The sequence below is a fragment of the Bufo gargarizans genome, chromosome 11 (assembly GCF_014858855.1).
Source record: "Bufo gargarizans isolate SCDJY-AF-19 chromosome 11, ASM1485885v1, whole genome shotgun sequence".
Classification (NCBI taxonomy): Eukaryota; Metazoa; Chordata; class Amphibia; order Anura; family Bufonidae; genus Bufo; species Bufo gargarizans.
In genome coordinates, this window is record NC_058090.1 from 51,318,915 (window position 1) to 51,607,272 (window position 288,358).

Sequence of the window (288,358 nt, forward strand, 5' to 3'; positions counted from 1 at the left end):
ACACTGTAATATGTAATGTGGGGGCACAGTGTAATATGTCATATGGGGGCACAGTGTAATATGTGATGTGGGGCACAGTGTAATATGTCATGTAATGTGAGGGCACAGTGTAATATGTACTGTGGGGGCACAGTGTAATATGTACTGTGGGGGCACAGTGTAATATGGGGGCACAGTGTAATATGTCATGTAATGTGGGGCACAGTGTAATATGTCATGTAATGTGAGGGCACAGTGTAATATGTACTGTGGGGGCACAGTGTAATATGTCATGTAATGTGGGGGCACAGTGTAATATGTCATGTAATGTGGGGGGCACAGTATAATATGTCATGTAATGTGGGGGGCACAGTATAATATGTAGTGTGGGGGGCACACTGTAATATGTGATGTGGGGGCACAGTGTAATATGTGATGTGGGGCACAGTGTAATATGTCATGTAATGTGAGGGCACAGTGTAATATGTCATGTGGGGGCACAGTGTAATATGTCATGTAATGTGGGGCACAGTGTAATATGTCATGTAATGAGGGGGCACAGTGTAATATGTAATGTGGGGGCACAGTGTAATATGTCATGTAATGTGAGGGCACAGTGTAATATGTACTGTGGGGGCACAGTGTAATATGTACTGTGGGGCACAGTGTAATATGTACTGTGGGGCACAGTGTAATATGTCATATGGGGGCACAGTGTAATATGTCATGTAATGTGGGGCACACTGTAATATGTCATGTGATGTGAGGGCACAGTGTAATATGTCATGTAATGTGGGGCACAGTGTAATATGTCATGTAATGTGGGGGGCACAGTATAATATGTCGTGGGGGCACAGTGTAATATGTCATGTGGGGGCACAGTGTAATATGTCATGTGGGGGCACAGTGTAATATGTCATGTGGGGGCACAGTGTAATATGTCATGTGGGGGCACACTGTAATGAGTCATGTAATGTGGGGGCACAGTGTAATACGTAATGTGGGGGCACAGTGTAATATGTCATATGGGGGCACAGTGTAATATGTGATGTGGGGCACAGTGTAATATGTCATGTAATGTGAGGGCACAGTGTAATATGTACTGTGGGGGCACAGTGTAATATGTACTGTGGGGGCACAGTGTAATATGTACTGTGGGGGCACAGTGTAATATGTACTGTGGGGGCACAGTGTAATATGTACTGTGGGGGCACAGTGTAATATGTACTGTGGGGGCACAGTGTAATATGGGGGCACAGTGTAATATGTCATGTAATGTGGGGCACAGTGTAATATGTCATGTAATGTGAGGGCACGGTGTAATATGTCATGTAATGTGGGGGCACAGTATAATATGTCATGTAATGTGGGGGGCACAGTATAATATGTAGTGTGGGGGGCACACTGTAATATGTGATGTGGGGGCACAGTGTAATATGTGATGTGGGGCACAGTGTAATATGTCATGTAATGTGAGGGCACAGTGTAATATGTAATGTGGGGGCACAGTGTAATATGTCATGTAATGTGGGGCACAGTGTAATATGTCATGTAATGAGGGGGCACAGTGTAATATGTAATGTGGGGGCACAGTGTAATATGTCATGTAATGTGAGGGCACAGTGTAATATGTACTGTGGGGGCACAGTGTAATATGTACTGTGGGGCACAGTGTAATATGTCATATGGGGGCACAGTGTAATATGTCATGTAATGTGGGGCACACTGTAATATGTCATGTGATGTGGGGGGCACAGTATAATATGTCGTGGGGGCACAGTGTAATATGTCATGTGGGGGCACAGTGTAGTATGTCATGTGGGGGCACAGTGTAATATGTCATGTGGGGGCACAGTGTAGTATGTCATGTGGGGGCACAGTGTAATATGTCATGTGGGGGCACAGTGTAATATGTCATGTGGGGGCACACTGTAATGAGTCATGTGGGGGGCACAGGGTGATATATGAGGTAATGTGGGGAGACGTATTTGGGGGGGCCCTCGAGACTGTGCACACACAATGGAGTGAGTGCGGAGCAGGACGTCAGATATTGGGGTCGGGGGCGGCTGCTCCAGGAGGTGGCCGGGGCTGACGTCGTCTTGTGCCCGCTCACGGTGTACGTTTTTCGGCCTCCGTGTGAGCTCCCGAGGACGGGCAGGGGGAGGAAGCGGAGGACGATCAGCTGAGGAGGGAGGAGCTCGCATCGGCCCCGCAACTTGTGTCTAAACAGCTCCGTGTTTCCCTAGCTGCCATGTCTGCGTGACGAGCCCCGGATCACAGGGCGAGCCCGGGAGCTGCCGCCATGAGAAGAGACGGGGGATGCGGCATGAGGTCGGCGGTGGGCTTCCTCTCCCGCAGAGGCCTGCACGGGGACCCGCTGCTGAAGGAGGACTTCCAGCGGAGGAGGCTGCAGGCCTGCAGGAACCTCTACAAGAAGGACCTGCTCGGACACTTCGGTTGTGTCAATGCTATCGAGTTCTCCAACAGCGGGGGGCACATGCTGGTGTCAGGTAAGTGCCCCCAGGACCTGCCGGGCCGCACCCCGATATCTGCGCCTCCCCTCCTCTGTACACTTGTATGGCCTAGAAGGCTGCTACCTGTGGCTCCCCAGGTGGTGTGAAACTACAACTCCCAGCATCCTCAGCAGCTGCACAGCCACAGGTTACCAATCATTGGCCTAGACCAGATAGATGTATGTGTGACATGAGGGTCCTCCTGTCATCTCTGCTGCCTGTTATTGGGGGTGAAGGTCCTCCTGTCACCACTGCAGATGGTTATTGGGGATGAGGGTCCTCCTGTCACCTCTGTGCTGGTTATTGGGGATGAGGGTCCTCCTGTCACCACTGCAGATGGTTATTGAGGGTGAGGGTCCTCCTGTCATCACTGCAGATGGTTATTGGGGGTGAAGGTCCTCCTGTCATCACTGCGGATGGTTATTGGGGGTGAGGGTCCTCCTGTCATCACTGCGGATGGTTATTGGGGGTGAAGGTCCTCCTGTCATCACTGCGGATGGTTATTGGGGGTGAGGGTCCTCCTGTCATCACTGCGGATGGTTATTGGGGGTGAAGGTCCTCCTGTCATCACTGCGGATGGTTATTGGGGGTGAGGGTCCTCCTGTCACCACTGCCGATGGTTATTGGGGGTGAAGGTTCGTCTGTCACCGCCGCTGATGGTTATTGGGGGTGAAGGTCCTCCTGTCACCACTGCCGATGGTTATTGGGGGTGCGGGTCCTCCTGTCACCACTGCCGATGGTTATTGGGGGTGCGGGTCCTCCTGTCACCACTGCCGATGGTTATTGGGGGTGAGGGTCCTCCTGTCACCACTGCAGATGGTTATTGGGGATGAGGGTCCTCCTGTCACCTCTGTGCTGGTTATTGGGGATGAGGGTCCTCCTGTCACCACTGCTGATGGTTATTGAGGGTGAGGGTCCTCCTGTCATCACTGCGGATGGTTATTGGGGGTGAGGGTCCTCCTGTCATCACTGCGGATGGTTATTGGGGGTGAGGGTCCTCCTGTCATCACTGCGGATGGTTATTGGGGGTGAGGGTCCTCCTGTCACCACTGCGGATGGTTATTGGGGGTGAGGGTCCTCCTGTCATCACTGCGGATGGTTATTGGGGGTGAGGGTCCTCCTGTCATCACTGCGGATGGTTATTGGGGGTGAGGGTCCTCCTGTCACCTCTGCGGATGGTTATTGGGGGTGAAGGTCCTCCTGTCACCGCTGCGGATGGTTATTGAGGGTCCTCCTGTCACCACTGCCGATGGTTATTGGGGGTGAGGGTCCTCCTGTCACCACTGCCGATGGATATTGGGGGTGAGGGTCCTCCTGTCACTACTGCAGATGGTTATTGGGGGTGAAGGTCCTCCTGTCACCGCTGCCGATGGTTATTGGGGGTGAGGGTCCTGCTGTCACCACTGCGGATGGTTATTGGAGGTGAGGGTCCTCCTGTCACCGCTGCTGATGGTTATTGAGGGTCCTCCTGTCACCACTGCCGATGGTTATTGGGGGTGAGGGTCCTCCTGTCACTACTGCAGATGGTTATTGGGGGTGAGGGTCCTCCTGTCACCGCTGCCGATGGTTATTGGGGGTGAGGGTCCTGCTGTCACCACTGCGGATGGTTATTGGGGGTGAGGGTCCTGCTGTCACCACTGCGGATGGTTATTGGAGGTGAGGGTCCTCCTGTCACCGCTGCTGATGGTTATTAAGGGTCCTCCTGTCACCACTGCGGATGGTTATTGGGGGTGAGGGTCCTCCTGTCACCACTGCGGATGGTTATTGGGGGTGAGGGTCCTCCTGTCACCACTGCGGATGGTTATTGGGGGTGAGGGTCCTCCTGTCACCACTGCGATGGTTATTGAGGGTGAGGGTCCTCCTGTCATCACTGCGGATGGTTATTGAGGGTGAGGGTCCTCCTGTCACCACTGCGGATGGTTATTGGGGGTGAGGGTCCTCCTGTCACCACTGCGGATGGTTATTGGGGGTGAGGGTCCTCCTGTCACCACTGCGGATGGTTATTTGAGGTGAGGGTCCTCCTGTCACTTCTGCTGATGGTTATTGAGGGTCCTCCTGTCACCACTGCGGATGGTTATTGGGGGTGAGGGTCCTCCTGTCACCACTGCGGATGGTTATTGGGGGTGAGGGTCCTCCTGTCACCACTGCGGATGGTTATTTGAGGTGAGGGTCCTCCTGTCACTTCTGCTGATGGTTATTGAGGGTCCTCCTGTCACCACTGCCGATGGTTATTGAAGGTGTGGGTCCTCCTGTCACCACTGCCGATGGTTATTGGGGGTGAGGGTCCTCCTGCCACCACTGCCGATGGTTATTGGGGGTGAGGGTCCTCCTGCCACCACTGCCGATGGTTATTGGGGGTGAGGGTCCTCCTGCCACCACTGCCGGTGGTTATTGGGGGTGAGGGTCCTCCTGCCACCACTGCCGGTGGTTATTGGGGGTGAGGGTCCTCCTGCCACCACTGCCGGTGGTTATTGGGGGTGAGGGTCCTCCTGCCACCACTGCCGGTGGTTATTGGGGGTGAGGGTCCTCCTGCCACCACTGCCGGTGGTTATTGAGGGTCCTCCTGTCACCACTGCCGATGGTTATTGGGGGTGAGGGTCCTCCTGTCACCACTGCCGATGGTTATTGGGGGTGAGGGTCCTCCTGTCACCACTGCCGATGGTTATTGGGGGTGAGGGTCCTCCTGTCACCACTGCCGATGGTTATTGGGGGTGAGGGTCCTCCTGTCACCACTGCCGATGGTTATTGGGGGTGAGGGTCCTCCTGTCATCTCTGCTGCCTGTTATTGGGGGTGAAGGTCCTCCTGTCACCACTGCAGATGGTTATTGGGGATGAGGGTCCTCCTGTCACCACTGCAGATGGTTATTGGAGGTGAGGGTCCTCCTGTCACCACTGCAGATGGTTATTGGAGGTGAGGGTCCTCCTGTCACCGCTGCTGATGGTTATTGAGGGTCCTCCTGTCACCACTGCCGATGGTTATTGGGGGTGAGGGTCCTCCTGTCACTACTGCAGATGGTTATTGGGGGTGAGGGTCCTCCTGTCACCGCTGCCGATGGTTATTGGGGGTGAGGGTCCTGCTGTCACCACTGCGGATGGTTATTGGGGGTGAGGGTCCTGCTGTCACCACTGCGGATGGTTATTGGAGGTGAGGGTCCTCCTGTCACCGCTGCTGATGGTTATTAAGGGTCCTCCTGTCACCACTGCGGATGGTTATTGGGGGTGAGGGTCCTCCTGTCACCACTGCGGATGGTTATTGGGGGTGAGGGTCCTCCTGTCACCACTGCGGATGGTTATTGGGGGTGAGGGTCCTCCTGTCACCACTGCGATGGTTATTGAGGGTGAGGGTCCTCCTGTCATCACTGCGGATGGTTATTGAGGGTGAGGGTCCTCCTGTCACCACTGCGGATGGTTATTGGGGGTGAGGGTCCTCCTGTCACCACTGCGGATGGTTATTGGGGGTGAGGGTCCTCCTGTCACCACTGCGGATGGTTATTTGAGGTGAGGGTCCTCCTGTCACTTCTGCTGATGGTTATTGAGGGTCCTCCTGTCACCACTGCGGATGGTTATTGGGGGTGAGGGTCCTCCTGTCACCACTGCGGATGGTTATTGGGGGTGAGGGTCCTCCTGTCACCACTGCGGATGGTTATTTGAGGTGAGGGTCCTCCTGTCACTTCTGCTGATGGTTATTGAGGGTCCTCCTGTCACCACTGCCGATGGTTATTGAAGGTGTGGGTCCTCCTGTCACCACTGCCGATGGTTATTGGGGGTGAGGGTCCTCCTGCCACCACTGCCGATGGTTATTGGGGGTGAGGGTCCTCCTGCCACCACTGCCGATGGTTATTGGGGGTGAGGGTCCTCCTGCCACCACTGCCGGTGGTTATTGGGGGTGAGGGTCCTCCTGCCACCACTGCCGGTGGTTATTGGGGGTGAGGGTCCTCCTGCCACCACTGCCGGTGGTTATTGGGGGTGAGGGTCCTCCTGCCACCACTGCCGGTGGTTATTGGGGGTGAGGGTCCTCCTGCCACCACTGCCGGTGGTTATTGAGGGTCCTCCTGTCACCACTGCCGATGGTTATTGGGGGTGAGGGTCCTCCTGTCACCACTGCCGATGGTTATTGGGGGTGAGGGTCCTCCTGTCACCACTGCCGATGGTTATTGGGGGTGAGGGTCCTCCTGTCACCACTGCCGATGGTTATTGGGGGTGAGGGTCCTCCTGTCACCACTGCCGATGGTTATTGGGGGTGAGGGTCCTCCTGTCACCACTGCCGATGGTTATTGGGGGTGAGGGTCCCAAGTGTAATTGGTCAAACCTGCCGTATCTTCCATGGAAAAAATAAATAAAAAGTATTTAATTCTGCTTGTGATGATAATTAGTGGCTGCTGAAAAGTGATCTGTACAGACCAGGAAGTGGCGCCTATTAGTGGCCAGCATGAAACTGCAGATTATTATTATTATTATTATTATTATTTTTTTTACTATACATTTTGACATGGAAAGCAAAAAAAATAACCTTGCCAAAAATTCTTTAATAACATGTTTAACATAAAACATAATTTATACAATAGATCTTTTTCTGATGACACATTCCCTTTAACCTGTCAGGAGATATGTACATGTGGAGTGCCCCTTTAACAATAGTGATTGGCACAGGACCAGTTACTCAGGCAGGGCAGGCATGATGTGTGCACCAGATCGTACGTGTTATGTGTAAACAGGAGCGTTCTGATCCCAGCAGGATAACCACGTCTGAGATTACTGATTCTTCCGAGAGGAAAATAGTTCTTCGGAAACCAAAGCCATAACTTGAGACTGTTAACGGGTTTTTCCTGGATATATGTTAAAAATATATAGCAAGTATCTATATATCTTCTTCTGCTCCTCAGTTACAGAATGTGTTGTGGTGTATTCAGAAATCTCTCTGCACCCCCTGCTTGTTCAGTGTCTAGAATATGACGGTGGACCATTTTTTGGGCTGTTGTCCTTATAACGACTAGCCCATGCACATGCTCACTTGGCTCGGTCGAGCATGCGTGTTCACAGTAGAGACAGGGGTCTGTCACTGCCTAACACCTGTGGCGCTACTATCCTCCCAGAGAACAGAAGGATCGGGCATGTTGAAATGCAATATGTCCTACCTGCTGCTGAGCAGACCCGGGAGGCCCTCCTCTACACAGATATTTATTAGGTTCACTTTGCAGTTGTCTGATCTTGTATTTCCCCGTGGCAGACGTATATTATCTGCAGAGTATTCCTTTATAATACTGCATTTTAACCGCTTCATTACCGGAGTGTTTACCCCCCCCCCCCCCCTCCTTACCAGACCAATTTTTTCATTACAGGGAGTGCAGAATTATTAGGCAAGTTGTATTTTTGAGTATTAATTTTATTATTGAACAACAACCATGTTCTCAATGAACCCAAAAAACTCATTAATATCAAAGCTGAATATTTTTGGAAGTAGTTTTTAGTTTGTTTTTACTTTTAGCTATTTTAGGGGGATATCTGTGTGTGCAGGTGACTATTACTGTGCATAATTATTAGGCAACTTAACAAAAAACAAATATATACCCATTTCAATTATTTATTTTTACCAGGGAAACCAATATAACATCTCAACATTCACAAATATACATTTCTGACATTCAAAAACAAAACAAAAACAAATCAGTGACCAATATAGCCACCTTTCTTTGCAAGGACACTCAAAAGCCTGCCATCCATGGATTCTGTCAGTGTTTTGATCTGTTCACCATCAACATTGCGTGCAGCAGCAACCACAGCCTCCCAGACACTGTTCAGAGAGGTGTACTGTTTTCCCTCCTTGTAAATCTCACATTTGATGATGGACCACAGGTTCTCAATGGGGTTCAGATCAGGTGAACAAGGAGGCCATGTCATTAGATTTTATTATTTTCTACCCTTTCTTGCCAGCCACGCTGTGGAGTACTTGGACGCGTGTGATGGAGCATTGTCCTGCATGAAAATCATGTTTTTCTTGAAGGATGCAGACTTCTTCCTGTACCACTGCTTGAAGAAGGTGTCTTCCAGAAACTGGCAGTAGGACTGGGAGTTGAGCTTGACTCCATCCTCAACCCGAAAAGGCCCCACAAGCTCATCTTTGATGATACCAGCCCAAACCAGTACTCCACCTCCACCTTGCTGGCGTCTGAGTCGGACTGGAGCTCTCTGCCCTTTACCAATCCAGCCACGGGCCCATCCATCTGGCCCATCAAGACTCACTCTCATTTCATCAGTCCATAAAACCTTAGAAAAATCAGTCTTGAGATATTTCTTGGCCCAGTCTTGACGTTTCAGCTTGTGTGTCTTGTTCAGAGGTGGTCGTCTTTCAGCCTTTCTTACCTTGGCCATGTCTCTGAGTATTGCACACCTTGTGCTTTTGGGCACTCCAGTGATGTTGCAGCTCTGAAATATGGCCAAACTGGTGGCAAGTGGCATCTTGGCAGCTGCACGCTTGACTTTTCTCAGTTCATGGGCAGTTATTTTGCGCCTTGGTTTTTCCACACGCTTCTTGCGACCCTGTTGACTATTTTGAATGAAACGCTTGATTGTTCGATGATCACGCTTCAGAAGCTTTGCAATTTTAAGAGTGCTGCATCCCTCTGCAAGATATCTCACTATTTTTGACTTTTCTGAGCCTGTCAAGTCCTTCTTTTGACCCATTTTGCCAAAGGAAAGGAAGTTGCCTAATAATTATGCACACCTGATATAGGGTGTTGATGTCATTAGACCACACCCCTTCTCATTACAGAGATGCACATCACCTAATATGCTTAATTGGTAGTAGGCTTTCGAGCCTATACAGCTTGGAGTAAGACAACATGCATAAAGAGGATGATGTGGTCAAAATACTCATTTGCCTAATAATTCTGCACGTAGTGTATAGCAATGCAAATAACTGATAATTTCTGAGCCAGTCTATAAGTATTTGATATTATTCTTCAAGTATATTATATTAGATATTAGATCTTCTTTTTTTTTTTTTTTTTTTGTGCCACTAGATGACAGATATAATATTTTAAAAAATATTGAAGGAAAATCTGGAAATTATGAAAAAATATATATATATTTTTATCTTTTCTTATATATTTTTTTTCTTCAAAACCTTATTCACAACGTCAGTGATTCATGGACAGCACACGCACCCATTCATTTTAATGTCTGTATTCACACATCCGTGTTTTCGCAGGGTCTGTGGTTTTATGCCCTATTTTGTTTCTCACACTGATTAGTCTATGGTCCGTCAAAAACACGGACGCCATTCGTGTTTCACGGACCATTAAAGGGGTTGTCTCACTTCAGTACCGTAAGTGGCATTTATCATGTAGAGATAGTTATACAAGCCATTTACTAATGTATTGTTATCCATATTGCTTCCTTTGCTGGCTGGATTCATTTGTCCATCACATTATACACTGCTCGTATCCAGGGGTTATGACCACCCTGCAATCCATCAGTGGTGGTCGTGTTTGCACACTATAGGAAAAAGCACTAGCCTATGCACACTCCTACGGTCCCAGCCACCAGAGAGGATGACACTTTTTCCTATATTGTGCAAGCACGACCACCACTGCTGGATTGCAGGGTGGTCTGTAACCATGGAAATGAGCAGTGTATAATGTGATAGGAAAATGAAAACAGCCAGCAAAGGAAGCAATATGGACAATCACAATAGATTAGTAAGGCCTCATGCACACGACCGTTGTTGTGTTCCGTTCCGCAAAATGGGGTTCCGTTGTTCTGTGATTTGTTTCTGTGGGTCTTCCTATATTTTTGGAGGACCACCAGACATAAAGGAAAGTAAAAAAAAGTCTGTCAAGTTTGCCATGCAAATGATAGGAAAAAACGGATACGCGGATGACAATCTTGTGTGCCTCCGTGTTTTTTAGCAGTCCCATTGACTGGGTCCACAAACCGTTTTCCGCGAAAAAAATAGGACAGGTTAAATTTTTTTGACGGACTGGAATCACGGATCACGAACCTATTGAAAGTCAATGGGTCCGCAGAAAATCACGAAAAACGGAACAACGGACACGGAATAAAACAACGGTCGTGTGCATGAGGCCTAAGTGGCTTGTTTTAACTTTCTCTACATGATAAATGCAACTTACTGAAGTGAGACGACCCCTTTAAGAGAAGGTGTTCTGAAAATTAATTTTCAGCTGTGCATTGTCCGTGGAACACGCATGACACATGGACCAAACACGAAATCTTCACTGATGAATCACTGATCATCTTATCACAGATTTCATCACTGACACGTGAATGAGGCCTGACTGTTACAAAAGATTTAAACATAAAACATTTCTATAACCATTACCGTATGTTTGTACTGTGAAAGCGGATGCTATATGTGCAAAGGACTAGAGCACATTTAGAATTTTGGTGGCCTATTTTTTTTTTTTATTTTTTTTTTGCTGGTTCTATGGCACCGTAATGCCAGTGCAGATGTTGTACAGCACCAAAACATTAGAAACCCCTTCAAAGTGACTTTTTCTTTCTTATGTTGACCCCTTAAGATATTCATCTTAGAAAAATGTTGACATTTTCATAAAAAAAAAAAGTGTATACATTTCTATATTTTAGACGCACAAAATCTGCGTCTAAACTATATTACTTATGAAAGAAAATGGGTGTAAAAAAGTGTGTGTGTGTGTGTGTACGTAGTCTGGTATATTATTACTAAAAATAATAAATATAGCTATAACTATTATATTTTTTTACTTTTTCTGTATTTTTTTCTGTGGAAAAAATAGAATTAACCCCTTCCTGCCACAGTCAAGGCAGAAAGGGGTTAATTCTCAGACAGCGGGATCACAGCTCACTGTACAGCCAGCAGGGGTCGCTCTGACATAGCTGAAAGCACCCCTGCTGGCTTTATATACTTTTCTTCACATAGATTCCTTGTGACTACTTTTGGCTGGTCTCCGGGCTCTTCACTGTGACCGCAGCTGCCTAATAGTGCACTCACAGTGATCTGCAGCGCCACAGGGCACTGGCAGATTGTAATGTAACCTGACGCTTTTATACGTCAGGTTACAGTTATCTGCCTAACGCCAGAACGTATAAAGGAGTGCTGCAGTAGGCAAGTGGTTAAGAAAAGGGCCTGTTAAAGGGGTTGTCCAAGGTTGTTTTCAGAGATAAAAAATATTAGGAGCTTGTCAAAATGATAAGCTAACTTATCCCAACACCCTCCGATCCAGCACTGCTGCTCCTTCCTCTTCCCTGGGCTGCAGCCAGTGACTGGCCTCAGTGGTGGAGGGCACAAGATGGCTGAGCCCAATAATTGGCTGCTGTGGTGTCCAGGACTCTACTGCTGCAGCCAAAACAATAAGTAACAGGAAAGAGCTGACTCTTAGCTTAGCGGAGCAGGCACAGGCAGGAGCCCGCTCCGCCAATCATGGCATGTGCTATGCCAGGATTTAGGAGCAGCAATACGCGCTGCAGCCCCATTGATAAAACTTTCAACTCCTGAGCAGTCAGAGGTGTACAGAGAAGTAGATTTTAAAGGGATTCTGTCACCAGCTTTCACCCCTTTAAGATAAAAATATGCTTATGTTCAGGGTGCCTTCACAATTCCTAATGTGGTCTTATAAATGTAATCTGTAGGCTCATTTTGCTAAAAAAGCGCTTTTACTAACCTGTCAATCAAAAAAATAAGGTGCCAAAGGGGATGTAAATGGATCCAAGCTGCCGGCCGCACCCGCCGCCGTTCGTGCCCAGCGCCGCCTCATCCTCTTTTGTGACGCCTCCCGCTCTCCCTCCCTCCCTCCCCCCTCCTCCTGCTGTAACATCGCTGTGACGCCTCCCCCCTCCTCCTGCTGTAACATTGCTGTGACTCCTCCCCCTCCTCCTGCTGTAACATTGCTGTGACTCCTCCCCCTCCTCCTGCTGTAACATCACTGTGACGCCTCCCCCTCCTCCTGCTGTAACATCACTGTGACGCCTCCCCCTCCTCCTGCTGTAACATCGCTGTGACGCCTCCCCCCTCCTCCTGCTGTAACATCACTGTGACGCCTCCCCCTCCTCCTGCTGTAACATCACTGTGACGCCTCCCCCTCCTCCTGCTGTAACATCACTGTGACGCCTCCCCCTCCTCCTGCTGTAACATCACTGTGACGCCTCCCCCTCCTCCTGCTGTAACATCACTGTGACGCCTCCCGCTCTCCCTCCCTCCTCCTGCTGTAACATCACTGTGACGCCTCCCGCTCTCCCTCCCTCCCTCCTTCTCCTGCTGTAACATTGCGATGTTACAGCAGGAGGAGGGAGCGAGAGCGGGAGGCGTCACAGCGATGTTACAGCAGGGGGAGGGAGGGAGAGCGGGAGGCGTCACAGCGATGTTACAGCAGGGGGAGGGAGGGAGAGCGGGAGGCGTCACAGCGATGTTACAGCAGGAGGAGGGGGGAGGCGTCACAGTGATGTTACAGCAGGAGGAGGGGGGAGGCGTCACAGCGATGTTACAGCAGGAGGAGGGGGAGGCGTTACAGTGATGTTACAGCAGGAGGAGGGGGAGGCGTCACAGTGATGTTACAGCAGGAGGAGGGGGGAGGCGTCACAGCGATGTTACAGCAGGGGGAGGGAGGGAGAGCGGGAGGTGTCACAGCGATGTTACAGCAGGGGGAGGGAGGGAGAGCGGGAGGCGTCACAGCGATGTTACAGCAGGAGGAGGGGGGAGGCGTCACAGTGATGTTACAGCAGGAGGAGGGGGGAGGCGTCACAGCGATGTTACAGCAGGAGGAGGGGGAGGCGTCACAGTGATGTTACAGCAGGAGGAGGGGGAGGCGTCACAGTGATGTTACAGCAGGAGGAGGGGGGAGGCGTCACAGCGATGTTACAGCAGGGGGAGGGAGGGAGAGCGGGAGGTGTCACAGCGATGTTACAGCAGGGGGAGGGAGGGAGAGCGGGAGGCGTCACAGCGATGTTACAGCAGGAGGAGGGGGGAGGCGTCACAGCGATGTTACAGCAGGGGGAGGGAGGGAGAGCGGGAGGTGTCACAGCGATGTTACAGCAGGGGGAGGGAGGGAGAGCGGGAGGCGTCACAGCGATGTTACAGCAGGAGGAGGGGGGAGGGAGGGAGAGCGGGAGGCGTCACAGCGATGTTACAGCAGGAGGAGGGGGGAGGCGTCACAGCGATGTTACAGCAGGAGGAGAGGGAGGGAGAGCGGAAGGCGTCACAGAAGATTATGAGGCGGTGCTGGGTACGAACGGCGGCGGGTGCGGCCGGCAGCTTGGATCCATTTACATCCCCTTGGGCACCTTATTTTTTTGATTGACAGGTTAGTAATAGCGTTTTTTTTTAGCAAAATGAGCCTACAGATTACATTTATAAGACCACATTAGGAATCGTGAAGGCACCCTGAACATAAGCATATTTTTATCTTAAAGGGGTGAAACCTGGTGACAGAATCCCTTCAAGCGCAGAGTAAAATGTGCACTTTAGAGAGGGAAAAGTGTAAGAAAAATAAATAAATAAACTACTGGTATATTAATTTATAAGAAAGAAGGAGGCTTTACTTTCTATCGAGAAGGATATGGTGCTCTTATCGTGACAGTGCTCCTAGTCACTTAAATGTATATATTTTAAAAGTAGATAGGCACTCAGTCATCTGTGGTCACCATAAAAAAAACTAACGTTTATTCGCATAATTCAATCCCAAACGGAGACAAACTAATATATACAGAATAAATCCTATACAACTCTTAAAAACAAAGCAATCCTATGGGCAAAGAAAATTTTTGTAAGTGCAAAATCAATTAATTGACGTCAATAAAAATGCATCCCCCCTACCTGTGCGCTCACGGGGGTATAATAATACTACCAACTGAATAAAGAAGGTCCACCAATGGTATGTCCACAAATATTAAGAGTAAACATTTTTGACTTTTGTGTCCAAGTATTATGTATTTCAGCCCGCCGTGTCCAAAACAACAGAGTCTCAGAAAGTTTGTAACAAGCATATACAATGCAGTATTGGTTGTATGATTAAGTGCAGTCTACTTACTGTCCCATCTGGAACACTGTCCCGTTATTATACAGGTTGCTTTCCATCAATTGTCCTCCCACTGCAAATGTGAACTTGGTATAGAGTATTCACTTACCCGTGGGTTATTATGGAGTTCAGTGCACCAACCGAGAAATACATCGGAACATGTGGGACGCCGAGTTTGGAGCAGAGGCAGCGCTACATACACCACTGTGGGAACTAAGCGGAGGTAAGAGATACTCAGTGGGACGTGGGACGCCACCAGGAGCGCTGAACTCCGTAAAAACCCACATGTAAGTGAATACTCTATACCAAGTTCACGTTTGCAGTGGGAGGACAATTGATGGGAAGCAACCTGTATAATAACGGGGCAGTGTTCCAGATGGGACACTAAGTAGACTGCACTGAATCATACAACCAATACTGCATAGTATATGCCCGTTCAAACTTTCGGAGACTCTGTTTTTTGGATACGGCGGGCTGAAATACATAATACTTGGACACAAAAGGCAAAAAATGTTTACTCTTAATATTTGTGGACATACCATTAGTGTCCACAATTAGGCATTTTTATTGACGTCAATTAATTGATTTTGTACTTACTAAATTTTTCTTTGCCCATAGGACTGTTTGGTTTTTAAGATTTTTATAGGATTTATTCTGTATATATTAGTTTGTCTCTGTTTGGGATGGAATTATGCGAATAAACGTTTGTGTTTTATGGTGACCACAGATGATTGAGTGTATCTACTTTTAAAATATATTACAAAAAGTGTTATTAGGACATTAGGGACAGGTTGACAAAAATGTATACAAAAGTTTAGTTACTCTTTAAATATTTGGGTTTCACGCAAAAACAATAGTATTTTTTTATGTTGCCATATTCGTTTTTCCAATAACGTAGCCGTATATGGGCGTCTTGTGGGGCGAGATGTCGTTTTCATTGGTATCATTGTGGTTTACATGGGACTTATTGATTAGCATTTATGATATTTTTTTGGTAGGAGATAGCAAAAAAAAAAAATATAATAATTCCATTATTTTATGTTCACGGGACAGTTTAAATATCATTAAAACAGTGTATCGCTCCCGATGGATAGGATTACACCTATAAAGAAACATGGGGAAAATGTAGTAATCCCCAAGCTCCAGGATTCAGGCTTCAAAAATACACAAAAATAGGCCTTTTTGACATTTAGCATTTTTAATCCACTTATTACAGTGGGAAAGTGGTCATGGTTAGGGCTCATATACACGACCGTATCCAATCCGCATTTTTTGCAGATCGGATATGAACCTATTAATTTCAGAGGCGCCACAAAAGATGTGGACAGTGATGTCCACATCCAAATATCTGTTCTGCGGCCCTGCATAGATAGAACATGTCCTATTCTTGTCTTTTTTGCAGACAAGCATAGGGCATTCGTACATTAGTTTGAAAAAATAAATGGTGGAATGCACATGGCCAGGATCAATGATTTGCTGATATGGTCCTATGCATGAGCCCTTAGCCTGTCGAGCCTATTTGAGCCAGATTTATCAACTGTGACTCCAAAATAAAATAAGTAGCAAAAGTTTTCACCATCTTACTCCAGTAAAGGGGGTAGCATAAAAATTCCCTTATCTTCTCCATTCGGACCAGACCACCATGACGACTTCTTTCAGCCATGTCTAATCTCTTCAGAGTTTGTTACACAGACATTTTAGATTCCTACTTTTCCATAATCCTTACCAACACTTCATTCTGTCACCCCAGTACTGTGCCTGCTGTGCTCCCCAATACTATACTGCAAAAGATCTTAACATACACTCCCCCACCTCTGGCAGTAGTATCATTCAAGAATTATTACATCATAGTGCGTCGCAAGTAGTGCCGTTTACAGTAATAGTGTCCCTCAAAAACATAGTGTACCCCAAAAATAATTGGGTTAAACAATGCCAGGGTGCTCCCACAGTAATAGTACTTCCAAAAGTCCTACCAATAGTAATAATTGTCACCCAGGGTGACCTTAGTTGTATTAATGTCCCTACAGTAAACTACCCCCATTGTGCCCTAGAAGTGATAATGCCACCATAGTGCCCATACTAGTAATCATGTTCCCCGTAGTCCCCCCAATAGTAATAAAGTCCACTATAATATCCCCAGTAATAATAATGCCCACCTATAATGCCCCCAGTGGTTCTAATGCGCCCTGTAGTGCTCCAGTAGTATTGAAGCCCACCACAGTGCCCTTTAGTAGTTATAAAGCCCACCATAATGTCAAAGTAGTATTAAAGGGGGTGTCTCATCATAGACAATGGGGGCATATCGCTAGGGTATTCCCCCATTGTCTTACAGGTGTGGGTCCCACCACTGGGACCCACACCTATATCGAGAACGGAGCCCCACAAGTGAAAGAGGGCGCACTGCGCCGCCGCCCTCCATTCATCTACATTGGGGCCGGCGAAAATAGCCAAATGCTGGCTCAGCTATTTCCATCGGCCCCATAGAAGTGAATGGGAGCAGGGGCTGCAGATGCACGGTGCGCTCCCATTTACTGCTATGGGGAGCTGGCTTGGTGGTGGCCAAACCGGAGTCCTCCAGCCACCACCTTGTGGGCGGTGGGACCCGCACCTATATCGAGAACTGAGCCCCGCAAGTGCCGGCCCCATAGAAATGAATGGGAGCGGGGGTCGCGCAAGAACGGTACGCTCCCTTTCACTTCTATGGGGAGCCGTTTTGGTGGTGGCTGGACCGGAGTCCTCCAGCTACCACCTTGCGGAGCTCCGTTCTCGATATAGGTGCGGGTCCCAGCGGTGGGACCTGCACCTATAAGTCAATGGGGCCATATCCAAGAGATATGCCCCCATTGTTCATGATGAGACCACCCCTTTAAAGCCTTCAGTTTGTAAATATGCCCCTTATAGTGGCCCCCAGTAGTAATTACACCCACTATAGTATGCCCAGAAGTAATAATGCCTGCCTATAGTGTCCCCAGTTGTAATAAAGCCCCTTGTGTGGGAGTAAAATATAGATCTCTTCATAGTTCCCCCAGTAGTACCAGTGCTCCCTTATAGTACTCCCTCACTCTGCAGCACGTACCCCTTAGGGTATTCATACCGCAGGTTTCAAAACGCTGTTCTAGAGAAGCTCCATTTAAACTAACATGGCAAAATCTGAAGAACGAGTAAAACAATTAGGAAAAAAGAGGGGGCCGCTGGAGCAGTGGACTGTGAGTATCTGGGAATGTAATGGTGTTATTTTTTCTTAGATGGGTGCAGGCAGGGAACCACGGGGGTAAAAATGGATCCGTAGTTAATGATTCTTTAATAAATTATAAAATAAAAAAAATATATGCACAAAACCATTCAGACAAGTTCTATAAAACTTACATAGAGCATTCACATACAGGTTAATATGTCTTAAAACATAGATGGACGTGTCCCTTTGATTCTGTGCAGTGGTAGCAGTGGAGGGTATAATGACCGGGTCCATCACCAATGTAAACGCAGCTGAAAAACATGACCATGAACTTCATTATTTCTGTCCTTCTACAAGAAGACTTATAGGTGGGACATGAATCTCCTCAGATCTCTGGTATCTCGTGGCCGACATGTAAACATATATACGTGGGCCTGACTATATGAGCCCACCCCTGACTATATGAGCCCACCCCTCGTGCCTCTCCCTCTTCTTATCTGCCTCAATCCATATCCATTTGCCTCCTTATCTTACCATGAACAAGTGGTGACCACAAGAGAAATCATCTGAGGCCACCATAGATGCAGTCCGTTCACTGGTGCAGAAACAATCAGAAGCAAAGTATTGACATCTTTGACAAGTTCTATTCTGCCATGAAAGTTCCATGAAATGTGTTTTTCTCAGATTTTCTTTCTTTAAAGAGACACATCAAAAAGTGACTTTTCAGACAGGAATTACTTGCCGTGGATTTGTGGTGTGGTCCACAGCAGTGCACAGCACAATATATTTGGATGGTATTTTCAAAACTCCTAACTACGAGTAGCGGAACACCTCCACATGGAAACGCAAGCCTGCAGATTTTACAGTCCACAACGTGCTCATTCTGAGTTCAAGTTTTTACCCTTTTATTTTGTTGGTGGAAATCTTAAGCAAAATGTGCATGCCAATTTTGAGCGGCATAACAGCAGATTTGAATCTAAACCCAGGGTCATTTTAACACATTGGTGGCCCCAAAGTAAAAGATGTAAGAACTGGCCCCCCTTGTGAACGTCAGAAGAACAATTCAATTCACCAGTTTTATGGAGTCCTAACTAAGGGCTTGTGTGCTGGCCGTGCCTGTATTGTGCCACACAAACAGCGGGTCAGCAATATACGGGTCCCAGCCGTTTGTGCACCGTATCACGGAGGAGGACATCTTTAATTGAATGGGTCTGCAATCTGGACGGTGCGGTGTGGAACAGACCATGGAGTGCTTCCATCGGGTTTCTGTCCGTGCCTCCGCACCGCAAAGTATTAGAACTTGAATCGGCGTGCATCCGTCTGCGCCAGCCACATGGAAGGTTCCCAGTTTGCGGTCCCCAGTGCATGGAACGGGCAGCACATGTGTGCATGAGCCCAAAGGCCCCTTTCACACGAGTGAGTTTTCCGCGCGGGTGCAATGTGTGACGTGAACGCATAGCACCCCCACTGAATCCTGACCCATTCATTTCCATGGGTCTGTGTACATGAGCGCCGTTTTTCACTCATCAGTTCTGCGTTGCGTGAAAAACACAGCATGTTCTATAGGCCTCATGCACACGACCGTTGTGTGTTTTGCGGTCTGCAAATTACGAATCTGCAAAACACGGATGGCGTTCGTGTGCGTTCCACAATTTGCAGAACAGCACGAACAGCCATTAATATAACTGCCTATTGTTGTCCGCAAAACGGACAAGAATAGGACAGGTTATATTTTTGGGGCGGACCACGGAACAGAGCAACGGATGCGGACAGCACACGGAACGTTGTTTTGCGGACCAAAACAACGTTCATTTGCATGAGGCCATATTCTGCGTTTTTCACGCAGCCCTGGACCCATAGAAGTGAATAGGGCTTCAGTGAAAAACGCATTGCATCCGGAAGCAAGTGCGGATGCGATGCGTTTTTCACTGATGGTTGCTAGGAGATGTTGTTTGTAAACCTTCAGTTTTTTTATCACGCGCGTCAAAAACGCATCAAAACGCATTGCACCTGCGCAGAAAAAACTGAACAACTGATCGCAATCGCAGACAAAACTGACTGAACTTGCTTGCAAAATGGTGCGAGTTTCACTGAACGCATTTAGACCTAATCCGTCGCGCTCGTGGGAAAGAGGCCTTAGAGGACCTTGCGATTTTCATTTTTTAATCCCTGCCTTCCCAGAGCCATAAACTTTTTTTATTTTTCCGTTCACATAGTCTTATGAGTTTTTATTTTTTTTAAAGAATAAGGCTACTTTCACACTTGCGTTCGGAGCGGATCCGTCTGGTATCTTCACAGACGGATCCGCACCTATAATGCAAACGCTTAGATCCGTTCAGAACGGATCTGTTTGCATTACCATGAAAAAAAAAAAAAAAACTTTTTTTTTTTTTTTTTTTTTGTTCATGATAATGCAAACGGATCCGTTTTGACTTTACATTGAAAGTCAATGGGGGACGGATCCGCTTGAAGATTGAGCCATATTGTGTCAACTTCAAACGGATCCGTCCCCATTGACTTACATTGTAAGTCTGGACGGATCCGTTTGCCTCTGCATCGTCAGGCGGACACCCGAACGCTGCAAGCAGCGTTCAGGTGTCCGCCTGCTGAGCGGAGGACAAACACTGCCAGACTGATGCATTCTGAGCAGATCCGCATCCACTCAGAATGCATTAGGGCTGGACGGATCCGTTCGGGGCCGCTTGTGAGAGCCTTCAAACGGAACTCACAAGCGGAGCCCCGAACGCAAGTGTGAAAGTAGCCTAACTTGTACTTCCTAATTGCGCTATTTTATATTGCATATTATGTAGTGGGGAGCAGGAAAAAAATTGGGGGTGGAATTGGAAAAAAAAATATATATATTCTGCCATTTTTTTTTTATTTTTTAAAAAGGGTTTCTACCACCAGAAATACTGTTATGTAGCTGTCTGATATAGCGATGCGCTAATGTCAGCACTACATAACAGTATGTTTTTTACCTTTCTCCCCGCAGCCGTTTTTGTAAAATAAGCACTTTTATAATATGCTAATGAGCCTCTAGGTGCTATGTGGGCGTAAAATCAGCACCTAGAGGCTCCGTCCACTCACCCTGTATTCCGCCCAGGTCCTCTGTTCTGCCCGCCCCGCTCCTCCACATAGCACCAAAAACTGCTGCAGAGAGAAAGGTAAAAAACACACTGTTATGTAGTGCTGACATGGGCGCATCGCTAATGTCAGTCAGCTACATAACAGTATTTCTGGTGGTAGAAGCCCTTTAAACGATCTTTCTTATGTGGTAAAATTGACCTGGTTAGGCCTCATGCACACGACAGTCGTTTTTTGCGTCTGCAATTTGTGCGTCCGACAAAAAAAAGTGATGTGGCATCTGTTTATTTTGGAGGATCTGTTTTTTTCCACAGATCCCTTGTAATAAATGCCTATCCTTGTCCGCAAATGTGAAAAAAATAGGACATGCATAATTTTTTTTGCCGAAGGGAAACACGGACAACGGACGCGGAACACAAACGGATGAACTATCAGCATTATTTTGCTGACCCATTGAAATGAATGGGTCCCCATCCTATCCGCAAAAGAAACGGAACAGAGGCCGAGAAAAACAACTGTCGTGTGCATGAGGCCTAACCTTCATTCTCCAGGTCAGTACAATTACGACAATGCCATACTTGGATAGTTTTTCTGGATTTTCATCACCATATTCTGACCCCTATAACTTTTTTGTAGTTGTGTACAGAGCTGTATGGGGACTCATTTTTTGCAGTGATCTGTACTTTTCAGTGATAGTGTCTTGAAATGTGTGTGACTTTTTGATCACTTTATTATAAAATTTTTTGGAAGGAGGGGAAGTGACAAAAAAAAAGGCGAATTGCCCTTTTTTTTTTTTTTCTAATATGCCATTTGCCGTATGGGATAAATATTCTTATATTTTAATAGTATAGGCGTTTTTGCACGCAGCGATGCCCATGATGTGTATTTGGGGGAAAAGGGGTGATTTGAACTTTTGACCACGGCATCTGAGGGGTTAAATGTATGCGATCAGCTGCACGGCTTATTACATACCTCACTCTGTAAAAAAGTAAAATAAAAATGCAGTCGCCAATGGAAACCGTCACCATAGTCGCCCTGCTAAATCATACCCATACATGTTATATATCAAAACAATCGTTACAAAATAGGGAACCCATTGCAATAATTCATTTTTGTGTCCGTTTTTTAAGATTTAAGAAATAAAAAGCTATAATTAAAAAGAATTACTTTTTTTAATAAGAATTAGCGGTTTTCCTAAACCTAAAAAAAGATAAAAATCTCCCACCCAAAAAAAATTCTATTAAAAAGTCCTAGGTGTCAAGTAAAATAAATTGCAAGTAGTATTTTGGTAGTCAAACAAATAAAACAAAGTTAGGGTCACTAAACCACCACGTGCACAAAATCACAAAAAGTTGGCTGGACATTCAGGCCTTTTTTTAGGCCCAGTCATGAAGGACTACTTCTGTACATGTTGGCGGAGTTCGCCAACAGGTTAAAATCCCATCCACTTTTTTGCTACTATAAATCCCTAAGGCCTCTTTCACACGGGCGTCGCGTGTGAGGGCCAGATAGGATGCGGGTGCATCGTGGAAAAATGCACGATTTTTCCACGCGAGTGCAAAGCGTTTTAATGCGTTTTGCACCTGCGTGAGGAAAAATCGGCATGTTTGGTACCCAGACCCGAACCCGGACTTCACAGAATTTCAGGTTTGGGTTAGGTGTTTTGTAGATTTTATTATTTTCCCTGATAACCATGTTATAACCATGTTATTCTTAATACAGAATGCATAGTAAAATGTGCATTGAGGGGTTAAAAATAATAAACTAATTGAACTCACCCCATCCACTTGGTCGCGTAGCAGATCTCCTCTTCTTTCTTCAGGAGCTGGCTAAAGGACCTATGATGACGTCACTGCGCTCATCACATGGTCCATCACCATGGCGATGGATCATGTGATGAGCGCAGTGACGTCATCATAGGTCCTTTAGCCAGCTCCTGAAGAAAGAAGCGGAGATCCGCTACGCGACCAAGTGGATGGGGTGAGTTAAATTAGTTTATTATTTTTTAACCCCTCCAGTCCTATTTTAGAAAGCATTCTGTATTAAGAATGCTATTATTTTCCTTTTATAACCATGTTATAAGGGAAAATAATAAAGATCGGATCCCAATCGTCACCTAGCAACCATGCGTTAGAATCGCACCGCATCCGCACTTGCTTGCGTATGCTTGCGATTTTTTACGCAGCCCCATTCACTTCTATGGGGCCTGCGTTGCGTGAAAAAAACACAATATAGAGCATGCTGCGATTTTTCCACGCAACGCACAAGTGATGAGTGAAAATCACCGCTCATGTGCACAGCCCCATTGAAGTGAATGGGTCCGGATTCGGTGCGGGTGCAATGCGTTCACCTCATGGAAAACTCGCCCGTGTGAAAGAGGCCTAAGGGTTTGTTTTTACTTATATTCGGAGCGTAAAGTCCCCGATGTATATGTCCCAGGTGGACGTACCCTCACTGCAGATTGGTAATGCTTCTGGCTGTAATGTTTTCTATTTTCTGAATTTCTGTCAGTTCTGTCAGTACACTTGGGAACCTTTGCTGGGTCAGACCTGTCATTCGGTGTGTAGAAACAATCATTCCCGATAATTGGCCTGTGTAAAGCCGATGAATGAACGCCCGTTGATTAGGTGATCGTATCTATCAGCTGGTTTCTAAAATCTTCATTTCTGTGCAGCAGATCGTGCGGACCAAACAGGGATTTTCCATGGGGACAATCTATGTAGCGATTACTGATCCCCATACAGCAGGGGTGATGGCTGCATGTACGTACAGCCCTCATCTCCGCTGATCAGCAGGTAATTATTGAAAACAGTTGTTTTGTTCCCAATAATTGCCTGAAACATCAGTCTGTGTAAAAGGAACATTTGTTTTCCGGTGGGAGATTATTATGTCAGTGTAAGCACATTAAACCGACATTTGTGCCTTAAGACTTCAATCTGATTTGCTGCCTTATTACAGGAGGAGATGACCGCCGCGTGTTGCTGTGGCACATGGAAGAAGCCATCCAAGCAAAAGCTAAGCCCATCCAACTTAAAGGGGAACATCATTCAAACATATTTTGCCTGGCGTTCAATAGCTGCAATACCAAGGTGTTCTCCGGAGGTAAGTTCTTCATTCTCTAAAGACATATTTAAGCAAATGGTTTATCTTAATAATCAAGAAGTCTTTCAGACAGAACGGTCAGGTGTGACGTACAGTGGGGATCATTTACTAAGGGTCCATTCACACGTCCACAAAATGGGTCTGCATCCATTCCGCAATTTTGCGGAACAGGTGCGGACCCATTTATTTTCAATGGGGCCGGAATGTGCTGTCCGGATCCGCAAAAAAATAGAACATGTCCTAGAAGAGGCATTTTCTATGAGCGTGCCGGTAATGTGCGGGCCGCAAAATGCGGAACACACATTGCCAGTGTCCGTGTTTTGCGGATCCGGACAGCACGTGTGAATGGACCCTAAGACCGGCTTTTTACTCCAGTCTTAGACACCCCCCCCCCCCCCTTACCCCTTGCACTGCCATAAGAGTCGCTAATTTATGACTCGACATAAATTAGGCAACACTACGGCAGTCCATGTGCCTGGAGTAAAAATGACTTTTTCACAACTTTTTTGTCTGCTTCAAGGCGTAAATGTTAGTAAATTTGCTGGCCTCCGACACGCCGCCACTGCCCCCGTTTTACTGAACTGCCTAAAGCTGGTCACGCCACTAAACATTGTTTCAAGGCCAGTAAATAAAAGCCCCTTAATGATCCCCAGAGTGTGTGTGTACAGGTACATATAGTTCTTGGAATAAAGGATTGAGGAACTTTGGGGGGGGGGGGGGGGGATTTATTAAAGCCAGCGTTTTATACACCAATCTTATTCAGAAGTGCGTTGGGATAAGACGCACTAAATTTATTAAGGGGAGCAAGCCTGTTAATAAATTATTCGCCTTTTCTGCCAGTCCATAGACCAGCTATGGCTCAGGCTGTTTTCACACTTACGTTGTTGTTTTCCGGTGTTAAGATCCGGCAGAGGATCTCGGTTCCCAGAAAAACCTTTTCCGTTTAGTCCTCATGAATTCTAAATGGAAAGAGATCCGTTCAGGATGCCTCAGGATGTCTTCCATTCCGGCAGCGTTCCGTTTTGTGGCCTGTGCAAGCTGCAGTTTTGTGTCTGGTCATAAAAACGGGAAAAAAACGAATCCAGCACTGATAAAACCGGATCCAGCACTGAAAACAATGCAAGTCAATGGTGGCGTATTTATTTTTTTAGGAGCCTAAAACACTGATTTCGTCATCACTTTCAATGTATTTAGTGACGGATCCATTTTTTCAGTTCTTTGAGTTCACACGACCGCATCCTAACGGAAAGGATACATCCTAAAGTGCAAAATCAAAACGAATCCGTCTAATTCCGGTATTGAGATCCTCTGCCGGATCTAAATACTGGAATTAACAACGCAAGTGTGAAAGTAGCCTTACGCCTCATTCACACGTCCGTGTTCGGTCAGTCATTTCCATCAGTGATTTTGAGCCCAAACCAGGTGCGGCTCTAAGCACAGGCGCAGATCTTTCCCTTACACCTTATCTTTGTGGAGGCTCCAGTCCTGGTTTTGGCTCACAGTCACTGATGGAAATCACTGACCAAAACACTGACGTGGGAATGAGGCCTTAGGCTGCTTTCACATCTGTCTAAAAACAAGAATGAACCTGGATCGCACCTCCTCATGCTATGCTTTGATCTAATAACTGCTTCTCAGCGCCATAAATAGTATATGGGCCCCTATTTTGCAAGGCCTCTACATTGCATTCCCATGATGCACACAAAGGCACTGCAAGCAGCATTTTTCAGTGCATCATGGGATACAGAGCAAAATGGATCCAACACGAAACACAATGTAAGTCAATGGTGCCAGATCTGTTTTCTCGGACGACACACAAGAAAACGGATCCGACGCCCATTGACTTACAATGGTTTTAGTGACTGATCCATCATGGCTAGAATAGAACAGGATCTGTTCATAACGGATGCAGACAGTTTTATTATCCTAAGGGCTCATGCACACGACCGTATGCCCTCCGAGATATATAGTCCGTGAGCGGGCCATATGTCCCGAAGCGGCATACATCGTGCACACGGGAGCGCACAGCATCATAGGTTACTATGATGCTGTGTGCATCGGGCCACCCGCGGGCTATTGTCCCGCACTTATAATATCATAGGGTATACGGTCGTGTGCATCATGGGGTATATCGGAGGGCATACGGTCGTGTGCATGAGCCCTAACGGAAGCGTTTTTGCTGATCCATGACGGATCCAACAAAAACGCAGATTTGAAAGTAGCCTTAGATATACGCTATAATTGATGCCAGTTTATGCCCAGTTTACACCTCTTACACCCAACCCACAAGCCCCAGGAATATGAGAATGAGATATGCACGGTATATCACTATAGTACACGCATCCTTGTCTGTATTATTTGTGACCCCTGCAAATTTACATAAAGTGCACATTAGCTCCCAATAAAAAAAAAAAAAATCTATAATAGTATGTTCACACATGGGGAAACACGGCAGATTTCCCAATGTGGAACTGTGGGTGGAAAATTAGCAGCATTCTACAGTAGCTACTAAAAAATCTCATCCACACGATGCAAGATTGGCCAGCAGTGCGGATGTGAAATCCAAAGCATGTCCATTTGTGCTGCGGATTTCTCCCTTTGCAATGCATAGGGTGAAATCTGTGGTAAATTTGCAGCAAAATCCGCGACAATTGGCCTGTAACACATGCAGGGAACGGCTGTATTAATGTGAATTCCTCCTTATTTCAAGACATATCTGTACAAGAAATAATGAGCCAGTAAGGCTCTGTTCCCATTGCCATATATTTGTCCATCTTCTGTCAGAGGAGCAGAACCTGAGGAACAACTAAGTGCTGGATTTATAATATGATGGACCCCACTGACTTCGGCCTCATGCACACGACAGTATTTTTTCACGGTCCGCAAAACGGGGTTCCGTTGGTCCATGATCCGTGACCGTTTTTTCGTCCGTGGGTCTTCCTTGATTTTTGGAGGATCCACGGACATGAAAAAAAAGTCGTTTTGGTGTCTGCCTGGCCGTGCGGAGCCAAACGGATCCGTTCTGAATTACAATGCAAGTCAATGGGGACGGATCCGTTTGACATTGACACAATATGGTGCAATTGCAAACGGATCCGTCCCCATTGACTTTCAATGTAAAGTCAGGAGTCCCTTTTATACCATCGGATCGGAGTTTTCTCCAATCCGATGGTATATTTTAACTTGAAGCGTCCCCATCACCATGGGAACGCCTCTATGTTAGAATATACCATCGGATTTGAGTTACATCGTGAAAACTCATATCCGACAGTATATTCTAACACAGAGGCGTTCCCATGGTGATGGGGACGCTTCTAGTTAGAATATACTACAAACTGTGTACATGACTGCCCCCTGCTGCCTGGCAGCACCCGATCTCTTACAGGGGGCTATGATACGCACAATTAACCCCTCAGGTGCCGCACCTGAAGTGGTTAATTGTGCGTATCATAGCCCCCTGTAAGAGATCAGGGGCTGCCAGGCAGCAGGGGGCAGACCCCCCTCTCTCCCCAGTTTGAATATCATTGGTGGCCAGTGTGCGGCCCCCCCTCCCCTCCCTCTATTGTATTTATATCATTGGTGGCACAATGTGCGGCCTCCCCCCCCCCCCGTCCGATCATTGGTGGCAGCGGAGAGTTCCGATCGGAGTCCCAGTTTAATAGCTGCGGCTCCGATCTGTAACCATGGCAACCAAGACGCTACTGCAGTCCTGGTTGCCATGGTTACTTAGCAATATTAGAAGCATCATACTTACCTGCTGGCTGCTGTGATGTCTGTGACCGGCCGGGAGCTCCTCCTACTAGTAAGTGACAGGTCTGTGCGGTGCATTGCCTAATGATCTGTCACTTACCAGTAGGAGGAGCTCCCGGCCGGTCACAGACAGTGCAGCAGCCAGCAGGTAAGTATGATGCTTCTCCGCTGTCACCAATGATGGAGGGGGGGAGGCCGCACACTGTGCCACCGATGAGTTAAATACAATAGAGGGGGGGGGCGCACACTGTGCCACCAATGAGTTAAATACAATAGAGGGAAGTGAAAACTCAGCTCTGAAAAAGCTTTTATGCAGACGGATCTTCGGATCCGTCTGTATGAAAGTAACCTACGGCCACGGATCACGGCCACGGATGCCAATCTTGTGTGCATCCATGTTTTTTCACGGACCCATTGACTTGAATGGGTCCGTCAACTGTTGTCCGTCAAAAAAATAGGACAGGTCTTATTTTTTTGACGGACAGGATACACGGATCACGGATGCGGCTGCAAAACGGTGCATTTTCCGATTTTTCAATGGCCCCATTGAAAGTCAATGGGTCCGCGAAAAAAAAAGGAAAACGGCACAACGGCCACGGATGCACACAGCGGTCGTGTGCATGAGGCCTTATAATGAGGTTCCTCTTCAGTGTCCATCATTTTGACGTGAAGAATCACGTTGCATATGACTGAATCCCCTGATGGAGGCTCCAAGTGGATATGTGAACGCAACCCAACCGAAAGAGTCATTGCACTTTCACACAATTTCATTTAATAGAGAACGGTGTAAACAGCAATTCTAAATCCCTTCATTTAAACAATATGGCTGCATCCATCCAAAAAGCTGTAAAGTCATGGCCACTAGGGGTCTCTCTTCCACCTAATTTGTGTCCACTGCCTGTTGTCAGGCAAGATACTTCCCTAGTAACAGACACACAGAAGATGGCAGAGAGGAAGTGGGGGCCTGAGCCTGATAAAAGAACTGCTTCTGAACATCACACGAGCCTCCTGTGTGTCTGTAAGGCCCCTTTCACACAAGCGAGTTTTCCGCGTGGGTGCAATGTGTGACATGATCGCATAGCACCCACACTGAATCCTGACGCCTTCATTTCAATTGGTCTGTGTTTCACGCATCAGTTCTGCATGCATAGCATGTTCTATATTCTGCGTTTTTTCACGCAGACCTGGCCCCATAGAAGTGGATGGGGCTTCAGTGAAAAACGCATTGCTCCCGGAAGCAAGTGCGGATGCAATGCATTTTTCACTGATGGTTGCTAGGAGATGTTGTTTGTAAACCTTCAGTTTTTTTTATCACGTGCATCAAAAACGCATTGCACCCGTGCGGAAAAAACTGAACGCAATCGCAGACAAAACTGACTGAACTTGCCTGCAAAATGGTGGGAGTTTCACTGAACGTACCCTGAACGCATCCAGAGACAATCCTTCACACTGTGTGAACGAGGCCTAGGTGTGATTTCCCCCTCTATCTGTTCTGTGAGCTCTGGATCTGAAAAAAAAACACATAGTGGGAGGTAATGGAAAGGACGTCACAGCAGTACAGTGCTGGCAGATTTCACAGAAGGGACATGCCCCTGCTTCTGAGTGAAATGCATCTATTTGTGCAGCTGAAACAGGGAATAAGATGGCTAAAAGGGAAGCCAAAAAACGCTAGTTTCGCCACAGTTGTGATTTTACAAAGCAGTGCCATTATGCAAATTATTTATGAAAACTTAGGTATGCTTGAAAGTGCTCTTTAGATTCTTATGATCATTTCATTTGCTTTGCAGGAAACGATGAACAGGTGATCCTCCATGATGTGGAGAGGTAGGCCTCCTTCACAGTAGAAGCACCCATTCTGTGTGTGCATAAGAGAATAATCATTTGCCATTATTTATTTTCCTTTCAGTGGTGAAACCCTGGACGTCTTCACTCATGACGAGGCCGTGTACGGACTCTCAGTCAGCCCAGTCAATGACAATGTCTTTGCCAGTTCGTCAGACGATGGAAGAGTCTTAATATGGGACATACGGGAGTCTCAACAGGGAGGTAGGGAGAGTTATTTTTACAATCTCCTTATAAACTAAACTTCAACCTATTTGTTTTTATAGGATCTGTTCACATTGGTGTTTGTGATAATCATTAAACATCTGACCTGTCATGGAAGAAGTTAGAAGTTAAGACCGCGCGGGGGGGGGGGGGGGGGGGCGCGACGACGATGACGACACAACTCATGTAATGCTAAAATAAACTGAGCGTTGCTCTGCTTTGGCTCCTGTCTACATTTCCACCTCTGTCCTGGAGGTAGGGTTAGATGGAAATGGCTGAAAAACCACCAACTTTAGCTAGCCGTCGCTCTCCAAAACAATGCAGGCCAACAACAGCCCTCAGCTAAGTGTTTGGTTCAGTGGGGTCCCAGCAATGATGAAGCTTAGGCCTCATGCACACGACCATATGGATTTTGCAGTCCGTAAATAGCAGATCCGCAAAAGACGGATACCGGCTGTGTGCATCCTGCAATTTCCGCGTGCCCTATTATAAAAATGCCTATTCTTGTACCCAAAAAATTGACAGGAATAGGACATCTTTCTGTGGGATGAAAATGCGAATATACAGATGCGGACAGCACACGGTGGCCACATTTTTTGCGGTCTCATTGAAATGAATGGGTCCACATCCAATCCGCATAAATGCAGGGCAAATGCAAAAAGAAAAAAACACGGTCGTGTGCATGATGCCCTATTTTAATAAAATGATTAAGGAGGTTCTCTGGGCTTTTAATATTGATTGATCTATCCTGAGGATAGGTCCTCAATATCAGATCGCCGGGTGTACGATTTCTGGTACCCCGGCCGATCAGCTGTATGAAGAGAAGGCACGCGCCATGCATGCATGGCGTCTCCTATCTCTCTTCCTGCTCGCCATAGACATAGCAGCGGCGAGCAGGAAGGGAGATGGCACTGCGTCTCCTCATACAGCTGGTTGGCAGGGGTGCTGGGTGTCGGACCCCCGCCAATCTGATATTGATGGCCTATCCTGAGGAATTGTCACCAATATTAAAAGCCTGTAAAACCCCTTTTAATAACCCTTTTAAATAATCCTTTAATAACAAACCGTATATACGTATATATATTTAGTGTGATCATACATTGGTATGTGTTGTATTGGAGACACTCATCCCTGTCTGTGTAGGCAGTGCAGCAGGATGAATGAATGAAAGCGGTCATAGAAAAGTCATTAATACAACCTCCTGGAAGTGATTGAGTTCTGCCTCTTCTGCAGGTGACAGGGAAACGCCAGGCCTCTAGCATTACATTTGACCTGTCATTGCCTTGTGCTGACCCTGTCCCAGTCTACACAGCAAAGTCAACAAGTGAGCTACAGAAACTGTGACCAAGTGTATAAGCTTTCTGTGTGCTAGTGGCTAGAAAAAAAGTGATATAATTCAACATTTGGATAGTGACAAAAACCAAATTTAAATGCAATGTACTTTTCTGACGGCACATACCCTTTAAGGGGTTCCAGGTTTGCAGTATTGATGGTCTGTCCTCAGAACAGGCCATCTATCAGACTGGTAAGGGTCTGACTCTCAGCACCCCTGTCAATCAGCTGTTTGAAGGGATCTCGGTTTTTTGGCAAGAGATGCAGTGCCTCACTGTGGCTATTCAGGGTATTGCAGCTTTTTTTGCTGATAGATATAGATATAGATATAGATATATATATATATATATATATATCTATATATATATATTTTTTTTTTTTTTTTTTTTTTAAATAATTATATATGTGTTGTGCGAATAATATAATTGACCAAATATCAGTAATTGAAGCGCATCAAATCAACCTTACCATGTGCCTGTATTACTAATCCGGCTACAGATGAATTCACTGATCATTGTCCATCTTCTATCTTCAGATCCTTTCTGCTTGGCTCATTATCCCTCAGCCTTTCATAGCGTTATGTTTAACCCTGTGGAACCCAGGCTGCTGGCCACTGCCAATTCCAAGGAAGGTGTTGGACTCTGGGACATCAGAAAACCTAATACGTAAGACTTTGTTTCCTCCCCTCCTTTTATTCCCTCCCTTTCAGCTTAGTGTTTTACCCCTTCTAGTGGAAAGATGCACATAAGCGGATAAATGCTAATAAAAAAGCAAATCAGTTGATTCTTTTGAGTTTGGCCTGATGCACACGACCATGTCAGTTTTGCAGTCCGCAAATCACAGATCTGCAGAATTAAGGATGCGGTCCTTGTGCCATCTGCATTTTATTTGCACATTATTTTCAATGGGTTCATGGCCTGCATTTGCTGACATATTCTATCTTTTTGCAGACCTGACATACGGATCCGGAAAGCAAATGGATGATCCTTCCTTCGTGCTTCCTGCATCCGTATGTCCGTTCTGCAAAATGATATAACATGTCCTATACTTTTCTGCAAAATGCGCACCTATTAAAGTCAACCGGTCCGCATAAAATGCAGATGCAACACGGACGTCATCTGTATTTTGCGGACTGCAAAACATATATGAGGCCTTAAAGGGGTTGTCCGGACTTATCCTCAGGATAGGTCATCAATATCAGATCGGCGGGGGTCCGACACCCGGCACCCCCGCCGATCAGCTGTTTGAGGAGACGCAGTGCACATGTGCCGTCTTCCTTCTGTCTTTCTGCTCGCTGTATGTCTATACAAATGGACATGCAGCAGTGAGAAGGGAACGGGCACGTGCACGCTATCTCCTCATTCAACTGATCGGTGGGGTGCTGGGTTTCGGACACCCACCAATCTGATATTGATTACCTACCCTGAGGATAGATCATGAATATTAAAAGCCCGGACAACCTCTTTAAGCTGGCTGTGCACATTGGCTGTGTATCGGTTATTTAGATATCGTTTCTGAAAATAGAAAGCAAAGTGAATGTATTCTGCATTTGCACCAGTAGGTGGCACCAGTTTCCCATTCTGTGGGAGGCTTCCCTCTCCGACCTCAGTGCTTAAACCAAATGGAGGAAAAAAAATGATGGCAGGTCCTGACAAGAAAGGTTCCAGGCTTCATAGGGAGCCACATTCTTAGGATTTCTAGCCTTGCTCGGAAAGCAGGATTCATCAAGCATGACACCCTATTTACACTGTGCCTGCGGCTGGGAATACAGAAAGTCAGGCAGTGGGTTAGGAAGCACAGCTAAACTTATAAGGAAGAGTGGTGTGAGCTGTATGGCTATGTATGTTCATGTTTCCACACCATGTCACTAATGCTTCTGTGATCTGTCCTCCCCTGGCTGGGATTATCCAGTACTGATTGGCGAGCACACTAACTAGTTACTGAATTATTGGGACTGGTGCCTCCATTGTACACGTATATTCCTGCTGCCATATGGTAGTGTTACGCCAGTCATGTATGAATATTGCTTTCCAGTGACCCAAGAACCTAACAGACATATAGAAGTTGCCTAAGGCTACCTGCACATGTTGCGGATTACACTAGTTTTTTTTCTGTGTGGGTTCTCGTGCGGAAAAACCGCAGCGTAATACAGTACCGGCGCACTGTTTAACATTAGACAAATCTCATGCACACTTAGATTTTTTTCCCTTGTGTGCGGAACCTGCCGTACGGATTTTTTAATCTGCAGCATGTCGATTGTTTGTGTGATTTTTGGTGCGGATTTCACCCTTTTCAATGAAAAAGCCACATCAAATCTGTAAGTAACACATGCAACATTTCGTGTGGCAACAGAGCGAAATCTGCATAGAAATTCATGGAATTCCTGCAGGACAGCCCACACCCGTGTGCAGGCAGCCTAACCATTCAGACGAGCGGCTCACCTGCTCCCTCAACTTACAGACTGATCCAATGTTAAAAGTCTAAGAGGTTCTCGTAATAGATGATGTTGATTTGACAAGGTAAAAAAAGAAATACGTGGAATGGCTATACTAGCTTATACTGGCCCCGCTGATCCCCCGGCGTGGCCGCTCTGATGTTACCCAGGACCCTGCTGTGCCCCGCTTTTTGCTGACTAGTGATGTGGCGGCTCTTTGAGCTGACCCCTATATGTGAACCATGGGAGCCGTCTCCCACCTGAGAGCCAATTTAAGTGCCAATTAAACAGATGTTTTGCCCTCTCCCCCTTTTTCACTTTCACTATCATGTCAAGTAATGATAATAAATAAGGATTCATTTGAGAGCCCAAAGTGTCGCCTCTTCTGCTGAGATGAGCCAGATTACCTCTTTTTAATTAATCCTGAAAGAGGCAGTGACCCTTTTTAATACAAGAGTGTTCTAGCTAGGATTTAGGGGACTGCCTCTGCAAGCACCTGCAGATATTTCAGGGACTGCTTCTCTATGGACATGGCTGAGATATCAAGGACTGCCTCTGTTTTGATGTGGTTGGATCTTGGGCGCTTCCTCTGTGTTGGTGTGCTGATATTTCAGGGACTGTCTCTCTGTGGATGGTCTGTTATCTCAGGGACTGCCTCTGTGTGGACGTAGTGAACTCTTGGTCACTGCCTTTGCGTGGACGTAGTGTATTCTTGGGCACTGCCTTTGCGAGGACGTAGTGTATTCTTGGGCGCTGCCTCGACGTAGTGAACTCTTGGGCACTGCCTCTTTGTGGACGTAGTGAACTCTTGGGCACTGCCTCTTTGTGGACGTAGTGAACTCTTGGGCACTGCCTCTTCGTGGACGTAGTGAACTCTTGGGCACTGCCTCTTCGTGGACGTAGTGAACTCTTGGTCACTGCCTTTGCGTGGACGTAGTGTATTCTTGGGCACTGCCTCGACGTAGTGAACTCTTGGGCACTGCCTCTTCGTGGACGTAGTGAACTCTTGGGCACTGCCTCTTCGTGGACGTGGTGAACTCTTGGGCACTGCCTCTTCGTGGACGTGGTGAACTCTTGGGCACTGCCTCTTCGTGGACGTGGTGAACTCTTGGGCACTGCCTCTTCGTGGACGTAGTGAACTCTTGGGCACTGCCTCGACGTAGTGAACTCTTGGGCACTGCCTCGACGTAGTGAACTCTTGGGCACTGCCTCGACGTAGTGAACTCTTGGGCACTGCCTCGACGTAGTGAACTCTTGGGCACTGCCTCGACGTAGTGAACTCTTGGGCACTGCCTCGACGTAGTGAACTCTTGGGCACTGCCTCGACGTAGTGAACTCTTGGGCACTGCCTCGACGTAGTGAACTCTTGGGCACTGCCTCGACGTAGTGAACTCTTGGGCACTGCCTCGACGTAGTGAACTCTTGGGCACTGCCTCGACGTAGTGAACTCTTGGGCACTGCCTCGACGTAGTGAACTCTTGGGCACTGCCTCGACGTAGTGAACTCTTGGGCACTGCCTCGACGTAGTGAACTCTTGGGCACTGCCTCGACGTAGTGAACTCTTGGGCACTGCCTCGACGTAGTGAACTCTTGGGCACTGCCTCGACGTAGTGAACTCTTGGGCACTGCCTCGACGTAGTGAACTCTTGGGCACTGCCTCGACGTAGTGAACTCTTGGGCACTGCCTCGACGTAGTGAACTCTTGGGCACTGCCTCGACGTAGTGAACTCTTGGGCACTGCCTCGACGTAGTGAACTCTTGGGCACTGCCTCGACGTAGTGAACTCTTGGGCACTGCCTCGACGTAGTGAACTCTTGGGCACTGCCTCGACGTAGTGAACTCTTGGGCACTGCCTCGACGTAGTGAACTCTTGGGCACTGCCTCGACGTAGTGAACTCTTGGGCACTGCCTCGACGTAGTGAACTCTTGGGCACTGCCTCGACGTAGTGAACTCTTGGGCACTGCCTCTTCGTGGACGTGGTGAACTCTTGGGCACTGCCTCGACGTAGTGAACTCTTGGGCACTGCCTCGACGTAGTGAACTCTTGGGCACTGCCTCGACGTAGTGAACTCTTGGGCACTGCCTCGACGTAGTGAACTCTTGGGCACTGCCTCTTCGTGGACGTAGTGAACTCTTGGGCACTGCCTCGACGTAGTGAACTCTTGGGCACTGCCTCGACGTAGTGAACTCTTGGGCACTGCCTCGACGTAGTGAACTCTTGGGCACTGCCTCGACGTAGTGAACTCTTGGGCACTGCCTCTTCGTGGACGTAGTGAACTCTTGGGCACTGCCTCTTCGTGGACGTAGTGAACTCTTGGGCACTGCCTCGACGTAGTGAACTCTTGGGCACTGCCTTAGTCACTGCCTCCAGTATCTGTTCTAAGGATCCGCAAGTTGCGGACCACAAAATTGGATATGGCCGTGTGCATGAGGCATTACACTGGACAGTTATGGCGAGCGAGAGCTGCAGGAACATTCGTTCTCTATAATCATCCCTATCCTCTGTATAAAAAAGCTTTAAGGCACATCTTGTACAGGCCTGTCTTGTAAGATTTCCTATCTAATTGAGAGAATTGAGCAATCTCAAGCCTGGTCTTCCATCTTCTCATTGCTCCTTGACAGATAACATGCGATAGCTCTCTCTTGCTCTTCTGCGTTCGCGCACAATGCTGAAGCCGCCATTCTGCGGAGAGAAACATGCAGTTTACAGTTTTATTTGTACAGTCTTTTCATCAGGAGGCTCAGCTAGGAGAAGCGCATACCTGTACAATGGCTAATCCTTCCTGATGAGGCGGCTGTGGAGGATTATATTGTATGTAATGAATGGAGATGGAGTAATCTGTGCCTGCAGGGGAGTCTTACAGGATACGGCAGTTTATGGTTTGCTTTAGGATCACGCTATATTTACACAGCGTCCACGCTCAAATATGTCTGCCAGACAATCCAAAAATAAAAAATGGATTCTGCCTTGCTGCACACTAGAAATGCCATACTGAGGTGCAAGCCTTTGAGTTGAATCACAAAATGTGACAAACAGGTCAAAGATCAGACTGTGGATGGGGAAATGTTAAAGGGTTTGTCCACTTTAAACAATCCCCCCCTTAAAAAAAAAAATCCCCTGAAAACAAGATGATCATTTTACCCCAAGATGACATTTCTGGGGGAATCAAGCATCAAGTGCTCAGTATCCCCCGATCACTACCATTGGGGAATCCAAAGGCTATGGACACCTTTGGGGCACTCTAAGGCTAGGTCTACACGACGACATTTGTCGCGCAACATTTTGTTGCACTAATGTCGCGCGACAATTTTTATAATGGCAGTCTATGGTGTCGCACTGCAACATGCGACATGCTGCGACTGCGACGCAACAGTCGCAGAAAATCCATTCGAGATGGATATTTCTGCGACTGTTGCTTCGCAGTCGCATGTTGCCGTGCGACACCATAGACTGCCATTATAAAAATTGTCGCGCGACATTAGTGCAACAAAATGTCGCGCGACAAATGTTGCGCCCTATCTGTGGCGCGACAAATGTCGTCATGTAGACCTAGCCTTAATGATTGCATTCTACTCAGTTTAGGCTGAAAATAATGTTTTTTAAATTGATCTTTATTTAAAATTTTCAGCAGTTTTTGTGATACATTAGGTTAAAAATCAATTTGCACACTGTCGGTCCTGAGTTCCATCAGCCGACTGCTCATGTGAAGCCTTATCTCTGATCTCCTGACATCATAAACACTCATTATAGCTAAACTCTTATCAAACTGATAAGAATATGGCTTAGGCTACTTTCACACCTGCGTTCGGTGCGGATCCCTCTGGTATCTGCACAGACGGATCCGCACCTATAATGCAGACGATTGTATTCGTTCGGAACGTATACGTTTGCATTATGAAGAACAAAAGTCAAAACGGATCCGTCCTGACTTACATTAAGTCAATGGGGGACGGATCCGTTTTCTTTTGCACCATATTGTGTCAGTGAAAACGGATCCGTCCCCATTGACTTACATTGTAAGGCTACTTTCACACTAGCGCTTGATCGGATCCGTTCTGAACGGATCCGATCATATTAATGCAGACGGAGGCTCCGTTCAGTACGGATCCGTCTGCATTAATAACTTAGAAAAATTTCTAAGTGCGCAAGATGCCTGAGCGGATCCGTTCAGACCTTCAATGTAAAGTCAATGGGGGACGGATCCGCTTGAAGATTGAGCCATATGGTGTCATCTTCAAGCGGATCCGTTCCCATTGACTTACATTGTAAGTCTGAACGGATCCGCTCGCCTCCGCACGGCCAGGCGGACACCCGAACGCTGCAAGCAGCGTTCAGCTGTCCGCCTGGCCGTGCGGAGGCTGAACGCCGCCAGACTGATGCAGTCTGAGCGGATCCGCTCCATTCAGACTGCATCAGGGCTGGACGAAGGCGTTCGGGTCCGCTCGTGAGCTCCTTCAAACGGAGCTCACGAGCGGACCGACGAACGCTAGTGTGAAAGTAGCCTAAGTCAGGACGGATCCGTTTGGCTCCGCATCCAGAGCGGAATGGAGGCGGAACGGAGCCAAACTGATGCATTCTGAGCGGATCCTTATCTATTCAGAATGAGTTTGGGCTGAACTGATCCGTTTTGAACCATTTGTGAGATCCCTGAACGGATCTCACAAATGGAATTCAAAACGCCAGTGTGAAAGTAGCCTTAAATCAGTCTTTATGAGCTCAGGAGATTAGAGATAGGGCTTCACATGAGCCGTCAGCTGATGGAACACAGGACCGACAGTGTGCAAATGGATTTTTTACCTTGTATATCACAAAAACGGCTAAAAAGTTTTAATAAAGACCAAATGAAAAAATAATTTTTAGCCCAAAATGAGTGAAATGCAATCATAAAATAATTGCTAATAAATTGAAAAAAAGCTTTCCTGAACCAGACAACCACCATAACGCTGGGTTCAGACATGAGCGTTCGCGATGGAGCGCTCTGTATGCACGATTGTACCGGCGTTTGCAATCGCGCATACAGAGACAAGCGAACGCCCATTGTCGCGCGTTCCTGGAAGTCTATGTACGGGAACGCGCGACAAGATGCCCCAAAGAAGCTCATGTACTTCTTGGGGCGTCGGGCATTTTACAGCGCGATCGTACGCGCTGTAAAACGCTCAGGTGAGAACCATTCCCATAGGGAATCATTGGTTCTTGCCTGTTGAGCGTTTTACAGCGCGTAGGAACGCGCTGTAAAACGCTCAGGTCTGAACCCAGCCTCAGAGATTAGACCAGGGATCGGCAACATTTTGGCACTACAACTGTGATGAAACTACGACTCCCAGCATGCACAAGTGCTTGGCTGTTCTCAGAACTCCCATAGGAGTGAATGGAGCATTTTGGGAGTTGTAGTATCACAACAGCTGGAGTGCTGGCGATTGCTGATCCCTGGATTAGACAGTTGCACGCCGCCATATTGGTGCAGTTGGTTGTTTCTTCAATCATGTCCAGAAGACGTTGTCCTGATGTGAGCAGTACTGAATAGTACGATGCAAGTGACTACTTGTATGAAGGCTCACGTATAACACGATACACAGCCTTGAGGCATGCATTTTTTTTAGTTCGAGAACATCTTGTTGTGAGGAAAAGCTTCCGGTGAGCGTTTTGCAGCCTTTAGGGAGAGGTGGTGACTGATTATGCATAGTGAGACGTTGTGGAGGATCACGAAGATTAGGCATGTGTGAGAGACATGGCTTCTTAATAAAGAGGCGTAATTGTGAGCCTATCTATGAGCAGCAGAGACTGTGGAACTGTGGGCATTACTAATGCATTCATCATAACATGACGGTATATAGGGCGCACCTTCACACCTATCTCATCTTCTGGGATATGCACTTGGGATCAGTTGTCCTATAAGCTCAAAATTCAGCATTTTTTATGGCACTCTGTAAAAGGTGCATCCAAATAAATTATTTTAGTTTAACTGTTTCAGTGCAAAGTGATAGTAGTAGACATGCAAAGTATATTAATGTTTCATAGCACACAATATTTTGCAGTATTGGCTTATTTCTGTACCCTCAGAAGTAATATGGTGCTCCTGCAACCAGCTGACATTGCAGTTCTCCGTTGACCACAATATACCATTGACCTGCTGCTTATTCATTTTATACCTAGTTAGGAGGAGTTAATGAGCATCTGTCAGTAGTTTTGTACCTAGGACACCGGCTGACCTGTTACATGTGCACTTGGCAGCAGAAGACATCTGTGTTGGTCCCATGTACATATGTGCCCGCATTGCTGAGAAAAATGATGTTTTCATATATGCAAATGAGCCTCTAGGAGCAATGGGGGCGTTACCATTACACCTAGAGGCTCAGTCAAGAGGAATAGTGATTGTGCATGTGTGCTTTCAACATGTCCCATCCTTTATTTCCGTGGAAGATGAGGCACTGCCAAAGATGTCTGGCAGCCACTTATTCCCATCTCCCTAGTAAACATGCAAGCTCGACCAGGTCAAACATGCAAGCTTATGGTAAAGTTGGGAGAAATTCCGATCAGACCTTCAGCTGACAACTCTCAAGGGTATGGTCGGCTTAGACCAGGTCTGAAGAGTGGTGATATTCTGTGAATAGGACTGTGGAATAACCTGCTGCTATATTGGTATTGGGACAAGGAAGAATAAAGGGTCTCTCTGAAGTGGCACTAAAGCCACGTGCTCATGGTGGGTCCTCTGATTCATCAGATGAGACTGGAAGTGAAGAAGCAGCAGAATCGAATCTAAAAATGGATTGTAATGTAATAAATGTCATCTGGAAATACATCCAAAAATGGAAATCGCCCATTTTTATGGTAAATCTGTTACCCGAAAAGCAGATCCATTATGGCTTCTATTACAGCGCACACTGCGATGGTTATCTCTGGTTCCAATGTGATTGCATGAGTCAGGGAGTTGGAGTGGCCACCCAGCTTTTCCCAAAACAGATGATTAAAAGGGGATGACTTGAGAAATGTGTTATTTCCTTTTTTTTTTTTTTTTTAAGGAACCGTGTTAATGACTTTTTATGCAACGTCCTTGTTTCCCTCAGATCTCTTCTACGCTACGGTGGAAACCTTTCCCTGCAGAGCGCAATGAGTGTGAGGTTCAACAGCAACGGGACCCAGCTGCTAGCCCTGCGCCGACGCCTGCCTCCGGTCCTCTACGACATTCACTCACGTCTGCCCGTATTCCAGTTCGACAATCAGGGCTACTTCAACTCGTGTACCATGAAGAGCTGTTGTTTTGCTGGAGACAGAGATCAGGTGAGAAAACTAGTGAACTGCACGCATTATGTGATGTGTGTGTGTGTGTGTGTGTGTGTATATATATATATATATATATATATATATATATATATATATATATATATATATATATATATATATATATATATAATAAAAAATATATGAGCAGCACACAAATCCAAGATGGTGCAATTCCTTGGAATGGATCGCGGACTTTGATCCAGCTGAGTATATGTAGAAAAAGAATCCAAGGCAGCACACAGATATCCGTGAAAAAAGGGTATTTTATTCACCCATGTGTAGACGGCAACGTTTCAGCTCTCTCTATGGAGCCTTTGTCAAGCCATAATACTCAAAAGTGCAAATTCAGGTGATTATAAAGCATACATGATTAACAAAAAGTGATTACATGATTATATTCCAATTAATACACAAACATTAATAAAACCAGTGAATCTCGATTGTACATGATTATATTATGAAAAGTATAGCCACATGAAACCAGATGTCAAAAAAAGTGCTATGTGCCACAAATATTGATCGTCGATACATACAATTATAGTGTATAAAATCATCAATTGATAATCTCTTGCAGGTGTACAAAGTTGTGTTAATTAAAAATTATTGATTTACTTATGGATATCTCACATGTCTCTGGAGACCGCAGGACTCAGTCAGCGTCCGGAACTTGACATTGCGCAGGCGCGGGGAATGTTACATCCCGCGAGACTGCCTGTGACATACAGCAACCAGAGGCCCACAGTCAAGATGGTGGCTCGGCATCACACACGGACCGAGCATGCTCACTCCCAAAACTAGGCGGGCACAGTCAGACAATCACAGCGATCACGTGGCAGGTCACCTGACAGTCATGCATAGCAACGGACCTGTTACATTATTCGTATCCTAGTTACTCGTCCATAACAAGGGGGGTCCAGCGGTATACCGCGGGCTAATAGCAATACGCCACTGTCACCCTAGAGCACCTAATCCCCATATTTTGTATATTTAAAGTTGTCAATCCACAGGTCCGCACAGCATAAACTTTCATACCTGCTCTCCATATATGTGAAGGCTCCGCTGGGAGAAACCAGAACAGGGGCAACACACCATGGTGGGTCCAGCGAACACAGACGTCACCGTAAAGTGACTCTGTGTCACCGTCCCCACATTGGGAGGGCCAAGCAAACACACGCCGACACTGTCAGCGCTAAATAACCATCATGTACACATGCGCCATGCCTGCCACTGCTGTCCATCCATGTTCTGTCAGGAAATCTCACAGTCACAGAGCGCGTATGATGCCAAGTCCCACCCCGTCCATATTGCCAGGCTGCAAACATATATTTATCAAAAATAATTAATTCCAAAACGTAATACTATTATCAATTATCACTAATTGCCAATCGGGTCCTGCCGTCTTCCAATTTCCATGGAGATAATCCATTGTAAGATATGTTTTCATATTTATCTATAGAGAAAAAAATACAAATTATTAGTTATTGGTTTTTGATACAAAAATTGCACTTGTATAAAACCTTACAAGGAATAATTTTTAATTAACACAACTTTGATGATTTTATACACTATAATTGTATGTATCGACGATCAATATTTGTGGCACATAGCACTTTTTTGACATCTGGTTTCATGTGGCTATACTTTTCATAATATAATCATGTACAATCGAGATTCACTGGTTTTATTAATGTTTGTGTATTAATTGGAATATAATCATGTAATCACTTTTTGTTAATCATGTATGCTTTATAATCACCTGAATTTGCACTGAGTATTATGGCTTGACAAAGGCTCCATAGAGAGAGCTGAAACGTTGCTGTCTACACATGGGTGAATAAAATACCCTTTTTTCAAAGATATCTGTGTGCTGCCTTGGATTCTTTCTCTCTCTCTCTCTCTCTCTCTCTCTCTCTCTCTCTCTCTCTCTCTCTCTCTCTCTCTCTCTCTCTCTCTCTCTCTCTCTCTCTCTCTCTCTCTCTCTCTCTCTCTCTCTCTCTCTCTCTCTCTCTATATATATATATATATATATATATATATATATATATATATATATATATATATATACACACTTCTGCACTTTGAGACTAAATTCCACTTTTTGTACATTACATAGTTCAGGTGAGTGGGGAAGATGTGGATAAAATGTAGGGGGGTAAATCTTAGGCTGGGTTCACATCACGTTTTTCCAATCTGTTACAAAAAAACTTATATGTTAAACGGATGCCTCAGACTGATGCCATACAGTGGCATCCGTTCACCATACAGTTCCATTGGAATAAAAAAATAAATAAAAAAAAGTAGACTTTTTTTTTTTTTTGTGTGCTGCGTTTTTGTATCTTTTTTTTTTTTTGTAACGTATACGTCAAAGGGAGGCCTAAAACGTGCTGGGAACCCACCCTTAGGTTATTTCCCCCGCTGATTCGGAGTTGGGCAGCACTGATGTTGCCTTATGTAAAGAGGAGATGTGCTGCCAGTAATGTGCAAACTGTTTAGAGGAGGAATGACCGTAGTAGCGATTGTTCATCTCCATGCCATTTGCATTGTGTAAAATCCAGCACTGACTGACTTGTGTATCATCAGTAGGCGCTCGTTCAAGGCTGAAATTTACCAGTATACATTTCATTACAAGCTATCCCTTCATATCAAAATAATGTTTGGACTCAGAGAGCATCACAGGGGTGCGATACAACCTCACAGTTATTTACTGGATTATTACTGTGTATATGTAAGTGTTCATTTATTCCAAGAAATCACGTAAGCCATTGTTGTTTCTGTTTACGCTAAAACAGGTTCCTACACTGACTATTCCACAGCTTCTCACAGTACAGAAGTCCTTTCACTTCTTGAACGTTTTTCTCAAGTGCCACTTTTAGGGCTCCATGCACACGAACGTATTTTCTTTCCGCTTCCGTTCCTGTTTTTTTGTGGACCGTATGCGGAACCATTCACTTCATTGGGTCCGCAAAACCAACGCAAGGTACTCTGTGTGCATTCCGTTTTCATATTTCCGTTCCGCAAAAAAGTAGTTCATGTCCTATTATTGTCCGCAAATCACGGTCCGAGGCCCCATTCAAGTCAATGGGTCCGCAAAATATACGGAACGCACACGAAACACATCCGTATGTCATCCGTATTTTGCGGATCCATACTGTAGAAATGCTATGCCCATCCCATATTGCTCAAGTGTTTGGTGATTTAATAAGTTACTGTTTCTGATCTGCAAAAAACTGATTGCATACGGAAACCATACGGATATGTTTTGTGGAATAACGGAAGAGGACTTAAATCAGAGGGAAAAAAAAACTCAGATACGGAACAACGGAGCCGTGAAAAACGGACCGCAAAACAACGGTCGTGTGCATGAGCACTTAGGAGCATCTTCACTGAGCTCTTAAAGGGGTTGTCTCACTTCAGCAAACCGCATTTATCATGTAGAGAAAGTTACTACAAGGCACTTACTAATGTATTGTGATTGTCCATATTGCCGCCTTAGCTGGCTTGATTAATTTTTACCATCACCTTATACACTGCTCGTATCCAGAGGTTATGGCCACAAGGTGGCCGGGATAGGAGCTGCTGCGCATGCGTGCCTATATGCGCTCCCATGGTCCCGTCCACCAGAGAGGCCGACGCTTTTCCCTATAGTGTGCAAGCACAACCACTGCTGCTGGATTACAGGGTGGTTGTAACCCCTGGAAACAGTGTATCACGAGATAGAGAAATGAATCAAGCCAGCAAAGGAGGCAATATGGACAATCCCAATACATTAGTAAGTAGGATTGTCACGACACCAAAATTTTTATTTGATTTCAATACCTTTAAAAAGTATTGCTATATTTGACACCACTTGAAAGAAGAATAAAACGCAAAAAAAGCGTTATGCAATCCACATTTTTCGGACCGTCCGGCACATAATAAAACAGTCCTATCATATTTTTTTTTGGGGGGGGGACAAGGTGACAAAAAAATGGCTAATCGCGTGTTTTTAACTTCACTGTATAGGAGATGGTTTTGAATATTTTAATAGTTCAGTTTTTTTGGACGCAGCGATACCTACCTAATATGTTTATTTTTGTTATTGTTTATATATTTTTATATGTAAAATTAGGAATGGGGGGTGATTTAAACTTTTTAATACTTTTGTTCTTTTTATTTATTTTTTGAAACATCAATGTTGATCGTGGCACCTGAGCGTTTAATGACGGGGTTCGACGGGATTGCCGTTTCCCATAATTGCGGACGGTCTGTGTGCTCTTATTATAGTTCTTTACTCAAGTGAATGGAGCTAAGCTGCAATACTAGACATGGCCTATGGACAAGCGTGGCACTGATTCTGGAACTAAAAAATGTATATCCTGGACAACCCCTTTAAGGTCACCTATTACGTAGTGGAGCGCATTAGCAGTGAGTGTTTTGTGCGGTAAGACTCGGGAGGTTTGGTAACCCATGTAAGACACGCTCGTAAACATTCTTGCTCGTGTTTTTGTAGTTGTTCATGTAGGATCCTTCATTAATGTGAGGCCCAGACTGAGTAACCACAAGTCTCATTCATGGATTGACATCACTTCCAGATTTCAGTAGGAGGTAATGAGGAATGCGCCGTCTACCTTTAGGCCAAATTCTGCTGACACGTCTACTGTAAACCGGCAGCAGACGGGAGAGATGCTAAATCCTTCTATGAGAAGAATTCCTGAGCGCTGCGCCCACATGGAGCACAATCCCATACTTAGCATACTTACGGATTACAGCTCTGAGGACTATAGCCTAAATCATATACATTTATGATCTCTGTCCATCTGGATAAGTGTAGTGTAGACAAGCGAGCCTCCAGGATCACACTCCAAGGATAATACCCATGTCTTTGCACACCGAGCCCCAGTGATTTAGACCTTAGTGCTCACCTTCCTGGGCTGACATAGCCCTGATACGTTCTAGAATTTGCTTCCATGTAAGGCGGCTTCTGCTTACCGGTGCCCGGAGGCTTCCTCCACCCCCTATAATTGCTTCCAGTAAAAAAAAGTATCCCTCGTGAAAAGAAAGGCCTCTGGTTTTCATGGCTTCTGTTCACATTCCTTCCAGACATCAGCACATGCTTTGAGCTCCTATCAGATAATCTGTCCGCACCCGCCTGCCCTGTGGGGTTTGAATGGTAGGAGGTAAAAGACTTTTCAGTCCTGGGGCATCTCCGCAGCACATGGGATATGGGATGTCTCGGCTTGTGTGCTCAGCTGGTGCTTTACTCAACAGCAGAAACTGCACAAGTCCGATCAGGCAGAGGGAGGACCTACCTACAGATGTCAGTAGCTCCAGAACTACCAGGCACGCTCAGCAGGAGCGGGGTTAAACAGTACATGAGATCAAATGATTAGCGCTCATTCATATTAAATATTCAGTGGGCCCCGGTTTGTAACTCCCTTCATAAAATCTGGTACTTGAATCAAATGACCTACTGTGGTCATAACCGTATGCAAGATAATCTGAGAGACGCTGTTTTCCTTATGTTCCACAGTGTGCTTGACATATGCCAAAATATTAAAACTCCTCTACAAACCAAACAAATAATAGGGTTATATTACCATGCTCACAGTTAACGCACGTTTCGCTTAGAGGCTTCTTCCAGGGAGCGTGAAACCTCTGGGCGAAACGTGCGTCGGGGAGTCGCTGGAGGCCACATCGCTCTGCGTCTGTTCCTTGTTTATAATGTTATACTTGTTCCACTTGCAGTTTGTTATACAGTATTCAGTGTTTGCCTTCCTGTTTGATATGGTGGCATACTGCTGTACATACATTACATGGGTTCCCATACCCCTGTGCATAAGGCTAATGAGTCTGATGGATTTTTAGGATTGTCGGGAACTTTTTCTGGCTCCCTCTTCATTGTCTTTCACACTGACCTTAGTCATTGATGTGGTTTTGCCTTTCCTACCTATTTGACTCCTCTTTGCTTTTTTGCCCAGTGCTCTATGGGCCCCAGGTATCTGTGTTTCTGGTATTTGCGGACCACCGTTAGTGGGTGTAACCCACCATGTGCTGCTACACAGGATCCTTTATTAACTGCTTTGATGCAATCATTTTATGATATTTATTTTTATTGTATTGGATTTAATAAAGAATATAAATTTTACTATTTACCCATTGCGTGACTTTATTTTGGTGTTAATATGCCAAAAGATCGCCTCCAAACCTTTTCTTTCACCGTATTGAAAAGCGTGGTTGACTTCAAGGGGTTTTACGAGACTTTTCTACTGGATAAGTCATCAGTATGTGATCGCTGGAGGTCCGATAACCGGGACCCCCCGTCAATCAGCTGTTTGAGAAGGTGCCGGAGCTCCTGTGAGCACCACAACCTTCTCTTAGCTCCCCAAGCACAGCTCTGTACATAGTATAGCGGCTGTGCTTGGTATCACACTCGGCCCCATTCACTTCTATGGGGCTGAGCTGCGCCAAGGCCATGTGACCGATGAACGTGACATCACATAGCCTAGACCAGGGACGCCAAACCTGCAGCTCTCCAGCTGTTGCAACACTACAAGTTCCATCATGCCTGGACAGTCTACAGCTATCAGGGCTGCTGGGAGTTGTAGTTTTGCAACAACTGGGAGAAGGCCGCAGCACTACTGCTCATGCCGGTGCCTTCTAACACAGCTGATTGGCGGGGTCCTGGGTGTCAAACCCTCGCCTATCAGGTACTGATGATGACTTATTCAGAGAACAGGTCATGACTCTGAGTAGAAAAGTCTCAGAAAACCCTTTTCACTGTCTAGAACAGGGGATCTTACAGCTAGTATACTGCACGGTTTACATGTTGGCAGTGGGAGTTAGTGTCCTGCGCATGCTACTGTATGGAATATAGGTGTATACTTTGGGGCTGTACAGTAGGAGTAATGGCTCCCATACATATTAGATTAGTCTACTTTCACACTAGCGTTTTTCTTTTCCGGCGCTGAGTTCCGTCACAGGGGCTCTATACCAGAAAAGAACTGATCAGGCATATCCCCATGCATTCTGAATGGAGAGTAATCCGTTCAGGATGCATCAGGATGTCTTCAGTTCAGACATTTTGACTGATCAGGCAAAAGATAAAACCGTAGCATGCTATGGTTTTATCTCCGGTTAAAAAAACTGAAGACATGCCTGAATGCCGGATCCGGCATTTTTTCCCATTCAAAATGCTGGATCCGTCCTTCCGTCCTGCGCATGCGCAGACCGGTAAAAATGTGAAAAAAGATACAAGACGGATCCGTCTGTCCGCATGACAAGCAGAGAGACGGATCCGTCCTTGCAATCCATTTGTGAAACGGATCCGGATCCGTCTCACAAATGCTTTCAGTCAGCGGCAGATCGGCGGATCCGGCAGGCAGTTCCGACGACGGAACTGGCCGCCGGATCACACTGCCGCAAGTTTGAAAGTAGCCTTAATCATGGTAAAACTGCACATTTTTGGCAGGGGCCAGCTGACTATCTGATGTGTATAGGAACCTCCTAACGCTCTCCCAACAAGTAATGTATGGATGAGGCAAGGTAAACTTTCAGCGCACATGACTTATGTTCTAGCAGGAGATAAGTGGCCACCACCAGACGTTTCTGGCAGCAGCTTTCTCATCTCTCGCCATTAAAAACACAGGCATGCTCAGCTAAACCAAGCGCGGGAGAGTCTTTCGGCCAACAGCTATTGCACCTGTAATGCTGGGAGCATGTCACGTTGTGTGCTGTACGCCGAGGGTAAATAAGGAAACGCTGTGTAATATATTATATGGTAACGCAGCATCTATTGAGTTCTATGCTTGTCATTCCATCTAATCAACTCAGTGGGACGTGCAGGATGTGTATAGTATGATTGTGTAGTTGTAAACCTTATTTTACTAGTAAGAGATAAACCCTGTTATGGCGGTATAACACCTGCTGATATTTCGGCCAATAATTGCTAAGGAGCGTTTAAGCTTGTAAGCAATTATCTTGCAGTGTAATACTGACACCGATTACCCGATGAATGAGCAAAATTCTGATTTTTAAGCAGCAAATTGTGCTGTCTAATAGCGATCTACCGCCGGCAAACCACCAGACAGTATGGGGACGAGCAATGGCATAGCGATCGCTCCTCCCCACGCTGCAGTGGAGATCGCTGCATGTAATAGCAGCGGTCTCCTCCGCTAGTGAGCAAGCGATTACCGGCAGGGAACGCTTCCCTCCCAACAATCGCTTGCTCCATCCGCCTTTGTAATATATACAGTCTGAGAATCCGCCAGATAATCGCAAACGAGCATTCATAGGAACAGACAGATTGTCGGGAAAGACCGTTCGCAGGAATGTTCGTCTCTGATAATCGGCCCAGCTATCCACCATAGCACTGGGCGCTGAGTAAATCCATTGGGAACTATGCTGATTGTTCAGATAACGGAGCAGGAATTATTTATTAGCAGTTTACTGCCTCAAATGTTACCGTGAATGCAAAGCAAAGTGTACCGTGTATGTTATGTAGAACAGATGTATGTCAGCCTGCAGGATATAGTTTTATTGAGATATTCACACAGTACCTATTTCTAAATTGTTCTTTCAGTACATCCTCTCCGGCTCAGATGACTTCAACCTGTACATGTGGAAGATCCCGTCCAGCCCAGAAGCAGGTGTGTTAATGTAAATGGGAGTCTGTGGGTAGATGTTTTTGAGCTGGCCATACACATTAGGTAACCTGGGGAATGACTGTCCCCCAGTGTCCTCTGCCAGGAGGAACAGGGTTTGGATTTTAACATGACCAGATTTTCTGCTGGTAACGAGTTCCGATCAACATTATAGCCTTTACAGTATAGCAATTGCGGACAAGAATAGGACATGTTCTATTTTTTTCGGGGACGGAAATGCGGCCCCATAGAAATAAAAATGATTGGGTCTGCAATTGGGTCTTATTCATCGGATAATCAGCGGCACCTTTAGGCTACATTCACACGTCAGTACTTTTCTATATCCCGAATTTCGGTCCGTTTTTTGCAGATCGGTTGTTCCTGAAAATGTTTCCGTATGTCATCCGTTTTTTTGCGGATCCGCAAAAAACAGAAACATGTATAAATTTCACAAAGCAAATAAAGTTGTTTGGATTTCTTTGAAAAAAAATTGAAAAAAAAAAGTGAATAAGTGATTTCTGTGGGCAGGATTTAATTTCCAGGAACGGATTCCGCATAAAACGGATGACATACGTAATGACATACGAATGTCATCCGTTTTTTGCGGAAAAGAATAGGACAAGTTTTATATTTAATCGGACATGCGGAACGGAACAACGGAAACGGACAGCACACATTGTGTTGTCCGATTTTTTTTTTTTTTCCAGGACCCATTGAAAATGAATGGGTCCAGAACTGGTCCTGATCTGTTCCGCAAAAAACGGAACAGATCAGGAAAGAAACAATGGACGTGTGAATGGACCCTTACACCGCCAGGTAATCGCTAATGATTGTTCCTATGAATGCTTCTTTACGATTATCGGATTCTCTGCCCCAGTAACACACTTTGTTTGGCCAATTATCGGCCTATGTAAAAGGCCAAGCTCAGAGAACATAGCAGCCATCTTATGTGTATGGGCAGCTTTAGGCTAAGGCTACACACAGACTTTCTGTAATTGACATGTTCCCAATTTATAAAGCTGCCATAGACCAGCGGCTTACAAGGGTCTATGATAACCAGGCGCGCTGCTGGATCCTGCGCCTAATGTATGACGAGGAGTGCGCTTCATAAATTAGGTGCAGCATCTGGCAGTCCATGTGCCTATAAGGATATGATATGAACATTAGGCCAGAAGCAGCAGAGGCTATCCTGCTTCTCCTATCTGTGACATCAGTATATGATATTGTGCTGTGACACAGCTCTAGGCTGAATTTTAATTCTTTCCTGAAACTCGTACATAATACTCGCCATATTTTCGCAGTGTAAAGGCAAAGTTTGAGCCAGAACTGAGTGTCACCGATATGAGAAGCATGATTGTACCTGCTGCTTCTGCCCAGCATGCTGATGTCTAGCCCTGTCAATCAAGGGACTGGTGTGCAGAGCACAGGGGCATTAAAAAAGCAGTGCTCCAAGGGCTCAGTCCAGCCCACCGATGCTCAGACTTGGCCATTTGCATATAAAAGTGCAGATATCTCTCCAGCTGTTTAAAATTCAGACAAAAGTAAGGTATTGTTTTAATCAGCGTGATGAGCCCTACCAGGCAGTATGTGTGGTTTAATAGGGTTGATCATTCTGATAGAGGCTCTTTTCACCAAACCATGTGGTGATTTAAGTTTGGTTTAGTAGAACTGCTGAAAGTCAAAGTAATATGGCTGTAACCCTAAGTTCACACCTGAGCGTTTTACAGCGCGTTCAAACGCGCTGTAAAACGCTCAACACATGAAAAGCAATGCTTCCCTATGGGAATGGTTCTCACCTGGGCGTTTTACAGCGCGTACGATCGCGCTGTAAAACGCCCGACGCTCAAACAAGTACTTGAGCTTCTTTGGGGCGTTTTGACGCGCGTTTGTGGCCATAGGACACTGCAGTCAATGACACAAACGCGCGTCAAACGCGCGTTTACTATTACAACAAACGTCTGACGCGCGTTTGGGAAACGCTCAGGTGTGAAAGCAGGGTTAGGCTAGTTTTTATATAAGCAGTAACCCTGGTTTCACACCTAAGCGTTTCGCAAACGTGTGTTTTTATGCGCGATTTTGTCGCACGTTTTTATGCGCGATTTTTGTAATAGTAAACGCGCGTTTGACGCGCATTTGGGTGATTGACAGCAGAGTTGTCCAAAGAGTCTATGGCCCAAACGCGCGTCAAACGCGCCAAAAAAAGCTCCTGTACTTGTTTGAGCGTCGGGCGTTTTACAGCGCGTTCAAACGCGCTGTAAAACGCAAAAATGTGAACCAGCCCCATAGGGAAGCATTGGTTTTCATGTGTTGCGCGTTTTACAGCGCGTAGGAACGCGCTGTAAAACGCTCAAGTGTGAACTTAGGGTAAGAGATCCGGCAGAGAACCTGCTGGAGCTCTCTGGATCCAGCATTGATGGTACTGGAATGCCCGCTGATCCCATTAACTATTTGGGTCCGGTGGAGATCCGGCCGCTACCTGGCAAATATGCAGAGGATCGGCCAGACAAAATCTGTTGCATGTAGCAGTTTTTGTCCGGCTGATTCTTGGCATATTTGCTGGATCTCTGCCAGATCCCAGTAACTGTAACTGGCATTCCGGTACCTTCCAGCAGTGCTGGATCCAGAGAGCTTCTGCAGGATGTGCTATGCCGGAACAGCCTGCCGGATCTCTTACCGCATATGTGAAACCAGCCTAATACTGGTGCTAAAATGCAACTGGGCAGACAGTTATTTCTCCTGCCTCCTTTCCACCTCCATTCACCTTCGGCCAAGCATGCATGTTCTATATGTGGGGAGCAAACTGTTTTCATCCCTGGTGGTGGCTTAAAAACAAAAGCATCGGGATGTTGGGATGCCGCTATACACATGATATGGGAGGCTGGTCTTGCTGAATTTGTTTAGCTCGGCTGTCGCTCATCTAATGTTTATGGGCACCTTATGAAATGGGTTATTGCAGTTTTTTTTATATATACATGTGAACAGATTGTGTTCCCTTAAAATATACAAGAGCCTTCAGGCCTGCAGTCACAAATCGGCTAATTTCTTCCTGACAAAAGGAGATTATTGCATCACGGAGTTGTAAATGGCTTGGCACAAATCCAGGAGCTACTGATGACTGTGTAACACGCTCAGGACATGACAGGCATGCGTCATGTATTGTAGATGAAATAATGCATATATGCCGTAATGAGACACTGCACAATATCATTCTGATTAATGTAATTGTGTGCTTCGTTACTCTTCATTACGCTGACAATCGTTTATGTCTTTGTGGTTTTCTACCCTCGTTGCTCTTGTAGGTGGACCAGGAAGAGTTGTAAATGGCGCCTTTATGGTACTGAAGGGACATCGATCAATTGTCAATCAAGTGCGATTCAACCCTGACTCCTACATGATCTGTTCATCAGGTGTTGAGAAGATCATAAAGGTGAGGCCCTCAGTAAAGCAGATAAATAGATGTAGATATGCAGAGCGTACTGAGGATTACCTGCTTATTCCATTTATATAACATGGCAGGTTGCCCTGAAGGCAGACAGAGATTTAGGCCCACCCTGGTGTCAGTCATGTAATCTAATAGATCAAGGCCTCATGCACACGAACGTATGTATTTTACGGTCCGCAAAAAAAACGGATCCGCAAAAAATATGGATGACGTCCGTGTGCATTCTGTATTTCACAGAACAGCTGGCCCCTAATAGAACAGTCCTATCCTTGTCCGTAATGCAGACAATAATAGGACATGTTCTGTTTTTTTGTGGAACGGACATACGGTAACAGAATGCACACGGAGTAACTACCTTTTTTTTTTTCCGGACTCATTAAAATAAATGGTTCCATATACGGTCAGCAAAAAGAACGGAAAACGGAAAGAAAATACATTCGTGTGCATGAGGCCTAACTCTGATTGTGTAACTCATCAGAGCTCTCCCTATGACTGCGCTTCGGCAGCAGGAAATCGGCTGCATTTAGATTTTTAGCTTTGGACATGAATGGAGAAGAAAACGCCATGTGAGTTGCAATGAATCAACGCAAAGTGTTTACCAAGTTTTATTATTTTTGTATTTGTGGGTTATTATAAACAGTAATTCAAATATATTCTGTTGATTTTTCCCTTTACTATGCAGCAGAGATGCACAATAAATCGCATTTTTATATTTAACATATTTTTAAAGAATTTTTTGTTATTTGTAATTTTTTTTAGGTCAATATCTAAATTTAAACAAAAAAAACATAAAATCTTTCATTTTTGCAAAGGACACGAAGCCAAATAATGGGAGCCACTTCTTGGTCTGTACAGATCACATTACTGCAGTTACCTGCTTATCTGTCATTGCAATCCTGCCTGTAAATATTTCACCTCTGTGTACAGATAAGACAGGATCCTCCATTCACAATAGATGATGGTCAGAGCTTATCTCTTCCTTCCTTGTACAATGACCTCTGCACAGGTCGCAGAGCTGCCTAGAAAACTCTCCCATAGAAGACAATGACGTCCCTCCTGACCATTGTGTCTATGGACCATGGGGCTGCCATAAAGCAGTTTTCTTAATGCTGTTAATAACAGCTCAGGCAAGATGGCCGCCCCCATAATCGTGTTCAGGAAATAGAACAAATAAATCTGCAGTCAGAAAATAAAAACAGAATAGAATAAAAATGATGTCTGTCACTATCTGGTTTTAATACGGCAGATAAGGCAGATCAAATTTTGGGTGACACATTTCCTTTCAAGGTGTGGTCCAGCATGGAAAAGTGTTGGGCTCGGAGTTGGTTGAAATTAAAAAATAGAAGAAGTGATGCTCATCATGATTCCTTGCTGCTTCCATTCTGTCTCTTAGCGGCTTTCTCTGGTCTCTATGCTCTGGTCCCATCTTGACACCCAGAAAATGTCTGGTCAGCCGGTCACTGGTTGCAGCAGTGACCCATTTCAGACACTGATCGGCTAAGCAGCCATGTCCGTGTATTTCCTGTGTCTCAAGTCAGGACAAGGAAGTAGAGACCAGCGGGGACCCTGTTGTAATGGGGATGGCGGGGGATGGTGACTATTGCTTTATCTTATTTTGTATATATAATCCTCTATGAGCCCTTTGTGAAACAATTTCTCCCTTCCCTGTAGAACAGTGCCTTTAAAGGGAATGTGTCCCTGACATTTTTTTTTTTGCCAGTCAAAACCAAATACTGACATATATCCTTTCTCTAATCTGTTTAAATTTTCTGATTGTAGATAATCCTATTTCCTTAACATAACTAGGGGGGATAGGGCATCTTGCCTGAACTTTTTTTAACAGCATTTAGAGATATTCTTTTCAGCTGTCACAATAGAGACTTTGACTTCTATAGGACAGTTCTCTAGGCATGCTCTGTGACCTGTGCAGAGGTCAGAAGGGAGTAGACAAGCTGTGATATCACCTGTTGTGGATATATATATATATATATATATATATATATATATATATATATATATATAGTATAGAAGAACGGCGGCACTAACAAAAAATAGTTAGAAAGGTTGGGTGCACGTTCACTGGGGAATGAGCTGCTTACCCCTTGGTATATAAAAATAAAAACGAACAGCACTCCTGGAATCCACAGAAATTTTTTTTTTTTTATTCACCCATGTGATGCAACTTTTCGGCTCTGAACTAGAGCCTTTCTCAAGCCAAGAGAAAGGCTTGAGAAAGATTCTAGTTCAGAGCCGAAACGTTGAATCACATGGGTGAATAAAAAAAAACCTTTTCTGTGGATTCCAAGAGTGCTGTTTGTTTATAGAGAGATATATATATATATATATATATATATATATATATATATATATATATATATATATATATATATATATATATTTTATTATCTGTCATTGTAATCTTGCCTGCAATGATAAGCAGGTAACTGCAGTAAAGTGATCTGTACCTACCAATCAGTGGCACATATTAGGCTTGGTGGACACTGCGAAAACTGCAGTATTTTATGTTTTATTATAGATATTGACATGGGAAATAAAATAGAACATCAGAAAAAAATCTTTAAAAATATGTTAACATGATTTAAACAATAGGTAGTTTTCTGATGACGCATTTACTTTAAGGTAAGCATCACACACTCTATGGTCCTATCTGCACCATTATACACTTGTGAGTGTTCTCATTCAAGCTACATTTCCTCAGTCCCACATAACATTGTAATTACTTGACTGTTATTTGCTTTCCAACGTGGTTATGGTCTCTAGAGACCCTCTCAGATACATTGAGGCCAATAGACCGCCAAGCGTCCTGAGTACCATCATCGGTCTACTTGTTTAAGTAGGATCCATAGTATGAGCCAAGGTTGTTTTAATAATATATTAACAAGAATATCTGTCTGAGGCCGATCTGCTTATAGAGCGTCCATATTGTAAACATTTAGCAATATGGTCGGGGAAGCAAAAGGATAATATGATAAACCCTGTTCAAGGATACAGCAGCTAATTTTCAGTTGTCATGTGTTTTAGTAACATGTATTTTAATGCATAAAATGTCTTTTATATGCTTTATATTATAGATATGGAGCCCTTACAAGCAGCCACACTGTTCTGGGGATCTTGATGGTGAGATGGAGGATGATTCCCGCAGTTTGTACACACATGAAGAATACATTGGACTTGTGCTCAATAGTGGAAGTGGATTGTCCCACGATTACGCCAACCAGTCAGTCCAGGAAGACCCTCGAATGATGGCATTTTTCGACTCCCTTGTCAGACGTGAGATAGAAGGATGGAGCTCAGACTCTGATAGTGACAGCACAATTCTGCAGCTCCATCCTGGAGTCAGCGAGCGCTCTGCTTACAGTGACTCTGAATCGTCAGCAGCTTCCGTACCTCCTTCTCCTGCACCGGTCCCCGGAGAGTCTGATGAGGCTGCCACTGCTGGGGAATCGCAGAGATCAAACGAATCTCCTTCTAGAAGACCCAGGACTACATCTCAAAAATTACGACTATTAGCACTTACAAAATATCAAGACAAATATCTAGCAGCTATTGCCAACAATTCCGACTCTGAGGATAATGCAGGGGAAACGGAAGCGGAGAGAAGCGCACTTCCTCGCTCCCCAAGTCCTGAGGAGGACCGATCGAGCAGCAGTAGCAGCAGCAGCAGTAGTAGTAGCAGCGATGAGGAGGACACCCTTAATGACCGCAGGAGTTCAATACGACAGCGCAATGCATTAAGGCAGAAGCAGAAAATGCAGAAGGAGGAAAAGGCAAAATTGAACTCTGAAAGTACATCTGCAATAATTGGGGAGGATGTGCACGATTACCCCCAGATTACAGTGAATGAACAATCTACATCTGCCGAGTCTTCACCGGACAGAAGAAGTCCTACTAGGGCAGACCGGAAATCTTCACTCTGCCCTAACATAGACTCTGTTGAAAGGAAGATCTACAAAGCTTACAAATGGCTTCAGTATTCGTATATATCTTACTCTAAAGGTAAAGAGGGCGAATCTTCCACTGTGGGTGGAGATGCTGACGACACAAGGCCAGGAACAAGCAGTAGGAGTAGTAATACCTTGCCACTCGCTATAGAAAATGATCATACTTCCGACAGTAAAGACTCCTTACTAGATAGCCTTAACCTCCGGAAGAAGTATCAAAACGAAAAGCATTTCTGGGTGGAAGAAATAGAGAATTCTTCGCAAGACACAGGGTCTATCGAATATTCATCTGAGTCCAAAAAACTGAACGGAACTTCTGTCCATAAAGAATTAACATCTTGCTCCGAGGACTCTTGTGATCTGCGCGACGGTAACACAGTGCAAACCAGCACCGAATTCATAGTAAACCAGCAATCCCCCTGTTCTGACAGTAAAAGCACAGACAGCAGCGTAAAGAGCCAGGAGGGGGAAGTAAAAGAGGAGGACGCAGATGTCACCTGTACTCGCCAGAGCAATGGTCATCTGCATCTCCACCCCACAGACTCCAACAACAGTGGGCAGAGTTATGTGGAGCAGGTAACGGCGTGTTGCCATACACACTCCAGTATAGACAGCACTAACTCCATGCAGGTGGTGACACCGCTACACCGGTGCATGTGTTTAACAGAAGTGGGCTCTACCAGGAGTACCAAAGAGAATGCCACATGCCATGCAGACAATGGAGGTTTACAGCCTTCCAGTGGGCTGAAAAGACACTGGCAAGAGGAGTGTGAAAATTCTTCCTCTGAAAAGAAAAGGAAGCTATAGGTTTGGGTATCCTCATATGCTTGAGGAGCATCCCTAAGTGTGTACAAAAAAAAAAATCTGGGGCTATATCTGTCAATTTTAGGAGATGTAGCCCCGGCTGAGTTTGCACTAAAAGCAGCAGTGTTTCCTTTCAGCAATTTTTTTTTTTTTTAATAATTTTTCCTCCCTCTCTCCCATGTTAAGGTTTGGTTTGGTGATAACGTGGGCGCCTGCACTGGTGGGTGGATAGGAAGTGACACCATGACGCGGCAAAAATCTGAACTGGTCTCTTTTCTGTATATTGCCAAAGCAAACAAACACTTGATCGATCTGATCAAAATATCTGTGACAAGAAAACCTTAGGACTGACCCATGAAATTAAAGAAAATCCTTCTTTCCAGTCTTTTCTCGTTTGGGTGGTTTTGTTTGGTTCTGGCATATGGGTGATGCGCTCATGTAATAAAATGTAGATTCGTTTGGGGTGTTGGATGTTAATCCAATAATGATGAATGATCACTAACGAAAGTGTTGTCATGGGGAGTGCTAGGAAGATTTGTATGAATGACCATGAAAATTGTATTTAGCTTTGTCACTTTATGGCAATTGGTTTGGCGCTGCATGACGCCAATTGGCAACGTACCGTGTTTTCATGGGAATGCAACGTTACTATCAGTTAATATGGGTTACGATTGGTGTATACCAGGGATCAGCAACCTCTGGCGCTCCAGCTGTTCTGAAGCTACAACTCCCAGAATCCTCCTTTCACTTCTTTGGGAGTTACAGGAACACCTGAGAAAATGTGCACGCTGGGAGTTGTAGTTTCACAGCAGTTGGAGTGCCGAAGGTTGCTGAACCCTGGTGTATAGGCCAAATTCAGCTGCATGCCGCATACTTTCATACTTCCTCCTTTACATTGAAATAAAGGCATTGGGGCACATTTACTAATCTTGTACATGGCGTAAACTAAACCCGGTTGTCTAGACCTGCACCAGATCACAGGGGCTCAGGCTGGATGATGAATGTGGTCTAACTCTATACTAACTATTGGTTGGCTTAGTTTGCGACAATTTTACGCTGGATTTGTGGCATAATTATGGTGCATCTTAAGTCACACTCCATTTCCCACTGAACCATGTCCTCCTTGGTGAGCTAGATACAGTACTGTAGATCTTTCTAAAACTTGATGCACCAAATTGCGCCAGAATTTTCCACAATGTACGACCATGTCTAGGTGCAGTCCGATTAGTAAATGTGGGTCAGTGTGCGCATTAAGCGTATTTTTATTCAGGACGCTCTTGTACTGATAAGCATATTTAACTATGCTTTCCAATATGGTTTAAATAAGGCCGAAGCCACGTACCACCGGGACTTTTGACAAAAAAAAGAAAATAAACGGACTGGTCTGGTTTACTGTAGGCTATGAATGTGATCACATGTATGCTGGAAGCATTTCCAGTTATAATGCAACAAACATACACATGCAGCCTTAGCTTAAAGGGAACCTGTCATCAACTTTATGCAGCATAAAATAGTGACAGAAATGCTGATGTCAGCGGTGTGTCACGCATGAGCTAAAAGTAAGTGGCTGCCGAGAACCAGCATCATAATCATTGCAGCCCAGGCCTTGAAAAGAGTCAGATCTACCTGAGAAGAGTCCTGGTTATTCCTAATCTCCTGCTCTCTCCCCATCTGCTGATGATTGGCAGTTCTCTCCTAGAGAGAAAGGGAGAGAACTAGGTAGAAGCCGGTCAGTCATCAGCAGGTGGGCAGGGAGAGCAGGAGATAATGAATAACCAGGACTCTTCTCAGGTGGCCGGGACTCTTTTCCAAGCCCAGTCTGCAATGATTGTGATGTTGGTTCTCGGCAACCATTTACTATTAACTTATAAATGACAGACCGCTGAAATCTACTCACCTGTCTGTACTTTATTCTGCCTTTAGTATGGGCAACACAAAGTTGATGACAGGTTCCCTTTAAAGGGGTTTCCAGGCTTTTAATATTGATGGCCTATCCTCAGGATAGGTCATCAATATCAGATAGGCGGGGCTCCGACACCCGGCACCCCTACTGATCAGCTGTATGAAAATAAGACACACGCCGTGCGCAGTTTCCTGTCTCTCTTCCTGCTCACTGCTGCTATGTCTATGGCAAGCAGGAAGAGAGACAGGAGATGGCACGCCCACATGGCGTATGCCTTCTATTCATACAGCTGATCGTCAGGGGTCGCGGGTATCGGACCACCCACCTATCTGATATTGATGACCTATCCTGAGGATAGGCCATCAATATTAAAAGCCTGGAAAACCCCTTTAAGGCCCCCTGCACACGATCAGGATTGCGTGCGGATTTTCCGCGCGGATTTGCGTGCGGAAAATCCGCACCGTAGGTCATGTACATTGTATTCTATGAGAATTTGAAATTCTCAATGCACACGATGCGGATTTTTTCCGTGCGGATTTTGACCTGCGGTGCGGATTTTAAAATCCGCGACATGTCAATTAATTTTTTTTTTCCTGACCGGATTTTCTTAAGTCACTTAGTGAAATCCGCATGCAGAAAATCTGCACGCAAATCCGCATGCAAATCCGCACCAATTAATGCGGATTGACCGCACGGATTTGCCTGTGAACACCTGCGGATTTCAGTGCGGATTCTCCGCACATGAATCCTGAACGTGTGCATGTAGCCTAAAGAGGACCTGTCACCACTAAATGCAGGCAGCAGCAGGAGCTGAGCAGATCGATTTATATAGTTTTATAGATTCCGTAAAATATATTCATTTATATCTCTGCTTTTCTGATCTTAAACTAGTACCTTAGTAAGTAGTCTACTTGCTGCAGATGCTGTTGTTTTTTTTAAATTAAATATTGCCCTCTGTTGCGGCGTTGTTCCCTCCTTTGTGCTCTGGTGCCCAATATGCAAATTAGCACAATCTCTACAGGGAGTATGTAAGTGAGTATAGTACTCACTGTACATAGCCTGTTCTTGTGAGATTTACCAAATCTCACGAGAACAGCTCGTCGTCTCCCTGGCTGTGGATCAGTCTTCTGCGATTGGACAGCATCACAGCCAGGTAGAAGGAGACGCCCACTGAAGAGAGCTGAGGTCTCCTCCTCACTGTACCGATTCCACTAATTAGCATATGGGAGTTAGAACACACAGGGCGGCACAGCATCACAACATAGGGGACCATTTGGGGGGAAAAAACAATAGTATCTGCAACAGGCGGACTATTTAGTAAGGTACTAAGATAAAAAAAAATAATAATCTCATGAAAGGTCCTCTTCAAGATCAGAAAAAAACTGATATAAATTTTACTGAATCTTTTCCAACAAAACTATATATCAGTCTGCTCAGCTCCTCTTGCTCTATAAGGCTGCATATAGATTACACTGCATTTTTGGTGACAGCTCCCCTTTTGACTCTGGTTACGGTATTTTCTTTTTTTAAAACATACATGTATATCATTCCTGCATATGACTTGTTATCCAAATCATTTTTTACAATTGGGAATAGTCCATAAGTCTGATGATTTTTTATTTGTGAAAAACAAGTGCTTTTTTAACATGATTTTTTTTGTAGCATTTTACAAGGGGTGCCTAAACCCCAAACCAGTTTTAAATACAGCCAAGAAACTGGTTACCATAAAGATAAGACTGCAGTCGCCTATATGCCACTCCGCGAGCCAGAGGAGTAACGTCGATCTGTGGTCACATGCACCGCTGCAACCATTTACTGGTCTCAGTGGTGACTTGGTCTGTGACGCTAGGGGATTCATCACTGCTGAGGCCAGTGAACGGTTGCTGCAGTGCACATGAAACATAGAATGTGTCGGCAGATGAGAACCATTTGGCCCATCTAGTCTGCCCAATATACTGAATACTAGGGATAGCCCCTGGCCCTATCTTATATGAAGGATGGCCTTATGCCTATCCCATGCATGCTTAAACTCCTTCACTGTATTTGCAGCTACCACTTCTGCAGGAAGGCTATTCCATGAATCCACTACTCTCTCAGTAAAGTGATACTTCCTGATATTACTTTTAAACCTTTGCCCCTCTAATTTAAAACTATGTCCTCTTGTAGCAGTTTTTCTTCTTTTAGATATTCTCTCCTCTTTTACCTTGTTGATTCCCTTTATGTATTTAGCAGTTTCTATCATACCCCCTCTGTCTCGTCTTTCTTCCAAGCTATACATGTTAAGGTCCTTTAATCTTTCCTGGTAAGTTTTATCCTGCAATCCATGTACCAGTTTAGTAGCTCTTCTCTGAACACTCTCCAAAGTATCAATATCCTTCTGGAGATATGGTCTCCAGTAATGCGCACAATACTCCAGATGAGGTCTCACTAGTGCTCTGTAGAGCGGCATGAGCACCTCCCTCTTTCTACTGGTAATGCCTCTCCCTATACACCCAAGCATTCTGCTAGCATTTCCTGCTGCTCTGACATTGTCTGCCTACCTTTAAGTCTTCTGAAATAATGACCCCCTAAATCCCTTTCCTCAGATACTGAGTTTAGGACTGTATCACTGATTTTATATTCTGCTCTTGGGTTTTTACGCCCCAGGTGCATTATCTTGGTAGCGCTTGGTGCTAGGCCCTGAGAGGCAGCATGGGTCCGAGGAGGAAAAGTTTGTCACTTCTACCTTTCCCTTTCCTGTAAAGTAGAGCTCAATGAGCACCATGTAGTGGATAGAGGAAGCGGATCTGCTACTTCTTCTGTGAGACCCAGCTGTGTGGGTTAGGCAGAGCTGGCCCTGTTTTCTAGTTGGGTCCAAATTGATGGAAGGCAGGGCCAGCAATACCATGTTGTGGCACATTATACCACTCCAACAGAGCCAAATACCACAGTCCATCATAAAATACTGCCAGCAGCACAAAATACATCCCCAAAAAATTACATCAGCCGACCACAAAATTTCCCTGTAAGGTCTATGGACAATCCGCCCCTGGCTCTCCATGTGTAAAATACCCCCAATTGGGTGCTGTTTTCCCCTGTAACTGGAGCTCCATTTAATGACCTCTTGAGGGACATATTATGCGCCAAAAATATTTTAAAATAAGTATAAAAAAGTATAAAGGTAATGAAAAGAAAAACGTTAAAAAAAAACACGGCAACCCGAAACTGCCACCATAGTTGCCCCATTCACACAAAAATGTGCATATTATGTATTAAAAATGACTGACACAAAATATAAGGGTTATTAATATAACATATTAATATATTTGTTATCAGCATATTTAAACAATAAAGCTATAGTTTGAAAAACATTTATTTCCTTGCGGATTTTTCCTTAAATGGGGGAAAAAAAAACTCTAAAACCATTATTAAAGAATCCTATGTGTCATGTAAAAAATGTGCTAACAATTTATTTTGGTAGCCCAATAAATAAAAGGTCTGTTGTATAAAAAAAATTAGTCTTTAAAGCCTTTCCAGACCTCGTCTTAATGACTTTTGCTTGTAACCTGCGTTTTTTTTTCCCTGCTGTTTTTCAAAACGCAGCACACTTTTGGCATTTTTTTTCAGGTTTTTTTTTCTTTTCCTTAAGCTTCTCTATTTAAAAAATAATAATGCATGGCAAAAATGTATACCATGAAAGTCACAGTTTTCTTTTTTTTAATTTGTTTTGTTTTGCAAGCTAAACAAAAATCACCGAAAAAAGGTAAAAAACTAAGATAAAAACATCCTGCACGATATGATAAATAAATATGCGAATGTCCATGGCTACATTTATGAAAATCACAGAAAACAAATAACGTATTTCTCGCTTTATAAGACTCCCTTTTAACTTAAACACAGGTAACATCTGTGTCATGTCTTTGTGCCCCACTGAACAATGTCACCTGTTTGAAACCGGTCAGGTAGGTGACAGACTCCCTTTAAGGGAGTGGCACCTCCAAGTGTGAATGCCTCCTTTTTTTTCATGGGAGTAGCATTAGAACTTTTGCCCTTTTTGTCCTATCAAACAAGCTGCCTTGATTAGGGAGGATAGTGGAGAAAAAATATATATAGAAAGAACAGTGGAGCGCCAGGAGGTTGGAAAAAGAAAAAGGATTTTAGGTATCGGATGTGCCGGAGTGGCCGAAAGTGGTACCTAGAGATAACCCCTAAAGGATGGAAAAATGAGCGACACCAATTGCCAAAGGGCAGAAGATATCTACACAAAGTAGATTCCGGGTATACTCAAGGTATAGATGATGATCTTAAAGTTTAGAGTGCGAGACAGGACACTGGTTCTTTCAAGAGAACTATGGTTGCTCTAAAAGTCAAATGGTAAAATAGGGGTGTCAAGAGTGTTAAAAATATAATATGATGTTATATACTAAAAACCGTTAAAATTACATAACTAAAGGATGCGGTCCACTATGTGGATTCCAATATAATGTTCACACCATTTGTTGTGTTTTACTCACTTTACCAGGGAGGGTGGCACAAGACACTTGTCGCCAGACCCTCCCTTGCTGAGATCACCCGTAGAATGGTTATTCCCTTGTTGTCCTCCTGATAGATGACTCGGTGGACTCCAGCATAAACACAAGGTATTTCTCGAAAAGGGATAAGCGAAAACGAAAAAGCATAGCCATGCAATTTTAAGTCTACAGGATCCAAACATTTAATTCAATTGCTCAGACCTTTGCTACCTATTAACATTGGGATTACGTCAGTAAAGAGAAAGCGAAAGTTTTACCTGAACCATCGCAATACTTGGGTGCTGAAATATACAGAAGGAGGTAAGAGAAATTACACTTACTGGCTTATAATCCAAAGTCAACAATTAAGATCTATATAGCAAGTTGGAATACCAAGACGCAACCGCCATCTTTGTGACTATATACATCAATATAAACAATTAATGCACTGGATATCAATTATCAAATACTAACTATATCTTTTGAGATTTTTTTACACCAATCGCGTGTGACCAGGATTACTGTTGACGTCTATTATTAGGACAATTGTGGATCCATTTTTGGAATTGTGTTGGAGTTTTTCTTTTTTCAACATCTTCCACTAGTTTTTCACTATCTTTTCATTATTTTTTTCACTTTTTTATCACATATACCATTTTATTTGTTATATTTATCTGTACCAGCATACCAGGAATATTTAGGTGACCTCCTATTGCTGCTATTTGTGACATTGGATTGCTGCTATTATTTAATGCTGCTATTGTTATTACCTATGCTGCTACCATTCTAATATATTTTAAATACTTTCATCTACATTCACTAGCGTTTTATTAATAAATCAATCGCATTTGACGCCATAGTGTGAGTGCTCGCTTATCCCTTTTCTAGAAATATATTTTTTCAATTGAGGTAGGGTATCCTCAAGTCTAGCTAGTAGCACCTCACCATAATCAATTGGAAGTGAGCCACTCCTACAATCACTGCTTACCTCATTCTATAAACACAAGGTACTTTTATTCAGAAAAAAAAAGAGCTCAACGCATTTCGGGGTGCCATAGAACCCCTTCCTCAGGAGCATAACATAGCGCATATATATATATATATATATATATATATATATACACACACACATACATTTACAAGTATTAATAGCAAATGGAAGGGAGCTCGCCCTCGTGAAGGGGCGTCCACCCCCAGTCACGTGACCCCAGGAACGGAAGTGCGCTTCAACCGTGGAACGCATCCTAAAACAGGTTTTAAAATATAGCCAGAGGGCTGAGTATTTAATTGGGGTGAATATGGAGTACATATGGGGGCAGGTCGCCCTCCATAGCTAATGGTCCCGCGCTTATAGGGCCTGTAAGGAGCACTTCTGCATACCTATGAGCTGACTTCCGGTCCGATGTGCCCGGAAACTGGAAGTGCGGTCCAGCCATGGAACGCACAGGCAGCCGAAAATGCGTTTCAGCCGTGGAGCGCAGAGCGGCTGAACACCAATGCGCAAGTCGGTCTAAAGTCGGGGAATCGTCCCAGCCGTGGAACGCAAGACGGCCAGATACCTGTACTGATGCAGGACTATCAGAAAGGGGAGAAAATTATTTAACATATAGTATTAATAATGCTAAAAATAAACGTAATTACAGAGGGAAGGAATTAATAATTATACTAACTGAAGATCATACTAAATGCTGTATTGGCCTGATAACTAATTAATACTTAATAAACACAAAGCAAATCAATAGAAATATATACATATAAAAAGAGGTAAATATCTATATAGAGCATGTGGGACATAAAGTGTACAAAAAACAAGAACTTTTGACTAATAGTGGTTATATTCTAAGGTTTCGTTCAGACCAAACGGAGACAAGGTATTGAACCTAAAAATACAGTACATCTCCTTGCAAAGCTGGGAATAGGACTGGGGAACCGAACCAATGGGGCTCAGTTTCAGGCCTGAAGGTTACCCACATGTATTTCAGAAAAATGTTTTGACACCCCATGCTTCAGGTACTGTCTCTGAATGTTAGACCGATGCTGGTTGAGCCTATCCCTTACTGTTTGGGTGGTGCGTCCTATGTACTGAAGGCCGCAGGGACACTCCAACAGATATATGATGCATCTAGAGTTACAATTCATCGTCTGTATGAGTGGAATGGACTCCCCTGTATTTAAAATATTCACTGAATATTCACTGAGTCTGTGCTGTCAGAAATGGTGTGAGAACACAAACATCGTTTAGAGCCACATCGAAACGACCCCTTTGGTGTTGTTACAGGGGTACTTCCAGGAACAATGGTGTTTTGAGTGGGGAGTCTGGGACAGGAGGGGACTAATACATTTTTCAAAGTATGAGCTTGTCTAAAGGTGGTATTGGGTTTGCTAGGGAGGACTTTGCCAATCACCAGATGTTGATGGAGGATAGACCAATGTTTTTGAAGGATCTATTTGATGGAGTTATGTTGCGAATTATATCTCATAAAAAAGTTTAGTTGAACATCTACTGGTTTTGATTGTGAGGTAGCCACGTGTGGTCTCTGACAGTTGGCCTGACTCCTCTTTAAAATTTTGGATTTGGAGTCTAGTATAAGACTTTTTGGATACCCCTTATCCCGAAATCTTTTATGTAATATTTCTAGTTGGTTTGCGAGAATATTATAATCTGAGCAGTTTCTGCTGACCCGTTTCATCTGCCCATAAGGGATATTTTTTTTCCACTTGTGGAAGTGGCAGCTGTTAAAATCCAAATAGCTGTTCGCATCTACTTCCTTAAAATGTGTGCTTGTTACAATCTGGCCTTCTCGAATTCGGAGTTTACGATCTAGGAAAATATGGACTCTGGATCTGAATGGGCAGTGAAAGAAAGATTCCAGTCATTTTGTGTTTTAGCTTCTGGAGGAATGGAGACAGGGAGGAGGGGACCCCCTTCCAGATAAAAATAATATTGTCTATCTATCTTCTATAGAAACTAATATCACGATGATTAAGTAGGCCCTCCCTCTCCTTGAATGCCCCCATAAACAAATTCGCATAAGGGGCAAATTTGGTGCCCATGGCCGTTCCACACTGTTGGAGGTAGAACTCTCCCTTATAGTGGAAGTAGTTATGGGTTAAAATGTAATAGATGGAGTCCAGAATGAATGCTCTTTGGTTTTATGGTAAGAATATGTCTTCGTTTAGGAAACTTTCAACTGCTGAGATACCTTGGTGATGTTGGATGATACTGTATAGTGCTAATACGTCTAGTGTGACCCATAACATACCAGGTTTCCAAGTGATATCCTGGAGGAGTGTGATAAGATGGCTAGTATCCCTTAATTAAAAGGGTAGATGTTTTACATATTTCTGAAGTAGATGGTCAATATATGGAGAAAGGTTGGAAGTTAGAGAGTCGACCCCTGGGATAATTGGCCGGCCCGGTGGGTCGGTGAGAGTCTTATGGATTTTCAGTAGGTTATAGAAATACGGTATAGAGGGAAATGGTATTTTGAGAAACTGGGTTTCTTTTTAGTAACGTTCTTATCTGCATAACCTCTATCTAGAAGTGCTGCTAGGGACTGGTGAGGACCTCTGTTCTCTATTGGATAGAATGTGGACCGGGGTTTGAACTGAGAGAGAATGGGATCCTCAAAGAGTTCCTCCATCAGAGTCTCCACTGCATCATCATCCACATCAACGGACTGGGGTTTGGTAGTAGTTGGAACAACCGAGTTAGGGGCGAGGGCTTTAAGTAAGAAATGGCGTTTAAGTGTCAATTTTTTTTATATTTTGATTCAGGTCGACTAAAAGTTCAGATATCTGGCCCCTTAGAAGGACAGACCCTTGGAGAGTACCGTACTTCAATCTCACTTCTATTGAGGTTGTAGCTGGATAGATTAAAAATACCTTTTTCCTTTAGACTCTCAGTGGGGTGCTCTATTGGTTTAGCGGTGTGGGGCGTGACTTTTTGTTGTTTGGACCCGTGTCTCTTTCCTCCTCTGCCTCCTCGTCGGACATTACTCTTGTTTTTGTAGAAGGGTGATGAGATTGGACTGAAGAATTGGGTTATTTTCAGATTTTGCTCTAAGCGTGGATTCAGCCGAACTGCGCTCCACGGCTGAAACGCATTTCCGGCCTCCGGCTGCCTGTGCATTCCACGACTGGAGCGCTTTTCCGGTTGCCTGTGCGTTCCACGGCTGGAGTGCACTTCCAATTTCCGGGCGCATCGGACCAGAAGTCGGCTCATAGGTATGCAGAAGCGCTGTTTACAGGCCCTATGAGGGCAGGACTATTGGCTATGGAGGGCGAACTGCCCCCATATGTTCTCCATATTCACCCCAATTAAATACCTAGCCCTCTGGCTATATTTTAAAACCTGTTTTAGGATGCGTACCACGGGTGGAAAGCACTTCCGGTCCTGGGGTCACGTGAACGGGGGTGGACACTCCTCCACGAGGCCGAGCTCCCTTCTATTTGCTATAAATACCTGTAAGTGTGTGTGTGTGTGTGTGTGTGTGTGTGTGTATATATGTGTGTGTATGTATAGAAAAAGCAATGCGGGCAGCACCACTATCCGTATTCTGTAATGGGAGTGCCAGCGGCTGAGTCGGCGATCCACCTCCAAATTATAAAATAAAGAAATTCCGCAGCACATCCACGTAGTAGAAAAATAAAAAGACTTTATTCACCCAGCGTGCGACGTTTCAATCCTCTCAATGGGATTTTCCTCAAGCAGTGACCTGTGTGTATGTATATATATACAGGTCCTTCTAAAAAAATTAGCATATTGTGATAAAGTTCATAATTTTCTGTAATGTACTGATAAACATTAGACTTTCATATATTTTAGATTCATTACACACCAACTGAAGTAGTTCAAGCCTTTTATTGTTTTAATATTGATGATTTTGGCATACAGCTCATGAAAACCCAAATTTCCTATCTCAAAAAATTAGCATATTTCATCCGACCAATAAAAGAAAAGTGTTTTTAATACAAAAAAAGTCAACCTTCAAATAATTATGTTCAGTTATGCACTCAATACTTGGTCGGGAATCCTTTTGCAGAAATGACTGCTTCAATGCGGCGTGGCATGGAGGCAATCAGCCTGTGGCACTGCTGAAGTGTTATGGAGGCCCAGGATGCTTCGATAGCGGCCTTAAGCTCATCCAGAGTGTTGGGTCTTGCGTCTCTCAACTTTCTCTTCCCAATATCCCACAGATTCTCTATGGGGTTCAGGTCAGGAGAGTTGGCAGGCCAATTGAGCACAGTAATACCATGGTCAGTAAACCATTTACCAGTGGTTTTGGCACTGTGAGCAGGTGCCAGGTCGTGCTAAAAAATGAAATCTTCATCTCCATAAAGCTTTTCAGCAGATGGAAGCATGAAGTGCTCCAATCTCCTGATAGCTAGCTGCATTGACCCTGCCCTTGATAAAACACAGTGGACCAAAACCAGCAGCTGACATGGCACCCCAGACCATCACTGACTGTGGGTACTTGACACTGGACTTCCGGCATTTTGGCATTTCCCTCTCCCCAGTCTTCCTCCAGACTCTGGCTCCTTGATTTCCGAATGACATGCAAAATTTGCTTTCATCCGAAAAAAGCACTTTGGACCACTGAGCAACAGTCCAGTGCTGCTTCTCTGTAGCCCAGGTCAGGTGCTTCTGCCGCTGTTTCTGGTTCAAAAGTGGCTTGACCTGGGGAATGCGGCACCTGTAGCCCATTTCCTGCACACGCCTGTACACGGTGGCTCTGGATGTTTCTACTCCAGACTCAGTCCACTGCTTCCGCAGGCCCCCCAAGGTCTGGAATTGGTCCTTCTCCACAATCTTCCTCAGGGTTCGGTCACCTCTTCTCGTTTTGCAGAGTTTCCTGCCACACTTTTTCCTTCCCACAGACTTCCCACTGAGGTGCCTTGATACAGCACTCTGGGAACAGCCTATTCGTTCAGAAATTTCTTTCTGTGTCTTACCCTCTTGCTTGAGGGTGTCAATGATGGCCTTCTGGACAGCAGTCAGGTCGGCAGTCTTACCCATGATTGCGGTTTTGAGTTAAGAAGCAGGCTGGGAGTTTTTAAAAGCCTCAGGAATCTTTTGCAGGTGTTTAGAGTTAATTAGTTGATTCAGATGATTAGGTTAATAGCTCGTTTAGAGAACCTTTTCATGATATGCTAATTTTTTTAGATAGGAATTTTGGGTTTTCATGAGCTGTATGCCAAAATCATCAATATTAAAACAATAAAAGGCTTGAACTACTTCAGTTGGTGTGTAATGAATCTAAAATATATGAAAGTCTAATGTTTATCAGTACATTACAGAAAATAATGAACTTTATCACAATATGCTAATTTTTTTAGAAGGACCTGTATATATATATATATATATATATATATATATAACTTTTTCTTGCAACTGTATGTGAACCCTTTGGAATTATATGGATTTCTGCACAACTTGGTCATAAAATGTGATCTGATCTTCATCTAAGTCACAACAATAGACAATCACAGTCTGCTTAAACTAATAACACACAAATAATTAAATGTTACCATGTTTTTATTGAACACGCCATGTAAACATTCACAGTGCAGGTGGAAAAAGTATGTGAACCCTTGGATTTAATAATTGGTTGAACCTTTGGCAGCAATAACTTCAACCAAACATTTCCTGTAGTTGCAGATCAGACGTGCACAACAGTCAGGAGTAATTCTTGACCATTCCTCTTTACAGAAATGTTTCAGTTCAGCAATATTCTTGGAATGTCTGGTGTGAATCGCTTTCTTGAGATCATGCCACAGCATCTCAATCGGGTTGAGGTCAAGACTCTGGGCTACTCCAGAAGGCGTATTTTCGTCTGTTTATGCCATTCTGTTGTTTATTTACTTCTATGCTTTGGGTCATTGTCCTGTTGCAACACCCATCTTCTGTTGAGCTTCAGCTGGTGGACAGATGGCCTTAAGTTCTCCTGCAAAATGTCTTGATAAACTTGGGAATTCATTTTTCTTCGATGATAGCAATCCGTCCAGGCCCTGATGCAGCAAAGCAGCCCCAAACCATGATGCCCCCACCACCATACTTCACAGTTGGGATGAGGTTTTGATGTTGGTGTGCTGTGCCTCTTTTTCTCCACACATAGTGCTGTGTGTTTCTTCCAAAAAACTCAACTTTGGTTTCATCTGTCCACAGAATATTTTGCCAGTACTGCTGTGGAACATCCAGGTGCTCTTGTGCAAACTGTAAACGTGCAGCAATGTTTTTTTTTGGACAGCAGTGGCTTCCGGTGTGGTATCTTCCCATGAAATCCATTCTTATTTAGTGTTTTACGTATTGTAGATTCGCTAACAGGGATGTTAGCATATGCCAGAGACTTTTGTAAGTCTTTAGCTGACACTCTAGGATTCTTCTAAACCTCATTGAGCAATCTGCGCTGTGCTCTTGCAGTCATCTTTACAGGACGGCCACTCCTAGGGAGAGTAGCAGCAGTGCTGAACTTTCTCCATTTATAGACAATTTGTCTTACTTGGACTGATGAACAGCAAGGCTTTTGGAGATACTTTTATAACCCTTTCCAGCTTTATGCAAGTCAACAATTCTTAATCGTATGTCTTCTGATAGCTCTTTTGTGCGAGGCATCATTCACATCAGGCAATGCTTCTTGTGAAAAGCAAACCCAGAACTGGTGTGTATTTTTTTTATAGGGCAGGGGAGCTGTAACCAACACCTCCATTCTCATCTCATTGATTGGACTCCAGTTGGCTGACACCTCACTCCAATTAGCTTTTGGAGATGTCATTAGTCTAGGGGTTCACATACTTTTTCTATCTGCACTGTGAATGTTTACATGGTGTGTTCAATAAAAACATGGTAACATTTAATTTTGTGTGTTATTAGTTTAAGCAGACTGTGATTGTCTATTGTTGTGACTTGGATGAAGATCAGATCACATTTTATGACCATTTTGCGCAGAAATCTATATAATTCCAAAGGGTTCACATACTTTTTTTTGCAACTGTGTGTGTGTGTGTATGTATGTATGTATGTATGTGTGTGTATATGTAGATATATATATATATATATATATATATATATATATATATATAATGTTGTGCTCCTGAGGAAGGGGTTATTTGGCAAGTCCAGCAAAAGTAATCAAGATCCTTAAATTCGACTTTGCAGACATAAGTTCTAAAGAAAAGAGTGTATCTCAAGAAGACATAAAGTTTGTATACACTCTGGAAGAAAGTATTCAGCAGAATCAACAAGGTCATCTTGAAATGCCCTTACCTTTTAGAGAACGACCTCGTCTGCCAAATAACAGAAATCTTGCCCTAGCAAGATTGAAATGTTTGAAGAAAAAGATGGGAAGAGATCCCAAATTCAAGCAGGATTATTTGAAATTCATGGAAGGCATCCTTGAAGAAGGGTATGCAGAGAAAGTTAATAACAAATCTAAATAAGGAGAAGTGTGGTACATCCCACATCAAGGTGTCTACCACTCAAAGAAACCAGATAAGATTAGAGTAGTATTTGATTGCTCAGAAAAGTACAATGGTGTTGCATTGAATGATCATCTACTAAAAGGACCAGATCTTACAAACACTCTGCCTGGAGTACTCTGTAGATTCAGAAAGTATCCCGTAGCGGTCATGTGTGACGTTGAAAAGATGTTCCACCAGTTTCATGTGAAGAATGAAGATAGAGCCTTCCTGAGGTTTCTATGGTGGGAGGATGGGGATACAGATTCAGAGCCAGCAGAATACAGAATGAAAGTACACTTGTTTGAAGCAGCATCATCTCCAGGTTGCGCCAATTATGGTATGAAGTACCTAGCTAATCAGAATGAAAAGAATTGCCTATCAGCAGCAAATTTTCTAAAGAAAAACCTTTATTTAGATGATGGTCTCATAAGTCTAGAGTCTACAGAATCTGCAATCAAACTAGTGAAACAAAGCCAAGAGTTATGCGCAAGAGGAAACATGCGCCTTCACAAATTCATCTCCAACAACAGAGAGGTACTGGAATCCATCAGTGACTCTGAATGTGCAGCAACAATGAAGAATGTAGATCTCAATTATAATCCTCTTCCAGTTCAGAACGTACTTGGATTGGGATGGAATGTAGAGAACGACAAGTTCTTCTTTGAAGTATCTATTGAAGAGAAAGTTGCAACTAGATGAACCATTCTTTCCGCAGTGGCTTCTATATTTGATCCATTGGGATTCTTGGCCCCAGTAATCCTCAGAGCAAAAGAAATACTGCAAGAATTATGCAGACAGAAGTTGGGATGGGATGAGCCCATACCTGAAAATTTGAGGCTAAGGTGGAAGAGTTGGATAAGAGGCTTGCAAAACTTGAGAGAAGTTCGGATACCCAGATGTTTTGTACCTCATGATTTTGGGAAGTACAAGAAAATAGAACTTCATCACTTTTTTTTTAGATTCCAGTAGTAATGGTTATGGTCAGTGCTCCTACATCAGAGTAATAGGAGAAGAAAATATACTGTGCCCTGTTTATGGGTAAGGCCAGAGTTGCACCTACCAGTATTCAGACAAAACCAGGACTTGAACTGACAGCAGCTGTTGTTTCTGCATCAGTAAGCAAGTTTCTGAGAGCAGAATTGGAATTGAAAATAGATGAAGAATATTTTTGGACAGACTCGCAAGTTGTTTTAGGATACATAAACAACGAAGTTCGAAGATTCCATATCTTTGTCGCCAACAGAGTTGAGAAAATTTGGGAAATAACCAATCCGGAACATTGGCATCACATTGACACAAAGCATAACCCAGAAGATCATGCTTCAAGAGGCCTGAATGTAGCTCAATGGAAAAATTCTAACTGGTTCACCGGTCCAGAGTTCCTTTGGGAAAAGGAAATCACGCCCAGTAAAGGTTACACAGAATTGTCTATGGGTGATCTAGAAGTAAAAGTTGTACAAACATTGAGCGCTGCTGCCAAGTGTCAAAATGACATACTTGAAAAACTAGCCAGATGTTCAAAATGGAATACAGTCATAAACGTAGTAGCTCGAATTCAACATTTGGCAAAGGGGATCAGAAAGAAGGAATTGTTGGATGTTGAAGAAAGAATGAAAGCTCAAAAGACTCATTCAACAGAGATTCTACAGTGAAGAGTTGAAGAGACTTAGTCAAGAACCTAAAAGGCTTCCAAACAACCACCCATTGTACAAGCTTAATCTTGTTCTGTAGGATGGTATACTGAAGGTGGGAAGGAGACTGGAAAATGCATCGTTATCTAGCAGAGTAAAGCATCCAGCAATTCTACCCAAAAACTCTACCTTCACAAGATTGATTATTGATCACTACCACAACATATCCTTGCATCAAGGAAGAAGCTTTACCCAAAGCTGTTTGAGAGAAGGTGGTTACTGGATTGTGAAAGGAAGCAAAGTTATAGCAAAGTATATAAGTAAATGTGTAGTCTGCAAAAAGGCACGTAGACCTACTAAAGAGCAGATTTACCGGCAGATCGTGTAAACCCATCACCACCATTTCTTATTCAGCATTATTAAAACACTGTCGAATACAAACTACAAGTTACAAATTACCCCCCCCCCCCCCCTCTCTCTACTTCTCTTAATGCAATATCATCACTTTTAAATCAATCTGAAGTCTTCCCAAGTTTGGGCTAATTTCTTTTTCAGGTACCACTCTGAAAGGATAAATGGGGCCATTAAAGTGTGCATGTCTTCATCAGAATATACCACTCCTATGAAAGACTCCCATCTCTTGAAGAAAGCGTTTATAAACCGCCCTCCCATCTGTTCCACCTCGATCCTCTCTATATTCAGGCAATGCTTGGCATGATTAAGAACCTCCGTCATTGACTGCATTTGGGGTTTGAGCCAGTGCCTAAAAATACTGCGTTTGGCTGCCAACAGTAAGATATGTATAACTGGTTGCACATTAGACCCATTTGCCCGAGCATGGAAGAGCATCAAGTCAGGAGTCAAGGGTATCGAGGTTTGCAGGTAGCGTTTTATCTGGGATTTGACTAACTTCCAAAAATTCTGGGAGGCCGGGCAGGACCCTACCCCATGGCTCAAGTCAGATTTTTCCAACTGGCACTTAGGGCATTTAGTCAATCTGTCAGAAGAAGGAAGGGGTGACGAGGACTGAAACCCATAAATGGCTTTATTAATAAATCTGAAATGTGATTCTCTCCAGACTTGGTTGATTATCACTTTATTGACTGTGTTCCATCCTTGAATGATTAATGTATCCCCATCTAGTGAGGGAAACGTTTTTCTCCAGTGCGAGAATAGATTGTCTGCTAAACACTTTTTCTTGCGGTCCCGTATCTCGTGATAGATTTCTGAAAGTGACCTTTTCCTGGACCCATCTCCCACCACCTGATCAAAGGCATTGGCTGTGAATTCCCCACTCAGGTCTTTCGCCCTATATCTAAGAAATCCCATTAGCTGGGCATGCGCCAGAAAGTGTTACGGTTTAATTTGTGAATATCTATTCTGTATTTCTGCAAATGACAGATAGGAATTAGCTTGCCTATCCCAGAAGTCCTGAACCTTCCCTAAACCCCCTCACTTCCAAGAAACAAAATGCTGTGATTCACTACCTGCGGGAAACTCTGGGTGACCCCAGACTGGCATGTATTTTGATATCATGAAAGGGAGATTTTACGTACCCCTTTCCAAGCCGCTATGGTGTCTGTCAATAGAGTACTCAGTTTGGCCACAGGGGGTAATGCACAGAATTTTGTGTGGAGGAGTGCCCCCAAAGACCATGGCCGAGCTAATTGGGCCTCTAACTCGGAATGGAGTACAAGAGATATGGACTAATATTTACATGTCTGAGTTCCAGAGCTATTCATCTGGAAATGTTAGAAGATATGTCAACTGACGCATTCATCAACGCCTTGAGATGTTTCATAGCCATTAAAGGTACCGTCAGAGAGCTTAGATCTGACCAAGGATCTAATTTTGTCGGATGCAAAGAATGAATTGAAGAAAGCTCTACAAGAGATCGATAAAGAAAAAGTAACTATTTGCTAGAGAAACAGTGTGATTTTTACATGAATGCTCCACATGCAAGCCATACGGGAGGAGTTTAGGAAAGACAAATCAGAACTGTGAGAAATGTGTTAAGTTCAGTGTTGAAAAAGAACACCGGAAGAATAGATGATGCTTCACTTAGGACCCTATTCTATGAAGTAATGTCTATTGTTAACAGTCGTCAACTTACAGTTAATGTAACAGCAACGATCCAACAAGTTTGGACCCTTTAACTCCCAACCATCTACTTCACCTCAGATTACATACAGCCACCGCCTGGCAAGTTCACCAAAGAGGATTTATATGCCAGAAGGAGATGGCGAAGAGTTCAATATCTATCAGAACAGTTTTGGAATAGATAGAGGAAAGAGTACTCAGCCAATCTTATGCTAAGTAGTAAATGGAAAAATGACAGCCGTTCTTTGGATAATCTATATCCTGGGTAATATCTGGACCTTTATGGGCATCACCCACTGGTGAGCCTGTACTTAAGCTACTTGTGGTTTGTGGTGGTCTTGGCTCCACTGGCCTCGCCCGCTTGATACTGTCATGGTCTTACCTCCTTGCTGTTCTCCTTCGTTTGACATGTGCTGGCGGCCATCTTGGTTTCTGGGTTTCTTGTAGCCTCCCACCCTGCGGCTCCTCCTTCCCACTGGGAGGAGCTGGATGCCTAGCTCATATATATAGGAGGTCTGTGGCTTCAGTTCCCTGCTTGGTCCTCCTGTGCTCACATGCTTCTAAGACTGCTGCTGCTTCTGGTTCCTGATCCTGGCTTCGTCTGACTACCCTGCTGATTCCTGATCCTGGCTTCGTCTGACTACCCTGTTGGTTCCTGATCCTGGCTTCATCTGACTACCCTTCTGGTTCCTGATCTCTGGTTTCGCAAGACCCTGCTTCGGTTTAGCCATCCGTTTGGACTTTTGCCTTACAGCTTTATTTTCAATAAAGCCTTCTTATTTCCACTCATCTCTTGTTGTACGTCTGGTTCATGGTTCCATGACATTAGGACCAAGCCATGAATTCTGACGGTACAGGGCCATCCTCGCTACCTACGCTGGTTGCCAGACTTGATCAGCAGGATCACCTGTTGGGTCGGTTCGCTGTGGCGTTGCAAACCCTGCTTGAACGCACGGCTCATTTAGCTTCCGTTGCCGATGGGTCGGTTGTCGCTCCTGGGCCCGCTCCTACTGCCGCTCCGGTTGTTGCGCCAGAGTCTACCCCGACACCTGTTGCTGCGCCTGCGGTGTTTCGGGGTATGACCGGTTCTGCCCCCCTTCCACAGCGCTTTGGGGGAGAGCCAACTCAGTGTCGAGGTTCCCCACTGGCTCTTGAGGCGATAGACGGCAGACCCCTTCTGCCGCCACACGTGACTCATGAGACCCTTCCAGTGGGGATGGCCATTGGTGCCGTTCACAGAGAGTCGGTCTGTCTCCAGGTTATTTCGTCTCCACACTACTCGGTGGTCTTGGGGTACCCCTGGCTCCAGAAGCATAATCCGACTTTCGATTGGAAATCGGCCGAGATCCTCTCGTGGTCACCGCAGTGTGGGGCTAGTTGCATCCATGGGCCTGTCAAGTTGCTGTGTACTTCCTCGGACTCTCTGTTGCCTCCTGAATACGAGGAGTACCGGGATGTATTCGATAAGGTGCGTGCGGTTGCCCTACCTCCGCACCGCCCATACGATTGTGCCATAGAGTTACAATCTGGTGCCGTTCCTCCTCGTGGCAAAGTCTATCCACTGTCGGTAGCGGAGAATGAGGCCATGGAGGAGTACGTGAGGGAGGCGCTTTCACGCGGACACATTCGCAAATCCTCGTCCCCGGCAGGGGCTGGATTTTTCTTTGTGAAAAAGAAGGGCGGTGAGTTGAGGCCTTGCATCGATTACAGGGGTCTCAATCGCATCACGATCAAGAACGCTTACCCGATACCCTTGATTTCCGAGCTGTTCGATCGCCTCAAAGGGGCCACGGTCTTTACCAAACTCGACCTGAGGGCGGCATATAACCTGGTAAGGATCAAGGCGGGCGATGAGTGGAAGACCGCGTTTAACACCAGGACCGGTCATTATGAATCCTTGGTTATGCCCTTTGGGTTGTGCAATGCGCCCGCAGTCTTCCAGGAATTCATCAACGATGTTTTCCGTGACCTGTTGCAGCAGTGTGTGGTGGTCTATTTGGATGACATCTTGGTATATTCTGAATCCATGGAGGCCCACATTCTGGATGTCAGACGAGTGTTGCAACGGTTACGAGAGAACAAGCTGTTCGGTAAGCTTGAGAAATGCGAATTTCACCGATCCCAGGTAACCTTCTTAGGTTACATCATTTCCGCTGAGGGGTTCTCCATGGATCCTGAGAAGGTTTCGGCTGTCTTACAGTGGCCCCAGCCCAGTGGTCTTCGTGCCCTGCAGCGCTTTTTGGGCTTCGCCAATTATTATCGGAAGTTCATCAGGGACTTTTCCATGCTAGCCAAGCCTCTCACGGATCTGACCAGGAAGGGCAGTAATCCCCAGGTCTGGCCGCCCGAGGCCATCCGAGCTTTTGAGGCTCTAAAGTCCGCCTTTGTGTCGGCTCCGATTCTGTCGCATCCCAACCCTGGGTTGCCGTTTGTCCTCGAGGTGGACGCGTCTGAGACGGGAGTAGGCGCCCTCCTGTCTCAGCGTAGAACACCAGAGGGTCCTCTGCTTCCTTGTGGGTTTTACTCCCGGAAACTGTCTTCCGCGGAGTGCAACTATCAGATTGGTGACAGGGAGTTATTGGCCATCGTGCAGGCCCTTAAAGAATGGAGGCACTTGCTCGAGTGCTCGGTGGTTCCGGTTCTCATCCTGACGGACCACAAGAATCTGACCTACCTCTCTGAGGCCAAGAGATTGACACCACGTCAGGCCAGATGGGCTCTGTTCTTGTCACGTTTTAATTACGTGGTCTCCTACCTACCCGGTTCCAAGAACATCAGAGCGGATGCCTTATCACGGCAGTACTCCGAGCTGTCCGGGGAGGAGTCGATTCCGACTTCGGTCATACCTCCGAATCACATCCTGGCCGCCATTCGCACCAGCCTGACCTCTCCCCTGGGTGAGCAGATTTTGGCGGCTCAATCTGGTGCTCCCTCTGGGAGACCCAACGGCAGGTGTTTTGTGCCTGAGGAGTTGCGCACTCGGTTGTTGCGAACCTACCATAACTCCAAGGCCGCGGGGCATCCTGGAAAGAATCAGCTGTCCTGGGCTGTTTCACGTCTGTTCTGGTGGCCTTCTCTACGTTCCGACATCGCCGCATATGTAGCGGCATGCTCCGTTTGTGCCCAGAGTAAGTTCCCTCGGCACCTTCCGTTGGGCCTTTTGCAACCCATAGCCACCGGGGAGCGTCCATGGTCACACCTGGGGATGGATTTCATTGTGGACCTCCCTGCATCCCGAGGCCATACGGTCATTCTCATGATAGTGGATCGGTTTTCCAAAATGTGCCACTGTGTACCTCTCAAGAAGTTACCCTCTGCACAAGAGCTGGCCTCGATTTTTGCCAGGGAGGTCTTCCGGTTGCACGGTTTGCCCAAGGAGATTGTGTCGGATCGGGGGAGTCAGTTTGTGTCCAGGTTCTGGCGCGCCTTTTGCTCCCAGTTGGGGATTCATCTCTCTTTCTCATCGGCCTACCACCCTCAGTCCAATGGGGCCGCAGAACGATCCAATCAGGCCTTTGAGCAATTCCTTCGTTGCTATGTCTCCGATCACCAAGACAATTGGGTTGACCTCCTGCCTTGGGCTGAGTTTGCCAGGAACACGGCGGTGAACTCTTCCTCTGGAACGTCTCCCTTCATGGCCAATTATGGGTTCCAACCTGCCGTGTTACCGGAGGTATTCTCTCCCCAGGATATTCCGGCTGTGGAGGATCACCTTTCCGTCCTACGTGCTTCTTGGGTACAGATCCAGAGGTCCCTTGAGGTCTCTGCGCAGCGCCAGAGACTCCAGGCTGATCGCAGACGAGCGCCCGCTCCTTCCTACCAGGTCGGAGACCGCGTATGGTTGTCCACCCGCAACCTCAACCTTCGAGTGCCCACTCCCAAGCTGGCGCCTCGCTTTGTTGGTCCCTTCCGAGTGCTTCGCAGGGTAAACCCGGTAGCCTATGCCCTTGCGCTTCCTCCTGGCATGCGGATCTCCAACGTGTTTCATGTCTCCCTCTTGAAGCCACTGGTGTGTAATCGTTTCACTTCCTCGATTCCTCGGCCTCGTCCGGTCCAAGTGGGCAATCGTGAGGAGTATGAGGTGAGCAATATCCTGGACTCACGCCTGGTCCGCGGCCGGGTGCAGTTTTTGGTCCATTGGCGTGGTTATGGTCCAGAGGAGCGTTCCTGGGTTCCCTCCGCAGATGTCCATGCTCCTGCCTTGCTCCGAGCCTTCCACGCACGCTTCCCTCAGAAACCGTTCCTTACTCCGCGGAGGAGGGGCCCTTGAGGGGGAGGTACTGTCATGGTCTTACCTCCTTGCTGTTCTCCTTCGCTTGACATGTGCTGGCGGCCATCTTGGTTTCTGGGTTTCTTGTAGCCTCCCACCCTGCGGCTCCTCCTTCCCACTGGGAGGAGCTGGATGCCTAGCTCATATATATAGGAGGTCTGTGGCTTCAGTTCCCTGCTTGGTCCTCCTGTGCTCACATGCTTCTAAGACTGCTGCTGCTTCTGGTTCCTGATCCTGGCTTCGTCTGACTACCCTGCTGATTCCTGATCCTGGCTTCGTCTGACTACCCTGTTGGTTCCTGATCCTGGCTTCATCTGACTACCCTTCTGGTTCCTGATCTCTGGTTTCGCAAGACCCTGCTTCGGTTTAGCCATCCGTTTGGACTTTTGCCTTACAGCTTTATTTTCAATAAAGCCTTCTTATTTCCACTCATCTCTTGTTGTACGTCTGGTTCATGGTTCCATGACAGATACTTGCTGGAATAACCGTATACCAGCTCCAACCACCATATGCTCATTCCTTTTTCCCCATTTTTTTGTTTTTTTCCAATGCAGGCTCTACCACCAGCCTGACATTGTATTTGTACATCTCCCCTAATGAATTCGCATTGAATGTAACGTGACACGTTGGGAGTCTACCGTTACAGGGTGTACTAGGGATTCCGCACGTTTTAGGGAAAGGTATCCGGACGGGGACGCTCCTTGCGTAGGTAGGGTGTATTAGCCCCTACCCCATCACCAGGGTTGACTAGGGACTTCTTGCTCCAGTTTCCTGCCTTACTGAGGTCTCTATGATTGGAATCATCTCCGTTGGTAACACATCTATGCAAATCCATTGTATGGGAGGCCGCACACATCCAAGTAACTCCACCATCCATGTCTACAGCACCTGATGGGTGAGAGCGTTCCTTTTTTGCCTGTTTTCCATTAGTGGTACCTATTTGTTTTTGTATGTCCTGGCTCTATTGGGCTGTCTTCATGTTAGTCTGTTTAGAGGCCCTCCAGGCCGATTCTATATGTTAGTGCTCCATTCTTTTAGACATATGAATAAATGCAAAGTTTTACCCCTTTGTCCCTAGGGGATCAGTATATTTTTTCACTTATTATTGGAAGTAACCCGTCAAGTGCATTACTTGACGTTATAGACTTGTTGTAAGAAGTAAATGGCAAACACCCAGAAGAAATGTCCAAGTTGGTGACATAGTGTTAGTGAAAGAAGATTTACCTAGAAGTCAATGGAAATTGGCCAAAGTTCTAGAAGTTCAAAAGGATGAAGACAAACTAGTAAGAAGAGTGTTGTTACAAATAGGAGACTCAAAACTTGACAAAAAAGGAGAATGTCTCACTACTCCACTCAAGTTGGAACGTCCTATACAGAAGTTAGTTGTTCTACTTGAGTGATAAAAGACACTTGGAAGTTGAGAACCTGATGGAAAATTCCTCAAATTCATGTTCAACTCCTACCACTAAGAACATAGAATTATAGGTAATTTTGGTGGGAGTGTAGCTGGACAGCTAAGACTTGTCCTAGTTTGCTAATATAGCTTGTATGTTTATGCAGCTGGACCTGCCAACAACCTTTAATACAGTTCCTATGTTTATGTGTTAGAGACAGGGGCAGAGATGTTTACTGTGACATCATGTTTTGGATGTCAAGTGACTGTTATATTTTGTGTTCACAGAAGCAGAAAAAGATAATATATGCCTTTTTAAGATTAATTTTGTAATGTAAGGTAAGCTCAGTCACACAGCAGAAGCAACAGAAAGCATAGTGTTAATCTGTTGTTACTGGGCAGAAGTCTAGACCAATCACAGCCAGCCTCACACACAGCCTGTCTGGGAATTCCCCCAGCTGCTAGAATCATTACTCACCAGAGAGAGGAGCTGAATAGACACACAGTTCCAGTCAGAGTCCAGTTTTATGGGAACAAGAGACCAAAATAGGTATTTAAAACAGTTATATAATGTTCCTATTGTTAGCATTGTGTTTAGAACTGTATACTGAACTAGGTATATATGTGTTTACTTACAGTTTCACCAAATCAAAATCAATTGCAAATACAATTGCCAAATACAAATTGCAAGCACTCAGATTCCATATTACAATCCAAATTGCATACAACCATACCAGATCATACTCAACTAATCTGCAAATAGTCACTGCTAACTGCATACTGCAAGTAAAACTATTAGTTAAATCTCAGATTTACTGTATATCTCAGACAGATCATAAAGTGCTTAAAAAAACTTAAAGTGAGAGTACAGATACTCAAGAGAGAAATATATCCACCATTTTATGTTGAATCACAAGATTGAACATTTGAACAACCATCTTAATCATACCGCCATTTTGTGATATCTTTTCAACAGGTGTTATGTACATGGACTATCTGCTGCGGAGGCGGCAGTGTTATATATGAAGAAAAGTTGAAGCTAATAAAGAAGTTATTTCAAGCATTTGGTGTGCTCTTTAAACCTACTGTTTCCATAGAAGGGCGCTAGAGGAATTACAGAGTAATAGACAGTCTGGTTAGCCTAAAAGTCAGACATACAAAAATTCTTCTAATGCTACAGAGCAAAAGGCACTTGATAGTGCTCCGCCTGCCACACATCACACATCCCCCATCTGCCGACAATCGTTGACCAGCAGTACATCCCCTGTTTACATGGGGAGACACTCTGCGACCAGTGCGCATATTTATAATTTCATGTTCACATAAAAGAGCCGATCAGCTGACAAATGAGTGTTTATTGGTTTGCTAGCCGATCGTTGCCCTGTTTACACACATGCTTCATCAGCCGGACCCTTTGGTACGCCAGGTTCAAGCTTTTCTGCAACATTTTAGTTTTTGGGGGCGGCCTATCACTAATCAGGAAAGGTGATCTAGGGATGAAATGCCGCAGAGATCTAGAGATTGGGTCAGATAGGTAACTATAACTTTTGAGGTGGGTAGTGGGACTGAACTAAGGGAAAGAGGGTGAAAGTAAACCTCGCATAAAGGCCTCATGCAACATGGATCTCGGAAGGAGCCGTCCTATAGAAGTGAATGGGACGGCTTCTTTTATTTACACTGATCCTCAGTCAGTGGAAATCGCCTTTTATCATGCAAGCTGAAAGCTTACATTAATTGTAAGTCTGCTGCTATAATAGTCAGCTGACTGATGTTATGTTCAGGAGCATCTTTACACAATGCATCTGGCTTGAAGGTCCTCTTTCATGTAACTGAATGACTTTCGGCTTTTTTCCCGTGTATGTTTGTTTAGATTTGTTTTAGTTTTTTCTAATTAGAAAAACTACAAAACCAAAAAGAAACTTGTAAATTATCTGTAATCAGAAAGAAATTCTCCGGTTCCTCCTCCTGGCCCCTCCGGGCTTTGTTCATATGATGTGTTTTTCGAAACAATGTTCTTGTGTCTTCATCACAAAGCACTGATTTAATTAAGGTCTCTTTTTTCCCCCCTCTGTACTGACTTTAAATGGTTATTGATGTCACAAAATGTAAGACGGTCTTCCTACACTTCCCGTATAGAACACTCAGATGTACGCCAAAGCCTTGGTGGCTTGGAGTTTTCTAGTGCATGGCTAAGGCCAGCCATAACCATCAGGTGCTGTCGGCCAAATGCTCCTCTGCCTCGACCCCTCCATACACTTCATTTATGTATCCAACGCTCGATTCACTTCTATGGGGCCGACGGAGATAGCCAGTGCTTGACTATTTTTGGCAGTCCCATAAAAATGGAGGGTGACCGCAAATGCATGGTGCACCCGCCTTCACTTTGTGGGCTCTGTTCTAGAGATAGGTGCAGGTCCCACCTCTGGGATCCTAGTGATAGGTCCCCAGTGTATGAGATTGGCCAACCCATTTAAAGGATCACTCTGGACAAGACTAATCCACTGTGCTATGCCTAGCATAGGGCCGGAGGAGGGCGGCTCTGACACGAGGATTCTCTCTCTGATATTCCTTGTAAGTCTACATTATGGAAGTGCAGTAGGTATAACCCAGTATTTAATTACCATCCAAAAACGTTTAATCATATATTAACAGCCTATATATTATTATTATTATATAGTGAATATTCTACTGTATATCATTTTTAAAATAAAAAAGTGGATGGTTTTCTGGATATAATTTTTTTTTAAGTCGCTTCATGAATTCTACTTCCTGAATAGCAGGCCACAACTGGGATGAGCTCTTTGAGGCTGGTCACCATCACCAGATGTTTTGATCCAAGCAACAGGGAGAAGAATGGCGGCCATGCAGGGATCCGGAGCGACGTGGGTCCCGGGGAGCAGGTAAGTATAATCCATATAAGGGGCCAGTGCCCTTGGGGGTATTTTAGATATCTGATAACCTTTCTTTGGACTTTTTGCACCACAAACAGCCTCGCTTGACTTTCTCAGACCATTCATTGCCGCCAGAGAGGAAAGGGGATGAGGGACGCAGTTTAGGCTACTTTCACACTCGCGTTTGGTGCGGATCTGTCATGAATCTGCACAGACGGATCCGTTCAGATAATGCAACCATCTGACCCGCACTTGACATGTCTTATCTATGTATGTTTATCTGTATAAATAATACTTTGTGCTGATGTGCATTGCTCTTGTACCTATGTTCTACAAGAATATACTGAGATTGAAACTTGTACCACTACGGCTACTTTCACACTAGCGTTCGGCTAGCGTTCGATCGGATCCGTTCTGAACGGATCCGATCATAATAATGCAGACGGAGGCTCCGTTCAGTACGGATCCGTCTGCATTATTTTAGCAAAAAAAAGCTAAGTGTGAAAATAGCCTGGGACGGATCCGTCCAGACTTTCAATGTAAAGTCAATGGGGGACGGATCCGCTTGAAGATTGAGCCACATTGTGGCATCTTCAAACGGATCCGTCCCCATTGACTTACATTGAAAGTCTGGACGGATCCGCACGGATCCGCACGCCTCCGAACGGCCAGGCGGACACCCGAACGCTGCAAGCAGCGTTCAGCTGTCCGCCTGTCCGTGCGGAGGCGAGCGGAGCGGAGGCTGAACGCCACCAGACTGATGCAGTCTGAGCGGATCCGCCTCCATTCAGACTGCATCAGGGCTGGACGGCTGCGTTCGGGTCCGCTCGTGAGCTCCTTCAAACGGAGCTCACGAACGGAAACCCGAACGCTAGTGTGAAAGTAGCCTACCCTCGTTTCCCCCCCCCCCCCTTTTTTTCTATCCTTTCCCCCTCTCCCACTAATGCGATTTTCAATACCTTGTTGTATGAGTTAAGACTATTTGGAAAATGGTGTGTAAGTCTCTTTAATGTCATCAAGATAATGTCTTGTACTACTTGTAACCTTACATACTTTTACAATAAAAAGAGACTTGTTAAAAAAAAAGATAATGCAACTATCTACATCCGTTCAGAACGGATCCGTTTGTATTATCTTTAACATAGCCAAGATGGAGCCGTCTTGAACACCATTGAAAGTTAATGGAGGACGGATCCGTTTTCTATTGTGTCATAGAAAACGGATCCGTCCCCATTGACTTACATTGTGTGTCAGGACGGATCCGTTTGGCTCAGTTTTGTCAGACGGACACCAAAGCGGAATGGAGACGGAACTGATGCATTCTGAGTGGATCCTTTTCCATTCAGAATGCATTAGGGCAAAACTGATCCATTTTGGACCGCTTGTGAGAGCCCTGAACGGATCTTAAAAATGGAAAGCCAAAACGTTAGACTGTCACACATTACACTAATAAGTGCAACGCTCTTCTATTAAAATCTTAATCTAGGCCTATCAGGAGAACAATATCGCTGTCATAGCATCATCCTAATTTTACTATGTATTATTATACTAGCAGATAACATCTGTACCTCAAAATTGTTTACCGTCTGTGTTGACGTCTTGTATTTCATTTCCAATGGTACAGTATAGGACCGCTGAAATGAGAAAGAAAAACATCCAAAAATTCTATAAAAAAAAAACAATTTATGAATATCAAGTGTGCTTTTAACTTTTGCCTGGAATATCCCTGACACGTCTGACAGTGACACACTCGTTTATCTTGCTGCTGGGATGCACTAGTGGGTAAATGCGCGGTAAACGCTCCTGGCTGTCTCTGCCCTCCCTGTAATCTGTTATATTAATTGCTATGACCTTAGTGATTTGTAAGCTAGTCCATGAGTATTACATTTCCTACGCCTAACATGTATGACACTGATTAGTGTATAGTATATCCTTCATTGCCACCATCATGATCAGTAATGGCCATCATAGTGGTTAATGTGACGGGTCGTGACACCATGAGAGAAGGAAAGCTTGTACGTGTCAGAGCCACAGATTTATGGCCATAAATAGGTGTATTGTCGGCGTGTGTGCGATGCTGATGTGTTAGTTTATATGATGGAAGTGGATTATGTGAGTGACAGCTCCATGTCTCATCGGCGGGAGCGCCTGCTTCCAGCTTTGCAGTCTCCTGTAAGTTGCTATTTTTACTTCCAGACCGCCCCCTTCCCTGCAGAGAGAAGTTGAACACACTTTGGTGGAATTTCCTCCTGAAATCCTTTAAGTACATTGCTGTACAGATGTGGTCCATATAAGCAGCTACAAGTTTCTTTGTGCTCCTTCCATCTGCTGATCAGATGTTCCTTTTGCCTGGAGCGATGTATGCTGCGTGATGCATGGCAAGAGACCATGGCGGACGGACAGCAAGTCATGTACAGCTTCATACACAGATTCGCCCTGGCAGCTTTTTAACTGCTAAAAGAAAGTGCCATTTTTTTGCGGTGTGGACCATATATATTGCGGATCGCGGACCTATTCAAGTATATGGATCCGTAACAGCAAACAGCATGCACCCGGCTGATGCTGTGCATTGCGGACCGCCATTTGTGGTCCACAGCACGGGGCACGCACGCTCGTGTGCATGAGCCCTTAGGCTAGACCACCGCCTTTTTATGGCATCCTTGTCTAAGCACAGCAGGGGCGAGCAGTAACTTGGCTATCTCATGACAGCCGGACTCCTGCTCTGACGGCCCAGACTGGCAGAATCGCCAGTCCTGGCTGTTTAAGCCCTTAGATGCCGCGGTAAATAGCAATCTTAGCATCCAAGTAGTTTCAGAGGGGGGGAGCCACCGCTGTCAGCCATCGGCACCTCTGCAAAAGTGATCACGGCGTTCACCTGGCAGCCGGGTGTGTAGGGAAGGTCCCCATATCTACCGTCTGTGTATTCGCCAGATGTGTCAGTTTTCTACGTAAGTAGTATAGTGTATTATGTGAGCGATCAAAGGAGCATTTAGATTGTGAGCTCCGCTGGGGACAAAAGTAATGATAATGTCCGTAATGCTCTGCGGAATATGTCAGCACTGCATAAATATCAGATGTGCTTTTTAATACTGTTGGGGCTGCAGGCTCCCTTGTCCCTGCCATTTAAAGGGATTGTCCAAGTTTTTTTTATTTTTTTATTTTTACTAAAATGAGAGGGGGCCTTGGTGAAATAATAAATACCTCCACTTCACGTCTCAGGCCGCAGCCAATGATGTTTGGCTCCAGTGGTGATGTTCCATGTACCGCTGCAGCCAGTCTATGGAGTCCAGTGATTGTTTCCACACACGATGATGTGGTCACATCTCAACCTGCAAGTTACTGTGACAAAAGTCTCTGGAAATCCAGCAGGGTTATTTGAAGACTTGAATGTCGCAATGCGACCGCATTCATGGTCATTATTTTGTGACACACCGTTGTGATACTGCAGTCCCCGGTCTCGCGGCATGTGGCCCTAGCCTAAGCGTTTGGCTACACAGTGATCTAGATTGCACTCAAGGATCGCGCGGCTAGCATAGAAATGAACGTGGGTTCAACAACTTGGCCCCAGAATTGTAAAAAAATTAATGAAAATGATTTATTTTTTGCGCTTCTACAATTGCGGCACGTTTATGAGTCGTGCTGTGACCCCCATTGATTTCTGTGCTAGCACCGCTACACTGCGCTTCGTCAGCGTGACAGGTGTTATGTGACCAAGATCACCGTGTACCCTAAGGCCTCATTTACGTTTCAGTTTTTTTTTGTTTTTTTTTACAGACGTGTGCTGTCATTTTTAGAATACTAACCCATAAGAAATCTATGGTCTGTTCACATTTCCATTGAATTTTACGTTCCGTGCCTCCGCAGAACCACGTCCTACTTTGATCAATGTCCCGGACCATACCCGCCCATGTAAGTCTATGGGTCCGTGAAAATCACGTACACCATACGGATGTCACCTGTGATGCGTCCATTTTTCACGGAAAACGGATAAGAAATGCTCTTGAAATTAAGTTGCAGCTGAGCATCGTCCGTAAATTACGGATGACACGCGGAGGATAAAAACGGACACGCTGACCAACCACGGATCCTGCACAGATGAATCATGTACACTTTTTTTTTTTTTCCATCGACGTGACACTGACACAGAAATGTGAATGAGGCCTAACCCTAAAGCACGCAGCATGGGCAAACGCGACGCAGAGTACTGGCTGCCCTAAAACAACAGCGAGCATTGCAAGTAGAGGGTGCAATTCCAATATACTGTTAGGGAACTGCTTATAAAGCAATTCCTCATATCAGTTACTATCTTATGTTTACATAATTAATCAGGTTCCTGTGAGGAAACAACTCATTAAGCATAAAGAGAAATGTAGTCCATCCACTTATCCGGAATCTTTTACTATTGCCTGGCACAGTGGTCAGCGATAATCGGCGCTGGCAGTGCGCCCTGTATTACAGCACCGCTCGCTGCTGTTTACACTGGCCGGCCATGATATAATAGGTCTCTATGGAGGCGGCGCCCAGGACCATTCCGACATTGATCTATCAGCGCGGTCCTGACACGGTCAGCGCCTTCCAGGTGCATGACGTCACCGCGCCTCAGCCAATCCGCCGGCGGCCTGTCGGCGTATGTCCATATAAGGAGATGCTGCGCTTTGGCTGCGGCACGTTACCTTACATGGCTGGGAAGCTCCCGCCGCGCCTCCGCCCTGCGCGCCGCATAGTTATGTGGAGGGAGCCCGGGAGAGCGCGCGCGGCGCCGTCCTCCCGGTGTTATTACCTCACAGAGGCTCCCGGGAGACCGACAGTCCGTACTGGACGCTGTCGGTTCTCCCAGAGCTGGGTATTGCAGGCGGCCGCTCTCTGTGAGGCTGTAAACCCGCACTCATCGTTGTAATTGGGGGGGATTTATCATGAGGTGAATTTTTTAAGTCAGTTATCAAGGGAGTCTTTTCATAAAATGTAACCCCTTTCTGCTACAACCAGTGTTTTTTATCCTCACTTTAGGAGAGCCATAACTTTTTTTAAACATTTTTAAAAGTGTTTTTTTTTTCTGTGATGTCATTTTTGGGGTACATGTAATACTTTGAGAAAAATAATAATGAAAGAGGTATTTAGGTTGTTTAAGGTTAACCCATAGATAACTGTTAGATCAGTGAGGGTCCTACTGCAGGGCCCCATACCCCCTTCGGTCCCCCCTAAAATAAACAGAGGGGGGTCCCGGGCCCTTGTTCTCATGACAGGTGGTGGTCCCCCTTCTGATCTAATAGGCCACAGGATAGGGTATAACTTGAAGCAACTGGAATATCCCTTTAAGACCTCTTTCACACGGGTGTCGCATGTGAGGGCCGGATAGGATGCGGTTGCGTCGCAGGAAAATGCATGATTTTTCCTCACGAGTGCAAAGCGTTTTAATGCATTTTGCACGTGCGTGAGAAAAATCGGCATGTTTGGTACCCAGACTTCTTCACAGAAGTTCGGATTTGGGATCGGAGTTGTGTAAATTAAATTATTTTCCCTTATTAACATGGTTATAAGAGAAAACAATAGCATTCCTAATACAGAATGCTTAGTAAAATAGGGGTTAAAAAAAAATAGGGGTTAAAAAAATATATATATTAAACTCGCCTCATCCACTTGTTCGCGCAGTCCGGCTTCTCTTCTTTCTTCTTCTTTGAGGACCTGGGAGAAAAGGACCTTTGGTGACGTCACTGCACTCATCACATGGCCCATCACCATGGTGACGGACCATGTGATGAGTGCAGTGACATCACCAATGGTCCTTTTCCTCCCAGGTCATCAAAAAAAGAAGAAAGAAGACCAGCCTGGCTTCGTGAACAAGTGGATGAGGTGAGTTTAATACTGTATTTTTTTTTAACCCCTTCATCCCCATTTTACTAAGCATTCTGTAATAAGAATGCTATTATTTTCCATTATAACCATGTTATAAGGGGAAAAAATAAAATTTACACAACACCGATCCCAAACCCGAACTTCTGTGAAGAAGTCTGGGTACCAAAGATGCCGATTTTTCTCACGCGCGTGCAAAACGCATTAGAACGTTTTGCACTCGTGCGGAAAAATCACGCATTTTCCCGCAACGCACCCACATCCTATGCGGCCCTCACACGCGACGCCCGTGTGAAAGAGGCCTAACTCTTTTTGGGAGGAGACGGAAAAAAACACAGGCTTGTATTTTCTAATGTCCCTGCGATCTGCCTTATAAGTGGCACAAATTGATGCAGGTTTGGCGCAATGTGGCACAACTAAGGTTTCTTCAGTTTTCTGACACCTTCAAAAAGGGGGCGTGCTTAGCAGGAGGGGCAGGATTTCAGGGTAAAGCGGTGCCCATATCCGCACATGTCCTATTCTTATCCGTTTTGCGGACAACAATAGACATTTTCAACATAGCGTGGGACCTGCGGAAGGGAAAATGCGGGATGCACGCAGGCAGAATCCACGACTTGCGGACCGCAAAAACGGATAAGGTCATATGTAGCGGGCCTTATTCTGCAGGGCAGTGAGATTAAGGGAGTACAACATTTATAAAAAAAAAAAAATTGTACTACTTTTGCACAATAAATACAACTTTAACCCCTAAGTGACCAAGTAATAGTTTACCCCTAGCACCAATTTAAGGTACACATAACTCATTTGGCATCGCCGTATCCCAATAACTTTTTTTTTTTTTTTTTTTTTTAAATGCTATTCGAGGACTTGATATTATGGGGCAACTTGTCATTGCTACAATTTTGGAGTACATAAGATATCTTGATCACGTTTTACTCTTTTTGCATATACGTAAACAGTTCTGGCCTCTGTTTTTTATTATATATATATTTGTACAGACATCTGTGTGCTTTCTGGATTCGTTTGTCCATTCCGCAAAAGATAGAACATGTCCGATACTTGACTACAAAATGCGAGGTGTTGACAGACCCATGGAAGTCAACGGGGCCGCAAAAATAAACGGATGCAACACAGACGCCATCCGTATTTTGGAGAGCATAAAATACATACAGCCATGTGAATTCACCCTAAGGCAGATATATAAATATATATATATATATAAAAGGGCATCCATTTAAACCCCGTTTTTGCTAATTGTACGGTCCTAACAGAGGCTGGAATAAATGTTGACCAAACCTTACAACTGTATTGGCTGATGATCAAAACGCAGGAGTAGGCAACCTCTGGCACTCCAGCTGTTGTGAAACTACAACTCCCAGCATACAAAATTGCTCTGCTCTTCTCAGAACACCCATAGAAATGAATGGAGCATGTTGGGAATTGTAGTTTGACAACAGCTGGAGTGCCGGAGGTTGCTGACCACTGGTCTAAAGCGTATAGGCATAGGGTTATAATGGAAAGAAGATGCGGCGTGCTGAATTTCAACATGCCCAATAGTTTGTTCCCCAAGGAGATGACCGTCGCCAGAGGTGTCTGCCCGCAGCTCGTCTTTCTATTGTAATATACTGTGTGTGCCATATAGCAATAAGCTGTACACCATCATGGGAATGGATTTTCTGAAATGGGTTGGATCAGAAACCACATCAAAAATCGCACTAAAAACCAAATGCATCTAAAAAAAAAAACATGAGTAATCCTGAAGTGGATTCCGCATCACCTAAAGGGGTTATCCAAGACTATTAAATGTCCCCCATACGCCGGGCCCCTCACATTGATTCTACTTACCTGGCTCCCCGCGCCGCTCCTGCTCCCCGCACCGCCGCTGCAGCTTCTCCCAGTGCGCGGATGAAATGGCAGGAGGGGACGAGTCTCTCTAACGTCACCCGCGATGCTAGGGAGGCTCGTCACCGCCTGCAATTGGGTGCTCCCCCCCCCCCCCCCCCCCCGACACCGGATGTTTTCATCCGCGCACGGGGAGAAGCGGCGGCACGGGGAGTGGGATAAGTACCGTATATTCATTGTGAGGGGCTCGGCATATGGGGGATATTTTAATAGTATTGGATAGCCCCCTAAAACTGCGTGCTCTGTAAATGACTAGGAACAGACTGCCAGAGTTCACTGTATTCGGCATAGCCGGATACCACTGTGCGCCACCAGTTCCCCATTCACGTATATGCCGGCTTTCGGACGGACAAAAAATGCTGCGTGTAGTATTTTTTTTCCGCCGGATACAGTGACTGGATTACAGTGCCACAGCCTTAGCCTTCCTCAATGGGATATCTGCGAAGCTGTCCAGCAATATACCCCCCCCCCCCCCCCCCCCCCCCCCCCATGACACCCTTCATCAGATTGCAAGCTAAAGAAAGGTATTAAAAACCACAGAGTTGCTGGCACCCCTCCATCGGTTTTATTGTACCGCCTATTAAGCTTCTTCTCAGGGGGGGATCCATAGCTCCTGCAAACCTAGTCCGAATACCTCATTATATAATGTTAGTGAAATAATATCTGCACCGAAAGCAGTTAAATAGGAAAATATACTTTTCCTTTTGCTAACTCTCTCTGCTTGTTTTGCAGCCAAATGTATTCCTAGCTTCTTCCCTTTCCGTCAGGCTGACTGCAGACAACTTTTACTGGCGAGCATTATTCTATGTGAGCTGAGGCTTCCTTCCTGCTCACTCATATTCCCAACAATCCTCTATATCCAAATACAGTCAAACCATAAGAGCGATCAGACCGCGCTTTTCCTCAGATTCAGAGCTAATGCCGTTCTCATATCATGAGAAAAGGAATCTGCAGTTGTTATCTCGGAGTAAGACGTCTTGCAGGTTTTATTATATGAGCGGTAAAATAAGAAATGAGTACTCAGGCATTCACTTACATTCTGCCAATACAACCCCACAGCTTACTTTGAGATTACATTTTTAAAAAAACTATGTGTGTTTTATCACTATAGGTGTATTTAAAGGGGTATTCCCATCACAGACAATGGGGGCATATCGCTAGGATATGGCCCTATTGTCTGATAGGTGCGGGTTCCAGAGAACGGAGCGGGGAAATGAATGGAGGGCGCACTGCGCATGCGCAGCTGCCCTCCATTCATTTCTATGGGGCCGCCGAAAATAGCCAAGCGCTGGCTTGGCTATTTTCATCTGCCCCATAGAAATGAATGGGAGCGGTGGCCGCACATGCTCAGTGCGCTCCCATTCACTTCTATAGGAGCAGCGCTTGGTGGTGGACGGACCCTGGGAAATCCGGGGTCCTCCAGCCACAGCTCTCCCCGCTCCGTTCTCGTTGTAGGTGCGGGTCCGAGAGGTGGGACCACACCTATCAGACAATGGGGGCATATCCTAGTGATATGCCCCCATTTTCTGTGATGGGAATACCCCTTTAAGGTTAATTTTCTATTCTAAAATCCCTACCAACTTTTCACTCCACTTTGGAAAGTGGCATGGTGAAGTGCAACTCTCAAAATGTTGGACAAATCCTTGCATGCAACAGCACTTGTAACATTTCCACGCCAAAAACCTGGCACACCAGATTTGATAAACGTCTCCTTATTTCACTTCAAGGTCTACTGTAGTCAATGGAGAACATTCAAAACAAGGTCATGTTACCAGTGGGATTCCACAGGGATCTGTACTGGGACCAATTTTGTTTAATATCTTCATAAGTGATATTGCAAAAGGCCTCGATGGTAAGGTTTGTCTTTTTGCTGATGACACAAAGATATGTAACAGGGTTGATGTTCCTGGAGGGAAACGCCAAATGGAAAAGGATTTAGGAAAACTAGAAGAATGGTCAGAACTCTGGCAACTGAAATTTAATGTGGATAAGTGCAAGATAATGCACCTGGGGCGTAAAAACCCAAGGGCAGAATATAGAATATTTGACACAGTCCTGACCTCAGTATCTGAGGAAAGGGATTTAGGAGTAATTATTTCAGAAGACTTAAAGGTGGGAAGACAATGTAATAAAGCAGCACGAAATGCCAGCAGAATGCTTGGCTGTATAGGGAGAGGTATAAGCAGTAGAAAGAGTGAAGTGCTTATGCCGCTGTACAGAACACTGGTGAGACCTCACTTGGAGTATTGTGCGCAGTACTGGAGGCCATATCTCCAGAAGGATATAGATACTCTAGAGAGAGTTCAGAGAAGAGCTACTAAACTGGTCCATGGATTGCAGGATAAAACTTACCAGGAAAGGTTAAAAGACCTTAATATGTATAGCTTGGAAGAAAGACGAGACAGAGGGGATATGATAGAAACTTTTAAATACATAAAGGGAATCAACAAGGTAAAGGAGGAGAGCATATTTAAAAGAAGAAAAACTACCACAAGAGGACACAGTTTTAAATTAGAGGGGCAAAGGTTTAAAAGTAATATAAGGAAGTATTACTTTACTGAGAGAGTAGTGGATGCATGGAATAGCCTTCCTGCAGAAGTGGTAGCGGCAAATACAGTGGAGGAGTTTAAGCCTGCATGGGATAGGCATAAGGCTATCCTTCATATAAGATAGGGCCAGGGACTATTCATAGGATTCAGATATATTGGGCAGACTAGATGGGCCAAATGGTTCTTATCTGCCGACACATTCTATGTTTCTATGTTTCTATGTTTCTACTGAATGGCTCAGATTCTCTGCCACCCAATGTCTCAGACCTCATACTTAAAGGGGTGTCTCACAAAGCATATTCTACATTTTACAAACCAGCACCTGGATCTGAATACTTTGAATAAAACGTATCTGTATAGCGCCACCTGCTGTTTGTTCTTTTCCTTATTTTTTGGTCCATCTCACTGAGCTGGTCACACATGCTCAGTTCAAATCTTCAGCTGCCACCGGCCATATGTTCTGTTAGAAGCTGTGGCAGTTACAGGGAGAGAGCTGCAGCAGAAAGGACACGGCCCCTGAGCTGCCAGGCCGACGATAATCTAGAAGAGCAAATGGAGCAATGAATGGGGAGATCTCTGGACCCATGTGAGGTACAGGGCTGGTTCTAGTTTTGTTAGAAAGAGGTTGTCATGTACTATATCATGTCTGATTATCACTTTTTACATCAATCATGTCATAACCCCTTTAAGTGGTTGATGTGAATCCAGTAGCTGACCCCTAGATGGCACCCTTCAAATAATTGGACAACATACGTGTATAGAGGTTGGCTTATCATGATGGGCAATCTCTAGTAATCTATCATCTAGTGGTGGAGGACAATGGACTTGGTGATCTGGTGACCGAGTGTCCACCAATGTGATCTGTTGGTTTCATTTCTAACCATGGATGCAGTGACCTATGGCCAGTCCTGTAATAACCCAGTCCTACAGCAGCTCGGCTCTTCCTGACAGGAAGATAAGTACATCACATATGAATCACAATCTCGGCGGAGAAGGAGGAGAGTTGAGATTGAAGAATGTTGTCTGTAGATTCTGATGAATCATCAGTCTTTGTCTTAATAACGGTTTCGACAAATTATACCATTGCCAGCCATTGTTTCAACAAATTAAACTCGGTTCATTATTCCGTTAATTTACAGGACTTGCAATTATTATCCGGCCTAATTCAGCTTCATGAACTTGAGCTGAACCTGTGTGAACCTCCTGCTGACATTTCAGCCCTTATTATATCACATTCATAATTCACAGCATATTTAGAAATGCCATTTAAAGTCCTTTTAGTGATTAGTGCGGTATTCGGCACCCAGACCCTCACGGTATTATCTCCTGACATGTTGTTGATCCACAAAACGTGGAATCGAAGACATAGAAAGTAACCTATTAATATCGGAAATTAAATATAGAAATAAAACAATATTTAAGGGGGTTTCCAACACTTTTGAATCCTTTGAATAGGTCATCCATATCTGATTGGTGGGGTCCGACACCCAGCACCCCCGTGATAAGTTGTTTGAAAAGTCACATGGCCTAGGCCAGTGATGGCTAACCTCCGGCACTCCAGCTGTGGTGAAGGTACGATCGCCAGCATGCTCCATTCATTTTTATGGAGTTCTGAGAACAGCCAAGCAAGTGTTTATCTTGGGAGTCCTAGTTTTACCACAGCTGGAGTTCTGGAGGCTAGCCATCACTGGAGGCCTAGGCACAGCTCAGTCCTATTGAAGTGAAAGGGGCTGAACTGCAATGCCAATCACAGCCGCTATATAATGTACGCCGCTGTGCCACTCCACTCAAAGGCACGCCAGTGACTTTTCAAACAGCTGATTGGCGAGGGTCCCGGATGTCAGACCCCCATCTATCAGATACCATTCAGTTTGATCACATCTAATGATAATTGCTTCACTTAGGCTACGTCCACATCAGCGTTTTAGTGTTCCGCCACTCTGTTCCAGCAGAGTATAGGCATAGCCAGGGCCCGCCAGATCACTATTCACTGTAATCGGATCCGTCAGGTTCCAGGAAGAATGCTTTCTGCCAGAAAAAAAGAGATGCATGCGAAACATTCTTGCAATACATCCAATGGATCCCATTATAGTGAACAGGGATCCGGCGGTGTCTGGCTATGCCTGAACTCTGCTCCTGTGTTCTGGAATGCTAAAACGCAGATGTGGATGTAGAACAGCATGACCTAAAGTCACCACTGGATGAAATGTTGTCAGACAAGTCCAAATGCAGTGATCAATTTACGTAAACAGTCTTCTCCAGCTATCAGCATAGATATGTCATTGTGATGGAGGGATTGCCTGTACACACACTTCATGCAGTCAGCCATAATCATCATACTAATCATCGCAAAAATGACATTATGCAAACCATATGACAGTACAATGATTGCGCCATTTAAATGTTCATGTTGATTGGCATGCTATATTGCGATATCATCTATTAGCGCTCATTTATAGGCAGATTATCCACCCACGTACATTGGCCGCTGTCCATCTCAACTTTAAACTGTTGGGACATGGATCATTCTTTGACATTGCTAGTGTTTCTAATAGTAGAATGTAATTCTATATTATTTATGATGTTTTCTGTGTCCCTATGCTGCTTGCTGGTAGCAACTTGTGTATCTGAGGTCGGTCATATTGTCCATAATGTATATGCCTGACGTATCTTTGAGGGTTGTTTGAAAGCAGAAATGTTAGCTCCACACTGGGCCCTGCCGACTTGGTTGGAAGCGCCGTGTGCAGGAGGCTAAACAGTGGATATGTACTAGTGGGCCCCTGACACAGAGTGGCTCCGTTAGGGCCCATATCTCAGTGCTTCCAGGAGAAATACCTCCATAATATAGAATCCTGGAGAGCATGCTGCAGCTTCTATTCTGTAAGATTCATAGGGAATCCAATAGGAGAACACTCTGGCCCAGATTCACTAACCTATAGAGAATGTAAGGGTACTCTCACACTTGCGGCAGAGGATCACCTAAACTGCCTGCCGGATCCGTCAAAACGTATGCAAACTGATGGCATTTGACAGATCCGTATGACAAATGCATTGAAATGCCGGATCTGTCTCTCTGGTGTCATCCGAAAAAACGAATCTGGCATATTATTTTTTTCACATTTTTTTCGGTCTGAGCATGTGCACTCGGGGCCGGCATTAATGCATTTCAATGGTATAAAATGCTGGATTCGGCATTCCGCCAAGTGTTCCGTGTGCAGGAGGCCTTAAAGTCAGTTTTCTCCACTTAAGGCCTCATGCACACGACCGTTGTTTTATTCCGTGTCCGTTGTTCCGTTTTTTGTGATTTTCTGCGGACCCATTGACTTTCAATGGGTCCGTTGAAAACTCGGCTAATGCACCATTTGTCATCCGCGTCCATGGTTCCAGTCCGTCAAAAAAATATAACCTGTCCTATTATTTTCGCGGAACACAGTTTGCGGCCCCATTCAATGGGACCGCAAAAAAATGCGGAGGCACACAAGATTGTTATCCGCGTCCGTGCGTCTGGTTTTTTCCTATCATTTGCATGGCAAACCTGATTTAGATTTTTTTTACTTTCTTTTATGTCTGGTGATCCTTCAAAAATAAAGTAAGCCACGCGGAAACGGATCACGGAAATAACGGAACACAACAACGGTCGTGTGCATGAGGCCTAAAGGAGTTATCCGGGTTCAGAGCTTCAGCCCCTCTAAGATGAGCATCGGAGCATTTCAGACATTTCCGCCTAGCAGTGTTGCCGGTGACGTCACAGCACTAATGGGCGGGCTTTAGCGCTGCCCTAGCCAGAAAAAGCCGTTACCCTGCGCGATTCAGTGCGGGGCAAGTGAAAGCATCAGAGCATGAAATACTCCGATACTTATGTCAGAGGGGCTTTCTGGGTGAAGAAGGGGATATGTCCGGGTTGCCCCATAACCATTAGTGTGAACATTGGACTATTTATTTGACATGCACGGTCATGGACTGTCACTAAGCTGAAAATGAAGCCATTTGCACAGGGGCTGAGTACAGAGGTCTGACAAGGTTTTGGGCAAGTGGATGGACACCCTAGGCCTTTCAACACTAGACGTGCCCCAGTGACGTGCAGACACTGGTTGTCACAGCTAATCTAGCATCTCTAGTATAAGGCCATTGTTATGTTGCAAGAAAATCCAGATTATGCATCATAAAGCAAAGTGAAATATAAGATCTTCTCTTATAGTGTTCTGTGGATTTTGGCTTAATGCCAGGAAGCATTAAGATGTCAGTCAGGCACAGGTTTCCTTGCCACAGGGCATATCTGTTTACTATGCAGCTATTTCACATGTAAAGTATTTGTGATGACTGGAGGATGATGGCTAGTCACTAATCATTATTTTACGATTATGTATCCGGTGATCATTGGGTCGCCCGTTCTGCTACACTGATTCTCAAGTTGTTCTTCACCCTTCTCCTGCTCTGCTGCACCAGTGCTACCTATCTGTGATGCTCAAGATCTTCTCTGTTGGACAAGATCCTCCATTTATTGTCATTTACTATATACCCAGTTTTGTTATCGGCCCTATACTAGCTTGCTATTAGCATTTCGGCATACAGTGCACGCTTCTGGGCCGTGTTCAGCTGGTACATCTACAGCTTGGAAAATAAATGCTGTAAAAGACTGAAAGACTTTCATCAGTTAGAAATTGCGGGTCCACAAGAGAGACAAGGGCATAATCGGCTGATCGGTTGGTCAAGTGTGAGGAAGCAAATATGGGGTAACAGGCGTATTCTTATAGCATTTATCATTTGGGAACTGTGGACTGTTCCTTTTTGCCTGTATTGCAATGAACTATATATATATTTTTTAAATGTTGTATCTGTATGTGCTGATGTGTAACATGAACTTACAGAAAACGGTTTATCTTCTTCTCTTTTAGAACAGCATTCGAAAAGGGACGAAAGGTGGGACTTCGAGAAGTTGGATGGTCCATCCGCCAAATCTCACAAATAAGTGTTTTGCGGTCGTGCAGAATGGAAGGCCTGGCCTCTAATAGAATAGTCCAATCCTTGTCCGTAATGCAGACATGTTCTATTTTTTTGGCGGAACAGTCACACAGAGTCATTTCCGTTTTTCTTGCGGCCCCATGGAAGTGAATGGTTCTGCATACGGGCCGCAAAAAGAACGGAATGGACACGGAAAAATAATCAATTGTGTGCGTGAACCCAAACAGCTGGTGAAGACGATAACTGCAGCACTCCTCTAGTCCTAGCAAAAAGCTGATATATTTATCAGCCAGCATCAAACTGTGATGTTCCGACTTAACCAAAGAGTTGGAAGAGAAGTTTCTTTAGTGCATCAGTGATGTTAACAATGGTGAGTAGAGATTTTTCTGGAAAGGCAAGACACAGCTTCACACCAAGATCACCGTATCTCAAGGGACAGCCATGGCATCACAATTGGTTCTGCAGTAGCCCCTGCAGTGACCGTCTGGACCATAAGAAACTGTCTACTTGAAGCCGGACTGCATTCACAAATTCCACTGCCTCATTTACCACTGACCTCTTACAATCACCTAGAAGCTGTGCACTGGTGCCACAAGAGAGCCCAGTGGAGGAATGTTTGGCAAACAATAGTGTCCATTGATGAAAGCAGGTTCTGCCTTGATACTATTGATTGCTGCACCAGATTGCTGTCATCATGCATAGTGCGGAGACACATGGAACCAACTTCAAATGTCATGGTGTGGAGCACCATTAACTACCATGCCTGTTCACATCTGGTATTCATGGAGGGAACATTGACCAGCTTTCGGTATGTCCAGGACATTGTGGAACTAGTCCTACTTACTGCCTTTTCTGACTCTGGAGACATGTTGTTCCAACACACACTGCTGGAGCTTTGCAGCAGCTCCCCTGACCAGCTCCATCACCAGATCTCTCCCCATGAAGAATTTCTGGGACTGGATGGGGCCGATGTCCCATGCACAGGAGCCAACAACCACCTTGATTCCAAGCTTGGAATGACATATCACAGGAGTTTACCTGCTCATCATCGACATTGCACTTAGTAGGGCCCTCATTTGCATATACTACTAAGATGATTTTTGCCAGTTATATAAGTCCACGATTGCTTATAAAGGTAACGTTTTCATCAACTGTAATGCTGCTAGAAAGCTATGGGAAGGGTTAAAAAGGTGAAACTGTGATGACAGACTCCCTTTAAAGTTAATGGGATGGAGGAGCTGTAATTACAGTTAAGTAAGAGAAGGCAACGCTCATACAAGCACCGCAGTCTCTTCAAACTACCGGACAGGTCATCAATATCGGAAACCGGACAACCAGGTGTTCTTTTTTTCATTTCCCGCTACTGTAGTAACGGTCTTGCAGGTTTGATGGTGCTGCACGGCCATGCGGTCCGAATTCATTCATCGGCTCGTATGGCTGCACGCAGGGCCGTTTCTTGGGCTGGGTGGCCACCGCGTAGAGCGTCCTCTGTGACTCTCCTGCGCCCTGGCTCCCTCCCCCGGATCTCTCCTGCCCTGTGACCTGCTCTCTTAATTACCGTGTCCGTACCTCACCAGTCACTCAGCTCCGGTACGTGCGGGCGGCGCTCACTGACGTCACGCGCCTGCTCCTCCGACTAGGCGGCGCAAGCGCGTGATGTACAGTGAGTGAGCGCCGCCGCCTGCACTGCCTGTTACCGGCCGCCTGGAGCAGTGCTGAGAAAGAAGCCTGCTGTGAGAGCCTGAGTCTGTGGGACAGACCTGGACAGTGGGTGCGTCCGTGCAATGTGTTTTTTTTTTACAATGGGGAGACACTGTGGGGGGGGGGGGCATTAATTACAATGGGGGGCGGGGGCCGATGCAGGGGACATAAAAATGGGGGACACTGTGGGGGACATGAAAATGGAGGCCACTGTGGGGGACATGAAAATGGGGACCACTGTGGGAGACATGAAAATGGGGGCCACTATGGGAGACATGAAAATGGGGGCCCAATGTGGGGACAGTGGGACATGAAAATGGGGGCCACTGTGGGGGACATTATTTTTAATAAGGATCACTATGGACATTATTTAGAATGGAGGCTGCTGTGGGTGTCATTATAACTGGATAATGTCTGATAGGCCTAGTCCTGAGGGGTAATATAACTAAGGGGTATTAGGGTACATTATTATACAGGGGTAATATAACTTATATTCCCCCTGTATAATGTCCCCTGATAGCCCTCCTCAGTTATATTCCCCCTGTATAACTGATACCACTCAGTTATATAATATAACTGAGGGCTATCTGGGTACATTGCGGCCTTCCTTTATACTGCAGTTCTCCTCTACCACTCTTCCTGCGACTTTTAGCAGTAATTGATGATTTTCTCTTGCTCTCAATAAATCTTGTGTTAGGCATAAAAAAAATAATAATATGGTGAGACGGTTGCAAGTACTCTTCTGATATGATTTCATCGAGCAGTTTTGATGGGGGGGGGAGTTTTTTTGACACTCGCCCTGAGAGAAATTTTACCTACAAACTGCACTGGCTGCACGATAATCGGCTGCAGCGTGGCCGCGTTGTGTGGTTGTACCACAAGGGCCCTTTCACATGGTGGGTCTGATTGCGGACAGCAAAAACTGAGAAGGGACAAGTCCATTATTGGCGCCGGCCGTGGCTTTAAGCCGCCGCTCTGCAATCCTCACCGATGCCTCTCATTGAACTGAATGGCAGACAGAGAGGACACCACGTCTGCACTAAAATTCCGCATTAAAACCCGCCGTGTGAACAGGCCCTTACGAGCCCAGAAACATTGCAGATCTTCAAATGCCCATATTTGTTGTCTGAAAGCGCCATGGATTTTACTCACTGCAACCTGCAGCGAAATCTGCATGTATTTAAGGTGCAAAAAATTCCCAGGATACTGGTGCAGGCAATCTCAATTTCCTACACCCCTATGGGAATTTGGACTGGGAGCAGCACTGATGGGTGGAGGCAAATGGTGACAATCCAGGGAAAGAAACTGGAAATAAAAAACAATGTGAAGCCTTTACTGGCGACTGTGCCTGTCTCTCTGCTGCACACAACCGCCTGGCCTCTGCTACATCTGCCTCCTGCGCTCCCCCGCCCTGATTGATGGGCCCTGCCTCCAGTAGCAGCACTCTCAGCCTCGGGCAGGGGTAGAGACCAATCCGCGTGGTGGAGGCGGGGGGCTGGCCGTGCCCCCTCCCCTCTCCCGGGCAGGCACTCTGCTCTCGGTTACATTGTAGCGCTGGCTGCACGCTCGGATCTGCTGCTGTACAGGGGGACCCGGGAGCACTACAAGTCCAAGCATCGCTCAGTAGTGACAGCCGCCAGGGATGGATCATTATGACCAAAACAATGACTATATGCAGCCGGAGGACGACTGGGACAGGGACCTCCTATTAGATCCAGCCTGGGAGAAGCAGCAGAGGAAGGTGAGCCTTGCCATGCCACTCACTTGGCCTCCTTCTACTACTACCCCCATCATGTCCTGATAGCTTATTACTGCCTGCAGGTTACTCAGGAGGGATTCTCTCCAGTCTGTTAGAAGTTTTCACCAGTGCCAGGGCTGCCAGTCCCATATTGCATTATAACATGCCAACCAGTGGTCAGGCCTGCAGTCCAGGGACTATTCTATTGCATGGATGTTACAAGACTAGGAAGGGGTTAAGGCTTTCCCAGTTTATAGGGCAGCTAAACAGTTCCAGTAATCCAGTCCTAATCTAGCGGTGTGCTGTAGTACAGGTAGGTGGCAGGGTGTTCCCTCTATCACACCGGTGTGCTGTAGTACAGGTAGGTGGCAGGGTGTTCCCTCTATCACACCGGTGTGCTGTAGTACAGGTAGGTGGCAGGGTGTTCCCTCTATCACACCGGTGTGCTGTAGTACAGGTAGGTGGCAGGGTGTTCCCTCTATCACACCGGTGCGCTGTAGTACAGGTAGGTGGCAGGGTGTTCCCTCTATCACACCGGTGCGCTGTAGTACAGGTAGGTGGCAGGGTGTTCCCTCTATCACACCGGTGTGCTGTAGTACAGGTAGGTGGCAGGGTGTTCCCTCTATCACACCGGTGTGCTGTAGTACAGGTAGGTGGCAGGGTGTTCCCTCTATCACACCGGTGTGCTGTAGTACAGGTAGGTGGCAGGGTGTTCCCTCTATCACACCGGTGTGCTGTAGTACAGGTAGGTGGCAGGGTGTTGCCTCTATCACACCGGTGTGCTGTAGTACAGGTAGGTGGCAGGGTGTTCCCTCTATCACACCGGTGTGCTGTAGTACAGGTAGGTGGCAGGGTGTTCCCTCTATCACACCGGTGTGCTGTAGTACAGGTAGGTGGCAGGGTGTTCCCTCTATCACACCGGTGTGCTGTAGTACAGGTAGGTGGCAGGGTGTTCCCTCTATCACACCGGTGTGCTGTAGTACAGGTAGGTGGCAGGGTGTTCCCTCTATCACACCGGTGTGCTGTAGTACAGGTAGATGGCAGGGTGTTCCCTCTATCACACCGGTGTGCTGTAGTACAGGTAGATGGCAGGGTGTTCCCTCTATCACACCGGTGTGCTGTAGTACAGGTAGGTGGCAGGGTGTTCCCTCTATCACACCGGTGTGCTGTAGTACAGGTAGATGGCAGGGTGTTCCCTCTATCACACCGGTGCGCTGTAGTACAGGTAGGTGGCAGGGTGTTCCCTCTATCACACCGGAACCCGGGCTGATGTCAGCAGTGCTTCCTCCTGCACACCTAGCCCTGTCATCTCCCTGTCTATGGCGGTAAACTTTTTGGGATCATCTGGTCCGGTCAAGATGCAACAGCAAAAATCCTCCCACCTATGGCAGCTCAGATCCTTCGAGGAGACACTGTGCGCTTTCTTTCCTCGTCACAATCCCTTTTTTCTGTTTTTATTTTTTCTTTGCACATGTGAAAAGCGTCCCCCCTATAGTGAAGGGTGCGACGCATAAAAATGCACCACAATTAAAAGAAAACCACTACTAGCATGTGCGTGCTGTGATTGACAGACTTTTCACCTAACATCTGGAGTTGATTTTATTTATTTTTTTCCTTTTCACAAACAAATGCACCTAAAGATTTATATGTAAAATGCCATAAAAAACTGTGAACCTAGCTTTAAAGTCTTCTTTTATTGTTTTTAGCACGTGTGACAAATTTGACAGTAGGGTGGTCGATGAGTGATAATTCCCATAAGCTGTGTTCTGCAGACACTCGCCGTATCTATTGTCAGCCTTGCTACAATGTATCCGATTGGTTAGATCAAACTGATACAATGGCGTATCCGTCAGCAGTCCATTCTCATGGGCGCTTCCATTCGTGGGGCGGATACAAGACGGATGCCAATAAGATGACACTATAGTACTAGGAAATGATTGCAGTTATAAGGAGAATATAGTAGCCCAGGCGCAGCCCGCTGTAGTATATACCTCTAGACTGCATGTATCCAGCCGCAGCCCGCTGTAGTGTATACCTCTAGACTGCATGTATCCAGCCGCAGCCCGCTGTAGTGTATACCTCTAGACTGCATGTATCCAGCCGCAGCCCGCTGTAGTCTATACCTCTAGACTGCATGTATCCAGCCGCAGCCCGCTGTAGTCTATACCTCTAGACTGCATGTATCCAGCCGCAGCCCGCTGTAGTCTATACCTCTAGACTGCATGTATCCAGCCGCAGCCCGCTGTAGTCTATACCTCTAGACTGCATGTATCCAGCCGCAGCCCGCTGTAGTCTATACCTCTAGACTGCATGTATCCAGCCGCAGCCCGCTGTAGTCTATACCTCTAGACTGCATGTATCCAGCCGCAGCCCGCTGTAGTCTATACCTCTAGACTGCATGTATCCAGCCGCAGCCCGCTGTAGTCTATACCTCTAGACTGCATGTATCCAGCCGCAGCCCGCTGTAGTCTATACCTCTAGACTGCATGTATCCAGCCGCAGCCCGCTGTAGTCTATACCTCTAGACTGCATGTATCCAGCCGCAGCCCGCTGTAGTCTATACCTCTAGACTGCATGTATCCAGCCGCAGCCCGCTGTAGTCTATACCTCTAGACTGCATGTATCCAGCCGCAGCCCGCTGTAGTCTATACCTCTAGACTGCATGTATCCAGCCGCAGCCCGCTGTAGTCTATACCTCTAGACTGCATGTATCCAGCCGCAGCCCGCTGTAGTCTATACCTCTAGACTGCATGTATCCAGCCGCAGCCCGCTGTAGTCTATACCTCTAGACTGCATGTATCCAGCCGCAGCCCGCTGTAGTCTATACCTCTAGACTGCATGTATCCAGCCGCAGCCCGCTGTAGTCTATACCTCTAGACTGCATGTATCCAGCCGCAGCCCGCTGTAGTCTATACCTCTAGACTGCATGTATCCAGCCGCAGCCCGCTGTAGTCTATACCTCTAGACTGCATGTATCCAGCCGCAGCCCGCTGTAGTCTATACCTCTAGACTGCATGTATCCAGCCGCAGCCCGCTGTAGTCTATACCTCTAGACTGCATGTATCCAGCCGCAGCCCGCTGTAGTCTATACCTCTAGACTGCATGTATCCAGCCGCAGCCCGCTGTAGTCTATACCTCTAGACTGCATGTATCCAGCCGCAGCCCGCTGTAGTCTATACCTCTAGACTGCATGTATCCAGCCGCAGCCCGCTGTAGTCTATACCTCTAGACTGCATGTATCCAGCCGCAGCCCGCTGTAGTCTATACCTCTAGACTGCATGTATCCAGCCGCAGCCCGCTGTAGTCTATACCTCTAGACTGCATGTATCCAGCCGCAGCCCGCTGTAGTCTATACCTCTAGACTGCATGTATCCAGCCGCAGCCCGCTGTAGTCTATACCTCTAGACTGCATGTATCCAGCCGCAGCCCGCTGTAGTCTATACCTCTAGACTGCATGTATCCAGCCGCAGCCCGCTGTAGTCTATACCTCTAGACTGCATGTATCCAGCCGCAGCCCGCTGTAGTCTATACCTCTAGACTGCATGTATCCAGCCGCAGCCCGCTGTAGTCTATACCTCTAGACTGCATGTATCCAGCCGCAGCCCGCTGTAGTCTATACCTCTAGACTGCATGTATCCAGCCGCAGCCCGCTGTAGTCTATACCTCTAGACTGCATGTATCCAGCCGCAGCCCGCTGTAGTCTATACCTCTAGACTGCATGTATCCAGCCGCAGCCCGCTGTAGTCTATACCTCTAGACTGCATGTATCCAGCCGCAGCCCGCTGTAGTCTATACCTCTAGACTGCATGTATCCAGCCGCAGCCCGCTGTAGTCTATACCTCTAGACTGCATGTATCCAGCCGCAGCCCGCTGTAGTCTATACCTCTAGACTGCATGTATCCAGCCGCAGCCCGCTGTAGTCTATACCTCTAGACTGCATGTATCCAGCCGCAGCCCGCTGTAGTCTATACCTCTAGACTGCATGTATCCAGCCGCAGCCCGCTGTAGTCTATACCTCTAGACTGCATGTATCCAGCCGCAGCCCGCTGTAGTCTATACCTCTAGACTGCATGTATCCAGCCGCAGCCCGCTGTAGTCTATACCTCTAGACTGCATGTATCCAGCCGCAGCCCGCTGTAGTCTATACCTCTAGACTGCATGTATCCAGCCGCAGCCCGCTGTAGTCTATACCTCTAGACTGCATGTATCCAGCCGCAGCCCGCTGTAGTCTATACCTCTAGACTGCATGTATCCAGCCGCAGCCCGCTGTAGTCTATACCTCTAGACTGCATGTATCCAGCCGCAGCCCGCTGTAGTGTATACCTCTAGACTGCATGTATCCAGCCGCAGCCCGCTGTAGTGTATACCTCTAGACTGCATGTATCCAGCCGCAGCCCGCTGTAGTGTATACCTCTAGACTGCATGTATCCAGCCGCAGCCCGCTGTAGTGTATACCTCTAGACTGCATGTATCCAGCCGCAGCCCGCTGTAGTGTATACCTCTAGACTGCATGTATCCAGCCGCAGCCCGCTGTAGTGTATACCTCTAGACTGCATGTATCCAGCCGCAGCCCGCTGTAGTGTATACCTCTAGACTGCATGTATCCAGCCGCAGCCCGCTGTAGTGTATACCTCTAGACTGCATGTATCCAGCCGCAGCCCGCTGTAGTGTATACCTCTAGACTGCATGTATCCAGCCGCAGCCCGCTGTAGTGTATACCTCTAGACTGCATGTATCCAGCCGCAGCCCGCTGTAGTGTATACCTCTAGACTGCATGTATCCAGCCGCAGCCCGCTGTAGTGTATACCTCTAGACTGCATGTATCCAGCCGCAGCCCGCTGTAGTGTATACCTCTAGACTGCATGTATCCAGCCGCAGCCCGCTGTAGTGTATACCTCTAGACTGCATGTATCCAGCCGCAGCCCGCTGTAGTGTATACCTCTAGACTGCATGTATCCAGCCGCAGCCCGCTGTAGTGTATACCTCTAGACTGCATGTATCCAGCCGCAGCCCGCTGTAGTGTATACCTCTAGACTGCATGTATCCAGCCGCAGCCCGCTGTAGTGTATACCTCTAGACTGCATGTATCCAGCCGCAGCCCGCTGTAGTGTATACCTCTAGACTGCATGTATCCAGCCGCAGCCCGCTGTAGTGTATACCTCTAGACTGCATGTATCCAGCCGCAGCCCGCTGTAGTGTATACCTCTAGACTGCATGTATCCAGCCGCAGCCCGCTGTAGTGTATACCTCTAGACTGCATGTATCCAGCCGCAGCCCGCTGTAGTGTATACCTCTAGACTGCATGTATCCAGCCGCAGCCCGCTGTAGTGTATACCTCTAGACTGCATGTATCCAGCCGCAGCCCGCTGTAGTGTATACCTCTAGACTGCATGTATCCAGCCGCAGCCCGCTGTAGTGTATACCTCTAGACTGCATGTATCCAGCCGCAGCCCGCTGTAGTGTATACCTCTAGACTGCATGTATCCAGCCGCAGCCCGCTGTAGTGTATACCTCTAGACTGCATGTATCCAGCCGCAGCCCGCTGTAGTGTATACCTCTAGACTGCATGTATCCAGCCGCAGCCCGCTGTAGTGTATACCTCTAGACTGCATGTATCCAGCCGCAGCCCGCTGTAGTGTATACCTCTAGACTGCATGTATCCAGCCGCAGCCCGCTGTAGTGTATACCTCTAGACTGCATGTATCCAGCCGCAGCCCGCTGTAGTGTATACCTCTAGACTGCATGTATCCAGCCGCAGCCCGCTGTAGTGTATACCTCTAGACTGCATGTATCCAGCCGCAGCCCGCTGTAGTGTATACCTCTAGACTGCATGTATCCAGCCGCAGCCCGCTGTAGTGTATACCTCTAGACTGCATGTATCCAGCCGCAGCCCGCTGTAGTGTATACCTCTAGACTGCATGTATCCAGCCGCAGCCCGCTGTAGTGTATACCTCTAGACTGCATGTATCCAGCCGCAGCCCGCTGTAGTGTATACCTCTAGACTGCATGTATCCAGCCGCAGCCCGCTGTAGTGTATACCTCTAGACTGCATGTATCCAGCCGCAGCCCGCTGTAGTGTATACCTCTAGACTGCATGTATCCAGCCGCAGCCCGCTGTAGTGTATACCTCTAGACTGCATGTATCCAGCCGCAGCCCGCTGTAGTGTATACCTCTAGACTGCATGTATCCAGCCGCAGCCCGCTGTAGTGTATACCTCTAGACTGCATGTATCCAGCCGCAGCCCGCTGTAGTGTATACCTCTAGACTGCATGTATCCAGCCGCAGCCCGCTGTAGTGTATACCTCTAGACTGCATGTATCCAGCCGCAGCCCGCTGTAGTGTATACCTCTAGACTGCATGTATCCAGCCGCAGCCCGCTGTAGTGTATACCTCTAGACTGCATGTATCCAGCCGCAGCCCGCTGTAGTGTATACCTCTAGACTGCATGTATCCAGCCGCAGCCCGCTGTAGTGTATACCTCTAGACTGCATGTATCCAGCCGCAGCCCGCTGTAGTGTATACCTCTAGACTGCATGTATCCAGCCGCAGCCCGCTGTAGTGTATACCTCTAGACTGCATGTATCCAGCCGCAGCCCGCTGTAGTGTATACCTCTAGACTGCATGTATCCAGCCGCAGCCCGCTGTAGTGTATACCTCTAGACTGCATGTATCCAGCCGCAGCCCGCTGTAGTGTATACCTCTAGACTGCATGTATCCAGCCGCAGCCCGCTGTAGTGTATACCTCTAGACTGCATGTATCCAGCCGCAGCCCGCTGTAGTGTATACCTCTAGACTGCATGTATCCAGCCGCAGCCCGCTGTAGTGTATACCTCTAGACTGCATGTATCCAGCCGCAGCCCGCTGTAGTGTATACCTCTAGACTGCATGTATCCAGCCGCAGCCCGCTGTAGTGTATACCTCTAGACTGCATGTATCCAGCCGCAGCCCGCTGTAGTGTATACCTCTAGACTGCATGTATCCAGCCGCAGCCTGCTGTAGTGTATACCTGTAGACCGCAGGTGTCTGGCCTTGGTCCGTCCTACACAGCAGCTGGTCTGCGGGCAGAGCTGACACTGAGACCAGGGACTTTATCTATTATTAAGCACTCGTCATGTTCTCGGGTGATGTCACACTGGTTAGCTATTGATGATGGGTAGAAATGTTGTTATACTGCAGACTTGTACAAGGTGAACATTATGGAGGGACTCGGAACCGGTCAGAGAGATCACAGGCTGCATATGAAGACCGGCAAGCTGCGGGGCAGCTGTCAGAAACGGCCAATAAGAGCACTACGTTCTTTTTCTTTTTTGCACTAAAACAAAAAATCTAGCAAAGATCTGATCAGTTCCTATGACCTCCTTCAGGTGGATCAAGAAATTGGAGGACATCTAGTGCTGCGATATTTCATATATTTATGTAGTCCATGTTTTTCCGGCTTACTCTGCTGCACGAACGCTTTAAGTTGTCTGTAGACATGTGGTAACTGCAGACCAGAACTCTGTTTGGTCACTTACCTCATATTAAAGGGGAAGTTCCATCAATAATGAGTATGGTGTATCCATAGGATGATATAAATGTCTGAATGGTGAGGTCTCATCCGTTGGGAGAACAGGGGTTTCTTTACATCTCGTTCAGTAATCCAAAGCCGCTGGTTGCAGGTATATACTGTACATTGCAGGGCTGCCTGCGCGTGTGCACCGCGTTCTCCAGTGTAGCTTATGGGTGTTGTGCAAATGGTTGCGTTTACCTTCCTGTAGGCCAGATGTCAAAGTAGACCCTTTTATGTTTCATTTGTATGCTTGACTCACGTTTTTCAGTATTTAGTGTTCTTCACATCAAACGTGTGTACACATACTTCCCTTTTATATGGCATTTTTTTTGTGTGTTTTATTTTTATTTTTTTATTCCTTTAGAGGATCCTTTGGAAAACAATTTTTGTGTTTTAAAAGAGTTCTCCTACCATAAGAGCGAATGCCCTATCCACAGGATAGAGGATAAGTATCTGATCTGTGGGGTCCGACGGCTGGGACCTTCAGTGAGGTGTCAGAGTGTCTCGAATGAGTGGATGCTTGCTGCCAGCGACAGTCGACCACTGTACTGCGCTTCTATATGGCAGTTCCATACAGCTGAATGTAGCTGCCGCTCCGTCGACTCATTGCCTTCAGCACTTTGTTCTTGTAAGTGGTCGGACCCCCACCGATCAGATACCGTGGATATGGGATAAGGCTTTATGGTGGGACAGACCCTCTGTTGGGACATATGCACATCATAGAGCGGGATCTCCCACTTATGATGCCCTCCATGAGCCAGAGTACAGCAACTAGGACAGAACTGCTCTGTCTCTACAGACAGCCATTCATTTCAGTGGACGCTATAGGGAACTACGTGGCTAGCCACAACTTCCTGCAGCAATCAACTGTGGCTGCTTCATTCTCCGAAGGGGTTGACATCCCTTTTAAGTAGAAATGATACAATTTCGTAGATGCCTTTTGACCTATAGTAGGTCTTTATCCACTAACAATCTAATCTATATGGGCAGCTAGCGGCTGTAGTTCCAACTGTTTAACCACTTCTCCCAACTCTTTTTCACCTCCATGTTTTTCTTCATGATCATTTTTTTTTTTTTTTGCTTCAGCGTTAGGCCCCTGGCTTCAGCGTTAGGCCCCTGGCTTCAGCGTTAGGCCCCTGGCTTCAGCGTTAGGCCCCTGGCTTCAGCGTTAGGCCCCTGGCTTCAGCGTTAGGCCTCTTGCACACGACCGTATGCCCTCCAAGATATACGGTCCGTGAGCAGGCCATATGTCCCGGAGCGGCATTGATGGTGAACATGGGAGCGCATAGCATCATAGATTACACTACTGTCCCACACTCGTATGATCTTATGAATTCGGGACAATAGCGGATCCGTTTTCAATTGCACCATATTGTGTCAGTAAAAACGGATCCATCCCCATTGACTTACATTGTAAGTCAGGACAGATCCGTTTGGCTCAGTTTTGTCAGACTAACACCAAAACGCTGCAAGCAGCGCTTTGGTGTCCGCCTCCAGAGCGGAATGGAGGCTGAACGCAGCCAAACTGATGCATTCTGAACGGATCCTTATCCATTCAGAATGCATTGGGGCTGAACTGATCCGTTTTGGGCCACTTGTGAAAACGGATCTCGCAGGCGGACCCAGAAACGGCAGTGTGAAAGGGGCCTAACATTTTCAGTCACAGTAATTTTAGCAACAAAATCTGCTGCATGTGAATCTTATTCACATGACTCTAAGTGTTTTCCAGTCCGCAAAATGCGGATCCGCAAACTACGGATCCTGGCCGTGTGCAAGCTGCATCACTGTGCAGACTCATTGACTTCAAAGGGAAGAGATTTTGCGTAATTGCCCCACAGACCGTATGCGGGCCACAATGCTGCAACGGTCGTGTGAACAAGCTCTTACACACGGGTGAGTTCTGCATCTGACTTTAAGACGCTTTAGTGCTGTATTACACCAGCAGATTATCAGATTTTCTGATCTATCATTGGTCAGATGGCCGTTTACACACACAGATCATTTATTATACTCGCCAACTGTTGGTCTGATTGGACAGAAATTGGTCAGATAATCTGTAGGTGTAATACAGCCCTAAGTGAGAAGGTATTACACCTGCATTATTTCTGTTTTAGGCCAAATGCACACGTACGAGTGTATTACTGTAGTGCAGCGGCATAGCAACCAATGACGCTGTGCGCTCCTGCTGTCAGCAGGGTGCCAGGTCGGGATACCACGGACCGTTCACGGCCGTGTGCATTCGGCCTAAGGGTCCATTCACACGTCCTTTGTTTCTTTCCTGATCTGTTCCGTTTTTTGCGGAACAGATCTGGACCCATTCATTTTCAATGGGTCCTGAAAAAAATCGGACAGCACAATGTCCGATTTTTCAGGACCCGTTGAAAATGATCTGGTCCAGATCTGTTCTGCAAAAAACGGAACAGATCAGGAAAGAAACAACGGACGTTTGAATGGACCCTTGGTCTGATATTACCAGCATGTGTAATGGAGAGTCAGTGAGTGGTGAGTAGTATCAAGGCATAAAAGATTTGCTTATCCGTGCTGGATAGTTGTGCAATAAATAGCAAGATATATATTTGCTCTCGCACCAGCTAGAGGGTCACCAATCGCTGTGGCTTGGGCTGCAGAGTTCTCTCTTTGTTTCTGCAGTGTTTGCTTTGTAGATAAGGGTAGCGGTGTAGACTTACCATACAGCCCACCTGCCCCTATTATTCTTCTGCTTGTCTCAAAAGAAGAGGAATTGTTTGGAAGGAAATTGATGAAAAGCTGGTATAGGCCAAGTGTACTAATTCCAATATTTAAACTCGAGCCCCCAGCTATTGCACTAAAGCAGATCTGTTACCATAATCTGCACTATTCAAATAGGGACTGCGCTTTCAGCAAACTGTGCACAAATCAATAGTACAGGTGAATATAGGAAATGCTGTAATATATCTTAAGGAAAATGCCTTTTTCTCCACATATCAGCTACTTCCTTTCTTCCTGGGTCGATCATTCATTTTTAAAGGTCCCTTTACATTGGACTATTTAGCAGGCAATTGTCAGGAAGGAAGCGTCCTTTCCTAGCAAGCGCCTGTTCGTCATTGAAGGAGACCTCTGCAGTTACATGCAGCAATCGCCTCCACAGTTTGGGGAGAAGATGCTATTTAGATGGCACAATCTGCTGCCGGCAAATGACGATTTAGGTGGCCGCATGAATGATGCGATTACCCCATCTGTTAATCTGCGGCACCTTTACAGAGGCAGATAATTGCCAATGGGCGTTTCTATGAATGCTTGTTAGCGATTATCTGGCTAGTTCTCTGCCTGTGTAAAAGGCCCTTAAGTCACTGCTAAAGTCTTTTTTGAAAGAGATGAGATGGACTATCAGCTCTTTGAGGGGTCAGATTACATGCTGCCTATAGAAGTCTATGGAGAGGGCTGGAAGAGGAGTGAGCTGTTAGAGGGAGACAGTGGCACCACCTACAGAAATGCTGCTGCAGCAGGCTACAGTAAAAGTTGTGTCTCAGCTTGCTCAGAAATTCTTCTCCAGAATACATAAAACTTTATATCGCATTGCTTAGCTTCTGTCAGTCTTTCATATCCTTCTCTCAGAAAGGGCAGCAAAAGTCAACTGACAGACTGAAGTCTCTGCTAGGATTTGGACCAGGGACATCCACATGCAAGGCTGACCACTTCTCTCCAGGCTACAGCTTGATCATATTGAGAAAAGTGGTTTTCTTTACATAGAAAGTGAATACTTATTACGGTACTAGTTTCTTTATAATAATATATTGTGTCTGTGAATAAACCAGTAATATGTATATTTGCTTTCTAAGTATAGAAAACCCCTATTCTCAACATGGTAAGGCTATAGTGAGTAGTGTATATGATACGTACCAGCTAGGACACAGCTCTGCCCTCAGCATGCTGCTGTCTAACCCTATCAATCAAGGGGAGGGGGAGTATACAGAGTGTTACCAAAGCAGTGCCCTAAGGACTCGGCCCTGCCCTCTGGTGCCCCAATATGCTAAATTGCATAGGAATAAAAACAGCTATTTTTGCAGCTGTTTAACATGCAGACCAAATAAAGGTATCATTTTAATCGGCATGATCAACTCTACCAGGCAGTATACCTGGTTTATTAGGGTTGATAATGCTGACAGTCTCTTTAAAGTCATAAAAAGAAATAGATAACTGACAAATGTAAAGAAATGTCATGGCACTTCTGCTGCTGGATATGATACCATTTATGAAACCCACTTTTTAGTGATCGACTAATGCACCGTCCTAATGCAATACAGTTGTATCCTTAAAGGGGTTGTGCACCTGTTGGAGGAGACCTGCGAAAATAAGCATACTTACCTGCTTGTGCAGCGCAGGCCCCCGGCTCTCTGGATGTAAACTTCCCGTTTGACGCCTGCTCCCCTTACATCACGTCACCATTTGTCATGAAGCAAGGGGAGCAGGAAACGGGAAGCCTACATCCAGAGAACCCGGTGGAGCAGCCAAGGTTGCAGAGCAAAGAAGCAGGTAAGTATTCTTCTCCTCACATACATCCAGAGGTGCACAACCCCTTTAAGAGTTTCTATGTAACGGAGACATCCTGCGGGTTTGATTTTATTTTTTTATTAATCCCATACTTTCAATTCTTACGATCTTATGTGAAATCCATCCCGCCCTTTAAAGTCTCACCAGCCTGCCATGACCTAATAGTCATCAGCTGCTTTCTTTTTTTTTTTCCCTGCAGTATTTCCGTTTTGCATCCATAATACCCTCCTGTCTCCCCCCTCCTTCCATCTGCCACATATTACTGGGAAACATATGTAGATAAAATAGGGAGCCTTCGTGTCATCACTTAGGAGTTGGCTCGCGTACAGCTTCTCAGCGCCTCGCATGGTATGTTGACCCCTGTTTAGTCCAGAGGTTCCCGTCTGGCTATCTGGTACTAGTCTGCCGAATATTCTTGACATAATAAAATATTTTCTTTACGCAGTATATTTCTCACAGTACTATCGCATCTCCTACTGGTCATATGGGCGTTTGGGACAACAGGAAACCCTTAGCCTCTGTTCTCACAGTGGCATATCCATAAATAACCATAAAACACCATGGGGGGAGTTTATCATCTCCCTGCACCAGAAATGTGGCGTTCAAAAATGTGCACACCACGTATTTGCGACTTTTTGAACGCCATTTGCAACAAAATTTGACATTTCTGCACTGTTCACCACTTTCTGAAAAGAAAGTGTAGCAACGAGTGGATGAGGACAGCATTTTTGCCACATTTATCATAATTTTCAGGCAGCTCAGACCTTCTGTAGATTTCACACTGGCGGCCAAAGGCCTGCGCTTCGTCGTAAATTAGTGGAAGCTTCCGACAGCGGAAGAGATCTCGGAGACTGGCGTAAAATTCTGGTCTTTGATAAATCTCCCCCTATGATTCCCCTTCCCGGATATCAATGGTTTGTGACTGGTGAACCAGTGGAAAAAATCAGTATATAATTAACCATACGTGAATCAGAGCATGACCTAATATGATACTGATCCGAAATTCGCTGCCCATAGCATTCTGCACTGAGGTTTATTCTTACAGGTCCTGTGCAAGGGGTGGTCCAGGATTAGAAAAACATGGCTGCTTTATTCCAAAGATGGTCCCATATCTCCATGGGTTGTGCCTGGTATTGCGCAGCTCCATTGATGTGAATGGGTCTGAGCTTTAATACTACAAACAACCCCCCCCCCCCCCCCCCCTGCTCCAAAGCATTCCATATTGTGGACCGTACACATCATACTGTGGCCCCAGACATAGCAGCATGTGCAGGACCACAGGGTGGATCTGTGTTGCAGTGCCTTCATGGACATGCTCCCTCACATAGTACCTGCCCAGACTCTCAGTATAGTTACAGTTAGCCTTCTGTTTGCAGAATACAGGCTGCTATAAACTTTACCTGTTTTCGTCAATGTCATTATTTTTTTGTTTGTTTTACTATTCAGAGGCTATTAACCCATTCTGACCCAGTCATACTCTGACATCTGAATGATTTGTTAAAATGCGTCAGTGTAGAAACATCTATCAGCCTGGACAGGAGTGAGTTTTGTGCAGATTCTGGAGTGTTGTCTGAATTGCATAGCGTTAGTGTGAGAAATATTGGCTATGTATAGCATCCCATTCACTGACAACAAACAGAGACCTTGAAATGGTGAAGAGTTGACAAACTATAGTAGAAAATAGCACAGTGTTTAATTATGTTAGATAGGCCTCATGCACACGACCGTTTTTCGGGTCCGCATCCGAGCCGCAGTTTTTGCGGCTCGGGTGTGGACGCATTTACTTCAATTCAGTTTTGCGGACAAGAATAGGCATGTCTACAAGGGGCTGCCCGTTCCATTACGCAAATTGCGGAAGGCACACGGGCGGCTTCCGTTTTTTGTGCATCCGCGGTTTGCGGACCGCAAAAAACGGCACGGTCGTGTGCATGTAGACTTTGGCCTTTGTTTTACATTATTCTGGAGGCACCATGGTACAGTACAGGGTATATTAGATGGGCAGCTTTTCTGCCTGATGATCACTAACGAGAGTTTGTATGAACACTTGTTAGGCCCTCTGCACAGGAATGTGTGCGCCCCGTGGTCGTTCTGCGGGCCGCAATGCGCGAACACAGTCCGTGGGACAGCCACAGCGGATCGCTGACCCATTCACTTGAATGGGTCCGCGATCCGGCTATTCCGCAAAAAGATAGGACATGTTCCATCTTTTTGCGGGACGAAACCCCACGGGGCGGAGTTCTGGCGGCAGCGCACGGCGAGAGGCAGCCGGACTAAAAGTACGACATGCAGTACTTTTAGTCCAGCTGCCTCTCGCCGTGCGCTGGCGCTGGAACGCCACCCCCATTATAGTCAATGGGGACGGAGCGGCAGTCCGGGGGCACACGTGAACTAGCAGCAGGACGGATCCGACAGGCTGTTCACCCGTCGGAATAGCCTGCCGGACTCCCCTGCCGCTAATGTGAAAGTAGCCTTAGCGATCATCTTGCAGTGTACTGCCGATTGCCCGATAAACATGTCGTTCGTCGGGCAGTCCAGATCCTTTAGCATGCTGATAGATCCTGATTTGACGGTGACAGATCGTGCTGTCTAATTACGATCTGGCGCTGGCAAACCACGGTACAGCATGGGGACGAGCGATGGCATAGCAATTGGGGAAAAAAATCAGTTTTGTCTGCAGATCCGGACTGTTCAGTGTTTCAGTTTTTTCTGTCCGGATTGCATGTATTTTTCACGCACATGAAGCAAAACTGAGGAAATAACATTCAATACGTCCTAGCAACCTTCAATGAAAAATGCTTTGCATCTGGATGCCTTCCATTCATTTCTATGGGGCCAGGGTTTCGTGAAAAACAGACAATCTAGAACATGCTGTGATTTTTCCTGAACGCAAAGCTGGTCAGTGATGAACAATGCTCCTTTGCATATACCCATGAATGGGTCAGGGTTCAGTCGCTGTCTGTTTGCAACACGAAACACTTCCGGACGAAAAAACTCACTCGTGTGAAATTAGCCTAAAGAAGGTGTTCAGATGCCTAGTGCTGACCAAGTATGTCTCCTGGCTGGTCTTCATGATTGATGCCATGAGCCGTGCAGTGAATTGTGCAGGCCCATCGCATCTTTCATGATGGGATCCAGGAGGTTCTGCAAGGACGTGTGCAGCCCCTTCCCAATATGAAGTTACCTCTGTTCTAGGGAAACCAGAAGCAGGATATTAACTCTGCACAGCGGGGGGAGGGGGGTGGAAATTAGCGAGTGGCCCTGGAGGTAGCACTGTCCTTGTTTGGTGTTGGACATTTCTATAGAGCTTTTATTGTTTGGCGACACTCCTGGAAAGATATGCTGCAGTCTGGCTCGTGACCACAGGAGCAGTCCCCCGAGCCTTTAATCCCTGCAAATACCTCCCAACCACCGCCTGTGTGTGAGGTGTGAGCAGCACAGAGGCCAGAAGACCTTGTTACTTCCATTCCAAAATTTACTGGGCTGTTTTTTTTTTTTTTTTCTGGTTTACGCTGGGTTCAGACCTGAGCGTTCGCGATGGAGCGCTCTGTATGCGCGATTGTACCGGCGTTTGCAATCGCGCATACAGAGACAAGCGAACGCCCATTGTCGCGCGTTCCCGGAAGTCTATGTACGGGAACGCACGACAAGACGCCCCAAAGAAGCTCATTTACTTCTTGGGGTGTCGGGCGTTTTACAGCGCGATCGTACGCGCTGTAAAACGCCCAGGTGAGAACCATGCCGATAGGGAAGCATTGGTTTCTCCTTGTTGAGCGTTTTACAGCGCGTAGGAACGCGCTGTAAAACGCTCAGGTGTGAACTCAGGTGTGTGTTGCCTTCCGCAATTTACGGAACGGGTGCCGGCAATATAAATGCCTATTCTTGTCCGCAAATCGTGGACAAGAATAGGACATGTTATATTTTTTTTTGCGGGGCCTCGGAACGGAGCAACGGATGCAGACAGCACACGGAGTGCTGTCCGCATCTTTTGCGGCTCCATTGAAATGAATGGGTCCGCATCTGAGCCGCCAAAACGGTGGCTCGGATGCGGACCCAAACAGCGGCTGTGTGCATGAGGCCTTACAGATAAATTTTTGTCTATGAGCCATTAAGGAATCTGGAATCCAGCACGGGGCCACAGTCACCATCATTTCTGGCAGCTGGGACCAGATATGTGCCACAGGGGGCGTAACAAACAACCATGGGGCCCCATAGCAAAACTTGGAATGGGGTCCTGTTCCACCATGACCACGTTCAGAAGACTTATGCTTAGTCTCTCTAATGCACAGGGCTAAGGCACACAATAATGTCATTGAACAGGGGTAATGTGTACAGTGATGTCACCGTATTGAGAGCGCACACAGTGATGTCACAGTATTGGCACACAGTGATGTCACAATACAGGGATAATCTACTCAGTAATGCTACAACACTGCAGCTGAAAATTAGTGAAACACGGATGCCATCTGTGTTATGTCTGTGATTTTCACGGACCCGTAGACTTCAATGGGCGTGTTTGGGCTCCATCAGGGACCAAAGTAGTGCATGTCTCCGTGATTTTTTTTTCACTGACCCACGGTCAGTAAAAAAAATAAAAATACTGATTTGTGAAGTAACAGATTAAAATCAATGGGTGCGTGTGCTGTCCGTGGTAAATGCACACGTCGGTGTAAAACTTAAATATGGGGGGCGTGGCTAACTGCCGACATGAGCGGTCGCATCTGATCTGAGCTCCGGCTCCCGCTAAGCATCCTGACTAATCCTGAGCATTGACACAGTTTGCATACTCACAGAATTGTTGGGTGACACGACGAGACCCCACAGAGACCCTGCAAAACTTCATTATGGGTCCCAGCAAAGCTCAAGCGGCGGCTGACCGCCTGAAAGAATATGCGCGCCAAGACTCCCAGCATGGCGCCGCAACGTCCGGCACGCCCCGCACTCAACACACTCGCGGCCAGGCGGCACAGCAGGCGATTGATGAGGAGCATGATACCCCAGAGCTCTCGCCGAAGGAGGCACATGAACAGCTTTTGACAGCGATTCTGGCCTGTCAGACCTCCCTCACCACCAAGATTGACGAGGTGCGTGTGGATGTGGGCCTTCTTAGACAAGATGTCCAGCAGCTCAGGGAGCGTGTGAAGGGAGCGGAGGAGAGGATCTCTGACTTGGAGGATCTCACCCGCCCCATGCCAGCCAAGATTCATGCCCTGGAAGACTCGGTCTCCTTGTGGAGGCAAAAGTGTGATGACCTGGAGAACCGGGCCAGGAGAAATAATGTGCGCATCTTGGGCCTGCCGGAGCGCTCGGAAGGGCCTGATCCTGCCACTTTCCTAGAAGCCTGGTTTAAATCTACCTTCCCGGAGGCTGCCTTCTCCATGGCGTACGCAGTAGAGAGGGCCCACAGGGTTCCGGCTCGCCCGCCGCCACCTGGAGCTCCACCTAGACCGCTATTGGCACGTATGCTGAATTGGAAGGATCGCGACCTTATCCTTACGCAAGCGAGGAAGAAGCAGACCATCATGTATGAGAACACCAAAGTGTCCTTGTTTCCAGATTTCTCCGCGGAGCTTCAGAAAAGGCGTGCGACCTTTGTCTCTGTCAAGAGAAGGCTTCGGGACATGAACTTACCTTACTCCATGGCGTACCCAGCCAGGCTGAGAGTGGTGGATGGGGAGAAATCGTTTTTCTTTACTGACCCTAGAGAAGCGGATGATTGGGTCGCAAGGAAATCGCGCAGAGTGGCGCCATCTTGAGGTGCAGTATGGCTCTGACACCTCTACTCTCTGTTTCCCGCTTTTTCCCTGTTCCGGGACTTTATCAGCGGATCCTGTTGCTCTCTGAGGGTGGTGTGTGGATACTTACGTTTGTGGACATGTTCTAGTCCTGGACTTTGCAGCGCTCGTGACACCCATCCCGGAGTGAGTTTTGCTTTTGCCTGATTTTGTCACTTGTCATGTGTCATTATGCTATACAATATTAGGGGGGCTGGTCAGATACCTGCATGGTTTTACTACCATCTTGTACTATGCGGGTCCCTGACTTTGCTGCCACGGGGACAACAAGTTCCCATTCTGGGCGAAATGTATGTTACTGCACTATTTGTTCTTGGCATGTCTTGTTTTGCCTTATGTTTGTATACTTAGTTTGGGCATTAAAGGGAACCTGTCACCCAAAAATCGCCTATTAAGCTGTTTACAGTACCTTATAGTGCTGTATAGTTGTTTCCTGATGCACTTTTTGTTAGTTTTGCAGCATGTATGCTCAGTCAGAAATCGATGTTATATTCAGCTGCTGCCCCGTGCTTCAAGTCAGGCTTGAAGTCACGGGGGCAGCGGCCTCGGCGTCTTACATGGCCCTCTCCCCGCCCCCTGCCTCTGTGACTGACAGCCGAAATCCGATTCCGGGACCGCGCTCAACGGCCGCATGGGCGCGGGCGCGTTTGATACAGGATGTCGGGCGCATGCGCAGTGCGGCGAAAGTAAGACGGCGCGTAGTACGCGCGGCAGCCGGGACCGCGCTCCTGCCGCCCTTTACTGCGCATGCGGCCGTTGAGCGCGGTCCCGGAATCGGATTTCGGCTGTCAGTCACAGAGGCAGGGGGCGGGGAGAGGGCCATGTAAGACGCCGAGGCCGCTGCCCCCGTGACTTCAAGCCTGACTTGAAGCACGGGGCAGCAGCTGAATATAACATCGATTTCTGACTGAGCATACATGCTGCAAAACTAACAAAAAGTGCATCAGGAAACGACTATACAGCACTATAAGGTACTGTAAACAGCTTAATAGGCGATTTTTGGGTGACAGGTTCCCTTTAAGTGGTACACCATTTAGTACAATTAGTAGAGGAGGTGCGATTGGTGAAGTGGTGGGAGGAGACTATTCGACTTTGCAGCGGGAGGGTGGATCCGTGTTGATATGTGATGTGCGGATGCTATGGCCGCCCTGACCTTAATGTCCTGGAACGTGCGAGGGCTTGGGGATGCGGGTAAGAGGTTGTCTGTTTTTACACATGTCCGTCGATATGCTCCTCACATACTTAGTCTTCAGGAGACCCACTTGACACCTGATACTGACGCTAGGCTGCGGAAACCGTGGGTTCAATGTGCTTATCATTCATATGGTTCCTCTCACTCCAGGGGCGTGTCTTTATTAATCAACCGTTCTGTTAGATGGGAGCTACACACAACTGTGAGCGACACGGAGGGTAGATATGTGTTTGCTTATGCGCATGTGAATGGCGCTCCGTTTGTGATCCTGAGCGTTTACTGTCCCCCTCCAGCTGACCTAACCATTCTACAGACTGCACTCCTGTTTGCAGCTCAATTTCCGCATGCCAGGCTTTTGTGTGTGGGGGACATTAATATGGTCATGGATTCACGGAAGGACCGCTTCCATGCCTCACCGGCTCGTAGCCCCCCTACTTTGCTGGCTACGATATAGCAGGCTAGGTAAAACTGTAAAAAAACAGATGTGCGCACCATAGGGTAATTCTGTGAGTACAAATGTAGGTAGAGAATAACTTGCAAGGCTCACCTTACGTGGTTGTGCAAAGTAGGCACAACACTAATAGAAGTTTGTATAATATGTCTGGACACTTGGGTAAGATGGTCTGCAGCCACGGGATCCAAAAGAATCTTCTAAGTGGAGGCGCCTGGAGCCTCCATGAAGATGATGAATACAGGAAATATCAAATACGTCCCACAGCGCAAATTACCATCGACCAGTCGCCAGAGTCAGGATAAGAATCTTTTATTGCAGCGATACAACGCGTTTCGGGGAATCACTCCCCTTCATCAGGTACAAAAAGCTGCACCCCAAAGTGTGCAGCTTTTTGTACCTGATGAAGGGGAGTGATTCCCCGAAACGCGTTGTATCGCTGCAATAAAAGATTCTTATCCTGACTCTGGCGACTGGTCGATGGTAATTTGCGCTGTGGGACGTATTTGATATTTCCTACTTTGCTGGCGGCTTGGGCTGGAGAGGTGGGCTGGCTGGACTTATGGAGGGAGAAGCATCCAGACCTGATAGAATACTCCTGTTTTACTCCTTCCCAGGGAGCCTTGTCCAGAATAGACTACATGTTCGGTTCCCCTGATGCTTACTTGGAGTTATCTGACGTTTTTTATGGCCCTCAAAATGTGTCTGACCATGCGCCCCTGATTGCGCAGTTTAATGCTGCACAGGGAACGATCTCCCGTTTGAAAATGAGAATTCACCCATTTTGGTTGACCCTATTGAAGGAACAGGATAGGATACCGGACCAATTGCAGGTCTTCCTGGGAGTGCATGATGCTGAGACGAATGCTCTCCTTCTTTGGGAAACAATGAAGGCATATTTGAGGGGATGTCTTAAATCTTCGATTTTATTTATCAAGAGGGATACTAGGAAACAAGAGGACTCCCTCAATGCTTGCGTTAGGGAAGCTGAAGCTAGGTTCCTGTCAGACCCTTCGGAGACACATAGGCAGGATTGGCTGTTGAAAGGCAGGATGTACTTAGTCCATCTGCATGAAAAGAGTAGTCGCAGGCTATTCTTTTATAGGCAGCAGGCCTTTGAGGTAGGAAATAAGGCGGGAAGACTTCTGGCTCAAATAGTGCATAGAAACACCTCTGCACCACCGGTTTTGCGTATTCAGGCTCTGGATGGAGTGATTAAAGACTCTGTGTCAGACATAGTGGCGTGTTTTGCTGACTTCTATCGTGAGTTATATCAATCACGAGTGTCCTACTCTGAGACTGAACTTGAGCATTACCTGGATGAGATTTCTTGTCCGTCACTCTCAATGGAAGACAGCAACCTATTGGAGGAGGACATAACTCTGGAGGAGATTCAAGCCGCAATTGCTGGTTTGACAAATGGGAAGTCTCCTGGTCCTGACGGGCTGCCTCTGGAGGTATACTCCAGGTATGTTGACATCCTTGGTCCTCAACTGAGAGAGATGTTAAAGGAAGCGTGGCGTCTTGGTACACTTCCGGACTCCGTATATGAAGCATCCATAGTAGTGATTCTCAAACCAGATAAGGAGCCGACGGACTGCGCTTCCTATCGGCCGATATCTTTGCTGAATCTGGATTACAAAATTCTGACAAAGATCTTGGCCAATAGGTTGAACAAAGTGGTATCTAGCATAATACACTGCGATCAGACTGGGTTCATACCCAGGAGGTCCACTTCTAGTAACATCCGCAGAGCGCAAATCATAGCCCAACTTGGAGCCTGCCAGGGGAGACAATGGGCGATGGCCTCGCTAGATACAGCCAAGGCCTTCGATTCGCTGGAGTGGCCGTACCTGCTGAGGGTGTTGGGGAGATTTGGCTTCGGTCCTAAGTTCTTACAATGGATTCGGATACTATACAATAATCCGAGAGCTAGTATTTTGGTCAATGGCACGGCCTCCCCTTGCTTCCCATTGCAGAGGGGTACGAGGCAGGGTTGTCCTCTTTCTCCCCTCTTATTTGCAATTGCCATTGAACACCTGGCCTTACGTATCCGCCTTGACTCATCATTCAAGGGGGTTGGTTTGGGGGGGAGAGGGGACAGAGTGGGTCTGTATGCAGACGACCTCATACTATACATGAGTGACATGGATACCTCCTTACCTCGAGCTATCACGATTATAGAGCAATTCAGCCATTTCTCTGGGTTGCACATTAATTGGGCTAAGTCGGCCCTGATGCCTTTATGGCGTTCCGATTGGCCTGCAGTTCACCATAACCTGAGGGTGGTGGACCACTTTAAATATCTGGGGATTATCATTACCAGAGTACCAGGTGACTCTTACTCCAGGAATGTTGCCCCACTGGAGGCCATATTCACTGAGAAGTTCAAGGTGTGGAAAACCCTCCCGCTGTCTGTTATGGGCAGGATCAATCTGATCAAAATGGTCTTGTTGCCTAAAGGGCTGTACATTCTGGGACACGCGTGCACCCCTATACCACGGAATCTATTGGACCGGCTCCACTCCTCAATGACTCAGTTCCTATGGGGCAGAGCCAGGCACAAGCTTGCCTTGAACACATTACAGCGGCCCAGGACACAGGGGGGGGGGGGCGTCGCTGCCGAACTTCCATTTGTATTTTTTGGCAGGACAGCTAAAGTTTTTGGCTGGGTGGGTCAATGGGAAGCCCTTGCAAAATATGGATTATTATCTGCAGCAGCACTTGGACATATCTAACTTGTGGCCAGTGCTGGAGAAGGCTAGCCCCTTGTCGAGACGGTTACTACCGGTACACAGGTTGGCAGAACAAGTCTGGAGGGATGCTAAATTGAGGCAGTATCAAGACTGGGCCGACACCATACCTCTGTGGGATAACTCCTTATTCCCCCATTTGCAAGGGATTGCAGGTACGCATGCTTGGGCAGAAGCCGGTGTTGTAGCTTTGCGGGATTTGTACAGTGGAGGCGTCCTACGCTCATTCTCTCAAATCCAGGAGCAATATGGTTTGGCACGCACCCACTTCTTTAAATATCTGCAGATTAGGCATGCTCTGCAGGAGCAATTTAGAGATAGAAACAGGGCCATATCTTCTTACCCCCTCATAGGAGTTATTAAATCTCAGGGACCCCGGGGCGTAGTATCTGTGCTCTACACCCATCTCCTAGAGAATCACATGTCCGCGCAACCTATACTTGCTGAGGCACGGTGGAAAGGGAATATCCCGCTTCTTTCGGCGGAGGATTGGTCGGAGGCGTTAGAGGCGGTAACTAGGGTATCTCCCTCAATCAATAATAGGTTGATCCAGTTATTTATGCTACACCGCAGCTATTTGACCCCCACTAGATTGCATAGGATGGGGAGACTTCCCCACTCCAACTGTTTGAGGTGCTCTCACAATAACGCGGATTTTTGGCATATGATGTGGGAATGCATTCACATTAAGTCATATTGGCAGGCAGTACTGGGTGTGCTCTCATCTTTGGGCCTAGGTCCTGTCCCGCTATGCCCTAAGGTGTGTCTGTTGGGTATCCTAGACAATGATGGCTGGACTCATTATAACAAGATATTCCTGAGTCAATCTCTGTTCTTGGCCCGTAAGGTTATTGCCCTCAAATGGATGGCGGATGATTTCCCGACTTTGGGGTTATGGAAAAGGTTGGTTAATCAGGTGATCCCCTTTGAGAAAGTGATATTTGTCAATAGAAAGTGTCCAGATAAGTTCCAGAAAGTGTGGGGACTGTGGTGTGACTCGCACTTAACAACCTCAATGGGGTCTGCGGTCTCAGTTGGTCCTGGACAGGATCGGTTTTGAAAAAATTTTCCTTTTTTTTTTTTTTTTTTTTCTGTTCTGCCATATTCGATCTATGGTATCTCTGCTGTGTAAGCCCTGAAATGATGTACCCTCTCTGCGTTTGATTAATTGTGGATGTATAATCACTGTCTTTACATGTGACCAGACCTGTACTATGTTTTGGTATCCTCTATGCAATTGTACCACTGATGTGCCTTGTTACTCTTGTTTCAATAAAACGAGTTAAAAAAAAAAAACTTAAATATGAACGAGGCCTTAGGGCTCATGCACACAACTGTATTTTTCTTCAGTGTGCTATCCGTATTTTTTTGTGGACAGCACAGTGACCCATTCTTTCCTGTAGGGCCATGCACACATCCCCATTTTTTGGAGATCTGTGTGGCCATTCCGCATATTATAGAACATGTCCTATTGTCTGTTTTGCAGACAAGGATAGCCATTTGTATAAATGGGACTGAACACGCAAGGCATCCGTATTATGTGGATCCGCGGTTTGTGGTCATGTGCAGGAGGCCTTACCTGCTGCCCACGTCCTTGGTTGTGAAGATTTGGCCCAAACATGGCTAAGGAAAATTTTAAATTGCGAGTCTGAAGAATTACGGTTAGAAAATCCATTTTTTCACCAATTTCATTTCTCCACAATCTGTAAATGCTGCAGTCATGGTATGGGCTTTGGATGGGGCCCAATTCTAATATGGGCAGAATTCCCTTGGCCAGATATTTGCAGTTAAACTGTGAAAAGAGGATTCTTGAAAATATTAGTAAGGCCTCATGCACACGACCTTTGTGCGTTTTGCGGAACGGCACGGACAGCCATTGATATAACTGCCTATTCTTGTCCACAAAACAGACAAGAATATGACAGTTTATATATTTTTTGCGGACCACAGAACGGAGCAACGGATGCGGACAGCACACGGCATCTTTTGCGAATGAGTCCGCTTCCAAGCCGCAAAAACTGCGTCTCAGATGCGGACCAAAACAGCGTTCGTGTGCGTGAGGCCTAAATCAAAGCAGAAATTGGGAATCATTAGGAAGCAGCTCATGAATACACTGAGGTCCAGGCTCGCGGCACGCCACGGCTAATAAGAAAATGCTGCCATACACATTCAATAGCCGTCAGCCAAACGATCATTTGCCCCATTCTCTCCCAACTCCCCCATACACACCCACTTGTATGTGTATTCAGTGGGGGAGAAGGAAGAAAGTTGGTGTCGGACACCTCTGACTACGGCTTATCTCCAGGGAGAAAAAAAAGGATAGGGCGAAAATATTCAATTTGCCCGATCCTTCTCTCTCCTGACACCATCTGTCGGGGAGAGCGTCAGTAGCTCCCCATACAAATGTATGGTGGCCCTAAAGGGAACCTGTCATGTGGATATTTAATTATATACAATCATTAACTACTAAAAAGTGCCTTAGATGTATTCACTTACTGGTGTGACAGATGGTTACCTCATAATAAAGATGACGCATTGCTAATGAGCTGATTTGAGTCCAGCGTGAGGTCAGTGAGTCCAAAGGAAGATACAGGCGGCACTCTGCTATCAGTGATGCGGTGCGCGTGTCCAGGGAAGGTCCGCAGATACTTGTATAGAAAGGACCGGCACTCGCGAGTGCCTAACCTTTCTATACAAATCTAAGTGAGTCCAGCGTATATATTTAATTAACAGCTATAGCCACTCCCCTGCCCACCTGCTGCTGATTCATATGGAAAATAACTGTCAATCAGGAGCTCATGAATATTCAGGACTCATCATTATCAGCTGGAGCTTTTCAATACAAGATGTTGGCAGATTGACTGGGTCAAATAAAGAAAGTGACCCAGCATTTTGCTAAGAGAATCAGTCACTTATTTATGTTGCCCTTAGTTAGGACACCATAAAACTGGTGACAGGTTCCCTTTAAGTGGCAGTTCCTATTTTGTGCCATCAGAAAGGACACTGTGAAGTGACAAATTCCCTTTAAAGGGATTCTCTGGGAATAATTTAAAATGGCCACCAGCAACATGTCCTGGAATGTGAGCAGGACTGGTTGCCACCATTTGCAGAGCTGCCTAGGAGGGTGAGAGGGCAGAGCCTCGCTACACACTACGCTCTGGCACTTGCATATACTACATATTGGTGAGTTCTCCTGTCAGGCTGCTCAGCCATGATGGCATATTGTAGGCAGGATCACATCTATTGTAGAGTGTAGTGAGGCACTGCACCCGCACCCCCCTAGGCAACTTTGCAAGGTAGCAACTAGTCCTGCTCACATACTAGAGCAGGTTGCTGGCAGCCATTTTAAATCATTTCTGGAGAACCCCCTTTAAGGCTGTATTCACACGTCCGCAATGTGTTTTGCGGATACACGGAGACACGGATCCGCAAAACACGGAAAGCGGCAATGTGCTTTCCGCATTTTGCGGACCACACATTGCCGACATAATAGAATATGCCTGTTCTTGTCCGCAATTGCGGACAAGAATAGGACATGTTCTATTTTTTTGCGGAAACGGAAGCACGGATGCGGAAGTGCGGATCCGCAAATGTGGATGCGGACAGCACATTCCGTCCCCATAGAGAATGAACGGGTCCGCGCCCTTTCCGCAAAATTGCGGAAAGGATGCGGACCCATTTTGCGGACGTGTGAATGGAGCCTAAAGAGGTTGTAATATTTGAACGGCCCCTGTCAGTATGCTGTGGTATAGCAGCCGGACTTTATAGTGGTGAGAACGCCGCTATGGTCAGAGTTAGGGCAGCTTTACACAAGGGCAAGTTATAGGTGAACTCTATGAAATCATCGCCTGCATTTAAAGGGACATTGCCCTAAATAATAAGCGGATGTCCATATTTTGCACTTAAAAGAGACATTGCGGATATTATTACCCCAGAATTTGCCTATAAAGACTATATAGGTGCGATACATCACATTTAGGCTATGGGATTATATTGACCAAGCTGTGCAATATTTAAAGGACTCTTTACATACAGGGTTCCATTACCAGTGGACTGTTGTCTATATTTTACATTTTTATATCTTTAAGTGTTTTAAGATTGATATTTCCGGATATTGTATTTTATTTGACCGTTTTATTATATGTTGTACTATTTTTGCCGCTTATACTCCATTGTTGAGTTAGTGGCTAATAAATGCTGTTGATGTGATCCACATAGTGAGTGGCAGTCGTTTTTCTATCCATTATTACATTTACCTTTACTGATTGGGTGATCAGTTTACATCTAGAGCACCCTTGCCATATAGAGGAGGGTGGTGAGCTATCCACAACAACCTATGAAAATCGGTTCCATTCACCTGAATGAGGCAGAAATCCATTCACATGAACGAACTGATTGTCAGCTACAGAAATTCCTGCCACTAAATCTGCACAAAGCAGTTTTTGTCCGGCTGCTCCGTGGCATGTTTGTGGTTAGATGTCTGCCGGACCTCATCATGGTCAATGGGGCCGGACGGATTGCCGGCAGCGCATGGTTGTGCCCGGCCGGAACAGTATGATATGTACATTGTGATCAACAGACATCACATGGTTTACTATAGCATTTCTGAAGTACTGCACTCCGAATGCAGTTTGTGCACTGTGGTGCGGTATTATTGCCTCTTTATTTAGTACAGTTTTTACTGACTAGGTCCATGCTTTGGTGGTGATTGCTCTTACTGTCTCGCACAGACACTTCCAAGCCCTGACCGTATGTTCGTCGTGTTCCTTTAAATGCTAGGCCTGCGGCGGAGCAGACTTCGCCTCCCATCATTTCCTCTCAGCTGATCGCAGCCAGCCTCAGTTTATGTCCCTGTCTGAGCTTGTGGTCTAGGACTATTCGGCAAGAGCTCCCGCATGTCCAAAAATGGAAATGTTCTTCTTTTTTTTTCTTTTTTTAAATTCCTATTAAACTTAAGGGGACGGCGTTTAGGAGGAGTTTTCTTTGAATTACAAAGCCAAAGGAATCCTGCATTAGATCACTCTCTGGAATCCAGAACCCTGCGATGAGGAACTTCATGAAGCCATTCATTTCATTCATTCTTGCTGTGCTGCTGAGAATCTCCAAATGTGGCATAACACTGATCATGTCCCTGCCGCTACCTTCTTGACAATCTTTAGAGCCTCCATCTAGCAGGCCGCGCTGAGATTTGTGCTCCCTATTGTTAGAGGGGCTCTAGTTCCATAACAATACATTGGGAATCTAAAAAGCATTAGAACTAATATTCATATTAGTAACTAATTGACAGCAGTGGCAGAGAGAGCAGAGCCTCTCGGTGTAATGGTAACGCCCCCGTTGCTCCTAGAGGCTCATCTGCATATATTAAAACATCATTTTTCTCAGCAATGCGGGCACATAGGAACACGGGACCAACACAAATGTCTTCAGCTGCCAAGTGCACATGTAACAGGTCAGCCAGTGTCCTAGGTACAAATCTGCCGACGGGTGCCCTTTAAGATCCTGCTACATGAAGAGAGGAGCATATGTGCTTTGGGTTTTACCCATATAACAGTCAAGTGAGACTTTTCACTTTGCTGCTAACTAAAACCCTGTGTTGGTCAGGCCGTGTTCACATCTGTGTTGGGGTTCTGTTGCAGTTTTTGTCATGTGTGACTGAAAAAAATAAGCGCAAAAGCACTATATTTCTTCTAAAGAGTCCAATCTAGCAATGTAGTGTGTCATGGTGTCTGCCATGTGACAGATCCAGCAAAAGCATGGTGCCGTTCACATGTTGGCCATCAGCATGGTTTATAATGCACTTCTGCCGTTATAAGTGCCCCATTTCCGTCTTCTGTATCATTAGGCCCAGTTCACACTTCAGTGATTTGATCAGTTATTTCCATCAGTGACTGTGAGTCTAAGGCCTCTTTCACACTTGCGTTGTCCGGATCCGGCGTGTACTCCACTTGCCGGAATTACACGCCAGATCCGGAAAAAACGCAAGTGTACTGAAAGCATTTGAAGACGGATCCGTCTTCAAAATGCTTTGTGTTACTATGGCAGCCAGGACGCTATTAAAGTCCTGGTTGCCATAGTAGGAGCGGGGGAGCGGTATACTTACAGTCCGTGCGGCTCCTGGGGCGCTCCAGAGTGACGTCAGAGCGCCCCATACGCATGGATGACGTGCCATGCGATCACGTGATCCATACGCTTAGGGTGCCCTGACGTCACTCTGGAGCGCCCCGGGAGCCGCACGGACGGTAAGTATACTGCTCCCCCACTCCCCACTACACTTTACCATGGCTGCCAGGACTTTAGCGTCCCGGCAGCCATGGTAACCATTGAGAAAAAGCTAAACGTCGCATCCGGCAATGCGCCGAAACGACGTTTAGCTTAAGGCCGGATCCGGATCAATGCCTTTCAATGGGCATTCATTCCGGATTCGGCCTTGCGGCAAGTCTTCAGGATTTTTGGCCGGAGCAAAAAGCGCAGCATGCTGCGGTATTTTCTCCGGCCAAAAAACTTTCCGGTCCGGAACTGAAGACATCCTGAACGGATTTCTCTCCATTCAGAATGCATTAGGATAAAACTGATCAGGATTCTTCCGGCATAGAGCCCCGACGACGGAACTCTATGCCGGAAGAAAAGAACGCAGGTGTGAAAGAGCCCTAAAACACAGAACAGGAGCAGATCTTACCCTTATACCTCATCTCTTTGTGGGCCTCACTACTGCTTTTGAAATCACTGACCAAATCACTGAAGTGTGAACTAGGCTTTGGAGCTCATGCACACGGTCTGCTGCAAAACACAGATTCCCCCCCAAAAAACAACGGCCGATGTCTGTTTTACATCCGTTTTTTTTTTTCCGTTTTTTTTGCAGATCCGTTGTAACAGTGCCTCTCCTTGTCCGCAAAACAGACAAGAGTAGGACATGTTCTATTTTTTTTCACACATCGGACTTTCACACTTGCGTTCAGAGCGGATCCGTCTCAGACAATGCAGACGGTGGCTCCGTTCAGTACGGATCCGTCTGCATTATATTGTTAAAATATTTCTAAGTGTGAAAATAGCCTCAGACGGATCCGTCCAGACTTTCAATGTAAAGTCAATGGGGGACGGATCCGTTTGAAGATTGAGCCACAGTGTGTCATCTTTAAACGGATCCGTCCCCATTGACTTACATTGTAAGTCTGGACGAATCCGCACGGCCAGGCGGACACCTGGCAGCGTTCAAGTGTCCGCCTGCTGAGCGGAGCGGAGGCTGAACGCTGCCAGACTGATGCATTCTGAGCGGATCTGCGTCCACTCAGAATGCATTAGTGCTGGACGGAAGCGTTCGGGTCCGCTTGTGAGCCCCTTCAAACGGAGCTCACAAGCGGAGCCCCGAACGCTAGTGTGAAAGTAGCCTTATTGAGACACAATGTACAATGAGTCATTTCAGGTTTTCTGTGGCCTGTATGCGAAACCATTTAAAAAAAAAAAAACGGACATGGACAAAAAATTTGTTCATGTGCATGAGTCCTTACTCTGTTGTATCACTGAAATGCTGAAATATAGTACACTGGCTTGTATTAAAGGAAATGATCTATTGTATAAAGCAAGTTATTTTTTATTTTTTTTTAAGTCGATTCGCTCATCCCTAGTCACTATATTTAAAAAAAAATAGGGGCCTAATAATAGGGGCCACTTCTTGGTCTGTTTAGATCTCAACAATCATCTCATTATTATCACAGACAGGATTACACTGACAGATATCACCTATAAATAGCTCAGGAGTCACTATGCACAATAGGTGACATCACACCTCACCTCCCTCCTTGTACAGTGACCTCTCAGTGGGTCACAGAGCTTGCCCAGGCTGGTGTCGCTTGTCGACAACTCTTACGCCTTCTTTTATGCAAAATTAGTAAATTTGCTGGGTCCGGAGTGCCCCCCCCCCCCCCTCCCTCAACACTCCTGTGCGTCACAAAATGGGGGTAGTGCAACAATTTTACGCCAAAAAATGGCGAGACTCTCCCCAGGACTATTGTGTCTAAGGTCCATGCAGATCTCTAAATTCTGTTAGGAAGCGCTCAGGAGGGTGGCCGCCCCCATATTCATGTTCCGGAAATAGTTACAATCAGATTAGAAGAAAAGGATTTGTGTCACGATCTAGCGTTGACTGGCCAAATAAAAATGATTGGTGACACCCCATTTACCCAGATCGCCACATAGGGCCACACAAGGTGTTCAGAAAAAAGTCTTCACCAATCATTCGGCTCATAGTCATGTTTTCTGTGGACTGCACACGGATCCATTGAATTCAATGGGTATACTCAGACAAGTTCAAGTCTATGGGTCGGTGAAAACCACTGACAGCATATGGACGCCGTCTGTGTTTGGTCCATTTTTTACAGACCTTTACTAGGAGACGCTCTGAAAATCCACTTTTTAGTAGGATGGGTCATTTTTCTCATGCACATGAAGAATGATTGACAAAAAAACTGCCATACAGAACAAAACCAGCTGCGACACGGACGTAGTCACTGATGGAAAACGAATATTTTTTCACAGACAGAAAACTGACACGTGTGTGTGAATAAGGCTGCATTCACACTGGCGTTTTGGCTTTCGGTTTGTGAGATCCGTTCAGGGCTGTCAAGCGGTCCAAAACGGATCAGTTTTGCCCTAATGCATTCTGAATGGAAAAGGATCCGCTCAGAATGCATCAGTTCGCCTCTGTTCCGTCTCCATTCCGCTTTGGAGGCGGACACCGAAACGCTGCTTGCAGCGTTTTGGTGTACGTCTGACGAAACTGAGCCAAACGGATCCGTCCTGACACACAATGTAAGTCAAAGGGAACGGATCCGTTTTCACTGACACAATATGGCACAATAGAAGACGGATCCGTCTTGGCTATGTTAAAGATAATACCAACGGATCCGTCCTGAACGGGTGCAGACGGTCGTGTTATCTGAACGGATCAGTCTGTGCAGATCCATGACGGATCCGCACCAAACGCGAGTGTGAAAGTAGCTAAGGCCTTATGTCTTATAATATAAAAATCCCCAGAGGCTACTACACCTGAACATGGGCTAATCAGACAGTCCAAAGGAAGGCCACACAACCGTCCTTACATACAAGGGGACAATTATATAGCAGGGAGGAGCTCTCGTATCTTATGGGGAATTTACACTGGGCAATTATCGGGAGTGAATGTTCCGATAATTGGTCCTTGTAAAGATTCTTCCATTCACCGATTATCGTTGATGCGGACAACTACACCTTTGTTTTTAGGCAGTAGGTCGTGCTGTGTGAACAGCAATCTGCTGCCCAGCTATAACAAATCTTTATGAAGGTGAGCGATTGCGCAGTGCTAGTTCTTTCAGCATACTGCGACTCAGCACTCATTTGAGTGATGGATCTTTCCGCTTCCATCTCTGTCCATTATGTGTCCAGTGCCGATGGCTTTTAAAACAGCTGACCAGTAGAGGTGCAGGATGTCGGACCCCCACCACTCTGGTATTGATGACTTATCCTGATTAGGTTTAGAAGATCCAGAAACTGGAAAACCCTTCTAAAGGGGTTGTCCCATCTGCCATCTTCAGAAATCCCATAACATTGAATGGAACATCAGACACAGGATGGAGAATAAGCTCCACTGAGCCAAGTACAAGCTCTTGGCTAGTCCAGCATAGTCCAGTGAGGCCACGGACATGCAGGCTTGCCTTCCACTCCATTTAAACGGGGAACACAGGCCGCCGTTCTCACAATCGGCAGGTGCCCCAGCATTCGGACTCCCACCAAATACTTTTCCTCTATTCTGCACATACGGGATCATTTTTGGTAATGAGACAACTCCCTTAAATGATCTAGCAGGGAGGATTTGTATATGCTGATATTTTAAAAAAAAATTGGCTCAGAGTTAGGGCTCATGCACACAACCGTGCATTTTTTATTTTTTTTTGTTTTTTTTTGCGGTCCGCAAATTGTGGATCCGCAAAAAACGGATGCCGCCCGTGTGCCTTCTGCAATTAGCGGAACAGAACAGGAGGCCCATTATAGAGATGCCTATTCTTGTCCGCAAAACGGACAAGAATAGGACATGTCTCAATTTTTGCGGGGTCACGGAACGGAGCAACAGATGCGGACAGCACACAGAGTACTGTCAGCATCTTTTGCTGACCCATTGAAATAAATGGTTCCGTATACGGAATCAAAATACGGTCCGTATACGGAATGCAAAAAAAGTTTGTGTGCATGAGCCCTTATGCTCCAAATTACTTTTCTGTGCCAAAACCCACATCCAAAAACACTTCCCATAGTTTTCAATGCGAAAGCACGTCGTTGGTGCGTACGACAAATTTTTTAATTTATTGCATAGAAAAAAATGACTTGTAACCACCTTTGGATCAGCCCCATGAAAAGGGGTTAATTCCACAAGTATATTCGTATATTCCGCAGCAGTGCAGACTGCAAACCTTGGCTGAAATCCAAGGGTCAGTCTTTGAATTGCTGCCTCTGGTTCCACGTCAGGTTGTATTTTCGCCATGTGAACATGCCCTAACTGATTCTGTTCTCAGATGTAATGACTGTGGTATGCTGGTCCATGATTTGTTTGTATATGGGAACAGAGCTTCCCAGTCTGAATGATATCATCATCGTGGTAGCATGTACATATAATCAGGCCATAAAGAGAACAAGCTGTGGAACACCGAATAGAGATTTCCTCGACTTATCATTTTATCCTTGACCCTCCCTAGAGCTCTACAGCGCAGACTGGCTGAGGAAGCCATGGCCTCCTGCATGTGAATAGTCATGTCTTCTATCTCTCTATTACATATAGTGTTGCATGTGACATCTAAAAAAGAGGAATTTAATTCCTTTAGGCTACATGCACACGACCGTATGTGTTTTTCTGTCCGCAAATTGCGGATCCGCAAAAAAAAAAGGATGACGTTCCGTATGGCATCAGTTTTTTTTGCGGATCCATTGTAATAATGCCTATCCTTATCCGCAAACTAGAAAAAAATAGGGCATGCACTATTTTTTTTTGCGGAGCAACGGAACAGACATACTGATGCGGACAGCACACGGTGTGCATTTTTTGCGGACCCATTGAAATGAATGGGTCCGCATCCTATCCGCAAAAAAAAACGGATCGGACACGGAAACAAAATAGGGTCGTGGGCATGAGGCCTTAATATAAAGTCTGATATCCCAGCCCGTGTTTCCTGCGCAGATCTGACTATTCCAATAGCTGAAAGCTGAGCAGCGAAAAACATTTAGGAAATAACTGATTCTACTTGCAGTAGCAGATCTTTATTTTTGGGCTTCTCTCCTCAAGGTATTCTAATGTAATAAGGCTAAATTCACGCGACCGTGCTGCCGCCATTCCTGTGCTGCGGACCGCAAAACACCGGCCATGTAAATGCCACCTCACAGTGCAGACTCATTGCCTTCAATGGGTCCGTGATCCACAAGATACGACGAAAGATAGGACATGTTGCGGCGCGGAGGCACAGACCCGGAAGTACATGGAAACACATGGGAGCCCTTCCAAGTTGCATTTATTTTAGTATTGCGCAACTATTCTGCGTCTTGCTATTGCGTGAAACATGTTGCCGACTCTTCAATATAAATTTCCCCATTTTGGGCTGTGAGGGTCCAGTTCTTTGCTGTTACGGTTACCATATTACTTACATACAAATATTTAATGTAAATATTACATGTATATCTCAAAGAGAAAACGCAAAGTGCGGCGCTCACCTGCTTGCAATCACATAAAGAGAGACGGAAGTGTTTTGAGATGTAGCGCTAGTAGAATCCCAAAAACAAGAAGAGAGATCGGTCTTCCATTAAAAATAATGACCTTTATTTGTAGCTCTGTGAAACCCAGGCAAAAATGCACCATGGAACACACACTGTCTACGTGTTTCGGATCAGGAAAATGCGATACTTAATCTTGACCAAATAATCAAGGATCAAATTTTCCTGATCCAAAACGCGTAGATGCTGTGCATTTTATGGTGTTTTTGCATAAATTTTCATTTTGTATTAATGGAAGCTGGATTTAGGCTGCTTTCACATTAGCGGCAGCCTTCTCTGGTGGATGAACAGCCTGCCGGATCCGTGCTGTTCACCCGCTGGAACAGCCTGCCGGAGAAGGCTACCGCTAGTGTAAAAGTAGCCTTATCTCTTTTTTTGGGGGACTTCTATGTAACTGTATATTTATGGTTTGTGGTCTTGGGACATAGTGCTTATGCATTGCCATATACTTTGGTGTATTAGGTTCTTTTTTTGTAGGTGCTTAGCTTGGTGTATTTTGATCCTATACCATTTACTGATTTAAGCCCAGGTTTTATATCTTGGTGGTCTCAAAACATCTAAGGGGGTCATTGACAACTGAAGATTCAGCAGCATATGCAGATTTTCTGTCCATTTATGGCAAAATAGATGCTACTTATAGACCTTGTCTTTTAGGAAAGCGTTGTTTATAGCCGTGGAGTGCCTGATTTAAACATATCCACATGTAAGTTTACACTATGGGAAGACAAGATTGAGGGTAAGATAAACAGCTTGAGCTAGTCCCGGCCGTCTTCTTCATTCCCTGTTAACTTCACTCCCTTATGTGTTTAGGTTTAAATGCAAATAAAATATTCTGTACATGAGACAGCTGTAAAACCTGGAGCGTGGCACAAGGAATAGGGCTACCTCACAATGTAAAAGTTTATAATGAATCTGAATGCTCTAGTAACGTAGTACTGGATACTTGTGAGGTCTAAAATCCTGGTATTCGTGGGTGAGTTGGTTGGTTGCACATAGATCCCCCTTTATGTGCTCTTGGTTGAGACATAGTTGATCAGTCTTGTATACTTTTTACCCCAAGGTATGTATATTCCTCAGATCAGAACTTTAGAACTACATTTCCTTAGATCAGCCATGGCAAATGAAGATACTCTGTGACTCCTTCTCACTCCTTCTGTGTTTCCTTCTCACACCAGGTACCAGCCTTGATTTGCTGGTACCGACCATGGACCTTTAAAGGCCATGTACACCTTTTGGGGGCATTTTTATTATTATTATTGCATTGTATTAATTTTGAGCTAAAATCATTTTTTCAGTTGGCATTTATTAAAAAATGTTATGCCCCTTTCTCTGTACAGCCTTGAGAGTTTCTAGTAGCAGGCTCTGTATTTTACGGTTTCCCTTCAGGCAGTGATGGCTCCTTATGTCTGATCTCTTAGGCCTCTTTCACACGGGCTTTGCGGGAACATGCTTGATTTTTCCACGCGAGTGCAAAACATTGTAATGCGTTTTGCACGCTCGTGAGAAAAATCTGCATGTTTGGTACCCGAACTTCTTCACAGAAGTTCGGGCTTGGGATCAGTGTTTTGTAGATGGTTATAATGGAAAATAATATAATTCCGAATACAGAATGCATAGTACAATAGGGCTGGAGGGGTTAAAATAAATAAATAAATAATTTAACTCGCCTTAAAGGGCTTCTGTGTCAGCCCACTAAACCCTTTTTTTTTTTTTTCCCGTTAATATTAATCCCTACACTGCAAGCTCCCTGTACATATGCTAAATATAAATTTTCGTTCAGTAGATATTGTTAAAAATCAAGTTTTATCATATGTAAATTACCTTGCTACCAGCAAGTAGGGCGGCTACTTGCTGGTAGCAGCCGCATCCTCCTCTCATCATGACGCCCCCTCCGCCGTTTGATTGACAGGGCCAGGGAACGGGTTCGTTCTCTGCTGGCCCTGTTCGAATTCAAAATATCGCACCTGCGCCGTACCTGTCTTTAATCGGTGCAGGCGCACAGAGGCGGCCTCTCTCCCGGCCGCTCCATCCTCAATGCGCCTGCGCCGGGTGTAGATGTGACGTCATCGGCGCAGGCGCATTGAGGATAGAGAGGCCGCCTCTCAGTGCGCCTGCACCGATTGAAGACAGGTACGGCGCAGGCGCGATATTTTGAATTCGAACAGGGCCAGCAGAGAACGAACCCGTTCCCTGGCCCTGTCAATCAAACGGCGGAGGGGGCGTCATGATGAGAGGAGGATGCGGCTGCTACCAGCAAGTAGCCGCCCTACTTGCTGGTAGCAAGGTAATTTACATATGATAAAACTTGATTTTTAACAATATCTACTGAACGAAAATTAATATTTAGCATATGTACAGGGAGCTTGCAGTGTAGGGATTAATATTAACGGGAAAAAAAAAAAAGGGTTTAGTGGTCTGACAGAAGCCCTTTAATCCACTTGATCGCGCAGCCTGGCTTCTCTTCTGTCTTCTTTTTTGCTGTTTCAAGGAAAAGGACCTGTGGTGACGTCACTCCGGTCATCACATGGTCCGTCACATGATCTTTTACCATGCTGATGGATCATGTGATGACTGGAGTGACGTCACCACAGGTCCTTTTCCTGCACACAGCAAAGAAGAAGACAGAAGAGATGCCGGGCTGCGCGAGCAAGTGGATTAAGGCGAGTTAAATTATTATAATTTTTTTTTTTTTTTAACCCCTCCAGCCCTATTGTACTATGCATTCTGTATTCAGAATGATATTATTTTCCCTTTATAACCATGTTATAAGGGAAAATAATAATGATCGGGTCCCCATCCCGATTGTCACCTAGCAACCGTGCGTGAAAATCGCACCGCATCCGCACTTGCTTGCGGATGCTTGCGATTTTCACGCAACGCCATTCATTTCTATGGGGCTTGCGTTATGTGAAAAACGCACAAAGAGAAGCATGCTGGGATTTTCACGCAACGCACAAGTGATGCGTGAAAATCACCGCTTGTGTGCACAGCCCCATAGAAATGAATGGGTCAGGATTCAGTGCGGGTGCAATGCGTTCACCTCACGCATCACATCCGCGCGGAATACTCGCTCGTGTGAAAGGGGCCTTACTTTATAAACACTCATTCTAGCTCAATTAATACCTTACTGATAAGAATGTGGTTTAAAAAAGTGTTTATGACCTCCTAGTAATTTAAAGATGAGGTTTATTAGATGATGGAAGCAAAGTGAAAGTACAAATCATACAGTTAACCCTTTGTGACAGATCGGCTGAATATTTTTAATAAGGTTTTCAGCCCAAACTGAGTAAAATGCAATCATAAAATAAAAAATTTGCCCACGAAGGTGTACCTAGTAGGGATCGACCGATTATTGGTTTCACCGATATTATAGGCCGATATTCAGGATTTTCAAAGTGCTGCTGTCAGCGTGATCCATGTTCCCTCAGCAGCACAGGGGAGAAGGAAGCGGTGTCTCCCTCCCCCCGTGCAGCTGCCACCAGTGAGAGGAGGGGCCGCTGCCACCAATGATGTTAACTCACTCGTTCATTTAAATTCAACAGGAGGCGGGAGTTGGCTGCAGAATCACATAGCTGCACCCGACCTCTATGATAAGTAGCTGCGATCCGCGGCAGTTAACCCCTGAGGGGTTAACTGCCTTGGATTGCAGCTACCGCTCATGCGGCTATGTGATTCTGCAGCCAGCACCCGCCTCCTGTATTTGAATTATTAGGCGGGTTATCTTAATTGGTGGCGCAGTGCACCTCACCCCAAGCCCCCCAGTATTAGTCATTGGTGGCAGTGGCCAGAGGGTCCCCTCCTCATTGGTGGTGCAGTGGCAGCTTCTGATCGGAGCCCTAACAGTGTAAGCCTGGGGTTCCGATCGGTTACCATGGCAGCCAGGACGGTACTGAAGCCCTGGTTGCCTTAGTCAGCTCCCTGCTGCTATGATCGCAAAGCACAGGGACAGTGTGAAGTCCTATTCACCCTAATAGGACAAGGGTTCTTGCCCCTAAGAGGGCTAATAGTGAAAAAAAATAATAATATTAAGTATAAATGAAAAATAAAGATTTACAAAAAAAAGCTAAATGTTAACAATAAATATGTTCATTTTCAGATTTGTGTAGGAATTTTGTATTTTTTTTTTCAAAAGTGAAAATGCACAGAATATCAGTATAAATTATGAGCTATCGGCCTTAAAGTTTACAGATTATCGGTATCTGCTCAAAAAAATCACTATCGGTTGATCCCTAGTGCATAGCCTTTATCCGCACTATATGCTTGCTACATTTATGGCTCTGTTCACCCTCCATTGAGGCGTTCTCTTGACATAAAGAATAGCAGAGTCTCAGTAAACCCCATTGTATTGAAATGTGTCCATCAGTATCTGTTTGGATCTGTATAAAACTGATTCATCATGGATTTTGTTAGTTTGGTAAGGTGGCAGTCATTGGCATTAGTAGCGGGTCTACAGCCGTACAGCCGTATACGGAACCATTCATTTCAATGGTTCCGCAAAAAACCCGGAATGTACTCCGTATGCATTCCGTTTCCGTATTTCCGTTTTTCCGTTCCGTTTTAACATAGAACATGTCCTATTATTGCCCGCAAATCACAGTCCGTGGCTCCATTCAAGTCAATGGATCCGCAAAAAAAACGGAACACATACGGAAATGCATCCGTATGTCTTCCGTTTCCGTTCCGTTTTTTCCTGAACCATGTATTGAAAATGTAATGCCCAGCCCAATTTTATCTATGTAATTACTGTATACTGTATATGCCATACGGAAAAACGGAACGGAAAAACGGAACAGAAACGGAAACACAACGGAATCAAAAAACGGAACAACGGATCCATGAAAAACGGAACGCAAAACACTGAAAAAGCCATACGGTCGTGTGCAATAGGCCTTATAATGTGGCCTTATAGAATTGGGGTAGAACTTGTCCCTGTGACATTCTTTACTCTGCGAGTATTTGCGGGGGTCGCATATTTAGTTATAGTTATCAAAGTGGTCATCCTCTTCTATTAAAAAAGTGGGGTAGTTTTTCACGATAGGGGCGCACACAGCAGGAGTATGTGCCTATGCGCCTCGTCATAAATTAAGAACATCCTCCGCCAGCAAGAAGGAGAACTAAAGAATGGCGTAAAAAAGCAGTTTTTTGTAAATGACCCCAATGGGTACACAAAAAAAAAGTTCTAAAATTCGTATTCATCATACTGCAGGCCATGACTGTAATACAGTACTGTCTAGTAGAGCTGCATTTTACATTACGAGTACCGGATATGTTTAGCGTAGAAGACTATAAATTCAGGGTCCTGTCTCGTGGACACACGATCCCCTTAGTTCCAGCTGGAAAATGCATTTTACACATTGTATATCCAGGCATTTGGGGGGAGGGGGGGTTCTTTTACAATCATTTTTTATTTTATGTTTTTTACCAGACTGACTTTTATTGATTGATATAGAATCATTAATACAATCCCTTCAAGCCAAGCGTATGCGCAGGGGAGATGTGTCCGTAGTCTTGTACTTTTTATAATGTCGATTAAATTTACAGTGTCTGCAGTGGCACATCGGAGCCAAGAGGCAACTGTGCCAATGCAGGTCTCAAAGTGTCGGCTACATGGCAGCTGCCAAATATATACTTGCCTGGAAATGTGGCGTATCATTGTGCCGTCTATGAAACTTAGTGCATGTCCATGCATTATAATATACTCAAGAAGACCTGGTACATGGTGCATTTTGGGCCTGGGTACCCTGAACTGACTTATGTCAGCCCTTTGAAAAACCCAGGAGAACACATTGCTACAAGATGTTATGCCAATATGACCCTGCTTTCTGCCGTGGCAGATGAAATCAAAGCTGATTACCAGTTAGGTTGTTAGTCTGGAAACATTTTGGGCTTGGAGTTGTAAAGTGACTCATGAGGATGGAGAAACTGCTTGAGCTTCGGTAACAAATGCCGAACCAGACTCTCAATAGATTGTGTCTCAGAAGACCTCATGTGCTTATGTGTGACCTTTACGTGATTACACATAAGACGACCAGGAACGAGTGCGAGGAATGACTTCATTGCTTGGGTTACATCCAGAAAGGCAAGATGACTTATACATGTGGGGTTACAGCAGGAGCTGCTACTTTTTTTTTTTTTTTACCAGGTTCTGGGAACTGCTGTCAGTGTAGTCGATGATTTTTTTTTTACATTTATATTCTGTGTTTTTTATATTTATACAAGGGATCAAACAGGGAACATTTACAAAGTGTACATCTTGTGATATCAAACTAAAAGCTGTAGATGCTCCTCAAACACACTGGCTTAAAATGTGGACATCAGGATGGATCCAACATCTGACCCTGCATGATAAAGATGGATTTGGGAGTCGTCAGCCCAAGGAGACCCATTTATAGTGTACATGGTCCAGTTTTCGTGTCCAGGAGGCCAGTACTGTTGTAGGTAGCTTTGTTGTGGTCATGTTCTGCTATTGTCCATCCATGTGAAGGACTGTAGGCGTGGTGTGTGTGTGTGTGTGTGTGTGTGTGTTTTTTTTTTTTTTTTTAATGTAGGTTTTGTGGGACAACCTCTAACTATGGCTTGGGGTCCTTTTTATATTTTTGGACGCTGGTCTTAATATATAGAGTTACAAAGAGGCACCGGCCTCTACAGAACTTCGGCGCATGCGTCGTCTGTCTAAATATCAGCCAGCTTCCTTGTTGGCTTAAATTTAGACTACTTTCTACGCTTACAACAGGCATAGAAAATGATAAATGAGACCGGCCTGCCGGCCCTTCCCTGCCCACACCACGTCCACTTTTTTTAGACCTGGCATGAGTGGGGAAAAAGTCGCAGAACCTTTGCGCCACAATCTGCGACAGATAAATGCCAGAAAACTGGCGTATATCTGATAGTAAATGACCCCCTTTGTGTTTTACTAGCAACATAAGCCATTTTATGCCCTTGTCATGCCGCAGTCTTCATTATATCTTGCGTATAATTATCTGGCATTGTTTTGCAGTTTCTGAATGAGGTGATCGCTGACGGTACCATTAACGCGTTTCTTGTGCTGTTTTGCAGCTGCGGTTGCTCCCTCCTTTTCTCTCTCCGCTTCTACCTTTTTAGAATCCTGATTTTAAGTAGTTGCTTGGCAACCAGAAAGCTGTCGGCTTTTAGGTAAAATGTAGCGAGAGTTGGACTTCTTGCTACAGTTTGTTACGTATCGGTAATGTATATTACAGGCGAAAGCTATTGAGTCAAATGGCTTCCTGGTGGCTCTCCGTTTATTGCTGCCTGCAATCAGAACCATGTCACTCAGAAAATCAGCCAAAGCACTTCCAGATGGCGATGGTTCTATATATATAGCAACACATATGCTCGGAAATGTGTGAAACTGTCGCCGCTGATCAGTGGTTTGGTGCAAAATCTGCTGCAGAGAGGGAGGTCGGTGGTTCCCAAAGACACGCGCGTAAAGGACAACTTTTGACTTCTAAGTCTTGGATCCAATCCCACCATATTGTAAAAAAATAAAAATAAAACTGATTTATTCTCTAGAATGTTTTGCTTCCCAGAAAGTAGTTATTTTTGATGGTGGTACTAGCCAGGTGTTAAAGTGGTCAAGAAAGATGGTTGCTGGGCCTGGAGGGCGGTAAATGACAGCTACTTGAAGGTTGGGGGGGAGAGTAGATGCGAACAGAGTGTACTTCAAATGAGGTGAGCGTAATGGAGGGTGGCAGTGGAGTTGGACTGTAGGAGCAGGTGTCTGATAGGAGAAAACCAACTCCTCCACCATGTTTGCAGCCGGGGCGGGGGGTGTGAGTGAATTGAAATCCACTATAAGAGAGTGCAGCAGGGGAGGAGGTGTCTGAGGGTGTCAGCCATGTTTCTGTGAGACCCAGAAAGGAAAGGTTTTGAGAGATAAACAGTTCGTGAATGTACGACAGTTTGTTACGGACAAAGCGCGCGTTCCATAATGCTCCTGCAAGAGGAACCAAAGGGGCAGGGGTCAGAGGAATGGTAATTAGGTTTAAGGGGTTGCAGGAATTTGTAGAAAGAGATTTGTAGTGGTACATGGAGGTGATGGTGGGGATTTGCTGAGGGGGTCCTGGATTTGGAGAGATATCACCAGCAGTAAGGAGAAGCAGAGAAAGTGTTAATAGGTGAGAATAAGAGAGGGCATGAGGTGTCTGTGTGTGTTTTGGAAGGAAGTGTTTTATGTTTGCAAACAGGTTTGTGCAAGCGATCAGATGAGAAGGTAAGATGGAAGAAGAGATGAATAGTGCCTTGCTGGGTGAATGGATGTGGGGGTATTTCAGGAGGTTGTGGAAAAGTAGGAGGAGTAAGAGGAAAAAGTTAAACATTGTTTGCATTGACTATGTCTAATTACCTGTGGTCCCATTCTGGTATAATTCAGACTGTGCACTTAAGGAGTTGCACTTGAGAGAGGTTGCATGTGGAAAGACCAAGGTCTGGAAGACCATGGATCTTAGATTTATACCACTCAGTGATCAATCAGGTGTGACCAAGAGGGGAGGGGGCTACATATGGACTAATCAAGGGAGGACCAGATACAGGGGTGAAGTAGTATAAACAAATACTCAATAAATCCAGCAGGAAAAGAGACATTAATAGTTCAATGCGAACATACCAGGGTTTAGAAGGAGAGATGAGAGGGGGTGGACAATATCAGACTGGGAAAGCTGGGTGTAGCAGTAAGCTTCAATGCGAACATACCAGGGTTTAGAAGGAGAGATGAGAGGGGGTGGACAATATCAGACTGGGAAAGCTGGGTGTAGCAGTAAGCTTCAATGCGAACATACCAGGGTTTAGAAGGAGAGATGAGAGGGGGTGGACAATATCAGACTGGGAAAGCTGGGTGTAGCAGTAAGCTTCAATGCGAACATACCTAGAGATGAGAGAATTGGGTGATGGTCAGTAAGCAGTGATGACAAAGTGGAATATCCATAATATTACATTCTGGTATAATTCAGACTGTGCACTTAAGGAGTTGCACTTGAGAGAGGTTGCATGTGGCTTCCCAGTGCTATCAGTTCCCCACGTATGACCGCCTTGTGTATCTCCCAGACGGTGGTAATAGAAACGTCATCCGTGATGTTCTCCTTAAAAAAGTATTGCAGTTTGGCTTCTATGTCTCTTACATTGTCCAGTAGAGTTTCATTTAACCTCCACTGCCGAGAGTGCTGAGGCAGATCTGAGAACCTCACGGATGTTGTGACTGGGGCATGATCGTCATGGGATCGATGGTGGATTTGTTAACTATATCTATATGGTTACTGGAGATAAATATGTAATCTAGCCTTTTATAGACCTTGTGAGGGGCTGAAAAGAATGTATAATCACGGTCTGTAGGGTGGGTCAGACGCCATGTATCTATCAAATGAGTTCCTGCTATGTGCCTATTTATTCTACCCAAAACCGCCTGAGTCAGTTGAGAGGATTAGTCTGAAGCATCTATGAGAGGATTTGAAGTAACGTTGAGGTCCCCCCCCCACTAGCCAAATACCTTCTGCGAATTATGACAGTTTTGATAGCGTAGCACTCAACCAAGAACTCTGACCCCGGTTAGGACTATAAATACTTGCCAATGTCACTAATACGGTCCCTATTTTGCCTTTCACAAAAATAAAACGCCCCTCTGGGTCCGTTAAGGATGCAATAAGGGAGAAGGGAACCCACTTGGATATGGCAATCCCCGCCCCCAGGACGCCTTAGCATGGGTGCTTATGAACCAATGTTGGAAATATGACTGGGAGAGTTTAGGGATATGACCTAACTTAAAATGCAGCTCTTGAAAAAAAAAAGTCAGTGTGGGATTTCTTTAGTAGCCGAATTACCTGCGAGCGCTTTTGGGGGGGGGTGTTAAAACCCCTTACATTAAATGAAGTGCAATTAACTAAAGCCATCAGTACAGTGCGGTATAAGGGTATACCTGGTCATTGGAACAGGTGAGCATGAACATGTAAATAGGGATAACATAACAAGGTGAGTAACCCAAAAATCCTTGCTATGTGCAAGGACAGTCAAACCCCCAGATCTTCCCAATCAGTAGTAAGATGTACATCCTGAAAAGCAAAAGGGGCTCAAAGGAAGTGAAAGTACACCATGATGGGGCATAGGAATTACCGGTGGCCAGATGGGAGTGAACTGACATTCGTGTTGCCAGTCAGTAAAACGTACTGGAGCCATATACCGGGACCCCATGCCCCTGCAAAGTGTGACTAAGTAGTACACAGTTAAACAAATCAACTTTCCTAACCGTGTGTGAGAGCCTGAGAAAACTTAAACATTCTTACGACACATAACCTCCCTTTACAGTAGTGGGGCCTTACATTACTTAAGTGACATACATGATGGTCTCTCTTTGTGTCACCAGGTAGATGCCGGCTAGCACTGGCCCTATAGAAGTCAGGCTGACCCCTTCAATGTAATGGCGCTCACCGAACTTAAGTGGCAACTTAGGAGGCCCACATATTTATAACAAACATACGACCTGTGGAGAATGTTCAAGTATTTCTATGTTTGGGCCCTTGTCCTTTTCTCGGCGGTACTTTTGACCATCTGGAGCTCTCAGGGAGGTCTGGGAGCGGAATGCCAGAATCCGCCGAGGGCAGCCATGATGGAATGTCTTGTGGAGTAGTATTAACCACTTGGCGCCGCGCTAACGCCGAAAGGCGTCATTGCGGCGGCTCTCCCAGGCTACGCTAACGCCAATTGGCGTCATCTCGAGTGAGCCGAGATTTCCTGTGAACGCGCGCACACAGGCGCGCGCGCTCACAGGAACGGAAGGTAAGCGAGTGGATCTCCAGCCTGCCAGCGGCGATCGCTCGCTGGCAGGCTGGAGATGTGATTTTTTTAACCCCTAACAGGTATATTAGACGCTGTTTTGATAACAGCATCTAATATACCTGCTACCTGGTCCTCTGGTGGTCTCTTTTGTTAGGATCGACCACCAGAGGACTCAGGTAGGTCAGTAAAGTAGCACCAAACACCACTACACTACACTACACCCCCCCTGTCACTTATTAACCCTTTATAAACCACTGATCAGCCCATATAGACTCCCTGATCACCCCCCTGTCATTGATCACCCCCCTGTCATTGATCACCCCCCTGTAAGGCTCCATTCAGAGGTCCGTATGATTTTTACGGAACCACGGATACATGGATCGGATCCGCAAAACGCATACGGACGTCTGAATGGAGCCTTACAGGGGGGTGATCAATGACAAGGGGGTGATCACGCATATAGATTTCCTGATCACTTCCCTGTCATTGATCACCCCCCTGTCATTGATCGCCCCCCAGTAAGGCTCCATTCAGACGTCCGTATGATTTTTACGGATCCACTGATACATGGATCGGATCCGCAAAACACATGCGGACGTCTGAATGGAGCCTTACAGGGGGGTGATCAATGACAGGAGTGATCACCAAGATCCGCACTCCTTGCCATTCTTTGCGTCGAGGTAATTTACCTGGACTTACGTGAAGGCGCTTAGAGGTCTACAAGCAAAGTCACTGCTCATGCAGACGGTTTTATTCACGTTGCTGAGCAGCTGCATGGCTCTGTTCATTTGGCGGCTTTATTCTTCTGTTTGTCTTTCATGCGGTAGAGGAGCGGTTTAGCTGGGTACCAGGGGACGTCATCGATGCCCTTCATCTTCTGTTGTGCTAGATCAACTCTGTTTAGCTGTGTTCACATCACATATGTTCGCCTTTCTTCGGGAAAGTTCACAACGTACACAGTAAATGGGTCCATTGGGCTCCACTAGTCAAATATTCTTCTTATGGTCTCCATCTGGCCATATGTTGGTATATTGCAAACAAATCCCAGTATAGAAAAGCGTAGTAGACGCCATTCATTATCTTCTCCACAGGCTCCATTTGATATCATGCTCGCAGGTTCCCGGCTGGTGGCAGAGAAAAGGGCAGCTGCTGGAGGCTCCAATTTATGAAGTTACCATACATGAAATATACATTCATACTTATGGGGAACGTGGAGGAAGTCGCCATTCTGTGACCTGTGAGGGGGCGGTGGAGGTAGAGGGGTGTATATAGGCAATGTTCCCCTATACAGTGGGATGACGGCCCCAATAGATACCTTCAATAGGAACCTCCAAAGGTTCTATTCAGATTGTCATCTGAAAGAGAAGCCCCATGTAAATAATAAAAAAATAAAATAAAAAATAGGTAGTAAATTTGGTTGATGCTGCAATATATCTGGATAGGATCTTCGTATTTCCGTGGCAGCCAATACTTGAAATGTATGTCCACACGGGATGTAGAAAAGCAGCTGAAAAATCCATGTTATATTCGCTGCTGATCCACAACGAATGCATGGAAGGTTTTGCTGCAGATTTAAAAGGATGCATAAGTTGACCGTCTTCAGATTTAAAATCCGCACCGCATGTCCATTTCTGCCTGGAATTTGTATGCAACCTGTGGATGGGATTTGTTTAAATCTTATCCACTTTGCTGCCACTGTAAGAGCTCCTTGACTATAGTGGGATCTGGCCGGTTCCGACATGAGCCTGGGGTTTTGGCCGGACAAAAAAAAACTGTGCTTACACCAGTTGTCTGGCCAAAACTTGGTGCTCATGCCAGAAAAAATGGTCGATCCCAGACAGATCCCATTATAGTTCATGGGCTGTGACACTAAATGACAAAAGCCAGCTAGGCCAGATCGGGTGAGCTCCAGCAGGCTGCTCCTCTGGCGGAACATTCTGTTGGTTACTTTGGGTGTTTGCGGGCCGGGTGATAGCCAACGGACGTGTGCATGAGTCCTAAGACTAGGGCTACTAGGTACATTGCTGCAGTATGCATTCTACTACAAGAGCACTAGATATAGCTCCCCCAGAGGTATATAATTGTAATGACAGCGTTGCTGCAGACGTCTTCATTTCTGTCTTGCATATATGTATATAATGTATGTATATATTACGTCTCTTCAGATCTGTCAGATTGATGTATAGATCGCTTCTCTTCAGATCGTCACACTGCATTGTTCACCAGTGTTCCAAGTAAACAGATTATCCAGCAATTCCTAAATCTATATAGGGCCCCTTTTCACACGAGCGAGTTTTCCGCGCGGGTGCAATGCGTGAGGTGAACGCATTGCACCCCCACTGAATCTGGACCCATTCACTTCAATGGGCTGTGCAGATGAGTGGTGATTTTTACGCAATGCAGGCCCCATAGAAATGAATAGGGCTGCGTGAAAATCGCATAGCATCCGCTAGCAAGTGTGGATGCGGTGCGATTTTTCGCGCATGGTTGCTAGGAGATGATAGGGATGAGCAACCCCGGACCCAATTAGTCTAATCACTGTATTATTTTCCCTTTTAACATGGTTATAAGGGAAAATAATAGCATTCTTAAAGGGGTTGTCCTGGTTCAGAGCTGAACCCGGACATACCTCCATTTTGACCCAGGCAGCCCCCCTGACATGAGCATCGGAGCAGTTTATGCTCCGATGCTCTCCTTTGCCCTGCGCTAAATTGCACAGGGCAAAGGCATTTTTAGGAGATCCAGTGACGTACCGGGGCTCTCCATGGGGCTGACAGGAACCCTGGTGACGTCACCGGCACTGATGGGCGGGATTTAGCTCTGCCCTAGCCAGTAAAACGGCTAGGGCAGAGATAAAGCCCGCCCCTCAGAGCCAGTGACGTCACTGAACACACCGCTGGGCGGAAGTTACCACCTGGCAGTGTGTTATTGAAAACAAAAAACCCTGTGCCCTGCGCGATTTAGCACAGGGCACGGGAGCGCATCGGAGCATGAGATGCTCCGATGCTAGCCTCGGGGGGGGGGGGGGGGGCCCTGTCTGGGTGAAAATAAGGGTTTGTCCGGGTTCAGCTCTGAACCCGGACAACCCCTATAATACAGAATGCTTAGTAAAATGTCGATTGAGGGGTTAAAAATAAAAAATAATTAACTCTCCTTATCCACTTGTTCGCGCAGCCGGCATCTTCTTCCTTCTTCTTTCAGAACCTGCAAAAGGACCTTTTGATGACGTAATCGCGCTCACCACGTGGTGACGTCGGCGCAGGTCCTGCTGAATGAACATAACCGGACCTTCTTTCTTAATTCAGCAGGACTTGCGCTGACGTCACCACGTGGTGAGCACGATTGCGTCATCAAAGGTCCTTTTGCAGGTCCTGAAAGAAGAAGAAAGAAGACTATGCCGGCTGCGCGGTCAAGTGGATGAGGTGAGTTAATTTTTTTTATTTTTTAACCCCTCAATTGACATTTTAGTAAGCATTCTGTATTAAGAATGCTATTATTTTCCCTTATAACCATGTTAGAAGGGAAAATAATAAAATCTACAGAACACCTAATCCAAACCCGAACTTCAGTGAAGAAGTCCGGGTTCCGGTCTGGGTACCACATTCAGTTTTTTATCACGTGTGTGCAAAACGCATTGCACTAGCACGATAAAAACTGAACAATGCAACGCAATCAAAACTGACTGAAATTATGTGCGCACTCGCGCGGGTTTCCCGCAATGCACACGCGACTCATCCGGAGCAAATCCGGGACGCCCGTGTGAAAGAGGCCTTAGGGAATTATTTCCCCTGTGTTCAGGAGATGAAATCATGGGAAGCAGTCACTCTGGCAACACCTGCGCGCTATTTAGGTACCAGCTCTATATTTGTATAAGTGACATAATCCCGTGTCTTCCGAATGCTTCTGAAAAGCCGTGTGTGGGCAGGAGAGAAGAGAAAGCTGTTACTTACGGCTTTCCTGAGGTCCCCTACAGCAGTAACAGTCTAGAAGAAAGGTCTGCACGGCTTTATTGGATGATAGATTAGTTAGTATTTAGATACTAATTACATTTAATTATGTTATGATATTATTTGTATTTTAAAAGGGCAGTTCTGCAGAAAGGAGTATTTTTTTAAACTTAATATTCATACATTTTTTTCTTTATAATTTTGGGCAGTTTTTCATTTATTTTGACAGCACTATCCCATTGAAAATCAAATACTGTCCTTGTGTAGCAGTGAACACCGACATAAAATTCCTATATCGCTAGATGGCCCATTGTTATTATACTGCTGCTGTGAGGGGAAGCATGTTATCTGGTAGTAGAATGGTAGGTTGTAGAATTGGAATAACAGTATGCCAGCGCTATTGTTCTCCTGATAGGCCTAGATAAAGATGGCGACAGAAGAGCACCGCACTTATCAGTGTAACGTGAGCTGCTCTAATTAAATCCTCTTTTCTCTCTGGTCACAGTGATGGTCTGACTGAGAGAGTTCAGGGCAGGAAGTAGAATACATGGAGTGACCTCAAGACATTCTATCCAGAAAACAATTCACAAGTTACATTTTTTTTTTATATTCACATATAGGCTGTTAATAAGTAATAACAAAAAAATGTAATAAAATAAAAGAAATTCTGCCAGTTAAACCAGATAGCAGCACACACCTTTTTTTTTTTCCCTCATCTTTTTTTATTTTTTATTATTATTTGATTGCATTGATTTTTTTGCCATCTTGCCTGACCTGTTCTTATCAACATTTAGCAAACATGTAGAAAGCATTTAGACAATTACTTTACAGCAGCCCCGTGGTCCATAGACACAATGGTCAGTAGCGAACCTCATAGACTTGTATGGGAGTGTTTTCTAGGAATGCTGTGTGACCTGTGCAGAGGTCGTTGTACAAGGAAGCGTTCCTTCCTGAAAATCTGCTGATCGATAGCGGAGGAGACTTTTACATGCAGCAATCTCCTCCACAGTATGGGGAGGAGTGATCGCTAATGCCATCGCTCTTCCTCATACATAATGGTCGTTTCCCGGCAGAAGATCGTGTTTACACAGCATTATCTGCCACTGGGAAACGAGGATTTTTTGTGCTGCACAAATGATCCAATTACCCGATTAAACGAGCGTTTTGCTTGTTCATCGAATAATCGGTGGTGAATTTACACTGCCAGATCATCGCTAACGAGCGTTACTATGAATGCTCATTAGAGATGATCTGTTCAATTCTCGGCCCATTTAAGGGTAAATGCGCACGTTTAGGATTTATGTGCGGACAATCCGCATCAATTGGTGCGTATTTTACGCATGTGGATTTTACTCTCCTTATTGAAGTGAATGGAGAAAATTCGGTCAGAAAAAATAAATTGACATGTTGCAAATTCCGCGCGGAAAAAAAATCTGCATTGTGTGCATGAGAATTTAAAATTCTCATAGAATACAATATACATGACCTATGGTGCGGCTTCTTGATCATATGCATTTACCCTAAAGGGGCAGTGGACAGTAGGCTGCATGGCCATAACAAGGTGCTGGCTGAAGCCTTCTAATTTCAGTACAGCAGGTATGTGCACGGTCTAGCTTTCTGCAGCACAGAGCATTTAGAGCACTTTCAACTACTACATGATCAGAGGTATATACACCTTAATAAAATGGGAATGGTTGGTGATATTAACCTCCTGTTTGTGGCACATTAGTATATGTGAGGGGGGAAACTTTTCAAGATGGGTGGTGACCATGGTGGCCATTTTGAAGTCGGCCATTTTGAATCCAACTTTTGTTTTTTCAATAGGAAGAGGGTCATGTGACACATCATACTTATTGGGAATTTCACAACTTTATTCTTTCATGAGTTATTTACAAGTTTCTGACCGCTTAAAAAATGTGTTCAATGTGCTGTCCATTGTGTTGGATTGTCAATGCAACCCTCTTCTCCCACTCTTCACACACTGATAGCAACACCGCAGGAGAAATGCTAGCACAGGCTTCCAGTATCCGTAGTTTCAGGTGCTGCACATCTCGTATCTTCACAGCATATGCTGAAACTACGGATACTGGAAGCCTGTGCTAGCATTTCTCCTGCGGTGTTGCTATCAGTGTGTGAAGAGTGGGAGAAGAGGGTTGCATTGACAATCCAACACAATGGGCAGCACATTGAACACATTTTATAAGTGGTCAGAAACTTGTAAATAACTCATGAAAGAATAAAGTTACGTTAAAACCAAGCAACCATTGTTTTTCTTGTGAAATTCCCAATAAGTTTGATGTCACATGACCCTCTTCCTATTGAAAAAACAAAAGTTGGATTCAAAATGGCCGCCATGGTCACCACCCATCTTGAAAAGTTTCCCCCCTCACATATACTAATGTGCCACAAACAGGAAGTTAATATCACCAACCATTCCCATTTTATTAAGGTGTATCCATATAATTGGACCACCCTGTACTTTCACTTGTTAGGTGAAGGTTCTTGCTAAGATGACTGTATTAAAGGGAACCTGTCATCACCTTTATGCTGTCCATAATAACGGAGGTATAAGGAAGAGACAGGTGAGTAGATTTCAGCGGTCTGTCATTTAAAGGGTAAAAGTAAGTGGTTGCCGAGAACCAACATCACAATCATTGCAGACTGGGCCTGGAAAAGAGTCATGGCCACCTGAGAAGAGTCCTGGTTATTCCTGCTCTCCTCCCCACCAGTCTTCCACTGAGTTTTCTTTCTAGGGGTAGATTTGACTCTTCTCAAGGCCTGGGCTGCAATGATTATGATGCTGGTTCTCGGCAGCCACTGACTTTTAGCTGATGAGTGACACATTGGTGACATCAGCATTTCTGTCACTACTTTATGCTGCCCTCAGTGAGATCAGCATAAGGTTGATGACGGGTTCCCTTTAAAGCCTTCCTACAATTCCTTATTTTTCCTACTGTAAGTCATTATCCCATATATAATATGGCTGAGGTTTCTGTATCACACAAGAAGTATAAAGCACCAGGTCGTTTTTTTGAGGTACTCTTGGACCTGTCCTCTATGGTGGCATCTGGGAAGGTTACAGGTAGCCGTCCTGGCCTGATACAGGAAGCGCAGTCTGCTTCTCTCATAAACATGTTTGCATGTCACATACCCAGGAAGTGCGGTGAGCGACTGTTACCAACCACAGACTGTGACGGTTTGAGAACGCCTGGTCCGGCTGTGACTTATCACTTCATAATCTTTCTTGAGACCAGCACAGAGAAGTGATTGTTCTGTGCTTTGTAGGTGCCATAACTGGAAGTATATAGCTACAACAATAGTCTATTCATTATATTTGCTTTTCTTCAAAGGTCAGTGTGTTTTCTTTAGATGCATGCAATAGTTGTCATAAAATCCATTCTGAAAATGAGATAAAGCAGTAACAGTACAATAAAGAGGACCCACCACCTCTCCTGACTTGGCTGTTTTAGGGTACTTTCACGCTAGCGTCGCTGGATTCCGGCAGGCAGTTCCGTCGCTGTATGCAAACAGATACCATTTGTAGACGGATCCGGATGCGGATCCGTCTCACAAATGTATTGCAATACCGTATCCGTCTCTCCGGTTGTCATCCGGAAAAACAGATCCGGTATTTATCTTTTTCACATTTAAATAATGCCGGATCCAGCAATCCAGCAAGTGTTCCTGAATTTTGGACGGAGAAAATACTGCAGCATGCTGCGGTATTTTCTCCATCTAAAAACCGTACAGTGACTGAACTGATGCATCCTGAACGGATTGCTCTGCATTCAGAATGCATTAGGGTAAAACTGATCAGTTCTTCTCCGGTATAGAGCCCCTTAGGACGGAACTCGATACCGGAAAAGAAAAACGCTAGTGTGAGAGTACCCTTAGTAACTCCTTTCATCCCCGTGTAATACCAATGCTGGAGCATCTATTCTATCTGTATGTTGTGCCATTCCTTTATTATTCCTGCTAGGAGTTATGAAGGAATTGCTTACAGTCTGTAGTGAAGGTCCAGATGGGTGTTACCATTTGGGGGTGTTCTTGCGCAGTCTCACACTATCCAATCAGTGCTGCCAGTGTTAGACAGTGCAGGGACACATCCCAAACTGATAACACCCAGCTGGACCTTCTTTCAAACGGCTAGTAAGTCATTTTATAACATTATCGCCAATCGCGGACATGAGCCACGGTTGTCTGCTCTACGCGGAGCAGGCGTCTTCTCTAAAGACCCAGCCAGCGCCGTACTAGTTGGGAAGGGTCATCAGTATCTGATCGCTAGGGGTCTGACACCCGGGGACCCCCCCCCCCCCACTAGTTTTCCTTCAGGTCCTATCAGCCGCTCTGCAGAGCCTCCGTACGTCTTTCAGAGCGCATCGCTCCCTGCTCCTCCTCTTGAGTCACATGAGCGGCTCTTCCGCTGTTTATACCAGCCTATGTCTTCACATTTAGGCGTCATGTTACCAAGGTAACTGGCGTCATAGATAATATACCTATACAGCAAAGTACGCTATAAAGACAAATCGCGACCTTCGTACCAATCTATATGGAGCTTTTACATGTAATTGAATTATACATTTCAGACGGCCATCGGGACACGTATGTGAGATGTTCAGTGTTATTCATTATTAATTCCTGCAGGAACAAAATGGAAAAAAAAGGAAGGGGGGGGGGGATTAAAATCAATATAAAAGTTGCAATATACTACAGGTTGATACTGATGAAGATTATTATTATTTTATAGTACTCGCATTGAACTCAATGTTTAAACCATATGGTTGCAGTGCTCTATGTAAAAATCCATTTCAATTCCGGTTTTCTCAGAATCCTGTCTCTATCCCCCACCTCTTCTCAGCTTTCCCACGGAGTCGATCACTCTGAATCGTAGTTGATTAATTGAATGACCACATTCGATGAAATGTTTCGCTACAGGTTTGTCCATCGTTCTCTTCCTAATAGTACTTTTATGTTTATTGATCCTTTCTCTGATCTCCATCGTGGTCTCTCCCATATAGATCAAACTGCACGGGCATTGGATCATATAGATAACCTCCTCTGATCTACATGTGAAATATCCCCTAATCCTAAATTTACGACCCATATATGGATGTGTAAAGCGGTCACCCTTCAACGTTGCAATTGCAACACCCCAAACAGGGGAAGTTGCCATTTTTGCGTGGAGCTAGAATCTGCTGCCTCTCCATCTGTGTACTGCCTATGTCCGTTTTTACAAGCCTTCTTTTATATGCCATCAAAGGAGGTACCTCAAACTCACGGATAGTGGGCAGACCCTTATATAATATATGCCACTCCTTTTTTTTATCTTTTTTTTTATGTTTGCTATTTTACCTCTATGATTACCAAATGTGGTGACAAACGGGATCCTCTGTACTGTACCCTTTTTAGGCTGAGAATGTAGCGTACTATCGATATGTGTTCTTTTTATTTTATTGCATCACCTCATTAATATCCTGGAGGGATATCCCCCTATCCACACATTTTTTTGCACATTTCTTCAACTCTAAGGTCAAATCTTCGTTCATCAGAGACCACCCTCCTGACTCTGAGTAAATGACTCCACCATTCTGCGTAGGTGATTACTGCCATATTCTAACAGGTTGTTTCTGATAGAAATCTGTTTTAAAGGGAACCTGTCACCGGGATTTTGTGTATAGAGCTGAGGACATGGGCCGCTAGCACATCCGCAGTACCCAGTCCCCATAGCTCTGTGTGCTTTTATTGTGTAAAAAAATTGATTTGATACATATGCAAATTAACCTGAGATGAGTCCTGTACGTGAGAAGAGTCGGGGACAGGACTCATCTCAGGTTAATTTGCATATGTATCAAATCAATTTTTTTACACAATAAAAGCACACAGAGCTATGGGGACTGGGTATTGCAGATGTGCTAGCGGCCATCTAGCAGCCCATGTCCTCAGCTCTATACACAAAATCCCGGTGACCCGTTCCCTTTAATACATTCTTCTTCAATATAAACTCTAACATCCAAGAAATCGTCCTGGTAAACTGCAATCCTGGGATGCTTCCATTCAGATGTTCATGAAAATCATTCAATTCCTCAACTGTACCCGTCCATATAAAAAAAATATATATCATCAATGAATGAATGGTGGTTTAAGGGATGCTTATTGTGATTGGTGATGTGTGAACCAAAGGGGGCGATATTGTAGGGTATAAATGTTTGGAGTAAGCAGCACTGTATACTTAAGCTTGACAGTCGAAACGTTGCTGTTTTTACTGGTCATTTTTTGGTACTTACGTATTTCATGGATTAACAACTAATAAAGAATTAATGGAGAATAATGCTGCCGCCATCTACTAATTGAATATCCAGAGGATAGGTCATCCGTTAAGAAATCTCAGAAAATCTCCTCAATATAAAAAATGAAGCAAGGCTTGGTTAAAAACGCCCTAACATTTGTGCGTTCAGCGCCTATGCAGACCGATGCAAACAAGCGCTACATTGTAGTCTGACCATGTCTTGCTCCACTTCTACCTTCCCCTCTTTTTTTTTTTTTTCCAAACTGACAGATAAAAACAATAAAATGAAAAGAAATAAAACATATAAATCTCATCAACATCGTGAGAAAGTGAAGGGTATCGAGTTCTTACGTAAAACAAGAGGGACCCTCCAGCAAACGGCTGTGACAAGATACAGAACCTATTGTACTGGAAGCAGAAAATGCCAAGAGATATAAACATTGTCCAAGTTTGAATGCAATAAAAAGATGAACGCTTTCATGGCTAGCTGGCGGTGCAATGCTATAAAACAATGAGTATAAGCAGCTCAGCCATGATTTATGGTCTGTCGGTGAAAAGTGCTGAATATTTCAGTGCATTGAATAGCGTTTTGGTGTCCGCCTCCAAAGCAGAATGGAGACGGAACGGAGGCAAACTGATGCATTCTGAGCGGATCCTTTTCCATTCAGAATGCATTAGACTGTAAACTGATCCGTTTTGGACCGCTTGTGAGAGCCCTGAACGGATCTCAGAAACGGAAGCAAAAACACCAGCGTGAATGCAGCCTTAGGGCTCTTTCACACTTGCGTTCTTTTCTTCCGGCATAGAGTTCCGTCGTCGGGGCTCTATGCCGGAAGAATCCTGATCAGTTTTATCCTAATGCATTCTGAATGGAGAGAAATCCGTTCAGGATGCATCAGGATGTCTTCAGTTCCGGACCGGAACGTTTTTTGGCCGGAGAAAATACCGCAGCATGCTGCGCTTTTTGCTCCGGCCAAAAATCCTGAACACTTGCCGCAAGGCCGGATCCGGAATGAATGCCCATTGAAAGGCATTGATCCGGATCCGGCCTTAAGCTAAACGTAGTTTCGGCGCATGGCCGGATCCGACGTTTAGCTTTTTCTGAATGGTTACCGTGGCTGCCGGGACGCTAAAGTCCTGGCAGCCATGGTAAAGTGTATTGGGGAGCGGGGGAGCAGTATACTTACCATCCATGCGGCTCCCGGGGCGCTCCAGAGTGACGTCAGGGCGCCCCACGCGCATGGATCACGTGATCGCATGGCACGTCATCCATGTGCATGGGGCGCTCTGACGTCATTCTGGAGCACCCCAGGAGCCGCACGGATGGTAAGTATACCGCTCCCCCGCTCCCCGCTCCTACTATGGCAACCAGGACTTTAATAGCATCCTGGCTGCCATAGTAACACTGAACAGCATTTTGAAGACTGATCAGTCTTCAAATGCTTTCAGTACACTTGCGTTTTTCCGGATCCGGCGTGTAATTCCGGCAAGTGGAGTACACGCCGGATCCGGACAACGCAAGTGTGAAAGAGGCCTTAGTGAGGATAAAGCCGGTGATGCCACTTGTCCAGATTTTCTAATAAACCTTGTTACTTTCTAGCTGTGTAATATGCCTTGTATACTTCTTGGAGACTGGGTTATACTGGGAAAATCCTGGCCACGTGCTGACCTTTGGCCTGTGAGGTGTCCAATTGCAGTGCAAGATAAGAGAAAAATAAAAACGGAGAAGATTCCTCAGTGGTTGATGACCTTTAATGACTAACTGAAAAGATGATGAAACCGTTGCAAGCTTTCACGACTACTTGGGCCTCTTCCTCAGGCACCTATAAGACCGTGTCTGAAGACTCACATATTTATACATCAAATCACATGGGGATAACGAGGTAGAGGAGCCAAGTGATGTAAAGCAGATCCGTGTGACGTGAGGAGGAGCGATTCTAGATGAGGAGTGTGAACGTTTTATTGTCCTGTAATAGATATCCAGTCCATGAATGTGCTGAACCTAAGAAGTCCGAGGGGCGCGTTCGTTAAGAGATGTAGAAGGACGTAAATCCATGAGACCCATTCATTCCTGCTCTGAGAATGCTCACAGCAATGTCTGAATGTTACCACACTGCAGAAGCAATGCAACATTTATTCCACTGAAATCTGTAGGGAGAGACACACAGTGGGGGGATTTGAATCCCACAAGATTGGGGGCAGAGGTCGCCATGTATCATGAATGCTGACACTTTGCTTCTTGCTAAATGTTCTGACGTACTATCCGAGGCTGACCCTTCCCCTAAACCTGCGAAAGTGACTGTGGAGGAGACGAATCAATCTTGGATTTTTTTTTATTTTTATCTCCTTTTCAGCAATTGATAAGTTTATCGTTTCGTTCACAGACCTTCACAGCTTGGTGTAATTCACATCTCCGGAAGGCTGGGACGCAGATTGAGAATATAGATGAGGACTTTCGAGATGGCCTTAAACTCATGTTATTACTTGAAGTCATTTCAGGTAAGAATATTTAGCATGTCTCGTTACTGGATTACTAGTAGATACTATTGTCAGGATATTCCAGGTGCTGTTCTGCGGTGGATGTGGTCTGTCACCACTTTATGACCATATACAGCACTTACCTGGCTCCGTAGCACACCTATACATGAATGTAATGGTACCTTTGTTATGTTCTTTACACTTGCAGAAGCGGGAAAAAGAAAAGTTTAATTTATATGCAAATGAGCCCTCGCAAGTGCCCAGGGGCGGCGTTCACTGTGTAGGTGCCCAGGCTGCTCTGCCTTCTTTCAGCGTTACTTCTCCCCAGCCTCTTCCTTTGCTCACCCTCCTATTCCCTTGAGTCATCCATAGGTCCGGCCGAGATCCTGCCGGTGCATGCCCACTAGTTGAATCGATGCCGTGCCCACAATGGGCATCGCAGTGTGCATGCCCCGGCCCAGCAAAGCAGTGCGCAGGCGTGGGATCTCTGCCGGTGTTCTATCAAAAAACCTTCCCCCGTGAAAATCCCTTACCCCTCGTGACTTCCGGTGACGCGGCCGCACCGGACATGACAAAGATCATCTGGAGGAGGGGGTGTGCGCCTCAGCGCAAGTGTACTACCACGGGTAAGGTAAGCGCTGCGGGAGAAGCGGCCACCAAATGCGCATGCGCGACCACCACCAGCTAGGCTTCGGAAGACACTGCGCCTGCGCACGGAGCCTTAGCTGCGGTAGGAGGAGGAGGGTGGTGCAAGCCGCGATGTACTCCCGTCGGCCACAAACGCCGGGATTACACTGTGTGCGCTCCATCGGCCAGGGATCACTCGCACAGAGAAACACCGTCCGAACTCCCTACCCCTCAGTATGCACGCGTGGAGCCAGCCAGCACAGCCTGACTCATGGACACCGCGCGTGCGCCCTCAGGGGGTATGGAGATCTGATGGTTGTTTATCTTGTGAAATCTCCTTACCCTCACACTGCACACCCGCGGACACAGCGCTTCAGATGCATTGCTGGCTGGCTTCGATCAGGTTGGTCTCTCCCTGCTCCCAGGTTGGTGGTCGCGCACGCGCATTTGGTGGCCGCTTTTCCCACAGCGCTCCCTGTAATTTTACCGTACCCGTGGTAGTGTGCTTGCTCAACCGTGGTAGTGCTCTTGCGCTAAGACGCACACCCCCTCCTCCAGCTGATCTTTGTCATGTCCGGTGCGGCCACGTCACCGGAAGTCATGAGGGATAAGGGATTTTTACGGGGTAAGGTTTTTTGATAGAACACCGGACCGAAGGATAACTCAAGGGTATAGGAGGGCGGTCAAAGGAAGAGGCTAGATAGGAGTAACGCTGAAAGAAGGCAAGCCAAAGTTATTACTTTGCGAAGTCTCGCGTGAATTCGCGTAATAACTTGATTAATTTTTACTGTAAAAAAAACATTTCCCGAACTTTAGTTTGGTTCCAAGGTACCACTTAGAACCGAACCGGAGTTCAGGAAATGTTTTTTTACAGTAAAAATTAATCTATCAAGTTATTACGCGAATTCACGCGAGACTTCGCAAAGTAATAACTTTGGCTCATCGGAGCCAATACATTCTAATACTGTACGGAGCAGTATTAGATCGAAGTTCTTTCCATTATAATTAGTGTTGAGCGAACTTGTGTTTTAAGTTCGGCGTCTAAAGAATCGCGTTATAGATTCCGCTACCACAGACCATAACGGAATTTAGAATCCATAACGCGATTCTTTGATAACCCGAAATTTAGACGCTGAATTTCAAACGTAAGTTCGCTCAATTCTAATTATAATCCATAAAATTTTGTCTCCCTTCAGTAAATGGTGGTGATAATGTAGAGAAAGGTAATACAAGGCACTTACTAATGTATTGTGATTATCCATATTGCCTGCTGGCTTGATTCATTTTTTCCATCACATTATACACTGCTCGTTTCCATGGTTTTGACCACCCTGCACTCCAGCAGCAGTGGACGTACTTATGTGCTATAAGAGTGCAATAGTGTGCAAGCACGACCACCGCTGCTGCATTGGAAACGAGCGGTGTATAATGTGATAGAAAAATGAATCAAGCCAGCAAAGGAGGCAATATGGACAATCACAATACATTAGTAAGTGCCTTGTATTAAAGGGTTTCTGTAATCAGAAAAATCGTTATGTAGCTGCCTGCTGCCGTTTGCGCAAAATAATGACTTTTATAATATGCAAATGAGCCGCTAGACACTAGTGGGGCGTTGCTGCAGCACCTAGAGGCTCCGTCCTGTCACCCTTTGGCACTCCCTTGTTGACATCCTCGGTCTCCTCCGTGCCCTGCAAATCCCGCACCTGCGCCGTTCATTTTAGTATTAGGCGCAGGCGCAGTGAGTGAAGGATGCTCGCCTGCTGCCGTCCTTCACTCACTGTGCCTGCGCCTAATACTAAAATGGACGGCGTGGTATTTGCTGGGCACGGAGGATGTCAATCACCTTTACAAGGGCGTGCCAAAGGGTGATAGGACAGAGCCTCTAGGTGCTGCAGCAACGCCCCACTAGCACCTAGAGGCTCATTAGCATATTATAAAAGTAATTATTTACCGCGAACGGCGGCAGGGAGATATAAGTCATACAGTTATGTTCTGCTGACATTATCACATCGCTATCGTCAGCCAGCTACATAACGGATTTTTTTGATGACAGAAACCCTTTAACTTTCTCTACGTGATAAATGCTATTTGCTGAAGTGAGACACCCCCTTTAAAAGTGTAAACCCCTAACACCGCTTCAATGTCTGTGCCCCTTCCAGGTGGGCAGATGAGCTTCTCTAGTAAGGTGGCAGGTGCCACCATGTCTGGCTCACCTTGGGCAAGCCTTATGTTTCTATGCATGCTGCCTGACGTGAGGATTTTGCAGTCCATTCTATCCATCTCTCACTGTATTCCCTGTTGAGCGGGGGCAATAATTTGGATTAAGTTGACTTTCTGTGAGGCCTATAAAGCTATGGGGCAAAGTCTCCCCCAAAACGTAGGCTCTTTCTTCTTTATATACGTAATTAAGTATACATTTCAGTAGAAGAGAGACGGGATAATTGTTTCTGCAAGAATTCTTTTAGGGACAGTCCGGTCCAGCAGATACTGAGTAGGTGCTGGAGGTGGGCTCTTCTAAGGTTCTTGTTCCTACCTGGAGTGCTGAAGATCATCTAATGGTCATGTGACATTACCTTTCCTGAAAAAGACAATTTTTTTAAAATTGTAATTTGAGTTGAAATGTAAGAGAAGGGAAGAGAAGTACAAATGAAATAATTAACACTACACATGCAGAAGACCAAATGATCTTATTAGGTCCAGCCTGATCCTCATTGCAGGGTTTATAGGTTATGGACACCTCATTGTGGAGCCATATGCATTTATTTAGTTTACCCCGCACTTATTATTTCCTTTTTTACCTCGCCATAGGGGAACGTTTACCCAAACCTGAAAGAGGCAAAATGCGAGTACACAAGATCTCCAATGTCAACAAAGCTCTGGACTTTATTGCCAGCAAAGGGGTAAAACTGGTGTCCATAGGTGCAGAAGGTGAGATATTTGTTATTGTACCTCATATGAAATTCTCTGAAATCGTACTGGCTGGACTTGGTATAGAAGATGGTGATTATTACTGCATCTTCCACAGGTCAGGTGTATTCCTGCTCACCACAGAAGTAGAAGGCCTACCTATTGTCTTACATGTATTGATGGCTAAACGTCTTTAGTAAGTTGTCCTTCAAAGGCAGCCCCTTCTTTATGCCATTTTACAGAACATAGATGTTAGATTGGGGTCCCCTGCCTAATGCGTCCCGCGTCCCCCCCCAAATCTGGCAGATCCAGATCTTTTATGTATTTTTCTTGGTAGGCCAACAATTTACAACTCTTCTACAGTGGTTAGCCACAGTTCCTCCCTGTAATAACTTCTGGTAGCTGGAGGCTTCTGAATTTTTTGGTCACTGGACCAACTTGAACTGAAAATAAGAGGGCGTCTTGATGAGAAATAGAATAAGGGCTCATTTTACATGGTTCCATGCACTGGGCAATGTATGAGAATGAACCATCATCTCCAGTCATTGCCTGCTCATGTAACTGCATTTACATACAATGGTCATACAATCTGTATGGGCATGAAGGATCACTACTACGATTGTTTGTCTCCATACAAATGCATTTTTTCTTTTGTTGCCAGCACATTCCTGTTTACACAGGCAAGTATACTACCAACAAAGGATGACATTGTGTCACATAAACAACAGATCACCTGACAAATTACTGTTTTTCTTATTTGTTGGGTAATCTGAAGCACATTTAGGCTACATTCACACGAATGGGAAAAACAGCCGTCAGAACCAATAGAAGTTGATGGGGCTATTCACATGGGCGTTTTTTTTAACGGCCAGTGAATAGCGGGTCTCAAAAAATATGACATCCTATTTTTGACCATTTTTATGGCCAGACGGACCCCATTGAAATCAACTTTTTTTACTCTTGAACGTGAGGGGACACTCGCTTTGCACTCCGTGTCATGACGTCACATGTGGCTGATGATAATCTGCCCAATTAAAAGGGCCTTAAAGGGGTTTCTAAGATTTATTTATTTTTCTAATCACCCCCTTCACCAATCACCAGCCAGAGATACCTGTAAAGAAATCTATACTTACTTGCTCGCCTATCACTTCGCTCAGCTCTTTGGCTCCCAGGCTGTATTCACTAGACTTCCAGCCCAGTCTTTATACTTCCCACATGAATGGGGTCACATGCGCTGCTGCAGCCAATTACTGGCTACAGCAGTGATGTGCCACTTGGGGATATGTCACCGCTAATGCCAGTCCTTGGCTGCAGCTGCACACATGACCCCATCCATGGAAGTTGACAGACTAGGACAAGAAATCCAGTGAAGACGTCTTGGGAGCCACAGAGCTTTAATATACCTGGAAAACTCCTTTTAACGCATAATCTTGTACATGTATGTCATTATGCGTTAGGGGGTGTATGAAGCGGGCTGCTGTGCTCCATACATGGCAAGTGTCAGCTGTATAATACAGCCGACATTCAGCTGCAATAACCAGGATCAGTGATGATGTTAAACCCAGTCATTTAGCCCCTCAGATGCCGCATTCAGTAGTGATCACGGCATCTTTGTGTTATGCAGGGAAATCATGAGGCTGAAGGTTCCCAGGCCTGTCCTGGTTAACTGCCTATAAAGCTGTGCATGAGACACTGCTCAGCAGGGAGAGTGCCAGAATCCCATAAACCGCAATAGAACTCTATTATAGTCTATAGGATAAGCGATCAGAAGATTACAGGCTCTAGCCCCCTGTTATTGTGTAAAAAGTAAAAAAAAAAAAAAAAAAAATTGAAATTCAAATCACCTTCCTTGCCTAATCTTGTATATGTATATGTATGTATATATATATATATATATATATATATATATATATATATATATATATATATTAGAACAGGTATCGCAGCGGACTTAAAATTAAAAAATATTTTTTCTGCGCAGTGAATGCTGTGATGGAAAAAAAAATTAAAACAAGAGATGAAGTCACGTTTATCAGTCACATGGCCAAGGCTCAGCTCCGCCCTACAGAAGTGAATGGGGATGAGCGCGATACCAAGCACAGCCGCTATACACTGTACGGTTCTGTGCTTGGTGAGCACAGAGAAGGACGTGGCACTCACTGGAGCACCAGTGCCTTCTTAAAAAGCTGTTGCAAAACAAGGAATTATTTAATTGATATTTGTGGCTGTGTACAATTTTTGACGTTTCGGCCACACATTGGCCTTCATCAGATTTCTGCCGCTTGTTAGGGTAGATGTACTGGATGCGGGCGTCGGGATAAAAGTGCATTCGCACTATCTGGAAAGCGCTTGTACACAGCGCAAATATCAATTAAAGAATTCCTTGTTTTGCAACGCAATTGCTGGCGTTTTTATATCTTTACTGAAACGGGGTGGGAACCCAACTTCCAGCGGCAAACGGACGGCAGAGTGCCACGAAGTTTTGCTTATATATTCTCAAAAAGCTGGTTGGTGGGGGTCCCAGGTGTTGGACCCTCACCGATCATGTACTGGTTACCTATCCAGAGGATAAGTCATCAGTTATAAAGTCTTGGATAACCCTTTTAAACAAAATAAAAGCTATACAAAATTGGTATTGCCGTAATTGTATTCCCCATCAGAATAGAGGCGTCATGGTATTGTAGCGCACAGTGAACACTGTAATATATCAAAACCCCAAAAACCTTGGCTGAATTGTTTTTTTATTTCATTTTCACCCCACAAAGATTTTTTTTTCCCCGTTTTCTAATACAAGACCTGGTAAATTAAATGGTGCCATTAAAAAAAAAAACAACACAACTCGTCCTGCAAAAAATGCACAACAGAAAATTTTAAAAAGTAATGGCTCTTAGAATGTGGGGAGGAAAAAACTAAAATGGGCCCGGTCTTTAAGGGGTTAAGGTATCAGATAGACAAGTCCTTTCCAGAGCTGCAGATTTTTTTTTTTTTTTTTTACCTTTCTGAAATATTTTATCACGTGCTTGTTTTCAGAAACTATAGCATTGTGATCTGATAAGGAGTTCCTGATGTTCTTGTATCAGAATAATTATGGTGCAGAAGTGCAAAGTATAATGATTATCAAGATGGTATGTGTCACAGGGTGTTATAACCACTTCGTTTCCTGGTTCAATGCATTCAGAATTGATTATTGAACGATCAATGTAAAAATATTACTTATTAGTCCTTAAAAAAATGACCACACACATGAGATCACCCCAACTCCAAAATACACATGCACTCTTGTATTGGCCGGGCATGCATGGTTATTTCAATAAGCTGCTGCCAGACCAGTGCATCTAACATAAGTGAACAAAAAGTTTCAGTTAATATTGTGCATTAATATACAAACATTTTGTGTCTGCAGTTCTTATGCAGACCTATGTGTCTCCATGGCAGCAGACATCTGTTCCCTGTTTATAGCTAATCTACTGAATTTACTACATTAGTGATTTGGAGTCCAGCCATCTGTCGCCATATCGATTGCAGAAACGGCAAGATTTTCCAGTGACAGGAAGTGGTGATATAGCATCTTTGATTGCTGCTCACCCTTAGGGTCCATTCACACGTCCGTTGTTTCTTTCCTGATCTGTTCCCTTTTTTTGCGGAACAGATCAGGACCAGTTCTGGACCCATTCATTTTCAATGGGTCCTGGAAAAAATCGGACAACACAATGTGTGTGCTGTCCGTTTCCGTTCCGTTCCGCATGTCCGATTAAATATAAAACTTGTCCTATTCTTTTCCGCAAAAATCGGATCCTGGTACAATACAAAGTCAATGGTTCCGCAAAAAACGGATGACATTCGTATGTCATCCGTTTTATGCGGAATCCGTTCCTGGAAATTATCCTGCCCACAGAAATCACTTATTCACTTTTTTTTTTTTTTTTTAATTCAAAGAAATTCAAACAACTTTATTTGCTTTGTGAAATTTATATACATGTTTCCGTTTTTTGCGGATCCGCAAAAAACGGATGACATACGGAAACATTTTCAGGAACAACGGATCGGCAAAAAACGGACCGAAATTCGGGATATAGAGAAATACTGACGTGTGAATGTAGCCTAAAAGGGCATCTGTCAGCAGTTTTGTACCTATGACACTGGCTGACCTGTTACATGTGCGCTTGGCAGCTGAAGGCATCCGTGTTGGTCCCATGTTCATATGTGCCCGCATTGCTGAGAAAAATGATGTTTTATTATATGCAAATGAGCCTCTAGGAGCAACGGGGGCGTTACCATTACACCTAGAGGCTCTGCTCTCTCTGCAACTGCTGCACTTTGATCGACAAGGCCAGGCGGTGTAATCGTCATCACACCTGGTCCTTTCAACAAGTCAGTATCTTATCACTGTATAGCGGGCGTGTGTTTGTCATATATATATATCTATCCATTTAGTAAGGTAGTAAAGTTTTATGACCTGATAGAATGTTTTTCATGATTTTATTTGTCGGTAAGAACAATTAAGTCTTGAACTAACTGTATAGGCTCGGCCTGCATGTAATGATTCCTCGTCACTTTTTACACTCTGGGCTATTTGAAGACGCTGTGGTGAAGTGTTACCGGACACGGCTATTGTGTATAAGCAGGGTCTTCTCTAGAATTGCAGTTGACATAGTATGAGGGCAGCTAAAATGGTTCCCCTCAACTCCCACCCCGCCCTATAAAGTCCTTATTGTGGGACAACCTCTGGCTGTAGATGTGTAATCGCTGTGTGGAAAGCTGTAGGACATGCTGAAAAACAAATTCATGGTGTTAGGGACCACCATACATCCTCCTCGAGCATTAAAGGGGTTGTCTCCTCTGAGATCGCTAGGATATGCCACCAAAGTCAGATAGGTGTGGGTCCCACCTCTGGGACATAGTAACATGGAGGGTCGTTTATTAAACCGAAATAGGCCTATATTGGGCATATATCTGGTGCTGGTTAAGGCACAAAGGTCCTATGACTCTTCCCTGGTCACGCCTGATCTAAAAAAGTAGGCATAGGGGCCGATGCCTCTACATAACTGCGGCGGATTCACCACCAGTGCAGGGCCGGTCCTAATAAATGTGCCCCATAGTTCGTAAGGCTGAAAAAAGACCTATGTCCATCCAGTTTAGCCTGTTGTCCTGCACAGATGGCAAAAAACCCTCCTGAGGTAGAAGCCAATTTTCCTTATTAGGGGAAAAAAGGACTGTAATTATAGGACCTGTCACCTCTTTAGTATAGTTTTGAAAAAGAATGACTGTTCGAAACGCGTCTCTGTTGTGGTGGAGGCTGAGTTTTGTCTGCACCTGCTACTGCTGTTTGGAGAATTGAAAAATAAAGTGCCACTACAAGGAGGATATTTCCTTCAATTTGCTACGACCATAAAGTTACCTTTTATATATAGAATTTATTATGTATGTCATTCATCGTGCTGGAAGTAAAGGGCTGGATCCAGAGGAGCAATGAGGCATAAACATATGTGGCCCCTGTATTTGCAGGATGCCTGGGGCCACTTGAGATACTTGATGTGAGTCTTGGGTATAGTATCACTTGTGAAGTTTAGGCCTACTTTACCTTATTCTCTTTCGGCAAATTATTTCACCCCAGGTTCTCATATTTACTTTGTTTTTTATTTTTGTTTTTTTTTCCAGAAATTGTGGATGGCAACGCTAAAATGACCCTAGGAATGATTTGGACCATTATCCTCCGTTTTGCTATTCAAGACATTTCCGTTGAAGGTAATTTAGCCCTTTCCCAATACGTTTTATGTTGCTTCCTCTAGGGGCATAGCAGTGGGTGGAGAGGGGTGCAAAGTTTGCAGTCCTGTTTGGCTGGGCCTCTTTGACTCGTAAGAACCTGTCAGTACTAAAAAAAAAATGCAATTGTTGGAGTGTAAATTTAGCATTGGAGCCCAGAAGCTACCCCTCTGCAGCCTGTATACAGGACGTGTAGTATGTTGTGTTTTTTTTTTTGTTTGTTTTTTTCAGAACTGGGAAGTATTCAACAGGCTTTATTGACCTGACAGAAATGTTCAGTGCCAATTATTCTGATATTGCTAATTAAGGGGGTCATGAACTAATGCAACGTTGCCTTAGCGTGCATACTGTAGGGCTTACCCTAAAATGCTGTACTCCCAATATTTCACCTCCGTCAGGGCTGTAGGTGATCAGAGGAGGGAGACGATGGGTGTAGCATTGTAGGAGCAATGTAATGTGCTCCTAACGTATTCTTGGTAAGCGGAGTATTTTGTTGCTACACACAGGCAGTACTTAGAAAACGGGAGGGTCTCTGCAGAGACGACCCTTTACACATTGAGTCAGCTGATTTTAGGCGTGGGAAGTCTCAGCTTTTCCTCTGCAGCAGCCAGTATAGAGGTAGTCTAAGGATGGCTTGGGTCTCTCAGAATGGGAGCTGCTGTCGTAAGGAGGCTCTTCGTTGCGGCACATACCGGGGATTCTGATCTGGGAAACCCCTCCCTAAGACGTCCATATGTCCTAATAGTGCACATGTACAGGAGTTGTGTTCCTGAGAACTTTTTTAAAAAATCTGCCTATACATCTTAGAGAATATCGAGGCCACCTGACTCTCCACTGATGTGAAAAGGTGGAGAAAGCATATTGGCTCAGATTTCAATATACGTTGTTGACCGTTATTTAAGGGGGTTGTGACAAGAACTTATCGCCTATCCACAGGATAGGCGATATGTGTCTGATCGGTGAGATCTCACCGCTGGGGCCCCCACTGATCACTAGAACAAAGGCTGTGTTCCTGGTCAGAATGGAGCAGCAGACAGGCATGTGTGTCCACCAGTTCATTCAACTCGGAGACTGCCGGAGATAGAAGAGCATTTGTACTCGGCTAGCTCTGGTAGCCCCATAAAGTTGAAAGGAGAACCGTATAGTTTCGGTGCCTTCCTCGTTTGGCTGCCGGATCGCATAAATATCACAGTCTGTGTATAATGGCCAAAGAGTAGGATGGAGAACCATGGTGCTCACCAACTGAGGTTCAAATCTCCCTATTAAGACTGGGTCATATTGTGTGGAGGATACAGACTGTTGTATTAGCTTTAAATAATTTGCAATGGTAATCATGTATATCTATTTGGGGGAAGTGTCCGTTATGGTGCAGACGTCTTGACGAAGCGTGGGACTACAAGAACCAGCCTTCGGCTGTATCCTCCACACGATATGAGCAAGTCTTAATAAAGAAGCTTAAACTTGATTTGGAGTGCCACAGTTTTTCATTCTGTCCTTTGCGGTTTATGGATATAATATGTATGACAATGTAAAGGGCTCTTTACGCAGGACGATTCTCAGCCAGATGATTGCTAACAAGCGTTCACAGGAACGCTCGTTAGAAATTATCTGGCAGTGCAAAGGGGCCGCTGTTTAGCTCGTTCATTGGGGAATCGCATCATTCAACATGTGGTCACAAAAATCGTTGTTTGCCAGCAGCAGATTGTGCCATGTAAACAGCATCTGCCGCCGGCAAACAATGAGTCTGTATGGGGACGAGCGATGGCATTAGCGATTGCTCCTACTCGTACTGTGGAGGAGATCTCCGCCTGTAAATACAGCGGTCTCCTTCACTGGCGAGCAGGTGATTGTTGGGAAGGAATGCTTTCTTCCCAACATGCACCTGATAAATTGGCCAGTGTAAAGGGGCCTTAAAGATTGGCAATCTGCTGATTACCGAGTTGTCGTCTCATCTATGTAACTGGTTTACTTGCTTTCATAGAAACATCTGCCAAAGAAGGGCTTCTACTATGGTGTCAGAGGAAGACTGCACCCTATAAGAATGTGAACATACAAAACTTCCACATCAGGTGAGTGACCTGGGGGCCTTGTGGATCTTTCATCTTATTTCTAAGAATTTTTGTACAAGATGATCTTCATGTTGGAGTCCATGTTGTCCATTCCTCATCCTATAGAAACTAGAATGCTGCCTTTATGGTGCTGTCTGTGGGATTTATGATCTCATTAAATATGGTTCTCAGTTGCCTGCATTTTTGTTTCTATTGCAGCTGGAAAGATGGTCTTGGCTTCTGCGCTCTCATCCATAGGCATCGTCCAGAGCTTATCGATTACGGCAAGTTACGGAAGGTAGCTAGAAACTTAATACAAGTTCTTTCTCACTTGTGACTTTCTAAGTTATTGGCTACCCCATAAGCAATAAGTGTCTGACTTCTGGGACCCTCAACGATCATAAGAATGGGCGTCCTGTGTCCACCGTTTGAGGAGAGGCGATTTATGCCTTTGGGAATGACTTGGATGGCTGAGTATAGGACTCATTGATCTTCATCAGTCCCATAGACTTTGAATCTATTCAGGCGTGAGGACACAGTATTCAGGGTTCCCTTAGAAACCGTTTATAATGGGAGCTACGAGTGTTGGAACGGTTTCACAATGGATGCCTACTGCACCTGATGGATCCCATTGATTTATATTGTTTTTATTATGGCAAGAATAGCACTGCATGCTGTGTTCCATCAAATGTGATGGAATTGATAATGAAGCCTCTGATGGCAATGTGAAAACATCCGAAGGTGATCATTGGTTTTTACATGGCTTTAATGCAGGGGTGCACAACCTGCGGCCCTTGATACCATTCTGTGCGGCCCCCAACCATCTGGTAACAGACATGTATGCCTATGTCTTGTGGCTTCTCACATGTATTTTTCATGTATTTCTCCCATTAGATGGGAGTCCTGGAAGTGTAACTAGACATTAATGGTATATAATGTGTGTACAATATGCCATAAGTACAATATTTCAGTTGTTAATACACCTTTAAATTTTAATTTCGGCCCTCGTCATTGGTTCAGTCTGGCAATGTGGCCCCCAGCCAGGAAACGTTGTGCACCCCTGCTTTAAAGGCTATGGACACCATTTATTTTATGTTTGCATTTTACTCATTTTGGGCTAAAAATATTTTTTTAATTGTCTTTATTAAAACTTTTCAGTGTTTTTTTTTTTTTTTTTTTTTTTTCTTTTTGTGATAGACAGATTTTTAACTGCAATGTATTTGCAGACTGTCCCTCCTAAGTTCCATCAGCTGACGGCTTATGTGAAGCCTTACCTCCAACCTCCAGACCTTATAAACATTTAAACCATATTTTTCAGTCTGTTTGCAGACTTGGCTCTCCTGAGTTCTGCCAGCTGATCACTTATGAAGCCTTACCTCTTATCTCCTCATAAATACTCAATTAAGCCTTATTTTTATCAGTTTGATAGGAGTTTAGCTATAATGCAGGAGATCAGAGATGAGGCTTGACATGAGCAGTCAGCTGACGGCACTCAGGAGGATTAGTCTGCAAATGTTTTTTTTTTTTTTTAAACGGATATATCACAAAAACTGCTGAAAAGACCATTTAAAGTCTTTTACTAAAATGCAATCATTAAAAAATTGCACCAAAGGTGTTCATTGCCATATGTATTAAAATAATGCATGGGGGTATGATTATTTTTTCCAGATGACATCATATGGCTGGCATCCATAATTCGATATTTTGCACTCAAAAATTTGAGACCTTTTGAAATGACTTTTCTAATGGATTGTGGGGAATAAACCATGGGAAGCCTTCACTGATAATTCTTTCTATTGTACTTCTAGGATGATCCCTACACAAACCTGAACACTGCGTTTGATGTTGCAGAGCGGTTCCTGGACATTCCTAAGATGTTAGATGCTGAAGGTAATGCCCTTACCTTGTAATAAAGTAAAATAATAATTTTGTGCCAGCTAAACCAGTAGAGTATATATATTTTTTTTCTCCTCTTTGCATCCCCTGCCTTCTCCATAAGTCATCACTGGGTATATTAAAATTATGAAGGGCAGACGCCATTGAATTGGGTTCCTTAGGTCCACCAGTGGAAATGAATTTGAGGGCCTATGCTTCATGCAGAATCTGAGCACGTCACCTTTAATGCATTGTAAACTTTATTATTACAAACAGGAACCATCATCAACAAGATCTAATAGGTTATTTGTGTGTCACCCCATAAGAGATAGACCATTATGGAAAGTGATTGGCTGCAAATGGGTACTTCTAGTCTGCATTTAGTACATTTAGGCCACCCCTACACATTCAGTGTCTGCCGAATGATCGTTCGGCCGCCAGCTATCTCTCCCGACTCTCTCCCGGCTTCCCCATACACATTTAGCTCGGATGACTGTGTATGTGTATTATAGGACGCATGCACGTGACCTCACTGTGTTTTGTGGTCTGCAAATTGCGGATCTGCAAAACAAAGTTGCCTCCCATGTGCGTTTCACAATTTGCGGAACGGGCGGCCCATTATAGAAACGCCTAGTCTTGTCTGCAAAACGGGGATTTGGAAACAGGGAATTTTTTCGGGGTCAAGGAACAGAGCAACTGATGCGGTCAGCACACGGAGTGCTTTCCCCATTTTTTGCGTCTCGGATGCGGAACCAAACCACGTTTGTGTGAATGTGCCCTAAAATGGAGAGCAGAGAAAGCCACTAACAGACACTTCTGGTGGGTGTCTATCTTACTGGAGAACAAAAGAATCGGGTGAAAATATTAAATCCGCCCAATATTTTGGCTCCCCACTCACATTAGAGTATCGGAGGAGCCCACCATTCTCGGGCGGCAAATACTAAGGCATCATGCACACGACTGTTGTTTGGGTCCGCATCCGAGCCGCATTTTTTGCAGCTCGGTTCCAGACTCATTCACTTCAATGGGGCCGCAAAAGATGCGGACAGCACACGGAGTTGCTCCGTTCTGTGGCCCCGTTTTGCAGACAAGAATAGGCATTTCTATAATGGACGGCCTGTGATTGAGGAATGCACACGGGCGGAATCCGTGTTTTGCAGATCCACAATTTGCAGACCTCAAAACACGGCACAGTCGTGTGCATGTAGCCTAATGTGTATGGCATTATATCTCCCCAAAATAAATGTAGTAGTCCCATACAAATCCCTTTCTCCTCTACGATATGTTAACAGGATACTTTCATCCATTTATTGATATCTGAACTCCAGTTACTATGTGAATGCCCAATAAACAATCAATAAAACGGGTGTTTTTTACTACTATGTTACATAAAACCTAATATTCTGGGTTTAATGTCAGGCATTTTGCACTCTGCCCACAGAAAATTGCACCAGTAGCAAAGCTTCTTAAAGTGGCCCTCTGGGCTCCCTCCTACCTAGGGTCCTTTTACACCGGTTGAGGATTGTGTCAGTTATCGGGAGCGAATTTTCATTATGATTTATGTAATTGTGCCACTGATGCTGATCTCCTCACATATTCATAAAAAAAACGTATTTATCAGGTGATCGATCTTCTATGTGGCACCTAAAATCTGTGTTTGTCACCAGCTTATTACCCTGTGTTGCTGACTATATGCAAAGTGAATGATGGCGGGGGAGAATGATCGTAATAATGATCGTTCTCCCTCCTTCTCTTAGCATTGGGCCACATGAAGGGCCCTTTAAAATGGCATCGGTTGTATATCGCCGATCGGCATTCGTTGTTGACTTGGCATCAGGCAGAGTAAGAGGTCCTTTAGGCTCTTTCCTCACAGTATCTGTGTGACAATATCTGATAGTCCTCGTTTTCTCTCTAGTGGTTTGGTGATCTGTACTTTATAGTCGCGCTGCCCTTGTCCGCTCCCCATACATAGGTTTCCTGGGGAGCCTGTGATAGTCTTGTTTGTACATAGCAGCCAATCAGAGGAGGCAGAGCTGCAGTGGGGAGGGAAGAAGCAGCAGTCTGAACCAATGATGAGACGGGGGGTGTGTCACAGACAACCTTAGGCTTTGTAGCTAAACTGTAGTCGCAGATCACATCTCTGCCCTAATGGGGATGATCTAAAAGGCAGCAAAGCACCAGAATACAAGGAAAATACATGGCAGGTAACCATCCCCTGTAGGTAGGTAGTTACATATCATTTCTGACGTCCTGACATAGTCCCTTTAAGTAATGTCATTTGAAGCCCTGCCTATTCTAATTTGTAGTAATTTCCTTTTAAGTCCGGTTGGAGTAGGTAACATACATTTTTCTGTAGCCTATAGGTCTAAAAAAAATGCTCATTTCCTTTGCTGGTGTCACTTAGTGGTTGGTTTCCAGCCAACAATGTTAGAATGGGCTGTCTGAACTGGAGAAGAAAGTAATTGAACTGGTTTGAATGGGCTTGTTTGTGACTTTTAATTGATGGCCGCCCCCCTCTGAGAAGGAAGGGACTTGGGCCACAGCCCTTTCATTGTTGATTCAGGCGCAGTGCCATGCATACTGGTGGCAGCGCCAGGTACTGTAGGTCAGTCCCACTTAGTGTTATTCATTTCAGTGTACTAAGTTGCTGTAGTGGGCACAGCCACGTCCGCACGTTCAGTGCTGTGCCTAGACAGACTATTTATTGCGCTGATTGCGGGAGTCCCAGGTATCCGGTATCCTTCCATTATACATTGATAATTTATCCTGAGGATACCTCATTATTGAAAATCCTGGATAACAACTTTAAAGGGAATGTCTCATCAAAAAATGAACTATTGTTTAAGGCCTCATGCACACGACGTTATTATGTATCTGATCAGCATTGTTTGCTCCTTTTCGGTGATGGGAGTGAGAATAATGCGGATTGCACACAGAAGGTGTCCGTGTTTTGCAGACTGCAATTTGGACATGGTCGGGTGCATCAGGCCTAAATCACATTTTTATGTTACATTATTTTTTTTTTTTTGCCATGTCACACTCTATATTTAAAAAAAAAAACTTGTGTATAATCCTTTAATTTTCACACAGGCCACTAGTCCTAAAATATGTTACGACATCCTGTCTTTTGAGGGCATCTACATGGGCTATAGACACAATGGATATGACCCCATTGACTTCTATAGGGTAGTTTTCTAGGCATGCTGTGTGACATGTGCAGAGGTCAGGAGGGAGTAGATAAGCTGTGATATCACATATTGTGAATGATAGATCCTGTGTTATCTATACCAAGGGTGTTACTTGTCATTGTAATTCTGCCTGTGATGATAATGATACTGGCTACTACAAACTACCTGTACAGAACAGGAAATCATGACCTATTATTAGATCTGGTGTGAAAATTGCAGAATTATATATACTGTAAGATATAGATTGTGACATGGGGAAATTAAAAAAAAATCAAAATTTCTTAAAAAATATGCTTGACATAAAAACATGATTTAAACAATGGGTCATTTTCAGAGTAACACCTCACCTTACCACTTCTCCACCTGGAGCTGGAGGGCCTTTTGTTATTTTATACCATTGTCATTTTTGTATTTTTTTTTTTTATTTGTTAATTATTAGGGTTACAACTGGCCAGCGGAGTGTGCACACAACCTGGATCAATAGATCAGTTTAATTAGATTTAATGAGATTAACAGTCTGTCTTAAAAAATTATTTGAATTCTATTCATTTTTGTGGTTTAGGAATTCCTACGTCTTTCATTTAAAGCTAGTCCATGCATGAAGTGTGTAGTGACTGCACCATGTCTGGATGATGTGCACATGTAGACACCCGTCTGTACATCCACACACAGTCCCATAGGAAACAATACATGTGTTTTTTATGGAGAGGGCATCATGTGCATTTCATATTTTCATCTGTTGGGCTAAGTAGTTTGAAATGTTTTTATTTCATAAATGTGCATTTTTCCCTAAAATCTAAAAATACCTGAAGGTCACGGAGCTGTCCTCTTGTGTGAAACCTTTTGATATTCTTTTAAAGGAGTTTATCTGCTGTGGGCAATTGTTCTTTGTTGTTTTTTGTATTATTATTGTTTGTTTGTTTGGCTTAGTTCACCTATAAGTCCTTTGGTCAGAGCTTGAACAGTGATTTCCATCAGTGATTGTGAGGCCAAAACCAGGATTGAAGCCTCCACTGTTCTGTGTTTTGGCCCACAGTCACTGATGGAAACTACTGGTCAAATCACGGAAGTGGGAACTAGGCCTTAGAAGGTTCCCACAAAAATGAACTGATTACAGAGTACCTGCTGCTTTTTCGGCAGTCAGCAGTCATCTGCAGCACCTCTATAGGGTAATAAAGCGTGCTCTTATCAAAGAGACTCTCCTTGGCCCATCTCACACAGTCAGTATTTGTAAGACAAAACAGGAGTGGACCCTACAGAGAAAGACACTAATGGAAAGTTCTTCTCTGTTTTGAACCTGCTTCTCCCTTTGTCTCACAAATAGTGACCTAATACTAACTGAGTGAAAGTGGCCCTTGTAGAAACTCAACTGATTAACGGAGGGCCCAAATATATTAATTCGGAGTCCCCTAATACAGTATTCTAAAAGGGACTCTTTGGCTGTGATAATCCCCTTACATATTTCTGAGTTACTGCAGGGTGACAACCGGTGACGGCAGCATCACAGTATCCAAAGTGGTGTTACCCACCTTTCCATAGACACTTACCGGTCTGATCATTTGTGGTGTTGTGTCTCTGATGGCTCATTATTATGACCACCCAGGTCCTCACTTGCCTATAAATCTGAGTTGATATTGAATATATCTGTCTAACGATGAATATGCCAATTAGGAAAAGCTTATAGGTTGAATGGAATAGAACAGGAAGGTCTTCTTCACACAAGAGGACAACAGAAAGGCTTGGGGTTCAGCTACATGGCGATCTTGGCTAGCGGTGCTGGCATAGAAATGAATGGGATTGCAACTCGCACATTTGCTGTGACCCTGGAATCTAAAAAATTCCAGCAGTGTTCCCATGGTCCAGCGCATGTGCGAGTCGTACTACAACCCTGTTCAGTTCTATGTTAGCAACGCTACAGTGAGGTCCTTGAGCGCCGGCCAAGATTGCTGTGTAGCCGAACCCCTATATTTCGGGTTCCTTCTTAATTCATGACTTGCGTGCACCTGAAATTTGCAGCAGATGTCATTTAGTCTGTTACCCATCACACTCGTGTCCAGTGCTACATCAGATATCTAGGGGTAAATGTATATGAAATAATGTATTAGAAAAAGGGGGGTTCCTGTTCTACGTAGGGTAAATGTTCCATCCACAGTCACTGGTTGCATCTGCTTCGTCATACGTGTCACTGTTTTACATTTGACGTGTTTCCATCTCATTTCCTGAATCAACATGCTTTAACCCTTTTCTTGACAGACATTGTTGGGACAGCTCGCCCTGATGAGAAGGCCATCATGACCTACGTTTCTAGCTTCTATCACGCCTTTTCAGGAGCCCAGAAGGTATCCCAGGGTTCCAGTATCTCTCCAATCAGCGCATTATTCCTGTCGCTAACGTGCATATCTTTCTCCCTTTCTCTGTCTTGGCTCTGGGATATCCTTCCTTTTGCTTCTTAGGGATGTTCAGGATGGTCCCTAAGCACAGATGTTTGTTCTTGCAGTACCTTCTAGTTCTCCTCTATTCTGTAACATAATGCTTACAGGGACATGCTTATCAATGCTCTTATGTCAATTCTGTGGGTAAAAAAAATCACAAATTATGGTGCACGCCATTAAGTGGAGATACAAAGGGCAGGGATTAGCGGGAACGGCGCTGCCTGAAGAATTTTCTATAATGCCAGAACTGCGATAAATTATAGCTCAAGCCTGTGCCAGCTGGTGTAGATGTGAGTTTCTGACAAATGTGGCGGGCATCAGCCATCCCTGTTAAGGGAAAAGCCAACAGGAATTTAAATATTATTTCTCTGGCATTACTATTTAGATATTGTTTACCACTGTCATTTATGGAGTATATATAGAGCTGGTATTTAGTCATGATATATGTCCACTGTATAGCTGCATTTACTTCGGCATTGTGTGGCACTGCTGTTAGGCACTGTACGGTATATCATTTATATATAGAGGTATAGAAAGTATGTTTAAATAACTATATAGAAGTCTTCTTTGACCAACTCATGGCCGTGTTATTTGTGCAGCATGCGGTGTGATGTTTGTAATTTAGCCCTGTATATTATAGTTATTTGTACACCTTTTAAGAGGGTAAGTGGCACCAACAGAAGGTTCTGCCTGGGCATCATCCAGTCTAATTCTAGACCTGAGGACAAGCTATAATGAGTCTTTAAGGATTCAAACTAAGAAGACATTAAAGGGGTTATCCAAGAGTAAGACAGACCTCCCAGAGTGGCCAACCCACAGTGGAGATCATACTCACCTGGTCCCCGCTGCTGGGTTCGGTGTCTGAGGTTCCCGGGCCGGCTCTTCTCTCTGCTGCCCTGAAATCAATATCTGTACACGGGGCGGGGGAAGTCGGGACACGTGACCGCTGCAGCCAGTCACAGACCGCAGAGGTGACATGTTCTCTGTCAACGGATGTTGATTTCAGCACAGCTGGTAGAGTAGGAGCCGACATGGAGCCAGGTAAGTATGATCTCCATGACTCCGTGCGAATTCTGTATCCGTATTTCCGCAAGTCCGTTCAGTCAAAAATTAGAACATGTCCATGGATGCAACATGGACATCACATTTTTGTGTTTTGCGGATTGCAAAATACATATGGCTGTGTGCATGAGCCCTTACTCTTGGATAACCCCTTTAAATGCATTCAATGGTGTGATGTAATATCAAGAATTGACCTAGGCAGTTGCAGCAGAAGTATAGATCAGGACACTACCCTTCTGTAGTTGGGGATTTCAAACCTCTTCTTGACATACACTTGTTGAGCGTGGATTATTGTTAACCAGCTTGTACCATACATGTCCCCTCTGTCTGCATTCTCGGAGGTCCACTTGTTACTTTTTATTGAGGCAGAAAATAGATTAAAAGTGGAGTTTTGCATTTGTGGGTTATACTGTAAATCACTTCTGTGAGCCTTTTACAGCATAATAAAATGTTCGGAATGGCAACACGGAGTCATAATACATGGATCTGGTGCAGCTCTCGCCGTAAGGCCTCATGCACACGACCGTTGTGTGCATCCGTGGCCGTTGTGCAGTTTTCCGTTTTTTTTCGCGGACCCATTGACTTTCAATGGGTCCGTGGAAAAATCGAAAAATGCACCGTTTTGCAGCCCAGGCCGTGATCCGTGTATCCTGTCCGTCAAAAAAATATGACCTGTCCTATTTTTTTGACGGACAACGGTTCACGGACCCATTCAAGTCAATGGGTCCGTGAAAGAACATGGATGCACACAAGATTGGCATCCGTGTCCGTGATCCGTGGCCGTAGGTTGCTTTCATACAGACGGATCCAAAGATCCGTCTGCATAAAAGCTTTTTCTGATCTAAGTTTTCACTTCGTGAAAACTCATTTCCGACAGTATATTCTAACACAGAAGCGTTCCCATGGTGATGGGGACGCGTCTAGTTAGAATACACTGCAAACTTTGTACAAGACTGCCCCCTGCTGCCTGGCAGCACCCGATCTCTTACAGGGGGATATGATAGCACAATTAACCCCTTCAGGTGCGGCACCTAAAGGGGTTAAAGGGGTTGTCCGGGTTCAGAGCTGAACCCGGACATACCCTTATTTTCACCCCGGCAGCCCCCCTGAGCCTAGCATCGGAGCATCTCATGCTCCGATGCGCTCCAGTGCCCTGCGCTAGATCGCGCAGGGCACAGGCTCTTTTGTTTTTAATAACACACTGCCGGGCGGTAACTTCCGCCCAGCAGTGTGTTCGGTGACGTCACCGGCTCTGAGGGGCGGGCTTTAGCTCTGCCCTAGCCGTTTTACTGGCTAGGGCAGAGCCAAATCCCGCCCATCAGTGCCGGTGACGTCACCGGGGTTCCTGTCAGCCCCATGGAGAGCCCGGTACGTCACTGGAACTCAGAAAAATGCCTTTGCCCTGCGCGATTTAGCGCAGGGCAAAGGAGAGCATCGGAGCATGAACTGCTCCGATGCTCATGTCAGGGGGGCTGCCTGGGTGAAAATGGAGGGATGGCCGGGTTCAGCTCTGAACCTGGACAACCCCTTTAATTGTACTATCATATTCCCCTGTAAGAGATCAGGGCTGCCAGGCAGCAGGGGGCAGACCCCCCCCCCCCCCTCCCCAGTTTGAATATCGTTGGTGGCACAGTGTGCCTCCACCATCGCCCCCCCCCCCTCCCTCCGTCTATTGTATTAAATCGTTGGTGGCACAGTGTGCCAACCACCATCGGCCCCCCTCCCTCCCTCTATTGTATTAAATCGTTGGTGGCACAGTGTGCCAACCACCATCGGCCCCCTCCCTCCCTCTATTGTATTAAATCGTTGGTGGCACAGTGTGCCAACCACCATCGCCCCCCCTCCCTCTATAGCAGTAACATTGGTGGCAGTGTGCGGTCTCAACAGTAGAAGATTCATACTTACCTGCTTGCTGCTGCGATGTCTGTGAACGGCCGGGAGCTCCTCCTACTGGTAAGTGACAGTTCTTTAGCAATGCGCCGCACAGACCTTTCACTTACCAGTAGGAGGAGCTCCCGGCCGGACACAGACATCGCAGCAGCAAGCAGGTAAGTATGAATCTTCTACTGTTGAGACCGCACACTGCCACCAATGTTACTGCTATAGAGGGAGGGGGGGCTATAGTGGTTGGCACACTGTGCCACCAACGATTTAATACAATAGAGGGAGGGAGGGGGGCCGATGGTGGTTGGCACACTGTGCCACCAACGATTTAATACAATAGAGGGAGGGAGGGGGGGGGCGATGGTGGGGGCACACTGTGCCACCAACGATATTCAAACTGGGGAGGGGGGGGGCTGCCCCCTGCTGCCTGGCAGCCCTGATCTCTTACAGGGGAATATGATAGTACAATTAACCCCTTTAGGTGCCGCACCTAAAGGGGTTAATTGTGCTATCATATCCCCCAGTAAGAGATCGGGTGCTGCCAGGCAGCAGGGGGCAGTCTTGTACAAAGTTTGTAGTGTATTCTAACCTGAAGCGTCCCCATCACCATGGGAACGCCTCTGTGTTAGAATATACTGTCGGATCTGAGGTTCACGAAGTAGCTCATATCCGACAGTATATTCTAACATAGAGGCGTTCCCATGGTGATGGGGACGCTTCAAGTTAAAATATACCATCGGATTGGAGAAAACTCCAATCCGATGGTATAAAAGAACTCCAGACTTTACATTGAAAGTCAATGGGGACGGATCCGTTTGAAATGGCACCATATTGTGTCAACATCAAACGGATCCGTCCCCATTGACTTGCATTGTAATTCAGGACGGATCCGTTTGGCTCCGCACGGCCAGGCGGACGCCAAAACGACTTTTTTTTCATGTCCGTGGATCCTCCAAAAATCAAGGAAGACCCACGGACGAAAAAACGGTCACGGATCACGGACCCACGGACCCCGTTTTTGCGGGCCGTGAAAAAAAACTGTTGTGTGCATGAGGCCTAATGCTGGATAGAACTGATAGCACCAAAAGCCCTCGCCGCATAGGGAGGCGTTAGTCAAGATACGCTGCCCCTGCCACTAACAAACAAATGTAGCGCTGCAAAGCACGAAGAATTTCTTTCCCTGATGAGCCACTAAATCTGGCAAAACGCGTCCGACTACAACCTGTTAGCAATTCCACTATCTAGATTAATACAGTAGGGAAAGACAGGACTTGCAAGATAGTGAGCCTAGCACTCCATGTGATGTAGCCCCCCCCCCCCTGTTCCTCCTATTTTGTGCAGAAGTAAAGTTCCACTATTTTTAATTACTTTGCCATAGTCCACTGTTTGTAGCTACATAAAATGTGGAACGATTTTCTTTAGATACTTTGCTTTACTTATCTTATATGGCCTTTTATTGATATTGTGTTGTATTCCTAGAAAGAAAGCTACATTCTGGATTCCTGTTAAAGGCTATGTACACCTTCAGAGGCAATTTCTTTTTTTATGATTGCATGTTACTCATTTTTGGCTAAAAAATAATTTTTTTTCATTTGGCCTTTATTACAAATATTGAGCTGTTCTGTCACAAAGGGTTTAACTGTTTTTCTAACTGTGTGACTGGTACTTTCACTTTTAGGTTACTTTCACACTTGCGTTTTGGCTTTCTGTTTCTGAGATCCGTTCAGGGCTCTCACACACGGTCCAAAACGGATCAGTTTTGCCCTAATGCATTCTGAATGGAAAAGGATCTGCTCAGAATGCATCAGTCCTGACACACTATTCTTTCAGTGATTTGGGATGGGCGGCACATGACTATCCGCAGAGTACAGATTACCTGTATATACCTTTCAAGAAGGAACCAGCAGAATTTTTGCCTTCACTTTGTATGTGTGAATGGTGAAGAAAAATAAAAGTACAAGATAAGTAAAGCAAACGACTCGGGCTGAGCTCACGTGTGCATTGGAGGCTTCGCTATTTTGTAAAGTAAAATGATGGACATTATGGAGGAAACCCAACAGACCCCATTACGGTCGGGCTGGTCCATCAGGCCCCTTAGGTGTCTGTCATGAACCCGATCCGGCCGGACATTATTTTTGTTGTTCTGCTCCTATAATGGAGGAGAACGATGGAAATACCACAGATTTGCTTTGCTAAAAGTTAATAGTGGATTTGTTTTACCTCCATCACATCATTTTTTATTTTTATTTTTTTAATATAGTCATTCATTTTAGGGTTTACTGCACTGCATTGCCTGGATTTCAGTATTTTAGTCATCTTTATTCTTGTGTATATAAGCCTTAGGTAAAATAAGCAGGGTCTGCAATTGTCTATGCTTGTGTTACATTCTTTATTGTCTCCGTGAAAAGGTTTTGGCCTTCAGGTAATATTTGCATGCCATAAATGTAAGTGTATCAAGGGTCATATATTATAAGCCTGCTGATGAGCCTATTTTGTCTTCAAATATTTGCAAACCTTTAGCAGAGTATACAGAAGCTGCCGTTCCTACTGGGCCCAGCTAGCCATCATGTCAGTTCCCCAGGTAGAATTAGCATTATATAATCCCTCAATGGCCTATTATATAGCGTTGTTATCAGAACGGGGCACAGGAGGGCAGGGAATTCCACATTTCCTGCCTTGATTAAACTTCACTTGCATGCCCAGCATGTTCGCCGTAGACAGTGGATTGAACACTGTTCATATATTCATATGGCAGCATTGAGGAATTAGATATCTGAGTGATTCTGCTCAGGGGAGGACTGGGTGCTTAAAGTGGCCCTGGAAAACCATCAAAAAGTGGCCCCATGTTGTATGCGAGTCCAAATTGACGGAAGGCGGGGCAACACAAGTGGGCAGGGCCAACAAAACTAGGCGGAATTAGCAATACCGTTGTGCAGCACAAAATACCGCCCCAGCAAAGCCGAATACCACAGGACAGCACAAAATACTGCCCTATCACCCTACTGGGGACGGTCATACAGTTGAATTCGGGAGGACACATGGCTGCTGCCCAAGTGCATAAGTACCTTATACTCCTAGCATTAATTAATGTTGAGAGCAATGTGTACCTGGCCAGCAGCTGTGATGAGGGCTGGGATGGCCCCCCGGGAAATTTCCTTTTAGGGTCTATGGCTAGTCCGCCCCTAATTCTGCTAGAAACAGAATATTAGGGATTTGCTGGACAACTCCTTCCCACATCAGACTTCTCTGCATGGGGACCTTCTATAATCTGTTATCTCTGAAGGAAGCAGCTGAGAAAAAGTACCTACAAGGCAAATGAAATCAATGGTCCATTCATGTAATGCACGAATAAGGTCCTCCAGGGAAAAAAATTGCTCTTTTCAGCCTGCTGTTGCTTTGAATTATAGGATGGACTCTTCCTAACCATGCATATGCTCTATCACGGCTGATTCTTGTTAGTGTATACAGGGAATTATTTATTTTGTAGCATTGGAGCCTCACAAAAGCCTGGCTTGGGACCTTAAGAGCTCTAGGTAGGGTTTAATCACTATCTAGGTCCCAACAATTTGATATATAGTTATGGTCGTAAATGTTAGCACCCCTGAAATTTTTCCAGAAAATGAAGTATTTCTCACAGAAAAGTATTGCAGTAACGCATGTTTTGCTATACACGTTTATTCCCTTGGAACAAAACCAAAAAAGGAGAAAAAAAACCAAAATGGCACCCTTTCCAAATAGTTTCAAGCATGTGATGCTCCTTTAAACTCACCTGGGGCGAGTAACAGGTGTGGGCAATATAAAAGTCACACATGAAAGCAGATAAAAAGGAGAGAAGTATTTGCATTGTGTGTCTGTGTGCGCGCCACACTAAGTATGGACAACAGAAAGAGGAGAAGAGAACTGTCTGAGGACTTGAGAACCAAAATTGTGGAAAAAGATCAACAATCTCAAGGTTACAAGTCCATCTCCAGAGACCTAGATTTGCCTTTTGTCAAGAAGTTTGCAACCCATGGCACTGTAGCTAATCTCCCTGCGCGTGGACGGAAGAGAGAAATTGATGAAAGGTGTCAACGCAGGATAGTCCGGATGGTGGATAAGCACCAAAGTTCCAAAGATATTCAAGCTGTCCTGCAGGCTCAGGGAGCATCTGTGTCAGCTTGAACTATCCGTCGATATTTAAATGAAATTGAATGCTATGGCAGGAGACCCACTGCTGACACAGAGACATAAAAAAGCAAGACTACATTTTGCAAAAATGAACTTGAGTAAGCCAAAATCCTTCTGGGAAAACGTCTTGTTGATGAGACCAAGATGGAGCTTTTTGGTAAAGCACATCATTCTACCGTTTACCGAAAACGGAATGAGGCCTACAAAGAAAAGAACACAATACCTACAGTGAAATATGGTGGAGGTTCATTGATGTTTTGAGGTTGTTTTGCTGCCACTGGCACTGGGTGCCTTGAATGTGTGCGAGGCATCATGAAATCTGAGGATTACCAACGGCTTTTGGGTCGCACTGTAGAGCCCAGTGTCAGAAAGCTGGGTTTGCGTCCGAGATCTTGGGTCTTCCAGCAGGACAATGACCCCAAATATACGTCAAAAAGCACCCAGAAATGGATGGCAACAAAGCGCTGGAGAGTTCTGAAGTGGCCAGCAATGAGTCCAGTCTAAATCCCATTGAATACCTATGGAGAGATCTTAAAATTGCTGTTGGGAAAAGGCGCCCTTCCAATAAGAGAGACCTGGAGCAGTTCACTAAGGAAGAGTGGTCCAAAATTCTGGATGAGAGGTATCAGAAGCTTATTGATGGTTATAGGAAGCAACTGATTTTGTGGGGGTTTTTTTTCCAAAGGGTGTGCAACCAAATATTAAATTAAGGGTGCCAATAATTTTGTCCAGCCCATTTTTGGACTTTGGTGTGACATTATGTCCAATTTAGCTTTTTTTCTATCCCATCATCTATTCATTCCCAGGACTGTGACGAGGGGACATCCTCTGCGTCTGGAGGAAAGAAGGTTTGTACTCAAACATAGAAGAGGATTCTTTACGGTAAGAGCAGTGAGACTACGGAACTCTCTGCCTGAGGAGGTGGTGATGGTGAGTACAATAAAGGAATTCAAGAGGGGCCTGGATGTATTTCTGGAGTGTAATAATATTACAGGCTATAGCTACTAGAGAGGGGTCGTTGATCCAGGGAGTTATTCTGATTGCCTGATTGGAGTCGGGAAGGAATTTTTTATTCCCCTAGTGGGGAAAATTGGCTTCTACCTCACAGTTGTTTTTTTTTTTTTGCCTTCCTCTGGATCAACTTGCAGGATAACAGGCCGAACTGGATGGACAAATGTCTTTTCGGCCTTTTTTGGTTTTGTTCCAATACACACAAAGAAAATAGACGTGTGTGTATATCAAAACATGTGTTACTTCAATACTTTTCTGTGAGAAATACTTCATTTTCTTGAAAAATTCCAGGGGTGCCAACATTTACGGCCATGGCTGTATTCCCACTTTTGTTCATGCCAAGAATTACTATACTGCTAAAAAAGAAATACCTATCCAAATGTCATTTGGTTTACTGCGTCTATTGAGCAGTGTCACCCATTGTACCTTTTTGTGTCATTTGCTAATGTCTATACAAGTCTGTTTTTTTTCTAGGAACCTGATTCATGCTCCTTTGGCATCATATTGTAGCATGCATACATGTCTTTGTCCTATACCTTGTACCTATATAATACTTCAGTAGACAAGCTGCTTAACCGACATGCATAAAGGAGACAGTAACCATAAAGTGTACAGCTATACCTGTATACATCATACCCGATATGTTACAGTGAGCCAGTTTTGCTCTCTGAGCTTTAGAGCATGGTTTTATTATTGCAATAATGTGACCTTATTAGTGGAGTGAAGGGGATAAAAAAATAAACTCTGAATTAAAGGTGCAATATAGGAAATAACAAATTTTAGTGCAAGAGCTAAGAAAGCATTGCATAACTCAAAGAAAGCCACAGATAGAAGTCATGCACCGCCCTCTCATGAGCAGCATTGATCATCTTTTTCCTGGAGTGTTTCTTTAAAGAAGTTAAACTTTTCGGCTCTTGCTATCAAGCCCACTATAGCAATTCCCTAATATAACCTTACAGTTTGCTGCAGTAGTATTATCGCCCTGCTGACCCATAAACCATACAGGCTGCGGCATTGCGTCAGTGCGCTGCTCACAAAGGTGCTATTACAACATGGCCATGGATAAAATACAGCAACCTGTATTCTCCTAAAGACTCTACAGAACGAATCCTTCCACAGCCAAAGGTCAAGCTAACCATAGACAGGAGATATTTTTATGCAGATTATTTGGCGATCTGTCTTATTTTAGTAGCATCTGGTGTTAAAGGGGGTTTCTGTGACTAGAATATGGATGACCGATCCTCAGGATAGGTCATCAATATCTGATCAGTGGGGGTCCAACTCCCGGCACCCCCGACGCTCTGTTTCTAGGCAAGTGTGGTCACAGTCTTCGGTCCCATGGTCAGTAAGCATCTCAGTCCTATTCAGGTGAATGGGGCTAGGCTGCAATGCCAAGCACCGCCACTACACAATGTACGGCGCTGTAGTTGGTATGCTATGATGAGGCCTTGGCGGTGCGGGAGTCGGACCCCCACCAATCAGATATTGATGACCTACTCTGAGAACTGGTCATCATTATTCTGAAAACCGCTTAATTGATCTGATCTAGCTATATTTAAGCTGGCCATGGACATGAGACGAGCTTGTTCAGCTGACTGCTAGTTCTCCCAGCTGCCCCGTACACAGGCACCCTCTGCTCAGTGTGTCCTTAGTGGTGAGCCTCTTCCAGGCACCTCAGAACATGCTGAAATCCAACATGCCTGATCCTTCTCTCATCCAACATATGCCATCAGGGGAACGTTGGGAGGCTGTATACAGGGGCGTAGCTATAGGGGAAGCGGCTGCTTTGGGGCCCTGACCCAGAAGGGGCCCATCCAGGAGGAGGAGGACTAAAAGATTTGGTCAGGGGCCCCTCAACAGTATTACACAATTAAATTATATACAGTGACAGTATAGACAGTGTAGAAAACACATGGAACAGCTGCCGGGCCTGGTCAGAGAGCGATCTTTACTAGCCACAGGAATGGGGGCGGCATGAAAGGAAGGGGTTGCGAATAAATAATTGGGGGAGGGGGGCCCCATTCAAAAAATTTCTGTGGGGCCCAGTCATTTCTAGCTACTCCACTGGCTGTATACGTATTAGATGATCAGCCGGCTTCGCTCAAATCCGCATGCTCGGCTGACATACATCTAATATTTCCAGCTTTAGCAGATCAATCTCTCATGTCTCTGGTGGGCTTTACACTGCAGGGACATAAGTAGGACATTGTGTTTGCAATATATTAATTTCTATGTGATTTTTCACGTTAAACATTTTTATATGTGTCAGTTTATGATGACCGGACGAGCTTGTTTCATTGGCACGTTGCCCCCCAACTCTTTATTAGAGATGGACCTATAACCGTTTATATCACACCAATGTTACTGCACTTCCCGCCGCTGAAGGGTCTGATTTTTCACCCCTGTTGTACAGTACGACTTTCGGTCTTTCCTGCAGTGCATGCTGGGAATTCTTTCCCATTTCTAACCCTCCTCACTCCATGTGACTGTTCTTGCACTTTGCTCTTTTGCTTCTCTTTCTCTTTTCCAACCTCTTTGTTTAATTTCCTGTACAGATATTATAGGGACGCTAAGGCCGGATATGAAGGCTTTAATGACCTATGTGTCATGTTATTACCACGCCTTCTCAGGTGCCCAGAAGGTGAGATCTAATACTCTGCACATATTTGCATCCTCAATAAAAATAAGGACCGTATGTCTCGTCTCACTGAGTGAATGCAAAGGTGCGTTGCATCTCTATATAAATGGTGCATATGAACCCGACTCCAATGTTCCCATGCCATTTAAGTGTTAAATGTGTGCCGCCCACCTCTACATTGGTGTTTCCTTCAGTTGAATCCATTATCACCATTCACGTATATAAGAAGGGGACAGTTTGTAGCTCTCCAGGTAACTACTAGTCCCAGTGTTCCTGCTTTACTACCACAGCCTTATACATTTGACCATGATAACGTTAAATACCAGTCTAATGTAATAGTGTTATTTAGGGTGGATTCACACTACCGTATGTATTTTGCGATCCGCAAAATATGCAGATGACATCCATGTTGCATCTGTTTTTGTGGACCCTTTGTAACCATGCCTATTCTTGTCTGCAAAACGGGAAAAACCGAGAAAAAGTATGTTTTAGGCTACTTTCACACTAGCGTTCGGGCGGATCCGTTCAGAACGGATCCGCCCATAATAATGCAGACGGAGGCTCCGTTCAGTACGGATCCGTCTGCATTATTTTAGCAAAAAAAAGCTAAGTGTGGAAATAGCCTGGGACGGATCCGTCCAGACTTTCAATGTAAAGTCAATGGGGGACGGATCCGCTTGAAGATTGAGCCACATTGTGGCATCTTCAAACGGATCCGTCCCCATTGACTTACATTGTAAGTCTGGACGGATCCGCACGCCTCCGCACGGCCAGGCGGACACCCGAACGCTGCAAGCAGCGTTCAGCTGTCCGCCTGTCCGTGCGGAGGCGAGCGGAGCGGAGGCTGAACGCCACCAGACTGATGCAGTCTGAGCGGATCCGCCTCCATTCAGACTGCATCAGGGGTGGACGGCTGCGTTCGGGTCCGCTCGTGAGCTCCTTCAAACGGAGCTCACGAACGGAATACCGAACGCTAGTGTGAAAGCAGCCTTATATGTATGTAAATGAGACTTTAGGAGCAACGGGGGCGTTGTCATTACACCTAGAGGCTCTGCTCTCACTGCAACTGCCACGCCCTCTCCAATTTGATTGACAGGTTCAGGCAGTGTAAACGGCATCACAAAGACAGTGCAGAGGGCGGGGCAGTTGCAGTGAGAGCAGAGCCTCTAGGTGTAATGACAACGCCCCCGTTGCTCCTAAAGTTTCATTTACATACATATAAAACATACTTTTTCTCGGTAATGTGGCCACATATGAACATGAGACCAATAGAGATGCCTTCAGCTGCCAAGCACACATGTAACAGGTCAGCCAGTGTCAGAAGTATAAATCTGCTGACAGATGCCCTTTAAACCATCAGCATAACAAAAGCCAAATTACAGGGGTTTTCTGATAAGTTCCTGTCAAGCATGTAGGAAGAGTGACATGGCGAGCGCTTAGGATACAAGCGAGCACACTCGCTCCGAGTGCTCCCATTTCACTGGAGGAGTGGCAGTGTCCCGCCAGCGCTCTCTTGCTTTTACCATCGGGGGTCCCGACTCTTACGGCATGATAGTCAGCGGTTCAGAAAACCACATTTGGATTGACTACTGGAGAACACGTACCGTATATCCCTGTGTAAAATCAATATGTATCATTTCAGATATTTTTTATATTTGATATTACGGCAAAATTGGCACCTATTACAAAGGCCGGGATTAGTACTAAGACCGTATTATGTTCTCAACTGTTCTTCATGATGACTTTTTTTCCTTTTCTTCCTGCTTTGGTCCATTCCATATTTCCTGCTGCTTCACATCAGTCTTGCCTTTCTTAATCTATACGTCACTTACTGTAGAAATTCAACTTTCACCTCTGTGCATAAAACCATACAGACCACACAAAACCCCCTTGTACAGCCTAAGCGCCTTAGATAATTGTGGGGGTACTTTATATGTTTTTTTTTATCTCAGTGTTTGTTTTTATTTTATGTATGAATAATTTTCCTGTTATTTTGTTTTACTCGCGTTTATTTTTACTATAGACATTTTCGTCAGGAGATACCTCCTCCTTCCTTTTCCATGTTCACCCTTGTATATTTTATGGGGGGTTCAGAGGTTGTTACAGCCCCTAGTACTAACCGCGGAATAGTAACCTTTCAGGGTATTCCTAATTAAAGGAAAATGCCACCCAAACATTTCTTTGATTTTGTGTATTTGCACACGTTATCAGATTCTGTTATATCAAGTTGTATTGTGAATGGTAGTGTAGGTTCGGTGACAGTTGCCAAGCAGTGACTTTGTAATATAAGCATTCTTACTATAAAACACTGCTTGTTTTTAGGTCACACCCTATTGCACAGAGCAAAAAAAAAAAAAAAAACATTTGAGTTCCTCTTCTATCAAGTTATCTGTTCGGATATTTTTTGAGCTGGGCTGTACATAGCAAATATCTAAATTGGCCCTCCTGCTATTACTGGATTGTGCCATCACATCCCACCGCCCCAGGACTGGTGCTAACAGTTCATTATCCTCTCCAATCCCCTTCCTACCACTTAGATGAGAAAATGGTGGCGTCTGCTGAATTGCTGTGATCGTGGCTAGCCGTTCTTTATGCAGGATTATACGAGAGGGCTATCCTATGGTAGACCAACCCTTCTCTTCTAAAGGTGGTGGTCACCACTGCTGCTCCCACAGAATGTACACTTTCCTCTGTACTACAGTATATACGCACATAGTATAGTATAGTATCTATCAAGTTTCTCCACTAGTTTGTATGTAGTGAATTCCAGTTATGAATAGACTTGCCATCAACAGTGCTGTGGTTTATTAATGTCAGCATTGCAGCTATATTATCATCTATCTGGATTCCTCATGTCCATGTTGGGTTCTGTTCACATCACGTGTAAGCCTACCTTCGGGAAGATTTTCGGACGTATTCTAGCATTATAGTAACATACACCACCCATACTGTAGGCATACATGTTCAGAATATATTTCCATCCAGTATGCCTCTTCAGCCATGCTCCAGGCAGTGCTATTTGACAGCATCCATTACAAATATTGCATCAGGTATTAAAGGGGATATCCGATGACTAATGTAAAAAATTAAAACCAGACAATATATAATACATGGCAATCTCCTTTCTAACGAACCGGCTCTGCACCTCACATGGATCCATAGATCTCCACATTCATTGCTCTGTTAGATTTATATCGGGCTACTTTCACACTAGCGTTTTTACAGGATCCGTCATGGATCAGCAAAAACGCTTCCGTTCTAATATAATACAACTATCTGCATCCGTTATGAATGGATCCGGTTGTATTATCTCTAACATAGCCAAGACGGATCCGTCATGAACTCAATTGAAAGTCAATGGGGGACGGATCAGTTTTTTTATTGTCCGAGAAAACTGATCCGTCCCCATTGACTTACATTGTGAGTTATGACGAATCCGTCTTGCTCCGCACCACATCGCGGACAGAAAAACGCTGCCAAACGGAACGGAATGCATTTTGGTGCTCTCCGTTTTGTCCCCATTGACAATGAATGTGGACAAAACCTAAGCGTTTTCCCCCACTATTGAGATCCTATGATGGATCTCAATAATGGAAAGGGAAAGCGCAAGTGTGAAAGTAGCCTCAAGCTGGCAGCTCTAGGGGAGTGTCTTTTCTGCTGCAGCTCAGGAGGCGTGTCCACGCTCTCCCTATGACAGCTCAGGAGGCGTGTCCATGCTCTCCCTATCACAGCTCAGGAGGCAGTTGAAGGATAGAACTGAGCATGTGCGGCCTTCTCAGTGAGCCGGACAACAACATAAGAAAAAGCAGGTGGCGCTATACAGATACATTTTATTGAATAACTCAGTGGCTATGCTACATTTTTAATTAAATTCAATTACAAAAGTATTCAGATCCAGGAGCTGGTTTGCAAACTGTAGAATAAAAATATTTTTGGGACAAGCCCTTTTAATTATTGAAGAGTGTAGAAAACATGGTAGTATTCATAGAGAGGTAAAAGCCCATCATTCCATGATAACGCTACCGCAGTAAATCGCATAGAGTTGTATGAAGCAGTAGCAAGTTCCACTGCCACTCTATACAAACTCATCCTCTGCATTAACAGTGGCGGGGGGGGGGGGGGGGGTCTAGCGATCAGTGGTGGTTCCAGCAGTCATACCCCTATTAATGTGACATTTTTTAAATGAGATGATAAGTGATGGATGCTATCAGCTGAAATGCCCCTTTGAAATAAAAAAAAATCAATTACAATTAATTCTGCGTGTACCCTTAGGCCTCATGCACACGACCGTATTTTTTTTTGTCCACAAAAAAAGCCGATCAGATGCAGACCCATTCATTTCTATGCTGTCTGCATCTGTGTGTCCATTCCAAGGATCTGCAAAAAATATAGACAATGTCCTATTCTTGTCCTTATTGCAGACAAGAATAAGTATTTGTAGGAAAGTGCGGGTGACACACAGCCAATAACCGTGTTTTACGGATCTGCGGTTTGCGGACCACAACACGGATACGATCGTGTGGACTAGGCCTTAAATGCATCTCTGCTGTAAATAATGAGGAGTAGTTGCAGCTGTCGGCGCAGTGCCATTTATATTGCGCATGTACGGGTGCGTCCTCTGCAGCAGTGTGAATGAGGCTTTCAGGGACCATAGCAACCAGTCCATGTCAGATCTGTCAACCTGGGGACACTTCTGAACGTTGTTGATATAGATAAATATTGATATTGTTTTTATATTGTTTTTTTTATTGTATTCTGGTAGAGAAGCTGATCACCCTGCATGTAGTCTGTGTGTCCATAGTTAGACCATTTGCAGATGTATCCCTCGACCACATTTTCTCATTTTCTGATGCAATTCGTTTTCACTCATGCGTTTTCTCATACTGCTTACAGGCTCTTGATCCACCCTGTCTCTAAGTATTAAAGGTATAGGTTATGGACGTGTGTATACTAATGATATAAAAATCTGAAATAATCCAATACCTAACATTAATCCTCACTAATGTGTGTGATTTGCAGTCCGTGTTCTGTGAGAATACTTACCCGGTGATTATTTATACCATTAATATGATTAGCACATTAGTATAAAGCACCGCCAGCATGGGTCTCCTATTTCCCATCCATACGTAAAACTGGATCAGTTCAGTTAAATTGCATTATGTGACCCTGGGGTCCAGTATGGTAGACAAGTGTTAGAGGGGCTTCCTTCTCATAATGATTAGACAAACACGATACAATGTCATTGAAATCATTGGCTCTCCATGTAATGCAATATTACGGTATGTTGAACTGTGAAAACTTAGTTTGTGAGTAGTTAATCCTAGGCTACTTTCACACTAGCGTTTTAGTTTTCCGGTATTGAGATCCGTCATAGGGGCTCAATACCGGGGGGGGGAAAAACGCTTCAGTTTTGTCCCCATTAATTGTCAATGGGGACAAAACTGAACTGAACAGAACGGAATCCTCCAAAATGCATTCCATTCCGTTTAGTTCCGTTTAGTTGTGTTCCCAGACCAGAGAGCAAACCGCAACATGTTGTAGTTTGCATTCCGTCCTGGGATGCAGAGCAAGACGGATCCATTTTCTATTGTGTCCGTCCCCCCTTGTCTTTCAATGGAGTTAATGACTGATCCGTCTTGGCCATGTTAAAGATAATGCAACCGGATCCATTCATAACAGATGCAAATGGTTGTATGATCAGTAACGGAAGTAGGGTTGTTGAGGGTATCGAAATTTCAATACCCAATAGATACTTTTGTCCCGGTATCAATACGATACCGGGATTTCTATTTTTTAGATACTGGGCTGCGCTGCTGCGCAGTCTAGTATCACAGAGCATGAGCGCACTGCTGTCAGCACGCTCATGTTCCCTCAGCAGGACAGGGAAGAAGGAAGCAGTGTCTCCCTCCCCCTGTGCCACTGCCACCAATGAGAAGAGGGGGGCGGAGGAGGGGCGGGCGCACTGCGCCACCAATGATAGGACTTTTCCTACACAGAGCGGCACCCAGAGATGTCCCAGCACTTACTATTAGTCCTGGGCGCCGCTCCGTTCGCCTGCCGTGCCCCATTACTGTCTCTTCTCCTGCTCCATATGCAAATTACTATCGGAGCAATGGGGAGGAGACATCAGCTTCTCTAGTGGGCGTTCCTTCTCCTTGCGCTGGAATTGGACAGCGCTACAGAGAAGCTGATGTCTCCTCCCCATTGCTCCGATAGTAATTAGTATATGGAGCAGGAGAGGAGACAGTAGTGGGGCACAGTGGGCGAACAGCGTGGCGCCCAGGAATAATAGTAAGTGCTGGGACATCTCTGGGCGCCACTCTGTGTAGCCTAATACTAAAAGTCTGGACCCAAATAAGTTCATCTTTAACACATAATACAGGAGGCAGGTGCCGGCAGCAGAATCACATTGCTGGCACCCTGGCCTTGACGGGGAGCTGCGATCAGCGGCAGTTAACCCTTCAAGTGCGGCACCTGAGGGGTTAACTGCCGCTGATTTGCTGCCATTACCCGCCTCCTGTATTAAGAGGTAATTATCATTGGTGGCGCAGTGCGCCCTCCACCCCCCCCCCCCCTAATAACCCCCCACCCCATTAAAATCATTGGTGCCACAGTGCCCCCTCCCCCCACCCCCCAGTATTAAAATAATTTGTGGTAGTGGCCACAGGGTCCCCTCTGCCCCTCCTCATTGGTGGCAGTGGCAGCTTCTGATTGGAGCCCCAGCAGTGTAATCCTGGGGCTCCAATGGGTTACCATGGCAGCCAGGACACTACTGAAGCCCTGGCTGCCATGGTAACATCCCTGATGCTGTGTGCACAGAGCATCAGGGAGAGTGTGAGGTCCTATTCACCCTGATAAAGATCTATCGGGGTAAATAGGACAAGGGATAAAAAAAAATCCAGATTCTGGCCCCTAAGGGGGGAAATAGTTCTTAAATAAAAAGTGTAAAAAAATAAATAAAATTAAAATTAAATTTTTTTTTTTTTAAACCCCACAAAAATATTGAAGGGCTTCTGTTACACCCCAAAAGTCATTTTTCGTTTTTTGACTACTTAAAATCCTTATACAGCGATTTTTCAATATATAGTGCTCTTAGCCTTTTTTGTTCACTAGTTTCTTTAAAAAAATTGACCGATTCACGCGCATAACAAAACACAAGGTGCATATTAAAATATATAACACTATATTACGACTATATAAACTGACTATGGTCTCTGCTGCACTGGTCTGTATTTTTCGCCCTATAAGATGCACCTAGTTTTAGAGGAGAACAATAAGAAAAACATTTTTTTCATTACACCTCAGGTCAGACCAGCAATCAGACCTCCAATGTTAATCAGACCTCAGATCAGACCCCCAAAACTTTAGCCATCTATTAGCCCCCAATGTCAGCCATAAACCCCCCCTAATGTCAGCCATAAACCCCCCATTAGCCCCTAATGTCAGCCATAAGCCCCCATTAGCCCCTCATGTCAGCCATAAGCCCCCATTAGCCCCTCATGTCGGCCATAAGCCCCCCCATTAGCCCCTCATGTCGGCCATAAGCCCCCCCATTAGCCCCTCATGTCGGCCATAAGCCCCCCATTAGCCCCTCATGTCGGCCATAAGCCCCCATTAGCCCCTCATGTCGGCCATAAGCCCCCCCATTAGCCCCTCATGTCGGCCATAAGCCCCCCCATTAGCCCCTCATGTCGGCCATAAGCCCCCCATTAGCCCCTCATGTCGGCCATAAGCCCCCCCATTAGCCCCTCATGTCGGCCATAAGCCCCCCCATTAGCCCCTCATGTCGGCCATAAGCCCCCCATTAGCCCCTCATGTCGCCCATAAGCCCCCCCATTAGCCCCTCATGTCGCCCATAAGCCCCCCATTAGCCCCTCATGTCGCCCATAAGCCCCTCATGTCGCCCATAAGCCCCTCATGTCGCCCATAAGCCCCCCCATTAGCCCCTCATGTCGCCCATAAGCCCCCCCATTAGCCCCTCATGTCGGCCATAAGCCCCCCCATTAGCCCCTCATGTCGGCCATAAGCCCCCCCATTAGCCCCTCATGTCGGCCATAAGCCCCCCCATTAGCCCCTCATGTCGGCCATAAGCCCCCCCATTAGCCCCTCATGTCGGCCATAAGCCCCCCCATTAGCCCCTCATGTCGGCCATAAGCCCCCCCATTAGCCCCTCATGTCGGCCATAAGCCCCCCCATTAGCCCCTCATGTCGGCCATAAGCCCCCCCATTAGCCCCTCATGTCGGCCATAAGCCCCCCCATTAGCCCCTCATGTCGGCCATAAGCCCCCCCCATTAGCCCCTCATGTCGGCCATAAGCCCCCCCCATTAGCCCCTCATGTCGGCCATAAGCCCCCCCCATTAGCCCCTCATGTCGGCCATAAGCCCCCCCATTAGCCCCTCATGTCGGCCATAAGCCCCCCCCATTAGCCCCTCATGTCGGCCATAAGCCCCCCCCATTAGCCCCTCATGTCGGCCATAAGCCCCCCCCATTAGCCCCTCATGTCGGCCATAAGCCCCCCCCATTAGCCCCTCATGTCGGCCATAAGCCCCCCCCATTAGCCCCTCATGTCGGCCATAAGCCCCCCCCATTAGCCCCTCATGTCGGCCATAAGCCCCCCCCATTAGCCCCTCATGTCGGCCATAAGCCCCCCCCATTAGCCCCTCATGTCGGCCATAAGCCCCCCCCATTAGCCCCTCATGTCGGCCATAAGCCCCCCCCATTAGCCCCTCATGTCGGCCATAAGCCCCCCCCATTAGCCCCTCATGTCGGCCATAAGCCCCCCCATTAGCCCCTCATGTCGGCCATAAGCCCCCCCATTAGCCCCTCATGTCGGCCATAAGCCCCCCCATTAGCCCCTCATGTCGGCCATAAGCCCCCCCATTAGCCCCTCATGTCGGCCATAAGCCCCCCCATTAGCCCCTCATGTCGGCCATAAGCCCCCCCCCATTAGCCCCTCATGTCGGCCATAAGCCCCCCCATTAGCCCCTCATGTCGGCCATAAGCCCCCCCCATTAGCCCCTCATGTCGGCCATAAGCCCCCCCCATTAGCCCCTCATGTCGGCCATAAGCCCCCCCCATTAGCCCCTCATGTCGGCCATAAGCCCCCCCCATTAGCCCCTCATGTCGGCCATAAGCCCCCCCCATTAGCCCCTCATGTCGGCCATAAGCCCCCCCCATTAGCCCCTCATGTCGGCCATAAGCCCCCCCCATTAGCCCCTCATGTCGGCCATAAGCCCCCCCCATTAGCCCCTCATGTCGGCCATAAGCCCCCCCCATTAGCCCCTCATGTCGGCCATAAGCCCCCCCCATTAGCCCCTCATGTCGGCCATAAGCCCCCCCCATTAGCCCCTCATGTCGGCCATAAGCCCCCCCCATTAGCCCCTCATGTCGGCCATAAGCCCCCCCCATTAGCCCCTCATGTCGGCCATAAGCCCCCCCCATTAGCCCCTCATGTCGGCCATAAGCCCCCCCATTAGCCCCTCATGTCGGCCATAAGCCCCCCCCATTAGCCCCTCATGTCGGCCATAAGCCCCCCCCATTAGCCCCTCATGTCGGCCATAAGCCCCCCCCATTAGCCCCTCATGTCGGCCATAAGCCCCCCCCATTAGCCCCTCATGTCGGCCATAAGCCCCCCCCATTAGCCCCTCATGTCGGCCATAAGCCCCCCCATTAGCCCCTCATGTCGGCCTAAGCCCCCCCATTAGCCCCTCATGTCGGCCATAAGCCCCCCCATTAGCCCCTCATGTCGGCCATAAGCCCCCCCATTAGCCCCTCATGTCGGCCATAAGCCCCCCCATTAGCCCCTCATGTCTGCCCAATGTCCCCCAGGTCAGCCATCAGCCCCTAGTGCAAATAAAATAAAATAAAACACTTGCCTCTCCTGCTCCTGGTCACCATCGCGATGCTCTTCATTCATTCTGCTGTCGGCTGTGTATCACAGCCCACGGTGTGAGGTCACAGAGAGACCTCGCGCTGTGCGCAGCCCTGCACAGCCGATAGCCAAGCCGAGGACCAGGAAGTGGTGAGTACAGATCCTTCACCACTTCCTGGTCCTTCTGTACTAATGAAGCACTTCCATAATGGAAGCGCTTCATTAGCACAGCGTTAAAGACTGCCCTGATCGCCGCAGCCCGGCAAACCATCCTCCAGGCCCCGGTTGGGGACCGCTGGTATAGAGTATCGCAATACTTTTTTATGGTATCGAAACCAAATAAAAAATTTGGTATCGCAACAACTCTAAACGGAAGCGTTTTTGCTGAACCCTGCCGGATCCATCAAAAACGCTTGTGTGAACGTAGCCTTACCTAGGTCTCAGAGATCTCTAAAATTGCTGCTGTCTGCTTCCCTTTTACACTGGCAGATCTATTGACCATATTGAGCATCGATTAATGATATAGGGAGTCAGCCAGGGTGAATTTAAAGGGCATCTGTCAGCAGATCTGGACACCTAGGACACTGGCTGACCAGTTTTATGTACACTTGGCAGCTGAAGGCATCTGTGTTGGTCCCATGTTCATATGTGCCGGCATTGCTGAGAAAAATTATGTTTTATTATATGCAAATGAGCCTCTAGGAGCAACAGGGGCCTTGTCGTAACACCTAGAGACGCTTGAAATAAAATACTTACCTTTCTTGTAGGGGCGCCACAGCTCGTCCATCCTCTTCTCCGCGCGCTGCACTGTCGTCCTGACGTCACACAGCGTCAGGTCATAGTGTACATAAGCGTGCACTATGTCCTGACGATGTGTCAGGAGGACAGTGCGGGCCGGCGGGTGACCATGGAGCGGTGAGTAATAGCAAGTCCTTCACTCTCGCTCCGTGGTCTGATGACACAAACAAATTCTCAATGCAAAAAATTTGCATCAAGGATTTTTTTGTGTCCAATTACTCAATTCAATCGAGTAATCGTTTCATGGGACCAACACTGATGCTTCTGCTGCCAAGCGTACATTCCATTTTCCTAGATACAAGTCTTCAGACAGATGCCTTTTTAATTCCTTTCACATGGATCAATTATCATGACTGAATGATTGTTAATGCGATCATTCATTCACATACAGTCTTATTACTGTTGGCAGCTCGTCCCCACTTACAGAGGGCTATGTGCTGCTGACAAGTGATGACTTTAAAGGGCTTCTGTCACCCCACTAAAGTGATTATTATTTTTTTGGGCTAGTGAAATTAGTTATATTGCGATATATGACAATATAATTGTGTTACTTACTTTCATGCGGCAGTTTCTGCAAAAAACGAAGTTTTATAATATGTAAATTCGGTCTCTACCAGCAAGTAGGGCGTCTACTTGCTGGTAGCTGCTGCAGAAATCCGCCCCCTCGTCGTGTTGATTGACAGGGCCAGCCGGGATCTCCTCCTCCGGCCAGCCCTGTCGGCATTTCAAAAATCGCGCGCCTGTGTTGATTCGGCGCAGGCGCTCTGAGATGAGGAGGCTCGTCTCCTCAGAACTCCCTCAGTGCGCCTGCGCCGATGACATCACCGAAATAGAAGACGCCCTACTTGCTGGTAGAGACCGAATTTACATATTATAAAACTTCGTTTTTTGCAGAAACTGCTGGATCAAAGTAAGTAACACAATTATATTGTCATATATCGCAATATAACAAATTTCACTAGCCCAAAAAAAAAATATCACTTTAGTGGGGTGACAGAAGCCCTTTAATGTCTGCAAAAAGATGTGATCATCAACAAATGAGCAGTCGCACGTTTGTCATTTGATTGGCAGTCCTATGTACACGGAGCACTGATCGGGAATTAGCGTTGGTAAGAATGATCATCGCCCCTGTAAAAGGGCCTTTAATCCTGACACTTGGTGTCCTGATCTATCTGTCACCTGTATAACTAATGGTCTCTGTTGGATCCTTAGGGCTCAAGCACACAAACTTATTTTCTTTCCGTCTCTGTTCCGTTTTTTTTTGCGGACCGTATGCAGAATTATTCTTTTCAATGGGTCCGCAAAAAAAAAAAAACGTAAGTTACTCCGTGTGCATTCCATTTCCGTATGTTCGTACTTCCGTTCCGCAAAAAAATATTGCGGACAAGGATAGGACTCTTCTATTAGGGGCCAGCTGTTCCGTTCCGTAAAATACAGAATGCACACTGACATCATCCGTTTTTATGCGGACTGCTAAATACATACGGTCGTGTGCATGAGCCCTAAGAGGGAGCCATTATTTTTACAGGTCATGATCTGGAGGAAGTAGGCCAAGGGAACCCAGCACCATGAGACCTCGGTGATGGAACTAAGCAAACGTAGTCTAGGATTACAAAAACATGGCAGCGTTCTTCCAAAAACAGCACCACACCTGTCAACAGGTTTTGTGTGGTATTGCAGCTTAAGTCCGTTGGACTTAAGCCATGGACGGGTGTAGTGCAGTATTTGAAAGAAATCCACCATATTTTTACAATCCTAGGCAACGCCTTTAACTGACAGTTATTACTCCTGACTATACATGCACACTCGGTTCAGCTGAGCATGCATGTTTATTTCCGTGTGGATCGGGTAATAGGCCACTGCTAGACACAGTAAGAAAGGATAAGGCATGTGAAAATCAAACATGCCCAATCATTCTTTCCCATCAAATTACCGGCTCCCATACACATTTCGATGTGTGCATCTAATGTGTATGGGTCGTTTAAGCTCCTAAATTCTTTTTTTATGTCAAGACTTAACTTAAACATTCCCCAAATCCATAAACTTTCAGATTAATGATCTACTTTTTATAATTTTATAAATCCCCTGTACTAGGCCCACTTTTAATTGCCTTTGGAGAGTTAGCAGAGGACCACAGGGTCTAATGGTTTTCTCAGTTATTTATTTTTGGGGAGATTTTCGCATATTTTTACTAAAAACTAATTTATTTTTTGGCTTGGCATTGCTTTCACAGGTACGTTAAGAATTTTATATGCTATTCTGCAGTTTTTAACTATTCCTCTTTTTGTACAGGCGGAGACGGCAGCCAATCGTATCTGTAAAGTGCTAGCTGTCAATCAGGAGAATGAACAGCTTATGGAAGACTATGAAAAGCTAGCAAGCGATGTAAGTTTCAAGACAAAACAGGGATAATGGTAAAATCCCTTGGTTAAATGGTGGACCCATATAATGCATAGTCTTGTAAGGCCTCATGCGCGTGACTGTATGTACTTTGCTCTCTGCAAAATCTGCATCTGCATTGTATGTGGACCCATTGACTTCCATGGGTCCACGGTCCGCATTTTGAGGCCAATTATAGTAAATGTTCTATCTTTTTGCAGAACGCACATACGGATGAGGAAAGCATGCGGATGATCCGTGTGCTTGCCGCATTCGCATGTCCGTTCCACATAAAGATAGAATATGTCCGCAGAATGCAGACCCCTGACGCATTGAAGTCAGTGGGTCGGCAATAAAATGCAGACTGAACACTGTCGGCATCTGCAAAATGGCTATGGTCATGTGCATAAGGGCTAATAGTGAAAATAGGAAATTTACTGTGCGTGTTTTCAAATTAGATTTGCCTTAAAGGGAACCTGTCACCGGGATTTTGTGTATAGAGCTGAGGACATGGGCTGCTAGATGGCCGCTAGCACATCCGCAATACCCAGTCTCCATAGCTTTCTGTGCTTTTATTGTGTAAAAAACCCGATTTGATACATATGCAAATTAACCTGAGATGAGTCCTGTCCCTGACTCATCTCACATACAGGACTCATCTCAGGTTAATTTGCATATGTATCAAATCAGGTTTTTTACACAATAAAAGCACACAGAGCTATGGGGACTGGGTATTGCAGATGTGCTAGCGGCCATCTAGCAGCCCATGTCCTCAGCTCTAGACACAAAATCCCGGTTATCTGGGACATAACATCATCAGGAGTCCAAGTCCCAGTGCCCCTGCCGATCAGTGGTTTCGGGAAGCTGCGGCGCCCACCAGAGCTCTAGTGAGTGCGGTGGCCTCCAAGGCGCTTACCGTGCACAGCGTCGCCTTGGTATTGCAGCTCAGCCGCATTGACTTGAATGGGACTGAACTACAACTTGGTCATGTGAACAATGTACGGTGATGTCACATGGGAACAGGTCGCAGCGTTCACAAAGCGCCCAGCCTCTTCTAACAGCTGATCAGCGGGGGGTGTCAATCTGATATTGTCCTGAGGTCATCAATATTAGTTCTGTCACTTGTGGGAAGATGAGATCGGGCATGTTGAAATCCTGCATGCTCGATCCTCCTTGTGCTCGACATTTGCTGCCAATGGAAAAGTGGGGAGGTCCCCGTAGGCATGTGTATGGGCACCTTTATACCTACATAGCTCCTGCTCTTTTAGTATTATAAAATGTGAAAATGTATATTTTTCGGAAAGTGGGAAGTTAAAAGCAGAAATATCATTTGGAAACACATTACATAACTATGGGTAGTGCACTTGATAATGAATGAAGGGAACGAGCGGATGTAATAATATATATGCAGTATATGACGTATGATCATCTTTCTGTTCTTGTAGCTTTTAGAATGGATCCGACGGACCATTCCTTGGCTGGAGAACCGTGCACCTGAAAACACTATGCAGGCCATGCAACAGAAGCTCGAGGACTTCAGAGATTATAGACGTCTTCACAAGCCCCCTAAGGTCCAAGAGAAGTGCCAGTTAGAGATCAACTTTAACACTCTTCAGACTAAACTGAGGCTTAGCAACCGGCCAGCCTTCATGCCGTCCGAGGGGAAGATGGTCTCGGTGAGTACTGACACTATGGAAGTCAATGGAAAGTGGTGCAGATGTATATGTCTTGCATGCAGCGAGTGAATGGAGCCGATAACCTTATACATTTTTGATGTTTTCCTGATTTCTTTATGTAATTAAATATATAAATTGTATAGAAAACTGCTGTATTCTACTGCACAAACACGAGAGAAGTAATTATGCGGAGCATGAGAAGTTTTTTTTTTTTAGATGAGCTTTATGTGGATTGATAGTTTTTTGTGTATGTTTGCAGTTTTACAGCCATAATTAATGCAGAATTTTACTTTTTAAGAATCTCATGATTTGCACTTATGCATAAAGTTCAGTTTATTTTAAAAAAAAACTTTGGCCTCGATTTATCAAAACTGGCACGTGCTATGCTGGTCTTGATGGGCCCTGTGCTGCCGGAGAAGGCATTTAATATATGATGAGGCGCAGGCGTCGTCAAAAATGAAATGCCTCCTCCAGCAGTCCGTGCGCTGAATTGAAATCTCTGTCGGCTCTTAGCTGGCGTAGATTTTCATCATCATTTTTGTCAATTTCTGGCATAAATGATGATAAATGTTCTGGGGCCAATGGATCTGCCGTCACCACATACTTTAAAAAAAAAACAAAAAACTGTCAAGGGTGATGGAAAAATGCGAATTGCAACTAAATCTAGTCGCAGTGGCATTGAATAAGTCACAAAACTGGGTTTGGCAGCTTTGTAATGCCAAATTTGTGGCATAGAGGAATGATAAATGTACCCCTTTTATTTTTTGTTTTACTCGTATTTATTTATTATTCTTATTTAATATTATTATTATTATTATTATTATTATTATTATTTGCTTTTCACCCTTGAAAGCGGAGAACCCTTTTGTTTCACTCTGCCATCGTATCAAATCGGGTTTTTCACAAAACCTATATCTTTTTTCTAAGAAAACCAAAGCCGTTTTGGATTTAGCTTTAGGCATGATTGGAGAAGGAAATAGTATGAATCTCAAAAGATACATGAAGCGAAGCAGTATAAAATATTTTATTTCAGTTTATACCATGAAATGTTATAAATATGTGGTTCAAAGGTAGCGTTTTCTGTTTGCTTCCGGTTTCTATAAACTCCTGCTTGTTTGACAGGCCGGTAAAAATTCACTGCCATAGGTAAACATAAGTGGTGTTCCCTTTCACTGCATGCCATAAAATACCAGTACAGATTTATATAACTCATGTTCCATTTGTGATTGCTGCAGGGTTATATAGTGGAGGATAAGTAAAGGGAATTGGCAGCCGCAATTATCAATTTCGAGAACCCTCTTTAAAGGGGCTTTCCAGCATGATGATACACTGACCTATCAGTGGTGCGTCACAGAGCTGCACAGTACAGATAACTTCAGCCCTGTTAATCCCCATGGCTGTACTGCGCATGTGCCAATTTCCAAAGCGACTGTGCCCACGCAAAAACACAGGGCTAGGCGAGAGAACATGAGGGAGGGGGTGCTATTCACGATACAGGGCAGAGCTATAGGTTTGACAAGGTGCAAGGGTGCCACCCTCATTGCACCAAAAAGCTCGGAAGAGACGTGATTTTTATACAGCGGAATCGCAGATCTGGATGGGGGCGGAAACATTTGAATCGGCAGAACGGAAGGAATCTGACAGTGCTCTTCGTATAATACTGTGGTATCTGCTAACACAGTGTTCCCCAACTCCAGTCCTCAGGGCACACCTACCAGTCATGATTTGAGGATATCCCACAGAATATGGTAAGATCTGATGCATAGGCACTAATTATAACACCTGCTGAATACTAAGGAAATCCGGAAAACTTGACCCACAGGTGGGCCGTGAGGACCGGAGTTGAGGAACCCTGTGCTAACAGATTCCCTATAATAGCGCCATTGCTCTCAATATAGGTAATTAGGCAAAGCAAAAGTAAACCTCAGTATGACTTTGGCTAGGGACACTGGAAAAACGTAAAAGTATTACCAATGTCTCGTAATGACGACCACCTGTAAAGAAACAATTCCACCCTCATCACTTTTTGGAGCAATGCAACGATTGGGTTATTAGTCACTATGTTCTCCTGTCCTACCAGTTCTTCCTGAAATAAATTGGACGTATGACTGTCCAGCATACGACTTTCTTTCATTTGCCGCTCTTCTCATTTCAGTGACTTTGTTCTGTAGCTACAAGATTGATAATGTTTCTCGATTCCTTCCCAGGATATCAACAATGCATGGGGTGGTTTGGAGCATGCAGAGAAGGGCTACGAGGAGTGGATGCTGAATGAGATCCGGAGGTTGGAAAGACTAGACCACTTGGCTGAAAAGTTTCGTCAAAAGGCTTCCATTCATGAGGCTTGGACTGACGGTAATATGATCGCTCTCATGCTACCTGTCCCAGAGCTGACTTGTCACTAGTTGTTCCCAGGATTGTTCAGTATTCCCTACGTGCTGGATTAGTTTACTACACAGTAATGTAGAGGATACATCTAGAACAGTGGTGACAAACCCATGGCACGGGTCCAGAGGCGGCACTCGGAGCCCTCTCTCTGGGCACCGATATGCTACGGTGTACCGATATGCCTTAGACTTTTCCTGCCAATCACAGGGCGCACTATGAGCAGCACATTGAATGTAGGCCGGCTATTCTACCTAAATGATAAATAGAAGATATACTGTATTGGACTGTAGTATTCAGGTTAAATTGCCGTGTTTGCGATACATATGTGGGTTTTGGGTTGCAGTTTGGGCAATGGGTCTGTAAAAGGTTTGCCATCACTGATATACAGTCCCTTACATCCTTGTGTTGGACATTTTTTAAAAAGCAGCATAACCTTTTCATGTATTTATCTCTAAATGTTCATATAGAAGGATTTAAGAATCGGGCAGAGTACAGACATGCAGGCACAGAACTCCACAGACTTCTAATATTCTCTATCATTATTAGTATAACATACAGCTGCTGCAGAACCTCTCTTGTAGAAGTAAGGGAGATCTAGCTTTCTGTATGCCCTGGATTGGTTGGTTGGTCATGCTATTCAGGAAGTTCTGCAGCATCTCAGTTGTATAGTAGGTTCATACACATGGTAGCTGTTGAAGAAGCTCCTATTTGGTACTTGAAGGGAGCACTCCAGGCCATGTAGGGGTTGACAGAGCGAGGAACCATCCCGTGCTCTGTAGAAACCTGGGTTTCCTTTGTCTGGATAGCGGTTCCTCCGAAGAGCCATCATATTTACTGTAAAGATGGGATTGTTTAGGGGTTCCCAGCAGGAGAAGAAGCACGGGTTGCCCCATATCCGTCATTATACTGTATGTTCCAGTCCTAGCGCTTACAATCCTCTGCTTTCTCAACAGGAAAGGAAAATATGCTGCAGAAAAAAGACTATGAAACGGCAAGTCTGTCAGAAATCAAGGCTTTGCTGAAGAAACATGAGGCCTTTGAAAGCGATTTGGCAGCTCATCAAGACCGAGTGGAGCAGATAGCAGCCATTGCCCAGGAACTCAAGTATGTCTGGCACATCTTTTATTATTTTACCGCCCTTCTTTGTAGACGTTATGAAGCATGTGCAAGTACATGTACCCATTATCCTGTTAATCAATGACCCAGTCACTATTTATTTATATGCTTTTTATACTATTTATTAGCTTTGGAGCCCAGAAATGCTAGCTTCCCCCTCATAGAAGGCATGGAGTAGGCTGGACCTTGGATGATAATTTACATGTACTCTCTGTAGTAAGGGTATACAAATGGTTTAGGTGGGTATTGATAGCTTACAGTGCAATATTCTGTGTACTGCCCATGTGCCACATTTATAGGCTTCCATGTATATTGTCTTAATTCTCTTTCTACATAAGTTGGTGCCCATGTACGTGAACCTCACTTGGCCAGACCTTTGGAGGAAAGCTTACTAACCTGCTACCCTGCGCTGGCTCCCCGATTCTTCTCCTTCTGGCCTGTGAGGCTCCGCTGCGCACCCTCACTGTAAACATCTTGCAGTCAATCAATGGCCGCGGTGGTGACTGGCTCCCCTCACGTCGTGACAAATGGTCACATGATGCAAGGGGATGCGGGCACCGCCGTGGCCAGTTATTGGATGCAGAAGTGTCAAACCAGATGTTTTCAGCGAGCATCACAGGCTGGGAGAAGAAGGAGCAGGGCACCTGTTCCAGACACTGCATTTCACCCTGATGCCAGATTATATTCTATAATAATTGAGGCGCTGACGAGGCACTGAATTTATAGGGTAATTCATCATTGAATTGTTGTAGCAGACGAGAAATATGTCAATGGAAAAGTCAATAAACAGTCCAAGTCATCTTCTCAGCGTGTCGGCTCGCTTGTACTGGGGCCCATGTGGTTTGATGTTGCATTTGACACATTGATTTTCTTTTCGTGTTCGCTGAACTCTGCCTCATTTGTTTTCATGTAGCGAGCTGGATTACTACGACTCTCCGAGTGTGAATGCTAGGTGCCAAAAAATCTGTGACCAGTGGGATAACCTTGGTGTACTCACCCAGAAACGTAGAGAGGCTTTGGAGGTAGGAAACCTGTATATCTTTCCAGAACACTAGATTTTAGTAAAAGAACAAAATGTTCCTGCTGTATGCCACTGTTTAGGGCCCGTTTACATGGCATCTTTGTCGCTGGAATTTTGGCACTGCAAAATATAAATAAGTAACCATGCCAAGAAGGAACATGACCAGACAGGTGCCTCTGGAAGCTGCAGTGGGTGTCGCATGATGGTTTCGCTCCATTCAGTGCGGCTAAGGGCTCTTTCGCACTTGCGTTGTTCTTTTCCGGCATAGAGTTCCGTCGTCGGGGCTCTATGCCGGAAGAATCCTGATCAGTTTTATCCTAATGCATTCTGAATGGAGAGAAATCCGTTCAGGATGCATCAGGATGTCTTCAGTTCAGGACCGGAACGTTTTTTGGCCGGAGAAAATACCGCAGTATGCTGCGCTTTTTGCTCCGGCCAAAAATCCTGAAGACTTGCCGCAAGGCCGGATCCGGAATTAATGCCTATTGAAAGGCATTAATCCGGCCTTAAGCTAAACGTCGTTTCGGCACATTACCGACGTTTAGCTTTTTCTGAATGGTTACCATGGCTGCCGGGACGCTAAAGTCCTGTTTGCCATGGTAAAGTGTAGTGGGGAGCGGGGGAGCAGTATACTTACCGTCCGTGTGGCTCCCGGGGCGCTTCAGAGTGACGTCAGGGCGCCCCACGCGCATGGATGACGAGATCGCATGGATCACGTCATCCATGCGCATGGGGCGCTCTGATGTCATTCTGGAGCGCCCCGGGAGCCGCACGGACGGTAAGTATAATACTCCCCACTACTACTATGGCAACCAGGACTTTAATAGCGTCCTGGCTGCCATAGTAACACTGAACGCATTTTGAAGATCGGATCCGTCTTCAAATGCTTTCAGTTCACTTGCGGTGTTACGGATCCGGCGGGCACTTCCGGCAAATGGAGTACACGACAGATCCGGAAAACGCAAGTGTGAAAGAGCCCTAAACCTCGAGTGGGTCCGTGGCATTCAAAGTAAAAAAACACAGCAGAGGCCTCTGCAAAGTCCACCTTGTGAACATGCATTTAGCCTACTTCCACACAAGGCACATACTCTGCAGCAGAATCTGCAGCATTTTACAATAGCAGCAAAGGGGATGAGATATGCGTACTGGTGCGTGCTCATCCAACCAGTGCATAGGAGAAAATCTGCGGGGAACGGAATTTGCCGTAAATTTGATGTAAACGTTGCTGAAGATACACAGATTTACATCTCGTGTGGACGTACACTTATGGTTGTAATGTAGGACGTTTTATTGTAATTTACAGATCACGTATAGACACCAGTGCTTTATTCTTGTGGAAAATATGAAAACGTATTTCAGGATGGTTCCTTTATGACTAGTGTAATTCACCTTTAATTTTGCTATTTGATATCTGTATATAATGGTTTTATTGTCTCCTCATAACACAGAGAACAGAGAAGCTGTTGGAAACCATTGATCAGCTTTACCTGGAGTATGCCAAAAGAGCTGCGCCATTTAACAACTGGATGGAAGGAGCCATGGAAGACCTGCAGGACACCTTTATTGTTCATACCATTGAGGAGATCCAGGTATGCCCCATGTTAGGCCACAGAATAAAGTCCAATATTAAAGTATGCAGATGGACCTGGACACGTGAATGGAACAAAGCTGCAATACCCTTCACTGCTGCCACTAAGTAGACAGTGTGCAGAGTAAGGGTCTGTTCACACGTCCGCAAAATGGGTCCGCATCCGTTACGCAATTTTGCGGAACAGGTGCGGACCCATTCATTTTCAATGGGGCCGGAATGTGCTGTCCACATCCGCACTTCCGTTCCGCCAAAAAAAATAGAACATGTCCTATTCTTGTCCGCAATTTGCAGATCCGCAAAACGCATACGGACGTGTGAATGGACCTTAAATAGTGAAGAAGGTGTGGCGCTTGGCCACGGATAGACCCTCGATGGCGTAAATGTGGAAAAAAACTTTAAAGTTGCTGTCCAATTGGAACACCCATTTTCAAATGAATGGGGTTCATAGAAAAACATGGTTGCTTTGTTGCAAAAACAGGTTCACGCTTGTCCATGGTTGTCTGGTATCACAGCTTAGCTCCATTGAAGTGAATGAGACTGAGCTGCAGTACCACACACAACCTGCGGACAGGTGTGGCACTGTTTTTAGAACACAACCATGTTTATCTTTAAAGGGGCTACTCCCGTTTCAGTATGGGCTTCCTACCAGCCTCATCCTGTCTTGATGCTGCAGCCAGAGGTGGTTGGAGGTACGGAACAGCTGAGCAGGCTGTGCTATGCTGTTCCCATAACTCCCATTCACTTGTAATGGAAACGGTGTAGCACAGCTCAATTGGCTGTTCCCATAGCTCTGACCACTTCTGGCTGTGGCATCCAAGATCAGAGAGGGGGCCCATAGTGAGATTGGAATATCCCTTTAAGGGTGTCAAAAATAAAAGGGTCCTTCTGCTGGAAGCTCCATGAAGCATTTAAACGGGTATTCCGGTTATAGAAAGTTATCCCCTATCCACAGGATAGGTAATGACTATTAGATTGGTGGGGGTCCTACCATTGGGACCCTCGCCAATCACGAGAACAGTGGCCCTCTACCCCATGGAGCATCCCCTGAAATGGACAGAGCAGCTGGTCCGAAAAGCACACAGAGAGAGATAGCCGACCGTGATGGTTATCCGATTTCCCGTGGATAGGGGAGAACTTTCTATAACGGGAATACGCCTTTAAGTGGACTCTTGCAGCAAAGAGCGTCTCTGAGTCCAAAGTCCTGTAAAAGAAGGTTATCGTCATCTGCAGATGATTATAAAAACTGAAAGGCACATAATGAGGTCCCGGCAGAAACCAACGGGATTCCAGCTGGGTTTTTTTCCCGCTGAAGAAATGAATTGAATTTAGCGATTAGTAAGAAATGTAGCATTTTTCCTTTCGGCAAGTGTTTATAAATGCTCCCCATCATATCAGTAATGTCACCTCTTCCATTCGTTTTATTTGCTCAGTAAGTTTACATTACTGTGTGCATTCATCCATCTGAAACACATAAGAGGCTCCCTGGTGTTCAAATGCTAAGCATGATAACATATTATTAAATTGTCACAGTCTAGAAATGGAACTGCCAATTACCGTGCATTTCACATAAATGTGAACTTAAAGGGCTTGTTCACCCCTGGGGACCTTTTCTGCAGGCCCCCCCAGGGTGGCAGGACCTGCGGTGGAAATCATACTTGCCTGATCCCTGCCACTTCTTTGCCCCGCCGGCACTGCAGGTCCTGGATCTCCCTTCGTCAACATCTGGTCATGTCACAGGTTGACGTGATACATGGGTGATACGTCACCACTGAGGCTAGTCATTGGCTGCAGCGGCCATCTGGATACGGGGAGACTTGGAACCTGCAGAACCCACAAGGGAACGATGGAGGCAGAATGCAGCAGTGGGGATTACGGGTTTGATCACGCTGGGAGTCTGCAGAAAAGGTCCACAGGGGGTAAGCAACCCTCTTAAAGGCGTTGTCCCATTTCAGCAAAAAAACATGTTACTGCTGCAGCCAATTACTGTGTCAGTGGTGTGCTGCTGAGGCCTGTGATTGACTGCAGCAGTCATGTATTGTTGACACAACATCCTTGCTGCAGCCAGGTAAAGAAACCCAGGTCAGGGAGAACTGCTACAGCAGGGATCAGCAAACGCCGGCACTCCCAGCATGCACACTTTCTTGACTTTTATCAGAATTCCCGTAGAGGTGAACACAGCATGCTGGGAGTTGTAGTTTCACATCAGCTGGAGTGCTGGAGGTTGCTGATCCTTAAATACAGCAATGCTGGATCTACTAGGTAACTGCTACTACATTTAGGCCATTTCTAGCGTTCTATGGCTTCTTGCTGGCCAACCCCCTTAGCTAATATGATTCCCTCCTTATATGCCGCTTCTTCTTATTCTCCCATTAATATCTCAATATTCTTTTTTTTTTTTTTTACTCGCCACTATTTCCTTTGCTTCTCCAATTTTCTTCCACCGGTGCAATATTATCAGCTTCCTGCACATTGTCTCCCCTTTCATATATTTCCAGAGACCCCTATTGTTTCCGGTTCAAAAATAACATACGATGGTAAGACTGTAAGCTGCTCATTGCATGCAGTAATGTAATATATTATTGGCCAGATGGCTACTGCTGTAAGCTGCAACCATATAGCGTCTGACAGTCTGTGGCTGGCTCCACGTTGGGAGTGCTACTTATCGAGTAAACTCAACAGAATATTCTCAAAACTGTTTTATCATATTTAAAGGGCTTCCTGACTAATGCATAATAGAATTACAAAGCGTGTAAGCACATGGAGTACGGTACTTTTTGTAATATTCATTCCAGTTGATGCTAAAGATATCCACTGTGCAACAGCAGATGAAAGTAGGGCGCTTGTAGACATCTCAGGCACTTTCCTTGTAAAACAGGGTTGTCTGTAAGGGCAACTTTTTTTTTTTTTTTAAAGGGGCAAAATTTATTAAAAGTAAAATACGTATTACTCGACTCGCCAATCCTCTGCTGGTGTCATTACAACGCTTACCCGGTCACTGGTGGTCGCCACTCCTTGGGTTATCTCAACATGGGAAAAGCCCAATCAGCCATTCAGTGACCGCAGCCAGTGATTACCGGAGCTGAGGGAGTAGGCAGGACTAGGAAGTGTAGGCCAGGTCTTGGAAGGGCAGGGCAAGTAATGCTTATTTTATTTTTATTTTTTCACTTGGTATGCCCTTTTCTGAAAAAAAAAATTTTTTTTCCTGCCCGACGAGCCCTTTAAGCTGGCTATACACATTAGACTCAAGTTGAATGAACATTTGTCTAATATACATGGATGGCTGCACTATTGAGCCTTTAAAGGTGCCACCATTTATTTATCCACCGTACCATCTGTTATGTCAGTAGGATTCATTCACTGCACCGTTCCCTCTCTAACCCTGTGGTAAAGAAAAACTATAAAACTAATTGATCACCTTCCCATCCAGGGATTGAGCATGGCACATGAACAGTTCAAGGCGACCCTTCCAGAAGCTGATAAGGAACGGCAAGCAATCCTTGGAATACATAATGAGATTTCGAAGATGGCTCAGACATACCATGTCAACATGGCTGGAACCAACCCCTACTCCACTATCTCACCGCAAGAAATTAACAACAAGTGGGACCATGTGAGTTTATTTTACTTCATTCTAAATGATGTCATTTACGGTATATTTTTGCCAGTCAAAAATTGATTCCTTAACGACAAGCCAGTTTGGATCTTGATCAGGCGCTACTAAATTTTTTCATTTTGGCTCCATGTTTCAGCAGATACGTTGTTTTTTTTTTTTTTTTTTATTGGGATAGCTGTGGTTTTGTTATACGCTGGACAAATTGTACATTTTTTGTGCTGCTGCAATTTCTGTAATTTTTTTGGTCTGCACAAATATAGAAAAATGCTATTTTTGTCTTTTTATATTAAAATGAATTATTCAGGTTATTACAGTTGTTTGGATGTGTAATAATAGGATTTATTTAGTGTAAGGAAATGTATTTTATACTAAATAATTCCTTAATTTTTTATATATATATTTTTTTTTTTCCGGACGTCCATTCACTTTGGGAGTCCTGTTCTGGAGATAGGTTCGGGTTCTACCTCTGGAACCTGCGCCCATCTGACAATTGGTGGCATATCCTACCGATATTGCACCAATGTCTGGGGTGAGACCTTTAGGTAGGCCCAAAAAACTCTTTGTTAAACAAAACGCATGTAACTAATTTTTGCTCCAAAAATTATCTAATTAATATGTGCAGGTAAGACAACTGGTTCCCCGAAGAGATCAAGCCTTAATAGAGGAACATGCGCGGCAGCAGCAGAACGAGCGGCTGCGGAAGCAGTTTGCAGCACAGGCCAATGTCATCGGTCCATGGATACAGACAAAAATGCAGGTACGGAGTCAACGAACTTCGGCCACCTACAAAATATGGATCTTTTTCATGACTGACCATATATAATGTTCTATATGTGTTTGTTTTATGTGGTTTGTTACCTGCAGGAGATTGGGCGCATTTCTATAGAAATGCATGGCACTCTGGAAGATCAGATCAATCATTTGCGACAGTATGAGAAGAGTATTGTCAACTACAAACCAAAGATAGACCAGTTAGAAGGTGACCACCAGCAGATACAGGAGGCACTTATATTTGATAACAAGCACACCAATTACACCATGGAGGTAAGTCCGCTTCTTTATACCCAAAATGACATACGGTAAATCACATAAATGGTTGCGCAATGTAATTTTAGTGTTCAAATTGTATTAAGATATTACATGAATTATGAACCTGAGGTTTTTCTGGTCTGGGTAAAGAAAAAAAAAAGGCCCAAATAGCATTATGGCACACTTATTTAATGGATGTTTCCAGGGGCGTACACAGATCTCATGGGGTTGAACTTGCTCCCCCTAAGGGCACACAGGGAAGGGAAAAGCAAGTTCTTTGTGTCCCCCTCCCCCTGGGCCCTATAGGACGTGATCTTCCTCTATTGCAGGTACACTGTATATTCAGGGCAATTAGATGAGTATATAGTGAGACTTAATCAACATATTTAAAGGTTCCTCTCAGCCATCGCCTCCACTATACGTAATATTATGTATATTCTCTACTCTAGCACATCCGCGTGGGATGGGAGCAGCTCCTCACCACCATTGCCAGAACCATCAATGAGGTAGAAAACCAGATTCTGACACGAGACGCCAAAGGCATCAGCCAGGAGCAGATGAATGAATTTAGGAACTCTTTCAACCACTTTGACCGGGTAAGAACACATGGCTCAGTAAGCATACTGCGTCATAGTCAGCATGACAGTCTGATCAAGGGAGAACATTCCTTTATAGAGGTGCTTTTCGGCTACCTGCGCACAGTACGGATTTTCACGCAGAAAAGAATGCAGCGTAATACAGTACCAGCAAACAGAGCGAGATGTGAGAAATCTCATTCACACGTTGCTTTTTTTTTTATCACTGCGTAATTCACCTGCAACATGTCGCTCGTTCGTGCAGATTTCACCCTTTGCATTGCAAAGGGTGAGTTCATGGTAAAAACACATTAAAATCCGCAAGTAACACATGCAGACTTGGCGCAGAAACGCGCTGACTTTTTGTTTTGCAACCCGCATCTGTGTGCAGGTACCCTTAAACGGAATAATTGTGACGCTGCTGGTCGGGCGGGGTATTTTCCCAGTATTGCTGTAAATATATTCAGTACAACTGGATTCGCCTACATGGCTCATAGTGCCTATAACAGCAGGACGTGCGCATATTAAAGGTTTTTGTGCCATGTTATTGCTGTTATTTTCACCTCTATAAAAGAACGTTAACATTCAACATATACTTCTAGTTTTAATATTGGAGCTATAGACAACCATGATCAGTGGTGGCATGCATTTGATGATGTGTTTCAAACAGTATTGTCTAAGGTACTGCAGTAAATCTACAACCAGGAGCATGCCTCTACTGGAAAAAAAACAATATTCAAAAACTTAATTTTTTATTTATATTGATAAATCTTAAGCCCCCAAATTACCTATAATAAATCAGTCACATAACATACAAAATAAACAGTATACAGAAATAGTAGAATGTGGCTGTCGTGCCCATAAAACCACCAGATGGGATCACCTGGCTGCCTCTAGCAATCCCTAAATACCCTACACCTGATCTGGTTGTCCAGGTGAACAGAGTAATCCCCCTAGAGTCTCCCTACTCGGAGCCGTGGAGACAGTCCTATGAATAAGGAATGGTAAGACTGTCTTGATCCCAGGAGCAGTATAAGTGGCTGGTACTGTAATCAATGTGCCAATGCGTTTTGACTGAACTATAGCGTTCTCCTCAGGTGACCTACTAGTTCCAGCAAACAGCACAGCGTATGGCTCTGTGCCGGGAACAGGTGCACGTGGTGCACGTTGGACAGGCGGCTCCTGGTTATATATTTACTGTTTTTAATTGTAGTTTGTTTAAAAGAATAAATGTATAAACAAGCAACAAAATAATTAAAGGCTATGTGCACCTTCGGGGGTATTTATTTTTATTTTTTTTGATGCATTTTATTTATTTTGGGCTAAAAATTATTTTTTATTAAAAATGTTCAGCTGTTTCTGCACTACAGGTGTTAAAAATCGGTCTGTTTGCAAGCTGTCATCTGAAGCTCATGTGTAGCTCTTACCTCTGATTTAAAGAGGACCTTTCATCGGTCCAAACATTGTAAGATAACTATCAGGCTGTGTAGAGCGGCGCCCCGGGATCTCACTGCACTTACTATTATTTTGGGGCGCCGCTCCATTCTCCCGCTATGTCCCCCGGTATTTTCGCTGACTTGGTAACACTGGGAGGAGCCTGCCCTTTTTTTCCTGGGCGTCTCCTTCTCCCTGGCTGTAGCGCTGTCCAATCGCAGCGCAGAGCTCACAGTCTTGGAGGTTTTTTTCTCCCAGTCTGTGAGCTCTGCGCTGCGATTGGACAGCGCTACAGCCAGGGAGAAGGAGATGCCCAGGAGACAAAGGGCAGGCTCCTCCCAGTGTTACCAAGTCAGCGAAAATACTGGGGGACATAGCGGGAGAACGGAGCGGCGCCCCAGAATAATAGTAAGTGCAGTGAGATCCCAGGGCGCCGCTCTACACAGCCTGATAGTTATCTTACAATGTTTGGACCGATGAAAGGTACTCTTTAAATCACATTCTTATCAGTTTGTTAAGAATTGAGCAATAATGAGTCAGAAGATCAGAGATAAAAGCTACACATGAGCCCTCAGATGATGGGCTCATCAGCCCTCCTAAAACCATAACTTTTTTTATTTTTTCATTCACATAGCTGTATGAGGGCTTGTCTTTTGCGGGGACAAGAAGCACTTTCTAATGGCACCATTTACGGTTGAATACAATGTGGTGGAAAGCAGGAAAAAAAATATCTAAACTGGGTGGAATTATAAAAAAAACACCATTCCGCCACAGTTTTATGTGGTATTTGCACCATTTCCTAGGTGGTAAAACTGACCTGTTACTTGTATTCTCTGTAGCATTACAACGATACCACATATGTTCAGTTTTTCATGCATTTTAATACTGAAAAAATTGAAAAACTTTGTAAAAAAAAAAACAAATAAGCTAATTTTTTTCTTTGCATTGCCATATTCTGACCCCATAACGTGTTTATTTATTTTTTGTGTACGGAGCTGTGTGAGGGCTAATTTTTTGCGTGGTGATCTGTTCTTTTCATTGAAACCATTCTAGAGTTTGTATGACTTTTTGATCAGTTTTTTTATTCATTTTTTGTGGGAGGCGAAGCGACCAAAAAACTGCAAATTGGCCATTTTGAGGGGGTTTTTTTTGTTCCATTTCACAGTTTGCCATATGGGATAAATATTTTTATATTTTAATAGTACGAGCATTCTCGCACACGGCAATGCCCATGATGTTTATTTATTTATGTATTTTTCTTTTTATTTTGGGCAAAGTGTGTTGATTTTTAGATTTATATATATTTTTTTTAATTTTGAAGACTTTTTTTTTTTTTTTTTTTTTTTTTTTTTTTCTTTACTTTTACGCTTTTTAATAGTTCCCCTAGGGAATTATAGCGAGCAATCATTAGATTGCTTTTCTCACAGCCTCCAAATCGTTAGCCCTGAGTACAGTGTACCACTCCTGAGTACGGAGTCTGCCGCACACTACATCCGGCTCCCCTGATTCTCACCAATGGGATCCTCCCCTGATCCTCGTACACTCCCATTCTTTAACTTCCCAGATACCATGGTCACATTTGACCACAACATCTGAGTGGTTAAATGTATGATGACGTCGATCATATACATTAGTCCCAGGTGCCTGCTCCACTCACGAGTGGGTGCCATTTTTAAATGTCTGACCACCAACGTAAATTCACGTGGGGCGGTCGGGAAGGGGTTATAGAGACCTGCCCTGCATGGAGACTTATTCGAAGTACTTCATGATATGAAGACTTATTGGCAATGCTCCTTGAGAAACGAATATGCAAAGGGATATCTCCTAAGAAAAGAAAGCCATCTTGCTAGCGCCACCTTGTGGAAGTGGCTACCTAGAAGTCAGAATCTGACTTTTCAACTGAGCTAGCATCATGAAAGACTTTATCTATACCTGCTGAGCACCACCTACAATATTGCAGACTCCCACAAGTGTCTTATCTGAATGAATTGATAGCGGCTCTTATATTAGTGTGCAGTGCCGACCTTTGAATAGCCTTTGTGTTTGGCACAATCTCATTGTACTGATGTGCCCATTGTAAAAATGATTGTAGCTATATAGAACAATCGTTGTCACTAGGGATGGCCTCTTGTCCCCACTTTTAACAAGCCTGTCCAGGCAGGAACTCTGGGCTGTGTTGTAGGATGCATGCATGGGTCTTAATGTTCAAAGCATTGATATTTGCAGATGAGGATGCATGCATCTACACGTCTGCAGCGCAGCAAGCATGCCACCGCACATATACAGCACTGCCCTGTTTCTCTCTGCAACAATGTTATATTAGTTTGCCGCAGTGTATTTTCTATATTGAAGAGTTTCTCCGGGGAAACTTCAGCTCTTGCCTTATAAGAAATCTTTTTGCTTATTTGGGTTGAAGATGAGTAGTGAATCATTCCTAGTTATTTTGCTACCATGTAATTAAAGTAAAAGCCTATTTCTCCTCCTTCTGAAGCCCTGGAAAGTTTAGAAAGAGTGCAGGCAAGTACAGGAGAGAGCGTGGCTTCTATACATAATTATATTTTACTGAAACGCAACTCATTTCACATAGAAAGTACGGCGCACGTTAAAGGTGTTGTAACAAAGAGATGGGTGACGTATACCCTATAATGACTGCACGTTAGAGCTTTTTGTAAATGGTTAAAGTGTACCTGCGTTTTCAAAATGTTCATATTGGCTGTGCTTCTTTGTACAATCATAACTATTAAAGGGGTTGTCCGGGTTCAGAGCTGAACCCGGACATACCCTTATTTTCACCCCGGCAGCCCTCCTGAGCCTGGCATCGGAGCATCTCATGCTCCGATGCGCTCCAGTGCCCTGCGCTAGATCGCGCAGGGCACAGGCTCTTGTGTTTTCAATAACACACTGCCGGGCGGTAACTTCCGCCCAGCAGTGTGTTCGGTGACGTCACCGGCTCTGAGGGGCGGGCTTTAGCTCTGCCCTAGCCCTTTTACTGGCTAGGGCAGAGCCAAATCCCGCCCATCAGTGCCGGTGACGTCACCGGGCTGCCTGTCAGCCCCATAGAGAGCCCGGTATGTCACCGGAACTCAGAAAAATGCCTTTGCCCTGCGTGATTTAGCGCAGGGCAAAGGAGAGCATCGGAGCATGAACTGCTCCGATGCTCATGTCAGGGGGGCTGCCTGGGTGAAAATGGAGGTATGTCCAGGTTCAGCTCTGAACCTGGACAACCCCTTTAAGGAACAGTTATGTTTGGGATTCCCTGTTTCAGCTGCACAGCTAGATGCATTTCACTCAGAAGCAGGGGTGTCTCCCTTCTGCCAGCACTGTACTGCTGTGACGTGCTTTCCCTTACTTCTCACTATGTTTGTTTTCAGCTCCGTAGCGCACAGAACAGATAAGGATCTGACTTACATTGTAGAAGCAGTTCTTTTTTTAGGCTCAGGATCAGCTAGCTCTGACACCCCCATTTCCTCTCAGCCATCGTTTAATTCTCTGATATCAGGTGGAAGCAGGCATATTTTTTTAGAAAATAGTTTTAGAAATTTGTAGGACTGTTGGTATGTAATATGTGTCGTAATACTCATTGGTCAGAAATGTAAAAACGATGCCAAAAAGTGACAAGGTTGTGCCTAAGGCTTCTTTCACATGAGTGTATTTTGCATCGGTATCCCATATGTTTTTTCTGTCCGTATAAAGTACGTGCATATTTTTAAAAAAAACGCAGCGTGCACTACTTTTATCTGTTCTATGGAGAGTCATTCAAATACAGCTGCATCTGCGTGTCATCCATATTGTATCAGTATGTCATCACTATTTCATCTGCATTGCGGCCATTTTCCTAAGTGTCAGCCTTACGTTTCTGTCTATAAGACAGCCCATCAGTAACTACCGTATTTTTGTATCGCATCTGATCCGTATTCAGCACACCATAAGTCTGTGCCGTAGTCCCATGGAAAACAAATAGAACACATGGTATACGTTTCCATTTTGCAGACAATGATAGGATATTTCTGTAGAAGGAAAAAAGAAAATGGCGGCATGCACATGGCCAGGGTCCATGTTTGCGGACTACAAAACGCATATGGCCATGTGCAGGAGACCTGATCCTGATATACTGATGACCTACTGATGCAATTAAATCTGTAATATGTCCTTCTTGTGGATCCGTATTATGGACGCCTACCAATGCGCTCATGTGAAACAAGCCTAAAGGTCACAATCCGTCTCTTTAGCACAGAAGCTGTGGACCGTGGTGGAGGGTGTGGGGTCGAGGCTGGTTTACTATAGCTGCACAAAGGTCATCAGGACAGGGTAATGGTGCATACATGAGTACATGTTCCCATCTTATTTGCTGTAAAATAGAACTGTTCTGTGTGTTGCCTTCAATGACCACGTGTTGTAATGCACAGTGAAAAGCCGCGCTGTGTATGTGGGGATGAATGTACACCATGCGCATGAACCTTAAATAAGTCACTGTTCAAATGGCATCCTCAGCACAAATAGTAATATTAACAGTGTTCTTTTTTTCTCTCCTCTGCCCCATGCATGTCTTCCTCTGCTTACCCTGCATGACCCTGAATTCACCACCCACCCTCTCGGTCTTCCTTACCCCTACGCTTTCACCCTGTCACCCACCACTTGGCATGGCATGCCCTGGACACCTGAACTATCACTTACTGTAACAAGGACCACACCGGCACACTTGGCCCAGAGGAATTTAAGGCCTGCCTCATCAGCTTGGGTTACGATATTGGAAACGATCCTCAGGTACTGAAAAATGGCAGATTATTGAATAACATGCCCATTTTCCTCCCCAGGCACCATGGACTTGTGTTGGTTTACTGCCATTTGAGAAGAAATAATATCTTTTTTTTCTTGATGTTTGTGTGTTATGTCTTCTCCCGTCTTGAACATTTCCACTAATTCCTCTTCATTTCATCTTCAAAACTCCTTTGAAACTGGTTTCCTATAAATGAATTAATATGAATGTGTATTCCTGCTGTTGGTTTTCCTTCCGGACTGTCCTGCTTCTGATCTGCATTACTCTCTCCTGTATTCTGTCCTTTCCTTCACGTCTACCTTGCAGAAGAAGACTGGTATGCTGGATAGTGATGATTTCCGAGCCTGTCTTATCTCCATGGGTTACAACATGGTAAAGTAAACCCTCATAGTTGACTGTGATAGAACTCATCTGGAATGTTTTACCCGTATTGGTCTTTTTTTCTTGGCTTTTAAAAAAAGTGCGAACACTTCATATATTCTGCCTGGTCCCTGCTGTTTACCGTCAGTGGGAATAATGCTGCATTTACACTGCCCAATTGCCGGGCAGATTATCGGGAGCAAACGTTGCTAACAATGCTCATTCCCAATAATCTGCCCGTGTAAAGGTGCCGCAAATCATCCGATGAACGAGCAAAACAGTCGTTCATCAGGTGAAATGTTCTGTGGTGCGGACACATCAATAGTTGTTCCTGGGCAGCAGATCGTGCGCTGTGAATAGGGATCTGCTGCCCAGAAATAATTAATTTGTGTGAGGACGATCAATAGCCATAGCCATTGCTCATCCCAATACATTGAAAGTGATGGCAGCATGTAACTGCAGCTCTTCACCTCCACTGACGAGAAGGCAATTGTATGCTTATCGGCGCTGCATAAACGTGCCTTAAGGCTTCGTCCATATTTGTCTTAGGGCATTCTGATACTCTGGTCTGGCAGGGGAGCAGAATACACATATCTGCAGTATTTCTCCAGTATCCGGATCCCATTTCAGTGAAAAGGAATCCGCGGTGTCCAGCTATGCTGGATACGGGAATTTGGGCACTTAGCTTTTTTTGTACTGGAACAGAGTACCAGGATGCCCTAACATAAATATGGTCTTACCCTTAGATTCTCAGTAATTAGTTCTGTGTGTTGGTTTATCTGACTATCTATTGGTTTATCTGCTGTCTAGAAGTCCTCATGCACATGACCGTATAAGTTTTGGGGTCCACAAATTCTGGATCCTTAAAACATGGATACTGGCTATGCGCCTCCTGCGTTTTCCTGTTCAGCACGTCCCACCCTATGTTAAAAATGCCTGTTGTCCTCAAAACGGACAGGAATTGAACACGTTCTATCTTTTTTATGGGATAGCAGAACAAACCTACGTATATGGACAGCACTTTTTGTGGTTCTATTGAAATGAGCATGTCCGTTTCAGATGCACAAAAAATGTGGATCAGATGCAGACTGTAACGTGAATTCAAAAGATTTGAGAATGAATAAGCTTACGCAGGCTATGTGAATAAATATATTTACTAAATGTGATTAAATATATATTTAGGCTATCGATGTTTATTTACTTTTTATTATTCTGTATGTGATTTGTTTGTGTTACTGTATATTTAATCACACTTAGTAAATCTATTTATTCACATAGCCTGCTTATTCATTCTCAAATCTTTTGAATTCATGTTACGTCACAGGGACCAAATATATGATCGGGTGCATGAGGCCTAATCATGTTCTCTTACTCCAGGTAACAGCTGTCAGATCTTTGTGAGGTACAGGGGTTCATAATGAGAGGAGGAATCCTGTCCTTTTCATAGATGAATATTTGGCTCAGCACATATTTCTGTTATTACCAGGGCCGTCTTTAATATTGATTTACTTCCAGGGACATAACGTCCCCCAAAAATAATTGTGGTAAGCGGATACTGTGCCAAGGTGACCCACAGTAAGTGCTACCAAAAGTCCCACCAATAAGAATAATTCTCTGCTAGAGCACACATGGTAGTGATGGTGCTCCTACAGTGCCCCAACATGTCCCCACACCCATAATGTTCCTCTCCCCCCTTCCTCCATATGAAATACCCCTTCTTTGTGGCCTCGGTAGATGCCCTCAATAATGTGCCAGTAAGTGCCCCAATAGTGCCACCCAATAATGTGCCAGTAAAAAGTGACACAAATAATGTGCCAGTAAGAAGTGCCCCACAATAATGTGCCAGTAACAAGTATCCCCATAGATGCCCCTAATAATGTGCCAGTAACAAGTTCCCCCATAGATGTCCCCCAGTCATTGTCATTGTCTAATGAAAAGGCCATGATTTTTTCCCCCTCACCATTGATCTTCTGAAGTGATGTGCATCATGTAAACAGCCTTTAAATTGGAGTTTACCTTTGCCTGTGATTGTCCAATTCATTCTGATTTAGAATGTATTAGGGTACATGCCTATGAATCGAAAATTGTAGCAGAAAAATCCGCAGCAGTTTTTGCAGCGGTTCCACCCAAAAATCATGATGAAAACCACAAACAAAAAAGTTTCAAAGCCAGCAAATTTCATTGCAAAGGGGAAATCCTCTGGGAAGAACCACATCATAAATTGACATGCTGCAGATTTCAAATCCGCACCGCAGGTAAATTTACACTGTGGTTTTTGCACGCAGCACGTGGTTGACACTTCTTAAAATCTGGTCCACTTTGCTGGTACAGAACAACGCTGCATATTTGCAGTGCAAAAATCCGCTATGGCAAATCTGCAGCCATTCAGTCACGTGTGAACCAAGCTTTACTGATCATCTGTATGACATGCATTTAGCTATCATGTATGGCTAGCTTAAAGGGGTTCTGCAGTTTTTTAAAACTGATGATCTATCTTCTGGATAGATCCTCAGCATCTGATCGGCGGGGGTTCGACCTCCGGGACCCCCGCTGATCAGCTGTTTGAGAAGGCAGCGGCGCTGGCAGTAGCGCCGCGGCCTTCTCACTGTTTACTGCTGGCCCAGTGACGTCACAACTAGTATCAGTGGCCTAGGCAGGGCTAAGCTCTGTTCACTTGAATGGAGCTTAGCCGCATCCAGGCCATTGATACTAGTCGTGACGTCACTGGGCCTCTGGTAAACAGCGAGAAGGCCGCGGCGCTACCTCCAGCACCGCTGCCTTCTCAAACAGCTGATCGGCAGGGGTCCCAGGTGTCGGGGCCCCCGCCGATCAGATGCTGATGATCTATCCAGAGGATAGATCATCAGTTTTAAAAAACTGCAGAACCCCTTTTAAGGGTATGTCCACTTAGGATGGATTTGCTTTGGGTCTTCAGGTGGCAGATCTGCAGCATTTTACAATAACAGCAATATGGATGAGATTTTAAGAAATCTCATCTACACACTGAAAAAAAAATCTGCATAAATTGCAGTGCAGATATTAAATACACAGCATGTCAATGTATTGTGCGGATTTCCACTGCAGATTTCACCCTTTGCAATGCTTGAGGCGAATGTTGTAGCCAACTCCACAACTTACACGCTGGAAAATTTTACCCGTGTGGCCATACCCTTAGGTCATAGGCGAATCGGTTACGTTACTATAGGCTGTATTACATATTAATTCTGTTTCCATTCTTTTCTAGGGTGAAGCAGAATTTGCCCGCATTATGGCAATTGTAGATCCCAACAGGCTAGGAGTAGTGACATTTCAAGCCTTCATTGACTTCATGTCTCGTGAAACCGCAGACACAGATACCGCTGACCAAGTTATGGCTTCTTTCAAAGTCCTTGCTGGCGATAAGGTCTGTATATGTTCATCTCATTGTCTGTTCATTTTTATTTCACTGCTTTTCATTCTATTTTGCAGCCGAAACAGCACACTATTTAGTAAATTTGTTTAAGGGTCCATTCACACATCCGCAAGTGTTTTGTGGTCCGCAGTTTGCAGATCCACAAAACAAGGACACTGGCCATGTGCGTTCCGCATTTTATGGACCACACATGGCCCCAGCCCTGTGATAGAAATGTCTATTCTTGTCCATGGCTGCAGACAAGAATACGACCTGCTCTGTTTCGCGGGGCATACGGACATGGACCCTAAGATGAACTTGCAGTGCAATCGCTGGTACCTTAGTGTGCAGAAAACTTGAAAATCTAGCATGCAGCCATAAAACAAATTGATATGCTACAACAAGAATTTACCTGATCGTCTGGTACTTAGCAGATCCCCATTGTCTCCTGAAAGTCACACTTTATAATAGGTGGTGGTGTCTTAACGCTGGGACCCTGCTGGGCACATGACTGACTTAACACTGCCTCCATTTCCAAGTTCAGCTTGCACTACAGTGCACAAAAAACTGTGACGGCAGGCAATGCTAAACTAGTGCTACGGCCCCTTCCTTCTGACATCAGTTAAGGTCTCAGATGTGTGACCCTCACTGATCATAACATGAAAGCATAATCCCGGTAATACCCATTACTTATAGGAAGGCTATACCCTTTTGGCCAGAGAGCAGAACAGAAGCAGGGTCTATTGGCTGATGCCACCAGGAAATAACCAGCTTTTCTTAAATATTTTATTCTAGAACTACATTACTGCTGACGAGCTGCGCCGGGAACTTCCTCCAGACCAAGCAGAGTATTGCATCGCCAGGATGGCACCTTACATGGGGCACGATGCCGTCCCAGGAGCTCTGGACTATATGTCATTCTCTACAGCGCTGTACGGTGAAAGTGACCTCTAACTCTTTCTTACTCACCTCCATGTCACTGCAGCGCTGACTGTCCACCACTCCTGTAAGCAATGTGGTTTCAGCTTTCACGCCTTTTCTGTGTCTCCATAGCTCACAAGATGAAGTCACTCTTTAAACCCCTCTAGAGTTCAGAGCCCCCGTCGCTCTGCTGCTGCAGGAAGGGCAACCATCTTTGACCTTTAAAGCAATGGTTTACAAATAAAGTTTTTACTAAAGACCTTTAAATGCATATTTTATTATGAGAGTTAAAAAGAAAAAAAAATTTGAAGTTGTATTTTTCTGCCAACTCAAAAGAGCAATTAACCTTTCTTTGTAGTTTGTCTGACAAGAATAGTTGAAGGTTCCAGCTCCTTCACCCGTCTTCTTTTTGCTACCACCTAAGGGAAGCAATGACTGTTTAGTTAAGCCTGCATTTTTTTTTTTTTTTTCCATCCACCAAATGCAATTTTTGACAAAAAGAGTTAAAGTGAACTTTGTCAAGGTGGAAATACAACCTCATGGAAAGCGACCATATTTTTCTAAACAAAAAGTATGTTTTCAATATTTAATGTAATATAAGGAATGCGGCGTCCTGTCACCGGCTCATAAGCATCTTTTTAATGTTGCTATACATCAGGCATCTCATACTGCGGCCCTCCAGCTGTTGCAAAACTACAACTCCCACAATGCCCTTGTAGGCTGATACCTGTAGGCTGTCCGGGCATGCTGGGAGTTGTAGTTTTGCAACAGCTGGAGGGCTGCAGTTTGAGATCCCTGCTATACATGGTTTGTTTTGAGACATGAAGCTTCGATGATAACTTGTCCTCAATATCTGCTTGTCACAAACCTTATTAAAGAAATTCTTGTTTCAGTTTTAATCCTCTGTGTTATTGGTTACTTTCAAATAAATGACATTTAATAATACAGTTTACACTATTGGTTGCTTGTAATTATTATTTTGTATGTACCTGCATTGACTTTGGCTTATGTACACAGATGCCACGTGATCATGTAAGGATCCATAAGCTATGAAGCGGTTCGGGTGTAGTAACATGTTCCCTTACTCTCCCATCACTGCTTTGTAGGCTGCCAGTTGTCTCTGCCCTTTTACAGGGGGCGAGAGATCGGGCAGTGATCAGAGATGAACGTTCTCATCCTTCCCCACTGTATGGGGCTGAACAATTGTTACTACTGTTGCTTGTCCCCATACAGTTTCCTTGTTTGTCAGCAGCACATCCCGACTTACACAGGGCGATGTGCTGCCGACTAGGACTTTCTGTGCTGTATAAAAAGTGATCGGTGGCACCTTTTTTATACAGAGCAATTATCGGGAATAAGTAACACTCATTTCTAATAATTGTCCCAGTCCTCGCCCCATGTAATAGTGTAACTGCCATTTATTGATTTCTTCTTCTGTGTAGGGATAATGATGGGGAATATTTTTATAATGCAATTTATTTAGAGAACATGTACATTTATATGAGAAAACTTGCCCTGAAATGCCCCTTAGCAACACTCTTTAAATGAGTGTTGCTAAGGCACAGAACAGAGCAGCGCTCACTGTGAAGATGGCTGGGGTTAATTCTTTTTCCTTCCCTTCTCCTATATGTTTCTAGGAAAGAACATCTGTACTATGCGTGTATATTTGCTCTTCCCTCCTGCTATATTGACACTGATCAGCATGGCCAGCACTGACGCTGGGAGATGAAAGGGCAGATCATGCAGTGAGCACTTGATATTGAGTAGGAGAAGACAGGGAGGAGCTGATTTACAACATATAGGGACAGTATATACTATAAATCAGCTACTCCCTGTCTCTCCTCCTCAATAGCCATTGCTCACTGCATGATCTGCCCTGCATCTCCCAGCGCAGGGGACACAGAGGAATTATTCACTGTCAACAATGGCCATCAGTGTCACTATAGCAGGAGAGAAGAGCAAATATATATGCATAGTACAGGAGCCAGCAGGGAGGGGAAAAAGAATTAACCCCAGACATCTTCATGGTGAGCATTGCTCTGTAGACAGTCATGCCTTAGCAACACTCATTTTGGGGGCACGTTTTCTCATATAAATGTACAAGTTCTCAGAGTAAAGAATATTAGAAAAATGTTTGCTATCACTGTCCCTACACATTAGAAGAAAAACAAATGAAGGTAGTATATTACAGGGACAGGTCTCCTATTCTATTACCAGAAACAGCTAAAAAATGATAGGGGTGATTTACTAAGACCGGCTTTTTACACCAGTCTTAGATTTTCCCCTGCACTGCCATAAGATTCGGCATGTGCCTTGTCATAAATTAGGTGCATCATGCTCCGGATGTTCTGATCTTATGTCAAACCAAAGGAAATCTTCTAATGATATTAGATCTATACAGAAATGCAATTAATCATGTTTATGATTCCATTGGAGCAAGTCACACCCTAGGCTTTGTCTTAATTTTCTTAATTTTCTATCCATATAAACCATGGCAGAAACCTGCAGAAAATAATCTGTGATTCATGACAAACTGGAACGGGTGGAGGAGAAAGGGTGGATCTTAGTTTGGAGAATAAGGTTATCCATAATTATATATAGACACGAGACTTACTTTTCACAGTTCTCAGCATGCAGGGACTGGCAGTTCTTACACATTGTACAGTTTCCACCGTTTTTACAGGTTACATGACTGCAGTAACAGTATGCCAAGATGTATTCTCCTCACACTACACTTCTATGGCTGACTTTTGCATAAGCATCCAGAAATAGAGGTGGAACACTTTCTTACTATGCAGCCATGGGGCAGCCCATGGTTTCAAGTCAAACTAAGCTCTGAACCTTTTGTACAGATTGTTGTACTCAGTGTTATGGTTCTACTGCAGGATGTATTATGGTATATAAGGATTCTGCCTAGGTTTGTCCAGGGCCAGAAGCCTTTTTCTTTCTGGACAATGTATGCTATGGAGTCTATAAGATTCTTCTTAAGCAGTTTATCTCCACAGGATTTCTACTCGCACCCCTTTCTGACTCAGGCATGCTCAAATTCTTTCCTCCTTACTTTAGCTGATGTTTAAGCTTTCTTGTGAGCTACTTTTCTTAGTGCTGTGTTCTGCTGTCTCAGTACACACTACACTGCACAGACATCCACTGTGTCTACACTGAATGGTCTAGAAGGTGGGTTATTGGTGGCTCACCTGATCAATACAATGTATAGGTGCTCTGGTTCTGAACTGATTCACCCAATGAGAAAGGCGGTTTATGACAATAAAGGTATGAAATGAAAAACCGGCACTCTACATCTATCAGTAATGCTAAGGAGGCAATATACACATATGATAGTAAAAAATATGTATTTATTTTTATAAGGGTACGTTTAAGAATGGAGAATAGAAGGTAGAAGTTCTAAAAATGTAGAAAAAAATGAGGTTCTCAAAAATAGAAATTATGATTTGCAATACGCAGCGGTGGAGGTGCACAGTAACAAAAATGTGCAGAGTGGGGGTGTGACAATGCGGTGATTGTCTAGTGGTGGTTTCCACCTTCAGTAGGTACAGTAAATGGCTGTGTCCATTTGTGTGCAGTCCATAAAAATTGTCTTTATGTACCACCGGTGTTGGTCACATAGAAGAAAATATAGTACAGGTCCTTCTCAAAAAATTAGCATATTGTGATAAAGTTCATTATTTTCTGTAATGTACTGATAAACATTAGACTTTCATATATTTTAGATTCATTACACACGAACTGAAGTAGTTCAAGCCTTTTATTGTTTTAATATTGATGATTTTGGCATACAGCTCATGAAAACCCAAATTTCCTATCTCAAAAAATTAGCATATTTCATCTGACCAATAAAAGAAAAGTGTTTTTAATACAAAAAAAGTCAACCTTCAAATAATTATGTTCAGTTATGCACTCAATACTTGGTCGGGAATCCTTTTGCAGAAATGACTGCTTCAATGCGGCGTGGCATGGAGGCAATCAGCCTGTGGCACTGCTGAGGTGTTATGGAGGCCCAGGATGCTTCGATAGCGGCCTTAAGCTCATCCAGAGTGTTGGGTCTTGCGTCTTTCAACTTTCTCTTCCCAATATCCCACAGATTCTCTATGGGGTTCAGGTCAGGAGAGTTGGCAGGCCAATTGAGCACAGTAATACCATGGTCAGTAAACCATTTACCAGTGGTTTTGGCACTGTGAGCAGGTGCCAGGTCGTGCTGAAAAATGAAATCTTCATCTCCATAAAGCTTTTCAGCAGATGGAAGCATGAAGTGCTCCAAAATCTCCTGATAGCTAGCTGCATTGACCCTGCCCTTGATAAAACACAGTGGACCAACACCAGCAGCTGACATGGCACCCCAGACCATCACTGACTGTGGGTACTTGACACTGGACTTCAGGCATTTTGGCATTTCCCTCTCCCCAGTCTTCCTCCAGACTCTGGCACCTTGATTTCCGAATGACATGCAAAATTTGCTTTAAACCGAAAAAAGTACTTTGGACCACTGAGCAACAGTCCAGTGCTGCTTCTCTGTAGCCCAGGTCAGGCGCTTCTGCCGCTGTTTCTGGTTCAAAAGTGGCTGTAGCCCATTTCCCGCACACGCCTGTACACGGTGGCTCTGGATGTTTCTACTCCAGACTCAGTCCACTGCTTCCGCAGGTCCCCCAAGGTCTGGAATCAGTCCTTCTCCACAATCTTCCTCAGGGTCCGGTCACCTCTTCTCGTTGTGCAGCGTTTTCTGCCACACTTTTTCCTTCCCACAGACTTCCCACTGAGGTGCCTTGATACAGCACTCTGGGAACAGCCTATTCCTTCAGAAATTTCTTTCTGTGTCTTACCCTCTTGCTTGAGGGTGTCAATGATGGTCTTCTGGACAGCAGTCAGGTCGGCAGTCTTACCCATGATTGCGGTTTCGGGTACTGAACCAGGCTGGGAGTTTTTAAAAGCCTCAGGAATCTTTTGCAGGTGTTTAGAGTTAATTAGTTGATTCAGATGATTAGGTTAATAGCTCGTTTAGAGAACCTTTTCATGATATGCTAATTTTTTTAGATAGGAATTTTGGGTTTTCATGAGCTGTATACCAAAATCATCAATATTAAAACAATAAAAGGCTTGAACTACTTCAGTTGGTGTGTAATGAATCTAAAATATATGAAAGTCTAATGCTTATCAGTACATTACAGAAAATAATGAACTTTATCACAATATGCTAATTTTTTGAGAAGGACCTGTATATGGATAGAGCGGTAAAAAAGTAAAAACTATAAAAATATATATATAGGTGGTATGTCAGTCGGGTGCTGTACTTAGTGTGGCGTCCCACACATTAGAAGAGACTGCACCCTGACTGTTTACCTTCTTTGCGGGGAGTCCTGGCTGTTGGAGCGGCCTTGCTGCGCTCTGCGGTGTCTGTTTCCCGGTCTTCTCAGCGTGCCGCGTGGGTATGACGTCACTTCTCTGGCGTCCCACGTGTCTTTGCCGGACTTGGTTTTAAGATTTTCGCTGGTGGTCTTTTCTGATCCAAAGGGTTCGGATGAGGTCAGTTATTTGGAACAATCAACAACCACGACAAAGAAATGTCCGCTAGTACAGTCTCCGGTGGACATTTTTTTATATTTTTATCGTCTTTACCGCTCTATCCATATACTATATTTTCTTCTATGTGACCAACACCGGTGGTACATAAAGACAATTTTTATGGACTGCACACAAATGGACACAGCCATTTACTGTACCTACTGAAGGTGGAAACCACCACTAGACAATCGCCGCATTGTCACACCCCCACTCTGCACATTTTTGTTACTGTGCACCTCCACCGCTGCATATTGCAAATCATCATTTCTATTTTTGAGAACCTCATTTTTTTTCTACATTTTTAGAACTTCTACCTTCTATTCTCCATTCTTAAACGTACCCTTATAAAAATAAATACATATTTTTTACTATCATATGTGTATATTGCCTCCTTAGCATTACTGATAGATGTAGAGTGCCGGTTTTTCATTTCATACCTTTACTGAATGGTCTACCTTCTCCCCATGGGGAGGGTGACGACAACCTCACCTAGAAACTGGTTGCTAAGGCCTTATATAATTTACGGTTTAATGCAGAGGTACACCACAGATCCCACGTTGGCATACACATACCTCCCAACTTTTGAAAATCACCAAGAGGGACAATATATGCCAGCATGTATCGCAGCAATTTTTTTTCATACTATGCTTCTAACTCTGCCCAAAGCATAATTACTGACTCCATCACAACTGCAGCTACTGGGGATCGGTTAGGCGAGTGTAAGTTCCTTTATTTTTTTACAGCATGTGGAGCCCCTGGGACAATTTTTTTTATTATTTTTTTTCCTTGCACTTCACTATCCATTTAAATATTGGTTCATAAATCATTTGGATTATAGATATTTTAAGGTCCAAATTGTACCAAATAATTAATGTTATGGTCTAATATACAGGTAGAAACCATACAGCTAGTTTAGTAAGGAGCAAGTTAGTAAATTTATGAACATAATAAAAAATAAAAAATGTGAGCGTCTATTCTTATGACTCTATGTTGTACTGTTAAATTCTGATAGATGCTCCAGAATTCTTATTACATAAGGAATACCAGTAGTTACTAAAACAGATGTGTCAAGAGAGGTGACAGGTGCTCTTTAAAGGGGATCCCAGGATTCATAAATTAAAATTGCTGAAAATACTTAAATATTACTTTATTGTAAATACACTACTCACAAAAAGTTAGGGATATTTGGCTTTCGGGTGAAATTTATGGAAAACGTAAAATGTTCACGCTACAGTGATATTATATCATACAAGTGGGGCATTTAAGTAGAAGCAGAAATGGTGATTTCCTCTTCCAAGCCAACAACAGTGGAGGGTATACCCCCACAAAAAATTTCAATGTGACCTTGAGCATCAATTGCAGCTTGACAACGACGTCTCATGCTGTTCACAAGTCAACTTATTGTCTGCTGAGGCATGGCATCCCACTCTTCTTGAAGGGCAGCCCTTGGGTCATTGAGGTTCTGGGGTACAGAGTTACGAGCCTCCACACAGCAACTCAGCTGATCCCATAGGCTTTCAATGAGATTCAGGTCTGGAGAAAGTTCAGGCCAGTCGATTTGAGGTAACCCAGTCTCCAGCAGCCGTTCCCTATTGATGTGACCTAGATGAGCTGACGCATTGTCGTCCATGAAGATGAAATTAGGCCTGTGTTGTTCACTGTACCATTCACAAAGTGTAGGGCAGTTCTGTATTGACTAGACACACCTGCCCACACTAAAAGAACACCACCACCAAAGGTCCCTCTGGTGACGACAGTGGCTGATGCATAGCACTCTCCTTCACGTCTCCAACATTGTTGGTGGCCATCATTTCTTCTCAGTGAGAATAGACTTTCATCAGTGAACAGCACTGAGGCCCACTGGTCGCTCGTCTAGCCTAGATGCTCCTTGACCCATGCAAGACAATGCTGACCGTTTCTGGTGGTGTGGTGGGGTACCCTTGCAGGTCATCTAGCACGCAGACCACGCTGATGTAAACAGTTTAGAATGGTCTGAAGTGACATTTGGGTGCCTCTTGCCTCCCTTAAATGTGGCTGGAGTTGTGTGGCATTCATCATCCAGTTCTGTAGGGCATTGCTCACAATAAAGCGGTCATCAGTGTGGGATGTGGCCAAAGGATGTCCACTTCTATGCCTTCCTGTGACTCTTCCAGTCTCTCTGTTGCAACCTGCTGATGACAAACTAAGCTCAGTGGCCACTTCTGTCTCAGAACATTCTGCTTGAAAGCTCGCAATGGCGAGGTACTTTTGATCAATTATTAGGTGTCGTCTTAGGGTACTTTCACACTTGCGTTGTTTCAATCCAGCAGGCAGTTCCCTTGACTGAACTTACTGCCTGATCAGGCAAACTGTATGCAAACGGATGTCATTTTTTCTGACTGATCAGGATCCTGATCAGTCTGAAAAATGCCTGATCAGTCATAAAAATGCATTACAATACCGGATCCGGTTTTCCGGTGTCATCAGGCATTTTTCTCATTTTTAAAGGAAGGACTGATCCGGCATTCCGGTGTTTTGAATACATTCCTACGGAAAAAAATGCCGGATCCGGCATTCAGGCAAGTCTTCTGTTTTTTTTTCGCCGGAGATAAAACCATAGCATGCTCTTTTGCCTGATCAGTCAAAATGACTGAACTGAAGACATCCTGATGCATCCTGAACGGATTACTCTCCATTCAGAATGCATGGGGATATGCCTGATCAGTTCTTTTCCGGTATAGGGCCCCTGTGACGGAACTCTATGCCGGAAAAGAAAAACGCTAATGTGAAAGTAGCCTTAGGGCTCTTTCACACCTGCGTTCTTTTATTCCGGCATAGAGTTCCGTCGTCGGGGCTCTATGCCGGAAGAATCCTGATCAGTTTTATCCTAATGCATTCTGAATGGAGTGAAATCCGTTCAGGATGTCTTCAGTTCCGGAACGGAACGTTTTTTGGCCGGAGAAAATACTGCAACATGCTGCGCTTTTTGCTCCGGCCAAAAATCCTGAAGACTTGCCGCAAGGCCGGATCCGGAATTAATGCCCATTGAAAGGCATTGATCCGGATCCGGCCTTAAGCTAAACGTCGTTTCGGCGCATTGCCGGATCGGACGTTTAGCTTTTTCTGAATGGTTACCATGGCTGGCAGCCATGGTAAAGTGTAGCGGGGAGCAGCATACTTACCGTCCGTGCGACTCCCGGGGCGCTCCAGAGTGACGTCAGGGCGCCCCACGCGCATGGATGACGTGATCGCATGGCACGTCATCCATGCGCATGGGGTGCTCTGACGTCATTCTGGAGCGCCCCGGGAGCCGCACGGACTGTAAGTATACCGCTCCCCGCTCCTACTATGGCAACCAGGACTTTAATAGCGTCCTGGCTGCCATAGTAACACTGAAAGCATTTTGAAGACGGATCCGTCTTCAAATGCTTTCAGTTCACTTGCGTTTTTCCGGATCCGGCGTGTAATTCCGGCAAGTGGAGTACACGCCGGATCCGGACAACGCAAGTGTGAAAGAGGCCTTAGTCTCACGATGTGAACAGCATGATGAGGAGGACTGTTTAAATACTAATTCTAATTGAACCAGTAAATTTATTGCATGATTCATGGCTCAAACTCCTGTTGTGAATTTTGCCGTTAAGCTCTTTGTTAGAGAACAGCAAGTTGTGCAAAAAGTAATGAAACTTTGAACAGTTGGACATTCAAAGGTTTAGAGAAGGTCACATTAAGTTCTCCTGTAAAGATTAGAGTGCATTTGAGGTTCATACTAAAATTACACCCACAAGCCAAATATCCCTAACTTTTTGTGAGTAGTGTATATTCCCAAATACCATTCATTATTTATAATGGCTCATTTTCTCTAGGAGCAATCATTAGGAGAAATAAAATGGCCGCCGTCTTATTAGTACAAACAAAACCTGTCCTAATCACACAGGAGTACAAGTTACTTCCCAACACTGAGGTAAAGAGCTGCCTCATCCTCCTCCCTGCTCTGCTCGTCAGGGATTATGATCCTGAATACAGATGATCAGATCTTCAGCTGAATCTCTGTAGTAATGCAGTTCATGAGGAGACTTGAAATACAAAGAGGAAAGTGGGGATGTGGCTAATGAGCAGCAGCACTTGTATGCAGTCTCCATTACCATAGTCTATTCTGTCCGTCCTCTCTTTACTTCAGCTGTCTCCTCATGAACTCCATTCCTACAGAGATTTAGCTCAATATATTTTATTATCTGTGTTCAGGATCATAATCCCTGACAAGCAGAGCAGAGAGGAGGATTAGACAGATCTTTAGCTCAGAGTTGTGAAGTAACTTGTCAGCTGTGTGATTAGGACAGGTTTTGTATGTACTACGGTAATAGGACGGCGGACATTTTATTTCACCTGATGATTGCTCCCCAGACAAAACAAGCCATTCTAACTAATGTACGGTATTGATAATAAAGTATATTTAAAGGGATTGTCCGGGTTCAGAGCTGAACCTGGACATATCCCCTTCCTCACCCTGGCAGCCCCTCTGAGATGAGCATTCCATGCTCCGATGCTTTCCCTTGCCTTGCGCTGAACAGAGCAAGGGATTTTTTTATTAGATCCGGTGACATATTGGGTCTCTGCTAGGTGGAGGCTTCTGCTTGGCAGTGGTCCCGGTAATATCACAAGCACTAAGGCCCCTTTCACATGGGCAAGAAGTGAGGTGAACGCATTGCACCCGCACTGAATCCGGACCCATTCACTTCACTGGTGCTGTGCAGACGAGCGGTGATTTTCATGCATCACTTGCGTGAAAATCGCAGCTTGTTCTGTATTCTATGTTTTTCATGAACGCAGGCCCCATAGAAATGAATGGGGCTGCGTGAAAATCGCAAGCATCTGCAAGCAAGTGCTGATGCGGTGCGATTTTCACGCATGGTTGCTAGGAGACGATAGGGGTGAGCAACCCCGGACCCCATTAAACTCTATTCACTGTATTATTTTCCCTTATAACATTCTTATAAGGGAAAATAATAGCATTCTTAATACAGAATGCTTCATAAAACGTGCCTTCAGGAGTTAAAAAAATTAACTCGCCTCCTCCACTTGATCACGCAGCCGACATCATCTTTCTTCTTCTTTCAGGACCTGCAAAAGGACCTCGGTGACGTCAACGCAGATCCTGCTGAATGAAGATAGAAGGACCTTCTATCTTCATTCAGCAGGACCTGCGCTGATGTCACCGCGTGGTGAGCGCGATTACGTCATCAAAGGTCCTTTTGCAGGTCCTGAAAGAAGAAGAAAGAAGACTATGCCGGCTGCACGATCAAGTGGATGAGGTGAGTTAATTTTTTAACCCCTTAAGGCACATTTTACTAAGCATTCTGTATTAAAGAATGCTATTATTTTCCATTATAACCATGTTATATAATGGACAATAATATCTACAGAACACCAAACCCGAACTTCAGTGAAGAAGTCCGGGTTCAGGTCTGGGTACCACATTCAGTTTTTCCTAACGCGTGTGCAAAACGCATTGCACTCGCGCGGAAAAAAACTGAACATCGGAACGCAATTGCAGACAATACTGACTGCAATTGAGTGCCTATTCACGTGGGTTTCCCACAATGCACCCTGAACGCATCCGGCCCTCACCCGCGACGCCTGTGTGAAAGAAGCCTGTCCATTAGTTCTGGTGAAATCACGTGCCTGAGCCGCTCCACACTTCTCTCGCTTCACTGCAGTCCTCTCGTGCCGCTGGTGACTTTCACCCGCTGGATGGTGTGCTAAAGACTGGCGCATGCGCAGTCCAACTACCTGTTCCGCTGCCCTTAATGGGCACAGCAGTGCACAGTCGCGGGACAAGTGTGGAGCAGCGCAGGCACAAGATCTGGGAGGCAGAGGAGGAGGTAATAATAGAAAATAGGCGTGGGCCAGAGAGGTGAAAGAGGTGTGTTTTTCTGGGCACATCGCTGAGGGGCCTGGGCACTTGTGGCAGTAACGCCGCCCCTCGGCACTTGCCGGACCTCATTAGCATAAGTTGAACAAGCCTATTTTTCAATATCTCGGCGAGGGACAGAACAAATAAAGGTACCATTGTAATGTGGGCAAAGACGTCTACCTGATCTAAGGGTACTTTAACACTTGCGGCAGCACGGCGGTGCACGGCAAAAGCCGCCGGACTAAAAACTCCTGCATGTCCGACTTTTTAGTCTGGCGGCTTTCGCCGTGCACCGCCGGAGCTCCGCCCCGTCCCCATTATAGTCAATGGGGACAGAGCAGCGAAACAGCGGAAGGACGGATCTGACAGGGAGACCAGCCTGCTGGATCTGTCCTGCCGCAAGTGTGAAACTAGCCTAAGCCGTCTAAAAGACTCAGTTAGGTGACAGACTCCCTTTAAGTATTTTCAGTAATATTTTATGAGTTCCCAGAGAACCTCTTTAATCATTTATTTATTTATTTATCTTATCCTGTGCATTTAGAATTTTGCAAGTATTCAGTTGATGGCTATTCTTTCTAACTCCCATATACAGTCGTGGCCAAAAGTTCTGAGAATGAATTTTGCAAAGTTTCACAAAGTTTGCTGTTTTAGGGCTCTTTCACACGAGCGGATGCGGTGTGGGTAATCCGCTGCGTGAAAGAGAGCCAAGCTCCGTTCCGGACAGCAGAGACACGGAGCAGTAACATGACTGATAATGCTCCGTGCCTCTCTGTGATCTCTTTACTACAAAATCACTGTGAGATAAAGTTGTCACCGTGATTTTGTAGTAAAAAGATCACAGAGAGGCAAAGAGCATTATCAGTCATGTTACTGCTCCGTGTCTCTGCTGTCCGGAACGGGGCTTGGCACTCTTTCACGCAGTGGATTCCATGCACGGGATCCGCTCGTGTGAAAGAGCCCTTAGTGCAGGGATGGTCAACCTGAGACTCTCCAGCTGTTGCAAAACTACAACTCCCATCATGCCCGGACAATCTACAGCTATCGGCCTACAGCAGGGCATGGTGGGAGTTGTAGTTTTACAACAGCTGGAGAGCCGCAGGTTGGCCATGCCTGCCTTAGTGTATTTCGATCTCTTTGACAGCTGTTTCTACGGTATACTGAAGTACAATTCTAAGCGTTTCATAACTTTTTAACTTTTCTTAAAAATAAATACAAGTTTATGCAAAGACTCAATATTTACAACATTCACACTTCTTTTTCAAGACCTGGAATTCACCCTGGCATGACAAATCCTGAACGATGGAAACCCATTCTTGCCTATTTAGCACTTGGAGTTTATAAAAATGTCTGAGCTTTTGTTTGTCCACCTGTATTTTGAGGACTGACCACAGGTTCTCAATGGGATTAAGATCTGGGGAGTTTCCAGGCCATGGACCCAAAATTTCAATGTTTTGTTCACTGAGCCACTTAGTTATCGCATTTGCCTTGTGACCTTGGTCTCCATGATGCTGGGAAAAGCATTGTGCGTCACATTGCTCCTGGATGGTTGGGAGACGTTGCTCTTGGAGGAGGTTCTGATACCATTAATTATTTATGGAGAGTTCTGGCCCACTCGCTTGGATGAGAAGAAGAAACCCCACACATGAATGGTCTCAGGAGGCTTTACTGTTGGTATGACACAGGAATCATGGTCGCGTTCACCTTTTCTGCTCTGGAGAATCATTTTTCCAGATGTCCCAAACAGTCAGGAAGAGAACTTCATCCGAAAAAAAGACTTCACCCCAGTCCTGTGTAGTCCAATCCCTGCCGAATGTCAGTCTGTCCTTGATGTTTTTCTTGGCAGGTGTGGCTGACTTTCCTCTTAAGGTATGCTTAGGGTACTTTCACACTTGCGGCAGAGGATTCAGTCGTTGGAACTGCCTGCCGGATCCGGCAATCCGGACGCAAACGGATGCATTTGTGAGACGGATCCAAATGCGGATCCATCTGACAAATGCATTGCAATACCGGATCCGTCTTTCCGGTTGTCATTGGTATTTATCTTTTTCACATTTTTAAATGTCTGCGCATGCGCAGACCGCATAACCGGATCTATTTTTTCGGAACACTTGGGGCCAGATTTCAATGGGAAATAAAGCCGACAAGCGTTCAGGATTTTTGGCTGGAGAGAAAGCTGCAGCATGCTGTGGTATTTTCTCCGGCCAAAAACCGTAAGAGGGACTGAACTGATCCACCCTAAACGGAATGCTCTCCATTCAGAATGCATTAGGATAAAACTGATCAGGTTTTTTTCCGGTATTGAGCCCGTGATGGAACTCAATACCGGAAAATAAAAACGCTAGTGTGAAAGTGCCCTTATTTAGGCTAGTTTCACATCTGCGGCATGGATTCTGGCCGACTGTTCCAGCAGAGAACAGCCTGCCGGAGCACTCCGGATTCGGCACTGCTGGATGCAAACGGAATGCCGGCCGGCACCATTAAGTATAATGTGATGCAGTAGAGAAATGGTCGCATTCTGGCAAAAATGCGTAGATTCGGCCAGACACAAATCGCTGCATGGCTTGTGTCCGGCCGATGGCCAGGATTCTCTGTGCCGCATATGTGAACATTCACGTATACCTGTCTTATCTGATACCTGAAGAAAACATTGGTACGAGGCTGAAACGCGTCATTTGTGTGTAATATAAGTTCCATAGTTTAGTCATGTGCATGGGACCTAATGAAATCTTCTTAGGACTTAACGCGCTTTTTTATATTTTAACATATCTCATCATGAGAATACAGCGCCCATGGCGGTTTGTCGCCGGATCGCACCATCACCCTGCGATGACAAGAAGCGATGTTGGGCTCTGGGATGGTGCTAATTCTAGGCGTCAGCCTCAGTCACCCAGCTTTCCCAGAGACAGAATGGCATTGTGACATGAACAGAGGAAGCAGTGTTCTTTTTATTACCAAGTCTGTATTTTACAACTGGAGCTGCTGAGGCGCCATGATTATTACACAACACCGCCGACTCGCGGCTGCCAGAGGGGCGTTTCCATGACAACAAGCCTCTCCCCCGCTCCGCCATCTTGTTAGAGTCATATCCGGAGATTCTCGGTCGCCATTTCATTCTCGGGAAACAGCGGTGTCGTTGGTGAGTTTTTCGGCGGCGTGTGCTTCTCCTAGCAGTGCGGCCCCCGGAGAGGATACGGTTCCGTGCACCGGAGGGAGGGTTTAGGTGCATTATATCACAGCTCAGCCGTGGCTGGAGATGAGGGGTAATAATGGCATATGCTCGGTGTCTGAGCACAGGAGCGGACAATGCTGGGAAAATGGAGGGGTTGTAAGGTACGACTCCCAGCATACCTCGTCAGTGCATTCTGGGAGTTGTAGTTTGGTGATACAGGCGCGGTAATGAGCACGGATCCCTATGTCTCCATGGCCGTGTGCGGGGCCCTGGTTATTGTCCAGTGTACAGGCTGCCATACAGGAAGTGCGGCCATTGTGTTTTCTGTGCTCTCTACAAAGGGCTGCATGTGGCATGTTCCCCGATTACCTGTGATTATTATTTTATTGTTGCACCGAAAACCTACAGCAAAATGGCATCCAATGCCCTCAGTGAGCTGCTGCAGCCTCTGTTCTGCTGCGGGTCTAACCGATGAGAGGGTGAATCCAATGTTACTAGAAGGACATGGTGTGCGCCCGTCCTGGGGCCTCATTCACATAGCAGAGCCGGCTCTGGAGCGGGAAACCAGAGCTATATTAAAGGGCATCTGTCAGCAGTTCTGTCCCTAGGACACTGGCTGACCTGTTACATGTGCACTTGGCAGCTGAAGGCATCTGTGTTGGTCCCGTGTTCATATGTGCCCGCATTGCTGAGAAAAATGAGGATTTAATATATGCAAATGAGTCTCTAGGAGCAACGGGGGCGTTACCATTACACCTAGAGGCTCAGCTCTCTCTGCAACTGCTGCATCCTCTGCACTTTGATTGACAGGGATATGCAGGCGTGATCACGTTTACACTGCCCCGTCATGTCAAAGTGCAGAGAGAGCTGAGCCTCTAGGTGTAACGGTAACGCCCCCATTGCTCCTGGAGGTTTATTTGCATATATTACACCGTAATTGTTCTCAGCAATGCGGGCACATATGAACATGGGACCAACACGGATGTCTTTAGCTGCCAAGTGCACATGTAACAGGTCAGCCGGTGTCCTAGGGGCAGATCTGCTGAGGCGGCTTCATAGGACTATGATCGCCCTGTAAGATGACTGAACACGGCGGCTCTGACCTGAACGCGTAGCCTCGTAATGACTTGGACGCCGTGAGTCGCACCGTTGTATGAATACAGTACAGAGGAGCTGCCGTCGGGCGTACGTCATTATGATGCTGTGAGTTCGGGTCAGAGGAGCAATGTTAAGTAAATGCAGCCGTCACGCAGACCGTGCTTCCCGGAGCGAACCTTCTCGTCTGAAGCAGGCCTTATGGGTCGTTATGGCTCCATATACCATGGAGGTTGTACAGGGCTGTAATATGGACGTCTGCATAAGGCCGAGGGCAGGAGGAGAAGGAGGGCTGTGTAAGTAGAAATGCCTAAAAACTAGCCAGCGTTACAGTAACACAACAGCCGAGTAAAAGGACTCCAGGCAGAACTTACTACTTCCATTTTGCCTGGAACCCCCCCCCTTCCCCAGCATCGGCTGTACCAAGCCATTTCAGGCAGGTGTGTTCTGTGAGCAAAACCCCTCCGGGTGGGAGTGTGACGTCCCGTTATGGAGACTGGAGACGGCTCCTTCCACAGGCCTTGCATCTACTAAATATGAGCTCATGCTCGTCCGCAAAAAATACGGATGACGTCTGTGTGCATTCTGTATTTTGCAGAACGGAACAGCCAGCCCCTAATAGAACAGTCCTATCCTCGTCCGTAATGTGGACAGTAATAGGACATGTCTATTTTTTTGCGGAACAGAAATCCGGAATATATACAGAAACATAATGCACACAGAGTAACTGCCGTTTTGTTTTTCTGCGGACCCATTAAAATGAATGGTTCTGCAAAAAAAAAAAACACGGAACAGACGCAGAAAGAAAATACATTCGTGTGCATGAGGCCTAAGGGCATTGCCACATAGCAGATTTTGCTGCGATTAGAGATTTGTCACAAGTTTTGCTGCATATTCTCACCCTGTGCATTGCACCGGACCCCATCATCGGTGCACTCGGGCCTTCACATGTAGCACTTTTCATCCCCTAACATGGTGGATGTCTTTGTGGTGTGAAGGCACCCTTATAGTATGTGCCCTGACCTAGGCCCTGGTCAGACGCCTTTACACGTAAGCACGCAGCTATTTGTGATGAAGCCGGCCTGGCAATCAGCTAATCGCACCATGTCCGGCTCCTGAGACCCCATCATTCGGCTCGTGTCTCCCCCGCAGCGGGTTCAGGTGCTGGTTGCTTGAGTATGAAGGCCTCACGTGTACCGCTGCATTATGGATCCGTAGTTCACCCCATATTCGTACCGCTATGTACCTGGCTTTTATATGGAGGCACGTAGTGACAGAGGGCTTTTCCACACATTCATTTGGCGGGACTCGTGTTCAGGAAATTAAAGTGGCTTCCAGGGTTCCACATCGGCTGCAGGCTTTCAGGGCATGCTGGGATTTGTGGTAGTTGGTCCCTATGTGTGCAAAGACGTAGGGATTTTTTTTGTCCTGATCAGTGAGCTGAATTTACATCCCCATAGCAATCATCCCCTCTGTATAGGGATGAACAATCACTGCTGAGATTGTTCAGCCCTGTACGGATTCATTCCTTGTGGGTAACACCTCCTGGTTTGTACAGGGCAATGTGCCGCCCACCAGACAGGATTTAGGTGCCACAATCGCTTCATGCCTGTATTACACTGACAGATTTTCTGACCAATCACTGGTCTGATGCCCTATAACACGCCCAGATCTATTGTTATACCCACCAACTACTGGTCTGATTGGACGGATAATCTTTTGGTGTAATACAGAAGTAAGGGCTCATGCACACGACCGTTGTTGTTTTGCGGTCCATTTTTCTCTGATCTGTTCCGTATCTTTATTTTTTTTTTTTCTCTGATTTAAGTCCTCTTCCATTCCGTTATCCCACAAAACATATCCGTATGGTAGATCCGTTTTTTGTGGATAGAAAACAGTAACTTATTAATCACCAAACACACGAGCAATATGGGCTGAGCATAGCAGTTCTACAGTATGGATCCATGAAATACGGATGTGTTCCGTATTTTTTGCGGACCCATTGACTTGAATGGGGCCTTGGACCGTGATTTGCAGACAATAACAGGACGTGCACTACTTTTTTGCGGAACGGAATTACAGAAATACGGAAACGGAATGCATACAAAGTACCCTCTGTTGTTTTTGCGGACCCATTGAAATGGATGGTTCTGCATACGGTCTGAAAAAAAACGGAAGTGGAAAGAAAATACGTTTGTGTGCTTGAGCCCTAAGAACCAGCGTTTGCACAGAGCAGTTATCTGAGCCTCGGGCTTTACTCCACACATCTGTACGCCTTACTGGAGAGGATCTGCGTACAGTAAGTTTCTGCGCACCGCCTTCTCAGGTGTACCTCCTGTGCAGACGCAGAGAGCTCTGGGGATGCTTGTCTCCTCCTTGGCCGCCCCTTTGTGCTAAGACAAGGAGTTCACCATGTTATTCCTGGTCTTGACGCTGAAAGGAGAAGACATGGAATATTCCTCCTGGCGCTGGAAACCTGCAAATTATCAAGGTATATAAAATACAGAAGCGCAAAATCCTACCTATACCTTAGAGCGGATGGTGTAGTTGTATAAGAAAGCAGAGGTCGGGGGTGTTCAGTAACTTCCAGTACCCTGTCACCTCCCTGCTCCTTAATTATACGTATGGAACCAGTTTATCTTTCTTTCTAGGAGGTTTTCCATTTATGTACTATTTGTCTGCTTCTTTTCCCAGATAAGATGAGCGGCTGCAGAGTATTTATAGGGAGGCTGAGTCCTCATGCTCGGGAAAGAGATGTGGAGAAGTTTTTCAAGGGATATGGTCGTATCCGAGAAATTAACTTGAAAAGTGGATTTGGTTTTGTGGTAAGTGTCAGATTATCTGCTTCTGTATCACCTCTGCCTGTTTTGTTGCTCAGGTGCCCGTCTTGTAGAGTTAATTGTCCCCCATGATAGACCTCACCCCCTGGAGAGAAGGGAAAATAGCCGTGTTGGCAGAACGACCGCTTTGCCTGCCAGTTAGTATTGTATTGTCAGGGTTCATGCCGTTATGTCACCGGCACAATGTGCTAAATGCACCAAGATGCCATGCCAATTTGCACCCCAAATTAGCGTACAGGCGTTGCATCGTATTTACATGTGCCTTAGGTGCTTCCTGCGCATTGCTAGACCAGGGGGCATGGCCTGGTGGTAAATGGCGTGGCTCAGCAGGAGGGGATGTGGATTAAAGGGAGTGTAACCACAATTTGCCCTTATAGACCACTTGCATAGCACTCTAGCATAACTATAGATCAGTCAAACGGTACCTTTGTCTTTTTGTTTGGATTTTCATCAGGGGCAAAAACTGAGTTTTATTCATATGTAAATGAGGGCTCGCAAGTGCCCAGGGGCGGCGGTCGGGCTGTAGGTGCCCAGGGGCGGCGGTCGGGCTGTAGGTGCCCAGGGGCGGCGGTCGGGCTGTAGGTGCCCAGGACGCTCTGCCTTCTTCTCACATAACCCCTCCCCAGCCTGTTGCTTGGCCCGCCCTGGCCGTGTGTACTGGCCGATATCCCGCATGCGCACTGCATGGAATGATGCTGCTGCCCACAATGGTCATCACAGTGCGCATGCGCCGGCAGGATATCGGCCAGTACACTGGATGACGTAAGAGGCAGCCCACATGCCAAAACTTCACCAGTACACCAATAAGTATTGTGGGGCCAGCTACAAAATATCCTAGTACAAGCTCCTAAGCAGAGAACAAGACTTAAATAAGTAAGAGCTCAAAAAGTACATATAAAAGGTATAGTATTTTATTAATCACAAAATAAGACATAATCGCCTCCAGGGCTATGGTTCTGTATTGTTTTGTTTGATTCTGTTTTTTGGAAGAATCACCTATTTTCATATAGTACTTGACTTCTACTATGCACGTCAGCCTTCAATTATCACACTTAGCTCGGACATAACTGTACTTGTTAACTCCAATACTGTACAATTGATTGTATAACTTGTCAAGAAAAACTCTTTTCTATTGTATTTTTTTGAAAACTTTAATAAAAAACTGTTGAAATTAAAAAAATATATAAGAGACAAATGTCACATTAAAAGGAAAGCTTCCTGGCAGTACACAGGAAGTATAGGAGTATATTACAAGGTCTTATATAGAACATTTGTACGGATATGTCCCAGTGCCCATGGTGACAGTCAGCACCGGTAAATGGGAAATAAGATTAATGTAGAACCAGGGAGCGAAATCGCATACATTCCCTTACATGGAAAAACTAGGAACTGCTGCAAGGAACTCGCCCAAGAAACTGCACAAACCAGGATGGCGCTACTCCGACGTGTGTTTCGGCGTGCCTTCGTCCGGGGGTAACGCCATCACTGTGAAACCTGATGTTTTAAACACCTTCCCCACCAATAGGATACATCATCAATAAGTCACAATTCCAATCACCTGGGTGTGAGAGCGGCACATCGCAACGTCCACAATCGCCTAACAAGGTCATGTGATGCGGCAGAATCAACGTGAAGACGCACAAATGGGGGGTGCCGAACACAGCAAGAGAGAGAGAGAAAACCTCTGAATAGATTGAGCTCCCCCTACTGGTGGTACACAGTGTGTGCAGTAGTTCTCTCCATAACTGCTTCAAGTGTTTGTGGTAAAAGGTCCAGAAGTACATGATTATAAGATTAAAAAACCCCTCTGCCAAATGCCCTAATTGGATTATAGCATACATGATGAGTGCACGCGGTGCTGTGTTCGGCACCTTCCATCTGTGCGTCTTCATGTCGAATCCGCCACATCACGTGACCTTGTTAGGTGATGGTGGATGTTGCGATGCTGGATTCCCAGTGACAGGTTCCTTCCCTTTAACAACATTTAATTTTTTTATTTTTTTGTTCTTTCTTCATTCTTTTTTTTTTTTTTTTTTTTTTTTTATGCATTTGCGTACCTTGTATACGAATGGATTACAACCTAACAATGTCAGATTGTCTATTAGGCTGGGCCTGTGGAACAGTCTAATGGTCATGGCAGGCCTGGGGTGGCTTTGTTAAGCCCTCGTATGCCATAGCAATGCATGGGCACACTGAGTCTGCAGTTGCTTCCACGGGTGGTGGTCAGGGGGAGACGCTAGTGGCTGCAGCATCGGGGGGGGGGGGGGGGGGGGTAGTAGCTGTTGAGTCATGTTTTTGTCAAGATTGATTTCAATTAAAATGGTGATTGAGTCAGTTCAGTTAATCATGTACCCCTACAGTGGCCGAGAACCAAACTGTTACCGCGTGATTTTGCCAATAATTGATAGGAGGTGAAATGTAAAATTCAAGATGATGTCTGAACTAGGGGTGCACCGAAATGAAAATTCTGGTCCGAAAATTCAGGATACCCCTTGACCGAAACCGAAACTGCCTTTTTGCCCAAATACTTTTAAAAGACCCCCCACCCCATAACAGTGCCATCCACAGACCCCCACCCACCCCATAACAGTGCCATCCACAGACCCCCCCCCCCCCCCCCATTGTACAATTAATAGAAAATATCGGGGAGGGACTGGGAGGAGGAGCTGGGGGCCGGTGCGTTCACTGTGCTCCGGCCCCCAGCTCCAGTAGTTATAAAATGTTGTACAATTAATAAGCATTCTATTCATGAGGCCCCCTCTGCAGTAGAACATTCAATACAGCCACATCCTACTCACAGGGCTGTTATCTTAATGCTGGCCGGCCGGGCAGACGAGCGGCAGCGTCACGACTGACGTCATGTGCCCGGCCTACTTTCTGAATGAAGGAGGCGGCGCAGGCATGTGACGTCAGTCGTGATGCTGCCGCTCGTCTGCCCGGCCGGCCAGCACAGCCCTGTGAGTAGGATGTGGCTGTATTGAATGTAATACTGCAGAGGGGGCCTCATGAATAGAATGCTTATTAATTGTACAACATTTTATAACTACTGGAGCTGGGGGCCGGAGAACAGTGAACGCACCGGCCCCCAGCTCCTCCTCCCAGTCCCTCCCCTCTATTTCCGGCCGATATGTAAAAATATCGGCAGAAACAGATTAGGTGCATTCTCGGCCGATATTTCAGTGCACCCCTAGTCTGAACAGACGAGGTGGTTTTGTTAATGTGCATTTATGTGAAGTACGTATGGAGAAATCATATGAACGGGTTATAATAACTCATATACCTGCTTTTAATTAATTTAGGAATTTGAAGACCACAGAGATGCAGATGATGCAGTATACGAGCTGAATGGAAAAGAACTATGTAGTGAAAGGTAAAATATCATGTACTTAATGGTAAAATTTGTAAGAAACAGTTCAGTTTATCATTTATTTGGAGGGTTTTTTCAGAATGACCTCTTTTTGACAATCCACAAATAGGTGGTAAGTATCTGATTTGTGATTACTGAAACAGGCGCGGATCCGACCACTGGGGTAACCACTGATTACTAAAACCATTGTCCTGTGTTCCACGGAGGAATGGAGCAGCTGTAGAGCTTGTGCACTGCCCCTGATCCAAATCCTATGGGACTGGTCAAGACCGTGTTCAGACCCCCCACCGATCAAGACAGTCCTATTGTGGGTGGCATACCGGAATTGTCTGCCCCAAATAGCTGTATTCATCCCTGACCTATATCTTCTGTAGCAGCATTTTTGAAGAAGAAATATTTGCCGCCAGATGTTGGCTGTAAGCCAGGAAGTGATAATGAAACCCTAAAAACATTGTGTTTTTTTGGGTACTGGACATGTTCTGGGTATGGTGTTTCTTGGATGTTTTCCTATAGACTTCTATATAGGAGGAAAAGGTGTTTTTTCCTGGTTCAGGATATTGGTGCAGCTCCAACCTCGGCACCCCTGCCTATCGCCTGCTTTGCAGGGTTTGCAGCGTTGCTGTGTGCACTGCATCCTGATTACTTCAGCCGTCTACTTGGGGCGGTCGTGCAGAGTATTGCAGCTTCGCTAAGTAGATGGCTCCACGTAAACCATGAAGAGGTCGCAGTGCTGGTGTGAGAGCGGAGGTCCATCAAATAGCTGATCTACAGGGGTGGCCCAGGGGAGACAAATCAGTATCCTGAACCTAGAAAACCCCTCTAATCCAGTATTGTTCTCTAAATGGCTTTCCCCTTCTCAGTGTCAGATGATTTTTTAACTACAATGACCCCTTCATACTAGGGTTGCACCTGGTATCAAATTATCGATACCCAATCAATACTTTTGTACCGGTATTGATTCGATACCGGGAGTTGCCTTTTACCGATAGTAGCACAGCCTAGTATCACAGAACATGGCACGCACTGCTCTCGCCACGCGCCATGTTCCCTCAGAAGCACAGGGGAGAAAGAAGCGTTGCCGCCACAGTGCCCCCCCCTCATTGTTATATTCATTGGTGGCAGTGGCCACAGGGTCCCCCCCCCCCCTTTCATTGGTGGCAGTTCCGATTGGAGCCCAAGCAGTGTAATCGCAAGGCTCGATCGGTTACCATGGCAGCCAGGACGCTACTGAAGTCCTTGGTAATGGTAATCTCGCTGCCGGTGTGCACAAAGCAGAGGGCAGCAGGGACAGTGTAAAGTCCTATTGACCCTAATAGATCTTTAGACAAGGGATTTTCTAGCCCCTAAGGGGGGAAATGGTTATAAAATAAAGTTTTATATTTAATTTTTTTTAATCACCCTCTTTTCCCAATTATACATATAAAATATATAAAAAAATAAATGTATTATTATTATTGCGTCTGAAAAGTCTAAACTATTAAAATATAATAAAAATAACTCCAATGCGGTGAATGCCGAAACAAAAAAATAAAAACTGCGTGATTTGCCATTTTTTTGGATCGCCTTGTCCCCCCCAAAATAAGATAGGAGGTTTCTATTATGGGCCGGAAAGTCCTTAAAATGTGGAATGCACGCAGCTTTTTTTTGTTGTATCACAATACTTTTTTATGGTATTGAAATCGAATAAAAATGTTGGCATTGTGACAACCCTACTTCATACACTGCTCTGGTACCTGCTGATCTGTCCTAGCTCGGCACAGAGGAAACTCTATTTAACGGGGTTATCCCATTATTGATGTAAGAAATGAAAATCTGACACCATATAGTACATAGTATAGAACCAGCCCTGTACCTCACATGGATCCGGAGATCTTCACATTCACTGATAAAATTGCTCTGCTTGATTATCTTCAGGCTGGCAGCTCAGGGGCCGTGTCCTTTCTGCTGCAGTTCTCTCCCTGTAACTGCCACAGCTTCAAACAGAACATATAGCAGGCGGCAGTTGAAGATTTAAACTGAGCATGTGTGACCAGCTCAGTGAGATGGACCAAAAAAAAAATTTGAAAAGGAACAAACAGCAGGTGGCGCTATACAGAAGATAGATTTTATTCAATAGCTCACTGGCTATATACATTTTTAATTACATGCAATTACAAAAGTATTCAGATCCAGGTGCTGGTTTGAAAAATGTAGAATGTTTTGTGACACATCCCCTTTAAGGCCTGCTCAGACAATAACTGGACTGTGTCGAGCAGTAGTGCAAACAGATGGCTGGGAATAGTGATCAGACTAATGTGTTTTCTTTCCATTGATTCAGAGTCACAATTGAACATGCCAGAAATCGAAGAGGAAGAGGAGGCATGATGGGTGGTGGAGGAGGGCGTTACCCAATGCGCTTTGGCTACCGTCAGTCAAACAGTGGTGGACCCAGGTAATGATGATCTTGTGCTCTGTTGATAAATTCACATTTGTGAAGGATGTGATCAGGTCACTGCTCAATTCTATAGCAAGCATTTTTTTTTTTTTTTTTTTTTTTCCTTACTGCTCATGGATTTTGTTAAGTAGTTTTTCTGTTTTTGTTTAAATTATTAGTTTGACTCAGCTCACCCTGCACTATAACATGCTACCTGCAGATTGCATCACATTTCATTTTGACAGGTCCTGTATAAGGCCCCATGCACACAACCATATTTCTTGGTCTGCATCCGATCCACATTTTGTGTGGTTTGGATGTTGACCCATTCATTTAAATTGAGGGTTGCAAAAAATGCGCGTACTGTCCACATTTGTATGTCCGTTCCCCCATCCCTCAGAAAAGATAGAGCATGTCCTATTCTTGTCAGTTTTGTGGACAAGAATAGACATTTTTAAAGGGGTTGTCCAGGTTCAGAGCTGAACCCAGACATATGCCCTTCTTCACCCAAACAACCCGTCTAAGATGAGCATCTGAGCATTTCATGCTCCAATGCTTTCCCTTGCCCTGCACTGAATGGCGCAGGATAAGGGCTTGTTCAGCAGATCCGATGACGTACCAGGTCTCTGCTAGGCGGAGGCTTCCGCCTAGCAGTGTTTCCGGTGATGTCACCGCCACTTATGGGTGGAAGCCTCCACCTAGCAGTGTAAGTTTGTAAACAAAAAAGCCCTTGCCCTGCACTATACAGAGCAAGGGAAAGCACCGGAGCATGAAATGCTCTAATGCTCATCTCAGAGGGGCTGAGTGGGGAAGAGGAGGATATGTCTGGGTTCAGCTCTGAACCCGGACAACCGCTTTAACATAGGGTGGGACGTGCTGAACGGGGAAATGCGCACTGTACACGGCTGGTCTCTATTTTTTGTGGATCCCTGATTTGCTGATGTGCATCAAGCCTTAGTACGATCATCTTTGTGAGCGAGGTGAGGGGTGTGTGGCTCGGGCAGATTGTTCTTTGCTGGAACAGCCTGCAAGATCTCTTACTACGTATGTGAAACTAGCCTTAGGATGTCATAGATTACTTTAATCAATTCAGTGCTCTTCTGTGGGCATCTTTATCTAGGCCTATCAAGAGAACGATACAACATATTGTCAAACAATTGTTTACCTACTACAGTCACGTCACATTATTCTGACCACGGCTAATCTCCAGAGTAACCGCCGTGTGCAGCGCGGCTCGACAGGCTGGGAGTCGCTCAGTGAGGTCCTGGTAGTTGTCCCAGGTATCTGGAGCCATGCTGACTGCAGTGCACCCCACAACTGCTGGAGGGCGCATGGGCGAGGATCTATAGAGGGAACGTGATGATCGAGGTGGTCCCACAGATGCCCAATTGGGTTCACGTCTGATGAATTAGGGGGCCATGAAGTCATGCTGTTGGTGGACAGGCAGGGAAACTGGTGTAAGGTATAGTTCAGGTCTACTGCAGTAGCCCCTAGCTGGTATAGGTTTGAGTTTCTGCTGCACGGAATGCAAGACATGCGACTAATTTAATTAGAGGCATCTGCCTCTTAATAAATTAGGCTCATCTTGCTTCAGAGTCTTGATAAATGTCCCCCTTTCTAAATATTTGCCATTTACAGGATAAGTAAATATGCCCCATTGAGTTAAAAAAAAAAAATCACTTTCTGATGAGTGTCCTTTTGACAAACACATCTGTCTTAAAGGGATTCTGTCACCAGGGTTATGCCTATAGAGGCGTTTATACATTCTGCTAATTCTCAGAGAGCATGTCTGCCAACGTACCTGTGTTATTTACATGAATGATTTTGTTGATTCTGAAAATGATATATACTCACACACGCCTTTGGGGCTCCATCCCTGTGCTCAGTAGACTGCGCATGTGCCAGCTGTCTGCACACTCTGCTTATGTGCAGCGTCCGCACAATTGCAGACATGTTCTCATAGAACCATCAGAATGTATAAACTCCTCTATAGGCAGAATCCCGGTGACCGAAGTGTAAGGGCCCTTTACACTGCCTGATTTTCGGCAGATTAATTTCTAATGAGCGTTCGTTCATCACCTAATAGAATAGTTGGTGTGGTCACCTGGATCATTGCTTGCCAGCAGCAGATCATGCCATATAAATGGCCTCTGCTGCCCACAAACATTGATTCAGTATGGGGATGAGCAATGGCATTAGTGATCATTCCTCCCCATACTGTTGAGGAGATCTCGGCTTGTAAATACAGTGCTTCACCTCCACTAATAATCGCCTGCTCCATCAAGCAGTTTTAAAGGGGCCATTACTGTGTGCCACTGAAAATTTCTATTTTTTGCAGCTGTCATAGTTTCTGTATTAATACAGTTGTCTTTAGCTGTAATTTTTTTATTTTATTTTGGCAGTAGGTATGGACCCCCAGTACGAACAGAGCATCGAATAATTGTGGAAAACCTCTCCTCGCGTGTCAGCTGGCAGGTGAGCATTTCACGTCTTGTAAAGCTATGTCTTGCTTAGATTATCATAGTTGTAGATTTTAAGTTGGAAAGAGTCACAGCAGCAGTAAGGGTGCTGTCGCTCTGGTACCTGGTCACTCACACACTGGACTGTGCTCCTACTTCACTCCTTTATTAGAAGTTAATATAACTGAGTATTCTGCAGTACCCAAGTATACTACGAGGATGGGGTTCAGAGGAGAGGAGAGTAGAGGCTGGGACTGTATAGTCCTTGTTTTATGTAGACATCAACGTGTGCTGTGGTCAAAGCTTTACCTGCTACTTGTTATATACATTTCTGTATATCTTATGTGACAGTAATGTGGAGCAATATTCCCCAAATTTTGGCTCTCCAGCTGTTGCAAAACTAACTCCCATCATGCCATGACAGCCTGCAGCTATCAGGACATAATGGTAGTAGTAGTTGTTGTGCAACAGCTACCAATCACTGCTATAGAGAATCTGACACAGAGACAGACTTAAAACAAAATTATATATATAATCGTCAGTTATATACACTGATGCCTCAAAGCAAGTTGCCCTGTAGCCCTCCTGAAATCCCCATTACGAGGTCAGAAGGATGGGACTGTATGGAAATGAGAAGCACCTATTTCCACATTTTCTTTAAAAAATAAATAAATAAAAAAATAAAAGTTTCTGAGGATCAGGTCAGTTGACTGAGATGTTGCTCCCTTTACAGTCTCAGTTGGGGGTTTGAGGTGCCACTCGGGGGGAGCAGGTACTATTCATCCCCCATGTTTGTGGTGGTGGGACATCTCCTGTTCTAACTTCAGGCGGTCCGTCTCCTGGACAGATTCTATAATGCTTTGTGCTGTAGTGGAGCAGTATTGTTTGCAGATGAATGGCTAGTACTATGAAGAGTGCAGCGTGACATTAATGTGATTAACTCTACATTGTGTCTTCTGGAAGTGTCCCATTTATTGCTGCCTCTCCTGTACGATAATACATGGCTGCTTCTTGCATTATTCATAAATTTTTGTGCTTATAACCACATCACATGTTTGTTTGATCTTGATTTTTTTAGCTATTTCATAGAACAGTGCAGCCACTGAAAATAGAGTATTTTGGCAAATAAAATTAGATTCACTGAGAAACCAGGAACTCTTTGCTTAAGAGCGGCCTGTTCTAGTTCAGGATGCAGTAGATCCAGGTCGGTTCCTTTTATGCACTTTCCTGCTGCAAAGAACAAAATTGTTGCATTTTCACTACCTGGGTTAGCACCAAAGGGATGGCGGTATGCATCTCCGTATGGGCGACTTTTCCAGGCACGTGGCGGTGTGTCAGGCTAGATAGGTGAAACATGAGTGCAGAATTGTAAAAACTGAAAGGCAAATGCTGGTGTGTAATCAGAGCACACACTAGACAACTACTCCCATCCTGGATTCTCTTCAGTCGCACGCTCAGTTCCTGTGGGGTACAGTAAACAATTTCCATATTATGTGCAGTTGTTGGTTTCATTTGCAGGACTGTGCACATTTGTAAAAATCCTTTACAATTACTCGCATTGTGTTCTGGATATACCTGGACACAGCGTCTGTCAGTCTACTGAGGTTTGGAAATATTCAGTTAATAACTTCTGGGTTTTTGTGATAATTGATAACGTCGCTAGTCTATACTGTAAAAAGTCCCAATGTCTGACCAATGAGGGTAAATCGTACTGCAGAAAATGTGGACTGAGGGCGGCACACTAGTAGAACCATACAAAATGACACATCTTAAGTGTGTGGGTGTTTGTTGTTTTTGTTTTTTACTGTTAGTACTAAACTGATATTGCTCCATCCTGTGTTGTAGTAAATATTTTTTTTCACAGACATATATCTAACCACGTGCATTTTGAACCTCTTTTAACAGCCTTTCTTTGGGTTAAGCCTCGTTTCTCTTGTGTGGAGGAGAGCCCAAGAGTTTTTGGTTTGCTAATGGCTGAAATTCTAGGGCTGGGCCTGTTCTGAAGTTTCCTTTTGGTTCCTATCACCCTCCCGCTTTGCCGATGTAGATCTTGGTTTGCCCAGATTTGAGCAAGAGTGGCTAGCTCAGGTCAGCCTCAGGTTCTCTAGCCACTTCCAGTGATTGCATCCAGTGGTTTCAGGTTTAACATCACTCACTTACTGAGACTCTGGTGCTCCCCTGCCGCCTTCCACCCTTCTCATGTAAGTGAGTTGCTCACAAGGTCATCTAGGTTATGGACAAGCGACTCTTTGCTTAAGGTACCTCCGACCACTGGTTATATATCGTGGTAAGTAATTTGGGTTTGAAATAATATAACACCAAGTAATAAACTCAGAATAGTTAAGTATACCAAACAGTGAAGTTGTTACATATAGAGTAATTGCATTTTGCATCCTATAACCATAAATGCCTGAGTTCCTATTGTAACAACATTAGTAGAATTTGTGTAAGAATGTAACCTGCTACTCATGTGTTCACACCTCACTTAATGTTCTGCAGATTATGTACATCATACTTGACACTAACACTGATTTATCATAAGTTTTTAGCTAAACCACAGGTCTTTTCAGTGCAGTATCCATATTTTATACTTCATGCACAATGAAATCAGTGTAAAGGGCATGTTAGTTTAAAGCTAACCAACACTACTTGTTTCAGGATCTGAAGGACTTCATGCGAAAGGCTGGAGAGGTCACATATGTGGATGCACACAGGAGTAACAGAAATGAAGGGTATGCACTTGGCTTCTCTGACTTCTAAAGGGATGTTTTGCTAATAGTTGCGGTACTTATTTTTTTTAAATCAAAATCGTTTTTATTGTTTATCAATAAAGGTAATAACAAAATAAATGTATACAATAACAAAGATCTTGTCGGTCCATACATCAAAATCTTATCAATATTATGAGTCTGTCATCACATTGACATGAAAGCAGCGTGATATAGGATACAGAGACAGATACTTGTTGTTATAAGAGTACAGGACAATGCAAAATTATTGTTTATATAATTATATAACATAACATCCAACCCCCCCCTCTTACTTGATCCAACAGAGACAGTTGCATTACTTTTATTTCCCTAATAGTTATATCTCAGGAAGGCCATTTCAGTGATGGCTGAAATTAGAGTGACCTATCGACATCCCCCATTCGTCATTGTGTGCTAAGATAACTGGCCCAATAGAGAATATTGCCCACGTATGCAATCTCTTGATAGAGCCGCACAAGCCAAGCTCCCGGTCTCCACCCAACCCCTCCATATCGACAGGAAATTGTTGGGATAATTTCTGACATAGACCCCTCTTTCAAGGCGTAAGACTGTATTCAGCCTATTTATATATTCCTGTTTGCTAGGTGGGTTTCCCCGTATCTAGTATTTAGCAATTAGAACCCTTGCCTAAAACAGCATTCTATTAAGGCAGTTTATCGTCTATTTGCTTCCGTTCCGTACCATTCCGCATCTCCGGATTTGCGGACCCATTCAAGTGAATGGGTCTGCATCCGTGATGCGGAATGCCCACGGAACGGCACCCGTGTATTGGGGGTCCGCAATACGGCAACAGGAAGCACACGTTCGTGTGTAGGGGGCCTTATGCATATCCTTGATTTGCGTACCACAAAATGGGTACAGTCATGCGCATGAGGCCTTATCTAAAAGTTATCAACATTCTTTCACCCTCAACTGATTTTGAGGACAGTTTGTTTAGTAAGCGCCATGCAGTTTACAGTTGTTACATTAGAAGTACTGAGCCATTACAGATGCGTTTTTTTTTTTTTTTTTTCTTTTTAAGGGTCGTGGAATTTGCATCCTACAGTGATATGAAGAGTGCTTTAGACAAGTTGGACGGCACGGAGCTTAGTGGTCGAAAAATAAAGCTGATTGAGGATCGCAAAAAACACAGGTACATGTTGCAGATGTAATCTACATCCAGATATCAAACAGTTGTGGTATCTTTCAGAGTTTCTAAGAGGTGGGTCAATTTCTAAAATGCCATAAACTGGTGTGCACTGGCATAGAAAAATTATCACCTCGTTCCTCACTGTAGATCCTCAATTTAAAGGGACACAATGCCTGAAAAACAAGAAAAAAACAACCCAAAAAACATGCATGCATTAATATATAGATACTATCTTCTAGTATGTGCCCTGAATTAGGCTATTTGTGCTGGAGTCCAAGTCACAAGCACTCAAGATTTTCCCCATGTGACCTCTTCCCAGGCTTCTCTTCTGCGCAGGGGCTGAAAGCTTTCACCCCATAAACAGATGCCGGTAGAAGTAAAGTAGGTAAATCGTGTGACAGCTGGCATCACTATTCATGGGTAGCAAAGGGCGTTGAAGTTAGGTGTCGCAGTAAGGAATGAGGGGATTTATAGTCTATGTCAGCAAACACCTACGGTATATTAGAAAGGTCCCTGGAAATACATTTTATGGCAGTGTGCACATAAGTAAAGCCTATGGTGGTAGCCTCCAGAACTCCAGCTGTAGTAAAACTACAACTCCCAAGATGTACGCTTGCTTGTTCTCAGAACTCTACAGAAATGAATGGAGCATGCTGGGAGTCATTCACAGCTGGAGTGCCGGAGGTTAGCCGTTGGTTTCTATAAGCCAGAGCTACTGAAAGCAGCAGCATCAGCACGTACCGGCCGTAGTTCCAGCAGTAACAGTTCTTGGTAAACACCATATATTGGATATGGAATTCTTGTGGATTTTGTTGTAGGAGCAAAGAATAAATCCGAAGTTGATTCAGTTCTATTAAAAAGTGTTAGTGCAGTTTTATTTGGCTATTGTAAATCAAGTCAATAACCATTTTTTGATCTGTAGAGATCAAAATCTCACAGTTCAGTTACTAGTGGCTCTTTAGCTTTAGGTTTCATGCACAGGAAGCCGGTGTGCAAATCATGGAGTACCGGTAGTCCTGTACCAGGAAAGCTGTAGGCATCTGTGTACCAGCCGAATACAGAATAGTCCTATCAGATTCACAGACAGCATTGTGCATGAGCTCAGTGTAGGTCCACCTATAATTCACATTTAACTGTGAACTATATATGTTGAGTTAACTTGCGAATGAGTTGCACTACTTTAGTGCACTGCCACACTAGGTGGGTTTGTTACTAACTGCACCCAGTGCATTGAAAAGGATATTAATACAGATGACATTCTACAGATTTGAGTTGTGTCCACATGTCGCTGAGAATACAGCAGAAATGTCTACTGCTGATTTTTGCCATGGAAATAGCTGTAAAATCCATGGTGGAGAGCTAGATCATAAATTAACATGCTGCAGATATTTTACAGTGTCGGGCTATGATTTCTTCACATGTCATACACTTTGCTGGCACTGAACAGCTCTGCAGCGGGCGTCATGCCCGGCAAGTCTCTGCTGTTTGAAACAGAAGAGACCTGTGGCTAATTTCCTCAACTGGCAAAAATGCAGATTGCGGTAATAAAATGCTTTAGATGCAGTGATCAAGTGAAATCACGTCACTTGAATGCGCTTCCGGCCTTAGTACTGAAGCCCTGTGTGGCTAATCGGAACTTCAGTACAAGTGCTGAGTCTCTATGAAGAAATTCTGAGCATTAATACTGCAATTCTTATTGTGGCCACCAGATGGCAGGCCAATATAAGAAATGAGCAAAATGCAAAGAAATTTTTTAAATCCCTTATACAGTAGATATAAAAAGTCTACACACCCCTGTTAAAATGTCAGGTTTCTGTGATGTAAAAAAGTGAGACAAAGATTCATCTTTCTGAACTTTTTCCACCTTTTTTAATGTGACCTATAAACTGTACCACTCAGTTGAAAAAACTGAAATCTCTTAGGTGGAGGGAAGAAAACAAAAAAACACTAAAATAATGTAGTTGCATAAGTGTGCGCACCCTCTTATAACTCGGGATGTAGCTGTGTTCAGAATTAAGCAATCGCTTTCAAAATCCTGTTAAAAAGGAGTCGGCATACACCGGCCATCATGTAAAGTGCCTCTGATTAACCCCAAATAAAGTTCAGCTGCTCTAGTTGGTCTTTCCTGAAATTTTCTTAGTCACATCCTACAGCAAAAGCCATGGTCCACAGAGAGCTTCCAAAGCATGAGAGAGATCTTATTGCTAAAAGGTATCAGTCAGGAGAAGGGTACAAAAGAATTTCCAAGGCATTAGATATACCATGAAACACAGTGAAGACAAATATGGCACAACAGTGACATTACAAACAACTGGACGTCCCTTCAAAATTGATAAAAAGACGAGAGGAAAACTGGTCTGGGAGGCTACCAAGAGGCCTACAGCAACATTAAAGGAGCTGCAGGAATATCTGGCAAGTACTGGCTGTGTGGTACACGTGACAACAATCTCCCATATTCTTCATATGTCTGGGCTATGGGGTAGAGCGGCAAGACGGAAGCCTTTTCTTACGAAGAAAAACATCCAAGCCAGGCTACGTTTTGCAAAAATACATCTGAAGTCTCCCAAAAGCATGTGGAAAAAGGTGTTCTGGTCTGATGAAACCAAGGCTGAACTTTTTGGCCATAATTCCAAAAGATATGTTTGGCCCAAAAACAACACTGCACATCACCAAAAGAACACCGTACCCACAGTGAAGCATGGTGGTGGCAGCATCATGCCAAGGGGCTGTTTTTCTTCAGCTGGAACTGGGGCCTTAGTTAAGCTAGAGGGAATTATGAACAGTTCCAAATACCAGTCAATATTGGCACAAAACCTTCAGGCTTCTGCTAGAAAGCTGAACATGAAGAGGAACTTCATCTTTCAGCATGACAACGACCCAAAGCATACATCCAAATCAACAAAGGAGTGGCTTCACCAGAAGAAGATTAAAGTTTTGGAATGGCCCAGTCAGAGCCCAGACCTGAATCAGATTGAAAATCTGTGGGGTGATCTGAAGAGGGCTGTGCCCAGGAGATGCCCTCGCAATCTGACAGATTTGGAGTGTTTTTGCAAAGAGTGGGCAAATCTTGCCAAGTCAAAATGTTCCATGCTGATAGACTCATACCCAAAAAGATTGAGTGCTGTAATAAAATCAAAAGGTGCTTCAACAATGTATTAGTTTAAGGGTGTGCACACTTATGCAACCATTAGTTTAGTTTATTTTTATATTTTTTTCTTCCCTCTACCTAAAAGATTTTAGTTTGTTTTTCAATTGAGTTGTACAGTTTATAGGTCACATTAAGGGTGGAAAAAGTTCTGTAATGATTTATCTTTGTCTCATTTTTTTTACATCACAGAAACCTGACATTTTAACAGGGGTGTGTAGACTTTTTATCCACTGTAGGTCAAAATGAAAAGTTAAACATAATTTATAAATGTCATTTATGAGCCTTAAAATTGTGATTTAAAAAATAAAATATATAAAAAATAAAAGTTTAAATCAAAAAATACCTAAATAACAAATATAAACACCATGACTGAAATTATTATAATCTAACAAAAAAAACAATACGGTGAATAGTGTAATGGAAAAAAGGGTCAAAATGGGCGATTTGACATTTCTTTATTGCTTCTCTTACCGAAAAAAAATGAAATAAAATGTGATCCAAAAGTCATGCACACTCCAAAATGGTATCAATAAAAACTATGAATTGTCCTGCAAAAAATGAGCCCCTAAACAGCTCAGTAGACGGAAGTATAAAAAGGTTATGGGGGTCAGAATAGTGATGTAAAAAAAAAAAAATCTCAAAGTTTCAATATTTACACATAAAATACCTATACATATGGGGTGTCATTGTAATCCTACTGACCCAGAGAATGAAGGGCATGGGTCAGTTTTGTCGTAAACAAAACTCGTTAAATGGTGGAGTGGTTTTATTTTTATTTTCAATTTCACCCCATTTGGAATTTTTTTCCTGCTTCCCACTACATTTTATGCCATAATTAATGGTGGCATTAGAAAGTACAACTTGTCCTGCAAAAAATAAGCACTCATACAGCTATGTGAACAGAAATATAAAAAAGTTATGGCTCACGGAAAATAGGGAAGCAAAATTAAAACAGGGAGAAAAAAACTCCAGTAGCCAAAGGGTTAAAATCTGCATGGCAGGTCAATTTCTGCACACAATACACACAAATATGAAGAAACCAATGTGATGTACTTGGCTGCATTATATTGTGATTATAGTAGAAATGCAGAGCGGGTGAATACAGGCAGCAGCATTGTGAATGGCGCGCTGTAACAGAAAGCAGTCACATGGGGTTTTGGAACCATAAAAGCCTAAGGCTGCTGCTATTGCCAGGAGCTTTTCAGCTGATTTTATAATTTTGTGAATGGCTTGTCATTTGTTTCCTGTCATTTTGTACTAATCTTGTATGGTTTCTCTTAAGAAGTCGATCTAGATCAAGAAGCTACTCCAGATCCCGCAGCAAGTCCAAGTCTCGTGGATCGTCCAGGTCTGCAAGCAGATCCCGCTCCCCCAGCCGTACACCTGAAAAGAAATACAGTCAGAAATCGAACAGCGGTGAACCTTCCCAGAGCTCCCCCAAACGTCAGTCCCGATCCAGTTCAGCGGAGAGCCGCGGTTAGATGACGCCTACCATGTGTGGAACTGCTGAATGAAGGTTATGTGCCCCATGGCTGGGGGTGAAAGATTTCCACTGTTTAATGTAACCAAAGCGCCTGTAAAATCTGACATATAAAAGAGGGCCTAGTGCTTTGATTTTGTAACTCTGCGATCTGGCGCTTCTGCCTAGACTATGCGATGGGCAGGGCTCATGTAACCCTCCCCTATTTGACGCGTGTTTCACTGTGTAGATAGGTGAAACTTGTCTGAGATTTCTCATTTTCTGACTTGTTTATAAAGTAAATGAAGACATGTCTTTAGATTGAGTTATAGACATCACATACTGCCCTATTCTTTATAAGTGACACTGACAGAAAATGTAAGTTTCAGCGAATATATGTATAAAATTATCATAAGTGTTCTAGTAGCGCATGTTACATCAGGTAGGTGTCAGTTATTTACAGCCAAAGTCTGTTTTGATTTGTCTCCTTAGATTGGCTTTATTAGTTATTGTAAATGTGAAGGACGAGACCCATTAATACTACAAAATGTAGATTTTTCCAGCTTCATTTAGCGTTTTACAAAATTTCAAGGACAGGGTTTTTTTTTTGTTTTTCTTTAAACTTTTTGTAACTTTACGATTTTTTTTAGTTTTTGTGTTAATTAATCCTGTTTGCTTTTGTGGCTAGTAACATAGGTGTTTGCTAGGCAATAGTTTGAAACAGTTTGTCCAGTTTTGATCTGTATTGCATTCTCATGCTTTTGGTTAATTAAAGAGAAAACTTTAAAGGCAAATTTTAAAGCAAAGTTTTATACGTCTGTTTATTTACGCCACAGTGTTTATTCTTTATTTATTTTTTTAATCAGATAATTTTTGACATTTTTTGAAAATCACAAAAATACCAAGAAATAAAATAGCCTGCACAGTATACATGCAACAGTTGATAACCATAGAATCATAGCATTACATGATCGGCCAAAGAATTACTTCCATGAGTATGCAGTATGTCAGCCAGCATATCATAAGATCAAGTAATCTAGTTACACAGTATACCATGTACAAACCACATTTCCATCCATTATAATTAAATGAACTTTGGGGGTGACTTGGCTATTTTCAGAAAGCTCACATACTGAATGAACCAACGTGGTGTGTGTGTGTGTGTCCAATGAGTGTTGGTGCATATAATGCTGGTCGATTTCTGTCATATTGCGCTTTTCTGTGTGCAAGTCTAGATAAAAAGTCTGCAGCACGTCTGTCCTGTCCTTAAACTAAGTCTCTATAGTTTGGTCTGCAGACAACAGATCTGCTTAAGGCCTAGTTCACACGAACATGTTTTTTTTTTTGCGAGTGTACGGGCCGTTTTTTTTTCATTTCAATGGTTCCGCAAAAAAAACGGAATGTGTTCCGTATGCATTCCTTTTCCGTTTCGTTGAAAGATAGAGCTTGTCCTATATTTGGCTGTAAATCACGGGTCGTGGTTACATTCAAGTCAATGGGTCCGCAAAAAAAACTGAACACGTACGGAAATGCATCTGCATGTCTTCCGTTTCCGTTCTTTCTGAACAATCTATTGAAAATGTTATGGCCAGCCCAATTTTTTTCTATGTAATTACTGTATACTGTACATGGCATACAGAAAGGAAACGGAAACACAACGGAACTCAAACACGGAACAACGGATCCGTGAAAAATGGACCGCAAAAAAAACAAAAGCTATACGGTCATGTGAACTAGGCTTAATATTGATACCTTCATGTGCATTACACATTTTTCCACTCCTATCAATAGAACGGGCTATCCTTGTCTGCACTGTGGAACAGAATAGGACATGTTGTATAATTTGCTTTACAGCCACACCGATCTGCAAAAATAGAGATGTGCGCATAGCCCCATAGAGGTGAATGGGTCAGTCTGCAATGTGGATCGCACACTAACAAACAGTCTTGTGCGTAAGGCCTAACGGGAAGATACTGATGGTAAGCCGGTGGACCTTTTTGTTAAACGTTCTCCAGCTGCCATGATAATCAAATGGCCTATTGTAATCACAGGGCACCGATAGGGGGATTGACACATACAGTGCTCCCCCTAAGATACCACAGCAAAGTACCAAATGGGAGCTTGGCGATTGTGTCATCTAAGACATTGGTGGCATATCGCTAGGATATGCCACCAATGTCAGATTGCTTTCGGGGGCCCTGTTCTATACATAGGCACAGGACCCACACCTAAGGCAAGCGCACCCGCATATGTTCTCCATTCACCTCTGGGAATTACAGAAATAGCAGAGATGACGCTTCACTTTGGGGGGGCCCGTTCTAGAGATGCGTGGGTCCTACCTCTGGGCCTTTTATGTGTGCTGCAGTGAAAAGAACCATACAGAATCTGTACACGGTAGCCATATATCATATATGCAGTGTACAGATTCTGCACTGCATTGGGCACCATACTGGCAGGGGAACACATTGTGGCTCGGGTGCAGGGGAGAGGTTTGAGCAGGCAGAAGCAGCAATGTGTGCTCCTGCCAGTACAGCGCTCACTGCAGCGCATCTATGAGTACACATTCTGTATGGGCTGGAGTAGAAGGGTCCGAACTTCAGGAGCCTGTTTTCACTACTAAAATCAGATAATAAAATATAATACAGATCTCTTTAGGGCATGTATAGTAATTTAAACATTTAGGTACACTTTAGCATTGCACTACCTCAATTTTAAAGTGGCTACCTTTTGGTAACCTCATGGGCACATGGAAAAGATTCTGATGCAGCACCACAATGGTGGGCATTCTGTGTAAGTAAGAGGGTGTCACCATGGGGAGTGGTATGTAAGGAATGGGGGGGAAACTATGGGGAGCAGTATCTTAACTAGAGGGTGAACTTAGAGGTCATCATGGGGAGCAATATAGAAGGGTGGGCAGAGCTTTAGGGAGCAGGATGGGGACTATGGGATTCTGATGAAAGGGGGGGGTTACCATGGGGAGCAGTATTGGAGAGGGAGAGCTACTAGAGAAACTGGGGGGTTTTATTTTTTATTTTTTTGTGGATCCATTCTAACTGCCTAAAATGGACAAGAATAGGACATGTTCTATTTTTTGTTTTTGTTTTGCGGGGCCACAGAACAGACATACTGATGCTGACGGCACACTGTGTGCTGTCCGCATTTTTTTTTTTTTTGCGGACCGATTGAAATGAATGGGTCCGCATCCCATCTGCAAAAAAAAAAGCAACGACGCGTAAACAAAATATGTTCGTGTGCATGTAGCCTAAGGAGCAGTATTATAGACAAGGAACTTCATCAAACGGTATGTGATAAATCGGGAGTCGCCATGGGGAGGTCAGAAAAGAAGACCTAATATCTTGCTTTCCATAGTACCCCTTTTCACGGGCGTGTGCTATCAGCGTTTTCTGTGGACAGCACACATACCCATTTATAATATTAATGTGTTTCCTTACTGGGGTCAGTGAAAAAAAAAAACATGCACTATGGTGTGTGATGTGGACAAGCCCATTAAAGTCTATGGGTCTGTCAAAATTTACTGATACAACGTGGATGGTGTCCGTGTTTGCTAGGTTTTTCACTGACCACTGGCAGGAGATGCTATGGAAATTAATTTTCAGCTGTGGAATATGGATGAAACATGAATGGACACGAGTAGGAATGAAGCCTTCGGCTACTTTCACACTCCCTTTTGGTGCGGATCCGTCATGGATCTGCACAGATGGATCTGTTTAGATAATACAAACGTCTGCATCCGTTCAGAACGGATCCGTTTGTATTATCTTTAACATAGCCAAGACGGATCCGTCATGAACTACATTGAAAGTCAATGTCGGATGGATCAGTTTTCTATTGTGTCAGAAAACGGATCTGTCCTCATTGACTAAACATTGTGGATCCGTTTGGCTCCGTTTCATCAGACGTACACCAAAACGCTGCGAGCAGCATTTTGGTGTCTGCCTCCAAAACGGAATAGAGACTGATTGCAGGCAAACTGACGCATTCTGAGCGGCTCCTTTTCCATTCAGAATTTGCATTGGGGCAAAACTGATCAGTTTTGGACCGTGTGTGACAGCCCTGAACGGATCTCACAAATGGAAACCAAAACGCCAGTGTGAAAGTAGCCTTAGAAGGGGGAGTTCACCATGTGGAGCAGTATGTAAAAGGAGAAGTGGAAGGATACCATAAGGAGCAGCATGTGAGAAATGGGGAGTAGTATATAAAAAAAAGAAAGGGGCAGCTATTGCGTGGCAAAGAGGGGTACATGGGGAGCAGTGTAGTATTTGTGAAAAAGGGGGAAATATGAGCAGTATCTGAGAAGGAGGTGTCCTCATGGGAAGCAGTATGTTAGAAAGCGGTGTCACCATCTAGGAGCAGTATGAGAGGAGAGCAACTATAGTGGGCACTATGAGGGGGCAGGGGTGTCGATATGACATACCAGGGAGTCATGAGGGGAAAACTATCAGAAGTACGTAAGAAAGGGGGATAACCCCTATATGAAAAAGGGGTGAAGGATTATGGGGAGCATTACATGAGAAAGGCAGCCACAACTGAGAGATTGCCATGGGGAGCAGCATACTGAAAGGGGGGGAGGAACTATGGCGAACAGCATGTGAGAAGTGCTGGGTCACTATGGGGAGCAGCGTGTTAGAAGGGGGGAAACTGGGGAGCAGTATGTGAGAAACAGGGTCACCATGTGGAGCAGTATTTAAGGAGGGAAACTATTGGGGGCAGGATCGGAGAAGGGGGGGTGGCTATGAGGAGCAGTATTTTAGAAAGGGGGTCACCATGGGGAGCAGTATTAGTGGAGGGGGTCACCAATGGGAGCAGTATATGAGAACAGAGGGGAAGCTAAATGATGAATGGCGAGGCAGCTGCACATCCGCAGTTTCCTCTCCTTTCGTAGCTATGGGACTTTAAACCACTCTGCTATTATTGTAAGAGCCATTACAGTGAATGGAGAAATCCATGCATGGTCAACTGGATGTGCCACTAATGTCAGATAGGTGCAGGTCCCACGCCTTTGGGTCCTGCTCCTATCTCCAGAACGGGCCTACCAACACAAAGGAGGGTGCACAGCGCAAGTGCGGCCATACTCCATTCACTTCTGTGGAGGTTCTGAAAATAGCCGAGCACTGGTTCGGCTATTTACGAAAGTCCAATAAAGATGACTGGAGAGGTAGCTGTGCTTTTACTCCAATGAGACTTCTGAAAATAGCTGAGCATGCTCACGTGACTATTTTCAGAACTCCCATAAAAGTGAATGGAGCATGCCACACATGCACGGTGCTTTAGGGGACCTGTTGTGGAGATGGGAGCGGGTCCCAGAGGTGGGACCTGCACATATCTGACATTGGTGGCATATCACCAGTATGTGAGACAACCCCTGTAATATCCTGATAGGACAACCACTTTAAACTGTGGAAATGTTTTGTTTCTCTTTTTTCAAATGAAACAAAATGTATAAATGTAAACACATGCAACATGCTCATTGACTGCTACTGAATACAAAAGACCTTTCACTTTACCATGCAGAATAGCATACCAGGCAACACTTTAGCAGAGCACCTTAAAATATATCACATAATAGACAAATTGGCACAGTTTTGGCATATGGTGACTGAAGAGAAACTCATAAATGTTACATTGCAATCTAAAAGTGTAGTTACTAAACCTAGAACAAAAAAGTGAAGTCCCTGACTGAACAGGCGACTCTTGTACTGGACACTAGATGGCAAACCGTGGAAGAGTCTGCTGTACAGCTTCATGCTCAGGTTCTTTTTCTGAACAGTAAGGCCTCTTTCACACGGGCGTCAGTTTTTTTGCCCGGATAAGAGCCGGGTGCGTTGCGGGAAAATGCGCTATTTTCCCGCGCGAGTGCAAAACATTGTCATGCGTTGCACTCGCGTGAGAAAAATCGCGCATGTTTGGTACCCAAACCCGAACTTCTTCACAGAAGTTCGGGCTTGGGATTGATGTTCTGAAGATTGTATTATTTTCCCTTATAACATGGTTATAAGGGAAAATAATAGCATTCTGAATACAGAATGCATAGTAAAACAGCGCTAGAGGGGTTAAAAAAATAAAATAAATAATTTAACTCACCTTAGTCCACTTGCTCGCGAAGCCCGGCATTTCCTTGTGTCTCCTCTGCTGATGAACAGGACCTGGGGTGAGCTGCTCCATTAAATACAGGTTAAGGACCTTTGATGACGTCACTCCGGTCATCACATGGTACGTCACATGATCTTTTACCATGGTGATTCACCATGGTAAAAGACCATGTGATGACCGGAGTGACGTCATCACAGGTCCTTAACCTCTATTTAATGCAGCAGCTCACCCCAGGTCCTGTTCATCAGCAGAGGAGACACAAGGAGATGCCGGGCTTCGCGAGCAAGTGGACTAAGGTGAGTTAAATTATTATTATTATTTTTTTTAACCCCTCTAGCGCTGGTTTACTATGAATTCTGTATTCAGAATGCTATTATTTTCCCTTATAACCATGTTATAAGGAAAAATAATAATGATCGGGTCTCCATCCCGATCGTCTCCTAGCAACCGTGCGTGCAAATCGCACGGCATCCGTACTTGCTTGCGGATGCCATCCGATTTTCACACACCCCATTCACTTCTATGGGGCCTGCATCACGTCAAAATCAGACAATATAGAGCATGCTGCCATTTCAACTGAACGCACAAGTGATGCGTTAAAAACATCGCTCATGTGCACAGCCCCATAGAAATGAATGGGTCAGGATTTAGTGCGGGTGCCTTACGTTCGCCGCACGGATCGCACCCGCACGGAAAACTCGCCCGTGTGAAAGGGGCCTAAGGTTTCCACCTTCAGGTTTTTATATGCAGTTTTTGAGGCCAAAGTCAGGAATGGGTCGTAAATAGGGCATATACAGTCGTGGCCAAAAGTTTTGAGAATTACATATATATTGGAAAAGTTGCTGCTTAAGTTTTTATAATAGCAATTTGCATATACTCCAGAATGTTATGAAGAGTGATCAGATGAATTGCATAGTCCTTCTTTGCCATGAAAATTAACTTAATCCCAAAAAAACCTTTCCATTGCATTTCATTGCTGTCATTAAAGGACCTGCTAAGATCATTTCAGTAATCGTCTTGTTAACTCAGGTGAGAATGTTGACGAGCACAAGGCTGGAGATCATTATGTCAGGCTGATTGGGTTAAAATGGCAGACTTGACCTGTTAAAAGGAGGGTGATGCTTGAAATCATTGTTCTTCCATTGTTAACCATGGTGATCTGCAAAGAAACGCGTGCAGCCATCATTGCGTGCATAAAAATGGCTTCACAGGCAAGGATATTGTGGCTACTAAGATTGCACCTCAATCAACAATTTATAGGATCATCAAGAACTTCAAGGAAAGAGGTTCAATTCTTGTTAAGAAGGCTTCAAGGCGTCCAAGAAAGTCCAGCAAGCGCCAGGATCGTCTCCTAAAGAGTATCCAGCTGCAGGATCGGAGTGCCACCAGTGCAGAGCTTGCTCAGGAATGGCAGCAGGCAGGTGTGAGCCCATCTGTACGCACAGTGAGGCAAAGACTTTTGGAAGATGGCCTGGGGTCAAGAAGGGCAGCAAAGAAACCACTTCTCTAAAAAAAAAAAAACATCAGGGACAGATTGATCTTCTACAGAAAATATGGTGAATGGACTGCTGAGGACTGGGGCAAAGTCATATTCCCCGATGAAGCCTCTTTCCGATTGTTTGGGGCATCAGGAAAAAGGCTTGTCCGGAGAAGAAAAGGTGAGCGCTACCAGCAGTCCTGTGTCATGCCAACAGTAAAGCATCCTGAGACCATTCATGTGTGGGGTTGCTTCTCATCCAGGGGAGTGGGCTCACTCACAATTTTGCCTAAAAACACAGCCATGAATAAAGAATGGTACCAAAACACCCTCCAACAGCAACTTCTTCCAACAACAGTTTGGTGAAGAACAATGCATTTTCCAGCACGATGGCCTGGAAACTCATTTTGGGGCCATGGCCTGGAAACTCCCCAGATCTTAATCCCATTGAGAACTTGTGGTCAATCCTCAAGAGGCGGGTGGACAAACAAAAACCCACTAAGGCCTCATGCACACAACAGTATTGTTTTGCGGTCCGCAAAAAGGGGTTTCGTTGTTCCGTGATCCGTTTTTGTTTCCATGTGTCTTTCTTTATTTTTGGAGGATCTCCAGACATGAAGGAAAGCAAAAAAAATCTAAGTCAAGTTTGCCATGCAAATGATAGGAAATAAAACGGACGCGGAGGACAATCTTGTGTGCCTCCGCGTTTTTTCACGGACCCATTGACTTGAATGGGTCCGCGAACCATTTTCCGTGAAAAAAATAGGACCGGTTATATTTTTTTGACGGACTGAAACCACTGATCACGGACGCGGTTGACAAACGGTGCATCAGCCGAGTTTTCAACTGAGCTATTGAAAGTCAATGGGTCCACAGAAAATCACGGAAAACAACGGACACGGGACACAACAACGGTCGTGTGCATGAGGCCTAATTCTGACAAACTCCAAGAAGTGATTATGAAAGAATGGGTTGCTATCAGTCAGGAATTGGCCCAGAAGTTGATTGAGAGCATGCCCAGTCGAATTGCAGAGGTCCTGAAAAAGAAGGGCCAACACTGCAAATACTGACTCTTTGCATAAATGTCATGTAATTGTCGATAAAAGCCTTTGAAACGTATGAAGTGCGTGTAATTATTTTTCACTACATCACAGAAACAACTGAAACAAAGATCTAAAAGCAGTTTAGCAGCAAACTTTGTGAAAACGAATATTTGTGTCATTCTCAAAACTTTTGGCCACGACTGTACATATATAGGAAAGACACATTTATTTAATTTTTAACCCACTTCTGGCTTTGGTTACAAAAACTGCATTGATTGTGGAAGCCTAGCTGATGTATTTAATCTGGTGACAAATCTCAAGTAAAGTTTATTAAACTTACCGTACATTAGCTCCGATTATTTAAAGGATAGGTATTTGATCGCTGGTGATTGCAGCACTTGGACCTCCTAATATCATGATAACAGGAGTGACCCATTTAAATGGACCAGTGGTCATTACTTGGAGGTAAGAAAGGGAGAATAAAACTGAACTGAATATTAAGTATATCCCTCTAATTACATAAATAATACACATTATGTGGATTAAATCCCCCTTCTATGGGCATCTGTCAGCCGATTTGTACCTATGAAACTGGCTGACCTGTAAGGCTACTTTCACACTTGCGTTTTTCCTTTTTGCTTTTGAGGTCCATCATAGGATCTCAATAGCGGAGGGAAAAGCATCTGTTTTGTCCCCATTCATTGTCAATGGGGACAAAACTGAACGAAACGGAGTGCACCAGAATGCATTCTGTTCTGTTTGGTTGCGTCCCCATCGCGGACAGAATAACGCTGCAAGCAGTGTTTTTCTGTCCGCGATGTGGTGCAGAGCAAGACGGATCCGTCATTACGACGTTTTCTAAGACACAATAGAAAACTTTCAATGGTGTTCATGATGGATCCGTCTTGGCTATTTTAATCCTTTAAGGACCCATGACGTAGCTGTACGTCATGTGTCCGATCCCTAAACATGGCACCCGCTCATGCGTGCAGCGGGCACCTTAGCCTCAGGGTTTCTGCTATTTTAAATCGCAGAGACTCGCAGCACATGTATGTGATCAGCCATAAGGCAGATCGCATACATCTTACCTTTCAGATACCGTGGTCACATTTGCGCAGACCGGAACCGGAAGTCGTGTGCTTCCGGTCCGGTAACAGCGTTCCCTGGCTGAGATCGGGGGACCTGTTACCTTGCGCTAATTGACCGAAGCCTCAAGCAGGCTTCAGAGTCAATTAGATGTATATATCAATACAGGCCACTAGGTGGCAGCCTTGTATTTATATAGTGCAAATGAAGTCTTCAATGATGGCTATTTAGCCATCACTGAATACTATGGGCAATCGAATGATTGCCAGTTATTGTCACCCAAGGTGACACAAAAAAAGTTTTTACAAATATAAAAAAAAAAAAAAGTTCAAATCCCCCCCTTTCCCTAAAATAAAAATACTTGTACCCATACTATTAAAATATAACAATATTAATGGCATACAGCAAATGGCGTAGCGGGGGAAAAAAATAAAAACAGCCCATTTGGCTTTTTTTTTTTTCACTTCAACTACCCAATAAAAAGTGATCAAAAAGTCGCACACACCTAAAATTGGTATCACTGAAAAGAACAGATCGTCCTGCAAAAAATGAGCCCTCACACAGCCCCATACACGTAGCTAGTGTATGGTTATGAAAAAATATATATATTTTCCTCAAAGGTTTAAAAAATTAAATCTGTATTAAAATGCAAGAAAAATTATACAAGTGTGGTACTGTTGGAACCATACTGACCTGGAGAATGAAGATAACAGGTCAATTTTACCGCACAGTGTACAGTGTAAAAAAAATATCTTTATCAGAATTGCGTTTTTTCACAGTTCTACCTCATTTGGAATTTCTTTCCCGCTCCCTACTACATGGTATGTAACCGTAAATGGTGCCATTAGAAAGTACAACTTGTCCCGCAAAAAATAAGCCCTCATGCGGCTATGTGGATGGAAAATTAAAAAAGTTAGGACTATGGGAAGGCAGGAAGTGAAAAACGAAAATGCAAAAATGGAAAATCCCAGGGTCCTTAAGGGGTTAAAGATAATACAACCAGATCCGTCGTTTTTGCTGATCCATGACGGATCCAGCACAAGCGCTGGTGTGAAAGTAGCCTTACATGTGCACTTGGCAGCTGAAGGGCCTCTGTGTTGGTCCCATGTTCTTTTTTTTTACAAATCTTTATTTAAGAGTTTCATCAGCTTACCGAATAAAGCTTAGGCTACTTTCACACTAGCGTTCGGGTGTCCGCTTGTGAGCTCCGTTTGAAGGGGCTCACAAGCGGCCCCGAACGCTTCCGTCCAGCCCTAATGCATTCTGAGTGGACGTGGATCCGCTCAGAATGCATCAGTCTGGCAGCGTTCAGCCTCCGCTCCGCTCAGCAGGCGGACACCTGAACGCTGCTTGCAGCGTTCGGGTGTCCGCCTGGCCGTGCGGAAGCGTGCGGATCCGTCCAGACTTACAATGTAAGTCAATGGGGACGGATCCGTTTGAAGATGACACACTATGGCTCAATCTTCAAACGGATCCGTCCCCCATTGACTTTACATTGAAAGTCTGGACGGATCCGTCTGAGGCTATTTTCACACTTAAAAATATTTTAACAATATAATGCAGACGGATCCGTACTGAACGGAGCCACCGTCTGCATTATATGAGCGGATCCGTCTGAGACGGATCCGCTCTGAACGCAAGTGTGAAAGTAGCCTTAAGTTGTTTATCATACTGTAATAACGTTAACAAAAACGTGAAACAGTACATCCATGGACCAGCATTTACATATAAGGCATACAGAATGTAGAAGAAAAGTACACGACATGAAAAAAGCACCCAATGATATACTAATGGCATCTATGTAATGACATAATATTAGTACAAATGTTCGAGATATATGGGGGATATAAGGATGAGACACATCCAAGAATGCCATATCTGACCAAGATACATATAGTAACTGGGAGTCAGGATATCACTCCGACCCTCTCTCCTCCCGAGTCATAAATCTCCAACAAACAGGTGATGAAAGGCCATAATTCTCTGGGGTACAAACACCGTTAACCACTACTAGCAGTGTCAGTCACTGCCTCATTCGCTAAGGCATTCTGCCTGTTAGCCTGCCATTGCAGCCATGGAGCCCACATCCATAGGTGTTTGTCGTGGGACAGGGATTCCCAACTAGACATCTCCTCCAATTGGCGGATCTCCTGGACTTTGTTTATCCAGTCCGAAAACATCGGAATTTTATTGGTAAGCCAGTGAACTGGAACCAGGAGCTTTGCCGCGGCTATGAGGGAAGATAATAAAGAATGTTTGGTGAGAGTGAATTTTTCATTGGGGAGATTCAACAAGACCACTAAGGGAGTCAACGGGGACGAGGAAGGGACAATTTCCAATATACTCTTGGAAACCATATCCCAATACGGTTGGATCAAAGGACAGGCCCACCAGATGTGGAGCAATGTGCCCCTGGACTCTTTACACCTCCAGCACTGCTCCGAATGTGAGGGGTCAATGGCATGCAATTTTTCAGGCGTATTGTACCACCGAGTTACTAACTTGTACGCATTTTCTTGGACCCTAATACACCTAGAATAACCATGAGAGCGGCAAAGAATCTTGTCCACCATTCCTTCATCAAACGTAGTGTTTAGCTCTTTTTCCCATTGGGAAATGAACCAAGGTTTGTTCGGGCCTACTTCTTCCAGTAATTTATTGTATACTCTGGATATAGCTCCTTTCCTGTTTGGTTGTTTAAGCAAACATGTATCATACCAAGTAGGGTCTAGTTTATTAGGGGTGCAAGCTAGATATTGGGCACATATTTTTTGGAACTGGGAGAATTGAGTGGGCCCATGTTCTTATGTGCCCGCATTGCTGAGAAAAATGTCTCTACATCTGCCGGACCAAATGCATTTGATTGACAGGGCCAGGCAATGAAAAAGTCATCATGCCTGGCCCTGACTTCTCCTAAAGTGCCGAGGGTGTGGCAGAAGCAGAGACAGCAGAGCCTCTAGGTGTAACAGCAACGCCCTCATTGCTCCTAGAGGCTCATTTGCATATATTGAAACTTCATTTTTCTCAGCAATGCGGGCACATATGACCATGGGACCAAAACAGATGCCTTCAACTGCTAAGTGCACATGTAGCAGTTCAGCCAGTGTCCTAGGTACAAATCTGCTGACAGATGCCCTTTAAATAGCTGGCATGTAATGCTATAGTTTCCCTGGAGCAGCTAGGAAATGAGTGGGCAAGACACAGCTTCCCCGTCCCCTGGCAATATCAGCTATTTCCTGGGGAGTTAGCCAATATGGACAGAGCCTTGACCAGCCTACTGTAGCTTTAAAAATGGGGTGTTGTGAGAAGGATCATAAAATACTGATGTTTTCACGCTAACCACCAAATCGTACAATAGGCTCCCTGTCACTTTTCAGGGTAAAGCTGCATGTTGCAGTTTAGCTGATGGTGGTTTGCTCTGAATTTAATAGTCGCACTTGTGGTTTCATATTAAGCCAAAACAGAATGAAGGCAGACACTTTCTTAAAGGCCTTTTACACAGGCAGAGAATCCGCTAGATAATCGCAAACGGCTGTTCAAAAGAAACACTCTAGCGATTATCTGCTGGTGTAAAAGTGCCGCCAATTACACGATGAACAAGCGAAACGCTCGCTCATCGGGTAATCGCATCATTCATGCAGTCACAAAAATCATCGTTTGCAGGCAGCTAATTGTGCTATGTAAACAGAACGAGCGTGTATGGGAAAAGCGATGGCATTAGTGTTCACTCTGCCCCATACTGTGGAGGAGATCTCTGCATGTAAATGCAGTGGTCTCCTTCACTGATGAGCAGGAGTGTTCCTCTCCGACTAACCTGCAAAATTTGCCTTTAGGAAGCCTTCACACAGGGTGGAAAATACGCAACAGAAAGACTTCCCCCACAAAAAGTGCCAACCCCTGCCCTGGGCTCCTCTGCAGAATAACCTATGGTAAATAATGAGGAGTTTTCTGGAGCAGAGCATCTCTATTCATGTCAGCGGGGCATGTAATCCACATCTGCAGATTTTCTGGCAGATTTTTCCGCCACATGTGAAGGCACCTTAATTTATTTCTACACTTCTTACAGTATAAGAATAACTGGAGTTTGGGAATCCCCAGTCTTTCTAGGAGAGTGAATCAATGAACTGTCAATGAGTCATTCTAGGAAAATAAATTCTGTTCGGATCATGTGATTCTGAGTACTTGGGGCAGTTTTGCTTGAGAAACAAGAGAAGCTAAATAATAAAAAAAACTTTGATGGCAAGTAGATTATGCAAGATGGAGGTGACTAAGCAGGTATACTGGCACCGATTTTATACCAGTTACTTCCTTTTGAGAGTTGAAACTTTTAAAACCCTCACCATATATATACTGCGAAGTGGGAAGGGAGTTAAGGGCCTGTGCCACACTATTTTGGCACGGTGACCAGGCGGGCACAGGAGCTGTACTCGCTTAATCAGGACAGGGGCCTGGCTGTAACTGACAGCCAGGCTCCTGCTGTAACAGCCAGCATCAGGTATTGACTGCAGCATCTAAGCAGTAACGAGAGGGAAGGGGCTCCCTCTTTCACCCCATCGGCTAGCTGCGATGCAGTCGTAGGGTGGCAATGGTTGCTTGCAGGTCTAGCTCCAGTCAGGGTCTCATAGGTGAACTGTTACTGTAAGGCCTCATGCACACGGCCGTTGTTTGGGTCCGCATCCGAGCCGCCGTTTTTGTGGCTCGGATGCAAACCCATTCACTTCAATAGGGCTGCAAAAGATGCAGACAGCACCGTTTTGCGGACAAGAATAGGCATTTCTACAATGGGCCGCCTGTTCCGTTCCGCAATTGCGGGAGGCACACGGGCGGCTTCTGTTTTTTGTGGATCCGCGGTTTGTGGACCGCAAAAAACGGAATGGTCGTGTGCATGAGGCCTTAGGCAGAGTCTGATCTCCATGTGAATGAAAGCATCCAGTATTTGAAGGATCCATACAGATCCTTGTCTCCCCAATGATCAAGGGAGAGCCATGAGGCACCCCATACACATCAGATGGTCAGCGGGTTCGATCGGCAATTGAAGTGCAAGGGAGCAGCGCTGCAGTAAACATCTCCGTCCACTAAACAGTGGACGAAGCTGTGTAGCTCTGGCAAATGGTAACAGATGATTGGCAGGGGTGCAGGGTGTTGGATCAGCACTAGAGATGAGCGAACTTCTGTTTTCAAGTTCAGCATACAAGGTTTGGATTCGGATTATCTAAGAATTCCGTTATGAAATCAATAACGGATTTCTTAGATAACCCGAATCAGAACCTTGTACGCTGAACTTGAAAACAGAAGTTCGCTCAACACTAATCAGCACTGATCAGATATTGATAGCCTACCCTGAAGACCCTGGACAACCTCTTTAAAGGGGATGTCCGCTTTTTTTTATATTGATAACCTATCCTCAGGATAAGTCAGCAATATTATATCAGCAAGGGTCCGACTCCCAGCAGCCCCACCGATCAGCTGTTTGTAGAGAACGCAGAGCTCGTATGAGCACAGCCTTGTCTTTACGGTTTACCTGCTCTCCATCGACATTGCAGCGGCGAGCAGTGTAATTAGAACTACACTGCCCCATTCACTTGAACAGGAAGCAGCCGTCCCATTGAGTGAATGGGACGAGGAGCTGTAATTTTCCGTTTGCCGCTACAATGTTGACAGTGAGCAGGTAAACAGTGAGGAGACAGCGCTCGCATGAGTTCTGCAGTCTCTTCAGCTGATCGGTGGGGGTGCAGGCAGGCGACCCCTCCCTGCTGATTAATGACCTATCCTGAAAATAGCAATGTGAAAAGGACCGGCACTCACACCTAGTAGCTTTTAGAATGCTGAATTTATTTGTCACATATCATAAGTGACGCGTTTCGGCACTGAACGTGCCTTCAGACAGTCTGATGAAGACCTGTTCAGTGCTGAAATGCGTCACTTATGATATGTGACAAATAAATTTAGCATTCTAAAAGCTACTCCCTGTGAGTGCCGGTCCTTTCCACATTGCTGATTCCTGGGACGCCAGCCCACGGACACGCGCACCACCGCGCCATTCAATTGCAGTGCTGACCAGTGAATACTATATACTATCCTGAAAATAGGTGATTAATATAAAAAAAGCAGATGACTCCTTTAAATCACTAAGTTGATTGCTACATTTACATGCAGCGATCTCATCCAGAGTATGGGGAAGAGCCATCGCTAATGCCATCTCTCTTCCCCATACTGTCTCGTTGTTAACACAGCACGATCTGCCAAACGATTATATTTTGTGCTGAAAAAAGATAGAATTACCCAATGAATGAGCGTTTTGCTAGTTTATTGGGTAATCAGTGGTACATTTACACTGCCAGATCATCGCTAACCAGCGTTACCTAGTGATGATCTGTTCAATTGTCAGCCATGTAAATGGCCCTTTTAAGACCCAGTTCACACTTCATTTATTTGATCCGTTATTGTGAGCCAAAGCCAGTAGTGAAGCCTACTTAGAGATAAGGTATAATGGAAAGATATTCACCTGTTCTGTGTGTTTGACCCTCACTGACCAAATAACTGAAGTGTGAACTAAACCTAATGTGTATGGCCTCCTTTAGCATACACATAGCTGGAGGAAGCTCTTTTACAGGGGCCTGCTTGCAACCTGTCAAACTGGCCACAGACATTTGGCCTCATGCACACAACCTATTTTTCATCTGTGTGCCATCCGCATGTTTTGCTGCTCGCACACTCACCCACATTTCTATAGGGCCATGCACACATACATATTTGTTGCAGATCCGTGTGGCCATTCCATCAGTTATACTATTGATGGGAGTGAGAAAAATGCTGTATGAAAATGGAAGGCAATCATATTTTGTGGATCTGTGGATGATGGACCAAAATGTTTTATGTATTGCATATGTCATGTGCATGCAGCCATAGATAAATGTTCTCTGAGTGAGCCAGTCCCACCTGTCAACAGAGATGGATTTAAAATTTTTGGGGCCCCAAACAAAGTTATGTTTGGGGGCCCTGTCGCACCACTAAGCTCCACCCTGTAGCACAGCTAAGCTCTGCCCTGCCCCACCACACCACTTATATGGTGCCCCCACGCAGTATAATGCCCCATGTGCCTCCAGACAGTACAATGCCCCCTGCTCTGCCCCTCTTACAGCATAATGCCCCTAAATGTGTCCCTCATACAAAATAATGCCCCTAAATGTGTCCCTCTTACAGCATAATGCCCCACATGTCCCTTATAAAAAATAATACCCCTGCATCTGTCCCTCATACAGTATAATGCCCCCACATGTACCCCTCATACAGTATAATGCCCCCACATGTACCCCTCATACAGTATAATGCCCCACATGTACCCCTCATACAGTATAATGCCCCACATGTACCCCTCATACAGTATAATGCCCCACATGTACCCCTCATACAGTGTAATGCCCCACATGTACCCCTCATACAGTATAATGCCCCACATGTACCCCTCATACAGTATAATGCCCCACATGTACCCCTCATACAGTGTAATGCCCCACATGTACCCCTCATATAGTATAATGCCCCACATACTATATGACGGGTACATGTGGGGCATTATACTATATGAGGGGTACATGTGGGGCATTATACTATATGAGGGGTACATGTGGGGGCATTAATGTATTGTGATTGTCCATATTGCCTTCTTTGCTCCCTGGATTAATTTTTCATCAAATTATATCCTGCTTTTTTCCATGGTTACGACCGCTCTGTAATCCAGCAGCAGTTGCTGTGCTTGCACAGTATAGGGGAAAAAAACAGCCTATGCGCGCTCCCGCGGTCTCAGACAGCAAAGCCGCTGGTGCTTTTTCCTACAGTACGCAAGCACAGCCACCACTGCTGGATTACAGGGTGGTCGTAACCATGAAAACAAGCAGTATATAATGTGATAGAAAAATGAATGCAGCCAGCAAAGGAGGCAATATGGACAATCACAATACATTAGTAAGTGCCTGGTATTAACTTCCTCTACATAATAAATGGCACTTGCTGAAGTGAGACAACTCCCACACGTCCCTCATACAGCATAATGCCCCTAAATGTGTCCCTCATACAAAATAATGCCTCTAAATGCGTCCCTCATACAGCATAATTCCGCTACATGTGCCCCTCATGCAGCATAATGCTCCTACATGTGCCCACATGCATCATTCCCCCCCATGTGTCCCTCATACAGCATAATGCCCACACATGTGCCCCTCACATCATAATGCCCCCACAAGTGCGCCTCATACAGTATAATGCCCTTTACATGTCCCTCATACAGTATAACCCCCCTGCAAACAGAGCAGTTCACTACATGCAGATCTACCCTGGTCTGGTGGATGGGCAGGCGTGATAAGGTCACTCCATGTCACCTGCCTGTGCCAAACCACTTGTCCGGGGTGAATGGCAGAGCAGGAAGTCAACAACGCAGATGCAGCAAAAAGTTGTGTCGCTGCCAGGGCCCCGATGCAATTGTGTGGCATGTGTAGTGGACAAAACTACCACCATCTGTCAGACTACCACCGGTCAGACTTGCTATGGTAAATTCTATCAATATTACTCACTAGGGAGTTTCCCTTCAAGCAACTCTTTGAGGAACATACACAGTCGGATCACTTCCTATTTTCAATGTCGGCAGCATGTAGCTCATGAAGGAAGTCACATGCCATGAGATTGCTTGGTGGGTATATAAGGTGTGCGATAGGCTGTCTGCACCCATATCCCTTGTTTCTGCCATGGGAAAAAGTGGCAATTTATAAAGGTTGTAAAAAGGGATGATTATTGGGTGCCAGTATTTCTAAGACTGTGCAGTTTGTGAAGTGGTCACTAGCTGCTGTGGTGAAAGTGTATTGTGAGTGGACTAATGGTACCATTGTGAATAAGTCTCATGGAAACTGCGGAGCTCCACGTGCCATTTATGCGAGAAGTGAACGTTAGCTACGAAGGTTATATTTCAAATAACCCACTAAACCCAGGAGGTCAAATTACATATTTCTATAGTCTGGGACTATAAATTCCTGTTTCTGGTCTTATCATTGTTTAATCATTAAAATATAACCTTTATTTATTTCTTTATTAAACAATATACCACGAAAAAGACCGTAATTAGACTTACCGGTAATTCTGTTTCCTTGAGTCCACCATGACGGCTCTACTATGAGATTGACCCTTGACCTCTGTAGGGGCAGGAACACACAGAGTTTAAAAGGCCACCACCCACTCTCACCCTCAGTGCTTTCCAAATTACCAAGTGGGTGTAGCCTTAACCTAGGCAAGTATATGAATATATACTTTTTATTTTTTTATATATTTTTTACATTTTTTTTATTTTTATTTTTTAATTTTTTTTATTTATTTTTTGAGTATTAATTCATACTCAACCCCTCCTTAAAACTCAGGGGGGGGGGGGGGAATCTGGGCCGTCATGGTGGACTCAAGGAAACAGAATTACCGGTAAGTCTAATTACGGTCTTTTCATTTCGTCCACCATGACGGCTCTACTATGAGAACTACCAGATTATTAAACAGGGTGGGTAACCGCTTGTAGAACCTTCTGACCGAAGGTTAAATCCGTAGAAGCTGACACATTGATCCGGTAATGTTTGATAAAAGTACTTATATTGGACCAGGTGGCTGCTTTATAGATCCTGTCAAGGGAGACACCACCTCTTTCTGCCCATGAGGACGCCATAGCTCTTGTAGAGTGAGCTTTTATATTCGTGGGGCTGTCTAGACCCGACCTCTGGTAGCAGCAAATGATAGTAGATCTGATCCATCTTCCAATCGTGGCTTTGGATGTCTTTTTCCCTTTGTTAGGACCCCCATACTGAACGAAAAGGTTATCATCTTTCCTAAATTCTTTTGTTGAGTCCAGGTATTGTATGATAGTATTCCGGACGTCCAGGAGCTGGAACTGATCTTGTGATGGGTCGCCCTTGGGAAAAGATGGAAGGATGATCTCTTGGTCTCTGTGAAAGTCCGACACTACTTTAGGGAGAAAACCAGGATCTAAATGTAAAACTAATCTGTCCGGGAAGATCGTGAGGTATGGTTCCCTGCAGGACAGCGCTTGGATTTCACCCAGACGTCTGGCTGAAGTGATTGCCACTAGGAAGGCTGCTTTTAAGGATAGGTGTTTGAGAGACATCTCTTGCGTAGGAAAAAAAGGCGAATTCGTAAGGTTTTTTAGGACCAGGTTTAGATCCCATTGAGGCGTCCTAGGGGTTAAAGGAGGTCTCAGTCTTGAGGCAGCTTTTATGAACCTCCTTATCCACCTGTGACTGGCCAGGTCTGTATCATAACAAGCCCCCAAAGCAGAGATCTGTACTTTGAGAGTGCTTGGTCTAAGGCCTAGATCTAACCCACGTTGGAGGAAGTCTAGCACTTTTTTGATATTGGGGGAAGAGTTTACGGAAGGAGTCTGGCCTAGCCAACTACAATATTTCTTCCATATCTTCAGATATATTGCAGAAGTAACTTCTTTTCTACTGGACTTAAGGGTGTTTATGACCTTCTCTGATATCCCCTTGCTCTTTAGGATCTCGCGTTCAGGATCCAGACCGAAAGTCTGAAAAGACCTGGATTCTGGTGAAGAATTGGACCCTGAGAGATAATGTCCTCCTGTGGGGGGATTATCTAGGGTTCTTCCAGAGCTAGTTTTTTTAACACTGGGAACCAATTCCTTTTTGTCCAGTACGGGACAACTAGTATTACGGTTACTGGGTCCGATCTTATCTTCTGCAGCACCCTGGGTATTAAAGGCCAAGGGGGGAAGGCATAGGCTAGATCCCAAGACCACCTGACTGAGAATGCGTCTGTCGCCCACGGGTTGTCTCTTGGGTTTAGGGAGCAAAAGGGATGGACCTTTGCGTTCTTTTTTTATGCAAACAGGTCTATCCTGGGTGTTCCCCATCTCCTGGTAATCTGCTCGAAAACGATTGAGTTTAGGGCCCATTCCCCCGGATCTATGGTTACTCTGCTGAGAAAATCCGCCTGTATGTTTTCTGTACCCTTTAGATGGATAGCAGTGATGGATAGAACGTTCTTTTCCGCCCAGGAGAATATTTTTTCTGCCAACTCCTTTAAGCCTAATGATCGTGTGCCCCCCTGATGTTTTAGGTATGCTACGGCTGTTACGTTGTCCGAGAGGATCTTTAGGTGTTTTCCGGAGACCCTGTCCCGTGATAACTTCAGTACCTCCCAGATTGCCCTCAATTCTCTGTGATTTGAGGAACATTTTTTCATGGCGTCTGACCAAGTGCCCTGGTAATTTATTGAGCCTATTTTTTCTCCCTATCCGGTACCACTTGCATCTGTGTATATTTGAATCTCCGGATCTTTTACCCAGGGTACGCCCTTTTGCAGGTTTTCCTCTTTCGTCCACCATTTTAAATCTGATTTCACCTGATTCGGGATGGGGATTTTTTTCTCTAGAGAGCACTGTCTCTTGTCCCAAACCCTCAGGATCCAAGATTGGAGAATCCTGGTGTGGGCCTGAGACCAGAATACCGCTGTTATGCAGGAGGTCATTGTGCCTAGGAGGCTCATGGCATTGCGAATGGAGCACTGGGATTGACTTCGGAATTTTTGCGTTTTTTCCATAAACGACGTGACCTTTTCCTGAGGGAGGGATGTCACCTGGGAGACCGAGTCCAGTATTACACCCAGAAACTTCATTCTGGTTGAGGGGACTAAGCTTGATTTTTTTCAGGTTTATTACCCACCCCAGGTCTGAAAATCTGTGCATCAGGTCTCTGGTGATGCTGTTTGTCTCCTGCTCCGAAGGTGCCAGGACCAGAAAGTCGTCCAAATATGGGAAAATTTGTATCCCTTCTGCTCTCAGGGGGGATATCATTTCTACTACTAGTTTTGTGAATACCTTTGGAGCAGATGAGATCCCAAAGGGTAACACAGTGAACTGGAAGTGTCTTACAATTCCTGAGCTGTCCACTAGGGCAAACCTGAGGAATTTTTGCGATGATCTGTTTATGGGGACGTGATAGTACGCGTCCTTTAAATCTATGGACGTCATGAAATCTCCTGTTTTGATCAGGGGAATGATGGATGTTACAGATTCCATCCTGAATTTTCTGTATGCGACCGCTTTGTTTAATCCCTTTAGATTTATAATGGTGCGGGAGGAACCATCCGGTATTTGTACCAAAAATAGACTGGAATAATAGCCCCTTCCCCTTTCTGCACTTGGGACTTCAGTCACAACGCCTGAGTCTATAAGTTGCAGGATACCCTGCCAGATTTTTTCTATTATTTTTGGACTGTGAGAGGTTATTTTGAACCTCTTTGGGGGGACTGAGGAAAATTCTATCCGGTAGCCGTCCCGAATTATATTTAGGGCCCATGGATTTTTTGTGATGGACTCCCACTGGGACAGAAAATTCCGCAGTCTTCCCCCTACTCTGGCGTCATTGTTTATCTTTATTTTGGGGGTTAAGAAGGAAACCTCTGCCTTTTCCCCCCTTCTGGTAACTCCATCTACCCCCCTTTCCCTTGCCCCTATAGGGTCTAGTTTGGGGGTTGGAAGAACGAAAGGGCTTCTTTTTGGTCTCTTCTGGGAACCCCGTTTTTTTATCTGCAGCCTTTTCCAAGATAGAGTCTAATACGGGTCCAAAAACGTATTCCCCAGAAAACGCTATGGAGCATAGTTTCGCTTTTGATGCTCTATCCCCTCCCCAGGCTTTCATCCACAAAGCTCTCCTTGCGGAATTGGTGAGGGCCGCATCCTTAGCGGCGAACCTCACCGACTCCGCCGAGGCGTCCGCCAGGAAGGCCGTGGCAGATCTGAGGAGTGGGACAGAACTCAAAATTTCCTCCCTAGGAGTCTTGTTTTTAATGTGTTCTTCTAGTTCGTTAGATCTTCTAGATCTTGCGACCGATGTTGCGGCTATATTGGTCTTGACCCCAAACATGGCTGCCTCCCAGGATTTTTTTTAGGAGAGAGTCGGCTTTCCTTTCCATTGGGTCCTGTAGTTGTACCGTCTATACCGTGATACTTATAGATAGGGGCATTACACCAATCAGAGAAACATCTCTATAGGGTGATCAGCTAAAACAAGTACGGCCTAGATGATAGAATGCCTGGTGTCGGCTGACATTACAGACATCAAAGTGTAGTAACATAGGTCAGAGTAGAAACTAGCCTGCACGTCGCCTCAACGAGATATGGAGTAATATCCCACTGATCCACCAATAAAATAGAGACACTATACCCTCAGTCCAAAATACAGTAGCCCTCCATATGTATTTTTAATCTTTACTATGTTTTTCGTGGTATATTGTTTAATAAAGAAATAAATAAAGGTTATATTTTAATGATAAGACCAGAAACAGGAATTTATAGTCCCAGACTATTGAAATATTTAGCTACGAAGGTGCACAAGGGTGGACCGACAAGCTACAGAGGAGCAGCTCACCGCCAAAATGAACCAGTGACTACCAGACATGTGTCTAAAACAACAGTTCAGGGAACCCTACAGTGTATGGGACCCCAAAGCAGATGGATGGTCACTGCACCTCTGCTAACAAAGTTTGATTGGCAGAAAAGCCTTCCATTTCCATGGCAGTATCAGAATTGGACCTCCGCTGATTGACAAAGGTTGCCTTCTCCAATGAGTCTGTTTTCTGCTGGACCCACTCACCATGTGGAAGGCACTCTCAGAATGGCTCCAGATACATGTGACAACTACCAGAACCTTACTGAGTCACTCCCAGCCTGTCTAGCTGCTGTCCGTGCTGCACACCGCAGTTACTCTGGATATTAGCTGGTGGTCATAATAATGTGACTCGACTGTGTATATGTGCATGTATAGTTCATTGCTTGTACTGCATAAAGCTGTGTGATACAGCAGTGATGTACTGATCAATCTGAAACAGCTAGGCACTATTCACGGAGCTTTCTACTTAGGTCAATTTCTTCTTCAATAGGTTTTGTTCTTTCTTATCAAGCAAAACAGTACAGCAATACTCGGACCCATAAGAACGTCACAAACCTGATGGGATAGTGGCACCCATATACTCTCTATTAATATTCTCCATGAGCAAACTTTTAGTATACCTATTAGGCCGTGCCAGAGGTATATTACACTGCAATACAGTAGTATCGCAGTGTGTTATTACTTCAATTTTCCCTATTAACATTCTTTATTATTAACTAGCAGAAGGACCCGGCGTTGCACGGATATATTTTCACTATTTCATTTAATGTTTGTTTGTCGTTAAAATATTGACAGTATCCCCCACACTGACCTCCACAGCACCCCTCCCCTTAACAGTGACCTCCACAGCACCCCACCCCTTAACATTGACCCCTACAAGTGCCCTCCTCCTTAAAATGTGACCTCCACAGCATTCCCTCCAAAGACCTCCACAGAAGCCCCCCCTCTTCACAGTGACCCTCCACAGCGATCTACCCCTTAACAGTGACCTCTACAGGGCCCTGCCTCCTTATATGTGACCTCTACAGCACTTTGCCCCCTTAACTGTGACCTCCACAGCACCCTGCCCCCTTAACTGTGACCTCCACAGCAGCCCGCCCCCTTAACTGTGACCTCCACAGCAGCCCGCCCCCTTAACTGTGACCTCCATAACGGCCTGGCTCCTTAACAGTAACCTCCACAGCGCCCACCCCTTTAACAGTGACCTCTACAGTGGCTGACCCTTTATTAGTGACCTCCACAATACCCCATCTCTTTAATAGCGATTTCTACAATAACCCGCCCCCTTAACAGTGACCTCCACAGTGCTCTGTTCCCTTAAAATGCGACCTCCACAATACCCCACCACCTTAACAGTAACCTATACAGCATCCTGTCCTTAACACTGACCTCCACTGCTACCTCAACAGCACTCCGCTCCCTTAACAGTGTCATCCACAGAGCCCTGCCCCTTTAAAGGTGACAGTGAAGAAAAATGGCTGGGTTGGTTTGGAAACCTGGTGCAAAACGGTGTCCAAGAATGAAGGGCTTGTAAGCTTCTATTGGCTGATAAGGTTTATGTGACCGTGTGTATGTCAGATGGGATACGAGTGGAAGACCTGTGGGCTTCTATGGTCTAATGCAGGCCATGTAATGGTGCCATATTTGCATTTTTGGACTGTCTCAAGAAAGGTACGTCCTAGAGAGCTGGGACCTGGTATAAAACCTTCCCGGACACCGGATGTACCTATGTGCCAAATTTGGTGCAGATCGGTCCAGTAGTTTGGCCGTGTATAAAGAACAAACAGACAGAAATTCATTTTTATACATATACTAGAAGGACCCGGCTTCGCACGGGTATATTTCATCTATTACATTATATGTTTCCGTGTGTCGTAAAAAGATATCAACAGTTTCCCCCATAACCTCTACAGTACACGCCCCTTTCACAATGACCTCCACAGTGCCGCCCCTTTAACAGTGACCTCCACAGTGGCCGCCCCTTTAACATTGACCTCCACAGTGCCCATCCCTTTAATAGTGACCGCCCCTTTAACAGTGACCTCCACAGTGCCCGCCCTTTTAACAATGACCTCCACAGTATCTGCCCCTTTAACAGTGACTTTCACACTGACCGCCCCTTTAACAGTGACTTTTACAGTGACCGCCCCTTTAACGGTGACTTACATAGTGACTTTCACAGTGACCGCCCCTTTAACAGTGACTTTCACAGTCGCCGCCCCTTTAACAGTGACTTTTACAGCGATCGCCCCTTTAACAGCGACTTTCACAGTGGCCGCCCTTTAACAGTGACCGCCCCTTTAACAGTGACTTTCACAGTGACCGCCCATTTAACAGTGTCCTCCACGGTGCCCGTCCCTTCAACAGTGAACTCCACAGCACCCGTCCGTTTAATAGTGGCCCCT

General features: G+C 45.1%; 3 protein-coding genes across 10 annotated transcripts; all 3 read left to right on the top strand.

Annotated features, from left to right (window-relative positions):
- Positions 1-2,139: 2,139 nt before the first annotated feature.
- Positions 2,140-57,916, top strand: DCAF5 (DDB1 and CUL4 associated factor 5). The gene is made up of 9 exons (XM_044272481.1): positions 2,140-2,489; positions 23,718-23,861; positions 29,399-29,435; positions 29,518-29,657; positions 31,525-31,654; positions 40,489-40,702; positions 49,263-49,329; positions 52,623-52,750; positions 55,858-57,916. The coding sequence occupies exons 1-9, from the start codon at positions 2,282-2,284 to the stop codon at positions 57,532-57,534; spliced, it is 2,745 nt and encodes a 914-aa protein (XP_044128416.1). The 5' UTR covers positions 2,140-2,281; the 3' UTR covers positions 57,535-57,916.
- A 45,207-nt stretch (positions 57,917-103,123) lies between these two features.
- Positions 103,124-228,361, top strand: ACTN1 (actinin alpha 1). 4 transcript variants are annotated; one of them, XM_044272058.1, is made up of 22 exons: positions 103,124-103,374; positions 160,826-160,940; positions 164,355-164,474; positions 170,112-170,198; positions 172,198-172,285; positions 172,484-172,562; positions 174,073-174,154; positions 179,581-179,666; positions 203,484-203,576; positions 205,016-205,246; positions 207,454-207,601; positions 208,588-208,738; positions 209,664-209,772; positions 211,220-211,360; positions 214,790-214,972; positions 215,598-215,732; positions 215,840-216,019; positions 216,454-216,600; positions 222,697-222,777; positions 223,097-223,162; positions 226,395-226,553; positions 227,337-228,361. In XM_044272058.1, exons 1-22 carry the CDS (start codon positions 103,276-103,278, stop codon positions 227,493-227,495), a joined length of 2,739 nt encoding a protein of 912 aa, XP_044127993.1. In that variant the 5' UTR covers positions 103,124-103,275; the 3' UTR covers positions 227,496-228,361. The 4 variants fall into 4 exon arrangements, with proteins under 4 accessions (XP_044127993.1, XP_044127994.1, XP_044127991.1 ...); XM_044272059.1 differs by lacking the exons at positions 179,581-179,666; positions 222,697-222,777 and adding an exon at positions 190,439-190,524; XM_044272056.1 differs by lacking the exon at positions 223,097-223,162 and having other exon boundaries at positions 103,125-103,374.
- A 13,590-nt stretch (positions 228,362-241,951) lies between these two features.
- On the top strand, positions 241,952-263,585 carry LOC122922227 (serine/arginine-rich splicing factor 5-like). Of its 5 annotated transcripts, none has more exons than XM_044272773.1 (8): positions 241,952-242,065; positions 245,888-246,018; positions 249,333-249,403; positions 251,718-251,831; positions 254,216-254,288; positions 256,931-257,004; positions 258,065-258,175; positions 262,603-263,585. In XM_044272773.1, exons 2-8 carry the CDS (start codon positions 245,893-245,895, stop codon positions 262,799-262,801), a joined length of 768 nt encoding a protein of 255 aa, XP_044128708.1. In that variant the 5' UTR covers positions 241,952-242,065; positions 245,888-245,892; the 3' UTR covers positions 262,802-263,585. The 5 variants fall into 5 exon arrangements, with proteins under 5 accessions (XP_044128708.1, XP_044128705.1, XP_044128704.1 ...); XM_044272770.1 differs by lacking the exon at positions 241,952-242,065 and adding an exon at positions 245,303-245,684 and having other exon boundaries at positions 254,219-254,288; XM_044272769.1 differs by lacking the exon at positions 241,952-242,065 and adding an exon at positions 245,306-245,684.
- Positions 263,586-288,358: the final 24,773 nt, after the last annotated feature.

What these genes read in the sequence shown, in the direction of transcription:
- ACTN1 (XM_044272058.1), top strand. Translation starts at nt 103,276, where the DNA reads ATGGATCATTATGACCAAAACAATGACTATATGCAGCCGGAGGACGAC. An exon ending in TCAAGACATTTCCGTTGAAG is followed by an intron (nt 170,199 to 172,197) that starts GTAATTTAGCCC and finishes TTGCTTTCATAG; the next exon opens with AAACATCTGCCAAAGAAGGG. An exon ending in ATGAAAAGCTAGCAAGCGAT is followed by an intron (nt 203,577 to 205,015) that starts GTAAGTTTCAAG and finishes CTGTTCTTGTAG; the next exon opens with CTTTTAGAATGGATCCGACG.
- LOC122922227 (XM_044272769.1), top strand. Translation starts at nt 245,606, where the DNA reads ATGTTATTCCTGGTCTTGACGCTGAAAGGAGAAGACATGGAATATTCC. An exon ending in CCTCGCGTGTCAGCTGGCAG is followed by an intron (nt 254,289 to 256,930) that starts GTGAGCATTTCA and finishes TACTTGTTTCAG; the next exon opens with GATCTGAAGGACTTCATGCG. An exon ending in AGGAGTAACAGAAATGAAGG is followed by an intron (nt 257,005 to 258,064) that starts GTATGCACTTGG and finishes TTTCTTTTTAAG; the next exon opens with GGTCGTGGAATTTGCATCCT.
- DCAF5 (XM_044272481.1), top strand. Translation starts at nt 2,282, where the DNA reads ATGAGAAGAGACGGGGGATGCGGCATGAGGTCGGCGGTGGGCTTCCTC. An exon ending in ACGGGAGTCTCAACAGGGAG is followed by an intron (nt 29,658 to 31,524) that starts GTAGGGAGAGTT and finishes TTCTATCTTCAG; the next exon opens with ATCCTTTCTGCTTGGCTCAT. An exon ending in CCCGTCCAGCCCAGAAGCAG is followed by an intron (nt 49,330 to 52,622) that starts GTGTGTTAATGT and finishes TTGCTCTTGTAG; the next exon opens with GTGGACCAGGAAGAGTTGTA.